The sequence below is a fragment of the Xenopus laevis genome, chromosome 1S (genome assembly GCF_017654675.1).
Source record: "Xenopus laevis strain J_2021 chromosome 1S, Xenopus_laevis_v10.1, whole genome shotgun sequence".
Lineage (NCBI taxonomy): Eukaryota > Metazoa > Chordata > Amphibia > Anura > Pipidae > Xenopus > Xenopus laevis.
In genome coordinates, this window is record NC_054372.1 from 187,281,777 (window position 1) to 187,570,134 (window position 288,358).

A 288,358-nucleotide genomic window follows, 5' to 3' on the forward strand; every position below is an offset into this window, starting at 1 on the left:
CTTTGCAGTTAAAGGAGAACTAAACCCTAAAAATAAAATATGGCTAAAAATGCCATATTTTATATACTGAACTTATTGCACCAGCCTAAAATTGCAGCTTGTCAATAGCAGCAATGATCCAGGACTTCAAACTTGTCACAGGGGGTCACCATCTTGGAAAGTGTCTGTGACACTCACATGCTCAGTGGGCTCTGATTGGCTGTTGAGAAGCTAAGCTTAGGGCTCGTCACTAATTATCCAGCAGAAAATGAGCTTCCCTGGCTGTAATATAAGCTGATGCTACAGGTTTGCTGATTATTAAATTCTGATGCTAATTGCACTGGTTTCTGTGCTGCCATGTAGTAATTATCTGTATTAATTACTAATCAGCCTTATATTGTGACATTTCTATTCTATGTGTACTGTATATTGTGAGTGGGTCCCTAAGCTCAGTAAGTGACAGCAGCACAGAGCATGTGCAGTGAATCAGCAGAAAAGAAGATGGGGAGCTACTGGGGCATCTTTGGAGACACAGATCTTTACTGCTAAAGGGATGTGGTTGCCTTGGGCCCTTTAATACCAAGAACATCATGCTGTTGATGCAGAGTAGGAAGAGCTGCTACACAATGGTAATACACAGCAGTTCGTAGCAGACTCCATTGCTGATCTTCACTTTATGTTTTAAGCTGTTTCCCACGACTCCCCGTCACTTGTAATTCTTGCTGTTGGTTCACAGTAGGAAAAGTTGATGAGCAACAGGAATGAACGCCAACACTGTGCAAAGGATATACTGTGCAGGCTCCATCAATTGGCTTCACTTTGTGTTTTAATCTGTTTACCATGACTTTCTGTCCCCTTTATTCCGGGAGCTTTGTGCTCTTGATGCGCAGTAGCAAGAGTTGGTGCAAATAGAAACGTTATAGAAGCTACGTGCATAGGATAGAGGCAGGCTCCATTAACGGGTTTCTTTTGGTATAACATTATTCCACTTGATGCTCACAAAAGCATAATATTTGTCCCAACTCTTGGCCCATATTCATGAATTAGAGATGAAGATATTTTAAAAAACCCTACCCCCTACCCTATATAGACCCCCCCCTCCATCCTCCTCCCAGCATAAGTGTTATCCCGGGCAAATGCTCCTAACATTTTACTTACCCCTCGGTGCAGATTCAGGCATCGGAGTTTACGGGCGACATCTTCTTCTCTTCGGAATGAGACTGGCGTGCACCGAAACTCACGGGAGTTTATTGGGCGCCATCTACAGCCGCTTCATTAATCTTTATAATGAGACCGGCGCTTCGGCAATTTTCGTGAGTTTCGGTCCATACACAGTTGTCGCAAAGCAGAAAATTGCTCCAACTGCGCATGCGCCGCCATGCCGGTCTCATCCCAAGAATTTCCGAAGATGGCGCCCGTGAACTCCGATCCCTGAATCTGCACCGAGGGGTAGATAAAACGTTAGGGGCATTTGCCACAGGTAACACTTAGGTGGGCGTGGGGGTCTATGTAAGGGGGGAAGGGTTTTTTAACGTTAGGGTTGAATTCTCCTTAAAAATGCCTTTAAAAGGTTTTAAAAATATATAGTGCTGTATATTGCCACATTACTGATTTTGTTACTGCACCGACCCAGAGGTAGGAACTTGGAATCTGATAAGGGTGACCTCCAACCTTAAAAGACCAGTAACATCAACATTTTTATTTTAAAAATTCGTTACACTAAGACAAATTTCAAATTGCAAAGTCTTTATTAAGAAATAACTTGCCAAAACTCCGCTTGCGCTCCTCTTCACAAAGTGATTGGGTGATCCATAGTGCGGCACTCGATTTCTCCTCCCTGCCTACCTTATATGAAATAGCGAGGGAGGAGAAATCGAGGGCCACGCGATGGAGCTTCGCCGTGTCACCTTTTCTGAAGAGGAGCGCAAGCGGAGTTTCGGTAAGTTATAGACTTTGCGATTTGAAAGTTTAATTTGTCTTAGTGGGGTTTTTTTTCGATGTATTATAACAAAAAAAAAAAGTTAAAATTGATGTTACTGGTCCTTTAAAAATGAGATGAGAATTGTGAAGACACAAGTCCACTTACCCACCCAAAACCAGGCTTTAAATAGTAGAAAGGTTAAAAGTCAGAGGTCCCATTCGGAATGGATTAGGATATAAGGCACCTTAACAAAAAAATCACATTAGTGGGTGAGAAGACTCTGTACTTCAAAGATTGAAAGATTATTTCTGTCTGAGGTCATGAAGAGGGATTAGACTAATGAGCCAGGACAGTTGGAAGAGGTGGATGAGTTGTGATTTGCAAATACTCCGGCACCAGCAGGAAACACCACCAAATGCTAAATAAACCTACATGTTAACAGTCCCTATGGATTCTAAAGCTTGTGGTGTAATCCTGAGCTCTAATAACATTTTCCCACTGAATGTGGTCCCTTCTGTTCTGACAACAAGTGCACAAGTTTTTAAAAGGGATGTGACAGCATTACCCATGTACAGTAGCACTAGTAAATTTTAAAATCTGACATGGGGCTAGACATATTGTCAGTTTCCCAGGTTCCCCCAGTCATGTGACCTGTGCACTGGAAAAACTTCAGTTACTCTACTGCTGTACTGCAAGTTGGAGTGATACCATCCCCCTCTTTCACCCACAGCAACCTAACAATAGAACAATGGGAAGGTAACCAGATAGTATCTCCCTATGAGTAAGGGCACACCTGGCCATTTGGGGAGATTTAGTCGCCTGGCGATTAATTGGCTTGTCTGTGCGTCGATTAATCTCCCCGAACGCTTCACGAGGAAACTTTGGGCGACTTCGTAATACGAAGAGCTGCGTGTGCCATGCCGCAGGCGACTTTTTATTATAGCCGTCGCAAGACAGAGGGAAGGCGTTCCGGGAGATTGATCGCCGTAAAGACGAGGCGATTAGTCGCCGGGCGACTAAATCTCCCTGAATCGCCAGGTGTGCCCTTACCCTAATACAAAATAACAGCTGCCTGGTAGATATAAGAACAGCACTCAATAGTAAAAATCCATGTCCCACTGTGACTCTTTCAGTTACATGTAGTAGGAGGAACAATTGCCTGCCTGAAAGCAGTCCAAGTGCTGACTCTTTCTCAAAGCACAGGATCAGGCAAAATGATCTAAGATGGCTGCCTACATACCAGTATTACAAGTAAAAAAAATAGACTTATCGGTTAGAAAATTACATTTTATATGTAATAGTGAACTATTTGCGGTGTAAATTTCCAAATAAAAATAACACCATTAAAATCATGTCCGTATCCCTTTAAATGTAATCCCTAAAAACAAACGAGGCACTCTTCTAAGTACATTTGCAATTTACACTTGTTTTTTTTTTTTTTTGTAGTTTTAAAGACAGACCATTTTTAAACTGCTCCATCTGCTGGTCATTTGGGCAGGCTGGCTACAGATAGCTACAGATTTTGGGAGAAACAGTACATCTTGGAATGTCATGGTGTTTAGAAATGACCCGAGACTAGTCTTTTCTCACTAACTTAATTTTCTAAGCAGAACAGCTTCACAAGACTTTCCTGTTCTCACTAAATTAATAGGCAGTATGATTTTGCTCCAGGTGCTGGCAAGAAGGAGGGACAGGAAGGCATGGCTTTATAGGGATACAAGTGCCCGCCTCTCTCCCATGGTATCACTTTAGGTCCATGTTTCTTAATAAACTCCCAACTAAAAGGTCTTGGGTTTTGTCTGCTGAATAGGCACCATTCGCTTGCAACTTGATTCCTGTAAGGAGTGTCCCAGACGCACTCCCTCCAGGACTATTATCCCTGTTACTATAGCAGTACTCTTACCTTATAGTCCTCTACACAGCATCTTCCCGAGACTATGTCGCTGTGAGTATGGAGGACCATTCTCCGTACTTATACCTCTATCCACATACATCCTTCCAGAGACTATTATCCACTGTTACTATAGCACCATTCTCCTACTATACCTGCTATCCACAGTCACACTCCCTTCCCAGAGACTATTTCCATGTTCTATACAATTTCCTACTATACCTGCTATCCAAGTCCACTCCTCCAGAGACTTTATCACTGTTTTCCCTCTACTATACTGCTATGTTTCCGGCTATTCCATGTTATGACATTTCCCAACTGCTATCCACAGTCACACTCTTCCCAAGATATTATCCATGTTATAAGCACCTCTTCCTACTATAACCTGCATCACAGTCACACTCCCTTCCCAGAACTATTATCCACTGTTACTATAGCACCACTCTCCTACTATACCTGCATCCCAGTCCACTCCTTCCAGAGACTATTATCCACTGTTACTATAGCACATCTCCCTACTATACCTGCTATCACAGCCACTCCCTTCCCAGAGACTATTATCCACTGTTACTATAGCACCATCTCTCCCTACTATACCTGCTATCCCACAGTCACACTCCCTTCCAGAGACTATTATCCACTGTTACTATAGACACATCTCTCCCTACTATACTGCTATCCCACAGTCACACTCCCTTCCAGAGACTATTACCCACTGTTACTATAGCACCATCTCTCCCTACTATACCTGCTATCCCACAGTCACACTCCCTTCCCAGAGACTATTATCCCACTGTTACTATAGGCACCTCTCTCCCTACTATACCTGCTATCCCACAGTCACACTCCCTTCCCAGAGACTATTACCACTGTTACTATAGGCACCATCTCTCCCTACTATACCTGCTATCCCACAGTCACACTCCCTTCCCAGGACTATTATCCACTGTTACTATAGGCACCATCTCTCCTACTATACCTGCTATCCCACAGTCACACTCCCTTCCCAGAGACTATTATCCACTGTTACTATAGCACCATCTCTCCCTACTATACCTGCTATCCCACAGTCACACTCCTTCCCAGAGACTATTATCCACTGTTACTATAGACACCATCTTCCCTACTATACCTGCTATCCCACAGTCACACTCCCTTCCAGAGACTATTATCCACTGTTACTATAGCACCATCTCTCCCTACTATACCTGCTATCCCACAGTCACACTCCCTTCCCAGAGACTATTATCCACTGTTACTATAGGCACCATCTCTCCCTACTATACCTGCTATCCCACAGTCACACTCCCTTCCCAGAGACTATTACCCCACTGTTACTATAGACACCATCTCTCCCTACTATACCTGCTATCCCACAGTCACACTCCCTTCCCAGAGACTATTATCCACTGTTACTATAGGCACCATCTCTCCCTACTATACCTGCTATCCCACAGTCACACTCCCTTCCCAGAGACTATTATCCCACTGTTACTATAGATACCATCTCTCCCTACTATACCTGCTATCCCACAGTCACACTCCCTTCCAGAGACTATTATCCACTGTTACTATAGGCACCATCTCTCCCTACTATACCTGCTATCCCACAGTCACACTCCCTTCCCAGAGACTATTATCCACTGTTACTATAGACACCATCTCTCCCTACTATACCTGCTATCCCACAGTCACACTCCCTTCCCAGAGACTATTATCCACTGTTACTATAGGCACCATCTCTCCCTACTATACCTGCTATCCCACAGTCACACTCCCTTCCCAGAGACTATTATCCACTGTTACTATAGGCACCATCTCTCCCTACTATACCTGCTATCTCACAGTCACACTCCCTTCCCAGAGACTATTATCCACTGTTACTATAGGCACCATCTCTCCCTACTATACCTGCTATCCCACAGTCACACTCCCTTCCCAGAGACTATTACCCACTGTTACTATAGGCACCATCTCTCCCTACTATACCTGCTATCCCACAGTCACACTCCCTTCCCAGAGACTATTATCCACTGTTACTATAGGCACCATCTCTCCCTACTATACCTGCTATCCCACAGTCACACTCCCTTCCCAGAGACTATTATCCACTGTCTGTTACTATAGACACCATCTCTCCCTACTATACCTGCTATCCCACAGTCACACTCCCTTCCCAGAGACTATTATCCCACTGTTACTATAGATACCATCTCTCCCTACTATACCTGCTATCCCACAGTCACACTCCCTTCCCAGAGACTATTATCCACTGTTACTATAGGCACCATCTCTCCCTACTATACCTGCTATCCCACAGTCACACTCCCTTCCCAGAGACTATTATCCCACTGTTACTATAGACACCATCTCCCCCTACTATACCTGCTATCCCACAGTCACACTCCCTTCCCAGAGACTATTATCCACTGTTACTATAGCACCATCTCTCCCTACTATACCTGCTATCCCACAGTCACACTCCCTTCCCAGAGACTATTATCCCACTGTTACTATAGATACCATCTCTCCCTACTATACCTGCTATCCCACAGTCACACTCCCTTCCCAGAGACTATTATCCACTGTTACTATAGGCACCATCTCTCCCTACTATACCTGCTATCCCACAGTCACACTCCCTTCCCAGAGACTATTATCCCACTGTTACTATAGACACCATCTCTCCCTACTTATACCTGCTATCCCACAGTCCACACTCCCTTCCCAGAGACTATTATCCCACTGTTACTATAGGCACCATCTCTCCCTACTATACCTGCTATCCCACAGTCACACTCCCTTCCCAGAGACTATTATGCACTGTTACTATAGGCACTATCTCTCCCTACTATACCTGCTATCCCACAGTCACAGTTCCTTTTCAGGTGCTATTATCCCCAGGAAAGACAGCTCATGCAGATGCTTTAGGGACATGTTGTTTCCGACCAGCTCCAAGTATAGCAGAGCAGAGTGAAAATACACATTAAACCCTGTTGAACCATCTGATGAAGTAATCTTTTTGAAATGATAAACCAAGTGTGACAGAGGGGAAATGCAAACTAAATGCTATTAGTTGCCACTTAATAAGCTGGTTGACCGGATTGGAACAAAGACATTGACTCAGAGCCTCTGATACTTCCTGGCTCTCTAACTTTGTTCTTTTATAGATAATAATCCTCAGTAGTAGATAATCCCCTCAGACTGATGCTCTGGCTATGGCTAATGGTGAGCCTGTCCCTACTAGTCTTTGATCTTGTATGAAGGAAGCATAAAATGTTGATGTTCTGCACTCATGGAAGTCCTTGAAACCCTTGCACAGTCTTGGGGACACAAAAATACCTTTAGGGCCACTTTGAGACTGCAGAGGTTCATTCTCTTCCCTTCAAGCAGCAATCTGAAGATCCAAAGGGGTTAATCAGGAACATGGCAGCTATTAGGAGACTGGGCAAACAGAGAAGTGGTCATTTTGTTACATGTTTGTGTTGTGATTAGTGGGACTAATGCAGCGCAGTTCATGTTAAACCCTGTGTCATATCCCCTGTAAAGGCATCATGTTGAATTAGACATGTCAACTCCATGTTAACATTACACCGGGCTGCTTTTAAAGGAGCATTTGTGTCCCATTAAACAAGTAGTTCCAGAGGGGGCCCCATGTCTGAAGGCACACCCCATTAATCACTCAATTGGTTTAACATGAAAGGAACGTACATGGGGTTTCTGGAACTTTGAGAGTCAATGGCAGCCCTGGAATGTGACAGTGATTTTGTTTTACTCTTCACTGAGTACTTGTAGCACATGCACAGAATTTTCTCATCACAGCCAGGTTATTAACCCCCCATCTCCCTGGGGTAAATAGGCTGCAACTTTTCTGGGGAAAAAAAAGATATACTGGATTTCCTAGATTCTTTTTTTATCCTGAGTTCTCAATAATCTTGGCATCAAGTATAATTTTTTCTATCTAGGCTGGGACAATACTATCCAGGTGGCCACTTTAACTACAAGTCCCAGCATCCCCAACTGACCCAAAACTGACTATTTGTTGAATCAAATCTCAGGACTCCTGGAAATATACCCAAGCCCAACAGCTGGTTTTATATATTAAATACATTATGTAGTCTGTCTGCGATCTGATTCCAAATAAACAGCAAGGCAGTTCCATGGACACATAGTGGATTCACAGCTTACCTTGCCATAATGAAGTCAGACATAAACCCCTCAGTAAAACGAGTTTGAGAATTGTGGTTACAAATAAGCAGGATATTTCACATTCCTTCAATCAGTGACGTCAGTCTCCTAAACCCACAGGATGCTGGGTAATGTAGTTCAGAGCTTAAGTAAAGAATAATTTAGTTTCCTTGCAATATTTATGGTCAGCAATACCGATCCGCAAGCTGCATTCTGACCCAAAATAATCTGGCAGTGATTTTATTGAGCAAAACTTTCCATTCGTTTGAGCTAATGAGACCCAGACTCCACCACACACAGACTAAATACCTATTGGCAGATATTCCCTTAGGGAACAGCTCACCTGGATAAACATGTGGGTTTACTAGAAAGAAGGAGTCCGTAGAGGAAACGAAAATCTAAAAAAAAAGAAAACCTAATCTACAAGGATGGAAAGTGTAAAAAAAAAAAATCACTTGCCTGTACCCTGGGCTCTTTGAAAACTGTTTGAAACCATGAAGTCCCAGGTAAGAGATTGTATTCACAGGGGGGGGGGAGTGACTAACATTTGACTAAACCCCCATAGATTTTTATACCTTTCCTTTAGGGCAGAGACACACGTGGATATTCGGGGAGATTAGTCACCTCTAATTCGGGCGAATAATCTCCCCACAATACATTCCTGTCGGCTGGAATCTAAATTGCTGGGATGTAGGGTTGCCACCTTTTTTAAAAAAAATTAGCGGCCAGTGATGGGGGGTGGTAACGCTGTGACGTAAAAAGGGGCTGAGCCGCGTGCGTTGTGATGCAAAAGGGGGCGGGGCCGCATCGCGAGAGGGGCAGAAGACAAAGGAGAGGTGAGTTTCTGCCGGAGGGCCAAGGGCTTTTGTTATAGGTATTACAAATTACTGGCAGCTACATTGCAGGTAAATTTGTAATACCGGCCCCGGCCGGTATTTTACCGGCTAGGCTGGTAAAATACCGTCCGGGTGGCAACCCTACTGGGATGGCACTCGGAGAACTTCGTTTTCCGAAGTCTCCTGAAGTTTCCTCATTATGGCAGAGACACACGTGGAGATTCGGGGAGACTAGTCGCTCAGCCACAAATCGCCTCTTCTTTGGGCGGCTAATCTCCCCACAATGTCATCCCGCCGGCTAGAATCTAAATCGATGGCACTCAGAGCACTTCTTTTTCCAAAGTCTCCTGAAGTTTCCCCGCGAGGAACAAATCGCTCCGAGTGCATCCCGCCAGCGATTTAGATTGTAGCCAGCGGGAAGGCAGTTCAGGGGGATCAGTCAACCGAAGAAGAGGCGATTTGACGCGGGGCCCTTTGAATAGGACTGGTACAACCTAATACAAAAGCCATACATAATTACCCACTATTGTAAAATACATGGATAGTAATGCACCCTTATACTGTACTTAAAGGAGTTGTTCACCTTTAAATTAACTTTTAGTATGTCGTAGAGTGTGATTTTCTGAGACAATTTGCAATTGTTTTTTATTTTTTATTATTTGCGTCTATTTAAAGTTGATTTAATATGGATTTCATTTGGCATTAGTCAGGAAACATTTTCTTCTGCTGATAGCGAGTGTCTGTGCCAGTAATACACACCATTCTGTCTTACAGCGCAGTCCCCCCCTGGGAAACCCGAGATCATCAAATGCCGCTCTTACGAAAAAGTGACTTTTTCCTGCTGGTGGAAACCGGCCTCGGATGGAGGACTTCCGACCAACTACAGCCTCCTCTACAGAAAAGAAAAGTAAAGGCATTGCTTTCTTTTGGTCCCATTGTAAATGCTTGTGTTTTGATTGACAAATAGTGATGGGCGAATTTGTCCCGTTCCACTTCACCGGAAAATGTGGAAATTTTCCCGTGAAACGGCGAAAAATTTGCGAAACTCGTTTAAGTCAATGGGCGTCAAAATTATTTTGACGCGCGTCAATTTCGACGCCCATGACATACGGGTGCCTATTTTGGCCAAATGCATTAAAGTCAATGAATAATTATGACGTGCGACAATGTTTATGCGCGTGATTATTCTGACTCGTGCCGAAATTTTTTTGCAGCGGATTTTTCGCAGCAGTTTCACAAATTTATCTGCCGGAGGCAAAACGCAGAACGCAGAATTTATTCACCCATCACTATTGACAAAGTGATTTATTGTTTTTCCATGTTTGCTGTGACACTGTGATGCACAGAATGAACCTGGGAAGAGTGGGAGATATGGGAACCCTACTTTAAGGGTTGTGACACACGGATAGATTCGGGGAGATTTAGTCGCCTGTTGACTAATCGCCTCTTCGTCTGGGCGTCAATCTCCCCGAACTGCCTTTACGTGTCTTCCTGTCCGCTATAATGAAAAGTCGCCTGCGCTAAAGCACACGTGGCGCTCCGTTTTCCGAAGTCGCCCGAAGTTTCCTCGTGAGGCAACTAAATCTCCCCGAATCTGCCCATGTGTCTCAACTAGGGATGCACCGAATCCTGGATTCGGTTCGGGATTTGGCCAGGATTCTGCCTTTTTCAGCAGGATTCGGATTTGGCTGAATCTTTCTGCCAGGACGAATCTGAATCCTAATTTGCATATGCAAATAAGGCCAGGGAGGGAAATCGCGTGACTTTTTGTCACAAAACAAGGAAGTAAAAAACGTTTTCCCCTTCCTACCCATAATTTGCATATGCATTCGGATTCAGTTCGGTATTCGGCCGAATCTTTCGCAAAGGATTCGGGGGTTCAGTCGAATCCAAAATAGTGGATTCGGTGCATCCCTAGTCTCAACCCTAAAAGCTTGCTTTATGATTTCTGCATTTTTGTCTAATATAAACAGAGTTTTAAAATGTCTCGGGCTTGTAGCTATCTTGTATAGGCCACCGTGTTTGACCCCATGCAGGATCCCTGTGGCAAGCAGCCACCAGCCTCTAATGAACGTGGAATACGAGAAGTCTGTTTCAGAGGCCAGGCTGACATGTAATGAATGTGAATAGTTTGTTTGCAGTAAGGAAAAACTCTTCCCCTGCCAGTCCACCAGTATTTTCATTGCTGTTTTGGGCCGTCTCAGACGAGCAGGCGGGGGTCAGCTGCAAAGCGTTACTTATGAATGTGCACACTGCCTGTTCCAGTACACTTACATATTTTACAGTCTATATACAAGATATTGTGCCAGTGAGCTAAAGTGCTGTAATGAGTGAGTCAGGGAAATGAAGCAGGAGGAAACTATAGTAACAAAACATTGCAGCAGAGGCTGAAAAAAGACACATACCCATCAAGCTAAAAGGAGATCTATTGCAAACATGAAAATTGTATAGAAGCTTCAGCACACTGAAATAAGAAGTTTCCTTTACATAATGAATTAAACATTCTGTACCGTTTCTGAAATAATCAAGTTTATCTTCACTATCCCTCTCTCAGCATCTGTTTCTCTTCATTCTGTCTTCATGCAGCAGTTGGGTGTCAGATATTCATGACAGTTAGATCCAATATATCTTATAGGGGGGCTCCTTTTGCCTAGAAGATGTATTAGAGCTCACTCTATTAAAATCACCAGACATTATGGGGGTGATTTTTTAAGCTACGAATACACAAAATCCGAAAAATTCGGATTTTTCGGACCTTAAAAAAAAATCAGAATTTTTCGGGATTTATTAAAGCCCAATGGTATAAAAACTCTGAATCTGAAATCTTAAAGCTCTCTGGGTCCTGTATTAGTCAATGGGGAAGGTCCCAGTCTCTGCGCTACTGTTAGTACCGATGATTTTGGGCCGAAAAGTCCAGAATATTTCTGTTTTTTTCGGAAAAACCCGAAAACTACGCACTTTTTGGGCAAAGGTCCGAAGTTTGACCGAACCTATTTTTTTGAATGATAAATAAGGTCCATTCGGGAATTCGGAGTTGCACGGATTTTTATCTTAGAAATACTGAAAGAAATTCGCAGCTTGATAAATAAACCGCTATGTCTCTCTACATGCAAAATTTGTGCAAAAGGCAGTAATTTTGTTAGATTTTGTTTGTACTGAAATCAGTTATTTGAGTGACCTCTAATACATCTGCTAGGAAAGGGAGCCCCCCCCCTATAAGATATATTGGATCTTAAGCTCCCCATAGACGCGGCGATTCTTCTTGCCGAACGACCGATTTTAGGGAAGCCCGACCAATCCTTTGAAATTATCGTGCGGTTAGTGGTATTCGAACGATCGTACATCTTACGATTTTTCGGCCGACATCTGTCGGGAAATTGATCGGCCAGGTCAAAAAATCTTTGTCGGCCCCAGGCAGCTCCCCTTTGTTTTCCTGGCAAATTGGTCTTTTTAGTTGATGGTAAATTCGTACGATCGTACGATCGTTCTGAGAAGATCGTGGTCTCACAATCACTATCGGATCTTTTAAAAATCTCAACATCTATGGCCAGCTTAACTGTCAATGAATATCTGACACCCAACTGCTGCATGAAGACAGAATGAAGAGAAACAGATGCTGAGAGAGGAATAGTGACAATAAATGTGATTATTTCATAGACAATGCAGCATATTTAATTGATTGTATTTAGAAAGTTTCTTTTTTCAGATTTACCTTTGAGGCAACTTCTGCAGTAGATAGAAGTTATTTCATTACAATTGTGACCTTTTGACAGATTTATATCTCATGTTTACTAGGAAAAAGGATGTCCTTTGTACTCATCGCTTCTAATTCTCTGAAACAGGAATGTGGCCCTGGACCCTTATCTTGCAAAGTCAATGTAAAACATGGCCACAGATTATTCTCACACGATATAAAGTCCAAAGTAACATTGTACTGGTCAGTTATAAAGAACAGATTGGTCTGAAAAATAAGGTTATGCCTTAGGGACTAGTGATGGGCAAATTTCTCCTGATTTGACGGAAAATTAGCGAAATTCACTAAAAGGCGAATTTTGATGCCGGCGTCAATTTTTTTGACTCTGGCAACTATTCCGGCGACAATTTGATGCCTTTAATTGTTACCTGGGCATTTTCACTGCAATTTCGCACATTTATTCACCGGCGCCAAAACACGGAAATTCGCCACAAATTCACCCATCACTATTAGGGACTCATGTGGGCCCTCCATTGCCCTGAATTGTAATCAACTAGACCCTGTGGTGCACTTGCAGGTCAGGCGATTATCAGCATTTCTGAGAAATAATTGCCAGGGTCCAGACAATTAGCGTTAAGAGTAACGAAGAGGAATTTCAAGTGTGTTGTCACCCACCTCAACTAAAAAGCCATGGATTGGGCAACCATGACATAAACTGTTACTGTCACCATATTGCTTTACTACAACTGTTGTTTTGCATCACACTGGGGATCCATGTTTTTATGTTCCCTCCCCCAAAAGACAGCTCTCCGTATGTGTTGTTGTAGTTCATCAGTAGCTTAAAGGGGTTGTTCACCTTCCAATCACTTTATCAATCTACTTGTTTTCAGATTGTTCTCTACAAATAAAGACTTTTTTCAATCACTATCCATTTTTTATTTCTTTTACCATTTTTTTCAAAATCTAAGTGTAAAGTTGAATGTTCGTGTCTCTGGTGTTTGAGTTTGGCAGCTCAGTAATTCAGGCGCAGATTCTAAACTGTTACAATTTTGCAACATTTAGGGGTAGATTTATCAATTGTCAAATTTCAAAGTAATGGGAGTTTTTTTTAACTCCCACAACTTCGAAATTCCAATAAATTTCCAATAAAAAAAGACCAATCAAAATTTGAATAGGCTGTATTCGAATCGTTCAAATTGAAGTTTTAGCGAATTCGATTGAATTCGAAACTAAGTATTTACCCAAAAAAAACTTTGCTTTTTCAAAGTCGACCAAATGACTCCAAACAGGTTCTAGGAGGTCCCCCATAGGCTAAAACAGCAATTCGGCAGCTTTTAGATGACGAATGGTCAAAGTCGAAGAGACAGTACATGATAAATTGCGATATTCGAAAAATCTAATTTTGGCCTATTTGATAGTCGAAGTAGACAAAAATAGCTCGAAATTCGAATTTACAGTATTTTACTTCGAATTTTCACTTCAACCCTTGATAAATCTGCCCCTAAGTTGATACATTTCTGAGCAGCATCTCTAGAATATTAGCAACTATTGTATCAAGTCTAACAGCTGCCTGTAATGAAACTCAGGGATTCTGCTCAGCAGCGACAAAGATAAGAAATGTATCAACTAAATGTATTAATTTAGAACAGTTTAGAGCAGTGGTACCCAACCACTAGCTCGTGAGTAACATGTTCCTCACCAACCCCTTGGATGTTGCTCCCAGTGGCCTCAAGGCAGGTGCTTATTTTTGAAATCCTGGTTTGGAGGCAAGTTTTGGTTGTTTAAATAGTGTATTGCCAAAAAGAGCCTCCTGTAGCTGCCAGTCCATATAGGGGCTACCAAACTGCCAATCACAGCCCTTATTTGACATCCCCATGGAATTTTTTTATGTTTGTGTTGCTCCCCAACCCTTTTTTACATTTAAATGTGGCTCACGAGTTAAAAAAAATTGGGGACCCCTGTTTTAGAGGGTCGGCGACCCCCCTCCCCAGAGCTGCTTTAGAAAGGAGAAAAATTAGACTTACACTTCAATATTAGAAAAATGGTCATACGTAGAAAGTAATTGGAAAAAGTATTTATTTCTGGTGTACTATCTGAAACTAGGGATGGGCAATTTTTTTTGCCTTGTTTCGCCGTGGAAATGACGCCCATAGACTTTTATGGCGTCAAAATCGTTTGAAGGTGAACAACCCCTTTAAAGTTTAGCTGTCTGGACATTCAGTAGTCAGAAGCCTTGAGGGAGTGATAACACAGTTTCTGTTGTTAGTTACATCTCATCATCCAGAAGTAAACAGTAAATTGTAGAAATTGTAGCTGGGGTGAGCTAGCAATGTTTTATACAGGGCATGGAACTCCGAGGAGACTTCTAATATCCTCATATTTTCCAACTAGGGGTACTTTATTTATTTTATATATATATATATATATATATATATATATATATATATATATATATATATATATATATATATATATATATATATATAAAGTACCCCTTTTTGGAAAACAAATATATGTAATAACGTTTTAGTGAGTCATGTGACCAAAATGACATCACTCCTCACCATTTATAACTGATGACATCACTAGTCACCGTTTATAAGGATATCATTTACAAGATATTAAAGGCTTTTGTGTATTATATCAATATATTAACCCTGCTGTGACTTGTTTTCTACAGTGACCCAAAAATATATGAATGCCCAGACTACGAGACCTCCGGCCTAAACTCTTGCTACTTCGACAAAGCGCACACCTCGTTTTGGGTCTTTTATCACATCTATGTGAATGCCACCAATGCCCTGGGCAGCAATGTGTCCGAAGAATTGAGCGTGGATACGACTTACATAGGTGAGCTTGATATAACTGTTGTGCAAGCTGCTTCGCGGTCATGTGAATCTTATGTGTTTGCTTTGTAACGTGGAGTTTCATGGAAGAAGCTTTTATCTCTAACCAGTTGAAAACACCATAGATTAAGCCTAATGAGCCACAAAGTCCTCTTTCAGCTCAACATCTTTTATCATAAGCCTTTCAGCTCACAAGGTTGCCACTATTCCTCTGCCGGCGCCAGGAAATCCCAGACTCTCACGCTAGGCTTACGTTTGTCAAGGCTACCACAAGTCATGGCAACTATGTTTATATCCCAAACAGCCTACAGTCAGGTTTCTTATAAAAACGGTACACATTTTTTGCTTAAAGTATTTTGGAGATAGGTTTCTTTTTCATTAAAGAAAGTAAAAATGGGATTTTATTTTTTTGCCTTTACATGCCCTTTAAAGGAGAACGAACCCCCCATTAACCAAAAATCCCCTTCTGTCCATTGGCCCCCCTCACTGCTTTCTCCCTTTTTAGTAACTCAGTGGAAAAAGTGTCCTTGTCATGTACCTTGGCATATTCATGCAGACTAGTGCGGCGGAGCTCTCCAACAGAATCTTCTGTATCTTCTGGTTCCTCGCGGAAGTGAGCACCGGCACGGAGCTTTTTAACGCATTCACAGTTGGACCCATTCTAGTATTTGTGCCTACTGCACATGCACGGAAAGCTTTGAAGATTGCTGAAGGAAAAGAAGAGAATCCAAAGATACAGAAGATGGTGTCGGAGAGCTCCGCCGCGCTACTCTGCATGAATATACCCCGGTACATGACAGGGATACTTTTTCCACTGAGTTACTAACGAGGGAGAAAGCAGTGAGGGGGGAAGGGGATGGGGATTTTTGATTAACGGGGGGTTAGTTCTACTTTAATAGTAGGACAGTGGGTTACCATATCCCTTATTCTCCAGACTATATTGTAATTGTACACAACAGAATTTCTGAGTCCAGTTTGTGTGTGTGTGTGTGTCGGGCCCCTCTGCAAAAATATCTTTAAAGGGGCCCGACACACTCTGATCCCCATCCTCCCGCCCACTTCCCACCTCTGCCGGCCCACTCCCCGCCCCTACTCAGCCCACTCCCACCCGCCTTGCGATCCCCTTCCTCCCTGCAGGTAAGAGAGCGGCTAAGGAGGAGGGTTTTTTAAATTAGCTATAGGGGAAGCAGACCCCTCTATTCCCCAGGCCCCCTCTGCAAAAATATCTTTAGAGGGGCCCGACACACTCTGATCCCCATCCTCCCGCCCACTTCCCGCCCCTACACAGCCCACTCCCACCCGCCTTGCGATCCCCTTCCTCCCTGCAGGTAAGAGAGCGGCTGTGGAGGAGGGTTTTTAAAATTAGCTATTGGGGAAGCAGACCCCCCTATTCCCCAGGCCCCCTGCTACTGTGGGGTTTGTTCCTCTATAGTTACGCCGCTGGTCATGTTTCTTGTGAGACAGTTGCTCTGATTTGCATTCACGTGTTCTCAAGAGACTTCTCCCGCGCCTCCCTGTCCACTTCATTTCACTGCGTCTCTGTTCCCACTCTCACTTCATTCCTAGAGAATGTTTGTCCATGAAAATATGACGCTGAGAATATCAAGGGAAAGTAAAGCACCTACTTACTGATAGATGGATTTACAGAAGGGAAATGACCGAACAAATATTGACCTTGCTTGGTGGTACTGGATTAGTGTTTGCTTTTTCCCTCTACTGGGATGTTTTAGAAAATTCCATCCTTGTAAAGAATGACAAGGGTATAAATTAACCATTCAGGCCATGTCAATGCTTAACCACAAGCAGATGTAGCTCATATAGCTCACAGTACAAATGCTTATGAGTGATGGCAGAGGGGAGATATTTACAGGCTGTTCAAGTAATGTAAGGAATATCACCAGGTCTAGTAACCCATAGCAACCAATTATCAGGGAGGATTTACTAATCACCTTTTTGAAAGCAAATTTTGGTTGGTTTGAATTACTAGACTAGATGCATGTGCTCAAAACCATGGCCAATCCTCATATAGTTTAAAATAAATTGAGATATTTGCCAAGAGCTTGCAATCCTGATAGTAACAGGAGTGGTGGTGCCAAGTTAATTTATTAGGATGTTCTCCAGGCAGATGCCTCCCTGTATATATTATTATATATTCTTTATCACCTTGTGCTAACTGATTAGATGATATTGGCAAAATAGTACAAATTACATAACTGGTTATTGAATTATTATTTTTATGAATAAAGGTACAAAGTTATCCATTTATATGTTGGGAAAATGTAAAAATCCTATCAGGATGCCAAACCCATCAACACAACTTGGTCCTGCATAGAGGTGGCCAAATCGGGCAAATACCTGTTTATTTTTTGTGACCTAAGCAAATGAGCAGATCTGTTTGCGTATGAACAGTGTAAGCCGTACAGTATATATTCCTTGTGGCAATGGGTGTTTCCATTGATAATTGCTGTACTTAAGGATTGATGAGTAGTGATGGGTGAATGAATTTGCCAGGCGCAAAGAGTCAACATTATTCGGATATCCATTGACTTTAACACCGGCATCAAAATTGACGTGGGCGTCCAAATTTGCATTTCGCGGGAAATTTTTCTGCGAAACGGGACAAATTCGCCCATCACTACTGATGACATCCCAAAGACAGCTGGAAGACCAAGGGAATTTACTAGCAAGCTGTACAGGGTGGAATTTCATAGATCAACTCTGTTCCACATAAAACCAATGAGGATCTATTCTGGGGTGTGTCCAGCCTTGGGAATGGAAAGAAGAAATTTTGTTTTAATACGATATGGCCTATGAATCTGGATTTATAACAGCACAACAACAGCCATTTGTTCCTTAAAGGGCACCCATATTTTCCAGCCAACTTATACTTACTAAGGGAGATACCCATGCAATTGAATTAAAGTTTTTGAATTTTTGTTCATTGAAATAAATAGGTACCCATACCTAAATTTTACAAATGATATCCTTTTTCACTGTGATAATAAAACAGTAGCTTGTACTTGATCCCAACTAAGATATACAGTAATTAATCCTTATTGGAAGCAAAACCAGCCTATTGCTTTTTTTTTTTAATGTTTACATGATTTTCTAGGAGACTTAAGGTATAAAGATCCGAATGACATTAAGGGGCAGATTTATTTAGGGTCGAATAAGAAATTCGAATTTTCTAAGTTTTTAAGTTTTCTAAGTTTCTAAGTTTTTTTGGTCAAAACTCACAAATTCGAATTGGGAATAATGCATACTCAATTTAGAATTTCAAGATTTATTAAACCTTTACCCTGGGATTAATTAAAATTCGACTATTCACCACCTCAAAAGTCAATGGTAAGTGGAAGTCAATGGGAGAAGTCCAGTGACCCATTTTTAATTAATAGCCTTCCTAAATGTCGAGTAAGAATTAGGAGGTGCTAATCCATAGGAGCTTCCCGATGTGGGTCTCCAAAGCTAACATACAAGAATCCAAGAAACGGATTGCACACTTGATTTACAATAATAAAAAATGTTTATTACATCAAAGAAAAAGGGGGTTACACAATTTACAAAAATAATAATTGGTGAGCCCAACGCGTTTCGACCATAGTGGTCTTCCTCAGGGGCACAAATAATAAATAATCAAAAAGAAAAGGTCTGCCTTTTTAGTTATTTATTTTTGTAATTTTTCTTTGATGTAATAAACATTTATTATTTTTGTAAATCAAGTGTGCAATCCGTTTCTTGAATTCTTGTTAATAGCCTTCCTGACATTCAAGTTTTTCTTTGGAGAAAAAACTTGATTTGAGTTTAGGCGAATATCAATCAAATTCGATTCGAGTTTTCGTCTGTAAAATTAGTCCGAGTTTTACAAGTTCAAATTTTCTCTTAAATAACCTCCCATGAATTGAATGAAATGTTTGATAAATGTGCCGTTGTCTGGAATACCCAAGGTCTCAAGGTGTTCTGGATAATAGGTCCCATACCTGTACTGTTTGCACCAGCTACACCGACATTGTGCTGAGTAGCCATTTTAGGGAGATCAGTGGGTGACTAGGGCAGTAGTAGAGATTTGATGTTGTAGCAAAAGTCACCACCTTGAGAATATCCCTGACACAATTCACATAGTCTGGGAGTCGTGTACAGTATGTATATATATATATATATATATATATTCTTTCTTTATTTTCCAGTTGAGACATACCCTCCTACAAATTTGTCGCTTACTGTCGAAGATGGGCACCATGACCTGTTGGTGAAGTGGCATCCACCGGACATGGCTGATGTGCAATCTGGATGGTTAACCCTCAAGTACGAAGTGCGATTAAAGGAAGAGAAAGAGCAGGAATGGGAGGTGAGGGCAAGAGCGCTTGATGATATGAAATGTTGTCATCCTGTTGCTCCTGTGAACACTTCTCTCTGAATCTTTTTGAGGCTCCTGGAAAATTTTGTTCACAACGGCTAAGCAACCAAACGGCTTCATATGTACCATAGTTCTTACACATGAAATATTATTATTAATATTATTATTATTATTATTATTAACATGTATTTATATAGCGCCAACATATTGCGTAGCACTGTAAAGTAAATGTGATTATACAACTAAATAACATGAATTATATACATAGAACATATGGAGTTACATACATCACAATCAATACAGGTACAAAAAGGTGAGGAAGGCCCTATGCATAGGCATACACTCTAAAGGGAAGGGAGTAATACACAAGGTGTGGGAGTGGGCAAGATCGAATTAAGTGGGTGAGAAATGTGGTACTGTATGTGGTGTTGCGTTTGGTAGTTAAGCAGAGTGAGGGTAGGCTTCTCGAAAGAAGTGCTTTTAAGAGATTTCTTGAAAGCAGAATGGTTTGGAGAAAGTCAGACAGACCATGGGAGAGAGTTCCAGAGGAGGGGTGCAGCCCTTGCAAAGTCTTGAATGGGAGCATGTGAGGAGTGAATGAGAGAAGAGTTGAGTAGCAGGTCAGTAGAGGAGCGAGTTCAGAGATGTAGGGTGGGGCAGAGTTATGAAGTGCTTTGAAAGTCAGTGTCATTAATTTGAATTTGATTCTGAAAGGTAATGGAAGCCAGTGCAGGGAGTGACAGAATGGCGAGGCAGAGGAGGAGCGGTTGCTGAGGTGTATGAGCCTCGCAACAGTGTTCATTATGGACTGGAGAGGTGACAGTCTCTGGAGGGGAAGGCCAATTAAAAGAGAGTTATAGTAGTCTAGACGTGATATGATCAGGGCCGGATTTACATAGTGGGCACCCCTAGGCCCACTGCCGTTCGTCGCCCCTGTCCCCTCCCCTTTATACGTGCAAATTTTCATCATCTGGACAGGAGCAATGGGGATTGGCGCATGGGAAATGTAAAAAATGATGCATCTCCTGTGCATCCCCAGTGTTTTAGAACCAATGTGGGTGTGGTTGGGCAGCATGCCGCCCCCCTAAAATCCTGCCGCCCTAGGCCCGGGCCTAGGTGGCCTTTCCACAAATCCGGGCCTGGATATGATGAGAGAGTGAATAAGAATTTTGGCAGCATCTTGGGTGATAAATGATCGTATTTTGGATATGTTCCTTAGGTGGAAGTGACATGATTTAATAAGTGACTGGATATGAGGAGTGAATGACAGGGCAGAATCTAGGCTAACCCTAAGGCACCGGGCCTGGGGAGAGGGGGTGATAGTGGAATTGTTAACTATGATGGATACTTCCGGGATGTTATTGGTGTTAGTTGGAGGAAAGAGAACCATTTCAGTTTTAGAGAGGTTTAATTTAAGGTAGCGTTGTGACAACCAGGTAGAGATAGCGGACAGGCAGGAGGAGACGCGAGTTAGGAGTTCTGGGTTGAGATCAGGAGATGAGAGATAGATCTGAGTATCGTCAGCATAGAGGTGGTAGTGGAAACCATACGAGTTGATTAATTTGCCGAGGGAGGAAGTATAGAGGGAGAATAGTAATGGTCCCAGGTCAGAGCCTTGAGGAACCCCAACAGAAAGAGGTAGGGGAGAAGATGATACTCCATTGTAGGAGACACTGAAGGAACGATTGGTGATGTAAGAAGAGAACCAGGACAGGGCTGTGTCACGAAGACCAAGCGAATGGAGGGACTGGAGGAGGAGAGGGTGATCTACAGTGTCAAATGCGGCTGAGAGATAAAGCAGTATTAGTAGTGAGAAATGATTGTTGGCTTTAGCGGTTAAAAGGTCATTAGTTTGTCGAGTCAGGGCAGTTTCCGTGTAGTGTTGTGGCTTAAAACCAGATTGTAGGGGGTCCAGCAGGTTATTGTCAGAGAAGAATGAGGTTAGTCGGTTGTAGACTAGGCCCTCAAGTAGTTTAGAGATGAAAGGTAGCAGAGAGATAGGTCGGAGGTTGTCAAGATTGGAGGGATCAAGAGAGGGTTTTTTGGAGAATGGGGGTGACAAGAGCATGTTTTAGTTGAGAAGGAAACAGTCCAGTTGAGAGCGAAATTAAATAGGTGAGTTAAGGCTTTGATTAGACAAGGATTGGTATTTGTCCAAATATATTTGTCCTTGATATGTTGGGATAGACAAATATAAGAGATCCTCTGCACTCAATCCATTATCAATATATTAAGGACATTGAAACATTTTGTACTTTAAAGGAAAAGGAAAGTGTTCTTGCACTTGGGTGTGTTCCTAAAACCTCAGGCTGGTGCTCCTATCAGCAGAAAACTGCACCGACCCGCTGGTTATTCCAGCGAGCAGCACAGAGCGATACCCTTCCATCTTGCTCTTTCTTCGCGTGGCTGCGCATGCACAGTAGATTGAAAAGTTGAACTTTAACTAAAAAGTCGCCTATTTCGTTCTACTGCGCATGTGTCTGCCCCGGTAAACAAACCGTGGTGCTCACTGGAAGAACCCGGGCTTTTAGGTAAGTAAATAGAATCCCTTGGGGGTGCCTAACATTTGACACCCCCAAGTGCAAGAAGACTTTCCTTCTCCTTTAAGCTACTAAAAATGCCTTACCCTTTAAACAAAACAGGGATTGTTGTTTATATATTGTAATATACGTCAAAGTCATCCCATATCTGGCCAGTCCTACACTCAACTTGCATCTGATTTATTAAGAATTCTATTGCTTCATTATATATTTAACACTTACTTGCTGCTTTCAAAGTAAAACACCCAAACTTGGCTGCCCTTTTATTAGACACCAGTGGGATCACCTGACTATAGTCCTAGTCTTGGGTAATAGTCTTGATATGTTGGGCTTGTATTACATTGAAACAATGAGGGCATCAGTTTTTCTGAGAAAAATTTTATCTTGAGAAAAGTCATGGACGAGATTCAATTTGAGATGCAATTCAATTCAGAAAAACTTCTCTCGCTGTTTATCACATGAAAACTCAATGGAAGTCTATGGGAAAAAACTGGAACTGAATTTGGAGAAAAGGGTTTTTTTTTCTCCTCAAATTGATTCTCGTCCATGAGTTTTCATGTGATAAACCATGAGATAACCTTCTCTCACTGAATTGAATCTGGCCCAGTATGGTTTGCCCTCGTTTTTCATTGTCCATTCAAGGAAATAGAAACAGAAGTTATAACAATAATATACATATAATATAATGATAATAATATTATAATTGTATTTTTTACTTCTATACAATAATAAGCTTTACAACATACCTTGCTTGTGTTTTAGGCACATTCAGTTGGCAATCAATTAAAACTGAAGTTGTATGGTTTAACTCCAGGAGGGAACTACGTGGTCCAAGTCCGATGCAAACCAGATTCAGGGCACTGGAGTGAATGGAGCCAAGAAAGTTATATACAGATCCTTGGTGGTATGTATCATTGCAAATAATAATAAGAGTTTTTTGGGAGCAATACCTCAGCTGTTCTGTGTTTCTTTGAGAGCTGTCGGGGGTTGTGTGTGGGAAGGTTAGATATCCTTCCGCCCTCTAGAAACGTTCCCATCTTGGTTGTTGGTCGGATAGCTGCAGGTTCAGGGTAAGGATGGAGCAGGGTTACCCAACGTTGTTATCAACATTAACCATTATCAATTAGCTGTTCTTCCATGTTGTTTTTTGTTATTGTTTGTTTGTAGCAAGGCTAGGCAACATTTAGTCATAATAAATATATTGGCTACAGAATCTGCATTTAATATAGAATACATAATAAAGCATGATAGAGACCTTTAGTGACCAAAAACAAGTAATACATTAAACTCAAAAATATTTCTCTATACTCATGCTGTTTTAAAAATTTTTAACCGTGACCCACCCCTTTAAAAAGCCCACAACCTATTTTACATCAGAGAGCAATTTCTATGTTATATGTGATCACAAATTATCTGTGAAATTACAGGTGTGTCAGATGGAAATCATTGCAGTTCGTTTCAAATTGCACATGTGACCCAAGAATAGAAAGCCATAGGAGCTATTTTAGAAAAAAAACTCTATAAAAAACGAATCATTTAAATTCCAGGCCACAAGGAAAATATAGGTTACAAAAAGATATCGTGTCAGTTATTTTTAAGATGCATATAAAATGTTTACAAGTCATGTGTTAAGAAGGGTGTTGCACAGAAATGTGTTAATAGAAATACATTTACCCTTTTCACTATATCTCTGTAGGGTGTGAATGGTAGTACAGCATTCCAGCTAGGGAGTAGGCTGCAGGCAGCTCCCATCATTCTTCCTAATGCTGAAGCGAGCTGCAGATGGAGCAGACTTAATGCATCAGGTGTACAGAAAACACACAGCATACCGTCTATTTACATAGTAACATAGGTTGAAAAAAGACACTTGTCCATTGAGTTTGACCTGTTATGTCTAAGGGGGTTATTTATAAGAATAATTTTTTTCAGATTTTTTTAAGTAAAAAAAGTCAGACCAAACTAGAATCCATGATTTGGCCTTATTAATCACTAGGAAAAAAATCGATAAAATCAGTTCAGAAAAAAATTAGGGATTCGGCCAGGATTCGGCCTTTTTCAGCAGGATTCGGATTCGACCGGAACCTTCTGCCCGGCCGAACCGAATCCGAAATTGCATATGCAAATTAGGGGTGCGGAGGGAAATCGTGTGACGTTTTGTCACAAAACAAGGAAGTAAAAAATGTCTTCCCCTTTCCACCCCTTTCGGATTCGGTTTGGTATTCGGCCAAACCCTTGCTAAGGATTCGGGGGTTCGGCCAAACCCAAAATAGTGGATTCGGTGCATCCCTAAAAAAAAATAGAAAAATTTGTTTTTTTTGCGGAAAAAAAAAATAATTTTTCTGGTCTTAGGCAGACTAAAAGTTTTTGTGAAATTGATTGAAACCCTTTTTTGGGATTTTTGGACAAAAATCTAGCACAGACCATGATATCTTCAAATTTGAAATGTGAGCTTTGCCATTGACTTCTAAATAGGGATGCACCGAATCCAGGATTCGGTTCAGAATTCGGCCTTTTTCAGCAGGATTTGGATTCGGTCGAATCCTTCTGCCTGGCCAAACCAAACCCAAATCCTAATTTGCATATGCAAATTAGGGGCGGGAGGGAAATAGTTTGACTTTTTGTCACAAAACAAGGAGGTAAAAAATGTTTTCTCCTTAACATCCCTAATTTGCATATGCAAATTAGGGTTCGGATTCGGTTTGGTATTTCCGGGGTTCGGCCGAATCCAAAATAGTGGATTCAATGCATCCCTGCTTCTAAAGGATCCCGACAGCTTGGAGATGGAGTATTTTTGGATTTAGACTTTTAGCAGCCTCTGGGTATAATAAATCACGAAAAATTTGAGGGGTTTTTTTCCACTTAAAATTCGGATTTTATAGTAAAAAAACCTCCTTAGGAAACCTGCCTAACTGATCCAGAGGAATGCAAAAAATAACCTGTATATAGTCTGTCCAATTTGCCAATTTGAAAAAAAGATTTCTTATTCCAAACTGGCAATCATATCAGTCCTTGAATCAACTTTGTACTAAGCTATTTCACAAGGTCGGTATGTCATCACTTGCTAAAAAAAAAAGGGCATCTAATGATGAGCGGATTTTTTCGGCAGGTTTCGGCATAAAAAAGACGCCTATAGACTCCAATGGGTAAAAAATTGTCGCCCAATACATTTGGCAAATTTTCGGTGAAGCGAAGGAGTCAGATTCACCCATCACTAAAAGGCATCTCGTTCCTTCTTGAAGCTATCTAATCATAATGTATCTTTCCATACAACAAATTCAGGGAGAGAATTCCTCATCTTCACAGTTCTCATTGAAAAACCTTTAAAAATATTAAGATGAAACCGGCTTTCATCTAATCTAAATGGTTTCCCTCGTGTCAGTTGAAAGGACCTAGTGGTAAATAAAGCATCAGTTTGTTTATTGTATTGCCCCCTTATATATTGGCATCATATCCCTCATTAAGTTCCTCTTTTCCAGTGTAAACAAAACCAACTTAACCAGTCTTTCTTCATAACCGAAACTATCCACACCTTTACCAGCTCAGTTTCCCTTCTTTAGACTCTTTCTCTAATTGAATAATGTCCTGTTTTAGCACTTGAGACCAAAACTGCACAGAATATTCTAGATAGGGACTTACCAGTGCTTTGTAAAGTGGAATAAATACCCTCTCCCCCACGCCCTTTTTACACAACTCAGAACTGTGGTTGCCCAGATGATTGGCATTGCTTGCTAAGGCTACATTTATTATCTACAACAGGGATGCCCAACCGTTTGAACCCGTGAGCAACATTCAGAAGTAAAAGGAGTTGGGGAGCAACACTAGCATGAAAAATCTTCCTAAGGTGCCAAATAAGGGCTGTGATTGGCAATTTAGTAGCCCCTATGTGGATTGTCAACTTACATTAGCAGTACACCTGGTTTTTATGCAGCCAAAACTTGCCTCCAAGCCTGGAATTCAAAAATAAGCACCTGCTTTGAGGCCACTGGGAGCAACATCCAAGGGGTTGGAGAGCCACGTGTTGCTCACGAGCTACTGGTTGGGGATCACTGATCTACAAGAAGCACAAGGTGAAGGTTGGAAGTTATGGCTGCTTACAGGAATGCAACAATGGGGGAAAAAGATACTGAAGAAGTTGGGGACATAAATACGGGGCCAAGAAAAGTCATGGTTCAGAAGGTTTGAAGGTTTTAACATTTTTAAATGTTGATATGGAGTTTGACTGCTGGTTTGGGTCAAATGTTTTATCCAGGCCTGCTCCATCTAATGTTCTAATGAAGACTAACTCTCATAACTGCGCTGACACAAAATAAGTTTGTATATCTTGATCTGTTTGTGTAGGGGGAAAGAAAACTGACTTGATGCTGTGGATATCAGTTGGTACATTATCAGCTGTGATTTGCTTGACAATGATCTGGACTATGGCATTAAAAAGATGCAGGTAAATTGGGAGATTCTGTATTGTTTTATAAGTAACCCATCTCTTGTGCTTAGTGCCTGACCCTACATTATTAAAATCAGAAAAGTTTTGCTTGTGGAACCTGCGTTGGCCATAGACACACCACCTTCTAAATTTATGTTAGCTCATTAAGACAATACCCAGTTTCTTGGAACTGGCTTTTCTAATGAATTGCATGGGTGATGGAACATGTTGTGTTTATACAGTGTAATTTGCAGACTGCTACCCACCAACCTCTGCTTCATAAATACTTTAATTTCCCTACACTGCAGCTCTTTCTCTTGGGATATTTTACCTTTTAATGAGAAGGAAAGACTAAAATTAAAGGACCAGTAACATCAAAAAATGTAATTGCTTTAAAGTAATAAAAATATTATCCACTGTTGCCCTGCACTGGTAAACCTGCTGTGTTTGCTTCAGAAACACTACTATTGTTTATATAAACAAGCTGCTGTGTAGCAATGGGGGCAGCCATTCAAAGGAGAAAAGGTTCAAGTTGCACAGCAGATAGCAGATAAGCTCTGTAGAACATGATGTTATCTGTTATCTACTATTTAACCTGTGTCATATAGCCATTTTTCAATATCCACCATTGCTACACAGCAGCTTGTTTCTATGAACTATAGTAGTGTTTCTGAAGCAAACACAGCAGGTTTACCAGTGCAGGGCAACACTATATGATATTTTCATTAGTTTAAAACACCACATTTCTTTCCTTCTATTGTGTACACATGGGCTTCTGTATCAGACTTCCTGTTTTCAGCTTAAACCTCCAGGGCTAGGGCTTGAGCATGCTCAGTTTGCTCCGCATCCCCTCGCTGCTGTAATCTGAGCCCAGAGCTATGAGTGAGCAGGGAGAGACTCAGGCAGGAAGTGATGTCACACTAAGCTAATATGGCAGCTGCTATCCTAAACAAACAGAGAGCTTCTAGAGCTGTTTACTCAGGTATAGTGAAGCATTCTGCAGAATAAATACAGTGTTATAGCTTGTACTTTTGGGCAATAAACTGTTTCCGTTGCTTTCCTTCTCCTTTAATGATCTTCTGTTTAGGGAGACCAGACTAGATCCCTTGCTATGTTCCTCCTTCTGCAACTGACTTCTTTTAAATACATGTGTTTTCTTTCATTTGTCTAGTGTGATGTCTTGTATATTGCCACCTGTGCCAGGACCAAAAATTATGGGATTTGACACTCAGCTCCTAAAGGTAATTCTTTCTTTTTGCAATATCACCTATTAAACCTCTATCAATGCCACTTTAGTTGCAGAAGACACCTGTTTTACAATATAAAGTATAGTATAAAAAACAAAAACATGGTATGATACGTCCTCTATAAGTCCCGAGAGTAGGGTGCTCTAGGGTGGCTGTTATGACACAGATAAATGTGTATCTTTAAAATATCAAAACTATAAGTAACTGTATTTTTATTTAACAGAGTGGGAAATCTGATGAGCTTTTGAGTGCTCTTGGCTGTCAAGGTTTTCCCCCAACGTCCGACTACGAGGATCTTCTAGTGGAGTTCCTAGAAGTGGATGACAGCAAGCAGCATCTCATGTCAGGTCACGATCGGTGTCCACAAAAGCAGAATATAAATGTCTGCCCGGCTGAGACAGACAATAACTCCGGAAGAGGAAGCTGTGACAGCCCCTTTTCCCATTCCGAAGGTTGTAAAGAGCTGTGTGTTCTACAGCCAAGCGTCGAAAGTACAGACAGAGGGATCCATGACCACTGGCCACCTCAGAGTATAATAATGGATGGATCCTTTACAAATTTTAATGACAATAAGTCAAACGTGTGGCCAGATGCTCCATCAACTGGAAACCAAATTTCTAAATCGACCTATCAGGATATAAAAGATATTACTAATCTGGCTATTAGTGCCATGAATGCCAGCAAGCATGGGCTTTTAATTCCATGTGATGACAAGAACCAGCTAAGATACTTTAAAACCATAGAGACCATTGATGAAGAAGAGAATACAAAGCTTAGTGATTTTGCAGACTTGCTATCCAAAGGTGTTGACGCCGACACAGTGCACTTGTTGCCCAATGAAAAGCCTCCCTTTAAGAATGCTAGAAGTATGGACTACGTGGAAGTCCACAAAGTCAACCAAAATAATGCACTAGCACTCATACCAAAACACAATGAAAACAGCGTCAGGACTGACCAATATTCTGTTCTTGTTCCCAACAGAGAATATACAAAAGTGGAAAGGGTGGAGGGTAACAACGTTTTAGTGTTAATGCAAGAAATAGTTAACCAGGTAAATCCTGTAACCATCGAACCAATGAAATTGAAGTTTCAGCAAAGCCAAGTGGCGAATCCAATGGACATGTTCTTGCTGGTGCAGAATGCAGAAAGTCGAACTCAGGCTGGTGGGATGGGTTACATGGATCCTTCAGCTTTTCTCTCTTAATCCAGCTGAGACTTTTTATATTTTCCCCCAAATCAGGTAATCACAACGGTTGGATTTCTAGCACTAAATACGACTACACACTACTTGCACAGAGACCTCTGCTTCGTATTCAGAGATTCTGAGATGTTTAAAGGATAAGTAAACCTTTGAAATAAGTGAATGTAAAATTGATGAGGGGGCTATTCAAAGCACTTTTGCCATGTACATTCATTATTTATTTATTTTTAATTCCAAAATATTAAAGGATACATGTCCTGTTAATATGAATTAATTTTGTTATAACAGCGCCACCTGCTGGTCAGTTTCCCATCAGTCTGACCACCAAGTAGTCAAGGAAGTTGTCAGGAGAAAGAAAAAGGCTGCTCTGATGTTCTTCTGCTTAGGAATAAAATTAGAAACCTTTCACACATCTTTCCTAAACAGAAGAACATCAGAGCAGCCTCTTTCTTTCTCCTGACAACTTCCTTGACTACTTGGTGGTCAGACTGGTGGGAAATTGACCAGCAGGTGGCGCTGTTGGAACAAAATTCATTCATATTAACAGTACATGTATCCTTTAATATTTTGGAATTAAAAATAAATAAATAATGAATGTACATTGCAAAAGTGCTTAGAATAGCCCCCTCGTCAATTTTACATGCACTTATTTTAAAGGTTTACTTATCCTTTAAGATCAAGACAGAACAAATAATTTACATTTTGTTTGTTCTATATTAGCTGCTTGTTATTTTGTCACTTTATATAAAATTGATGTACACTCTTCTGTTGATGGAGGTATAAAAGGGATTGTTGCAATCGCCGAAAACACAAAAAAAAAACCAGCAAAACAAACGGAAATATGAGTGTGTATAGCAATATCGATGGTTTATTTTTCTGTACAGCCAGGCATGACAATGTTGGATAGTTCAGTCGTTTTCGTAGCTAGAACTGTCAATCACGTATTGAAAGCTATCGACAGAATTTTAGAAATGTGAAACCCTGAAAAGGCAAGAGTTCATATTTTTATTGGCTTTTCTTTCATGATGGCTTAGAATGTTCCTCTCATGTTCCCATGCAAATTAAATCTTCTTTTGAACTCTAAGGGGCACATTTACTTAGCTCGAGTGAAGGATTAGAATAAGAAATACTTTGAATTTCAAAGGTTTTTTTTGGCTACTTTGACCATCGAATTGGCTACTTCGACTACGACTTTGAATCGAACGATTCGAACTAAAAATCGTTCGACTATTCGACCATTTGATAGTCAAAGTACTGTCTCTTTAAAAAAACTTTGACTGCCTACTTTGCCACCTAAAACCTACCGAGCACCGATGTTAGCCTATGGGGAAATTCCCCATAAGCTTTCTAAGCTTTTTTTGATCGAAGGAAAATCCTTTGATCGATGGACTAAAATCCTTCGAATCGTTTGATCGAACAATTTTTCCTTCGAAGCATTTGCGGTAAATCCTTCGACTTTGATATTCGAAGTCGAAGGATTTTACTTCGAGGGTCGAATATCGAGGGTGAATAAACCCTCGATATTCGACCAATAGTAAATGTGCCCCTATCTGTAATTTAAGCACTTTATACTGCAAACTTACCATGTGCCATGCGGTGAAATACAGAAACCATTTTATTTGTTCATATTTAATATATATATATGTATATGCAGAGGATTGGTTTCCTTTAAAGCTGCCGGGTATTTTATTTCAGCAGCATAAACTGAATATCCATCTATGGCTAAAGTATATATTCCTTTTATAAATGTATAGCTTTTACTCTTAAACAACACAATATATTTGAAATCCTTATGCTTTTGCTATGTAATTTTGGTTCACAAACCGGGTTGGACTGGGGGGCCCGGTTGCTATAGCAACCCTAGCGGGTTCCCCCCTGGAGCCGCCCCCCCCCGCAGATGCACGTGTGCGCATGTTTTGTATTTGCTGTGACCTGCCAGAAAAAGGGAGGTTGTGGCAGGAAGATTAGTACAGGTAGCAGGTTTGGGCCCACAGGGCCCACAAGAGCCGGGAGCCCACCAGGTTTTTTCCCAGTGTCCTGCCGGCCCAGTCCGACCCTGTTCATAAAAGCCTTATAACAGCAAATTTTCCTGTTCTTCATAGGAGGAACAACAGATAATATACGATAGACCATATTCAAGGACACTAAAGGGCACAAGAATAAGGGGGTTTTCTTAAAGGACCAGTAACATAAAAAAAACTCGTTCGTATACATAAAAAAAACCACCAAGACAAATGAAACTTTAAAATCGCAAAGCCATGCGCTCCTCTTCAAAAAAGGAGACACGGCGACGATCCATCGTGCGGTGCTCGATTTCTCCTCCCTGGCTATCTCCTATAAGGAAGACAGGGAGGAGAAATCGAGCACCGTACGATGGATTGCCCGATGGCTTTCTGAAGAGGAGTGCAAGCAGAGTTTTGGTAAGTTATTTCTTAATAAAGACTTTGCGATTTTAAAGTTTAATTTGTCTTGGTGGGGTTTTTTTTTCAATGTATACTAACGAATTTTTTTTAAAATTTTTTTTGATGTTACTGGTCCTTTCAAGAAATACTCTGTCACTATCAACCATTCTTTAGCGCTTTGCCTTCTGCTCTTTCTGCATTTCTTCAGGTTTCTGAGCTCATAGACCTGCCACTACTCCTAAGAACCCTGACTATGTTAGTCAGTGGTGTATTGATAACAGGGACCCCTACCTGTCCCCTAACGTGTACATCATTGAGTTAGAAAGTGTCATAATATACAATCATTGGATTTTAATAGAAGACTTGTCTGAATGGAGAGTAGTTGAAATGTTTGTAGTATTGTTTAATATAAACCATGTATTAAATACAATTATACCATTTTTTTCCTGCAGCTATAACACTGAAGCTAAAATCCTAAGGCTAATAATCACAATGAATTCAGGGAACAGTTACATGGGTTTGGGATCTAGAATTCAAATAAAATGTCACATCCAAGAATGACTCTAATAACAGATGTGAAGTTTACTACAAGTCTAGTAACCCATGGCAACCAGTCACGAGTTTGCAACCAAATCTGATTGGTTACAGTGGGTCACTAGGCATATTGCAAACTCGCAACCTTATATTATATCAACAACACCCCCACCATGGCTTGAAAATATGGAATTGTCATTCTTTATGGTTCCATAAAGTTAAATCTATTTATTTTTATTCTTTAAGTATAGCCTGCCGGGATTATTTTAACAAGAAATAATAGTAAAACCTATTTTTTTATGTTTATTAAATATACATATTTTTGTTCAAAGAACTATTACTCTATAGAATTCTATTAATACTCAAGGAAGGGCAACCTGTCTGCCTACCGCTTTGGTTGACCTAAAAAGTTTGGCCCATTGAAGCTCATAGCTTATGGTGGCTGGACGCTCCAACTAGTCTTTAGGCAACACTAGTGAGAATTCAGCCCAACTTTCAGTAGCCTAATACCTTTTCCATTGTTCTTTCTACCAAACAAACAAGCGTTAGTCAATAACATAATGCCTTATTCTAAATACAAGACTCCAACTTCAAGATATTAGCCTCTCAAGGAAAATTAAAGACTATTTTTGTACAGCTAATATATATATATATATATATATATATATATATATATATATATATATATATATATATATATATATATATATAGTTTAGTATTATGCTAAAGTCAGGGCGTTTCTGGTTTAGAAGATTTCACGAATCAGATTTTTATTGAGAAGCGGGTTGCCAATTTATAGATATCAGGGAACTTATAGTGAATGTTTTAAAATAATGAATGCAAATGTTACTTGGTCAACTTGAATGCAACACACATACAGTAATTGGTGTCTCCAACCAGCAAAGGAGAAATTTAAAAACCATCAAACAACTATTCAAAGAAAATAAACTGAAGTTTGATGAAGTGAAGTGTTGAAGCGTTGATATCCTTAATGTTTCATATAAGGTATTTGTACAATGTTTGTACAGGTATGGGACCTATTATCAAGAATAATCAGGAACCTGGAGTTTTCCCTAATTTGGATCTTTATACCTTAAGTCTACTAGAAAATTGTGTAAACATTAAATAAACCCAATAGGCTGGATTTGCTTCTAATAAGGATTAAATATATCTTAGTTGGGATCAAGTACAAGCGACTGTTTTATTATTACAGAGAAAAAGGAAATCGTTTTTTAAAATTTGAGATAATTGCGATAAAATGGAGTCTATGGGAGATGGCCTTACAAGCTTTCTAGATAACGGGTTAACGTATAACAGATCCCATACCTGTACCAAATGCTTAATATATATATATATATATATATATATATATATATATATATATATATATATATATATATAAATATATATACATACAGTCATGAAAACAAGGTCTGCCCACTTTCTATGGACCCATAACATAACTATATAAGTATGGACAAGGCACACCTTCTTTTGGAAATAATTTCCTATAGACTGTATCCTTTCTTTCCTGCTAATGGGAGAGGCTTTCTCTATGAGTGTAAGAAAGATGACCGCCATCCAACCATCCCATTCCTTTATCAGCTTCTGTTTATATCCTCACTTGGGGCCTTTCTTGCCATTCCAACATTAGAATTTATGTGAAGTATTTCAACTCAATATTGCTTTTCGTTATCCTTTTTCTCCTGCTTTCAAAATACAGGTATGGGACCTGTTATCCAGAATGCTCAGGACCTGGGGTTTTCCAGATAACGGATCTTTCCATAATTTGGATCTTTATACCTTAAGCCAGGGGTCCCCAACCTTTTTTTACCCGTGAGCCACATTCAAATTAAAAAATCAGTTGGGGAGCAACACAAGCATGAACAGGCCCATTGGGGTGCCAAAAAATGGGATGTAATTGGTTATTTGGTAGCCCCTATGTGGACTGGCAGCCTACTTGTCTCTATACTTAGTTTTTAAGCAATTAAAACTTGCTTCCAATCCTGGAATTAAAAAATAAGCACTTGCTTTGAGGACACTGAGAGCAACATCCAAGGGGTTGGAGAGCAACATGTTGCTCACGAGCTACTGGTTGGGGATCACTGCCTTAAGCCTACTAGAAAACCATGTAAATATTAAATAAGCCCAATAGGCTGGTTTTGCCTCCAATAAGGATTAATTATATCTTAGTTGGGATCAAGTACATACTACTGTTTTATTATTACAGAGAAAAAGGAAGTCATTTTTTTAAATTTTGGATTAAATGGGAGTCTATGAGAGACGGCCTTTCCGTAATTTTTATGCATGTGAGTTTTATGCATAATGGGTTTCTGGATAATGGATCCCTGTATACCTGTATGAACCCATCCAATGAATAGCACGGTTACACATTTAATTTAATTATCTATTTCATACTATGCCTCCGGTGTATATAGACACAGCATATTGCATGTTTGTTCCTTTATTATGATTATTCCATAACGATCATATACACACGAGAGACCCAAATCTGTACATATGCAGAATATAAATGATATTTGATTGCCACTAGTGCCTCGTGATCATGCAGTCATTTTAAAAGCACTATTTTTAAGAAGGATCATATATATATATATATCTATATATATATTTTGTATAAAATAATTATTGGCGACTTCAAATTATTAAGGAAAATAACAGCAACTGCTTGAATGCTGTTTGGATACTTCTTCTGTCTGGATAGATCAATATTTTTATTATTGTGTTACAGGTCACTGTAAATGAACATGAACAATTAAATTGAACATGCCCTCTTTGAAATATTATTCCAAAGCTACAAAAACAGTCAATAATTAAATTTTGTATTAACAAAAAAAGCTGTGAAAATATAATGTACAAAACCAAAATTTATTCTATTCTTGAAATTGTCATTTCTCTTTGCATTTTCTAGACACGTCCTTTATTCTTTCTAATTATTTTAGCCGAATTATTTTGACAATATCCTATTAGTGACTTATACGTTTCTTTTTTCCTCCAGAGAGAGGAGGCAGAATTAATGTCAAGGAGAAGCATTTTTACTGCAAATTCGTTTTTTGTAAAAGTAAGAATTCTAAGAAAATTGAGCGATACAAGAATTTCTATCCATTGCATTTTTTCTAAATGCAACATGCACAATTTTCAAATTTGGACACAATTTGTATTTAATATTGCGACAATGAAAGATTGAATAATGCGTAAAGACAAATTGTACAAATATTAATATATAATACATATTTCACAAAGCTTTGGCCTCCTACTTTACTGTCTATAAAGGCCAAATAAACCATTCTTACAAACACAGTCATATTGTAAATTGCATCAATGTTTTTGAGTTGAATTATCACTTTATTGTACAGATAATAATGTAAAAATGTATATAACCTTGATATGCTTTGAGCTTGTACCTATTTTTGATGTTTATCAGTAAGAAGGCACTTTATTGCAGTATGACCAAACGTCATCCCTTCAATCTCCCCTTCAGCAAGTGTACAAAGCGTTTGTAATATAATGTAAATATTCAAAAATATAAAGTATAGTTTTCACATCATAAAAACCTGCATCTACGTAAAAAAAAGAGGTCATTTTATTGTGGCACATCAGTGGCAAAGTATTATTTTCTGCTAAAGTAAGTGGATGATTCAATGGATGTAACACAGTTGCATTCATGGCTATGAGTATAGGGTTGGATGAATGTCTTAAACAGGTTAAAAGTGAGTTTCACAAATGCAGGTTTTACATTGAATTGAGATTATTCTTTTGTTGTAAACCAAAATAAAACTCTAATATAAGAAATAAATTGCGCCTTCTTGTTTTGATTTATTGTATTTTTGTGGAAATTCACTTAATGGGGGGCCCAGCGCACTCCGATCCCCATCCTTCCACCAACTTCCCGTCCCACCTCCACCCCGCCTCTGCCCTGCCTGCCTCCGCCCCTTCCTGCTGGACTTATATATATATATATATATATAAAAGCGCTTAGAATAGCACTCTCATTCATTTTACATTCACTTATTTTAAAGGTCTACGTATCCTTTAAACTGTGATTGCCTGACGCATTTTGTACCCAGTAGATAGTCATAGGCCAAAGTGCACAATATTTAAAAAGTTGTTATAAATAAAAGGATGCCGCATACAAATAAATAGTTAACAATAATATGAAGAGCATCACCCATTTATAGGGAGTGAAATTATGGCATGTACGGTATAGTTGCCCATTACCACTAGGGAGCAGACCTGGGTTGGTTACGCCCCTATTCATGACGTTAATATTAACTTATTGTATCTTCAGCACTGTGGTCTGCCCTTGTCCTTGCCTTGTCACAATACTGCCCAGCTCCTACCTGTATTGTCTCTATGCCCTCACCACTTGTATAGTTACTTTTTGGTTAAGATAACTGCTCCTTGCCTGAAGGACCCTCCTATAATGAGCATGTTCCCCAAATCCTTTACATTTTCATGTCTAGAGTGCTAGCATTGGTGCTAGATCTTTATTCATGTCTCCTTTATCACCACTCCATTTTAAGTGAATAATTAGAATTTTTAAAATGATTTCCTTTTACTCTGTAATTATAAACCAGTATCTCGACTTGATGGTAATAACTAATATGTGTAAATCCAAATTGGTGGCAAAACGATCCTATTGGGTTTCATATTTAGAAGGATTTTTTTTTTGTAGACTTAAGATATGGTGATCCAATTTATGGCAGAACCTCATATCTGGAAAATCCCAGACCCCAAGTAAAAGATCCCATAATGTATATTTAAATATCAACAGTGATAGTGTATTCTTGTAAACCCAGTTCAATCCAGCAGAGGACACTAAAACTCTATTAAGAAATGAGTTGCTGCCACAGAATCCCAGAGAACCAGATTGCTGAAGATTCCGGTAGGAGCTTGTTGAGATGTTAAAAGAAATTGAGGCAGAAGTGAAACTACAGTAGCAGCTATCCAAACCCCATGACTTGATTTATTGAGTATAAAATGTAATTTATACATGCAAACTGCTTACACTTAATTTAATAACAAAAGTGGACAAGTGGTGCCGAGTCAGAAGTTTATTTGATGAGTTGCTGTGATAGTGCCATGCTAAAATAATCACTTTGTTTTATATGACATTTTTTAGACAAGTACTGTACCAATAGTAAAAGTTTTTAATTAAACTAAATATAGGCATTAACCGACCAGTCTGACCACCAAGTAGTCAAGGAAGTTGTCTGGAGAAAGAAAGAGGCTGCTATGAGAAATATGAAACCTTTCTCAAATCTTTCCTAAGCAGAAGAACATTGGTCTCAGTAATCAGAATTAGTGACCTGCACCCGCCCGAAGACCGTCCTCCACCCGCACCTTCCTACCGGCTTCCTTTTATAGACCTGTGCCGACCCACACCACCGATGATGTCACAAAAGGGGCGGGGTGAGCATGCACATCGTCTATAAAAGAAGCCGGAAGTCAGAAGCCGGCAGTGCAAGGTGGCGGGCGGGGAAAGCAGGAGAAGGGCTCAACCTGGACCAACCCGTGATGAGGAGTGCGAGGTTGGCCCGCACCCGCATGGGTCCCACGGATATCGGACCAGCCCGCACATCACTAGTCAAAATTGTGTGAAACTGACCAGCAGGTGGCAAAATCCATTCATATTACCAGTTCATGTATAAAACAAAAATAAATAATGAATGTACCGTATATACTCGCGTATAAGCCGAGTTTTTCAGCACCAAAAATGTGCTGAAAAACTCGACCTCGGCTTATACGCGGGTCAGCTAAATCCCTGCACATACCGTAGCCAATCCCTCACCGGCCGCAGATACGAGGCTCCTTCCGCGGCCCCAACACACCTCCCTCTCCCATAGCGCATCAGGGCTGTCTGTGACTGACTGTCACGATCGCCGCCCGGAGCAGGTCCAGGAGCTCCGGGCGGCGCGTCCTTCCCTGCCGGCGTCGCTCCCAAAATGGCGGCGCCCATGGCCGCCACGTGGGTAGCGGCGCCGCTACCCACGGGAGCCTCGTATCTGCGGCCGGTGAGGGATTGCCTGCAGGTTGGGAAGCAGAGACAGGGTCAGAGAAAAAAGAAGTCATTAACACTGACTGCAAGCCTGAACCCCCTGTGGCTCAACCAGGCAGCAGTGACCAGAAAATGCAAGGTCCCTGGTTGCAGATCCGGCAGCTCTTACAACTATAGAGAGTATATGCAATAAAAGTGCAAGGAAACTTACGGTACGGTACCTTTTTTCTGCTTTTGCTAGGTGCAGCGCCTCATTGATCTTCTGAGCAGCCATGACAGGTGGGAGGTCACAGGGAAAACAAGTGGCAATTGTCCAGCTAATAGTTCTGACTCTTTTAAATCGTTTTAGATAGATTTCTATGCCATAAAATATGATTACACATTTACACATTCACATTTTGAAATCTGACATGGGGCCCCTAGGCTTATACACGAGTCAATACATTTTCCCAGTTTTCATAGGTAAAATTAGGTACCTCGGCTTATACGCGGGTCGGCTTATACACGAGTATATACGGTACATGACAAAATTGCTTAGAATAGCACCCTCATCAATTTTACATTCACTTATTTTAAGGGTTTCTTATCCTTTAATAACTTTATATAAAGGGAGAGAGTTTTTCCAGTCTACAATGGCAACTGGCAAGAGAACTTTGTTTACGTGGATTCATGGATTCAGGGAATACTAGGCCCATAAATCCCCCCCACATAGCCTTGGAAAAGTGGGGGGAATCTTCTGGCCTACATTCTTCTGCATTGCCATAATACAGGGGTAGTACCCGTAATAAACAACTTTTCAGCAAAATCGCCTCCAGTGGTAAGGGTTTGAGACAGATTCTAATTTATGGATAAATGCAAAACATTAAACTTGGTACCTAAACAATTAAGCAGCAGTTTGTTACCAGCAATGCAATGCCTGGTATGGGATGTCGTGCTTAGAAATGAAGGGGCCTATATGTTAAACATAAGACATGGATGAAAGGTTGAATTTTAGTGGTTTTAGAGGTTTTTTGAAATTACAATTAAACTGTATTTCTAAAATCACGAATGCCATGATAGCCCTTAAAGACATGGCAAAATATATGCAGTGCTAATGCCACCTATAATGTCACCTGAACACTGCAGGATAAATACAGTGACAGTGTGATTTATTATGTCCCCAGAGCATATAGACAGTGAACTCCGCTGGACAGAAGAATTAGGTAAAGAATTAGGGGCATTTGCACGGGTTACCAGCTAGGGAGGGAGGGGGGTCTATGTAGGGTAGGGCGATAGGGGTTTTTTAACTTAAGGGTTTGCTTCTCCTTTAAGGTGCAGCTGGGCGCCATGCCACCCCTTAATCTGTGCCACCCTAGGGGCTTTTGTGTCCTCACCACAAATCCAGTCATGAAAGTTATTTAAATCTCAGAATATAAAAAGTACAAATGGAAAAAAATGCCGGGCAATGTGTTAAAAAATCAGAAAACCTCTAAAAATTCTACTTTTTCAGACAATTACTAGCGAAAAAAATCAGAAAACCTCTAAAAGTCCTAATTGATTCAAAAATGGTCCAATAGGATCATCACAGCTCCCATAGACTTTGCGAGCACGCAAATGTATGCTCACGCATGAGCGGAATATGGCATTTGTGTTCCGACCATTGCAATGGATGAAGAGCTGCAGTGATAGGGGACAGGAAGGAAGGAGGTAGAAGAGGTAAGTGCCTGGCGACCCTTTACTTTTGCACCCTAGCAGAGGTGGGCCAGGCTAGCCGGGCGCCCAAGGAAGCCCAGCTGCCAGCTTGCCCCCTCCCTTCCCCCATCACACGCGCATGCGCAGTAACGGCGCTGGTGCACATGCGCAGTAATGACACTCGCACATGTGCAGTAACGTTGCGCATTCGCTGTAACGCTGCTCCTGAGCATGCGCAGTATCGTTTGGGGCGCATTGCATACGCTAAGTTCCAGGTGAGTCCGGTCTAGGGGCAGGCAGAAGAGGTAGCTGCCCAGAGCCCCCTAATCTTTGCGCCCTAGGCAGCTGCCTCTTCTGCCTGCCCCTAGTTCCGGCCCTGCACCATAGACACGTGCCTTATCTGACTACCCCTAGTTCCGGCCCTGTTCATATATGTATATGAGAAAGCAATTGGCTGGCATATTATTTGGAGTAGGAGACATTACAGTATTAGCTGTGATTATGCCAGTGTAGAAGGTTTGGAGTAATGTAAAGAAAGATAATAGAAAGTAGGTGTAGCACATGCTTGGGTGAAGCCAATATGTATGAATGGGTAACTCCAGCACACTCCGTGACACCTTGTATTTACATTTCCCTACATTTCCTAACTCATGGCACCTTAACTATACAGTGGGCACATGTGTAGGGCAAAATAAAAATTTTATTTGCTGTTTTGAAGGTTTCCCAGGCTTGTGTAGTGATGCTACATATACCTCCATTGTAACTTCAATTTGGCGCCGTATGCAAATTAAGCATCGCTAGTGTAACTTCGCTTTGCTTGGCGAATTAACGCTAATGCAACTTCGCAACCTTACGATTCCCCTGAGGGCAACTTCAGATTTTAGTGAATTTGCGTAGCGCTGGAGAAAATATGCTTGGTGAAGTGCGGCGAAGTGGGCGCTGGCGCAACTACGAATCTTAGTGAATTTGCCCCATAGTCCCAAATGATTTGTGCACGTTGGGGCCCTTTGGTATTAATCCTCACCAAATCAATGTCTGTTAGTGCTGTTCCTTAAGTGAAAAACACAATCCTTCCTGGTTAGGAATCACTTGGCATATGATATAGTTTAGCAACAGCAGGGTTAACTTCTATGGATTAATAAATTCACAGTTCCCCAATAAGACAGGGTGTAGACTCACAGTCTGTACTCCTAAAACACTGGATCATTTGAGTAGCAGATATGAGCAGATATTGAGATGATGCAGCAGCTCTGTCCTCCAGCAGTGTAATCACTTGGACCTCTGTGCAGCCCTCCAGCTTGGGACTTTCTCAGCAAAGAGTCAGACAGCTTCACTGGGTCCAGGATCTCTGCAGGTGGCTTTCTCTCTCTCTCTGGCAGATCTCTCTTCCAAAAGCAGGAGACACAGTTACTGTCCCTGCAACTCTATAGAAATCCAGGCTCTTTGTTGACTTGGGGCAGCTGGGAAATTGACAATATGTCTAGCCCCATGTCAGATTTCAAAATTGAATATAAAAAAATCTGTTTGCTCTTTTAAGAAATGGATTTCAGTGCAGAATTCTGCTGGAGCAGCACTATTAACTGATTAATTTTGAAAAAAATGTTTTTTCCCATGACAGTATCCCTTTAAGTTTGCTTAACACTAGAGAACCCAGAGTTATCAGACCACCTCAGAGACTAACTTATGATTCTTTGGGCCATAGTACAGAAAAGACTGTGATTGCTGCACAAAGAAATACCTACGCCCATGTACACAATCTATAGGTGACACCCCACCCCAGTATAAATCTGTGATATATTTGCAATGTCCTTCCTTTGTGAATATACAAATTTGAGTAATGTTTCATAAGCCTGTATGTATCTGTTATTTATTTATGTTGCAAGTATATGTTATATTGATATTCCTGAGAGGACTCAACATTTGTGGTGGGGTAAGAGTGTAATTGTGCATTGTCCATCAACCTCAATTGTAGAATCAATGTTTGTATCAGTCTCCAGCGTAGATGGTAGGTTTTCTGAAAGTTCATGAACAACCTAATTTTCTGCTGGGACAAGAGTGTTTTAGGCATCATCTGAAACATGGGAAGGTATGTCACCTAGGTTTGTAATTAACTCAGGACATTCTGGGACAAACTCTGGAACATGTACATTTAGTTCAGTGGTAGATTCTCCTTGGCTACTGTGATAGCTCTTTGATCTTTGGTTGGAAACGCTTGAGCATACCTCGTGAAATGATCAGTAATGACCAGAATGTTGCTAATACCACCTTTATTAGGTTCAAGTGATAAAAATCAATACATACAAGGTCCATGGGCCCTTGACTTTCCATGTGGCCCACAGGGGCATTACTGGTTGGTAAAGTCTTCCTCTGTATGCATCGAAAACAGGATTGACAGTAATCGTCCACATCTTGTTTCATGCAAGGCCAGTAGATGCGGTCTCTAATTATCCCTAAAGTCTTTTCATAGCCCAAATGCCCATGTTCATCATGTAATGAAACAAGAACACTTTCTCTATGTTTTTGTGGATGCAGTAACTGCCATTTTTCTTGGTCTTGCTTTTTGGGAGCCCTTCTACAGACCATGTCAAGTCTTAAAGGAGAAGGAAAGGTTAAAATTAAGTAAGCTTTATTAGAAAGGTCTATATAAATACACCAGTAAACCCTCAAAATAATGCTGCTCCAGGGCACTGCCTTAAGCATGCTCAGTTTGCTCCTCTCCCCCTGCCTCCTCCCCTCCCTGCTGTAATCTGATCCCAGAGCTATGAGCGATCAGGGAGAGACTCAGGCAGGAAGTGATGTCACACCAAACCAATATGGCAGTTGCTATCCTAAACAAACAGAGAATACTTCAAGAGTTGTTTACTCAAGTATGGTAAAGCATTCTGCAGAATAAATATAGTCTTATAGCTTGTACTATTGTGGCTAATCTATTGAAATAAACTGCTTCTGTAGCTTTCCTTCTCCTTTAATGATAGTCTATCCCATTGTTTTATCAAGAGTTTAGCAAGAGGATGAGCATCAGTTCTGAGTACCTCTACGTGTCTCTTTTGCAGAGCTTCCATAGCTAATGTGCAGAGAGGGACCTCTCTTTGGTCCCGTATTAAATCTTCTTTATTAAGAGCTGGCAGTACGGTATTCTGAATAGAGGTAATATTGCAGTAAAACAATGGAATTCCATCCACATCAATGCCCATTTTCTCATCCCTGCTACCGGTTTGACATTCACAGGACACTGCTGAGCACACAGTCTTTACTCCTGGTGTAGGAATTTCAATCCACTCATCATCAGGGTGGAGAATCTCATGAGGCCGTCTGGACAATCCATCAGCATCCACGTTGCTGCAGCCTGGACGATAGCGAAGGCTAAACTTATAATTAGATAAGGCAGCAAGCCATCTGTGCCCTGTAGCATCCACTTTAGCTGTTGTTAAAATATATGTTAGAGGGTTGTTGTCTTTTTGGACCTCAAATTCAGCTCCATACAGATAGTGATGGAGTCTATCAACCACTGCCCATTTCAGTGCAAGGGTAGTTTTTCTCTGCAGGGGATAAGCTTCTGCTGATAAATGCAACTGGCTTTAACAGTATATCATGATCTTGGTATAGCACACCTCCCAAGCCATCTCTACTAGCATCAATATGTAGAGTATATGGTTTGCTGGATCAGCATAGTCTAGGACTGGGGCATGAGTGAGGCAGTATTTTAACTGCTCAAATGCTCTTTCACATTCTTCTGTCCATTTCTCCTCTATGGACTCCTTTGTCCACCCTTGGGTTTTCGACTTTTTCTATGGAGAAACAATGTTTCTGCGCGCAACTATTCTGATGCGCTTCCAAATTTTTCCGTTGCCGTGGATTTTTCGCCTACGAATTTTAACAGCACAAAGTTATTCGCCGACGGCGAAACGTGGAATTTGCGCCTGCCCTATTTATTCGCCCATCACTAGTAAAGACTATTATGATATTATCACATGGTTTCTAGTCCGCAGTTTCTCCTCCGACATATATACCCCAGTAAATCTGTGCAGTGGTCAGTAAAATCCATCTTGCAGAATAAACTTCTTTTGCAGCTCCAGTTCCAAGGAAATAAGTAATTTATTACTTGCTGGTGACAACACGCCAGGTACATCGAGAGGCTCGGCCAGACAGCCAATCAGAAAGAGGATTAGAAGGAGAGTAGAGGCCAGGTAAACTTAACTTTGGCACCTGGATCCAAGAGCTTTTAGCTACATCATTACATTTGTACATTTTATTTTATTTTTCACATATTTGTTTGCATGCAAGGCTGCCTCGTTGCTGTTAGTCAGGAAGTGGAGTTAATCAGTGGCAATGTGGGATTAGCTGGGAGGTTATTTCAGGATAAGATGTAAGAAAAAAACATTTACACATTGAAGAAAGTGCCTTAGACAGTGACAAAATACTTAAAGGGGAAGGAAAGTCTAAAATAGAATAAGGCTAGAAATGCTGTATTTTGTATACTAAATATAAACATGAACTTACTGCACCACAAGCCTAATCAAACAAATGATTTATGCTTTCAAGTTGGCCACAGGGGGTCACCATCTTGTAACTTTGTTAAACTTTGTTAAACTTGTAACTTTGTTAAACAAGACCAAGACCACGCACATGCTCAGTGTGGTCTGGGCTGCTTAGGGATTGTCATAAATTATCAAGACAGCACAAGTCAAATAATATCTGGCTGAAGCCGATACAGCAAGACTGATTAATAATCAGAATATACAGACTGCACTGGGTCCTGTGTTGTCATGTAATCTAATGTGGATTTTATCGTTTTTGTATTATTTAATACAAACTTTCTCTAACTCTATGGCAAAATAGAACCCCAGTTTAAATCTGGCTTCATGATCTTTGTCCCTGCAGCTGGAGTTGGAAACATTAAAGGAGATGTAAAGGCAAAATTAAAATCCAATACAAATTTCTACACAGTTGCCAACTGCTCTACAGGGAAACAAACAAAGCTGCTTGAGTTCTGCATGGCTGGGAAGTAAGGCGGGGGCTCCCCCTGCTGTCCATAAGTATGATTGTTTCCCTGCAGAGCAGTTAGGGACCATCTGACAATTCCTAGCCACAGCAGTAAATGAAGGGAGAATTTCACTGCATACAGTCAGGTTTCTTATAAAAACTGTACATATTTTTTAATTAGAATATATTGGAGATAGATTTATTTTTCATTAAAGAAAGTAAAATGGGATTTTATTTATTTTTTTTCTTTACATGCCCTTTAAGAAAGATGTTCCCTCTCTGGGCAGAATTCTTCTCTAGAATAATGATGACACCCAATGAAAAATTTTGCCCCAAATGCTAGATGCCCATTGCCAACGACCCTTATTCTTAATCAGCCCTGAAAACAACAGTCCCGCACTCCTAAATTTACATTTTCATTGTTTACTATTAGCCATTAGTTCCCCATTTTCTGATACACTTTATAGGCAAACAAATTTATACTTTTGTCTATATAGCACAGGTATGAGACTTCTTATGCAGAATTCTCATGACCTGTGGTTTTCCAGATAAGGGTTCTTAAAAGGCAGCCTGTAATTCCGATCTCCATACCTAAGCGCTGCTAAAAAAAAAATGGTTTGAACATTAAATAAATCGAATGGGCTGGTTTTCCTTGCAATAAGGATTAATTATATCTTAGTTGGCATCAAGTATAAGGAACTGTTTTATTGTTACAGAGATAAAGGAATTTATCTCAAAAATATAAATTATTTGATTATCATGGAGTCTATGGAAGATCCCCATCTTATAATTCAGAGCTTTTTGGGTGATGGACTTCCAGATCACCTGTATATCAGAAAATAGGGCAATATAACTACCAGCAATAGTGCTGTTCCTTTTCCAGACACCTGCGTTTCCAACCAAGTATTCTCTTTGCTGCTACACCAGCCTCTACTCTTCTAGGAAGGTTCCTACTTGATGTTGGAACATTTTTTGTTAGGGATTTACATCCATTCAGCCACAAGAGGATTAGTGAGTTTGGTCACTGATGTTGGAGGGTCTGGCCTGGCTTACAGTTGGGTTTGAATTCATTCCACAGTGATTCAGTTGGGTTGAGGTCAGGTTGCTGTGCTGCCAGACAAATTCTTCCACTCCCACCTCAGTAAACCAATTCTGTTCAGATGTTGCTTTATGCAGCAGATCATAATTCCATCTCCACCAAGCTCCACTATTGATATTATACAGTCAGGCTGGTTCCCCTGGCATCTGCCAAACACAAACTCATCTCTCAGATTGATAGAGGGTGAAATGCCATTTATCAGTCCCCAAGAGGAGGCTGATTGGTTGCCACCTGTTCGGATTTCATCCAAAAAGCCAGGTTTTTTTGAAGGGCTGTCCAGGTGAAAAGTGCCTATCCGGATTTCCAAATTAGGAAATCCAGACAGGACATTGAAGTTAATGGAGACTGGAATATGAAAAGGAGATGCATGAATAGAAAGATCTTTTGTTTTTTAGATGGCAAATAATGAAAAAACAATGAAAAAAAAAATAATGAAGACCAACTGAAAAGTTGCTTAGAATTGGTCAGTCTATAACATCCTAAAGGTTAATGTAAAGGTGAACCACCCCATTATGGAGGAATTTCTCCCCGCCCCCTTCCAGAGGTAAATTGCACTGTACTTACAGCATTATTACTCTTTCCAGGGCAGGTTATTTTTTTCCCTATAAACACATTATAAATCCATAAACAACATTACTTATGTTCCCTATCGTTATATAAAATCCAAACTCCCCTCTCAGGACAGATTCTCTGTTAGGAGCTGCTCTTATTGCTCTTGGCTCTCCTCTATATATATTAACCACATGCAGATGGTGCAAGAAAATTCCAAATTTCCCAATGATAACTATGTAAATAGTAAGGAAATTATAATAGGGGGTGGGTAGGAGGCCTGTCCTGTCATTTCCCCTCCTCTTTTCCAGTCCCAGCTGAGTGGAAGTGAATAACTGGGATGATCTGCGGCTCTCCCAGCATTGTCATCTCTGGTTCTCAAGGAATGAACTTCCCTGCAACCATGAAAAGATCCATATCCAGAGCCTATGCCAATCTCCTCAAATCTCACCAGCCACTGCCCCTCATTGGAGGTAAGTTAAGTCTGAATGTAGCTGCCATCCAATGGAAATCTCCCTCTTGCTATAACATTCCTTCATCACATTGGTTGAATGGTCACATCCAATGGAAATCTCCCTCTTGCTATAACATTTCTTCATCACATTGGTTGAATGGTCACAAACACCATTCAAAAAAAGTCAGATTATAAAATCGGACTTTTAAAAAAATCACGAATTTTTCAGAATTTATTAAACCCCAAGGGCTAAAAAGCCTGAATATAAAAACACGAAATCTCAAACCTGTCGAGGTTGCATAAAAGTCAATGGGAACAGTCCCATTGATTTTTGATTGTGTTGGGGGTTTTGGGCTATTTCACAATGTTTTCGGAGCTTTCGGGTGAAAACGCAGAAAAATTCTGAGATTACGGGGGAAATTCATGAAAAAATCGTGAAAATCTGAGCTTTTCTTGCAAAGCAAATTTTTGGGAAAATTAAATAATAAATAAGCATTAAAAACCCGAGCGGGTTAGATCGGAGTTTGTAGCAGCCGATATTGAGATAAATTCGGACCTTGATAAATAACCCCCTTAGTATGATAAAGACAGGGGTCCCCAACCTTTTTTTTTACCCGTGAGCCACATTCAAATGTAAAAAGAGTTGGGGAGCAGCACAAGCATGAAAAAGTCCCTTGGGGTGCCAAATAAGGGCTGTGATTGGCTATTTGGTAGCCTCTATGTGGACTGGCAGCTTACAGGAGGCTCTACTTGGCACCATACTTAGTTTTTATGCAATTAAAACTTGCTTCAAAGCCTGGAGATCAAAAATAAGCCCCCTGCTTTGAGGTCACTGATAGCAACATTCAAGGGGTTGGCAAGGAACATGTTACTCACGAGCTACTGGTTGGGGATCACTGACGTAGAATGATATTCTGAGACAATTTGCAATTTGTTTGAATTTTTTATTATTTGTGATTTTTGCATTATTTGACTTTTTATTCAACAGCTCTTTGGTTTGCAATTTCAGCCATGTGGTTGCTAGGGTCAAAGTTACCATAGCAACCATTTGATTTGTATAAGAGACTGGAATATGGAGAGGGGCCTGAACAGAAAGATGAGTAAAAAAAAGTAGCAATAACAATAAGGGGCAGATTTATCAATGGTCGAATTAAAAAATTCACGTTTATTTTAGTGTAACTCAACTAGGGAATAGTCCAAATTTGATTTGAGTTTTAAATAGATTCTAAATTAGAATTTTGAAATCTATCATGTACTGTCTCTTTAAGAATTCAAATGCAACTATTTGCCATCTAAAACCTGCTGAATTGGTGTTTTAGCCAATGGGGGACCTCCTACAACCAATTTGGAGTCTATTGGTGGACTTTTTAAAATCTAATTTTTTTAAAAAAATTTAATCAAATTTAACTCCAATTCAATTCGAGTTTGCGGGTCGATCCTTTTCATCCGAATTTTAAAAATTCTATTTTTTGATAAATTTCAATTGGTCGTTTTTTCCCCCTCAAATTTCGAGTTGATGGGAGTTGTTAGAAACTCCCATGAACTTGAAATTCTACCCTTGATAAATCTGCCCCTAAATGTCTAGTATTACAGAGCATTTGTTTTCTAGATGGGGTCAGTGACCCCCTATTTGAAAGCTGGAAAGAGTCAGAAGAAGAAGAAGGCAAATAATTCAAAAACTACAAAAAAAATTAAAAAAATTAAAAATAAAAATAAAGAAAAGTTGCTTACAATTGGTCACTCTGTAACATACTAAAAGTTATCTTTAAATTTCTTCTATTTTAAGCTATTTCATGAGGGCACTTTTACTACACAATTCCAAGCACTTTTCATCCCCACAGTGCCAGCTCTGGCTTCTAAAAATGACAATTCCCAGCATTCATAGAGGCACATTTATCAAAGTTTGAATTTTGAATAAATGTGTGTTTTTAAAAACTCCCCTTAATTTAAAACTAATCTCAATTTATTAAAAAAAATAAAAAATTTAAACTCGGATGAATGGAATCGACCCGAAATTCGTTGAATTTTAAAAACTCAATTCCAGTTTTTTCTCCGAAAAAAACTCGAATGTCAGGAAGGATGCAAACAACTCAAAATTGATCCCTGGACCTCTCCCATTGACTTAAACAGAAATTTGGCAGGTTTTAGGTGGTGAATAGGCTAATTAGAGTTCTTAAAGGGATACTGTCATGGGAAAAAAAAAAATTCAAAATGAATCAGTTAATAGTGCTGCTCCAACAGAATTCTGCACTGAAATCCATTTCTCAAAAGCAAAACAGATTTTTTTATATTCAATTTTGAAATCTGACATGGGGCTAGACATATTGTTAATTTCCCAGCTGCCCCAAGTCATGTGACTTGTGCTCTGATAAACTTCAGTCACTCTTTACTGCTGTACTGCAAGTTGGAGTGATATCACCCCCTCCCTTTTTCCCCCCCAGCAGCCTAACAAAAGAACAATGGAAGGTAACCAGATAGCAACTCCCTAACACAAGATAACAGCTGCCTGGTAGATCTAAGAACAACACTCAATAGTAAAACCCATGTCCCACTGAGACACATTCAGTTACATTGAGAAGGAAAAACAGCAGCCCGCCAGAAAGCATTTCTCTCCTAAAGTGCAGGCACAAGTCACATGACTGGGGGCAGCTGGGAAATTGACAAAATGTCTAGCCCCATGTCAGATTTCAAAATTGAATATAAAAAAATCTGTTTGCTCTTTTGAGAAATGGATTTCAGTGCAGAATTCTGCTGGAGTAGCACTATTAACTGATGCGTTTTGAAAAAAACATGTTTTCCGATGACAGGATCCCTTTTAAGGACCAGAGTATGATAAATCTCAAAAATCAAATTCGAATTTTTTTAAAAACTTGAAACAAATTTGAATAACTCACTAGTCGAATTTGACAGTTTTGACCATAAAAAAAATCAAAAATTCGAATTTTCAATTCTACCCTTGATAATTCTGCCCCTAATTAGTGTTTGTGCAAGCTAAGTATCAATTCATTAAGCTCTGTATTTATATCTCATTGACATCACTAACACAGAGGCACAAACAAACAGCAAAAAGTGCCTATTCCCATTACATGCCTTAGTGCAGGGATCCCCAACCTTTTGAATCTGTGAGCAACATTCAGAAGTAAAAGGAGTTGGGGAACAACACAAGCATGAAAAATGTTCTTGGGATGCCAAATAAAGGCTGTGATTGGCCATATAGTAGCCTCTATGTGGATTGTCAACCTAAATTGAGGCTCTGTTTGGCAGTACACCTGGTTTTTACACAAACAAACCTTGCTTCCAAGCCTGGAATTCAAAAATAATCACCTACTTTGAGGCCACTGGGAGCAACATCCAAGAGGTTGGAGAGCAACATGTTGCTCACGAGCTACTGGTTGGGGATCACTGCGCTTAGTGGCTTCTTCCTTACATTCCATCCTTTCTTGTTTCATGGCAATAACTGCCAGGTATTCAAATATGAAGAAAGTGTTTGTACGTTGGGTGAGTTTGTCCTATGGATTCGTTTTGACATTGGCCTTTTGCATTGCTAGGTCATCTGGCAAAAACTGCTGCTGGTTCTTTAAATTAGTTAAAATAAGTTCTTCTGGGTAATATTACACAGCCTGTATACAGTATATGGTGCTATATGGGTAAATACACCTAGACAAGGACAGGGTAACCATATGCAAGTGTTTAGGCTGCCCCCATACGTGGGGGGTTTCACCTGAAGGCCAGTTAGAGTAAGAACTTCAAGAAAAACCATTGGTTCTACATTCACCTGAAAGCCCAGCTTGAAGATCAGGTAGGGTGAGATATGAGGCCACATTACTTGCTATCCAAGATGTAACTATGGCTGAATGACAAATATCCTAATATGTTCATAAATCTGTATCTATCGCATAAGCTAAGGTGGAGCTTGACCAAACGATGGACCTGCATCAGGGTCAAAGGGGCTTAAAACTGAAAATGTCAAATACATGGCTGTAGACAAACTTTGATTTCCATGCCGGTGTCTGGCTTTGCAGACACATGGACATATATAAATAGGTGACAGGGAAAAAAGCAATTTGATGCCACTATGTCAGACATCCTGGAAAATGGAAAACAGGACACCAGTCAGTAGAGAGAGGCATCAAGGTCAAGTTAGCCTTCTTATCCATCATTTTCATAATTCAGTTTTCATATCATAGCAAGCAGCAAATATCTAGGGAATATGGAAAGTGGGCATAGGTTAAAGGAGGTTAAAGGAATCAAAAGTGAATTATAAATTAAAGATAAAATAAAGAAATGATTCCATCGGTGGCATCACAGAAATGTGGTCAGAATTCATCCAGCCATTCAGAACATGGATCAATATATTGGTTACTAGTTGATCAGAATTCATTGAAGAGAAATAGCGTTTGTCATCGATGGTTTGGAAGCTCTGGAATCTGTGGGCAAATACGAGAATCCAGGGGTTGAGTACTTTTGTAATGCAGGCTCAACTTTTAGTGATTTTGTCCCATTATGATCTTCATCCATAATTTTACCGTCAGCATTCTTTTCCATGGAAAATATTACTTAAATATTACATTGACAGATAAGATAATTTATATTACTATATTTAAAAAACAACTATTTCTTATGTAACCTGAACAGAATAAATATCTGAATGGAAAGAATAAAACGGAAGGGTAATTTAGTCAAGCTGTTTGTTGACAGTGTCTTGAGATCGACTGATCACCAACTACAGGTCTACTGGTAGATCCCGGTCTACCTTTTGGGCACTCCTGAGCTAGAGGATGTTTTAGGGCAGAGACATACAGGAAAATTCATGGAGATTAAGTCACCTGGTGACTAATCACCACTTCTTCGGGCGACTAATCTCCCCGAAAATCTTTCCCGCTGGCTAGAATCTAAATCGCAGGTGAGATTTAGACTCCTCGTGAGGCAACTTCGGAAAAAGAAGTGCTCTGAGTGCCATCCCGCTGGCGTTTTAGATTCTAGCCGGCAGGGAGGCAGTTCTTGGATATTACTCGCCTGAAGAAGCGATTTGTCACTGGGCAACTAAGCTCCCCCCAGTAGCTTTGTGTGCCCCTGCCCTTAGGGACATGGTAGAGATCAGATAAGGGTCGAGAGACAGAAATCTGTTGAATGGTAGTTTCTAGACAAAGGAGGAGGGTTGATATAGATAGAAATCACCTATAATAATAACTTGTTTAAAGAACAGGGAACCTTGGCAAGTGCACAGCCTGTAGGAGAAATGTCGTTTTCTAGGTAGAAAATGTTGCATACGCTATTGCCATATAGGGAACCCAAAAAGTGGCCAATAGATCCCTTAGAGAGCAGACACCGGAGCTTGCATTAATGCAAAGAAGTGTCAGCTGCACCTCCCAGGGACCAAATCCTGCTAGAATACTTCTCAAATAAACAGAATGCTGTTTATGACTCACAAGCAGCCAATAGCTGGGAGTAGATCCAGGGCATCAGCAGTGACATCCGAGGGGGCTCATCTCCCATTCCACCCTAGACTCTCCCAGTCCCCACAGCAGCCTATGGATCATATTATCCACATACCCTATTTTATACCCCATCTTGTAACACAATCTACACAAACTGCAGAATGATTTCATAAATTGTGGCATATTGGGGTCAAAGTTTGCTCCAGCACTGGTAGCCAACAGCAACCAATCAGCAATTAGCATTTCTAGGTCCGATATTTAAAAAAAAAAAAAAATCTCTGCAGCCAATGGGAAAGGGAATGCCAGATTCTAATTCGAAACAGCGACTGAATGTTTTTCCTTCCTGCATTCTGATTGGCTGAACTGCAGCTGCTCCTGCTCAACACATACAAAGACATGACTTTTCCCATTCAGCTCACTGGTGAATGTTCAGCTTTTACCTTATGGGCAGAAAGTAAACAGAAAGACATTTTGGAATTCCAATGGATTTCAAAAGGGATCCTCTCTTTTTCGAGTAATAAAAAACATTCTAGGCGACTTTCCACTGTTCATTAATTAACATTTTACAATGTTTTTAAATATAAATTATTTAGAAATATGTGGTGAGATGTATATTGCAATGTTGCTTAGAATTACATTTTTCTTTTATTATGCAAAAAATATTTTGGGGAGCACTTAACAACAATCACCTGGTTGGGGGGGACAAGGGCCTAAAGTGTCCCAGTAGCTCCCCATCTTCTTTTCTGCTGATTCACTGCACATGCTCTGTGATGCTGTCACTTACTGAGCTTAGGGACCCACTCACAATATACAGTACACATAGAATAGAAATGTCACAATATAAGGCTGATTAGTAATTAATACAGATAATTACTACATGGCAGCACAGAAACCAGTACAATTAGCATCAGAATTTAATAATCAGCAAACCTGTAGCATCAGCTTATATTACAGGGGAAGCTCATTTTCTGCTGGATAATTAGTGACGAGCCCTAAGCTTAGCTTCTCAACAGCCAATCAGAGCCCACTGAGCATGTGAGTGTCACAGACACTTTCCAAGATGGTGACCCCCTGTGACAAGTTTGAAGTCCTGGATCATTGCTGCTATTGAAAAGCTGAAACTTTAGGCTGGTGTAATACGTTCAGTATATAAAATATTACCATTTTTAGCCATATTCATTTTTAGGGTTTAGTTCTGCTTTAAGGGGTTTGTTCTCCTTTAAAGGCAAATAAAATGCTGAGGGTGCCAATTTAATAGGTAACTTGCAGGGATCAAAATCACTATCTTTTCACCCCTGGTTAATGTGCTTAATTTATAAATCAACCTGGGGAACTTTACAGGGGAGCGCAGTGGCGCCATTTTTACTCTATACTCCTTGTGGTAGCTTGGGCAGGGCGCATGCAGAGTGTAACTGTCTTGGAATTCCAGTGAACTGCACATATGCCCACTGGAAGATACTGCTGCAAGGAACACCTGGAAGCAAAGCTAAAACAAGTTCCACCATGCAGGTCCCTTATTTATAGGAGAGATGCAACGAGGGGCAATTTTCTCCTCCGAAACTTGAGCGTGCAAGAGCTTGCCTACTGAAATAATTACAGTTCTAGGTCATGTTTAATGTGACATCCAATTTATTCCTAATAACCAGCAGAAGATGCTCAATTCCATTCCTTATTTAAAAGTAGTATTTACACATGCCAGACCTGAAGGGGAAATTCACTGTAAGGAAATAAAATTCATTGTGAAGCTAAAGTGTTGTTGTATAACTTATTATGGAAGCCACTCCTAGCTTCTAGGCTCAGCTAACTCCCCACTTACTAAGGTCAGGGAGGTTGCAATTTTGATATCACAACTAAAGTTATTAATAAAAACAAAGAAAAGCGTAAACAACTGTAAAGTACTTTAAGTGGCAGATTTATCAAGGGTCGAATTTCGAAGTACAAAATACTTCGAAATTCAACCATCGAATTTGGGTTTATCTGCGGTCAAAGTAAAATTGTTCAATCGAACGATTAAATCCTTTGAATCGAACAATTTTATCGTACGATCAAACGATTTTACTCCGACTTCAAAAAACTTAGAACAAATGCAGTAGAAGGTCCCCATAGGCTAACTTAGCACTTCGGCAGGTTTAATTTGGCGAAGTGTTGAAGTCAAAGTTTTTTTTAAAGAGACAGTACTTCGATTATTGAATGGTCGAATATTCAAACTAATTTACTTTGAATCGAATTTGAAGTAAATTCAAAGTCGTAGTATCTTATTCGATGTTCGAAGTATCCAAAAAATTACTTAGAATTTTGAATTTTTTTACTTAGAAAATTCCCTCGAATTCACTTCGACCCTTGATAAATCTGCCCCTAAGAGTGCTGGTATTTTTGTTAGGCTAAGGCTGTGGTTGTCAAACCTTTTTAGTTCAAGTCCAAAGTAAATGTTCAATCTTTGGCCAGGGACTCTCTTGAAGGATCAAACTTTGGGCAGGGACCCCTTAGCTCATGAAATCAGAACAGATATAGGGAAGTGTTGGTATATTAGCCATTTAGCCATATTTCTAATAATATATACGACAGCGAATTTAACTTTTGATGGCATGATATGTTTCATTAGTATTGAGCATCGCTTGTTTTAAGATGTTTTCTGCGAGTTCCCTTGTACACTATAATAGAAAATACTTCTTTGGTCTCACAGTTGTAGGATTTACCTGAGATGCAACCTGTTAATATTAGCTATTCTTGAACTATGAAAAATAGGGGGTATAGCAAAGTACTTATCTCTCTATAAAGTCATTATAGAACAATTACGGGAAGGGTGAAGAGATTCCTGTATTTGGAAAAGAATATCGATATCATGGTTCCCATATTTCTTTGAATTTCTCATATTTATCTGTAAGTATACTGGTTACCCTTTCATTAACCATTATCTAGTTCAGTTTGTCTTTAAAATGGGAAACAGGAACAAAGGGTGATTTCCAATGTTTAGCTATTGTGATTTTCGCTGCCAAAAACATAATATTTATCAGAATTCTTGTATAGGTATTAGTGTTAGATATCCTTTTATTCAGTAGAGTGTTTAAAGGATCTTTCCCAAGGTTGACTTGTGTTACCGAATAAATAACAGTATACATCCTGGTCCAGAACCTTTGTATGTTTGGGCAGTCCCACCAGATATGCATCATGGTGCCCATTTGACCATATCGTCTAAAACAGTCTTGACTAAATTAGGGGGTTGCAAATGCATATTCACTTCGATATTTCACCTTCAGTGACCTTAAAGCTGGACTTCAGGTGTATCTTCCAAGTGTATTTAGGACAACAAGTACATATTCACCCAAAATCTCAACTTAAATAACCTTCAAGCTGGATTTTCATGTGAATCTAGGAGAACTAATGACAATTGTCCCCAAATCCCATCCTTAAATTTTAAAGCTAAGCTTTCAAGTGTATCTTGGAGAGCAAATGGCCATTCTGCTCATCGAACCCCTAACTGCCCTCAGGCTGAACCCAGAGGAAAGTGTTTCATGACTCCAAGTTACCTCCAAGAAATGTAACATTAACCAATGATATTCTCTTCCAAAGCAAAAGGTGAAAAGGTTTTACTTCTTTGTACCGAAAGCCAAAACCCAGGCATAGAGATCTTTGGCACCACCTACTTTAACTTCTCAGTAACTTTGCTGTCTCAGTGCAGTTGAATGGCTGCCAGCTGACCAGGATGGTTCACTCATATTCCCTCTCCTCTAATTTACGCTGCAGCTAAGTAGACTTTAGACATTTGTGGGACTGTAGGTAGTGTCTAAGAAGGGGCACTCATTTTAAGAATGTCTATAGTCTTTAAAAATTCTGTTTTTTTTAGTTCAATAAAATACAGCAAGATGACCATGGTATCCCACCCTTCCTGAAAATCATCCAGATATTTATTCAGTCTGCGTGAACCACATCAGCACATTGATGTGGTCCTCTCCCAATTGATCTCTCTAGGCCTCCATTATAATCCAATCATTGGCCTGAAGGTGTATGCCCACCTTAATAGAGACACAACAGCAGAGAAAGGGGGTCTACAGCAGCTGCCACAGGCACATGTATGACATCCTACCAATGGCCTACCCAAATGGTATATGGCTGAAAATCGACCAGATATTTATTGGGCAAGTTAGAACATCCAGTCTGGTGGGGACCACATCTGTACATTGTTGTGGTCCTCTCCTGATGGGTCCCCTAGGAGGACCCAATTATAATCCAATTATTGGCCTGAAGAAATATGCCTACCTTAATGGGGACACAATAGCAGATCAAGGGGGCCTACAGCAGCTGCCACAGGTGGGCACATATACCTAATTAACTTAAGCACACTGATTATTTGTAATAGTTTCTTTCAGGCACTTCTCAAAAGATGAACATCCAGTTATGCCACCCTGTGATATCAAACCAGAAAAATATGAGGTAAGAGCAAGGGAGAACTTTACAGTCAGGACATCTAATAATGGTTTTATGTGTTTGTGTTCTCATTCATCCAGGTCATGGTATATCTATAGAAATAAGTCAAATATTCTGAATTGAGAAAACCAGTTGGATGACTGGTGAAACGTCTTCAAGGAGAAAAACACAGCAAGTCCAGTTGATTTGACTTATTTCTATAGAAATGGTTTTATGTGATAAGTTTGCTGGATAGCAGCGATGGAAAACCTGAAAGGAATAAATATTTACCTTCTGTATTATGACCAACCTGGCTGGCTCATCTTGTGCATTTCGACTTGCCTCCATCATATGGGCATTCATACAACCACCATTCACTCCTTTTTCAACTCAATTTTCCTTGCCCCTCATGCACCAAAGAGTTGGGGCATAGCACTAGTACAGAGGAGCACAAGTGGGTGAAGTGCTTTGTATATGACATTTCAATGGGCACAAATCTGACTAAAGGAAAGTAAACATCCATAAACATTTATTTTAATTTAGGGAATGTTACATAATGAATGGAGGCTTTATAAAGCAACCCACCAATTATATCTCTCATGTGAGTACAGTTTGGGTCAGTGTGAGTATAAGGGGTTTAGACTATGAGCAGCTGGGAGCAAAGTGTGGACACTGGACACAGAAGGGAAAATCTAATGGTCCTTAAAGGGCATGTAAAGGCAAAAAAATAAAATCCCATTTTTACTTTCTTTAATGAAAAAGAAACCTATCTCCAATATACTTTAACTAGAAATATGTGTACCATTTTTATAAGAAACCTGACTGTATGCAGTGAAATTCTCCCTTCATTTACTGCTATGGATAGGAATTGTCAGACGGTCCCTAACTGCTCTGCAGGGAAACAATCATACTTATGAACAGCAGGGGGAGCCCCCACCTTACTTCCCAGCCATGCAGAACTCAAGCAGGTTTATTTGCTTCCCTGTAGAGCAGTCGGCGAATGTGTAGAGATTTGTATTGGATTTTATTTTTGCCTTTACATCCCCTTTACTCAGAGTCGGACTGGGGGACCAGGGGCCAACGGGACGTCTTTTCAGGGTCCCCCTCTGGCCCCCCTCCCCACTTTTTTTTGTAAAAAATGAATATCGGGAGAGGGGGTCTGCCTCGGCTGGGGCCCATGAGGGTTGGGGCCCACCAGGTTTTTTCCCGGTGTCCCGGCCAGTCCGACCCTGCCTTTACTGTTTCCAACTCCAGCTGCAGGGACAAAGATCATGGAGCCAGATTTAAACAGATAAACTGGGATTCTATTTGTAGGATTATTTTGCTGCAGCCACTGGTGCTGCAGAGTTGGAGAAAGTTTGTATAAAACAATACAAAAACGATAAAATAGTGCAGTCTGTATATTCTGATTATTAATCAGTTTTGCTGTATCGGCTTCAGGCAGATATTATTTGACTTGTGCTGTTTTGATAATTTATGATGATCCCTAAGCAGCCCAGACCACACTGAGCATGTGCACAGTCTTGGTCTTGCAAAGATGTATAACAAACTTACAAGATAGTGACCCCTGTGGCCAACTTTGAAAGCATAAATCATTTGTTTGATTAGGCCTGTGGTGCAGTAAGTTCATGTTTAAGTTTAGTAAACAAAATACAGCATTTCTAGCCTTATTCTATTTACTTCCCCTTTAAGCTGCGTTTGGGACTTTTGGTCCATGTTCAATGTGTTGAGAAAAATGTTTTTCTTGTGTCTATTAACATATTCATTGTGCTGTCCATAGTCCTATCCATATGAACACATCCTAGCAATCCGGAAGCAGAGGCTATCGCCATCACTCTACACAATATATAAAAAACCATTGTTGCTGCACCAGGGACACAAGCAGTGGTTATTTGACTCTGAAGGCCGTCGCTACCTGGATCTTATTGCTGGAATTGTCACTATCAGTGTTGGCCACTGCCACCCGTGAGTAGATGCTTACTCGTGCAAAACTCTCCCTCATCAAAGGGGAAGTAGGAGTTACACCTTTGATTAAAATTTCCCTAAATATCCTACGAAATGAATATAGTGGCAGTGTTTCACTCCATACAATAGCTCTGATTGGATAAGGTTGTGTAAACTCACTGATTGGCTGATCCCATCTGACTCCTTCTGACTCCTTCTGAACAGTTTAATGCATATTTCTCTCATTGTTTGTATTTGTAATCTAAATCTAAATGTTTGTATTTGTAATGTAAATCAGCTGTTGGGTCCACAAAAAAATAAGGTAAGTATGAGAAGCCCTGGTGTATCTCGAATGTACTTAAACATCCAGAAAACATTTTTAGTACCAGCTAAATCTTGGGGAATATGCACGTGCCATGGTCCTCTCTACAATAATGGGCATCCCAGTTGCTGTCGGTTCAGCTTCCATTATCGTTAGGATACCACAGCTTTATTTCACGTCTAAACTAAAACTACTGACCCTCTGGAACATACTAACATATGTATCTACCCTAGAGTCAGTGTTGGACTGGCCCACTGGGATACCAGGAAAACTCCCAATGGGCCCAGGTGTCAGTGAGCCCTCTTGCTTCTAAACATTTGGCCTATTTCATGGCCATTCCCTGTTTCTCTGAGACAAAGAGGCTTAATAGATGGATAATACGCGGCTGCTAGACTCATTCATCTGTCTCACGGCTCATCATCAGCTGCTCCCATATACATGTCCCTTCACTGGCTCCCAATCTCCTCTAGAATCAAATTCAAATTACTAACACTCACATTCAAGGCCCTTAATAATGAAGCCCCTCCCTATATTTCATCTCTGATCTCCAAATACTCTCCTTCACGAAACCTTCGCTCTGCTTATGATCTTCGCTTCTCTTCTCCTTTGATCACTTCTGCCCATTCTCATCTACAAGACTTCTCTCGGGCTTCTGCTTTTCTCTGGAACTCTCTGCCGCGAGCTGTCAGACTTTCTCCTTCTTTACAAACTTTCAAACGCTCCTTAAAGACCCACCTGTTTAAATAAGCTTATTCAATGTACCTGAATTAATCAATCATTGCTGTATCATAAATCACAAAATTGTTTCTAAAATCCTAATGTCTCAATTGTACCCTAACCTTTAGTTTGTAAACTCTAATTTGTAGGGCCCTCTAATCCTATTGTTCTCTGTAACCCTTGTTTGTTATCCTCCATTTATTCCCTGTTTGTTATAACTAACGTAAAGCACTGCGTATCTTGTCGGCGATATATAAATAAATGATGATGATGATGAGTAATAGATTAATGTATGTAAAGAAAAGAGATTAGGAGAATAGAGGTTGAGTGAGGAGAAAATAAATAATTCTATTGAGACTTGACCCCTGGTCTAAGGTTTTTGGATGGGCCCCTGGTGTCCCAGTCCAACACTGCCTAGAGTATAATGTTAAAGAATCTCTATTTACCTGTTGTGTATCAATAATATAAGTTAGGGGCTTGTTTAATACAGGCTCATACATAGAGATCTACAAGTCTGTTTTGCTCTCACAGATGTATAATTTACATTGCAGGAAAATCACAGAAGCTGCTCACAAACAGTTTGGCCAACTGTGTCACACATCCAACATCTTCCTGAGTCCCCCGATTCATGAATATGCTGAGAAATTAACAAATCTCCTGCCTGGGAAACTAAAGGTAACGACTGCTCTTCATTCTATCCGGTGTGTTATAGTGGCCTCGAGCAGCTTGAGTGCTGTGAGTAATAGAATCACTAGGTGCAAAACAGGGATTTCATTAGGACAATTTATTTCTGATCATCACTCGTGTCCCAACTGACAGCACAAATGAATGTACTTAAAATTGAGGGCCTGATTTATTAACATTCATATTTTTTTCTTTTCCGAGGTTTGAACCTTTTAAACACTTAAAATCGTGTCTTTAAAAGGGGATCTGTCACCGTAAGAAAAAATTCCAAATTCTTTTCTATCATGTTAGTTGAGCAAAATAAAGTTTACTCATACTAGATTTATTATTTCAATTTTGTTTCCTTTATTCTTGGAATCCACAATCATAGTAAGCAGGCAGGTGTCACTTTGTGGCAAGGCTGTAAGATGCACCGCCAGGTCAATTTGTTCTCCTACTTTCCTGTGCTCCATATTCTCTTTTCCACTTGGCTATGAAACTTGCCTCCTGTGCAGAACTCCGCCTGTTTTTGACTCCTTATTGCTTGTCTGTACCACGTTTTTGGAACTTCTGAACTCTGAAGTTCAGGGTTGGACTGGCCCAGCGGGACACCGGGAAAAAAGCCGGTGGGTCCCCACCAGGCCAGACCCCCTCTCCTGATTTCCTGGCCCTACAAAAAAAACAATTTGCGGCGCAGCACCGTTTGCGCATGCATTCCGCACTGCTCAGTTCGAGCATACATGCCGCACTAGTGAGCCCAGGGGGTCCTGAGGGGAGCCTTGGACAGTAGTCCCGGTGGGCCCCAGGTCCCCCAGTCGGACCCTGCTGAAGTTGTTAGGATCCCACCTGGAACCGCAGCAGAAAGTTCCAGTGGCCCCAAAAGGCCGTAGGTAAAAACCAGGATTAGTCAAGCTGCTTTACAGAAGAGTCAGACCTGTACCAGCAACCTAAATCCAGGTTCCAGCCTAACTAGTATGTTACAACGGCAAGTTATCAGCCCAATAGCTTGTGTATCGCCATAATGGGGGACCTAATGCCCGTGGATGGTGTCCTACACAATTATAGAGAACAGTGACTAGGAAGTACATCTCAGGCATAGAGGAGTTGGAGGCAATATATGATTGAAAGCTGAAACTTTTAAATGAGTACAGCTTTTTATGTGTGGGTGACAGGTCCACTTTAAATAATTTATAATTATGTAATTTAACCACAAGAAACTCTGATATAAAACGTGGGCATCTAAGAGCTGCCAGGGACAGAAATCAATGTGAGGTGTCCTATGCAAATTGTAAAATATTTATTTGCTTCAAGATTTTTGTTATTTTTTTTGCTTGTAAATAGCTCAAAAACAAGGATTTCAAGGTACCTGTATTTGTATTCGTTCGGCATAAGGAAAAAACAATCAAGGTTGTAAAAACCTTTAATATTACACAGATTTTGATAAACAGGCCTCCCCGTCATTGAACTGTAACCTGTTATATTTCATATAGACTGATCTATTATCTACCTAAGATTTATCTATCCATCTAACTTCCTTCCATCAAAGGCCGTCCCTTTCTTGCTCCTGGTACAGTTGTAAAGTCTCATTTATAAATACAACCACTCAGTTTATACAGTAGGTACTTGTGCTCAACCTTCCTTGGTGCATTTCCAACCACATTGAGACCACCAGCCTGCTCCTAATTATACACAAATGCACATTCATTGCAGATGTGTCAGTAATTGGGGGGGTCACTGGCAGGCTGGGGCTACATATACTTAATTCTTAATTAATCCGCTATCTGGTTCCCAGACTTTATGTCCTCAAATAAAGTGAAGTTGCAATAACAATTAATATAATCAGGAACAGATACGCCAATGCAGGAACTATGCTGCTACATTATTTATTTAACACGTGTTAGATAAATAATGTAGCAGCATAGTTCCTGCATTGGCGTATCTGTTCCCGAATATATTAATTGTTACTGACTGTCATCTCAGCCTGTCAGTTTAAGTTTCTAATGCTAACGGACTCCTGCTGCACAAATATGGCAGCCCACTCATAGGCTAACACAGGGAGTCAGATATTTAATATAATAACATTGGACAAATACTTTATGGCTAAATTATAAGAAGCATGCAAAGTCAATTTGCTGGTAGATGTAAAAAAAAAAGTTCAATTTCTGGTGTCAGTATCTCTTTAAACCTATCAGCTGGTACAATCATCAGCTCTGTAGTCTGCAACTGGCAATCTTCCTTCCTTCCTCCATGGATATTTGAGCAGCTGCTAGATAAACTGTGTGTATGTATTAGCCGTTACCAGCCATGACCTGCCACAGAGAGGGGGTTCAGCCAGGCCCGGACTGACAATCTGTGGGTTCTGGCAAATGCCAGAGGAGTTGCTTTTAGATGCCATAAATATTGTTATATGTTCCTTTCCAGGTTGCCTACTTTACTAACAGCGGCACAGAGGCAAATGAATTGGCTGTACAAATGGCAAGAGTATATACTGGCAACTGTGACGTGATCAGCCTCAGGTAATGCTAATAGTACTTAGTTATCCTTTACTAACCTACAGTAGGTACAACTTTACAATGGGGCAGCTTCCTCATAGCAACCAATCGGAAATCAGCTGTCATGATTGTAACTGCAATAGACTGAAAGAAGCCAGTTCTTGATTGGGCGCTCTAGATTACTGCTCCAGTGCAGCTGTGTTAGTAACTATGGCCAACAGTGCGAGTGGGGAAGTCTTATCCTATTTGTCATTATCACTACAATATGGCGCTTCTTGTCTTTAACCATCTGGTTTTTTCCTGGTCCCATGTTTAGCCCACTGATCTTCACTTCCCACTAATGACATAGCTAATAGACCATGCATCACATGCCCTGGATCCGTTAACAAGCCCCCCCAATTGTCAAGGGCTCAACTACTGAACATTTTAAAGGTGGTTTGCGTTTTGGTTGTATCATCAAATTATATTTTTTGTTTTTTTTCTCCACTTTTTAATTTATTACAGAGGTGGGTATCATGGAAGCAGTCACTTAGCTGTGTCTTTAACAGCATTGGGTTTCTACAGACCTGGCATTGCCATTGGCTCCAACTGCTACACGGTAAGAAGTTCCTCTCGGTGGGCAAAGCCAACAGTTTAGGAAAGTTGCACAGTTTGCCAACAAATACCAAAGTCAGCAAAGGGGTTGGATCAGAAGAGATTACAAAGAAAATCTAAGGAAGGATTAGGAAATGTAAAATTCCATCTGTTTGGCAGGTCAATGACCTGAGTTGTTAATGACAGTGGATGTGTATTATCCCTACTGCATCAGGAAAAGGCCATGTGCATTGCCATATAACTTATAGGCAATATTATAGGCTTGATGGGATCCAGTGTCGGACTGACCCAATGGGATACCAGGGAAACTCGCGGTGGGTCCAGGTGTCAGTGGTCCCTCTTGCTTTTAACCATTTAGCCTTTTTCATGGTCATTCCCTATTTCTTTATGGGAAAAATGCTTAATAATGGAAGATATAGTAAGTAGATATAAAAGAGGAGAATAAAGAGGTTGAGTGAGGAAATGAGGAATAATAGTTTGGAAAGTGGGTCCACGGTCTAAGGTGGGTCCCTGACATGCCGGTCTGACACTGGTGGGGTCCCAGGTCATATAGATTCTTGATTCTCAAGTGGCCATTGTTGGATCTATTCAGTGTAACATACAATGTACAGTTATGGGATCCATTATCCAGAAAACTCGCATACGGGAAGGCTGACTCCCATAGACTCCATTTTATCCCAATAATCCCCATTTTTAAAATCTATTTCCTTATTCTATGTAATAGTAAAACAGTGCAGGTATGGGATCTGTTAACCCGGAAACCCATTTTCCAGAAAGCTCTGAATTACGGAAAGGCCATCTCCCATAGACTCCATTTTAGCCAAATAATCAAAAATGTGATTATGATTTTCTCATAGATTTAAGGTTGTATGAAGATCCAAATTATGGAAAGATCTGTTATCTGGAAAACCCCAGGTCCCGAGCATTCTGGATAACAGGTCCCATACCTGTAGTTGGTCTGGTTATTGTAACTGTAGAATAAAATGTACTATTGAAGCACAATGGACATATGATACTGTTGGATAGGACAATGCACTGGACAGTTCATCATTGGTGTTAGGAAGGGGTTCTTTAGTCTGCAAAAAAAATTGCAGTAAAGGGCTTTTTGACGTTGACTAGAGCATATCTAATTGAGTACCAAAAAAAGGGGCCCCATTGAAAATCTTTGTTTTGTATAACAGAGCAATGTTTGCAAAGGAAAACTATACCCACAAAATGAACACTTAAGCAACAGATAGTTTATATCATATTAAGTGGCATATTAAAGAATCTTATCAAACTGGAATATATATTTAAGTAAATATTGCCCTTTTACATCTCTTGCCTTGAACCACCATTTAGTGATGGTCTGTGTGCTGCCTCAGAGATCACATGACCAGAAATACTGCAGCTCTAACTGTAACAGGAAGAAGTGTAGGAAGCAAAAGACACAACTCTGTCTGTTAATTGGCTCATGTGACCTAACATGTAGGGTTTGATGGCGTGCACCGTGAATCCCACGAACCCAGGGGGCAGCCCTTGTTTTTTAAAATGGCAGTTTTCTATTTATAATTACCCAATGGCACATATTACTAAAAACGCATATTATTATGAAAATGGTTTATTTACATGAAGCAGGGGTCATATGAGCTGTTTAATGAAATATCTTTTTATAGAGACCTACATTTTGTGAGAGGTATAGTTTTCCTTTAAAGGAGAAACAACCCCTTTACCAAGAAAAAACCCTACCCCCCACCCCACGTAAACCCCTCCCTCCTCCCCCCCAGCCTAGTTGCCCCCCCCCCCCCCGGGGAAATGCCCCTAACTTACTTTTTACTTACCCCTCGGAGCAGAGTCACAGCATCGGAGTTCGCCACAGCCATCTACTGGGTCTTCGGTAATCTGAGATGGAGACCGGCGAATCATCGCATGCACAGTTGGAGCAATTTACCGCATACTGTGCATACTCCAAAATGGACGAAAATTGCCAAAGCGCCGGAAGAAGACACGAAGACCCGGAAGATGGCTGCGGTGAACTCCAATGCTGTGACTGCTCCGAGGGGTAAGTAAAAAGTTAGGGCCATTTCCCCAGGGGGCAACTAGGCTGGGGGGGAGGAGGGAGGGGTCTACATGGGTGTGGGTAGGGTTTTTTTTGGTAAAGGATTTATTTCTCCTTTAAGCAGAAATATTATAGATTTCAATGATGTCCCTCGCTGGTAAAGGTTCATGAAACATTGGTAGAAAAACATGACCAAAAATCATAGCAGGGAAAAGAAACAACATTGTTCTTCCTCAGTAAACTCTGGATATCGATATCACTAAATATTATCCAGTTAGAAGTGTCTTCTAGCCAATCATGGGGGGAAAAATGGATAGTTGGAGTTGGCCCAATAAAAATACACATTTGTTTTCTAGTTTTCTGTGACAGAGAAAGTTCTAAAGATATTTAGATAAAAGATAAAAGATCTCATGTATAGAGAGTGATGATAAACAGACTAGGAATAATGTCGGTGACAGGCGCAGCAGTGGGGAATGCACAAGATATAAAAGAAAGGAAATAAATAGGGTAGATTGTGATTTCTTACTTTATAAAGGTAAAAACAAATATTGATGAGAAGCACCTGTAACTCAGGATCCCCCCACCCCACAGTGGACCAGCCCAACAGTTTAGGAACCACTGAATTAGGGAGTAACTTGCAGCACTGCTCCACCAATTTCCATTCATTTGCCACTTAATTTGTAACTGTTTTTCAGACAATGTGCCCAGATGTGTTCCGTGGTATATGGGGTGGAAGTCACTGCAGAGATTCTCCCGTGCAGACCACAAGGAAATGCAGCTGCTCCCCGGGTATAATATTTCTGCTACTGGATCAGAATGAAATGTAGGACAAATGTTCAGTATTTAGCATTGAAATTAATCTTCTCAATTCTATTCTGATGAGAAATATTTGAGGTTTGGCTGAGACTCCTCACACAAGTGAAAAGCATAGCTTTGAGTTCCAGTTGTATTCAGTAGAATAACAAGAGCTGGAAGCATCTAAGATGAAAATGAAGGGGTAAATATGCTAAGCGGCGAAAATTCGCCAGCGATGGCTTCGAACCCATCGCTACACTTCGCTCAGACAACGATAATTTACTAAAATGCGAAGTTGCGTCCAGGGCACCGAATGCTGGTGACTTTTCACTAGCGCTACTTCGGCAATCAAAGCGAAGATGCGCTAGCGTTGGCTAATTTGCATACGGCGGGAAATGATTAAAGGGGAAGGAAACCTCCTCGGCGCTAACCCCCCACCCCCCGCCCGTGTATTGCCCCCCCTCCCTCCTCCCCCCTGGTCTACCCCTCCCGCTGGGCAAATGCCCCTAACTTGTTACTTACCCTTCTGCGCAGGTCCAGTCCAGGGAGTTCACAGGCGACATCTTCTTCCACGCGATCTTCTTCCTGCTTTGACCGGCGCATGCGCAGTAGGATCGTTTCGCCGGTACGATCTACTGCGCATGTGCGTGACTTTTGGCGCATGCGCAGTAGATCCGTACCGGCGAAATGATCCTACTGCGCATGCGCCAAAACGCCGGTCAAAGGAGGAAGAAGATCGCGTGGAAGAAGATGTCGTCTGTGAACTCCCTGGACTGGACCTGCGCAGAAGGGTAAGTAACAAGTTAGGGGCATTTGCCCAGCGGGAGGGGTAGGCCAGGGGGGAGGAGGGAGGGGGGGCAATGCACGGGAGGGGGGGAGGGGGGTTAGTGCCGACGAGGTTTCCTTCCCCTTTAAGCTGCATGGGCGTATATGTTGCAGCAAATACATTACATTATACAAGTCCAGGGAAGCTTAATACAGACAATAGAGTTGTTATATTGCCCTACACATGAGCCCAGTGTATAGTTAATGTTCTATATGTTAGAAAATGTATAACCGACTTTTGCAGCCTATCACCCTGAAAAAGTGAAAAGAGGCCGGAGTTTTTTGGGAATTTTTCAACAAAAAAATTGAGGAAGTCCTATGCACTCCATTGCACTTCGCCTGGTCTGAGCTGGTGAAGGCAAATCTGGGGCAAGTGGCAACGTTGAGTAAAATCCGCATCTTAGTGAATTTGCGCAGTTACGTCCGTTTGCCAGAGCGAAAATTCGCCTGGCATCAGAGTGCGAAGTTGCGCCACTGTCTATCTCCTTTGCTAGCGAAGTTACGCCTGCGCCCGTTAGTAAATCGGTGAAGTATTGAAATGACATCAAAATAGCCAGCGTTAGTCACTTTGCCCTTTAGTAAATTTGGCCCAAAGGGTCTGATGGTGAAACTGTCTGTCCTGGTGCAAATGCCCCTTCTACTTCTGGGTCTGTGGGAGATGGCCTTCCCATAATTCGGAGCTTTCTGCATAATAGGTTTCTGGATAACGGATCCCATACCGGTATTTACTCAGCCCAAGAGTCTGGTGGTGTAAATAATAATGACCTTTGCATTGTTTAGGTTACTGTGAAGCCAAAGACCAATATGTTGACCAGTTTAAGGAAACACTAAGCACCAGTACGGGACAAAGGGTCGCTGCGTTTATTGCTGAGCCAATCCAGGTAAGAACAGTGTCATTTTATGAGTATCTAAATTCTCTATATCAAACCATCCGGGACTGGATTTTAAGGCCTGTGTGAGGAGTGCAAGACCTGCTGGATGTTAACTACAGTACATTTATTTTACCAACATCATCACAACAAGTTTTTCAATGGCAGACCAAACTGGATGATAGTATTTCTATCCATAAAAAATGAATTTAGCAAATCAAATTTTGTTGTGATTTGACCAATACTGACCTGTTAAAATTCAAACCCTGCCCAAGTTATGTCTGTTCAGCACATGTATGGGGTCATTAACCAACCCACACATCTGATTATCCACCTGGCCAACCTGGCTGACTGGGCAGTCACTTAGGGGCAACTAGCCACCCACTTATGTGGCCATATTACATACCTCCCAACTGTCAGTTTTCTGCGGGACAGTCCCGATTTTGACAGCTCAGCCTGCAGTCCTGGATTGTTACTGAAATGTCCTGAGTCTCTCTTTGATCTGCACCGACGCCAGAAAAGGATGCAACGTTTCTGAAATTTAATTAAAATAAGAGTTTTTTTTGAGAGCTCAGACGACTAAACACCTGCACTTAGATACATATGTAACAATTTAAGATAAGCAAATAAACCATTGTAACTATTTAAGATAAGCAGGTCTCTTGGGAGAACTGAGACTAGTATCTTAAAGGGCACCTGTTGGGTAAAAATGTCATCCCCAACCAAAGGTGCGGGCTAATAGAGCTCACATTCCGGTTGGGGATAACAGTAGATTTTTTTTTAAAGAAACGCCACCCGCCAGTGGTATGCTACCCACAACGGGAGGGAGCTCCCTGTGAGCAGCCATGTCTGGTCAGTCGCATGCGCATAATGCGCATGAGACGTCACATGCATGCACATAATAAGCAATTCAGGGCAGATTTTCATTATGCGCATGTGAGTGACTGGACATGGCTGCTCGCACCAGGAGCTCCCTGCCGGTGCGGGTAGCATACCCCTGGCGGGGGTATTTTTTTAAAAAAAAACGACTGTTATCCCCAACCGGAATGTGAGCTCTATTAGCCCGCACCTTTAGTTGGGGATAACATTTTTACCCAACAGGTGCCCTTTAAGGGCAGAAACACATGTCCAGATTTGGGGAGATTAGTCGCCCAGCAACAAATCTCATTTTCTTCGGGCGACTAATCTCCCGGAACTATCTCCCACGAATAGAATGTAAATCGCCGGTGGGATGCCAATCGGTGAGCTTCGTTTTCTGAAGTCGCCCAAAGTTGCCTTACGAGGCATATTTACTATTTATGAACATAAGGGCAGAAACATACGCTCAGATTTCAGGAGATTAGTCGCCCGGGGACAAATCTCCTCTTCTTCGGGGCGACTAATCTCCCTCAACTGCCTCCCGCTGGCTATAATGTAAATTGTCAGCAGGATGGCAATCGGCGCACTTCATTTTCCAAAGTCTCCCAAAGTTGCCTCACAAGGAAACTTCGGGCGACTTCGAGAAACGAAGCGCTCCGAGTGCCATCCCACCAACGATTTCGATTTTGTTAGCGGGAGGTAGTTCGGGGTGATTAGTTGCCCGAAGAAAAGGCAATTTATCGCCGGGTGACTAAATCTCCCCGAATCTGAGCGTGTGTCTCTGCCCTTAAGGGCAATTTCACCTTCATTAGCAAAACTCTAATAACACATAAACACAGAAATGTGTTCAAATGATCATAACCTGCCAAATTTTGTAAAATGCCATGGTAATTAGCGAGTGTGGCCATAAAGGAAGCGTGGTCAAAAAATGTCACCATGGCACAACTTTTTGTTGCTCTTTCTGTTTTTCAAATGTTGGGAGTTATGATATTACACAAGTAACTGCCTGTTTATATATACGTAATAATAATTAGCTGGATATCTTGAAAGCCAGTCATTTCTGTAATATCTCCTTTAACTGGCACAACTAGTGATGAGCAAGAAATTTTATCCGGTTATGGATTTGCAGCAAAATTTCACATTTTGCCATTGGTGAATATTTTTGGAAAAAAAAATGTTGCCGTAAAAAAAATTGCCACAAAAATGCCCATATACTCCAATGTATTCTCCCCAGAAAAATACAGTACTGAAAAAATTCTCCTGGGAAATAGTTGCCGTGAAAAAATGCCCATTGATTTCATTGCATTTCATTCATTTTCACCTTTTCACAAATTTTCCCACAATTTCACAAAATGGAAACTGAACAGGTTTGTTCATCTGTAGTGATGGGAGAATTTGGGGTGTTTCGCGTCGCCAAAAAATTTGCGAATTTCCCGCGAAATTCACAAAACTGAAAAATTTGCGAAACGGCGCTGCCGTCTAGTTTTTGACGCAGGAAATTCGCGGTTTTTTTGGCAACGTGTTTTTTTTTACACCGGCAGACATTTTTGACGCCAGTGGCCGTTTTTTTTTTTTACGCCGGCGAAATTTCGTGGCGGTTCTGCAAATTTATGCGCCTGCGGTGAATTGCGTGAATTCGCCGTGAATTCGCCCATCACTATTCATCTGTAAGAACAACCAACTGATGCATTCACAGCAGCATGAATCACAAAGCTACAGACCTTTTAAGCCTTAATATAAAACTGTGGATTCCTCATTTGCCTTTGCAGAAACTCTTATTAAAGGATAAGTAAACCTCTAAAATAAGTGCATGTAAAATTGATGACAGTGTTATTTTAAGCAATTTTGCAATGTACATTCATTATTTATTTATTTTAATTTCCAAGCTATTATGGTAAGATGAATGAATCGTGCTACAACAGCGCCACCTGCTGGTCAGTTTCCGATCAGTCTGACCACCAAGTAGTCAAGGAAGTTGTCAGGAGAATGAAAGAGGCTGCTCTGATGTTCTTCTGGTTAGGGAAAAAATTAGAAACGTTTCTCAAATCTTTCCTAAGCAGAAGAACATCAGAGCAGCCTCTTTCTTTCTCCTGACAACTTCCTTGACTACTTGGTGGTCAGACTGGTGGGAAACTGACCAGCAAGTGGTGCTGTTGTAACAAAATGAATACGTATTAACAGTACATATTTCCCTTAATATCTTAAAATAAATAAATAAATAAATAATGAATGTACAATGCAAAAGTGCTTAAAATAGCACCCTCATCAATTTTACATTAACTTGTTTTAGAGGTTTACTTATCCTTTAAAAAGAGGGAAAGGGAAAAGTGTGGAACAATGTCAATGCCAACATATTTTACAAGTTTATCTTCTTGACCTGCAGGGAGGTGCAGGGGCTGTTCAGTACCCCAAAGGATTTTTACAAGAGGCATATAAGCTTGTCCGAGAGAGAGGAGGTCTGTGTATCGCTGATGAAGTAGGTGCAAAAATGCTTGTGTCTATCTATTTGCTTATGGTTTTCAGCCCCACTTGGGGAGCAGATGAATATGAGCGGTTTAGTGAGTGTTTATAGGAAAACTAAAGCCTAACTAAAGAAGTAGCTAGAAATGTTGTACTTAATGTTTTGGGCTTCTGTACCAGCCCAAGGCAACCACAGCCCTTTAGCAGTAAAAATCTGTGTCTCCAAAGATGCCCCAGTAGCTCCCCATCTTCTTTTCTGCTGATTCACTGCACATGCTCTGTGCTGCTGTCACTTACTGAGCTTAGGGACCCACTCACAATATACAGTACACATAGAATAGAAATGTCACAATATAAGGCTGATTAGTAATTAATACAGATAATTACTACATGGCAGCACAGAAACCAGTGCAATTAGCATCAGAATTTAATAATCAGCAAACCTGTAGCATCAGCTTATATTACAGGGGAAGCTCATTTTCTGCTGGATAATTAGTGACGAGCCCTAAGCTTAGCTTCTCAACAGCCAATCAGAGCCCACTGAGCATGTGAGTGTCGATAACTCAAAAATCAAAAATGAAAACCAATTGACTATCTCAGACTATCACTAAAAGTGAATTTAAAGGCGAATAACCCCTTTAACTATGTAAGTGCTGCTGATGTGACCCAAAATGACCATAAACAATGTTATAGTCACATTCCCAGCCTGGTGTATCACCTTTGTATTCTCTATAAGTGCATACAGTCTAAACTTGTTGACCCTGAAATATTCTATATTTTTCTCACGTTAAGCTTGTGTTAACTACTACTGCTCTTGTATGGGGGGGGGGGTATTCATACATGCATTCTCTCTTTTAAATTAAGGTGCAATGTCTCTGATTACAAATGTTAGTCTAGGAGACCTTTCAGCCCAAAATAAAAGCCCCAGCTGTGGGGAGGTCCCATTGAAATACAATGCTATGCTTATGGAGATACTTGCAAGAAGCAGGGAGGCCACTATCAATCAGATAATTTGTTGTTATCTCTAGGTAAAAACTACCTTGTAGTTATATATATATGTCTCCACAATATCAGACTGGCCCACCGGGATACCATGAAATAGGCCAAATGGTTAGAAGCAAGAGGCCCTCTAACAGCTGGGCCCACCTGGAGTTTTCCTGGTATCCCGGTGGGCCCAGGTGTTAGAGGGCCTCTTGCTTCTAACCATTTGGCCAATTCATGGTCATTCCCTATTTCTTTGTGGTGCAACTAGATGTGTTAACAAGAAGAGCAGAACCAGGGAAATCCAAATCCTAGCATTACATGAATACAAACTGGACACTGTATCAGCAGACAGACATCGCTCACCCCTTTCTTTTAAGGTACAGACGGGTTTTGGAAGAACAGGAAGCCATTACTGGGGATTTCAGACTCATGACGTCATGCCTGATATTGTCACAATGGCAAAAGGAATTGGTAACGGTTTTCCAATGGCAGCCGTTGTAACAACACAAGGTCTGTGAACACACAGCTGTTACAAGTATCCATTGATGTGATAACGCAGTGAAGGTGATATAAGGTTGTAGAAGGAAACTGCACCCCTTACTCCAGTGATTCTCAACCAGTAGCTTGTTGCTCCCAAATCCCTTGGATGTTGCTCATAGTGGCCTCAAAGCAGGGGCTTATTTTTGAATTCCTGGTTTGGAGACAAGTTTTGGTTGTATAAAAACCAGATGTATTGCCAAACAGAGTCTCCTGTAGCTGTCAGTCCATATAGTGGCTACCAATAGGCAATCACAAACCTTATTTGGCACCACCCAGGAACATTTTTCATGCTTGTGTTGCTCCCCAAATCTTTTTGCATCTAAATGTTGCTCACTGGTGAAAAGGTTGGGGACCCCTGCCTTACACTGATTTATTTATCCAGTAAGGAGAAGTACACAGAGGTGTTTGTTGTCATCTCATCTTGATTTCATCATGGGAGCATCTTGATCCATGAGTGAGAAACAACTTTGCCACTTTAGATGTAAAAGAGCACCACCAAAATGGTACCCAAGCAAAGAAAGTAGGTCAACATGGAGCACAGGACTCTCTATGGATAACAGGGTGTAGAAAACATCATTTTTATTTAAAAGGAATTTTATGAAGTACGCAAGTCAATGGGTAGGACATGAAATGGTACCAAAGTTCCACCCAGGAAAGGCAAATATGTCATTTCTTCCCTTGGGTTGGATACTTGAAGTGTTGGGATGGGGGGACAAAATAAATTAAAAGGAGGCTGCTCTGCCCATTACACTTTAAACTCCATGTAACACAGAATGAGATGTGGATGTCAAGATGCTTGAGAAAGGGGCGTGATCCCGAAACGTTGCACTTTGCAATAAACACGCAAGGCAGCTTGCTTGCAATTATCCTGTGTGCCCTGGGATTCTTTCTGCTTCACTGTTTGTGAGGCGGCCGATCCTCTACCTTCGTGCACCAGGTGTCGTTACTTTAATTTACTAAGGGTGTGCGATAGTTGAACTACCAAAGAATTGAACAAAGACATAAGCAGAGAATTCCACATGGATTAATTAGGAATGTTCTTCCTCTAGAGATTGCCAAGCCCTTCGCCGATTTTTTGCACTTCAATACATTCGGAGGGAATCCAGTGGCCTGTGCAGTGGGCTCTGCGGTACTTGATGTAAGTATCCTCTGTGCAGAATCTGATGCTGATGTGACGATATTATAATGTAACATTGATTAGAGTGTTCCAGAAACTAGGTCTATCTCTCTAAAACCTCCAAACAAATAAAAAAGTATCCTCTGTTGGCTCAATCAGAGAAGACTCTGATCATCAAGAGCTTCTAGAATAATGCAGTCAAACTCTTTCCATGTAGTAGTCCAATGACACCAAAGGGGTAATTTACAAATTGACCCCTGGAACAGAGAACAAATATTGATTCAATTCATTATGGTAATTGAGTCCAAACACACTCCTGCCCTTCTGAATGGTTGACCCTTTGAAAACGCTAGGTAGAATTTGCCCCTAAATAGATAGGCTGTCAATTTCAGATTATATTATTTGATCCACATTCTCCTTAATGTGCATTTCAATACTACCAGGTCATTGAGGAAGAAGGTCTGCAGAAAAACTGTGAAGTCGTTGGAACTCAAATGTTGCTGGAATTTGCCAAGCTTCGTGATGAGTTTGAGATTGTTGGAGATGTTCGGGGAAAAGGACTTATGATTGGAATAGAAATGGTCAAAGATAAGGTTGGTGTATAAATGCAATATCAATGGAACAACTGGCATCATTACACACAAGAAGTAGGACAGTGGAATCTCAGGATGCAAAGGGTCTACTTTAAGTGGAGGCAAATACACTTGCCGACCTCGTTAATTTAATTTACATCCACCAGGGTTGTGGACACATAGATGTCTTCAGTAGGTCAGTAGATGCAGTAGGTCAAAAGTTAATCAAAACACTTTAGACATCATTTACTTAGATGGGCAAAGTGCAAGAACTGTTACATATTACCTTTTTTTTTTACCCACAATGCACATATTTCTTCAAATGCCCCCAAATGTGTTATTGCTTAAAGGAGAACTAAACTATAAAAATTAATGTTGCTAAAAATGCCATATTTTATATACTGAACTAATTGCACCAGCCTAAAGTTTCAGCTTGTCAATAGCAGCAATGATCCAGGACTTCAAACTTGTCACAGGGGGTCACCATCTTGGAAAGTGTCTGTGACACTCACATGCTCAGTGGGCTCTGAGCAGCTGTTGAGAAGCTAAGCTTAGGGCTCGTCACTAATTATCCAGTAGAAAATGAGCTTCCCCTGTAATATAAGCTGATGCTACAGGGCTGATTATTAAATTCTGATGCTAATTGCACTGGTTTCTGTGCTGCCATGTAGTAATTATGTGTATTAATTACTAATCAGCCTTATATTGTGACATTTCTATTCTATGTGTACTGTATATTGTGAGTGGGTCCCTAAGCTCAGTAAGTGACAGCAGCACAGAGCATGTGCAGTGAATCAGCAGAAAAGAAGATGGGGAGCTACTGGGGCATCTTTGGAGACACAGATCTTTACTGCTAAAGGACTGTGGTTGAATTGGGCTGGTACAGAAGCACAAAACATAATGTACAACATTTCTAACCTACTTCATAGTTAAGCTTTAGTTCTCCTTCAAGTACAATTGCTTCTGCTTAAGCTGAGCACAACTGGCCAGGCTTCCTCCTTTAGGGACTGAGTAGGCATAAATGCTGGGTGAATATTGAGTGCAATTGTGCACCTACAGTTGCAGTTGAGCCCTCGTATATATCATTGTAGCCCCCCACACCCATCCTATTGCTGTTCTAACCTCTGTTTTTTTCTTCAAGGAATCACGGAAACCACTCCCTGCTGAAGAGATGAACTTCATTTGGGAGGACTGTAAAGACATGGGAGTGATCTTTGGAAAAGGAGGCTTATACGGACAGGTAACACAGATAGGAGGAGTACATTCGTTTTCCCAGATAGCGGCAGAGGTATCACTTGTGTATCTTAAAGGAACAGTTCAGTGTAAAAATAAAAACTGGGTAAATAAATAGGCTGTGCAAAATGAAAAAAATGTTTCTAATATAGCTAGTTAGCCAAAAATGTGATGTATAAAGGCTGGAGTCACTGGATGTGTAACATAATAGCCAGAACACTACTTCCTGCTTTTCGGTTCTCTAACTCTGAGTTAGTCAGCGACTTTAAAGGAACAGTTCCATATAAAAATAAAAACTGGGTAACAGACAGGCTGTGCAAATGAAAAAAACGTTTCTAATATAGTTAGTTAGCCAAAAATGTAATGTATTAAGGCTGGAGTGACTGGATGTGTAACATAATAGCCAGAACACTACTTCCTGCTTTGCAGCTCTCTAACTTGTTAGCAGTCAGTAACCAATCAGTGACTTGAATGGGGTCCACATGGGACTGAATATCCATATTTTTGTACAGCCTATCCAGTTTCATTATTACACTGAACAGTTCCTTTAAAGGGGTTGTTGACCTTTGAGATAACTCTTAGTAGGATGTAGAGAGGGATATTCTGAGACAATTTGCAATTGGTTTTTATTTTTTATTATTTGTGGTTTTTGAGTTATTTAACTTTTTATTCAGCAGCTCTCCAGTTTGTATCTTAACCAATCTGGTAACTAGGGCAAAAATTACCCTAGCTACCATGCATTTATATGAATAGGAGAGGCCTGAATAGAAGGATCAGTAATAAAAAGTAACAATACATTTGTAGCCTTACAGAGCATTTGTTTTTTTAGAAGGGGTCAGCGACGCCCATTTGAAAGCTGCAAAGAGTCAGAAGAAAAAGGCAAATTACTATAAAATTATAAAAAAATAAATAATGAAAACCAATTTAAAAGATGCTTAGAATTGACTGTTCTATAACATAATAAAAGTTACCTTAAAGGTGAACCCACCCTTTAAGAAGGGGTCAGTGATGCCCATTTGAAAGCTGCAAAGAGTCAGAAGAAAAAGGCAAATAACTTTAAAATTATAAAAAAAAAAAAAATAATGAAAACCAATTGAAAAGTTGTTTAGAATTGGCTCAATTGTCATCAATTAATGACAGAAATCAGGAAGCTTAGCAAGACAAAGGAAACAACTCCAACTTAGTTTTATAGTTTATGAAACTCAATGTTAGGAAAGAAAAAAAACTTAACATATGATTCATTTTGTACTCAGACTTTTCGGATCAAACCACCGATGTGCATCACGTCAGAAGACGTCGCCTTTGCCGTAGACGTTTTTCATCGAGCGCTGAGCAGGCACACGGAAAGGTTCCCAAGATGATCGGCTACTCAAAGCCATTATGGCAAATAGGCAAACGTGTGCACTTGACAGTCTGACGTTTCGGTAGATATAGTAATTCTAGTGAATCCCAGATAGGGAAAGTGGTTTTATACCTTTAATGGGTGAAATGTCTTTTTTGTATTACAGAAATCTCTATAATTTGTGCTACTGTTTGTTTGCTAAGCATGTCTGACCACAACAATGAGCCAAATGCACACAGAACCGCAATATCTCTCGTGAGAAATAAAATTCGTCTTTTATAACACTGGTATATGTTTGTTTTTTTCATGCTGTGCAGCAGGCTCATTTATTATGGGGGGGACACAGCAAACAATGGGGTTTATTTATCAACACTGGGCAATTTAGCCCATGGGCAGTTACCCATAGCAACCAATGACTGAGTAGCTTTTTTCAGCCAGCTGCAGATAAAACCATGAATTCAACATTTTGATTGCTTGCTATGGCTTAGAGTCCTGTGTTGGGTCAGGTACCTGCGGAATAACCGCAAGGTTTACAGGTTTTGGATGGAAAGACTGGCGTCCCTTGACAATGTGAGCTGTCCGTGGGTACTCGGGTCAATTGCAGGCTAAATTCCCCCCGCCTCCTGTTAGAGTCCTGCAGTTAAATGTAACTATTTCCCCTGACCTGGTTGATCCTCCTCCGGTGGCCACTTCCAGGTTTTTACAGGTCCTGGTTGGGCCTAAAATTAGGGCACTGTGGGTAGGTTTTCGGGAGCAGGAAGAGGAGGGATTTATAGAGGGCCAGCGGGTCTGAGTTTGGCTCTTGCTGTTCCGAGTTCAATACAAGTCGGCCCACCTGGATCCACGCAGGACTCTACCATGGGTTACTGCCCATGGGGTAATTTGCCTAGTGTTGATACTGAATGACATTTTGCAGCAACATTAATATTAACATTAGGATAATATAATAAATGTCACAAAGTGTTTACATGCAGGTATCATTGACAGTGCACCGGTATTAAAAAAAACAAAAAGCATCAGATTGGTAACGAGGGTTTACTAAAGGTTTCTATACATGGCCAATAAAAGCTGCAGACAGACCGAGTCGGCAGCTTATTGGCTTATTGTGGGCCCTCCGACGGCATCCCTGATCGATATCTGCCCGAGAGTTGGCCAGATGCCAATCGGGCAGGGGTAAAAATCCCGTGGACTGCATCTGTTTGTTGATGCGATCTGACCGCCCATTATGATCCGATCGTTGGGCCCTAGAGATGATGTTCAGATCAGCCCGATATCAACAAAATCGCCAAACAAGCGGATCTCTAAGGGGATTATTTACTAAACTCCGAATGCAAAAATCACAAAAAAATTTAGATTTTTTTTTAAATAAAATCTGACTAAAAAAAATCACACATTTTTCATAATTTATTATCCCCCGAGGATGGAAAAGTCTGAATCAGAAAATCCGGAATATCAGACCTGTCGAGGTTACATATAAGTCAATGGGAGAAGTCCCAATGATTTATGATGTGTGCTGGGTTTCGTGCAATACTTGATTTTTGCGGCGAAAAATCCAAAAAATAGTAAATATCGGATAAAAAATCAGAAAAAACGTGAAAAACTGTTTTTTTTCCCCGCAAAGCAATTTTTCTGAAAAATGTAATAATAAATAAGCGTCAAAAACCCGAGCGGATTTGATCGGAATGTATAGCAGAAAATATTGAGATAAATTCAGACTTTGATAAATAACCCATTATGTGTATGGCCACCGTAAGCCAGCGAATATGTGTTGGGTTTTTTTGGGGGGGGGAGACTGTTAAGACCCAGAACTCAGGGGCACCTGATGTTTGTTGCTGTTTTTTGAACTGTATTGGACCAGTCATTTACGGTAAACGAATGTTACTGAACTAGGAACTTTGGCCACATCATAACAACCCCGGTGTGAGTGAGCTCTATATGTCTGTCAGTGGTGCCTCCATTACCTACAGGACCCAATAAATCTTCACTGCCAGGCCACAGAGAACAAGTAGATGGGCATGAGAACCTCCTCACCCACCAAACAGGCAAGTTTCTCCATCAAATCAATCCAGAAGACCACACTCATTCCCCTTTGCAGCAGTCCCATAGGTACAGAAAGAGTGGAAGTCTGCAGCTCTCTCCATGTTATACACAATGTGCCGCCATATGCAATTTCCCAAAGAACGAGCCTTGTGAAGCGTTTATTGGAACATACTACTGTCGTTGTCTAAGTCGATGCTTGATAAAGAAAACGCCCTCTTCGACTGTCAGTAAAATATATCTCTGATAGGTCCCAGTCCTTTCTTAGCTCAGCTCCATTCCTTTGTAATAAAGCAATTCTTCTTCCATTGTGTTCTTGCCCTTCCTGGTAGTTAAGCCATGGGGCTGTTGTAGCTTGTCTGTTGGAATAACAGTGAAGATATCTAGATCTAAACTAGTTGTCTGGAGGACTAGCAGTGACGTGGGCACAGTAATGTTGGCATACCATAGCTGGTGCAACGTCAGTCTTGTTATAGTGCTACTGTACCTCCAGTCCTATGACACAGCACAGTCTTTTATAAGCCTTTAACCTGCAGTGGAAACTATTGCATAGTATCTAGTGAATTTTTTTGCAGAGATTCGCCGTCGAAATGACGCCCATAGACTTCAAAGGGAGAAAAAATTTGTTGTCCCATAGACTTTAATGCATTTTGGAGAATTCGCCCATCCCTAACAAGCAGAAGGGTTTGTCATCAAACCACAATATTAAAGGGCATGTAAAGGCAAAAAAATAAATTCTCCCTTCATTTACTGCTGTGGATAGGAATCGTCAGATGGTCCCTAACTGCTCTGCAGGGAAACAATCATACTTATGAACAGCAGGGGGAGCCCCCGCCTTACTTCCCAGCCATGCAGAACTCAAGCAGCTTTGTTTATGACGATCCCTAAGCAACCCAGACCACACTGAGCATGTGCACAGTCTTAGTCTTGCAAAGATGTTTAACAAAGTTACAAGATGGTGATCCCCTGTGGCCAACTTTGAAAGCATAAATGATTTGTTTGATTAGGCTTGTGGTGCAGTAAGTTCATGTTTATATTTAGTATACAAAATATAGCATTTCTAGCCTTATTCTATTTTAGACTTAAACACTAAACACACAATAGCTTGCACCCAACAGAGCCTTGTAGGTGGAAACTGCTCAAGGTGTTAATTCCAGGGTTCCTTTGCTCCCATGTACCTTGAGTGTTGAACCAGTTGCATTGATGCAAAGCACAAGTGCATAATGTATCTATAGTTGTAACTTTTTCTTGTGAATGATATTTCATGAGCTGCCACTAAATACATAATACGCATATGTCAGGGGTCCCCAACTTTTGTACCGTAACAAAAAGTTAGAGCAACATAATTATGCAAAACGTTCTTGGGGCACAAAATATGGGATGTGATTGGCAACTGGTAGCCCCTATGTGTACTGGCAGCCTACAGGAGGCTCTGTTTGGCAGTTCACCTTGATTTTATGCAACCAAAACTTTGAACTTGGAATTAAAAAAAAAAGCACTGGTTTGAGGCTCCTGAGAGCAACATCCAAAGAGTCAGAGAGCAACGTTATTCATGAGTCATTGGTTGGGGATCACTGTTCTAGGTGAGGGAGAGGAACCTGGGTCTATAGAAGCAATGGTGTTGGCACTATGGTTCTTTTATGCTGGCACCATAGACTCCATGCCAGGTGGGTACATGCTCTTTAGGCAGTGCTATTTGGTGTTGTCACAATCGGCTCCCTAAATCAAGAACAAGTGCTAGGCTACCTCGTCATTTTCATGGTGAAACAAGGCGAAAACATTCGCCTATCCCTACCACCAGGGTAAGGCGTCCCTGCCGTCCCCTCACTAGACCACCAGGTATGTTACTTACAGTTACCATCTGTTGTTACTGTAACACAAATGGGACCAGTAACCATCGGCCAGTCAAGGGCACAGAATCACCACACAGGAACATGGTAGCAAATAATTTATTTCCTATGACACGTGCTCTGTGATTGGCCAGACAGGGTCCAGGCTGCTGAATCTGACTTTGCTACTTCTAAAAAAATATTTTTGTCATTTTCAGTTGGATTTGGTCTTAATTTCGGCAGAACTTCTACAAATAACCTCACTTTTTGTGAGTTTCCATAAACTGACTGCATTTGTTATTCATTGCATTAACCTTGATGGATGTCGCTGCAGTTAAAGGGCAACTAAACAGCAGAAAGAGGAAGTTCACTTTTTATTCACCTTTTATTATGTCCTATAATTCATTTTTATTATAGTTTTAAAATTATTATATTTCTTCTGCCACTTTGCAGCTTTCAAACAGGGGTCACTGACCCCAGCAGCAAAAAAACCTATTGCTCTATGAGTAATTTTTATTTTGTATCACTTATATTTCTATTCAGGCTTCTTCTTTTCACCTGCCAGTCTCTTATTCAAACCAAAAAAGTCAATGGCAGCTGCGCTGCCCTTATGCCATGTTTAATTATTTGTTTTAGAGGTTTTCAGATTTTCAATAATTGTCTGAAAAATTTAAATTTTTAGAAGTTTTCGAGGTATTTGTACTATTTAAAGGCATCGTTCACCATTCTTTTTTTTTTGCATTCAGTTGTTTTCACAAATGTCACGACATTCGCAGCCTTAGAGAAAGTGAGTTTAATGGTGGTTTTAAAAACCTCTAAAACCGCCAAAAAATTCTCCTTTTAATAAATACGCCTCTAAATGTGTCCCTGTCCTTAAAGGAACAGTAACACCAAAAAATTAAAGTGTTTTAAAGTAATGAAAATATCATGTAGTGTTGCCCTGCACTGGTAAAACTGATGTGTTTGCTTTAGAAACACTACTATAGTTCATATAAACAAGCTGCTTTGTAGCAATGGCGGAAATTGAAAAACAGCTATATGGCACAGGTTAACTAATGGATAACAGATAACACCATTAGACAGACAGAGCTTATTTGCTATCTGCTGTGTAACTTGAGCCTTTTCTCCTTTGAATGGCTGCCCCCATTGCTACACATCAGCTTATTTATATAAACTATAGTAGTACTTATGTTATCTACTGTGTATCCTGTGCTTGAATGGCTGCCCCCATGGCTACACAGAAGCTTGTTTATATAAACTATAGTAGTACTTATCTGTTATCTACTGTGTATCCTGTGCTTGAATGGCTGCCCCCATGGCTACACAGCAGCTTGTTTATATAAACTATAGTAGCACTTATCTGTTATCTACTGTGTAGCCTGTGCTTGAATGGCTGCCCAGCAGCTTGTTTATATAAACTATAGTAGTACTTATCTGTTATCTACTGTGTATCCTGTGCTTGAATGGCTGCCCCTATGGCTACACAGCAGCTTGTTTATATAAACTATAGTAGTACTTATCTGTTATCTACTGTGTATCCTGTGCTTGAATGGCTGCCCAGCAGCTTGTTTATATAAACTATAGTAGTACTTATCTGTTATCTACTGTGTATCCTGTGCTTGAATGGCTGCCCCCATGGCTACACAGCAGCTTATTTATATAAACTATAGTAGTACTTATCTGTTATCTACTGTGTATCCTGTGCTTGAATGGCTGCCCCCATGGCTACACAGCAGCTTATTTATATAAACTATAGTAGTGTTTCTGAAACAAACACTCCAGTTTTACCAGTGCAGGGCAACACTACATTATATTTACTTTATTACATTAAAACAATTTTATTTTTTGACGTTACTGTTCCTTTAATCACACTGTCCACACACAAAGGGGCAGATATATCAAGGATCAAAGTGAAAAAGCTTGGATTTCAAGCGATTTTGTGTACTTCGACTATCTAATAAGCCAAAACTCGATTCGAATTTGAAGAAAATTTGACTATTTGAATGTCGAAATTTAGCATGTACTGTCTCTTTAAAACTTTGACCATTCGCCTTCTAAAACCTGCCGAATTGCTGTTTTAGCCTATGGGGGACCTCCTAGAACCCATTTGGAGTCAATTGGTGTATTTTGAAAAATCAAAGTTTTTTTGGGACAAATCCTTAGATTCAAATTTGATCAAATGCGCTAAAACTTTGATTTGAATCCAGCCTATTCACCCGAAGTTAAAAACTTCGTTTTTTTAAATAAATTTCGATTGTTCTTCTTTTATTCGAATTTAAAAGTTATGAGTTAAAAAAAAAAAAAAAACTCCCATTACTTCGAAATTCTGCCCCAAAGTGTGACACATGTTGTATCTGCAGTAGGGATGCACCGAATCCAGTATTTTGAATTTGGCTGAACCCCTCAATCCTTTGCGAAAGATCTGGCCGAATACCGAACTGAATTTGCATATGCAAATTAGGGGTGGGAAGGGGAAAACATTTTTTACTTCCTTGTTTTGTGACAAAAAGTCACGTGATTTCCCTGAAAAAAGCGAATCATTGATTGGTTGCTATGGGTTACTGCCCAGGTGCAAATTTGCCCAGTGTTTATAAATGAGCCCCAGTAAGTTATAATTGTGGTTATTCTTGTCAGACTTGAAAGTACAAGAGCCCATGAGGTGTGTGATGTGCCAGTGCCCTTACAGTCCCACCTGACTCTTTTTACCATGTGTCAGGCACTAGGGATGTGCGGGTCAGTTTTTCCCAACCCGCACCCAACCCTAACCCTCCCTCCCTCAGGCTGTGCCCGTCTGCATCCGGCTTCCTTTTGTAGATCCGTGATGACGTCACAAAAGGGGCGGGCGAGCGGCTATAAAGTCGGAAGATAGCACCGCCAACAGAAGTGCGAGGTTGACCCGAACCCGCCCGACCCGCGGGTATTGGGCCGGTCCTAGGGTTGCCACCTTTTAAAAAACAAAAATACCGGCCAGTGGTTGGAGCGGATAATAAAGGGGCGGTCAGCGACGCAAAAAGGGGCAGAGCCACAAAAGGGGCAGGGCCACATCGCAGAAGCCAAAGGAAATGTAAGTTTTTACTAGAGGGCAAGGGCTTTTTTAAAGGGTATTCCAAATTTACCGGCTAGGCCAGTAAAATACCGGCCGGGTGGCAACCCTAGCAGCCCACACATAACTATCAGGCACAGTTTAGGAAACAAGTGGAAACAGATTATACATTGAGGTTACAACTTCCTAGAAATGTTCATAAATGGTGCAAAGTAGATGGAGAAACCCTGAGAATCTTATTTTCTCTCTCTTGGTTCCAACAGACTCAATGTTCATTTCTGCCAATGCCTGGAATATACATTTCGCTTCCTTTAACATCCACTCGGTTGTACAAATAAGAGGAGTCTGGGGACAATTATGCCTGAGAGCTCTTCATATAAATTTGCGGGTAAATAGAGCACAGCGACACCTCCAAACTGTATCTCGTACTCTGGCTTGATTATTTGGACAAATCGCTTCTTCGGGTGACTAATCTCCTGAAATAGTAGCGTGTATCTCTGCCCTAAAGGGGTTGTAAAGCCAAAATAATATACATATTCACAGTCCCCGACTCTTCTATAGGGAAACAAACAAAGCTGCTTGAGTTCTGCATGGCTGGGAAGTAAGGCGGGGGCCCCCCTGCTGTTCATAAGCATGATTGTTTCCCTGCTCAGCATGATTGAGCCTTTTGATACGAAATGCGTTAGGCTGTACCTAGTGCACTGAAATAAAAACACTTTTTAACTGATAAGTCTGACTGGAAGATTTGTCTTTGAAAGTGCCTGCTCAACTTTTCTATACGATTGTTTCACTGCAGAGCAGTTAGGGATCGTCTGACAATTCCTATCCACAGCAGTAAATGAAGGAAGAATTTCACTGCGTACAGTCAGGTTTATTATAAAAACTGTACAAAATTTTTAATTAAAGTATATTGGAGATGTATTGGTATATTGGAGGTTTCTTTTTCATTAACGAAAGTAAAAATGGAATTTTATTTTTTTTGCCTTTACATGACATTTAAGTTAACTTTTCATATGTCATAGAATGGCCAAAGCTAAGCAATTTATCAATCGGTCTTGATTTTTTCTTTGTTACCGTTTTTGAATTATTTGATTTTTCTTCTGGCTATTTCCAGTTTTCAAATGGGGGTCACTGACCCCATCTAAAAACAAATGCTCTGTAAGGCTACAAATGTATTGTAATTGCTACTTTTATTGCTTGTCTTTCTATTCAGGCCTCTCCCATTCATATTCCAGTCTCTTATTCAAATCAATGCATGATTGCTAGGGGAAATTGGACCCTAGCAGCCAGATTGCTGAAACTGCGAACTGGAGAGCTGCTGAATAAAAAGCTAAATAACTCAAAAACTACAAATAATAGAAAAAGAAAACCCCAAGCACAAATTGTCTCAGAATATCCCTCTCTACATCATAATAAAAGTTACTGTAAAGGTGGACAAAGTTTTAGTATGATTTAGAGAGTGATGTCCTTTTTTTATTATTTGCGGTTTTTGAGTTATTTAGCAGCTCTTCAATTTGCATTTTAAGCAATCTTGTTGCTAGGGTCCAAATTCCCTTAGCAACCATACATTGATGTGAATAAGAGACTGGAATATGAATAGGAGAGGTCTGAATAGAAAGATGAGTAATAAAAAGTAACAATAACAATACATTTGTAGCCTTATGGAGCAGTTGATTTTTTTAAGATGGGGTCAGCGATGCCCATTTGAAATCTGGAAAAAGTTAGAAGAAAAAGGCAAATAATTATAAAACTATAAAAAAAAATGAAGACCAATTGAAAAGTTGCTTAGAATTGGCCATTCTATAATATACTAAAAGTTAAATTAAAGGAGGACAAACCCTTCAAGGAAACACCCCCCCAAAGTGAGAGTGGGAGGGCTCAATTAAAGCAACACAGCTGCTACATTTGTGACACCTGAATCACGAAGGTCGTTTTGTCCCATAGCAACATGTAAAAGATTCTAACAATAGCACACAATAATCCAACCAGATCTCTCTGACTGATGTTCATGTAAATCTCCCGCCATCCTCAGCACACACAATAGTCCAGCAGCAGTATCCGTGTTTTACACAGCGCCGATCCCCCCAGCATCTCACCCGGGTGCCAGCGCAGGGCCAGCTTCCGGTAAGCCTTCTTCAGATCATCATCCGTGCAGTCCCTGCGGACCCCGAGCACTTCGTAGTGACACCTCATAGCCGGCTCTGTCAGGTTACACGTGCGGGCCGGAACCGGAAGTCAGGAAGGGAATGGAACTGAGGAAGCAATTGCCCCGCTGGATGATAGTTACCAGGACAACCGAGATGGGAAGACTTCCGGCACGTGCCGACGTACGACGTAATAGTGTTTAACTTGAGGATTTTTCTTTCTCTTTCTTAACTTTCGGTCCCCAGATAAAGTTGTGCCTCAGCTCCCTTTATTATATGCAGAAGAGTGCTGGGAGTTGGGTGGGTGATACAGAACTTGGCCGAATCTAAAACCTCATGTGTTTGTCAACAGGCCCCTCCCTCTTAAGTAGGCTCCACCCACTTGTAAACCATATATAAATCCATTTTCTGCTTTATCTTACATAACTCCAGCTGGTTTGTTACTATAGATCATCATCATCATATACATCTGCTGCAATGCCAAGAAAATATATTACTCTCCTATGGAACCTTGTGCTCAGATTAAAGTATAGTCATTGTGTCTATGAACTGGACATGAGCATTAGAAGAGCCTTTACCATTGCCGCTGGTGGATAGAGTTGTTACAGCGCCACAGTGACGCCTACTGGTAACGTTTGGTAACGCAGCTGCGCGTGTGACGTCTACGTCTGGAACCCTGAGTGCACGCACGATACCATAGAGTTCCCAGAAGGCGTAGAGAGAGTCTCGCTGCTTCCTGCAACACAACAGCATGTCCGCCTACAAGAGGAAACGTGGCTCCCTACCCGAAGTGGCCACAAACACCAAAAAGGCGAAAAAGCAGTTGGCCGGGAGCGAACAGGAAGCGACAGCTGGAGAGGAGTTCATTGTCCCCCGGCCTGTATCAGAGGTGAGATGTGATGGGCAGGAATGGGTTACTGGTGAGATCCAGGCTCTGCGGCCCAGGAAACGCTCTGCACTGGGGGCCTCAGCTAAGGGCCACTTATGGCTGCCGGGACTGGACTGAAGATCTCTCTACAATACAATCACTGCTCTCAGACTGGGAGTTGTAGTTTGTCAGAAATAGAGTCTCATGGTACAAAGTATAGAGAGGGGCAGCTAATAAAGTAGTCTGTGTCCTGTCTGTATAGTCAACAACTTTATATGGACTGGAGGCCAGGGAGGGATCTCTAGGGATGGTCCCTGTATAGTGGCGTGAGGGGGTCCCTAAAGAATCACATGGGGTGAGGGGGTCCCAGAACAAATGCATCAGGGAAGAGCTGGGACAGGCACGTGACTATCACTTCTATTAACCCTGCCTGGACCAGGCGGTCAGAACATCAGGTTGTGCGTCTATTTCTCATTGGGCTTTGTGAAAATAAATGAATATATTTACTATTTCCATTGTAGTGAATGGGAATTGGCCGGGGGCACTTACCTCGTGTAGTTGGAGTAATAAATCCATGTTGGGCTGTGAGGTCCCTTTAGTCTGGCACAGAGTTGGGGGCACAGCTGTGTGTGGGTTGGTGCAAAATGATTTCTGCTTCTATAACACAGGGATGTGTAAGGGACAATTGGACAAGGGGGGAGACCCATATGTCACTTCTTGCCTCCCGCTCACCTCTATATTCTCCATGTACTCGGGTCCCCCATACACTATTTCTCCTGTTGGGAACCTGGGGGGGTACATTAGTGATACTGCAGTGTATTGTGTAATTACAGGGTCAACAGGAAGTGCAATGGTAAAAGCTTTCCCCACACTGATGCTTGATCATAAGGGGATTTGTCTATTCACTTTATTGTGTGGCACCTGCAGCTCAACAAGAGAGAGACTATTTGTGCTTCACAGGGAGAAAGTGAGATTGGGGGAACCTGTGGCTCACAGGGAGGGAGATTGGGGGAACCTGTGGCTCACAGGGAGGGAGATTGGGGGAACCTGTGGCTCGCAGGGAGAGAGATCGGGGGAACCTGTGGCTGGCAGGGAGAGAGATCGGGGGAACCTGTGGCTGGCAGGGAGAGAGAGATCGGGGGGTACCTGTGGCTGGCAGGGAGAGAGATCGGGGGGTACCTGTGGCTCGCAGGGAGAGAGATCGGGGGTACCGGTGGCTCGCAGGGAGGGAGATTGGGGGTACCGGGGACTCAGGGAGATTGGGGGTACCTGTGGCTTGCAGAGACAAGGCTAAAATACTTGTGCTTTGTTTCCTCTTAGGGCAAATGGAAGAACAAGGAGAGGGTGCTAATTTTCTCTTCCCGTGGCATCAATTTCCGAACCAGACATTTAATGCAGGACCTCAGATCATTAATGCCTCACTCGAGAGCAGGTGAGAGAAGCCTCTATGTTTCCCTCTCTATATCCCTGAATGTCATCATTAGTTGTATACAAGGCCTTGTACCTTAAGGGCAAATTAATAACAACCAAGTGTTTTCCCTATAGACAAATACAAGATTCCTCTGCACTCAACCCATTATCAATATATTTAAGACAGAGACATTTTGTGCATACTGCTACTGAAAAATGCCTTACCCTTTAAACAAAACAGGGATTGTTTGTCCATATATTGCAATATATTTAAGCTGGCCAACTACGTCAAAGTCATCCCATATCTGGCCAGTCCTATGCTCAATTTTCATTTGATTCATTAAGAATTCTATGGTTTCATTATACATTTTATAAAAGGGACGAATGCGTTTTACCTACAACTTACTAGCTGCTTTCAAAGTAAAACTCCCAAACTTGGCTGCCCTTTTATTAGACACCAGTGGGATCACTTGACTATAGTTGGAGGGGGTGGGAGCTACAACATGGAGCTGGTCACTGCTCTTGTATAACTATAACAAACAAGGGAAAGTTGTTATAGTTCTACAAGAGCAGTGACCAGCTCCATGTTGTAGCTCCCACCCCTCCCAGCTATAGTCAGGTGATCCCACTGGTGTCTAATAAAAGGGCAGCCAAGTTTGGGAGTTTTACTTTGAAAGCAGCTAGTAAGTTGTAGGTAAAACGCATTCGTCCCTTTTATAAAATGTATAATGAAACCATAGAATTCTTAATGAATCAAATGAAAATTGAGCATAGGACTGGCCAGATATGGGATGACTTTGACGTAGTTGGCCAGCTTAAATATATTGCAAAATATGGACAAACAATCCCTGTGTTGTTTAAAGGGTAAGGCATTTTTCAGTAGCAGTATGCACAAAATGTCTCTGTCTTAAATATATTGATAATGGGTTGAGTGCAGAGGACTCTTGTATTTGTCTATATGTATTTTGTGGTCACACCCTCATTGCACCCCCGCCTAATGATTTTAAAAACTAGTGGTGAGCACAACTTTCCCTTGTTTGTTATAGTTCTACAAGTGTTTTCCCTGTCCAGGGCACTCAGGAAATGTTAATTATATTTTGTTAATTTTGCTTTATTGATCTTTTCCCTCCCGCACTCTGCAGAAACGAAAATGGACCGTAAGGACAAGCTGTTTGTGGTAAATGAGGTGAGTAACCTGCCAATCATTATTCTCTCTGCTTCTACTTTTCACTTTGTGTTGGTGTTATGGGGAGAAATGGGCACTGATAGGGGATGTAGTAGTTATAGATAGTAATAGATACGACTTTCATGGTGCAGAAATGAGGTTTAAAGAACAAGTGGTTGTCTTATACTTTGAGGTGGTTGAGGAAGCTAAAGGGGTGTTTATTTGGCAACAAGGATATAATGGATTTATAGCATCTATATATAACCATCTCTCCCTACTATTCCTGCTATCCCACAGTCACACTCCCTTCCCAGAGACTATTATCCCACTGTTACTATAGACACCATCTCTCCCTACTATACCTGCTATCCCACAGTCACACTCCCTTCCCAGAGACTATTATCCCACTGTTACTATAGGTACCATCTCTCCCTACTATACCTGCTATCCCACAGTCACACTCCCTTCCCAGAGACTATTATCCCACTGTTACTATAGGCGCCATCTCTCCCTACTATTCCTGCTATCCCACAGCCACACTCCCTTCCCAGAGACTATTATCTACTGTTACTATAGACACACCATCTCTCCCTACTATTCCTGCTATCCCACAGTCACACTCCCTTCCCAGAGACTATTATCCCACTGTTACTATAGGCGCCATCTCTCCCTACTATTCCTGCTATCCCACAGTCACACTCCCTTCCCAGAGACTATTATCCCACTGTTACTATAGGCGCCATCTCTCCCTACTATTCCTGCTATCCCACAGTCACACTCCCTTCCCAGAGACTATTATCCCACTGTTACTATAGGTACCATCTCTCCCTACTATACCTGCTATCCCACAGTCACACTCCCTTTCCAGAGACTATTATCCCACTGTTACTATAGGCGCCATCTCTCCCTACTATTCCTGCTATCCCACAGCCACACTCCCTTCCCAGAGACTATTATCTACTGTTACTATAGGCGCCATCTCTCCCTACTATACCTGCTATCCCACAGCCACACTCCCTTCCCAGAGACTATTATCCCACTGTTACTATAGGCGCCATCTCTCCCTACTATACCTGCTATCCCACAGCCACACTCCCTTCCCAGAGACTATTATCCACTGTTACTATAGACACCATCTCTCCCTACTATACCTGCTATCCCACAGCCACACTCCCTTCCCAGAGACTATTATCCCACTGTTACTATAAACACCATCTCTCCCTACTATACCTGCTATCCCACAGTCACACTCCCTTCCCAGAGACTATATCCCACTGTTACTATAGGCACCATCTCTCCCTACTATACCTGCTATCCCACAGTCACACTCCCTTCCCAGAGACTATTATCCACTGTTACTATAGACACCATCTCTCCCTACTATACCTGCTATCCCACAGTCACACTCCCTTCCCAGAGACTATTATCCACTGTTACTATAGACACCATCTCTCCCTACTATACCTGCTATCCCACAGCCACACTCCCTTCCCAGAGACTATTATCCACTGTTACTATAGACACCATCTCTCCCTACTATACCTGCTATCCCACAGCCACACTCCCTTCCCAGAGACTATTATCCCACTGTTACTATAGGCGCCATCTCTCCCTACTATACCTGCTATCCCACAGCCACACTCCCTTCCCAGAGACTATTATCCACTGTTACTATAGACACCATCTCTCCCTACTATACCTGCTATCCCACAGCCACACTCCCTTCCCAGAGACTATTATCCACTGTTACTATAGACACCATCTCTCCCTACTATACCTGCTATCCCACAGCCACACTCCCTTCCCAGAGACTATTATCCCACTGTTACTATAGGCGCCATCTCTCCCTACTATACCTGCTATCCCACAGCCACACTCCCTTCCCAGAGACTATTATCTACTGTTACTATAGGCGCCATCTCTCCCTACTATACCTGCTATCCCACAGCCACACTCCCTTCCCAGAGACTATTATCCACTGTTACTATAGACACCATCTCTCCCTACTATACCTGCTATCCCACAGCCACACTCCCTTCCCAGAGACTATTATCTACTGTTACTATAGGCGCCATCTCTCCCTACTATACTTGCTATCCCACAGCCACACTCCCTTCCCAGAGACTATTATCCACTGTTACTATAGGCGCCATCTCTCCCTACTATACCTGCTATCCCACAGTCACACTCCCTTCCCATAGGCTATTATACCTACTGCTACTACAGGCACTATCATTCATTGTCCTTTACAATCTTACACCTTGCCCTGTCCTTAATGCCATCACTACATTTTGCCTTTTCCTTGTGTGTAGGTCTGTGAAATGAAGAACTGTAATAAGTGCATCTATTTTGAAGCCAAGAAGAAGCAGGACCTGTATATGTGGTAAGGAACAAGCAGATTTGAACTCCAAGAGGTGATGATTCATTGTGTGGGGCTGCTGAATTTATAAAGCTGCACAATTTAATGCTGTGATTTTTACGACCCTACAGAGCTGTGACTGTTAATGCCACAATCTAAACCTTGATGTTAAGCTAGAATGATTATATGTATCTGTCACAGTAATGGGCATTTAAAATCTCTTTCAGGCTATCCAACTCCCCTGAGGGACCCTCTGCTAAGTTCTTGGTTCAGAATAGTAAGTTGCTGCTACAATTGCTGTGCCTTGTGTAGTTGATAACAAATCTGAGTTGTTCTGCATTGCTCGAGGCTTTTGTGGCCCTGTGATTCTTGGTTGTTTGTGAATACGCTGTAGTTTATCAGCGGTTCTGAGTTCTTGGTTGAGTATTTAATGCACTAACCTGGGATGCATTTTATTATTGCAGTTCACACTCTGGCGGAACTGAAGATGTCTGGGAACTGCCTGAAAGGCTCACGGCCCATTCTCTCCTTTGATCCGGTCAGTAGACTGATTTGCTGCCTGAATGCATCTCCCCAGTACCGGCCTTGGTCTTTACTAATTCTTCATACTGGGCCTGTCTGTGCCATTACTGCCTCTCCTCTTCAATCCCTGTCGGCTCACTCGTTGTTTTTGTATTTCAGGCATTTGACCGGGAACCTCAGTATGCTTTGCTAAAAGAGCTGCTCACACAGGTACTTTATATACATCTATTTACTGTACAAGGGTCTATAGTCGGCCACTAAATATCTTTGTGCTCATCTCATTCAGATTTTCGGAACACCGAGATATCACCCCAGGAGCCAACCGTTCGTGGACCACATTTTTACTTTTTCCATCGCCGACAACCGCATCTGGTTTAGGAATTATCAGGTGGGTAATGGGAACCAATCATTTCCTTGGCAGAATGATGCAGGGGGGCACTTCTGCATAGTTTGTGTTAAAGGGATATATCATCCCAGAAAATCCATACTGTATATATTTACATGTTGTTGTTTATACACCTATAAATGTTGCATATAAGTCATTCCATACAGTTAAAGGGCATGTAAATTCTTATGAATACATGAGCATAAATAATTTTCCCCATTGCTGCTCACTACATTATTAACATTGGTTTCAGTTTAATATTCAAGCCTTTTGTTTCTCTTTTTGTACAATAGTGACCCACATGTTGTAATGTTAAAGGAGAAATCAACCTGTGGGGGGAAAACCCTGTAGCCCCCAGGCTAACTTCCTCCCCCGGGGAGATACTCCATACTTACCCCTGGGCGCAGATTCTTCCAGCGCAGTTTCACACATCCATCCTCCGGCTCCTCGGTAAGCTGACTGAGAGATCGGCAATTTCCGTGTAATTCGTGCATGCGCAGTTGTCGCAAATTGCGCATGCGCCGAAAATGCCGATCTCTCGGCTTACAGAGGAGACGGAAGATGGATGTGTGAAACTTCGCTGGAAGAATCTGCGCCCAGGGGTAAGTACAAAAAGTATGGGGCATTTCCCCAAGGGGTTAGTTAGCCTGGGGGGAGAAGGCAGGGAGGTCTACCTGGGGTGGGGGGTACAGGGGTTTTTCCCCACAGGTTGATTTCTCCTTTAAGAAGTAGGTATGTGACATGTCCCCACCTGTGTAGTGAGAATAATAAAGTTCTGCACATGAATCGCAACTCGTGCTTTTACCTTATTTTTATTTTTTTTTCTTCTCTTCTGCAAATCAGATTATAGAAGAAGATGCTGCTCTGGTGGAAATTGGACCTCGTTTTGTCCTGAATCTCATAAAAATTTTCAAGGGAAGCTTTGGAGGGCCAACGCTGTATGAAAACCCTCACTACCAGTCTCCAAACATGGTACAGAATCCATTGCCAACATGGGGATGTGAACTCATTCTAGAGCCCTAATAACACTCATGTGCTTTAGCCGTCTCACAAGTACAAGCTACGGTTTTATTATTACAGAGAAAAAGGGAATCCTTTTTAAAAATTTGGATAAAATGGAGTCTATGGGAGACAGCCTTTCCATAATTCAGAGCTTTTTAGATAACTTGTTTCCAGATAACAGATCCCATAGCTGTATGGTGTGTTTAATTGTTTATGTAGGCCCTACTCTATACTGGGAGACCTATAAGAATTTATCTTCTGTTAATTATCCAACCCAAGGCCATTAAAGTCCAAATGCTGTAGTGATTACCTTGTTCCCAACCTAGAGTTAGTGTCTGGCTTCTGGAGTTTAGCTGAGAGGCCATGGAGGGTCCATCCATGATTAATGGATATAAGTCTAGTTTTCTCCACTGTTTGGTGCCGAGCCTCTGGCTAATAAAAATCTCCTGTGTTCCATTTGAAGCACCGTCGGATGATCCGATTGGCTACGGCCGCTAAGGTGAAGGAGAAGCAGCAGGTGAAAGAGGTGCAGAAACTGAAAAAGGAGGAAGACAGACCGGTTATCCCCGTTGATCCCACAGAGGCCGTGTTCTATACTCCTGCTGAAGAGAAGCCTCAGGTCATTGAAACTGAGCCACCGGCCCCCAAACCCAAGATGAAGAGGAAAGACAAGCAGTTCAAAAGGCAGAGAATGGCCAAGAAACGGATGTGATGTCTCAGGGCGGGTATTGGGAGGGGGCGATGGTCTTAGCACATTGTATGGTTATTTTGTATATTAAACCTTATCCTAAAAGCCTTTCATCTGCTGTATGGGAGTTTTCTTTCTTTGTTTTTAAAGAGGAACAATCACATAAATGAACATTTAAAGGACAAGGAAAGTCTAAAATAGAATAAAGCTAGAAATGCTGTATTTTGTATTCTAAACATGAACTTGCTGCACCACAAGCCTAATCAAACAAATGATTTATGTTTTCAAAGTTGGCTAAAGGGGGTCACCATCTTGTAACTTTGTTATACATCTTTGCAAGACTAAGACTGTGCACATGCTCAGTGTGGTCTGGGCTGCTTAGGGATTGTCATAAACAAAGCTGCTTGAGTTCTGCATGGCTGGGAAGTAAGGCGGGGGCTCCCCCTGCTGTTCATAAGTATGATTGTTTCCATGCTCAGCAGTTAGGGACAGTCTGACAATTCCTATCCACAGCAGTAAATGAAGTGAGAATTTCACTGCATACAGTCTAAAAACGGTACATATTTTTTTTATATTGGAGATAGGTTTTTTTCATTAAAGAAAGTAAAAATTGGATTTTATTTTTTTTGCCTTTCCTTGTCCTTTAATAAAAGCTTCCTCTTACTGAAACTTTCTAAATATAATCAATTAGAAATTCTGCATTGTTTCTGAAATCTAGTTTATATTCACTACTCTCAGCATCTGTTTCTCTTCATTCTCTCTTTATGCAGCAGTTGGGTGTCAGATATTCATTGACAGTTAGATCCAATATATCTTATAGGGGGTTCATTTCCCAGCAGATGTATTAGAGCTCATTCAAATAACTGATTCCAGTGCAAACAAAATCAACAAAATAACTGCCTTTTGCACAAATTCTGCATGTAGAGAGACATGATGTCTGGTGATTTTAATACAGTGAGCTCTAATCCCGTATATACTCGTGTATAAGCCGACCCGTGTATAAGCCGAGGTACCTAATTTTACGTACAAAAACTTGTAAAACTTATTGACTCGAGTATAAGCCTAGGGGTGAGAAATGCATTTTAGGACATCTTCAGCACTCGCCTAGGGTAATTTAGACTCTAACAACCAGACTGCTGAAATTGCAAACTGCTGAATAAAAAGCGAAATAACTCAAAAAAACACAAATAATAAAAACAAATTGAAAGTTGTCTCAGAATCTCACTCTATCCATCCTACTAAAAGTTAATTTAAGGGAAGACAGAGGTTACAAATTATCCAACCAGCTGTTGGTGAGACAGTGGGAGGTGTAGTCCAACAACAGCTGGATTGCTGCAAGCTTAACATTCCTGATCAGTATAATGAATATATCTAACATATGTTCTACATGGATTGTAAATAATATTGAGGATCCAGGGTTACTGGAGGCCTAGTGCAAAAGCCTTCTCTGCCCTCCAGTAATATTACGATAAATCTAACCGTCAGTAGATATTATGATAAATCTAACCGTCAATCACCCTCTCTCTCCTCACCGGTGGGCACTGAGCTACAGGGAGCTTCCCGATCAGACGCAACCCGATATACCGGTAATCTTCTCCCTCCATAGCAGGCGAACTAGCACAGGTCACATGACTTCTGTCATGCCACTTCCTATTTCGTCAACTAATCTGCGGCGCGAACATCGGCTTTCCTGGAAGACGTCGCTTCGCGTCATGTGACACGAGTCAGCGTCGTGTCAGCAGTGCACTGTGCTTGGGAAATGAACTGTGTCAGGAGATAGACGTGAGGCACTGCAGGACTGCAGCGGCGGGGAGGCTGCAGTAGGAGGAACATACTCTGATGACGACACATGAGCAGGAGGTGCCGGGGAGATGCAGGTCGGGTAGTTCTGCTGAAGCGGAGCCATTGACTCGAGTATAAGCCGAGGTAGACTTTTTCAGCACATTTTGGGTGCTGAAAAACTCGGCTTATACTCGAGTATATACGGTACATCTTCTAGGCAAAAGGCTCAAATATTTTGAATTCCTTTCTTTTCTCAGTCTCCAACAACTGCAGACCTGGAAAAGACGGTTCATAATTTAAAATTTCCCTTTGTAGCATATCTATAATATATAAACACAAAATAACTACGCCATAAGGAACACTCGCATACTTGCATACCTTGTGAATTACATTACGTGTAAATACAGTTGTGTCCAGAATAATAGAAGTTCCACATCATTAACATGATCAATCGCTGTTTTTGATAGGAATTGTATTTCTACATGCTACTTTACTAGTACAGTGGTGTGCAAAACTATTTACCCCCTTCCTGATTTCTTATTCTTTTGCATGTTTGTCACACTTAAATGTTTCTGCTCATCAAAAACCGTTAACTATTAGTCAAAGATAACATAATTGAACACAAAATGCAGTTTTTAAATGAAGGTTTACGTTATTAAGGGAGAAAAAAAACTCCAAATCTACATGGGCCTGTGTGAAAAAGTGATTGCCCCCCTTGTTAAAAAATAACTTAACTGTGGTTTATCACACCTGAGTTCAATTTCAAAGGTTATAAAGCCATTTCTAAAGCTTTGGGACTCCAGCGAACCACAGTGAGAGCCATTATCCACAAATGGCAAAAACATGGAACAGTGGTGAACCTTCCCAGGAGTGGCCGGCCGACCAAAATGACCCCAAGAGCGCAGAGACAACTCATCCGAGAGGCCACAAAAGACCCCAGGACAACATCTAAAGAACTGCAGGCCTCACTTGCCTCAATTAAGGTCAGTGTTCACGACTCCACCATAAGAAAGAGACTGGGCAAAAACGGCCTGCATGGCACATTTCCAAGGCACAAACCACTTTTAAGCAAAAAGAACATTAAGGCTCGTCTCAATTTTGCTAAAAAACATCTCAATGATTGCCAAGACTTTTGGGAAAATACCTTGTGGACCGACGAGACAAAAGTTGAACTTTTTGGAAGGTGCGCGTCCCGTTACATCTGGCGTAAAGTAACACAGCATTTCAGAAAAAGAACATCATACCAACAGTAAAATATGGTGGTGGTAGTGTGATGGTCTGGGGTTGTTTTGCTGCTTCAGGACCTGGAAGACTTGCTGTGATAGATGGAACCATGAATTCTACTGTCTACCAAAAAATCCTGAAGGAGAATGTCCGGCCATCTGTTCGTCAACTCAAGCTGAAGCGATCTTGGGTGCTGCAGCAGGACAATGACCCAAACACACCAGCAAATCCACCTCTGAATGGCTGAAGAAAAACAAAATGAAGACTTTGGAGTGGCCTAGTCAAAGTCCTGACGTGAATCCTATTGAGATGTTGTGGCATGACCTTAAAAAGGCGGTTCATGCTAGAAAACCCTCAAATAAAGCTGAATTACAACAATTCTGCAAAGATGAGTGGGCCAAAATTCCTCCAGAGCGCTGTAAAAGACTCGTTGCAAGTTATCGCAAACGCTTGATTGCAGTTATTGCTGCTAAGGGTGGCCCAACCAGTTATTAGGTTCAGGGGGCAATTACTTTTTCACACAGGTTTGGATTTCTTTTCTCCCTAAATAATAAAAACCCTCATTTAAAAACTGCATTTTGTGTTTACTTGTGTTATCTTTGACTAATAGTTAAATGTGTTTGATGATCAGAAACATTTTGTGTGACAAACATGCAAAAGAATAAGAAATCAGGAATGGGGCAAATAGTTTTTCACACCACTGTAGGTGTAATAGAAACCACACAGACCTGACACACATAATGCTGCTTCTGTGTAATTGAATCATTGATTGAGGCTTCTTCCAAATAATAACAGTGAGCTCATTCATTCAATAAGTCCAAAATGCAAAAGAGTGAGTCCCGGGATTGAGGTTCCCCCAAAATCCAGCAAATTCTTTTAGGGCCCTACTCTGCCCACACAAAAAACTTCACAGAAACAGACGATGTTGCTGTATCCCTCAGAGGGGAGGGGAGATAACAGAAAGTTTATATAGTGTAGTAATTTCAATATTAAATAAAATACACCCACAGTGTCCTCCAATACTTATTAAAACACTCCTTCACTGTGACACAGAAATATACGATTGTGTATTACAATAAATTATTCACCCTGTGTGTTCATTTATAGCCTCATAACCCTTATTTTAAACAAGAGAAAAAAACATGGGTGGGTGGATCCGTAACTAAGGGGTAGTGAGGTTAGCAACACAATTCTGGATTGCTACTCTCCGGTGGTATTATATAATCACAAGAAGTGAGTTTCAACCAATATGAAACACAAAGAGGACGATCTCTCATCCAGGTTCCTGATTCCTGATTCCTGCTTGTCTTGATAGGGAAATAAAAGACAGATATCCTGTGCAGAAGCACTTTTAAAACATTTTAATAAAAATAGTAAAAACACACTCTGGTACAGCGCATTGAAATGTCCTTGTAAAGTCCGTTTGGCACTTAGGTTTCCTCGGTGTCCCTTGGAACTTTGTGCTTTTTTTAAAAAAAATCATGAGCGACGCTTCTCCAAATGGCGGGCATTAACACGCTCGGCGCTTCTGCAAGTTGAGAGCGTAATCACGCTAACGCGTTTCACCTATCGGCTTCCTCCTGAGCTCATTCATTCAGCCGTTATTTAAAGAGAGAAGAGTAAAATGAGTCGTTCCAGTCATTGTTCAGAAGAACAGCGTCGTTTTGATTAAAAAGTTGATTAGAGAGGGGAAAAACTATATAAAAAAAGTGCATAAAATGAGAGTCTGCTCCAGTAAAATCATCTCAAATGTTTTAAAATGGCACCAAAACAAAAAAAAAACCCAGAAAACGCCCATTAGAGTGGATAGAAGAATAACCAAAACGACAGACTCCGCCAATGATCAGCTCCAGGAAGATGAAAGAAGGAGTAAAGTTCCCTGTGATACTGTTACAATTAGAAGGCGCCTATGAGAAGCCAAGCTATCGGCAAGAAGCCCCCGCAATGTTCCATTGTTGAAAAAAAAGACGTGCTGAAGAGCTTACAATTTGCCAAAGAACATACAGGTGCATATTTATCAAAGATTGAAGTTCAAGATCACCAGTCCTCGAGTGCTACTTCTGCCAGTAGCACTTTCCCTTATACTTCTATATATTTTTACTTAGCAATGCGGGTGCTCCCACAACCCCCCTTGTGTAGAGATCACACAGTCCTCGAGTTAAATTCCGCCACTCTCCATTAAATTCTATGTTTTTTTTTTTTAAAAAGAGTATTTATCAATGGGTGAAAGTGAAAGTTCATCGTTTGATAAATACGCCTTTCAAAATCCCATAGAAATGAATGGAGAGTGGCGAAATTTAAATCGAGGACTGTGTGATCTCTACACAAGGAGGGTTGTGGGAGCACCCGCATTGCTAAGTAAAAATATATAGAAGTATAAGGGAAGTGCTACTGGCAGATCCAAATGGGTCAGTGCACATTCCCTGGGCCCCTGTCTAGGTAGTTCAGTAGATATGCAAATGCATGTGTTAACTAAGACAGGGGTTTTTAGTTACAAAGTTATGATCATAAAGTTGAAAAGCCACCATACCACGTCAAGGTAAACCCCATATGGCGGTCCCTAACTTGTTAACCTACCAGTCATAGTATTGAGGATCCTGTGTCTCTCTGCATAATAGCATTAGTAAAGTAAAAAGTAAAAGTCTGCTGAACCTTGGTTTCTGGAGGGCTAAATCCTCCCCCGCTGCTGAATTTCAGCTTTTAAGAGAGAGTGATTGCCCAAACCAACGCCCATTTTTGAAAAAAATGTATAAATATGGTGCAGTTAAAAGCATAGGGTCACTATTAATTAATAGGGGTGGGTATGGGGGGTGCTACAAGCCACAAGAAGCTTAACCAAAGCTACAGGCTGTAAGAGCAAATACACAAGGAGGGTTGTGGGAGCACCCGCATTGCTAAGTAAAAATATATAGAAGTATAAGAGAAAGTGCTACTGGCATATCCAAATGGCTGTGTGATCTCTAACTCCACTCTTTGATAAATATACCCCATTGACTGGCCTAAAGAGAAATGGAGCAACATTTTGTGGACTGATGAAAGCAAGATGGTTCTTTTTGGGGCTAGAGGCAGCAGACAGTTTGGCAGACGAGCCTCAAACACTGTATTTCCCATAATCACCCATGGTGAATGCTGCCATGGAGAGTGACCAGGAAACAGAAATGACAGTATGTATAAACAATTTCCTGTTTCAAGTGACAGTACAGAGTGAAGCCGGAGGCACAAGTATCATGATATGGGGATGTTTCTCATACTATGGTGTTGGGCCTATTATCTCATACCAGGATCATGGATCAGTTTCAATACATCCAAATACTTGAGGTCACATTGCTTTATGCCAAAGAAGAAATGCACTTAAAATGGAGGTTTCAACAAGACAAAGAACCCAAACACACCAGTAAATGAGCAACATCTTGGTTCCAGACCAACAAGATTGACGTTATGGAGTGGCCCAAACCCCGGACCTTAATCCAAAAGAAAATCTGTGGGGTGACATCAAAAATGGTGTTTGTGAGGCAAAAGCAAGAAATGCAGAAGAATTGTGGAAATGTAACAGGTTGTTGGAAGTTGGGGGACTCCATGTAACACAGATGTGCAGCAGAAACACTGATTATACAGCTCAATATTAGTTCAGTCATTCAAAGGAAACAAAATCTTGTTTCTGAGTAACATTCAATTTATCTCAATATTATATTAGCCAAATGTCAGCAGTGTTGGACTGGGCCCCGAGGCTCAATATGAGTGTGTGGAATTCAGGGCCCCTCTGACAGTAATTAGGTGCAGAAACCACTAGGTGATAAAGCAGCTAATGTACAATCATATGGGTTCCAAGTCCTCCAGTCTGACCCAAGCAGCAGATTTAAATAGTGAATAAAGTACCCCCTATTGTAAAATATAAGGATATTATAAGTGACCGAAGAGTTTCATGACCATATAAAAACACGAGGCCGAAGGCCATGGAACTCCGAGGTGACTTCTAATATCCTCATATTTTACAACAGAGGGTATTTTATTTATTAAAATACACAAGTTTCAGTGAGTCATGTGACAGAAATGACATCAGAACTCACCGTTTATAACTGATGACATCAGAACTCACCGCTTATAAGGATATCATTTACAGGATATTCATGGCTTTTGTGTATTATATTCCTATTCCACCAGCTAATGTACATTTTGGTCTGGTTGAATCAGAGTTTAAATGAGCAAATAGATTATTAGGGGGTCCCACGTGGACTGATGGACATACGGAACAATGAACCAAGCTCACTGGGAGCCAGGTCACCTGCTATAGGAAGATGATGGAGACAAGACATGAGTCGAATCTGAATATGCAAATTAGGAGTGAGAAGGGAACTCGCATAATTTTTTTTTTATCACAAAACAAGTTAAAAATGTTTTTCCCCCCCTGTCCCTAATTTGCATATGCAAATTGGGGTTCAGATTAGAATCTTTCATGAAGGATTTGGGGATTCGGCCGAATCTAAAATTGTGGATTTGGTGCATCCCTTCCTCCAATAAGGATTAATTATATCTTAGCTGGGATCAAGTACAAGCTCCTGTTTTATTATTACACAGAAAAAGGAAATCATTTTTAAAAATATGGATTATTTGATTATAAAGGAGTCTATGGGAGATGGCCTTTCCATAATTCTGAGCTTTCTGCATAACAGGTTTCTGGATAACGGATTCCATATCTTGTAATGTACATTCTACTGTATGTAAGGAGCATTGGTGCCATTTTAAGTAATCCATATCAACTGAGTATTGCTCATTCTCAGGTTCTGCTGTTGTGTATATTTAAAGCTGGATTTTCATATTATTATAGACCTGTTGCCCTTAGAGCTGAATTAGCTATGCCTTATATCAGCATCTGTCATCTAAATAAGATTTAGAATTTCATTGGCTTGTTCCTAATCACCGTGATAATCAGACGCAGCATAAGCTTTAGCCAATGGCAACCTGCTCTGTGCTGTCACTTTTATAGTTTGCTTGAGGAATTGAATGTGCCTATTGGATAATAATAATAATAATAATAAACAGACCTTGTGTCAGGAAACTGTAACACGTGTATCACAATTATAACATAGTAACACAGGTTGAAAAAAAGACAAATGTCCATTAAGTTCAACCTTTTAAGTCTATATATAACCTGCCTAACTGCCAGTTGATCCAGAGGAAGGCAAAAAAACCCCATCTGAAGCCTCTCCAATTTGCCTCAGAGGGGGAAAATTCCTTCCTGACTCCAAAATGCAATGGGACCAGTCCCTGGATCAACTTGTACTATGAGCGATTTCCCATAACCCTGTATTCCCTCACTTGCTAAACACCATCCAACTCCTTCTTAAAGGTACAGTAACATCAAAAAACATTTTACAAAAATTCGTTATAATACAACGAAAAAAAACCCAAGACAAATCAAAATTCAAAATTGCAAAGCCTTTATTAAGAAATAACTTACGGAACTCCACTTCTGCTCCTCTTCGGAAAAGGCGACATGTCGACGATCCATAGTGCGTCGCTGGATTTCTCCTCCCTGGCTCTCTCTCCTATTGTACTGGCAGCAGGAAAAGCGGCCTGGCTGGATGAAGAGTCGAAGTGCCCGGTGTGGGGCTCCGTCTACAGGGAGCCCATTATCCTGCCCTGCTCCCACAGCCTTACCCTATCCTGTGTGCCTGGAAAATCCTTGTGCAGACCCTGGACTCCCCGCAGAGCCTGCGCACCTCGGGGGAGATCTTGTGGGGACTCAACCTCCTACTCACCTGGCAGGCGATGCTTTGCTACAGTGCCCCGGGGCTCACAGACATCGCACTGCTCGTACAGGACTGTTGCATCCTTGGGACTTCAGACACCTTCTACCTACAACATTGCAATGCACCATCTCCTCTCCTTATACTCTCCTTACCTAGCAGCCTGGCCGTGCCATGCTGTGGCTCAGTGAGATACAGTTCTGGGCATCAGGGCCGCTTACTGGTTTTACAACTGCCTAGTATGTTTCAGTGTGAAGCTACTGAAATGAGAAATAACTCACTGAGACACATTCAGTTACATTGAAAAGGAAAAACAGCAGCCTGCCATAAAGCATTTCTCTCCTAAAGTGCAGGCACAAGTCACATGACCAGGGGCAGCTGGGAAATTGACATAATGTCTAGCCCCATGTCAGATTTCAAAATTGAATATAAAAAAATCTGTTTGCTCTTTTGAGAAATGGATTTCAGTGCAGAATTCTGCTGGAGCAGCACTATTAACTGATGTGTTTTTTAAAAAAAAACATGTTTTCCAATGACAGGATCCCTTTAATAAAGACCCTAATGCCCTAGACTGAGCCCACCCTAAAATATATGTGGCATGCCCCTCAAATGTGTTAAAAAAAATGTTAACACAAATTTTTTTAAAAGATTTTTTTTTTACACTTTTTATGACTTTTCGGCATACAGGATATGATGTCACTGACATAAGATTGAGGAGGATGTCGCTTCATCTTATCAGTTCATCAAGTCTAAGGTGGCAAAGGAAACTCTGGCGAAAGAGGTAATGTTGAGTAAAATCCGAATTTGCGGAGCAACGACCATTCGGCAGAGCAAAAAGTCGCCTGGCGATAGAGTGCAAACGAACGGAATCTTTCACTAGCGAATTGTCACCTGCGTCTGTTAATGAATTGGCGATGTCCCTGCGGATTGGATTTCTGGCTTATTTTCACCAGCGACGGCCACTTCGCCCTTTAGTGAATCTGCCCCTTGCTGTTTTATATTCTTGGCTCAGCGAGCAAGTACTGAAAAGAAGCCAGTGAGTATGTACACATTCCATAGCCACAGCATAGTAGGTGAGTCAGTGTGCAGTAGGTAAGCTTTGGGAAGCCCAGGATTCCTTACAATTGAAAGAAAATGCCATATTGTAATCCTTGCCACTTGGTGGCAGTAGATCACCCTGGACTTCTTATAGAAGCCGTAATGTATATAACAATTACTTCTGTGAAACGCGTGTGTTTTGGGTGTAATTATGGGACATACTGTAAATACCTGCCTATTATCTCCTTCTCCCCTTTGGAATCAACACAGAAGTGTGTGGCCCTCTCTTCAGTTAGAGCCGTAACCGTCTGCGTAAAAATTAAATTGGAATCTGAATGTTCTGTGCAATTCTAAATTGTCTGTATTTTTTCTCTCTCTCTCGCAGGAGACAAATGGCAACTGCTGAGATATTGCTCCCTGCCTGGCTGTAGATACAACTTATATTGGGGAATTGTAATAAAAGTCGCAAAGAGCAAAACAATTAGCACAAATAAGAATAAAAAGTCTAATTTCGCAATGTAATACTCCGGGAATTTTAATTGTGCATTGCTTACTTTTAAGAAGAGTTGAAGGTGTCGTAATCTTTTGGAGCAAACGTAACAACTTTTTCAGTAAGAAGTTTTATTACATTCACTCTACACTAGCGCTAACTATAAAATTTGCGAACCTTCTTCCACTGTTGGAAGTGGTCGTTAAACAGTTTCCAGGTTCGCAAAACAGGGCCGGACCAAAGTATTTTGGCATGCTAAGCAATGGCTTCAATCAGTGCCCCCCCACCTGGTCCTGCATTACCATTTCCCACCTTACCATTCATATTGTCCCATGTCCCTGTGCCAACAGCCATTGTGTTGCCTCATGTACCTGTGCCAACACCTATTATATTGCCTCCAGTTGTACCTGTGCCAATGGCAGTCAATCCCTCAGATTCCTCCCCAACCTCCAATCTGTACCTGTGCCAGCATAAGCCAAAACATCCATAATATTGTTACCCCCAACCTGTACCTCTGCCAGCAGCAGCCAAAAAATCCATAATATTGCCCCTAATTTGTACCTGTGCCAACAGGAGACAAAATCCATCATATTGCCCCAAACAACTGTGTACCTGAGCCAGTAGCCAACATATTGCCCCATGTACCTGAGCCATCAGCAGCCAAAATATCTACAAAATTGACTCCAAATATGTACTTGTGCCAGCAGCAGCCAAAAATCCATCATATTGCCCCATATAATCTGTTTACCTGTGCAATCAGCAGCCGCCAAGATATTGCCCACAAATATGTATCTGTGCCAGCAGCTGCCAGGAGGGAGGTGGGAAGTGTTTCTGCCCGCAGTACACATCATGGGCAAGAGCAGGCAGTTTATGAAATTGAAAAACTGTTAAAGGTCAAGCAAATCAAAAAATTCTCCTTAAAAGTGTGCCCCCCCCATGAATAGCGTCCCTCGGTGGGCGAGACATAATTTTTCTCATTGCGAATATTCTTTCTATTACCGACCTCTATTACATTCCCCAATAGTCTCTTATTCTGTGTCCATGGAAGTTTTCCTTTGCTTTCTGCATTTGCTGCAAAATATGCGCCTGCAAAGGATGAAAAGGTTAAATTACTGAGGTGGGTGCCAAATGGTTGTCCCCCCCATTTGAATATAATCACTCCTGTCAACAGACAAATGCAGCAGGGTACTTGTGAGCAAGCAGCACGGGGAAACCCTCTTCTTCGACTTCTTTTTTCAGTGGCCCAGGGGCTGATACATGCACAGTAGAGTGCTTGGACTGTAAGCTCTATGGGGCAGGGACCTCCTTCCCACTAAGTCTCTTACCACATAGCACTTAAACTCCTTATCCTGATATGATTCTGTATATATTTATTATGTGACTTGTCTTCCCTGTGTATACTTTTATATATATATTGTACTTTTATACACTGTACACAGCTGTAGATCCTTAACAGCACTTTACAAATAAAGTTATACATACATACAAAAAGGGCAGCTACTCTGCATATGCACCCTGTCCAAAGAAGAAACAAAAGCAGGGGGAAGAATATTGCTTCTTGGTGTTCATTGAAAAGTCCCCCGGATTGGTGCAGTTCTGTGCTGATAGGAGCAACAGGGTATCAGGTTCATCATTATAATTACTGGGGGGATGTCTAACCTTTGGTGCTTAGCACTTGCAGTACTACCTGTAGCAGATACAGACAGACCACCTCCAAAGACCCGCAAGAACATCTTGCTGCAGATGGTGTATCTGTACATCGTTCTACAATTCAGCAACAATTTGCACAAAGAACATGTGTATGGCAGGGGGATGAGAAAGAAGCTCTTTCTGCACTCACACCACAGAGTCGCTTGTTGTATGCAAAAGCTCATTTAGACAAGTCACAGTCATTTTGGAAAAAAGTGCTTTGGACTGATGAGACAAAAATTTAGTTATTTGGTCATAACAAAAAGCACTTTGCATGGCGGAAGAAGAACACCGCACTCCAAGAAAAACTCCTGCTACCAACTGTCAGATTTGGTGGGGCCCTTGTTAAGGTCGAGGGTCGGATGAATTCAACCCGTTTTCATAGAAAGTAGTGTTACACAATCATTCTCAGCGCTCTTTGCAGTGTCAGGTGCCGACTGTGATTCTGTCTGCCCAGAATATATTCCCAAAATATATTCCAGCAGCACTCCGGTTCCGTGGAAAAATAAATTATTTGTGCGACAAGTGAAGCAACGTTTCGGGCATAACCAGCCTTTTATCAACGTTATTCCCGAAACGTTGCTTCACTTGTCGCACAAATAAATTATTTTTTCACTGAACCAGAGTGCTGCTGGATGAATTCAACCCAATACCAACAAATTCTTCAGGATAATGTTCAAGCATCAGTCACAAAGTTGAAGTTACACAGGGGTTGGATATTCCAACAAGACAATGACCCTAAACACACTTGGAAATCTACAAAGACATTTATGCAGAGGAGAAGTACAATATTCTGGAATGGCCGTCACAGCCCCCCGACTTGAATATCATGGAAAATCTATGGGATGATGTGAAGCAGACTGTCCATGCTCGGCAGCCATCAAATTTAACTGAACTGGAGAGATTTTGTATGGACGAATGGTCAAAGATAGCCACATCCAGAATCCAGACACTCATCAAAGGCTATAGGAGGCGTCTAGAGGCTGTTACATTTGCAAAAGGAGCTCAACTAAGTATTGATGTAATATCTCTGTTGGGGTGTCCAAATTTATGCACCTGTCTAATTTTGTTATGATGCATATTGCAGATTTTCTGTTAATCCAATAAACTTTATGTCACTGCTGAAATACTACTGTTTCCATAAGGCATGTTATATATGAAAAGGAAGTTGCTACTTTGAAAGCTCAGCCAATGATAAACAAAACTCTAAAGAATTGAGAGGGGTTCCCAAACATATGGCTGTATTATACTTTATATTGCTCCCACTTTAATATGAACACATGTCGCAGTTAAAAGCGTTTTTCCCTGATGTGCATATCCTATAACCGAACTGTTGCTTTTACATAAAGTCATGACACAGTCAATATAAAACTCTTGCACTGACAATTTATTTCAAATTTTCTTTAAAAAAAAAAAAGAAGATATTTGTAAAACATATTCCATTTTTGGGTTAAAAAAATACAAAATATTTAGGCAAAATGACACAGTATTTGGAGAATAGGGTCCGGGTGAATGATAGAGCGGAGTTTGTAGTAAGCTGAAGGATACAAGAAGTGATTAGAAGAGGCACTGTGCAAATGTAAGTGTGTGGATGAGGGTCACCTTCCCCTTTGCTCAGTTACAGTCCAATTGCAATCTGGGAAACAGTGGAGCCTTCAGGAAATGTTGGAACAGACACTGCTGGATGCAACAAGCTGCCTTATTTCCGACACAGGGAGACAGACATGACAGCAGATAAGAGACGTCTATTTCTGTTCCAGGATACGAGATGACTAGCGGCTCCTTGGAGTGTAGATAATATACAGTATAAGTTACGTATCTGGACCCATCACCATGTACTCTCACTCCCCTTTTCTTGCACCTCATTATTCCTATTGTGTTTTTTTATATTTGGAAGGACAGATACTGACCTGTAGGATAGGCTGAGGCACTATAGATCCCACAACAAACCCCTTACCCTAAACCATCTCACTATCCAAACTCTCTTCCCTTCCCAGTTGCAAGGAGAAGACTCTGGGAGGATGTGGGGCTTTGCACCCATTTGGAGGAAGGCACCTTTCTTGCCCCAGAGGATACAGCAATCCTAGCGGTTAGCCTTTAACAGAGCCAACTGCAATACGAAGAGCAACATTTTTATATTTACTCTTAAACAAATTGACTTTCCCTTCTTTTAATTTTATTTATATGGCACCTGTTCTTCCTGGGAAGTGATGGGCAAATTTGTCCCGCTTTGCCACGAAATTTCCGAAACGGGCAAAAAATTTGCGGAGCACGTTTTTTGACGTCAGTGACAATTCGCCAAAATTGCCGCCAGCAACAATTTCGACGCCAGCGACATTTTATGCGCATTAAAGTCAATGGGCGTCCATTTAATTGTCGCCAGCGTCTAAATTGTTGCCAATAAATTTGCCCATCACTATTCCTGGGTTTTCTCTTGTCTTACACTTATAGTATTTTACTTTACTACCTAATATCATTCTCTATATCACTCTCTATCTATTATCTAGTTCTACTTTTCCTTAGTCTGTAAAACATCAAATTCTTCTCCTTTCTGCCCCAATTTCCTTCTTTCCTCCTCACTTCCTTAAGCTTCCTATGCACTTTCCTTTCTCCATCTTCTTTTCTCTTTTTCCTGCCCCTATTATTCCCTGGCCAGCTGCCAATTCTGTCTTTATCCCCCCTCTCAATTCACCCCCCCCTCATCTACTACTAACATGGCAATTTGTTCATAACCTATTTCCTTCATGCCTTCATCTATGCTCTTCAATTCAACTCCGCCATGACATTGCCCTTGCTTCTGCACCTAGTACAGGTATGGGATCCGTTATACAGAAAGATCCGAATTACAGAAAGGCTGTCCAATATAGACTCCATTTTATCCAAATAATCCAGATTTTTTGAACTATTTTAAAAATCCTTGTTGGCAGGTCCAATCCCATTCTGGGATGTGCCACTGCAGGAACGGACCTCAATGTAAGCACTTGCCAATCAATTAGGAGCAAGGAACAACCATTTTCACCTATAAATTGACTCAGCACAGAGGGTATATCAGACAACTTCTCAGACTAGCAGTGGTGGCCTGGTCAGTGTTTCAGACACTCCGATGCCCATATCAGAGCCATAAAAATGGAGGTTTTGCTGAGCCTGTGTCGCCCTCTTTGATTGGCTCTGCAGCCAATGAAATACTTGCATTGAAACGTATCAATATTACAAATATGGAGGATCTTCAGAACAATCGTGGAATATATTAAGGCAATAGTATATTTAGAGATGCGTGTGGATGACACCATTTTCTTTTCTTACCCAAAAAGGTCAAAATGTTTCTAGAATTTGCTAAAAGAGGGAATAAGGCTAAATTTAAGCAATTACAAAAATAAAATGATAAAAAAGCTAACATTTTGGATTAATTGTAGTTCAAGATACTAAACAGCTACTCCCTATCTAGCGTTGCTGCAGAAAACCATTGGCTCTCCTGAATACAGGCTACATAATACATCACTAGCATTTCATGTGCCGCTAACTTACTGTTCCTACCTGAAGACATTACTGTTAAATCAGCATTGGGGACCGTTTATGGGCTCAGTGGAAACAAGGGTTTCTAATTCAAAAAAATATAAAAATACACAATTTTCTGATACAGAAGAACTGAAAAGTTTTGATATCCAGCATTATTGAACTTTCCCTGGAAGGACAGTCTAGTATAATACTAAGAGGCAGTGCTGAAGCAGGTGTCTCTCTCCCAGTGAGACAATAATCACATTTTCTGCGGCTGACTTTTACACATCATCAGGATCTGCTTAAGGACTTTCTGCACGTCTTCATCCATCTGCCCCTGAGTAGGAGAAAAACATTCAGAATAAACTGTAGAGCTGAACTACTTGCAAGCATTACACACTCTTTTTAGACACAAGTCGATTTTATCCCCTAACAGAATTAAAAGACTGATGAAGACTGGCCATACATTGAGAAATCTTACCCCAGTTTGCCCACCTTGAGGTGCATGATGAGGTATCAAATCACAATGACTATGATACAGGCCGTGTGGGTGAGGGCCGCTCCAACAAAAACTTTAAAGCAGTCAGATATTATCTGGCCTATTCTGAGCAAGAAACTGAACAGGCTGAAGGAGCCAAACTGGCAGTTGATATCTGCCCATGTATGACCACCTTAAAGGAAAACTATACCCCTCAAACAATGTAGGTCACACAAACATACCAACAAACCATACATGTTAGGTCACATGAGCCAATTAACAGACAGAGTTGTGTCTTTTGCTTCCACACTTCTTCCTGTTACAGTTAGAGCTGCAGTATTTCTGGTCAGGTGATCTCTGAGGCAGCACACAGACCATCACAAAATGGTGGTTCAAGGCAAGAGATGTAAAAGGACAATATTTACTTAAATATATATTCCAGTTTGGCAAGATTCTTTAATATGTCACTTAATTTGATATGAATCTGTTGCTTAAGTATTCATTTTGGGGGTATAGTTTTCCTTTAAGTAAGATTAGTGAACCGCAGTCATTTTGAAGTTAACATGTAGAAAACATGAAAGCTGATCAAACTATATCAGCCTGAATAAAGCAAAATAAATAATAAAAGCATTCACATTATTTCCTAAAAAAGATGCATTTATTGTGCCTTCCTCTGTCCTTATGTGTCTCACTATCCCCCCCAGATGTCGCTTTATCTACAGGGCTCCTTTGCAAAACACAGATTAGCTGCAAGGAGATTATTTATCAGACCCATGGACACACGTGTGTCAGGAGCGCCTGTTGGTGATCCCGTGGTGGCTTGTGAAAAGACCGTGTGGTCTGAAACGTTGCCAATTGTTTGGGGTCAGAGCCCATGTCCTAATAAAGGCATTTTAAGAAAAGAAACCATTGACGGGTGCCGTCAATAACTAATGTGGTCTGATTGAACGGATTGAAGGTGGAAACCGTTGGACGTGCATCAGACTAAAGTGATTTGGAGGTGAAGGGTGCTGACTGTGAAACCTGTGAAAGGTGATCCCGTCTCCGGCAGCGTCCCATCCAAGATAGCTGTGCCCATGAACCACGTCTTGATGCCAGCATGATGACGTCATGCTCCTGGCGCGAAAATTGGAAATAAAAGGACTTCCCGGTCATGGGTTCAATGCCTGATTATAGGAATTGCTAGCTTGTATTCCTGGTTGTTCCTAAATTGATTATTAGTATTTTCCTGAACTTTTGACCCTGCCTGAACCTTCTGAACTCTGACGACAATTAATCTTGATGCCTCTGGTTACCGCAAACTTGAACTTTGTCCTGAAGCTTCCTCCTTGGTCCGGACTTCCCTCGCTTGTAGCCCCTGACAACGTGCTATAGAACCAATTATTGCAAAATGGCACCCCTTAGTCCTCAGAGAACTTGTCCTTTTTCCTTAGTCCTCATAGCACTTGTGTCCAGGGCACAGTTATGCTCTTTCCTTTGCACCACAATCAGACAGGAAATATAGGATTGTGTCACTTCCTGTGCCCATTGGAGCTCCCTAACTTGTGCGTCTGAATTGGCACTAACATTTCTGCATCTGTCTACAGACGGAATAGAGGTCAGACTGGAATAGAGGTCATACAGGACAAAAAAAAAATGAAGTTCTGCATCAATTTTGTGAGATTTACATCACCTTGGTAAGTGAGGTGTTATGTGTCTCTGCCCTGATCCCACAATGTCCCAGTGCTCTTTTCCCTGTATATAACTATATCGTTTGGTTTGTGTACCCTGTCTGGATGATCATAACTGATGTTTACAATGTATGTATCATGTATATCTTCCAATGCTGGACACGTTGTAAAATTGTATGTGCTGATGCACTGTATCCACTAGCGTTGGATAGAACGGCAGAATGAGAAGCTACAGCGCCTCTTTATTTACTGCTCTTCCAAATGTCCCTACAATATCCACTGTTCAGCCCCAGGGGGAGATCGACAGATGCTGTACAGGATTGGCCAGTGTATAGCCACTTTTAGTCATGTGCTTTCAAAAGCAGAATTTCCATTCCATTTCTTATTCATGGGTGTCTTCCAGCTTCCAAAAACAAACAGTAACTAATTCCTATTGTATCTAAGCACTTACAGACCCTGCAGTCCTACTAATGTCTGAACTATCCAATTCCCCTTTCTACTAATTCACAGGCTTCTATCACCGGCCCCCATAACAGCAACACCTGGAGAACTGAACCTATAGCAGTAGGTGCTTTCAACCTGGAGAAATGAATCTAAAAGGGAAGTTACGCAGTGACTCTATTCATTCAGGGACCATCCCAAAAATTCCCCATCCTCTGTGGTCACATTTACTAATAGTGCTGAGAGTTGGAGCATTCGGAATTAAATAAAAGATTTATTTTCCAATATCATATATAATGAATATATAATTTACCTGCACGGCATAAAGTAGATGCATCCTGTAAACTGATACAATCTCCTGATGCTGTTTCTTGGTCTCCTGTAGGGAAATAACACAGTCAGCTCAACAGGCCAATATTTTTCCCTTCTTATCAAGAAGAAGAACTACATGTTACTTTGCAGTGATCTGGGAAACGTCACCGGCGCAAAAACAGTTTAATTATATTTTACAATGAGATCTCTGATTTAATATATGCAGAGTATATGGAGTATGGCATAAATGCGAAACAAACATATGTGTTTAAGCATGGGCTTTGCCAGTAGAATAACTCACCAAATGGAGTAGGTGGCCCAGGTGCTCCTGCCCCAGGCCCTCAGCTCAAGGGAGCGGATAAACCGTATACAAAGAAGCAAAATGTTGGAGCAGGGCATTTAAAATGTCATGCATGGATCAGACAAATGTAGAGTAAAAAAATCTTTATTGGTATAAACTACTCATGCATGACACGTTTCATGTCAAAGACACTGGGGCTCATTTATAAACAGTGGGCAAATTTGCACCTGGGCAGTAACCCATGGCAACCAATCAGATGATTGCTTTCACTGTTCAACCTGCAGCTGGCTAATTAAAGCTAATCACTGATTGGTTGCTATGGGTTACTGCCCAGGTGCAAATTTGCCCACTGTTTATAAATGAGCCCCACTAAGTCATAGGCTCATGACTATGACTAAGTAGGCCTATGACTAAGTGAAATGCGTCAGGCATGAGTACTTTATACCAATAAAGATTTTTATTTTTTTTACTCTGCATTCGTCTCATCCATGCGTGACCTTTTGAGTGCCCTGCTCCAACATTTTGCTTCTTTATATGGAGTATGGCACACAGCTAAAATAAATAAAAAATAAATAAAAGGCATATTACTGGTAAGCCTGGTCCCGGATGTTCTCCTTGGCCATGCCATTTCTAAGGTGAAAGAATTTACATTGGTACTGTCATATATCTAAACTGCTGGCTCGCTTCTGGCCTGTCTATGAGAATATTTGAATATTCTTGCAGTACTTCAAGGAGTTGTCCTGAAAGACAGGCTTGTGTGTGGCACTTGTAGAATTTTCTCCGCCAGTGGAGAAGCACATGTATGTAGCATTGGACTGGGGGGCCCAGTGCCCACCGGGTCTGTAGCCTCTGGGGCCCCCACACCATCCCCCTACCCCCTTGTGTATTCATACATAATGTATAACTTTCTTCTACATAAGTATAAGAGCAGCATACTTACTATGAGCTGGCTCTGCAACTGTTTGACTTGTTGCTGCAGGGCTTCCAGTTGCTGGCTCTGTCTCTTGGGGGTGCTTGTTGACAAGGACAGTTGTGAGAGGCTGTTCAAGGCTTCCTTCAGTTTGCTCACTTCCTTGGAGAGCTCGTTTATCTGAAAGTAAATGCTCTGTTAATGAATTCAGAAATATCGGCGTTCAGCCTGTGCATGCAGTTGTAAAAATGTATATAATTATTTCTTTTTCTACGTTAAATGAGATATGCCATGGACTTATGCAGGGTACATATGGGGTACCCAGGTTAAATAATTTGATATTTTGGGTCATGTCAGACAAGACATGCCAGCTTACCTATGTCTGGGGAGAAAGCAGTGATCCACCTCTTCCCATGTCAAAACTCACTGTGCATTGGCAGACACTAAATCTGCTTGTTAGTGAACAGATGGGCAGATTTCAGCGTGAAAATACTTATTTTAGTGTGTCCGTGCCAAAAGCTGTCCCATCTGTGTACTAACAGACAGATGTTGTGCCTGCCAATGACAGGGACTTTGGGCATGGAAGGGAGCAAATTAGTGTTTACTCCCCTGTCTAACATACGCCGCAGAGAAAATGCCTTGACTGCAGAGAAGCTACTTAGTTGATATTAGCCAAACTTAGAATTGGAAACATGGGGTACAACAGAAATGCAGTAACATGCTCTTTCTCTGTGCTCATATATCCATTTGTTCTCAATGGTTTCAACTATTTCCAAGGTAAATGCTTCACCCTTTCATGTCTCCCACCATCTACTTCTTGATTCCAAACCTGTGGCCCTTATGATTCTATTGCCATAGAAATGTAAATTTATTGAATTACAAATTCAGTTTTGCTCTGTCTCTAGCTGCCAAAGTATGATGGGAGTTGTATTCCTGTTAACAAGGTCACAATCATAAATTACCAAAATCCTTCAATTCTTCACTGGACTACATTTAAATATACATACCTTTTTGTCTTTGTCTTCTTCTATCTTGGACGTATTTTCAGAGAATCTCTTCAACTCCAGCAAATCTTCCTGAGCTTTATCATATCTGATGCGATAATCATTGATTTCAAGTTCTCTGGTGTTTAGCTGTGACAGAATGAGATCTCTGTCTCCTTTGACTTGTGTAAGTTCCAGTTTCACTTGTGCTCTCTCATTAGACAGCTTTTCTTTCTCCTTTAGTAAGTTTCGTATTTCAGAAGAGAGAGTGCCAATTTCCTCCTCCAGAGATGCCTGCAGTTCTTCAAATACTTTCCTTGTGACCATAGTTTCTTGGACCACAGTCTTCTCATGCAGCACATCTTCCTTTAATGCCCTAAGCTTAGATTCTTGGGAAGAAAGGCACACTCTCAACTCATTTCTTTCAGCTTCTAGACTGCATGTGGTGTCTCTCAACGTTGCAATAACCTGCATGTATTCTGCAACTTCTGGAGAATTTCTCTTTTCTTCCTGTAATAATTGCTTCAGTTCACCTATTTCTTCCAAAGCTTGTGCATGCTGGGAAACCATACCAGTGAAATCATTTTCTACTTGCTGCTTGACCTCAATAACCTCTTGTAGAAGTTTCACATGCTCCTCTTTCCGAATGAAGTCACAAGAGACTTCCTGTGCATTCTCTCTTGCTTTTCCAAGTTCTGCTTGGGCTTCCCTGTAAGCCAAAGACAATTCACTCACTTGCTTATTCAGTTCCTCTATTGTTTTAACCATGGCTTCCTTGTCCTCATCCGAAGATGCCTTCTCCATACGACTTTCTAATTCCTTCTGAAGTTTCTTCATATCTTCCAGCTCTTCTTCATATGTATCTCTTAGTTGGGTTTTCTCTTGGTTGATCTGTTCTATAAGTGAGATGTAAGATTTTTCCACCTCCTTCAATTTTTCCAGTGTCAGCATATTGGCCATGGTGGCTGTCATAATGTCAACTTGATACTGTAATTCCTTCATCTCGTTGTCTTTTCTATCACTTTCTGATAGAATATTTTTGTAATTTCTCCTTAATGTGTCCAACTCTTCAAGCATCAACAATGTTTCTTGATGCGACTCTTCCGACATGCCTTCCTGTTCAACATGTGACATTCGTTGCAAATTGGCCTTCTGTTTTTTATCCTGTCTCTCATCTTCTTCTTCTCCATAAGGCTGGACCTCCAGATCCGAACCATCTTCTAGGGAAGCCACATTAATTGACTGCTGAAGCCTTGACAACATAGACTGAATCTGAGCTTCTAACTTTTCCCTTTCTGCCTCAGACTCATTTAACTTAAGCTGCATGTCGTCAATAGTTTTCTCAAGCTGTCTTAGCTTGTGTTCACTGATAGAGGCTTCGGGCTGGGATTCGAATGAGATGTCTGTGTTCTCAGAAATAACCGTGGGTGATGTTGATTCTTGAGTGCTGACGTTGGACAGGTTTAAATCAGCCTGTGTAGAATGGTATGAATCACAGCTAATGTCCATTACAGTTTCATTGTTCATTTTTGCCTGTGGAAAGACAAACTTGATTTAGATGATTCATTTTATGGAAGTAGTTATATTTTTGCAGAATGTGAGATAATATGAAATAGAATTAACCTGTCAACATTCTGTTCTTTTACAAACTCTGATAGCTTTAATTATCATGTATAAGACAGTGGGGCTCATTTATAAACACTGGGCAAATTTGCAATTGGGCAGTAACCCATGGCAACCAATCAGATTATTGCTTTCAGTGCTCAACCTGCAGCTGGCTGAAAAAAAGCTAATCACTGATTGGTTGTCATGGGTTACTGCTCAGGTGCAAATTTGCCCACTGTTTATAAATGAGCCCCAGTGTGTATTATACATTGCTGTTCACAGTTCTAATCAGATAATACCATGTGCCATGGTAGACACACATATACACATTCTATCGTCTTCAGTCTGTCTAGACCAGTTGTTTTCAGTGGTTCAGGTTCCCCTCCAAGGCCTAATATTTGACGAGCAAGACACCTTAGTTCATCGGAAGGTTACAAAATATATGAAAATATTGCTTTATTAGACATTGAGCCATAGTTCTATTAAGATATAGGACACTGAATAAGCATCCATCTAAAACCTAACCTTTAAGATACAAAGTTACTGTACATAATTAAGTTTAAAAAGTTCATCAAGCTCAATTCCTCCAAGTGATCCCCAGTGCACATACATATACATAATTATACCAACCTATATATATATATATATATATATATATATATATATATATATATATACTCACATAAACTATATATACCAATATTTATACTGATTGTAGATTTAGTATTAATAGCCCATTATATTAGGCTTCCATGGTACTCTAGGCCAGAAAATAATCATTCTAAACAAATATATCCCTAACTGGTCTTCACGCATGGAGATTATGGCAAGTTCTACAATCGTTCCAATTACCTAGATCTAGGTGATCAAGTAATTAGATCACCAAATAGGCAGATCATTTACAGGTTTGGCTACCCAAGTGGAGGGCTAGAAGGGCAGATGAAATAATTTCATTATTAAAATATCATTTGATGGATTTGTTTGACCATATTTTTGTGTGGGTCAATGAAAGACCACTGGAGTAGTGATGTGCGGGTTGACACCTGACCCTAGCTCTCCCGCTCCCAACCTGCACCCAACCCTAAACTCAGTCGAAACCTCCATTATAGACCCACACCGGAACTGCCCATTTTTGATGTCACTAAAGAGGTCCGGGCACGTTTGCGCCTATAAGTGGAGGCTGCCAGAGCCAAAAGCCAGCAGAGGTAAACCAGTGTGTCAGGCAATGACTTCCACACACATTTTACAGATAAACCTGCGGGTCCCGGGGCAGCCCACACATAACCACACTGGAGTTATTGGTTGGCTTGTTTTTTAGGGATGCACCGAAACCACTATTTTGGATTCGGCCGAACCCCCGAATCCTTTGTGAAAGATTCGGCCTAATACCAAACCGAATCCAAACCCTAATTAACATATTCAAATTATGGGTGGAAAGGGAAAACATTTTTTACTTCCTTGTTTTGTGACAAAAAGGCACGAGAGTTCCCTCCCCACCCCTAATTTGCATATGCAAATTCGGATTCGGCCGAATCCAAATCCTGCTGAAAAAGGCCGAATCCTGCCCGAATCCCGAACCGAATCCTGGATTCGGTGCATCCCTACTTGTTTTTTTCTATTTTGGCCGAGCAATACAGCAGCAATCGGTTTAATTAGTGTTAAAATCCATCTTAACCCATCACTTTATTGAAATGGCTCTATATCAGAGCATTTGTGACTGGCTGAACCTACTCCAAACACAAATGGAGCATCTTACCCGACATGGAAGATTCATATCCATCCTTATTAAATAAATATTGCCACTGCAGATTTTTCACTTTATGGCTCAGAATGACAAATCTCTTTGCCCCTTGGGTATGTCTGCACCCACCTGTAACTTTTCTTGTAACTCTTTGTTCTGGGACGTGAGAGAAACAATCTTTGCTTGCAGCAATGCAATGGCTTCCTGGTGTTCAGCTTCTGAGCTTTCATCCAACAGACTATCAGCTCCTGAGAGGGAATGCACAGCAGATACATACATTGGGGTCATGTTATTAAAACTAAACACGGTAACTGGAATACAACCATAGATAAAATGATGGCTGAGGGCATTACAACTACATTCACTCTGTAATAATTGAGAGGGACTCCCCATCCTGTAAAACTGTGACCCACAGTTGGAACTAAGAACAGCTGCAGAGCTAAAGGTCAGACAGCCCCAGTACAGAGACTAAATTCATGGCATGGGATGGCACTCGGAGCAATTTGTTTTCCGAAGTCGCCCGAAGTTTCCTCGTAACTTCAGAAAACGAAGTGCCAACCCCCCGGCGATTTACATTTTAGCCGGCGGGAAGGCAGGGGAGGCAGTTTGGGGAGATTAGTTGCCCCGAAGAAGAGGAGATTTGACGCCGGGCGACTATTCTCTCCGAATCTGACTGTGTGCCCTGACCCTAAACGGCCTTATAAATTATAGAAGGGATTTCTCACTCTCTTACTCTTTATATAGATATACATACAGGTATAGGGTCTATTATCCAGAATACTTGGGACCTGGAGTTTTCCAAATACGTAATCTCTCTCTAATTTGGATCACCATACTGTACCTTAAGTCTGATGAAAATTATTAAAACATGAAATTAACACAATTCCACCCATATGGATTCGTGCAGTTTAGTTGGGATCAGGTACAAGGTACTATTTTATTACTACAGAGAAAAAGGAATCATTTTTAAATATATGAATTATTTGCTTATCTATGGTAGATAATGGCTTTCTGGATAAGGGACCCAATACCTGTACATGTCTGCAAGCATGTCATATTATCTATACTCCTTACCTGTGCTGTCACTCAGTCTGTCTCTATACTCTCGATGGCTGGACGTTATCTCATCCTGAAAATAAAAGCAAGATGATAAATTAAAGGCACACTGTCATAGGAAAACATGTTTTTTTTTCAAAATGCATCAGTTAATAGTGCTGCTCCAGCAGAATTCTGCACTGAAATCTGTTTTTTAAAAGAGTACACAGATTTTTTTATATTCAATTTAGAAATCTGACATGGGGCTAGACATATTGTTAGTTTCCCAGATGCCCCCAGTCATGTGCCTTGTGCTATGATAATCTTCAGTTAGTATTTACAGCTGCACTACATGTTGGTGTGATATGAACCAGATCCTATACTTATATTAAATTCACACAAAGGTAAATTTGTTCACGCAGAAGCATACCATTTTACATTGTGAGTTGAGTATTTTTGCTGTTACCAACTTTTAGCTTCTAAGCTCCATTTTGAGCCATGGGTAACCTTACCTTGCCTCCTTGATCAGGGAAGAAAACCTGCCCTTTTGCAGACATTGGTGTAGATATTGAAGACCGGGGAGAAGACACATCACTCTGCTTTAAGAAAAGAAAGTAACACGATTACATATCTTCATACATATGATATAAATGAGTGTGAGCTGTACTGGGACTGGTTGTGCTGATTGTGTCACTGGGGTAACTGTTGTAAGTGGGTTTTTTAAAGGCTGCAATCTTTCCAGCTTTCAAATGGGGGTCACCAATCTTAAAAGCAAACACATGGGGAGGCACATTTATCAAAGGTCGAATTTCGTAATCATATGAGTTTTTTTTAAACTCCTTTAAATTCGAATATACTCCAAATTCGATTGGGGGGTTATTTAAAAAAATCGAATATCTAAAACTCGCACAAATGTTACCGATTCGAAAACTCAAATGGAATTCGACTAAACTCGATTCGAGTTTTTTCTCCAAAGAAAACTCGAATGTCAGGAAGGTTACTAACATGTCCAAATTGGTCCCTGGACGTCTGCCATTGACTTATACATGAACTCGGCAGGTTTTAGGTGGCGAATTGTCGATTTCGAGTTCTTAATGGAACAGAATATGATAAATCTCAAAATTCGATTTAAAACTCGGCTTGAGTTTGGATAATTCACAATAACAATTTTCAATTCGACCATTAATAAATCTGCCCCTTATTGTTTTATTCCTCATCTTTCTAATCAGACAGTTTCTTATTTCAGTTTCCGGTTCAAATCAAAGCATGGTTACTAGGATAATTTGGAACCAAACAACTAGATTGCTGAAACTGCAAACTAGATTGATGAGCTGCTGAATAAAAAGATGAATAACTCAAAAACCACAACTGATAAAAAATAAGGGATACACGGAATCCACTATTTGGGTTTCGGCTGAATCCTTGGTGAAAGATTCAGCCGAATACCGAACTGAATCCGAATCTTAATTTGCATATGCAAATTAAGGGCAGGGAAGGAAAAAGAGGAAAAAAATCTTCTTTTATGGCGAAAAGTCACATGATTTCCCTACTGCCCCTAATTTACATATGCAAATTAGGATTCGGTTCGGCCAGGCACAAGGATTCAGTCGAATCCGAATTCTGCTTCAAGAGGCAGAATCCTGAAGCGAATCCTAGATTCAGTGCATCCCTATAAAAAAACTAAATTTAATTGCAAACTGTCACAAAATATCACTCTCTATGTTATACTACAAGTAAACTCAAAGGTGAACAACCCCTTTAAGGTATGAAGAGCCAAATTATGGAAAGGTTATCCGGAAAACCCCTGGTCCCAAGCATTCTGGATAACAGGTCCCATACTTGTATCTTATTGCACTACACGACCACAGGGAAGCAGAGGCTTCAGATCTGAGCAAAAGCATGTGCTCAAATGAAAGGTTTCTAATTCACTGTTTGGCACATTTTACTCACATCATGAGGGAAGCGTCAGGTTGATAAAACACAGATGGAAACGCACAGAATTCTTCTTTCTGTACAAAGCCACTCACTTGCTGGACTGTAAAACAACCTATTTCCATGCAGCCCATGTAGTAAATCCGTAGAAACAGATCATTTCCATAGCACTTTTTACACGATGTACTCGATAATCAAGCGTTTTTAATCAAATTCGATTCGAGTTTTCAAGTCAGTAAAATTTGTTCATTTTACATATTCGATTTTATTAATAACTAATCGAACACCTGAGTTCGAAATTCGACCCTTGATAAATGTGCCTCCATCTGTTAGGGCTTAAGCACACAGGCAGATTCGGGAAGATTTAGTCGCCTGGCGACTAATCGCCTCTTCTTCAGGGGCGACAATCTCTCCGAATTGCCTTCCCCCTGCTAAAATGAAAAATCGCCTGCGGCAATGCCCTCGCGGCGCTTCGATTTCCGAAGTCGCCTGAAGTTTCCTCATGAGGCAACTTCAGACGACTTTGGAAATTGAAGCGCAGCGAGTGCACTGCCGCAGGCGATTGTTCATTTTAGCAGGCGGAAGGCAGTTCGGGGAGATTGTCGCCCCGAAGAAGAGGCGATTAGTCGCCAGGCAACTAAATCTCCCCGAATCTGCCCGTGTGCTAAAGCCCTTATTGCTGCTCTGTTAGGTCATTATCCTGTTTCAATAAGATCACTATTGATGGTGTGAGTAGGCATTTAGAACTGCTTTCTAATTAAAGGGAAAATAGACATCCTTCTGTGCTGTCACTGCATTTATAGTACAATAATGAAATTAGGCAACAGAGATAACATTTACATGCACAACCCCATGTAATAAGGCATAGATGCTTTGTGAGTAGATAATTATAAGCCTTTATCCACCCATGAGGAACCCACATATTGGATGTTAAACGATCATTTACCTGTAAAGGTGTGATAGGAGGAGGTGGAGCTTTACGCTTTTTGGGAGTCCCACTTCTCTCTGTACTTAATTTAGTGACTTGATCATGCTGGAATTTTTACAGGCCAAAGAAAGGCAGCTTGTTAGTTGGGTTAGTGAAGGTCGAACAAGATCATATCTAGACAGTTCTACTGATGCAACAGATTTACAGATACAAGAGAGCATGCAGATATCGACATCATACTCTGTACAGCATTAGGCACAGGGTATGAGGGTTACGACAACAGGATACGGTGTCATTATTAAAGGAATTGATCATAAATAGACCGGCTGTGCAAAATTTAGCCAAAAATGTAATGTATAAAGGCTGGAGTGAATGGATGTCTAACATAATAGCCAGAACACTACTTCCTGCTTTGCAGCTCTCTTGGTTTCCACTGATTGGTTAAAAGGCAGTAACCAATCAGTGACTTAAGAGGGGGGCACATAGGACATAACTGTTGCTTTTGAATCTGAGCTGAATGCTGATGATCAATTGCAAACTCACTGAACGGTTATGTCCCATGTGGTCCCCCTTAAAGTCGTTGACTAACTCAGAGTTAGAGAGCTGAAAAGCAGGAAGTAGTGTTCTGGCTATTATGTTAGACATCCAGTCACTCCAGCCTTTATACATTACATTTTTGGCTAACTAACTATATTAGAAACTTTTTTTATTTTGCAGAGCCTATGTATTTACCCAGATTTTATTTTCACACTGAACTGTTCCTTTAAACTTTGTAAAATTCTGAAGCCACATTATTAACAGTAACAATTGGGAATGAGGATGGTTACCTGGATAGGCTTAGTCGGAGACACTATTCCTGTAGAGAGATAAAACAATTTATTCTTACTAACAGATTCAGACCATTCTTGCCATGAAACAGCAGTCAAGGTGAACTGAATGCAATAGAGTCCTGCAAGGGTCCATTTTTTGGAAACCATACCCAGGTCTGGACTGGGAGTCAAAATAGGCCCTGCCATTCCAAGTACTCAGAGGCCCAAATAGTCCTCCACCAGCCCACTAAATAGTCTCTGTCTATGGGACCTTTGTGCAGCCCCTCTGGCATTTGACAGAACCCACAGATTGGGCCTGCCTGTACCCGCAACCTGAAGTCCGCAGGCCGTACCCGCATTCTTACCTGCTTGGACCCACTACCCGACCCGCAAGTACCTTATCCGTAACCCGGACCCACGACCCGCTGACCATCAAGAATCAGGAAGTGCTGTCATTGTATACCGGAAGTGACATCATCGGACGTAGGCGTTATCAGAAAAAAGGAGTAAAAATCGCTACTGAGAAGACTCGCGGCCCAACCCGCGACCTACAAAACCGCATCTAGACCTGCACCCGGAACTTCTACCCACAACCCGCAGGGTAACTGACTGCTTGCAATGAATTCAAATTGCATATGACAGCAGCAGGCAGTATTAGGGGTAATGACACATACATTACGGATTCTCAAGAATAAGCCCCTAAACTCCTAGCATCTTTCCCATGTGCCAGCACCTAGCACATCAAAAGTTGCCCGGAATGTAGGTGCTGATTCTCAGCTTCCATTTATCTTTTCAAGTCGGCAGCTTATTGGTGAATGGTGCCTCTTCGACAAGCTGACCAAAATTTGTTGGATGAGCACTAGCTGTTGATTCAGTCCTCACCCCACCAGTCTCCATAGACATTTCCAAAAACTGCAGAATTATTCAATTGTTGGCTTGTGGCCCACAGATCAGCCTGCTTTGGCCGACAGCACGAGTGTCCAAGGATCTGCTCACTTGGCAACCTTGCCAGATAAGTGGATCTTTCCATATATGCCCAGTTTAAGTCTTCTGACTTGAGGCCATAATGCTGTAGCTTAAAGGAGAGCTAAAGCTTAACTGTAGACGTAGGATAGAAATATTGTACATGATGTTTTGTGCTTCTGTACCAGCCCAAGGCAACCACAGCCCTTTAGCAGTAAAGATTTGTATCTCCAAAGATGCCCCAGTAGCTCCCCATCTTCTTTTCTGCTGATTCACTGCACATGCTCTGTGCTGCTGTCACTTACTGAGCTTAGGGACCCACTCACAATATACAGTACACATAGAATAGAAATGTCACAATATAAGGCTGATTAGTAATTGATACAGATAATTACTACATGGCAGCAGAGAAACCAGTGCAGTTAGCATCAGAATTTAATAATCAGCAAACCTGTAGCATCAGCTTATATTACAGGGGAAGCTCATTTTCTGATGGATAATTAGTGACGAGCCCTAAGCTTAGCTTCTCAACAGCCAATCAGAGCCCACTGAGCATGTGAGTGTCACAGACACTTTCCAAGATGGTGACCCCCTGTGACAAGTTTGAAGTCCTGGATCATTGCTGCTATTGACAAGCTGAAACTTTAGGCTGGTGCAATAAGTCTAGTATATAAAATATGGCATTTTTAGCCATATTTATTTTTTTTGTTTAGTTCTCCTTTAAATAATACTTTCATATGTTGGACCCTCTGCACATTCTGGGGGAAAAATGTAAAGTTGTCGCCATGTTTTACTATTTGGTGGTGGGACCTAAAGAACAAAATAAGTAACATTGTTAATGGGCCAGATGCCTGCTGCCAACATTCCCTTTCTGGCTGCGCATGGGAAGCCATTTTGGAAGCCGTGATTAAGGAGAAGCTTTGGAGTCACTCCAACTGTTGACTTCTAAAGTCAAATACAGCACCTGGTGCCCTTTTTCAGGTTCACATTAAAAACGTGGATGGGCTTTTAATCGCTACTGTCATTTATGCACATGGAGATAATAAGGGGCAATTAGTGTAAGTAAGAAGCATGTCACTGTGAAATGGGCTTGGCAGAACATACCAGGCTCTTGGCTCATCTTGGAGACAAGGAGATTGATGATCTGTGAATTTCCTGACAATTTGGAAAAATGAAGAGCGTCATGCCCCAAAGAATCCGTGAGCCTGAGATCAGCCCCGTGGCGCACTAACATATCCACCATGTTGAAGTTAGTGGATTCGCAGGCCAACATTAAAGGTGTCCTGGTGATAGAGAGAGAGAGAAGACACATTAGTATCAGAGATACATTCTTTAGACATTAACCTCTCATATAATGGACATCAATGGATCACAGCTCTACGAGCCCATTATACTCCCCTAGTAATAACGTGTTTTTCCAGTGCTGTCTCTTATCTTTAGAGATAAAATCCTGTCTATATGAAGCTTATAGTAACACTTTTTTTTAGAAGATTAAGGGGATTTGTGGTACATTCCAGGCTGTTTCCAATATTTGCTTTTCCCCAGCGCTGCAGATAAAAAGATCCTGACCATACGCAGATGGATGTGAGAGAAATTCAGGGCTCTACCATTTCATATGCAGTTTGGATTGTAGGAATGTATTTATAGAGGGGTTATTTCTACTGGTTATTTGCTCTAACTCTATGGAAATGTTGTTACACACAAAATTCATAGAACTGACCAGAGAAATGTCAGGTGAATTTTTTCTGGGCACTAACCTAGTTTTCTGAGAAGAGCAACATCAGAGGACATTCCTCTTCTCACAAGCTTAAAGGGAGACTGAAAAGAGAAAAAATGTTTTTTTTTTCAAAAAGTATCAGTTAATAGTGCTACTCCAGCCGACTTCTGCACTGAAATCCAATTCTCAAAAGAGCAAACAGCTTTTTTTATATTCAATTTTGAAATCTGACATGGAGCTAGACATATTGTCAGTTTCCCAGCTGCCCCAGTCATGTGACTTGTGCCTGCACATAAAGATGGAACTACTTTCTGGCAGGCAGTTATTTCTCCAACTTAATGTAACTGAATCAGTCTCAGTGGGACTTGGCTTTTACAATTGAGTGTTGTTTTTAGATCTACCAGGGAGCTGTTATCTTGTGTTAGGGAGCTGTTATCTGGTTACCTTCCCATTGTTCTTTTGTTAGGCTGCTGGGGGGGAGAGGGAGGGGTGATATCACTCCAACTTGCAGTACAGCAGTACAGAGCACAAGTCACATGACTGAGGGCAGCGGGGAAACTGACAATATGTCTACCCCCATGTCAGATTTTAAAATTTAATATAAAAAAATCTGTTTGCTCTTTTGAAAAATGGATTTCAGTGCAGAATTCTGCCGGAGAAGCACTATTAACTGATGCGTTTTGAAAAAAAACATGTTTTCCCATGACAGTATCCCTTTAATGTTCTGTCATCTGTGTCTGGTCAGCAAAATAAACAGGAGGTGGATTCAAATTCATTATATTAAGGGGCTTATTTATTAAAGTCCGAATGCCAAAAACTTGAAAATTCTAGTTTTTTGAATACAAAATCAGAATTTTTAGTGAAAAAAAACCTCAAATTTTTCGGGATTTATTATACCTAGGGTTGCACCTTTTCTGGAAAAAAAATACCAGCTTTCCTATATATTTATCTTTTTTCCCTATTAATAACATTGGGATCAACCATCATTTTATACCGGCCAGGTGGCAACCCTAATTATACACTGAGGATGGAAAACGTCTGAATCCGAAAATCCAGCATCTCAGACCTGCCGAGGTTGTATATAAATCAATGGGAGAAGTCCCGGAGATAATCTGATCTGCACTGGGTTTCGTGCAATAATCCAAAGATTTTGTGGTTTTTGGAAAAAATCGGAAAAATCGGAAATTTCAGGCAGAAAATTCATGTATGAGTTTTTTCCCGCACCGGAATTTTTCGGGAAAATATATAGATAATTAAGGGGAAATAACCCGATTTGGATTCAGAGTAAAAGAGATATTTTGGGATTTTGATAAATAACCCCCTAGCAGTATAAAATGGCAAATATCAAAAAAAAGAATGTAACTTGAGAAGGCCATTGATGTTTGTTTTATCCATGACAAATGTATAGTTTCCATAGATGCTGCAGATTCCATGACACAGTATAGGCAATGGATCAGTTATCTGGTCATCTCCCACAGACTTCATTTTATCCAAATAATTCACACATTAAAAAATGATTTCCTTTTTCAGTTTAGTAATAAAACAGTACAGGTATGGGAGCTGTTATCTAGAATACTCGTTACCTGGGGCTTTCCAGATAACAGAACTTTTCATAATTCGGATCTTCATACCTTAAGTCTACTAGAAAATCATGTAAAAATTACATAAACCCAATAGAATGGTGTTGCTTCCAATAAGGATTAATTATACTGTATCTTAGTTGGTATCAAGTACAAGCTACTGTTTTATTATCACAGAGAAAAAATTTGGATTAAAAAAATGTTTATGGGAGACGGCCTTTCCGTAATACAGAGCTTTCTGGATAATGGGTTTCTGGATAATGTATCCCATACCTGTACCTTGTACTTGATCCTAACTAAGACATACTTAGTCCGTATTGAAGGCAAAACAATCCTTTTGCGTTTAGTTAATGTTTTAATTATTTGTAGCAGACTTAAGGTATGGTGATCCATATTAGTGAAAGACCCCTTATTGCGAAAAATCCCAGGTCCAGGGCATTCTGAATAACAGGTCCCATACCTGTATACAAGCCTGCAGTATTGTGCTTTTATATAATGAGAAAACTCTAACTCCTTGGTTACTTTGAAAAGATGAAAATATTTATCCCCTCTTCCCTCTCTCTCTCTCTATATATATATCACAGGTATGGGATCCGTTATCTGGAAACCCATTATCCAGAAATCTCAGAATTACGGAAAGGCCATCTCCCATAGACTCCATCATAATGAAATAATACAAATTTTTCAAAATTACTTCCTTTTTCTCTGTAATAATAAAACAGTATCTTGTACTTGATCCCAACTAAGATATAATTAATCCTTATTGGAGGCAAAACCAGCCTATTGGGTTTATTTAATGTTTATATGATTTTCTAGTAGACTTAAGGTATGAAGATCCAAATTACAGAAAAATCCAGAAAGCCCCAGGTCCCAAGCATTATACACACACACACACACGACATTTTGTAACCTTTGCAGCTGTACCAAGGCCAATGAGCTGCTCTGCAGTCTGTAACCATTTTTTACGAGTGAAAAAACCCCACTTTTGCAGAATCAAATATATCAGGTTACAGCCAAAGCAAATGGAATTCCTATTAACAAACCTAAAAATACTTTGCATTTCAATAAATCTGCAGGTCGGGAGATAACATGAAATTTACTGCTTCAATATGGCAGTTCCTCCGTGTTTAGGCAGAGAACATGAATCAGCGCCTATGTGTTGACATGTAAATAGATTATTGGAGACCTGCATCCTCCAGGGAGACATTTAGTAGCCTAAATAGAATGTCTGTCTCTGTCTGTGTTATTCTCTCACTAAATTCCATTTCTTTTTTTTATAGTTTGCCTCGGGAAATGGGTCCAGAGTGTTAAAAAATATTTTCAAGCCATTTGCTCTCTGTTCAAAAAATGGATCTTTAGAAAAGGTATGGGATCTGATATCCAAAAAAAGGGCTATGGCATCTGATAAAGCTATTACAATATTATTAGTGATGAGCAACATTTTTCGCTAAGTTTCGCCACGAAAATTATGCCTATAGACTGTAATGGGTGGGAAAAAGTGTTGCATGTAAAAATTATTTTGTTGCCCATAGACTTCAGGAATTTTCACAATTTGGTGACTTTTTGCAGAAGCAAAACGGCTTAGATTTGCCCATCACATAATGTATAATGTATTGTTGCACTGCTAAAAATTGTGTGTTTGCTTCATAAACACTACTATAGTTTATATAAACAAGCTGCTGTGTAGCCATGGGGGCAGCCATTCAAGCACAGGATACACAGTAGATAACAGATAAGTACTACTATAGTTTATATAAACAAGCTGCTGTGTAGCCATGGGGCAGCCATTCAAACACAGGATACACAGTAGATAACAGATAAGTACTACTATAGTTTATATAAACAAGCTGCTGTGTAGCCATGGGGACAGCCATTCAAACACAGGATACACAGTAGATAACAGATAAGTACTACTATAGTTTATATAAACAAGCTGCTGTGTAGTCATGGGGGCAGCCATTCAAGAACAAGATACACAGTAGATAACAGATAAGTACTACTATAGTTTATATAAACAAGCTGCTGTGTAGCCATGGGGTCTGCCATTCAAGCACAGGATACACAGTAGATAACAGATAAGTACTACTATAGTTTATATAAACAAGCTGCTGTGTAGCCATGGGGGCAGCCATTCAAGAACAAGATACACAGTAGATAACAGATAAGTACTACTATAGTTTATATAAACAAGCTGATGTGTAGCCATGGGGGCAGCCATTCAAGCACAGGATACACAGTCGATAACAGATAAATTCCGAAGAATCCCATTGTATACTACAGAGCTTATCTGTTATCTGCTGTGTATCATGTGCCTTTTCTCCTTTTTCAGATTTGAATGGCTGCCCCCATGGCTACACAGCAGCTTGTTTATATAAACTATAGTAGTACTTATCTGTTATCTACTGTGTATCCTGTGCTTGAATTGAAGTATGTTGAGTTCTCCTTTAAAATACCTTGTATTTTCTAATATGCTAATCCAGTAAATTCTTTTCAGACAAGAAAACACACTCCTTATTTCGTCCCTATAAAATGCAAAATAAGTGTAAAGAACAACCCAAATGTAAGACTAATAACAGCCTCCCATTGGTGATAATTAACATTCATTGGATTTGTGTTGTTATTACTGTTCCTACCCAGAAATATATATCCTGCCCAATCTGATTGCTCAAATGCCTTCCTGACAAGAGACAAATGGAATTCTTATTCCATGACACAATGGGAATCAGTAAGCACAGTGCTGCAATTATCTCTGGCTTATCAGTAGGTGGGTGCAAATCTATTGAAATAAAGGAGATAAAGGGCACGTTCAATGAGAGTTATTATGTAACCTGAAGCGACAGGTGCTCTGACTCAGTTTGAGCAATTATTTGCTATTTTTAAGGGTAAAGGTGCAAGATTTGCTGCCGTGCAAAGATGTTTTTAGCTTTACTGTGTTTTTCTTTCTGGGATTTGAATTAGGCTTATGGCAGAAAGGAGTTTTGATCTCTCTGGCAGGTAAATCCACTTATTGTCTCAGGATCCATTCATTATTATCCACAGGTAAGACTTAACATCTCCCAGGAAGATTAGTAGCTGCCACCAAAAGCTGAATAGATGTAGGCTAGTTTTCTATGGTGGAATAATGGAACACTTGCTACCCTGGAAGCAAAAAGCTCCATGTGCCAATTTTGTTTTTCCTTCCCATAAATAAGCATTTATTTAAAGGAGAAGTCAACCCCTTCGGCACTAAAATCCCTCCCCTGCATAGGCCCCCCTACCTCCCCCCCCCTAACTTGTTAGTCATCCCTCCGTGCAGGTCCTCTCTTGCCGAGTTCACGGGCGCCATCTTCGTCCGATCGCTCTTCTTCCTGTACTGATCGGCATTTGGCGGCGCATGTGCAGCAGGAGGCATTTGCCGGTTGGATCTGCTGCGCATGTCCCCGAATTTCACGAAGTTTCAGATTTCTTTTTTCGGAAATTTCGTGACTTTCGGCACATGCGCAGTAGATCACATGCACAGTAGATCCAACCGGGGAATGCCTCCTACTGCGCATGCGCCGCCAAATACAGGAAGAAGAGCGATCGGACGAAAATGGCGCCCGTGAAGGGAGGTAGGCCGGTGGGGGGGAGAAGGGAGGGGGGCCTATGCAGGGGAGGGATTTTAGCGCAGATGGGTTTGACTTCTCCTTTAAAGGGGTTCTGTCATGATTTTTATGATGTCATTTTTATTTCTAAATTACACTGCTTACCCTGCAAATAATTTTACTCTACAATTTATAATTTAATTCCTGAACCAGCAAGTGTATTTTAGTTGTAAAATTGGTGTGTAGGCGCCATCCCAGGTCATTTTGCTTGGTCGTGTGCTTTCAGAAAGAGCCAGCACTTTAGGATGGAACTGCTTTCTGACAGGCTGTTGTTTCTCCAACTCAATGTAACTGAATGTGTCGCAGTGGGACCTGTATTTTACTATTGAGTGCTGTTCTTAGATCTACCAGGCAGCTGTTATCGTTAGGGAGCTGTTATCTGGTTACCTTCCCATTGTTCTGTTGTTAGGCTGCTGGGGGGGGGGAGGATGTGATACCACTCCAACTTGCAGTACAGCAGTAAAAAGTAACTGAAGTTTATCAGAGCACAAGTCACACGACTGGGGGCAGCTGGAAACAATAAAGTATGTCTAGCCCCATGTGGGATTTCAAAATAAAAAAATCTGTTTGCACTTTTGAGAAATGGATTTCTGTGCAGAAGTCTACTGGAGCAGCACTATTAACTGATGTATTTTGAAAAATGCCCATGCGTCTTGCCATGGGAAATTTGAATAAAGAAGAAGCCAGAAGACTTTCCTTCTGTGGTGCTCATTGGAAGAATCCCAGGCTGATGCGGTTTTCTCCTGATAGGAGCACTGGCCCAGGGTTTTAGTTACAGTAAGTACATGCAATCACTTTGCAGTGCCTAACCTTTGGCACTCCAAGTTAAAAGACCTTTCCTTCTCCTTTAATGAAGGTAAAATTAGTGGTTTGTCCCAAGTTGTATGCACCCCCAGTGATTCTATTTGCTTATCTGCTAGCCTGGGCAAGAGCTCTTCTTCAAAAAAATGCATCAGCCCAGACTATTTGCCGAGTGCTGTGCTACTGTTTTATTTTGATCTCCATGGCCTTGTGCCAATTCTAGTAGGGTGCATGTGCAGTACACATATCTCAGGAAAACGTCTGTATGGTGCATACTCTCACCCATATGCCCAATGGATGATGCTTGGAATACAGGAAAAAGGTAAGCTATATATTTTTTTTGCAGAATGCTTTACCATACCTGAGTAAACAGCTCTAGAAGCTCTCTGTTTGTTTAGGATAGCAGCTGCCATATTAGCTTGTTGTGACATCACTTCCTGCCTGAGTCTCTCCCTGCTCACTCATAGCTCTGAGCTCAGATTACAGCAGGGAGGGAGAGAAGGGGGAAAGGGAGGGGGAGATGGAAGCAAACTGAGCATGCTCAAGCCCTAGCCCTTGAGGTTTAAGTTGAAAACAGGAAGTCTGATACAGAAGCCCATGAGTACACAATAGAAGGAAAGAAATGCTGTGTTTCTTTTGACAGAGGACTCAGAGCTGCATTACTTTGAGGGTTACTGGTGTATTTATATAGACCTTTCTGATAAAGCTTACTTAGTTTTAGTCTTTCCTTCACCTTTAAGTGTCACTGGGAGCAAAGTATAACATCAGAGGTGGCTATGCACAAATCCGGAAGTTAACCAGTACAGCAATGCAAAAATGTGCACATTATATAACGTTTACCTTCCATTGGCATCTTTAGCATTAATGTCCGCCCTATGGTCCAAGAGATACTTGCACACTTCTATGTGTCCATGTAGAACCGCGACTAAAAGTGGGGTATTTTCCTCCTGTTATAAAAGACACAAATAAGCATAATGTAAAGGTTTTAATGGTAATTAAAAATGTGCTATGCATTCCAAGCTCCATTCTGGCAATGCACATGACCATCTTACCAATGCAAAGTTGCTTCAAGAGAGTCATGTTCCAACTGAGAAAATGCCATTTTAGAAGGCGTCTGGACTTTTGGCAATATAGCATTAATTAAGGCAGCATAATTATGCCCCCCCCCCCTTATTAAGCTCAGTACTGCAGGGTAGTTTTAGAATACAGCAGTTCATTTAACTTGACTCCCTTTATTTACGTGGATTAAATGTTTAGGATACCAATAGTTGAAGTTCCACTGGATAAGTTATAATTATATATGAATATGCAGCAGTTGATCCATGTTTGGGGTTGCCAGATCTCCACAAATTTACATTATTATCTGCCTGTGGCTAAATTGCTACCTATCTTTATAACAAAGCATTCATCAGTTTTAAAGGACAAGTAAAGTGATATTCATTGGGGGTGCCAAAGTGTTAGACACCCCCAGTGAGTGTAATCGCTAACCTTAGACCCTGCACTGGTGCTTCTGTCCATGCACTGGCTGGGGGTCTATTCCTTGAGTGAATTAGAAAGGGTAGTGCCTTTGTGCCAGGGTCGGACTGGGCCGGTGGGAAACTGCCTGCACCACTGCCTGCACTGCCTCCTGATCTTCCCCTTCCTGGGCCCAACTGAGAGAAGAGAACAGGTACACGCAGCAATGCGGGTGCCAGGAGGGGGGTGTTGCGGCGGCATGGGGGGACCTGGAGGGGGTTGTGGCTGGGGGCAGGAGGAGGGTGGGGGCCCCTGTGTTAGAAGCCCTGGTGGGCCTCGGACCCTCCAGTCGGACTAGGGTTGCCACCTTTTCTAAAAAAATTTACCGGCCGGTGGGGGGTGGGAACAAAAAGGGGTGGGCCATGATGTAAAAGGGGGCAACTTCGGAAATCTAAGCACCGCGAGTGCATTGGCGCAGGCGTTTTTTCATTGAAGCAGGCGGAAGACATGGGGAAAGCGTTCAGGGAGATTAGACGCCCCAAAGAAGAGGTGATTAGTCACCGCGCGACTAAATCTCCAGGTGTGCCCTTACCCTCAAGGAACAGTTCAGTGTAAAAATAAAAACTGGGTAAATAGATAGGTTGTGCAAAATAAATAATGTTTCTAACATAGTTAGTTAGCCAAAAATGCAATGTATAAAGGCTGGAGTGACTGGATGTCTAACATAATAGCCAGAACACTACTTCCTGCTTTTCAGCTCTCTAACTCTGAGGTAGTCAGTGATTATAAGGGGTGGCACATGGGACATAACTGTTCAGTGAAATCAGTGTAAACCAAGAGAGCTGCAAAGCAGGAAGTAGTGTTCTGGCTATTATGTTACACACCCAGTCACTCCAGCCTTTATACATTACATTGCTAACTAACTATATTAGAAACTTTTTTTATTTTGCACAGCCTATCTATTCACCCAGTTTTTATTTTTACACTGAACACTTGCTTTAATGTCTATCTCAGTTCAGCTCTTGGCTAATGGTGTTCAGCAATGCCTAGAGAAGCATTATGTGTGAGTCACTTCAAAGCTGAAGATACTGCAAAATTCAGTTGAGAAATGACATATAAAAGCACACACTATTTATTTCAGTACATGTAAGCTTAGTGGTGTCAGGTAGCCTTCAATGAAATAAAATATGGTGTTCTGGAAAGTAAAAAGAATCAGGGACTACAATGGGAAGCGTATATGTCCAGATTAGTGCTGATGATGCAGAGAGTATTTTGCAATGGTTCTAAACATAGCGACATGGAGGAGGGAGTAATGGGTAATAAAATAGTTAGCTCTATTTTGTTTGTCAGTCAAAACAGAAAGGAGGTTTTGCCCAAAATAAGGATTTTATTTAGCCTGAGTCCTTAGAGAGGTACGAGAGAGAGAGAGAGAGAGAGAGAGAGAGAGAGAGAGAGAGAGAGAGAGAGAGAGAGAGAGAGAGAGAGAGAGAGAGAGAGAGAGAGAGTTGAGGGTCTATTGAAACTTAAAGGAGCAGTTCAGTGCAAAATAAAAAATGTTTCTAATATAGTTAGTTAGCCAAAAATGTAATGTATGAAGGCTGCATTCATTGTCCTTCTTGCAGCTGGCTTTAAAAAGCTAATCACTGATTGGTTGCTATAGGTAACAGCCCATGGGCAAATTTGCCCAGTGTTGATAAATGAGTCCCAGTTGTTTGCAGTTGATCCTCAGCATGCAGCTCAGATTCAAAAGCAACAGTTATGACCCATGTGGCCTTCCTTCAAGCCACTGATTGGTTACTGCCTGGTAACCAGCTTGTGTAGAATTTTTAGGGACACAGAATTTGTATACATCTCTCTTTCTTTTGCACATATGCTTATCTATATTATCCCTCGCCCCTGACCATCTAGGGGGGTTGATATCCTTCAAAGTATTTATGAGGAGCAAAAATCTATTAAGTGGAGTTTAATCTGACAGCAAATAGTTACCACATGCCCCTTACACAGACCAGCTAGGAATTTCACACCGCAAATATTCTATTTTTGTGTTGGTTTGAAGCTTTAGGGGAAGAAAAAAAATTAGTTTTGGCAGCGTCTCATTTCAGGAAAGGCTGGGCCAGTTCTTCTTCCTAACCACATAGCGGAACACAGGATGTATTCTGGGCTGGAGCAGATTAATCACATCCTGAATATTTCCAAAGGCCTGCTTTTACTAGTGTTGGCATCCACAGGTTGAGCAGAATATGGGGGTCTCCAATATATATTATTTTTTTAAATTAGGGCTTTCTACTTATAGAACTTAAGCCATTGGCTGTCAGGATGAGTCAGCTGCTGCATTTCAAAATTTGGACACAACAATATGATGTGTTAGTGCTGCCATCTTGCCCTACAGCTCTTTCTTTTTTTTTTTTAACTAAATTTAGTTTTACAAGTTTCAATACATTTCAGACCTATTTTGGAGCCCTACTGCTACCATCTTACTGTGCTACACTACTGTCCTTCACCTTTGCTCATGAAGCGAAGAAGTAACAGGTAAGTTTATGTTCTTGGAACAGACAATCACCAAGTAAGAAAGGTGCCACGGCCCTGTAGTAAGTGCAGTGGCAAAGGATGCTGGGAACTGCTAGAAAGGATTGTCATTCCTGATATATGTGCACTTTTTTTTTGTTTCACCAATCATCTACTTGGGATTCCATTGGGTGCCTAGCAACTGGCAGTGTGGAAAGGGGGCCTATTTGGGAAAGCCTCGGCCAATGATGCATCCATATAAGTAACTGAAGAGAGTAAGCTCTCCCGTGCCAATAAGTGGAAAGAGCTACTTTTTAATCTTTTTTTCACTGTGTACACGGGGAGGCCCTGTCAAAGTCCGAATTTATCTCATCAGAAATATACTCAGACCAAATCCACACCGTTTTTTTCCCCTTATTTATCAATACACTTTCCCGAAAATTTCCTGTGGGGGAAAATCGCGAAAAAAAAAAACCGTGAAAAAAAAACGAATTGTACAAATTTTTCATATTTTACACCCGAAAACTCATATTCTTTCCGATTTTTTCCCAAAAACCACAAAATCTTCGGATTATTGCACAAAACCCAGCCGGCAGGAAAGTATTGCGGGGAGATTAGTCACCCGAAGAAGAGGCGATTTGTCGCCGGGCGACTAATGTCCCCGAATCTGAAAGACCTTCTATATTATCAGAGATTTTCACTAAACACTCCCTGAGGAGCAAGCAAGTAGGGATGAGCAAATTTGACCCGTTTCGTCAAAAATTTGCGGCCGGCAAAATGTCACAGACGGCCATTAAAGTCTATGGGCGTCAAAAAAACTTTTGTTGCGTGGCAAAATTTTTTGACGCTTGTCTTTTTATTTTGACGCACAACACCATACAAGTCTATGGGCGTAATTTTTTTGGCGAAACAAGGAGAAAAAATTTGCCATCCCTACAAGCAAGGTACCCATTTACACCTGACAGCACCACCTGTCTGCCCCCCCCCTGAGTGGGATCCAGTATCTGAAAACCCGTTATCCAGAAAGCTCCGAATTTTGGCAAGGACATATCCAATAGACTCCATTTTAATCAAATAATTAAAATTTTTAAACATTCACTTTTTTCTCCGTAGTAATAATAAAACAGTAGCTTGTGCTTGATCCCAACTAAGATATAATTAAAGCGCATGTAAAGGCAAAAAAATAAAATCCCATTTTTACTTTCTTTAATGAAAAAGAAACCTATCTCCAATATACTTTAATTAAAACATATGTCATGTTATTTAAGAAACCTGACTGTCTGCATTGAAATTCTCCCTTCATTTACTGCTGTGGATAGGAATTGTCAGACGGTCCCTAACTGCTGAGCAGGGAAACAATCATACTTATGAACAGCAGGGGGAGCCCCCGCCTTACTTCCCAGCCCTGCAGAACTCAAGCAGCTTTGTTTATGACGATCCCTAAGCAGCCCAGACCACACTGAGCATGTGCACAGTCTTAGTCTTGCAAAGATGTTTAACAAAGTTACAAGATGGTGACCCCCTGTAGCCAACTTTGAAAGCATAAATCATTTGTTTGATTAGGCTTGTGGTGCAGTAAGTTCATGTGTATATTTAGTATACAAAATACAGCATTTCTAGCCTTATTCTATTTTACACTTTACATGCCCTTTAATCCCTATTGGAAGCTAAACAATCATGCTGGGTTTAATTAATGTTGAAATTATTTTTAGTAGACAAAGCATGGAAATCAAAATTAGGAAAACCCCAGGTCCCAATCATTCTGGATAACAGGTCCCATATTCATATTCCAAATTGGCACAATTGTTACAACTATAAGAGGTTTTAAATACCCCTTTCATTATATAGGTATGGGACCTGTTATCCAAATAGGGACCTGGGGTATTCTGGATAACAGATCTTTATGTAATTTGAATCTTTATACTTTAAGTCTCCTAAAAAATAATCTAAACATTAAATAAACCCAATAGGCTGGTTTTGCTTCCAATAAGGATGAATTATATCTTAGTTGGGATCAAATACAAGCTACTGTTTTATTATTACAGAGGAAATGGAAATCTTTTTTAAAAATTTGGATTATTTGGATAAAATGGAGTTTATGGGAGACAACCTTTTCATAATTCAGAGCTTTCTGGATAACAGGTTTCCAGATAAAGAATCCCATGCCTGTATATGGTTTACTGAGTGATAGTAGACATAAGCAATTGCTTTCTAGTGATTTTTAATACCAAAATGCTTCTCTGTCTTTGGTCAGTTTTAAAAATCTGGGTCACAAATATCCTATAACAGAAAGAAAATAGAGACAGTTGGGCACTTTGTGATAAAAAAAAAAAGTAGGCCACAAGCATTTCTGATGGATCAACTGCTAATCTTTAATGCACACGCTCTAAATAAATGCCCCTATTATTCCAACTGTATAATAGAAATAAAAGTTTTCAGCATAATTTCTCCATTTGTCAGGCATTTTGCTATTACTATTTCTAAAAAAAAAAAAAGAAAAGTCCGTTGACATAAAATGTTATGAAAAATGTATGAATTAAAAAAAAAAGTGGTAATTGTACAATCAGTATTTCCTGAATCCTATCATTTATTTTCCTGCAATTGTAATAAGCGGATTTACAGGAAACCCATGACTATTACTACAGCTTTGAAAAGTCCCAAATTGCACTCAATGATTTCTGTGGAGCGGGGGTGGGGGAGCGAATGGGAAAAAACCTATGAATTGGCAGCAGAAACGTCACAAGAAATAACAGGAATTTATTCTGTTTCAACTGTAGAAACAGTATTCCAACAATTCAATTTCCAATTGGTCTTTAGTAGTTATTGTTTGTGCTAGAGCCCTGCCAGGGATTGGTTGGGCAAACCCGGAGCAACTCACTGGCTATATGCCCTATGCATTTTTTTCTTTTGCATTTGATACAAACAAAACTCACCAAATCTTTAATGTTTATTGGACATTTTTGATCACAGAGAATTTGCACCGACGCAACACAGCCATTTGCAGCTAAAATAAAAAGAAAATACATGTGTAATTAGCAGATATTACATAAGCATAAGGCTGCAGGCTGGGTTGTACAAAAAACTCTTGTACAATGTACCCCCTACTGTAAATGATAAGGATATTAGAAGTCACTGAGGGGGTCTGTGACCATATAAAGACACAAGGGTGCAGGATGAGTTATACAGGGAACTGTGAATATCACTTGTGTATTATAAGGGATAATGTACCCCCTACTGTAAATGATAAGGATAGTAGAAGTCACTGGGGGGTTCTGTGACCATATAAAGGCACAAGGCTGCAGGCTGAGTTATTCAGGGAACTGTGAGTATCACTCATGTATTATAAGGGATAATGTACCCCCTACTGTAAATTATAAGGATTATAGGTGTCACTGAGGGATTATGTGACCATATATAGAAACAAGGCTGCAGGCTGAGTTATACAGGGAACTCTGAGTATCACTCATGTATTATAAGGGATAATGTACCCCCTACTGTAAATGATAAGGATATTAGAAGTCACTGAGGGGGTCTGTGACCATATAAAGGCACAAGGGTGCAGGATGAGTTATACAAGGAACTGTGAATATCACTCATGTATTATAAGGGATAATGTACCCCCTACTGTAAATGATAAGGATAGTAGAAGTCACTGAGGGGTTCTGTGACCATATAAAGACACAAGGCTGCAGGCTGAGTTATACAGGGAACTCTGAGTATCACTCATGTATTATAAGGGATAATGTACCCCCTACTGTAAATGATAAGGATATTAGAGGTCACTGAGGGGTTCTGTGACCATATAAAGGCACAAGGCTGCAGGCTGAGTTATACAGGGAACGCTGATTATCACTCATGTATTATAAGGGATAATGTACCCCCTACTGTAAATGATAAGGATATTAGAAGTAAGGATTCACTGAATCCACTAATCTGAACCCCCGAATCCGTCTCGAAAGATTCGGCCAAATACCAAACCGAATCCTAATTGGCATATGCAATTTTTAATTCCTTGTTTTGTGAAATTCATGCTATTTCCCTCTCCGATTTGGTTTCGGTTCGGCCTGGCAGAAGGATTCGTCCAAATTCGAATCCTGCTGAAAAAAGCCGAATCCCGAACCGAATCCGGGATTCGGTGCATCCCTAATTAGAAGTTACTGAGGAGTTGTGTGACCATTTAAAGGTAAAAGGCTACACACTACTACTGAACAACCACAGCATTAAAAAAAGACTAAAAGGGGGCATTTACCTGCATAGTGCATGGGAGATTTTCCTGCGTTATCCGTGGAATCGACTGGGCATTTAGACTGTGGGAAGTACAAAAACAAAGTTGTTATTCCATTGTATTTTAAAGGTTTAATATATGTAATAAATATCTATTCCTCTCAACGCCTGGCGTGAATACAATGAGTTAAACACGTGCAATAGCCTATGGCCACAAACAGTTCTGTGAGTGACCTTCGGATTGACCTCCATTTCTTGCTCAGTGCAAACAAGTGTGGAATGTGCTAGTTTTTAGCAGGGTCGGCTGAAGCGCATTATCATTTTTCTAATCAATCTCCAGTTAATCTGTGATGGAAAAGGAGAGTCAATGACGATGTGCTCAGGTTCACACAGGCAGTAACAAAGGAACAGCTGTTAGAAAGGACAAGAAGAAAGGATTTCTTTCCACAAATGTACCACACATTCTTCAGTGGTATCCACAAGACCAGAGGTTTCTGTACTGTGGACTGGAGGAGGGGGATAAGGTGGGCTCAGCTGTTTGAGATTTGGGGTGAATGCTTATATGATGTCTTAGATATTCCATACCTCCCAACATTTCAACATTTTGGAAATAAAAAGAGGGACCAAAAAAGTTGGCAATTTTTTGACCATGCCCATTTTGTGGCCACACCTCCTAATTACCTTGTTCATTTTACAAAATTTGGCAGGTTATGAAAGTTTGAACATTTTTTTCAGTTATTACAGTTTTGCTAATGAAGGTGAATTGCCCTTTAAGCTGTGAGTCTAAAGGTGGCCATAGACGCAAAGATCTTTCCCCGATATGCCATTATGAGCATGGCTATATCGGGGGTAATCTGAACGTTCGGCCGTATGCCCGAACAATCCGATTACGATGCGCAAGGAGCTCCGGCGGGATCGGACGGGTCAAAATCAAACCTGTCTTCTTAACCAAACGACCAATTTCTGCCGGATGAAAGATGTCGGGACTCTCCACACACCATCCGAAAATCGTACGAATCCTTGATTCATGCGATAGGATCTGTGCGTCTATGGCCAGCTTTACTTCTCCCAAGAGACCTGTTGTCTTATATTGTTACAATTACTTATCTCAAAATTGTTACAAAAGTATCTTATCTGCAGCTGTTCTGGGCTCTCTGCCAAAAGCCAATTGAGTTAAAAACATTCTTTCTTTTTCTGCCTGTTCAGTGCAGAGAAAATTGGGACTTTCCAGTACAAACAAGGGGCTGCGGGTTGAGCTGTCAAAAGAGGGACTGTCCCTCTAAAAACGGGACAGTTGGGAGGTATGAATTCCTGGGAGCCCAGAACGAAGTAAAAAAGCAGGGCATGAAAAATAACAAACAGGTGGTGTAAGGGTGATACCTTTATTGGCTAACTAAGATAATCATAGCAAGCTTTGAGAACATTTTAGTTCCTTTTTCAAGCTGATTACAATGAAGCTGTGGTGTTCTCTGGTATACACTCAAAACACTCAAAGTAGACTTCATCAGCAGGGCTACAATCTGAAGATTGTGGATGAATACATTCATAGAGCCACCAGGATTCCCAGAAGTCGACTTCTACAGTATAAAGAAAAACCTGAAATAAATTGGGTGCCTCTAGTGGGCACATACAATCCACAAATAAAGACCCTACATAACGATGAGAGGCTCAAAAACATATTCCCAGGCCCACAACTTCTAGCATTTAGCCTCCAACCCTAAAAAACTAACAAGAAATGCCCTATCACAACCCACCACAAATGGAACATACCCATGTGGCAACAAACAATGCAAGACCTGCCCCTCACATCCTCATCTCAGACAGAATACAGATTAGAGGAATACAGCATCCATGGCCAGTACAACTGTTCTTCTTCCAACATAGTGTACTTAATACAATGCACCAGATGCCCAACAGGAGGACTGTATATAGGAGAAACTGGCCAAAGTCCGAGGGAGAGAAATACTCACCACTGCTACACAATTACTAATACAAATTGGACACACCAGTAGGAAACCATTTCAACAGTCCTCACCACTCCTAAAATGAAGTAAGCTTTATCAGAAAGGTCTATATAAATACACCAATAAGCCCTCAAAGTAATGCTGCTCTGAGTCCTCTGTCAAAAGAAACTCCAAATTTCTTTCCTTCTATTGTGTACTCATGGACTTCTGTATCAGACCTGTTTTCCAGAGCTAGGGCTTGAGCATGCTCAGTTTGCTCCTCTCTCCCTCTCCCTTTGCCCCTTCCCTCCTCCCCTGCTGCAATTTGAGCGCAGAGCTATGAGTGAGCAGGGAGTGACTCAGGCAGGAAGTGAGGTCACAACAAGCTAATATGGCAGCTGCTATCGTAAACAAACAGAGAGAGCTTCTAGAGCTGTTTACTCAGGTATGGTAAAGCATTCTGCAGAATAAATAAAGCATTCTAGCTTGCATTATTGACTCTAATCTATTGGCAATAAACTGCTTCGGTAGCTTTCCTTCTCCTTTAAGGGGGATTTTGAAACAGAAAACGAAAGGGAAGTATGGGAATACAAATTGATGAAAACGTTCAAATCTCTGGAGAAGGGACTGAACATGGGCCTCGGTTTCATGGCTAATTATGCTGATTAAGAACTGCATGCATCAAGTCAGAAGAACAACATGAAAAAGGAACTAAAATGTTCTCAAAGCTTGCTGTGATTATCTTAGTAAGCCAATAAAGGTATCACCTTTATACCACCTGTTATATTGGATCTATATTTGGGGTATTCAGTGGATGTCAAAATCCCTTCCTTGAAGACATGTAACTTATGCCACAAGGGAAGGAGGTGTTCCTATTTGGCCCAAGGGTAGTATGGGAACTTCTTGTTCCTAGTCTGTAAATGGTGAGGATGTACATCGTTCTGTTTTGTTGGTTTCTACCTGATGCTAAAAGTGGATGTTGCATGGCCTAAGGCAGGAGGCCTCAGCGAGGAGAAGACTTGACCTAAGGCAATTCAGCCTAAAGTCTAAATGATACAGTAAATAAATGATACAGTATGGATTACACATATGAATTAAAACATCAGATGTATTTTGAGGAACGTTGTCATAAACCAAGACCAACTTCTTTGATGAAACAATAACTTCACAAGTTTCCATGGAGCCTTCTGAGGACCCTTCAGGATACTGTAGTGCAGCACCATGACAAGAACTTATGTGCCTCTAACTAAAATTACTGGGCAGTTACCCAAAAGCAAGTGTGTTTTAAGGGGGCAGTGGAGTCTCTTACCTGGAGAAGTCTTTTAACACATTCTATGTGGTTATTTCTCACTGCCAAATGTAATGCACTGTGCCCTAATGGATGAAGATGAGTATAGTGGTCAAACAATAAAACTGAATGGGAAAAGGTTTCAACATAAAGCCAACGGGGCAGATTTACTAAAGGGCGAAGTGGCCGTCGCTAGCGAAAATTCACCAGAAAAACAATCTGCAGGGACATCGGCAATTTACTAACAGGCGTAGAGGACAATTCGCTAGCGTAGTTTCACTCAATGTCGCCAGACGAATTTTCGCTCTGTCGCTCCTAAAGTGCGAATTTTACAGAACATTACCTCATTCTCCAGAGTTTCCTTAGCCACCTTAGACCTGGCGAACTGATAAGATGAAGCTACAATCTTATGTCAGTGACATCATATCCTGTATGCCAAAAAGTCATAAAAGTCCTAAAAAACTAGGGATGCACAAAATCCACTATTTTGGATTCGGTCGAACGCCCGAATTTTTTGCGAAAGTTTCAGCTGATACACCGAACTGAATACGAATTTGCATAAGCAAATTAGGGGTGGGAAGGGGAAAACATTTTTTACTTCCTTGTTTTGTGGCAAAAAGTCACACGATTTCCCTCCCTGTCCCTAATTTGCATATGCAAATTAGGGTTTGGTTCAGCCGGGCAGAAGGATTCGGTCGAATACGAATCCTGCTGAAAAAGGCTGAATCCTGGCCGAATCCCGAACCGAATCCTGGATTTGGTGCATCCCTATAAAAAACGCTGGTGATTATTAAAGATTTATGTTAACATTTTTTTTCCAACCATTTGAGGGACATGCCACATTTGTTTTAGGGTGGGCTCATGTCTAGGGAATTAGAGGATCTCTTTTATCTTTATTTTGCTTCCTTGGACACGAGTAATAATAAGTGGCCACTTCAAGCATTTGCACCAACATCACTAATAAATACACATATATGACCTATATGTACCCGCCCTATTCAAATTGACCTAAGTGTAAGAGTACTAACGAAGTTTCGCTAGGCAGAAATGAACGGAAGTTCTATATGAAATGCTCACGCTGATGAATTAACAATGGCAAAACTTCTCCAGCATTCGGCTACAGAGATGCAACTTTGCATTTTTAGTGAATTAGCATAGTGCTAGCGAATTTGCACCTGACAAAGTGGAATGAAGTGTGGCAGAGCCTTCACAGGCGAAAATTCGTCCCTTTCGTGAATCTGCCCCAATGTGCTCTCAGTACAGTGGTGTCATGTAAAAATGGCATAGCAACATTAACTAGTCATTTACCTGATAAATCCTGTGCCGAGACATCAATGCCATGTGTCAGAATCACCCTTAGACAATCCACATTTCCCTTTGCAGCCGCAAGGTGAAAGCTGAGGAAACAAATATATTGTCCATAATCTGATATTCAACAAAGAGAAAGACACAGGTGATAACAAGCTATTGCCATTTGACAGAGAATAAATAAGCTATTGGCATTTTTTCAGAGAACACTAAAGGTGGCCATAGACGCAAAGATCCTATCGTACGAATCAAGGATTCGTACAATTTTTGGATCGTGTGTGCCGACATTTTTCGTCCGGTGGAGATCAGTCGTTTGGTCGATCGGACAGGTTTGATTTTGACCCGACCGATCCCGCCGGAGCCCGTTGCGCATCGTAATCGGATCGTTCAGATTACCCCCCCATATAACCATGCTCGTTAATGGCATATCGGGGAAAGATCTGCTCGTTTGGCGATGTCGACAAATGAGCGGATCTTTGCGTCTATGGCCACCTTAAGGGTGAGAGAGAGAGAGAGTATGCCTGTGTTATTTTCTATTAAAGGAATTGTTCAGTATAAAAATAAAAACTGGGTAAATAGATAGTATGTGCAAAATAAAAAATGTATCTAATATAGTTAGTTAGCCAAAAATGTGATGTATAAAGGCTGGAGTGACTGGTTGTGTAACATAATAGCCAGAACACTACTTTCTGCTTTGCAGCTCTCTTGGTTTCCACTGATTGGTACCAGGCAGTAACCAATCAGTGACTTGAGGGAGGGACACATGGGACATAATTGTTCAGTGAGTTTGCAATTGATCCTTAGGATTCATCTCAGATTCAAAAGCAACAGTTATGATCCATGTGCCCATCCCCCCTCAAGTAGACAGAAGGTTTAAGTGTTTTACACAGGGCCGTTACTAAAATTGGTATTTGATCTGAAATTAGTATGTGGGCAGGTTTTACATTGATTTTTGCCACAGGGGTATGTCCCATTTTTGGTTGGGTACAATAAGGTACTTCTTGTTATCAGTGACTTTAGGTTGGGAAGCTGTCTGAATGCAAGGAATCGTGGGTCTTGGAATATGCTTCTGAGCATCTCGTCCTTATGAAGTGTACCTTGTAGATCTCTGGTTCTCTTGTGGATCCCCTCGTAAATGACTTTGACACCTTGCACAAGGATTGATATTCCTTTTTGTTGGCCATTTGCTCTATGAGCTGAATTTGTATAAATACCAGAGAACACCACAGCTTCATTGTAATGAGCATGAAAAAGGAACTAAAATGTTCCTGCTTTGATTATCTTAGTTAGCCAATAAAGGTATTGCCTTTATACCACTTTGTTATTTATTTTTTCAAAAGGGTTGCCTTGTTACATTTTTACTGGCTAACACGGTACAACAACTTTGCCTGCAATTATCCTAACCATTAAAGGAATCTTCCTTGGCTACAAAGCATTGACTTTATATCACAGCTGAAACGTGTGCACTTATAAGTGAGAGCTGCCATATTGGTTGCCTTGATTAAAAGGCAACCAGTGGGCTTGGGAGGCATACATTTAGGAAAATGCCACAGATAGTATTTTTAAAAACTTCCTTGGCAAGAACATGGAACTGCATTATTACATGGCAAACAGAGCCGGGCCTACAAAGCCAGGCGCCCTAGGCAACCTGGCTTGGCACGGCGCCGGCTGTGTGTGGTCGAGCGCGCATGCGCCAAAAAGTGCACTCGAGCGCGCATGCACCAAAGTGCGCTCAAGCGCGCATGCGCCAAAGTTTACTCAAGGGGGATGCGCCAAAGTGCGCTCGAGCGCACATGCGCAGAGGCGCGTTATTACCAAAAATTATGGGGAGAGACGGGACGGACAATGGGGTAGGCGTCAGAGCAGGTACGTGCCTGGCGCCCCCCCAGCTTTGCGCCCTAGGCACGTGCCTACTCTGCCTACCCCTAGTTCCGGCCCTGATGGCAAAGATCTTCCATGGGTAGAGCTCCTACACCTCTGGCCTTGTAGAGATCTCACTTCATTTTCAAAAGGCCACCTAGGACACCAGTCACACAGCCATCAAGGGGGCGTGGACTATACTGTACCACTGTTTAATACTTAAAGGGGGACTATTGCTAAAATGAAAATTTAATATAAGCTTCCTTATGCTGAGGTAAGAAACTTTCTAAATACAATCAATAAAATATTCTGCATTGTTTCTGAAATAATCAAGTTCATCTTCACTATTCCTCTCTCAGCATCTGTTTCTCTTCATTCTGTCTTCATTCAGGAGTTGGGTGTCAGATATTCATTGACAGTTAGAGCCAATATATCTTAGGGGGGCTCCTTTTGCCTAGAAGATGTATTAGTGATCACTCTATTAAAATCACCAGACATCATGTCTCTCTACATGCAGAATTTGTGCAAAAGGCAGTTATTTTGTTAGATTTTGTTTCTACTGGAATCAGTTATTTGAGTGAGCTCTAATTCATCTGCTAGGAAAGGGATAAGATATATTGGATCTAACCGTCAATGAATATCTGACACCCAACTACTGCATGAGGACAGAATGAAAAGAAACAGATGCTGAGAGAAGGATGAAGTGGATTATTTCAGAAACAATGCAGAATATTTAAAAAGTTTCTTATTTCAGTATGCTGAAGTTTCTATTACATTTTCATTTTCACAATAGTTTCCCTTTAAATATTGAAAGGTATAACATATGCGACACAAAGATGCACCAAGTCATGGCAAAGATCATCCATGGGTAGAGCTCCTGCGCCTCAGGCCCTTTACGTAGGGTTCCAGCCCATGTTACTGGCCACTCAGTGTAAATCCTAGGAGCAAATGACCAGCTATATTCACATTCTTCAGGATTTAAGATTGTCCAGAGACAACACAAACATGACATTTATAAATGGTTTATTTTTAGAAAACACACAAAGAATGCGGGAAGCTTAAAATAGAAGCTCTCATGTAAGTGGATCATTCACTCCTAATTGCTCCATTGCAGCAAATAAATGTCAAAATAAGAAGTCTTTCCCTTGGGCACTCAGGGCCCGCCTTTAGTTCTTAACCCTCTGTGCTCCAGAGATCTGTGAGCCATAAGGCCACACCTAACTAGGTGCTAACAACTAAATATCCTACATTCTTTGCATATTTCTAATAATAAACAATCTCTAAATTACAGATCTGTCTTTTGTTGGTCAATCAAAAATACTGAAGAATAGTTAAAGTAAAACCTGTTATTTTAGCTGCTTTTTTTAAAAAAATTTAATAGCATGCAGGCTATTTTGTTAGTAGGTCAAACACCCTTTCCACTGGTCCTTCCCTGTCTGAATAGGTTCCCTTTAATATGAGTGGGAAATGTCTATATGGTGATAAAGCTGCCAGTTGGGTGTCGTAATGGAATGACAGGACAATGGTGGTCAAAATAGCATGGGCGTTATGTAATAAAAGGCACTAAGTTTGTCCAGGGGCAGTAACCCATGGCTACCAAAAAGCAGGTAGCATTTACTGGTCCCTTGTTTTTAATGCAAACATCTTATTTTGTAAGTTGCTATGGGTTACTGCTCCTGGACAAACTAAGTGCCTTATATTACATATGGGGCATATATTTTAAAGGGAAACTTTTTCAAAATGAATCAGTTAATAGTGCTGCTCCAGCAGAATTCTGCACCGAAATCCATTTCTCAAAAGAGCAAACAGATTTTTTTATATTCAATTTTGAAATCTGACATGGGGCTAGACATTTTGTCAATTTCCCAGCTGCCCCATGTCATGTGACTTGCGCTCTGATAAACTTCAATCACTCTTTACTGCTGTACTGCAAGTTGGAGTGATTATCACCCCCTCCCTTTTCCCCCCCAGCAGCCAAACAAAAGAACAATGGGAAGGTAACCAGATAACAGCTCCCTAACACAAGATAACAGCTGCCTGGTAGATCTAAGAACAACACTCAATAGTAAAAACCCATGTCCCACTGAGACACATTCAGTTACATTGAGAAGGAAAAATAGCAGCCTGCCAGAAAGCATTTCTCTCCTGAAGTGCAGGCACAAGTCACATGACATGGGGCAGCTGGGAAATTGACAAAATGTCTAGCCCCATGTCAGGTTTCAAAATTGAATATAAAAAAATCTTTTTGCTCTTTTGAGAAATGATTTCAGTGCAGAATTCTGCTGGAGCAGCACTATTAACTGATTCATTTTGAAAAATTTTTTTTTCCCCATGACAGTATCCCTTTAATCTTCTTACAATGCACTTATACTACAGGGGGTATTATAAATACAAATGCAAAAACAGTGAAGGATGGAAAGCTGCTTATTTTTTATTTTCATTCTGGGTTACATTTTTGTGGTCAGCATGCAGGTCACTGAGCAAAAATGCCTTATGGCGAATTTAATTTTTTTCAGGTGTTTCAGCCGGCACAAAAATTCCCATTTTTTTTGGCCGGAAATACACATTTGGAATGAAACGCGTAAGGCGATGTATTCATCTACTTTGTGGCCTAAATTAAGTTCTCAGTTGTTTTACAAGCCTGTTGTGGGATCTGTGAGTGCCTGTCGTTTTCTTCTTTGGTTGTGTCTTTCATTTAGCCTCACCTACTTTGTAACTTATACATAAATACACAGCAGCACACACAAAATTAGGGATGCACCGAATCCAGGATTCGGTTCGGGATTCGGCCTTTTTCAGCAGGATTCAGATTCGGCCGAATCCTTCTGCCCAGCCGAACCGAATCCTAATTTGCATATGCAAATTAGGGGTGGGGAGAAAAATCGTGCTTTTAATCAAAAAACAAAGAAGTAAAAAAAGTTCCCCCCTTTCCACCCATAATTTGCATATGCAAATTAAGATTCAGATTCAGTTCAGTTGGCCGAATCTCTCACGAAGGATTCGGGGGTTCGGTCGAATCCAAAATAGTTGATTCGGTGCATCCCTACACAAAATTAAAAATTTTAACACATAAATGTGTGATTTTCCTTGTTCCCAAAAGGTAGAAAGAGAGTGGCAATTTTTAAATATTTAAAGTGAACTGCTGTAAATAAAGACTGCAAACATTATCCTCCTTTTCATTGCCCTAACACTATGGGGCAGATTTATCAAGGGTCGAATTTCGAGGGTTAAAAAACCCTTGAATTCGACCCTTGAAGTAAAATCCTTCGAATATCAAATTCGAAGGATTTTAGCACAAAAGCTTCGATCGAATGATTTTAAGCGATCGATCGAAGGATTTTTATTCGACCAAAAAAGACTTAGAAAAGTTCTGGGGAAGGTCCCTATAGGCTAACATTGCACCTTGGTAGGTTTAAAGTGGCGAAGTATGAAGTCGAAGTATTTTTTAAAGAGACAGTACTTCGATTATCAAATGGTCGAATAGTCGAACGGTTTTTACTTCGAAGCGGTCGAATCATTCGATTCGATCGAATTCGGTCGAATTTAACCAATTCGATGGTCGAAGTACCCAAAAAAATACTTCGAGATTCGAATATTTTTCCATTTGAATTATTCACTCGAGCTTAGTAAATCTGCCCCTAAGTATCACTCTCAGTTTGCCAGAAGAACAAATGAAATGCAATTAACAGACTTACGCCGTTTTCCCCTCGCTGTCCATCTTTGTGGCGACCACCCCTTTCTTCCCCAGCAGCGACGACACTTTGTCGACTTCTCCATGATCCACGGCTTGTAGCAATCGGTCGTCATACTTGCTCCACTCATTAGTCTGTCGGAGACACAAAAAGGTAGTTCAGAGACTGTTCTTGGTCACTACGTGTATAAAGCCCTATAAGGTTCTGAAGCCAATGTACCTGGCAGCCCATACAGATCCCTATGATAACAGGGAGATCAGGAACCATAAAGTCTGTTTTACCTAATCAGACCTGCACTGCCTTCCACAAAGCAGGAATTGCCTTTGGGAAATAGCAACACACATACCCTTTGTACTACACTGAAGGACACTGGTAGCTTTGAGCACATAAAGGTTCACTCCAATTCTCTTGTCATAATCCTGAAAGTAACTGGACATTGACGGCTGAACACTAGAGAAATCTTGCACTGTATGTGCAAAATACCTTGATTATGTTGTGAATTAGTAATGGTGGTGGAAAGAAAATAAAGGAACTAAGTGAGGATATTGATCATCCTAGAGGGGAGAGATTGGAAAATTACTAATGCATTTCTACTAGTAAATGATTTGCATGAATAACCCCAAAAAGGGAGAATTGGCAACGGACTAGTCTGAACAGTCATCCAATCATTAACTACAAAAAAATGACTGGTATGAGAGATCCACAAAAAGAAGATTGAAAGCAGCCTACATAGAGACCTCCTGCATATACTACTAGAAAAGTATATTATTATGAAAACAGTTTATTTACATGAAGCAGGGTTTTACATATGAGCTGTTTTATACAATATCTTTTTATAGAGATTGTTTGGGGCGGGGTATAGTTTTCCTTTAAACAGTTTCAGTTCCAAGAAAAAACATCAAGCAGAGAAAATCCAGAGTTCCCATTTCACTATGAAATAAATAGACAAACAATCATTTGCTAATCAATAGAGCTCGTTTGAAGTGGTCAGGCACGCTAAGAAAAAGGGAGAATTATATGAAACTAAGATCACAACACCTGATCCGTAAAAACTGGGTAAGATAACTAACTTAGCACAGTGACATTGGCATATATCTTTATGTAGTTGGAAAGGGAAAATAAATGCACATTTGCCTCTACAGGCATGGGATCCGTTATCCGGAAACCTGTTATACAGAAAGCTCCAAATAATGGAAAGGCTGTCCCCCATAGATTTTATCCAAATAATCAAAATTTTTTAAACTGATTTCCTTTTTCTCTGTATTATTAAATCAGTATATTTAATATATATCAATATATATAAGATATAATTAATCCTTATTGGATGCAAACCCACTATATTGGATTTATTTAATGTTTACATGATTTTCTAGCAGACTTAAGGTATGAAGAGCGTAATTTTGAAAAGATCCATTATCCGGACAACCCCAGGACCCAAGCATTCTGGATAACAGGTCCCATACCTGTACTATGAAATCAACCCCCTCCCTATGAAGTGCTCTATTATCAACATAATACTTTAGTTCTACTATATTAGAAGGAAACCATTCATTCCTTTACAGTTCACATAGTTGAGTCAATGAATGGCATGTACTGTACGTTTTACATTGACCGCTTGAGTAGCCACCGATGTGTATAATTATTATGTCTTTCACAATAGGTAGAATGTAGGTCAGGGATTCCATGTCCACAGTGCAAATATGGTGTAATCGTCATATCCACAACTCCAAAACATAGTAAAGTTTAACTTTAAGGTGAGGGGCCCACGATTGACCAGCACAGTAAATTCAATACACTAACCAGTTATTGTTTTTAAATGTACTTTATACAACTTCCTGACTAGGATACACCCATGAATGAAAGATGTTTTACTCAAAGTTAATTTCATGTGGGCAACAAATATTCCCATGAGTTTAACCTTAATAAATGCTGGTTCAACTAACTGCCTTGGGGGGTCGCACAATTAGTTAAATGGGGTCCACCTGTAGACCTGTTTTTGGAAGGCACCAGTTTTTGATAGAGAACATATCTAAACAGTATCAGCATTGAATCCACTCTATACACCTTTGACTCAAGTCAAGAGCAGTGATCCCCAACCAGTGACTCGTGAGCAACATGTGTCTCATCAACCCCTTGGATGTTGCTCTCAGTGGCCTCAAAGAAGGTGCTTATTTTAAAGCTGACCATAGATGCAAAGATCCGATTGTACGAATCCTAGATTCATACGATTTTCGGACCGTGTGTGCAGAGTCCCGAATTGTTTCGTCCCATGGAGATCGGTCGTTTGGTCGATCGGCCAGGTTAATAGGGGCAGAACATCGGCTGATCTGTTCTTTTACTACTTTATTTGATCTGAAAGGTTAGTGGCAGGTTGGGAGATGGGGAAGTGTTATCATTCGAGGATTCGAACAATCGGATCTTTGCATCTATGGCCAGCTTAAGTTTTGGTTGCATAAAACCAGATGTACTGCCAAACAGAGCCTCCTGAAGGCTGCCAGTTCACATAGGGGTTACCACTCACTGGACTTATTTTATACTACCCAGGAACATTTTTCATGCTTGGGTTGCTCCCCAACTCTTTTTACATCTGAATGTGGCTCATGGGTAAAAAAGGTTGGGAACCCCTGGTCTAGAGAAATCTGTCCTCCAAAACTCAATGATCAGGTGGAGGAGGGCGTTAGTTACAGAAGCAACCAGGAAGCCAATAGTAACGCTAGGGAAATCCACAGCTTATATGGAAACTATCCAGGGGACACCTACAATCCTTTTTAAGACTTTATGGAAGAGCAGTGAGAAAAAAAGTAATTGCTAATAAAAACACAGCCCATGTGAAAACGGCATTTTAATGAGACTAAAATTATACTGTTTGGCCCTTGCAGAAAACATTCTGTATGGTAGAAATTCAACACTGCTCATCACCCATAGATAACTTGAGGGTGGTAGTAGGATGTTGTTATGGGGATGATTTTCATAGAAATGGACTTGGAAACTAGTCAGGATTATGGACAAGATGGATGGCAAAAGCAATGCAAGACTTCACCTACCAAAGATACATTAATTAGAATATCTTACACAGGCCCACACAGGCCAATAAACCTTATGCCCAACTTTATGGCCCGTGTATGGGCACTGACTGAGGCTGGTTTTAAAAAAATAGAATGGACAAAAATGAAAGGTACCAGATGAGTAAAGCTGGCAGTCACTTACCCCCAAAGACTGAGAGCAGTAGTCTACCAAGTAATACCTGGGGAATGGGAATTCTTAATTAAACAGATTCTGTCGCATGAAAACATGTTTTTTTCAAAACGCATCCGTTAATAGTGCTGCTCCAGCAGAAATCTGCACTGAAAGCAGTTTTTCAAAAGAGCAAAGATTTTTTTTTATATTCAATTTTAAAATCGGACATGGAGCGAGACATATTGTCAGTTTCCCAGGTGCCCCCAGTCATGTGACTTGTGCTCTGATGAACTTCAGTCACTCTTTACTGCTGTACTGCAAGTTGTAGTGATATCACCCCCTCCCTTTCAACCCCAGCAGCCTAACAACAGAACAATGGGAAGGTAACCAGATAACAGCTCCTTAACACAAGATAACAGCTCCATGGTACATCTAAGAACAGCACTCAATAGTAAAAATCCAGGTCCTACTGCGACTTCGGTTACATTGAGTTGGAGAAACGATAGCCTGCCTGAAAGCAGTTCCGAGTCTTGGCTCTTTCTGAAAGCACAGGATCAGGCAAATTGACCTGAGATGGCTGCCTACACACCAATATTACAAATAAAAAATAATATACTTGTTGGTTCAGGAATAACATTTTATATGATAGAGATAATTATTTGTACTGTAAACAATGTAATTCAGAAATAAAAACTAAACCGTAAAAATCATAACAGCAGCCCTTTAAGTTTGGTGTCAATAAAACTATATTGGAACTTCAAAGTGTTAGGTATGGAGTGTAAACCAATCGGGAAAATTAATCCCAAATAAATGAATTCCACATTGTAACATGATAAAAGGTGGAGCAAGGTACTATAAAGTACGTTCCCTTAAATTTCTGTTCATTGCAGGTTGAAGGTATTGTTTTTTTTTTATTAACTGGCTTCTTTACTGCTGTCAACAAAAACTGCAGCCTACAAAGGTCTTCCAGTATTTTAATTGTAAATGATCACCTATATGTTTCTTTTATGCTTTTATGTTTCTGATAATTTATGGGGAGGTAGTCTCCTTTGGACTGAATCAGAGATGAAAGAAGAAAACAACAACAGCAATGTGTGTTTGTGTAATTATAAAAACTGAGCCATGTTCAGACTAGATACTGGAACTGGAAGCCTTTAACGAGAAACCATTTTTTAAAAAAAAAAAAAAATGCAAGCTGTGTGTAAATATATAATGGGAAGCTGCTGAGAAATGCAAGAGTACTATCATAAATATGTGTTTATATCTCCCAGGGAAGCTTCTAATTGTGGAAAACCTAAGAGGATAGGATTTCTGAGTGAACGGTTAATGTACACGGTGCTATAAAATGGACCATTGCTGTCACTTAGTAACGTATATGAAAGGACCAATACATCAATATTTACCATGAAAATACTCATTAATAAATATGCCTTATTTAATAAGCCATTACAATAAAACCATATAGAGTTTTTTTTTTATTTAACAGCATACATTACTGACTTTGCCACTGACTATGGGTGCACATTCTGAAATCTCCAAAATTAGTATTTGGTCTTGGGATCCATCCCCGGTTTCATTTTTCATCATCATATTTTACTAACTAGGAGTTTTAAGGGTCGCAGTAAAAAGAGATAAGATGAGGCTCAGCTGGTGGCATACACAAAGATCATCTGTAGATGGGACTGGCAAGTAAATCACTAGTGTAACTGCACCACAGTGATCACTATATCACTCTCCCCTCTCCCCAAATCCAACAAGAAGATCTGCCCCCAGAATGACTCAGATTCCCCATATTTGTACTGAAAATGCAGTTGTCCAGCTGGGATGGCTTCCTTTCCCTGCTCTTTGGCAATGATCATCATCCAGAAGCATGCAAGGAACATATTGGATTTCAGCTTGCATGCTCCTAGTGTGAGCACAGAGCCGGAGACATTGTGGCCATCAACCTCGCTATGTAACTCAAGCTTGCAGTACAGGTATTGGGGGAGCAGTGCCTGGGGCGATAATGATCTGCATACTTACTGGTTACATGAGAAAAGATCTTAAAAACGCTCATAGTAGGCCATTATCACTGTTATGACATGGGGTTAGTTGACGTTTCTAATTCTTGGGCTCTCCTTGGTATGTTTTGGGACAGGAGCGAGGGACCAGTGTAGCGACTCTATGCTCAAAGGAGTTGTTCATCTTTAAAATTAACTTTTAGTATAATGTAGTGAGTGATAGTCTGAGATAATTTGCAGCTGGTTTAGAATTTTTATTATTTGTAGTTTTTGAGGTATTTAAAGGAGAAAGAAAAGCTAAAATAAGGGATGCACTGAATCCAGGATTCATTTCGGGATTCGGCCAGGATTCGGCCTTTTTCAGCAGGACTAGGATTCGGCCGAATCCTGCTGCCCGGCCGAAACGAATATGCAAATTATGGGTACAGAGGGAAATTACTCTTTGTCACAAAAAAAGGAAGCAAAAATTGTTTCCCCTTCCCATCCCATATGCAAAGTAGGATTACGATTCGTTCGGTATTCAGCCGAATCTTTCACGAAGGATTCGGCCGAATCCAAAATTAAGTAAGCTTTGCCAGAAAGGTCTATATAAATATACCTATAAACCCTCAAAGTAATACTGCTCTGAGTCCTATGTCAAAAGAAACACAGCATTTCTTTCCTTCTATTGTGTACACATGGGCTTCTGTATCAGACTTTCTGTTTACAGCATAAACTTCCAGGGCTAGGGCTTGAGCATGCTCAGTTTGTTCCTCTCTCCTTCTGCCCCTCCCCTTTCCCCCCATTTTCCTACCCTCCCTGCTCTAAGCTATGAGTGAGCAGGGAGAGACTAAGGCAGGAAGTGATGTCACACCAAGCTAATATGGCAGCTGCTATCCTAAACAAACAGAGAGCTTCTAGAGCTGTTTACTCAGGTACGGTAAAGCATTCTGAAGAAAAATATAGTGTTATAGCTTGCACTATTGTGGCTAATCTATTGGCGATATACTGCTTTGGGTAGCTTTCCTTCTCATTTAATCATCAGCTCTTCTGTTTGCATTTTTCAGCTATATCATTGCTAGGCTCCATTTTACCCTAGCAACCATGCATTGAGTTGAAAAAGTGACTAGAATATGAACAGGAGAAGCCTGAATAAAAAGATGAGTAACAATAAGTAGCAATAACAATGCATTTGTAGCCTTTCAGAGAATTTGTTTTTTAAATAGGGTCAGTGACCCCCGTTTGAAAACTGCAAAGAGTCAGAAAACTGTAAAAGAAGAGAAAAAAAACAAAGGCCAATTGAAAAGTTGTTAAGCATTTGCTATACTATAAAAGGCTAAAAGTTAAAGGGATACTGTCATGGGAAAAAAATTTTTTTTCAAAATGAATCAGTTAATAGAGCTGCTCCAGCAGAATTCTGCACTGAAATCCATTTCTCAAAAGAGCAAACAGATTTTGTTATATTCAATTTTGAACTACGACATGGGGCTAGACATATTGTCAATTTCCCAGCTGCCCCAAGTCATGTGACTTGTGCTCTGATAAACTTCAATCACTCTTTACTTCTGTACTGCAAATTAGAGTGATATCACCCCCCCCTTCCTTTTCCCCCCCAGCAGCCTAACAAAAGAACAATGGGAAGGTAACCAGATAGCAGCTCCCTAACACAAGATAACAGCTGCCTGATAGATCTAAGAACAGCACTCAATAGTAAAAACCCATGTCCCACTGAGACACATTCAGTTACATTGAGAAGGAAAAACAGCAGCCTACCAGAAAGCATTTCTCTCCTGAAGTGCAGGCACACGTCACATGACTTGGGGCAGCTGGGAAATTAACAAAATGTCTAGCCCCATGTCAGATTTTAAAATTAAATTTAAAAAAATCTGTTTGCTCTTTTCAGAAATGGATTTCAGCGCAGAATTCTGCTGGAACAGTACTAATAACTGATTCATTTCGAAAAAAAAATTTTTCCCATGACAGTATCCCTTTAACTTGAAGGGTTTTTTGGGTTTTGTTGTATGCTTCCAGTACAGTAATTCAGCCAGATATTTGCAGACTTGCATTTATTAAAAGTTGGTGGTGTTTGTGATAGATTGAGTCTGTCTCTGGGGATGACTGTGTGTGGCCTATGAGATGGAAGACATTCAACATCCTCTTCTTCCAATCAGGAATGTTGGAAAAAAAAAAAAAGAATATGTTAATCATACAAAACCTAGAATGAGGCTTTCAGTATATATTTTTAATATACATCCAAGGAATACTGGATAGAAGCTTGTTTACCCCCCAATATAATTAATTATGTGAAAACAACATGATTTTTGCATATTGTTGGCATATTATTTTCCTTTATAGACTTAAAATATATTTAACATTGTACATGTTTTTAACATTTGTGGTCACGTTTAAAGGTGGTGGGGGGGAAATATTTTAATTGGATAAAATTACTACATTCAGTATCATTGACATGATGTTTTTTTTTAATTAGCCGAGCGTGGGATTTTCCTAACCTTGAACCAGAACATTGGCGTTTGTTGATAAGTTTATCTCAGGTTCTGCAATAGCAAATAGCCTGAGTAATAACTAATGCTCTGAGCACAAGCCATACCTAGAAAGGAGGAGGAGGGCATTTCTATTTAGGCCGCTGTTTCCCAAGTGTGCCCTGAACTACCCACTAACAAAGAATGCTATCTGGATTTCTACATTGCAGCTGATATGTCAGAATGTTTATCCATCTGACTGGCCCTCCTGCGCTCTTTTGAAGAAGGTCAGAAATATGCAACGTTCATAGGCCCCAAGGAGAAACAGAGATCTATCTTGGCTTCAACATGACATCAAAAACACTGATGTCCTTCCTACTAAATTTCATGAAATGTTTTCAACTTGATGGTATTGATTTTTCTGTACGGAAAGGCCAAAACAAACTGGCGTGAAAAAGTTCAAGAACTGTGATGGCTGTGAGAAAACCTAAAAAGAAGATTCCTCTGCCCTGAAGAGTTCCATTTTTGGTCCAGGCATCATATCCAGGTCTGGACTGAGAATCAAAATAGGCCCTAGAATATCAGGTCCACAGAGGCCCAAACACCCCTCACAGAGGCCCCCCCCCCACTAGCCCAATAAATAGAGACTGCCTATGGCAACTTACAGCAGCCCCTCTGGCATTTGCCAGAACCCACAGATTGCCAGTCCGGGCCTGATCATATCACTCGCCTTTTGGTCTCTTGTAGAGGTATAGTATCTGTAAACCCATTATCCAGAAAGTTCTGAATTACAGAAATGCTGTCTCCGATAGACTCCATTTTATACAAATAATCCAAATTCTTAAAAACAATTTCCTTTTTCTCTGTAATAATAAAACAGTAGCTCGTACTTGATCCCAACTAAGATATAATTAATCCTTATTGGAAGCAAAACCAGCCTATTGGGATTATTTAATGTTTACATTATTTTCTAGTATTTTAAGGTATGAAAATCCAAATTATGGAAAGATCCATTATCCGGAAATCCCCAGGCCCGAGCATTCTGGCTCCCAGGTCCCATACCTGTATTTTGGATTATAACAAAATAGGATCCCTATGGAAATTGATAAGTTAGCTTGCGTCCAACCACCTAGAGGTTTGAATAACATGACTTCTTAGGCGGGTTTTAATGAAAACCTGAGACTAAGGGGCCGATTCACTAAGGGTCGAATATGGAGGGTTAATTAACCCTCGATATTCGACTAGGAATTAAAATCCTTCGACTTCGAATATCGAAGTCGAAGGATTTAGCGCAAATACTGCGATCGTACGATCAACGGATTATTCCTTCGATCGAACGATTAAATCCTTCGAATCGAACCATTTGAAGGATTTTAATCCAACGATCGAAGGAATATCCTTCGATCAAAAAAACTTAGGAAAGCCTATGGGGACCTTCCTCATAGGCTAACATTGACTTCGGTAGCTTTTAGATGGCGAACTAGGGGGTCAAAGTTTTTTTTAAAGAGATACTTCGACTATCGAATGGTCGAATAGTCGAGCGATTTTTAGTACGAATCCTTCGATTCAAAGTCGTAGTCGAAGGTCGAAGTAGCCCATTCGATGGTCGAAGTAGCCCAAAAAAAACTTCGAAATTTGAAGTTTTTTTACTTCGAATCCTTCACTCGAAGTTAGTGAATCAGCCCCTAAGCCTCCATTAACCAACACCATTTAATTTTCTACAACTCACAGATCAAATATATTATATATAGAATTGTATCTTGGGTGTATTATACATGAAATTAACCCTGGGATACTAAAAATACATTTTTGCACCAACTGCCTTTAATAAGTGGTAGGATTGACACCTTTTCTTGTTGCACCAGCTGATGATGTAACAGGCGGGACAGATCCTAACTGGAGGAGTTGTGACATCACCAGGGGTGCTTCGCCAATGAGGCGAGTTGAGGCTGTTGCCTCAGGCGGCAGCGCCCCACTAGGTACCAGGGGCAGCAAAAATGCTGCTCCTGGTACTTTAAGAGCAAATTTCCAGGGGAGGGGGGGCAGCAGCAACTGCTGCTGCCTCAGGCGGCTGAGGGGCCAGGATCGCCCCTGGACATCACATAGTAAGTTAGGTTGAAAAAAGATACACGCCCATCAAGTTCAACCTTTTAACTGTATTTTAACCTGTCTAACTGCCAGTTGATCCAGAGGAAGGCAAAAAAAAACAAAAAACAATTTGAAGCCTCTCCAATTTGCAACCCTAATCAATGGGATAGTAGGAAACAATTTGTCTACAAACCACCGTAAACGCAGAAAACACCCGCCTCCTATCATACCCCTTTGGTCTTATTACTGAAAAGCTATTAAAAACATATTCAATAGCCAAAAAAACATAAGGGGAATGATTCCCTAAAAGGGTTTTTGCACAGATGCTCTGCTGGAGCAAACCTCTCTATGGAGAATTAGTTCTGTAACATCTGCATGTACAGGCAGCAAGGGACTAGACTGTATGTTCTCCTCTTGCAAATCATTTGAACACTTTGAAATATATTTCACCTTATGATTTCTTGGATGATACTTGGTTCAACTATGTCCTGATATGGAAGATCAGTTTGTTGATATTGTATGGCCAGAGCCTCCCTTTCAGCATCTGTTCATCTGTATTTGAGAAACTCTACTTTTCCCTGATATCTAGATTACAGATTTCTAAACTGGCTTCATATCAAGTGATCTATTGCAAATATTTAGTCTTGGTGCTACAACACAAGTGATAACCACAAAACCTGGATAAATAATAAAGCCTGTATCTATTGGATCTTGGCCAAGTACAGGCTTGATGTGTCAACAGTTTCCCAACCCAATTAAATGGATTTACTAACACATGTGAGTTCCATAACTTTATATATCTGTTTCGTCCATGATGTCTACACCTTTGGCTCTTAGAGGATGTTGGCACTTGTATATACTAAGGGGCAAATTCACTATGCGTCAATTCGCTAGCTTTGGGCATTTTGGTTACTTTCGCAAATTCACTAACGGACGCTGCCGTAACTTCGCTAGTGTAACTTCGCACCCTTAAGCCTGGCGAATTTGCGCAACGGACGTAACTACGCAAATTCACTAACGCGCGCATTGTTCTGAACGCTACCTTTTACACTAGACTTCCTTCACCACCTCAGACCAGACGAAGCGCAATAGAGTAGATAGGGATTTCTTCAGAAAAAGTTAAAAAAATTTCTAAGTCCCAAAAAACGCTGGCGTTTTTTCTATATTATGGGTGATAGCCTGAAAAAGATCGAAAAATTTTTTGGGGCTCCCCTCCTTCCCCCCTACATTTCCTAACTCATGGCAACTTAACTATACAGTGGGCACATGTGTAGGGCAAAATAAACATTTATTTGATGTTTTGAAGGTTTCACAGGCATTTGTAGTGCTGATACGTATTCCTCCATTGAAATTTGAATTTGGCGCCGTATGCAAATTAACCATCGCTAGCGTAACTTTGCTTCGCTTAGCGAATCAACGCTAGCGCAACTTCGCAACCTTGCGCTACCCCTGAGCGCAACTTCGGATTTTAGTGAATTTGCGGAGAGCTGGCCAAACTACGCCTGGCGAACAACTACGAATCTTAGTGAATGTCCCACTAAATGTCTGAGGCATGCACATCAGACAGCTATAGAAAAGGCAGAGATTTCTTCCATTTCATTGAATTGCTGTGGATGTTATTAGAAAACACAAGTTACAATACTTGCTATACACGAATATGAGAATTTGGCAGTTCACAATCGCCTTGGGGACGCAAGTTATACAGCTTTGGAATAGCGAGATGTTTTCTCTCCCCCCCCCACCCATTTCAATGAACTGTGGAGGATGTAAGTAGCAAATACAAGCTACAATTCTTAATATGTCAGAAATAAAACACGCTAACCCTACAATGACTTCTGGAACACATGACTCAAGCATATGGCCCTGATCCATTAAGGTCTTGCTTCTTGTAATACAGAAATATGATGCAATCCAGAATAGTCCCGAGGGGAAGAATAATGGAGGGGATATAGCTGACATACACAGACATAAGTGGAGGCCATCTGGCAAGCCATTAAAGAATGTAAAAAAAAGAAAGAAATACAAAACAAACAGCTCCATATCTGAGATGTATTGGGAACTTATCCTTATTTGACATTTCTACTCAATAAAGCATTGTGCGGAGATAATACACTCTCAGTTATTTCCTATTCTCTATGTAAGAATCTAATCTTGGGCTCCAGAGTTACAAATATCAACTCTGCACTTATTCATAGCATCTAACAGTGCCATAGAGCCTTGTGGGAAAAATCGTCTAACAAGGCACAATTCTATTCAAGGTCTACACTATGTTCTAGTAGAAGTCCCCTGTGTTGATATGGACCAAATGTTTGCTACTTAAAGACAACACAATTAAAAGAATACAAAAGACAGCACAGTAGATCATCCTTAATAAAAAAAATATCACGCATTAGGGTTTATTTATGAAGCAAATGCCCAATGCTGAATTGCACCCAAATGGACATTGGTACTGCAAAAAAAATATTTAACAAAGAGCATTAAGTTATTATGTGCCCTAATTTAAAAATGTATTTAATAAAATTTTTAAAAATGTATAATAAATAAGCTTTGTTTTTGCTTTGCTAAAATTATCCTGAGGAAGGGGCTCTAAGGAACAGACGGCATGTTATAGAGTGAGCCCTCAAGAGAGAATCTCTTATATAGGGGCATGTTTACTAACATTGGAGATAAATATCTGGAGAGATTTCTGGAGATGTTGCCCATTGCAATCAATCAGATTTTTTCTTTTGTTTTCAATAGGTGGCCATACACTATAACAGTGATCCCCAACCAGTAGCTCGTGAGCAACATGTTGCTCTCCAACCCCTTGGATGTTGCTCCCAGTGGCCTCAAAGCAGGTGATTATTTTTGAATTCCAGGCTTGGAGGCAACTTTTGGTCGTATGAAAACCAGGTGTACTGCCAAACAGAGTCTCAATGTAGGTTGACAATCCACATAGGGGAGACCAAATGGCCAATCACACATACTTATTTGGCACCCAAGAACATTTTTCATGCTAGTGTTGCTCCCCAACTACTTTTACTTCTGAATGTTGCTCACAGGTTCAAAAGGTTGGGGATCCCTGCACTATAAGATCCACTCGTTTGGCAAGGTCGACAAACGAGCGGATCTTAAGCCGATATGCCCACTAACGGCTGGGCGATATCGGATACACTTCCTAGAAATTGCTGTTCTCCCCACATTCTCCCGTTCTCTTTACCGTTTAACTGTGTAGCCAGGGCATGGGGATGGACATTAGGTCCCCCATTCTGATGCACAAACAAGATTCTGAGATGATGCAAGGGTTGCCTTAAATGGATACTGTCATGGGAAAAAACATTTTTTTCAAAATGAATCGGTTAATAGTGCTGCTCCAGCAGAATTCTGCGCTGAAATCCATTTCTCAAAAGAGCAAACAGATTTTTTTATATTCAGTTTAGAAATCTAACATGGGGCTAGACATATTGTCAATTTCCCAGCTGCACAAGTCATGTGACTTGTGCTCTGATAAACTTCAATCACTCTTTACTGCTGTATTGCAAGTTGGAGTGATATCACCCCCTCCCTCCCTCCCCCCCCCCCAGCAGCCAAACAAAGGAACAATGGGAAGGTAACCAGATAACAGCTCCCTAACACAAGATAACAGCTGCCTGGTAGATCTAAGAACAAAACTCAACAGTAAAAACCCATGTCCCACTGAGACTCCTTCAGTTACATTGAGAAGGAAAAACAGCAGCCTGCCAGAAAGCATTTCTCTACTAAAGTGCAGGCACAAGTCACATGACTGGGGGCAGCTGGGAAATTGACAAAATGTCTAGCCCCATGTCAGATTTCAAAATTGAATATAAAAAAATCTGTTTGCTCTTTTGAGAAATGGATTTCAGTGCAGAATTCTGCTGGAGCAGCACTGTTAACTGAGGGCGTTTTGAAAAAAAACATGTTTTCCCATGACAGGATCCCTTTAATAACAGTGTCCCCAAAATGGAGGAAACAAGATTCAAATAATTTATATAGTGTAATTAAAGTTAATTTTGCTTGACTGATGTGATAAAATAGGATTATGAATAATTTTTTTGGGTGATGGGTCCCCTTTAAATTTACTGGATTCTCTTGCTATACTAATAACAGCCAAAATATAGTGCAGCATTACACTAAAGGGATTATGTCATGATTTTTATGGTTTTATTTCTAAAGTACACTGTTTACATTGCAAACAATTCACTCTACCATTTACAATTTTATTCTTGAACCAACAAATGCATCTCAGTGCATTGTGCCTGATTCTGAGCTTTGAGAAGGAGCCAGCACTGCAGGATGGAAATGCTTTGAGACAGCTATTTTTCTCCCATTCTCATTTTACTTCAATATGGCCCAAGTTGTGCTCCCTACCCCCATCTAGACATGAAAACAGCACCCAAGCAGGAAAAAGGAAGGTTTTTCCTGCTTGGGTGCTTTGTCATGTCTACCACTAGGTGGGACTAGGAAGCACTTTTCGCAATGCAAACTAACCCGCCCTACTTTGGCCTGCCCGCGCCCTCCCGCATCTGACTTCCAGGTTGCTTTCATAGACCCACGCCGACCAATGACGTACAAAAGGGGTGGGGCGTACAGGCGCAGCGTCTATAAAAGACGAAACCGGAAGTTGACATTTGAAGGTGGCAGGAGAGCAGGAGAAGAGCTCAACCCTTGCAACCCGCTTACCACCCGCAAAGAAGAGTGCAAGGTCGGCCCGACCCACAGGTATCGGGCTGGCACGCACATCACTAATGCAAAGCAATCCTTCAGCAGAGGTGTCAGATAGCTACTATCTGGTTAGTTGCCCATTGTTCTGTTGATAGGCTGCTGGGGGTGGGGGGAAGGGAGGAGGTAGATATCACTCCAACTTGCAGTGTAGCAGTAAAGAGTGACTGAAGTTTATGAGAGCACAAGTCACATGACTGGGGACACCTGGGAAATTGACATAATGTCAAATTTCAAAATTAAATATAAATAAAATTTTTAAAAAAACGCTCTTTTAAAAATGGATTTCAGTGCAGAATTCTACTGGAGTAGCACTCCTTTAAGGATTTACAGCATGTACAGATTTGGTTTTGCTGTGCCTTTTTGCTCTACTGTCCCTATAGAACCTGATGTAGGTTGTTTGATGAGCTATCACCTAACAAATAGTTATTGGGTCCAGACAGTCAGTCAATGAAGAACCCATAGGGCCCTAATTTCCAGACCAAGCCTTGATTTATTATTATTTATAGCAAAATGTCTATATAGTAGGTTTCATCTTAAATAAGGGTTAGGAGTGATTATGTACAAAACTTGGGTACTGTACCTAGTGGTGTCCAAAGAAGTGGAACGTGGGAACCAGTCTGAAGCAAACTTTTGGGTTAGATTTGGGGTGAACTTTTCTATTCTAACTTAGAACAATCAGGATCAGGGGCATCCTGCGGTTTCAGGGGGCTCAGGAGTGTAGGGGGCTCAGTGAGGAGCTAAATAATGAGCAATTTTAATATATCTTGGTAGAATAGGCTAACTTTTGGGGCCTTGAATTGAATTTTCTGTGGGGCCCAGTAATATCTAGTTATGCCACTGATCAGGATGACTGTGGCAATAATATTAAGACTCATTCTTGGCAATTAGGTGAGTGTAATGGTATTTATTTAAGTTCCAGAGAATTAAAACCATGTGTTACTCCAAAGTCCCAGGCACATATGAAGATTCAAGCCCATTTATGTTGTAACTGGAAATGACCACATCGCTAAAAGTCTGAAAAAAAAAGACTACTTAGAGTGGATTAAAATAACAAAGGCTAACTAAAACAAACAGTTTGTCAAATGGTTTATTTTGCACACAGGAAGGGCAGATTTGAGTATTTTCTGTTTGAGCAACAACTGATGTTTCCAAAAAAAAGAAAGTTCTTTCTTAATTTTAGGCCTTTTCAGCAAACATCTTACAGACAAGGCAGAGAATAATGATCATTTGTGGAGTAACAGCCAGCACACAACAATTGTTGGAAGGCTAGCAATATGGGCAATTATGTATGTGAACAATGATACTCTATGGTAGTCCTGCAGTGGGTCAGGGACCCACAGGTTACCCGCAAAAACTGTGGGTTGCACGTAGTATTTTTTGGGAGCGGGTATAGACGCGGGTCAGCGGTTCTCTGGGTTTGCGGGTCGGGTCTCTGGTCTTCTCAATAATGAGTTTTACTCCTTTTTTTCTGATCACGCCTACTTCTAATGATGTCATTTCCAGTTTACAATGACAGCACTTCCTGTTTTACTCCTTTTTTTCTGATCACGCCTACTTCTAATGATGCCACGTCCAGTTTACAATGACAGCACTTCCTGTTTCTTTATGGTCAGGGGGACAAGGATCAGGTTGCGGATAAGGTACTTGGGGGTCGGGTCCAAGCGGGTAAGTATGCGGGTTGCGAGTCCGGGTGCGGGTTTAACAAATTGGTTCAGCGCAGGACTCTACTCTATGGGGGTAAAAATGTAAAAAAAAAAAAAGATAAAGACATGTGCAAACGTTGTATAGGTATGGGACCTGTTACACAGAATGCTCAGGACCTGAGGTTTTCTGGATAACAGATCTTGCTGTAATTTGGATCTTCATACCTGAAGTCTACTAGAAAATCATATAAACATTAAATAAACCCAATAAGGATTCATTTTATTTTAGTTGGGATCAAGTACAATGTATTGTTTTATTATAACAGAGAAAAAGGAAAACATTGGATTATCTGGATAAAATGGAGTCTATGGGAGAAGGCCTTTCCATAATTCGGAGTTTTCTGAATAACGGGTTTCTGGATAACGGATCCCATACCTGTACGGTTACATTTACTCAGGAGCACAGAGTACTGCCTCTCTGTGCTGAGTCAACTCTTCACTTAGAGCAAGAAAATATGACCCTTTTTTTGTACTTTGCCCATTGTCAAATATCTCTTTTAAGAAACAAGGAATATCATTGCTGCGAGATGTCATCCTTTTCCTGCCCAGCAATACTGGAAGGGTGTTTGGCCAGTAAACTGATAAGGTTTTCTCTTAATTTAGCTTCTCTTTCTTTTTAAAATAATTGTACTTGACCTTTTGTCACTTATTTCCTCTCCGGGAAGATCCGGTTACTCTTATCAGTTTCTTCCAGTCCATAATAACAAGGTTCATTTCTTAAGACAGAAACTGGATACTTTGGGGTTGAAAGACTAAAAAAAAAAAGAGTCATCAAATAAATATCCATGAGTAAACCATGAAGACAGTGTATATTTTAGCGGATGTGGAGGCCTAACCGGCAGTGCAAGTTTACAGAACATTTTAATCCCATTAGCAATTGCTTGTACAATCATTAGTCCTGTTTCCTGTTCAATGTCCTCTAAGTGCTAGTCTATCTCCTAATGTGTAGCTCTTCCAAGTCCAGCAATTCTCCAAGGTTTATATAGAAGAACTAGTGCAAAGTTTAATGGGCGAAACACAATGCAAAGTATTACTCACTATACTATGGTTTTTTTTCACATAATTCCAGTGTCGCTTACCCCTTAGTAAGCCATGTACTTGTGCCTTTCCAATGTCCAATGAAAAAAACGCTCTGCAACTTGTACTGTTAGTGACTTTGCTGGATAGTCAGCAGCAGAGCCGCCATTAGAAATCATGGGTCTTCATACAGCAAAGTTTTCTGATCCTCCTGGTCCCCGCCCACCCAAGACCAACCCCAGATCCCGTAGAGAGAGGGGAAGGGCCAAAGAGGGCTGTCTTATGAACGTTTCAGGGTTTGGGGGCAGAGTCACGGAGTTTAGCCAGGAAGGGACTGCAGCCCTTGGATTAGGTGAGTAGGGAAGCGGGGGAGAGGGGCGGATCTGAGGCGGGCCAGGGGTGGAGCAATAGGGATTACAAATTTACTGGCTAATACATTGACAGTAAATTTGTAATACCGGCCCCGGCCATGGCTGATATATTTACTTTTGGTTCTTCTTCAGCTCCTTTTGCGGCTTCGGGTCTTTTTGCGGCTTCGGGTCTTCAGCTTCACATCCTTTCATAGCTTCAGGTCTTTTTGTGGCTTTGGATCTCCAGCTTCGGCTCCTTTTGTGGCTTCGGGTCTTTTCTCAGCTTCGGGTCTACAGCTTCAGCTCCTTCCATGGCTTCAGGTCTTTTGGCAGCTTCAGGAGTTCGACTTAGTGTCTTTTCAGGACTTCGTCGGCTCATCACATAAGGGGGGCGCGGCTAATTTGAAAGCTGCTGCACAGCCGGGCCCCCCTTCAGGCCCAGCAGAGTTGTACCCCCTTTGCCCCCCCTGATGGTGGCCATGGTCAGCAGCATAAGGGAGCAGGCAGGGGCAGACTGATCAGTGGGACACTGGGACAAAACCCAGTGGACCTCCACCCTTATGAGCCCCATAGACCCAGACCTTCTGCCTGCAAAGGATCAGAGGGGCTGCAAGTTTTAAAAAGGAGGTATGCTGTGCGATGTAGTACATGGTACATGGCAGTGTGGGTTTGAATCTGAGGTAGGGGTGGTGTTCCTTTGAGGATTTGGAGCAGAATTTAATTACAGGGTTTCAGTCACAGGAAAGAAATATCCAAGGAAATGTTCCTCACAAGTTCTCAATAAGGTCAAAATTACACAAAGATGTCAAGCTGCTGGTTTTTAATTATTTAGGCTCATTATGCCCCAACTATGAGCTAGTCCAATCACATCTACGGCTATACCCGTAGCTCTGCCTGTACCTGGAATAATATTGCGAGTGTATTGGAGCTTTTGCTAAGCAAAGAATAAGAGATTATGCTATTACTGCAGCAAACTGGGAGACGGATGTCTATCTGTACCGGCTAATGTCAAACTTCATAATTTCGTAGCTGCCCAATATCACCCAACACTGTCACTGGGAGGTTTTAGCCTACAAATGGCAGTATCTGGCAGAATTTGCTGTTTCTCCACCTGTATTCTACCACCGAAAAAAACGCAAAGAAGAACATTAGCATTATGGCAACTTAAAGGGGACCCGTCACCACCCAAAAAAATTATTCAAAATCCTATTCTATCACATCAGTCAAGCAAAATATAAATATATAATATAAATTATTTGAATCTTGTTTCCTTCAGTCTGAGAATTCATAATTATAGCAAGCAGGCAGGAGCCATTTTGTGGACACTGTTATTAAGACAAGCCTTGTATCATCTCAGAATCTTGTTTGTGCACTAGAATGGGGGACCTGATGTCCATCCCCATGTCCTGGCTACACAATTAAATGGTGAAGAGAAAGGGGGAATGTGGGGAGAGCAGCGACATCTAGTAAGTGCTGAAAGGAAAGTGAAAGTAATTTATGCCTAAGGAGGGGCAGACAATATTTGATTGACAGTTGAGATTTCTAAATGAGCTTACAACAGCTATGAATGCTTTAATAAAAAATAGAAATTTCATAATTTCCGTTTTAATTTAATTTATTATTTATTATACATATTTTTGTGTCTGGATGACAGGTCCACAGGTCTATTATTTTAGCTATATTTTTTGAGCAGTGATACTCCACTAACATTCTTATACAGGTATGGGATACATTATCCGGAAAACCGTTATCCAAAAAGCTCAGAATTATGGAAAGGCCATCTCCCATAGACTCCATTTTATCCAAATAATCCAAATTGTTAAAAATGATTTCCTTTTTATCTGCAATAATAAAACTGTATCTTGTATCTGTATCTTGATCCCGACTAAGATATAATTCAACCTTATTGGAAGCAAAACCAGCCTATTGGGTTTATTTAATGTTTATATGATTTTCTGGTAGACTTAAGTTATGAAGATCCAAACTACGGAAAGAACCCTTATCCGGAAAACCCCAGGTCCCGAGCATTCTAGATAAAAGGTCCATACCTGTACTGTACAAGCAATATACAGTATTTCAATATGCTGTCAGACAAGAAATCGGAGCTGTATGGAGCAGCAGTAATAGGAGAAGAATGCATGTTTTCACTTACACCACTCTCAGCTCCAATTCCATTCAGAGCCTCTGAAGCTGAAAATGCTATATCCGTTCCAGGCAATTTACCTTCGCCTTGCTGCAAGGTGTAGCAGAATTTTAGAACAAAATGGGCTTCAGGTATATAAGCAAAACCAGTAAAACAAAACTAAAAAAAATAAAAACATTCCTTTTATTCCATTTTTTTTAAACCCCAATTTGAACTAAGCTGTAAATAAAACCACATGTGTAACCATTCCTTTTGAGCAAAAAGCAACGATAATGATCGATATTTTGAACAAAAAGTCAAAAATTTAAAACATATGCCATCAACCTCTCTGCAAGGGCGTTTTTTTTTTTTTGTTAATTGTGAAATCATTTACCCAAGAAATGTCCTGTGTTGCTAACTGTGGTCCTCAGAGTTGAATTCTGAAAGCAAACGGCTCCAGTCAGCCTGAGAATAATAATGACTTTTAAGACTTGCCATGATACTCTATGGGGGGGGGGGAAAAATGGTCAAAATGCCCTTAGTCTGTAAGTGCTTCCAATTTTACAACAAAAATTTAAATACTCTGTATATGGCTGTGACAGACTGGCACAGTCCACAAGTGTGCCAATACACACCTCCCAACATTTTGGAAATTGAAAGAGGGACACAATTTTTGTGGCCATTCCCCCTAATTACCATGTTCATTTTACAAAATGTGCCAGGTTATGAAGGTTTGAACACATTTCTGTGGTTTTTATGTGTTATTACAGTTTTGCTAATGAAGATAATATCTGTTGTGCATCCTGTGTTTGAATGGCTGCCCCCATGGCTACACAGCAGCTTATTCTACAAACTATAGTAGTACTTATCTGTTATCTACTGTGTATCCTGTGCTTGAATGGCTGCCCCCATGGCTACACAGCAGCTTGTTTATATAAACTATAGTAGTACTTATCTGTTATCTACTATGTATCCTGTGCTTGAATGGCTGCCCCCATGGCTACACAGCAGCTTATTCTACAAACTATAGTAGTACTTATCTGTTATCTACTGTGTATCCTGTGCTTGAATGGCTGCCCCCATGGTTACACAGCAGCTTGTTTATATAAATTATAGTAGTACTTATCTGTTATCTACTGTGTATCCTGTGCTTGAATGGCTGCCCCCATGGCTACACAGCAGCTTGTTTATATAAACTATAGTAGTACTTATCTGTTATCTACTGTGTATCCTGTGCTTGAATGGCTGCCCCCATGGCTACACAGCAGCTTGTTTATATAAATTATAGTAGTACTTATCTGTTATCTACTATGTATCCTGTGCTTGAATGGCTGCCCCCATGGCTACACAGCAGCTTGTTTATATAAACTATAGTAGTACTTATCTGTTATCTACTGTGTATCCTGTGCTTGAATGGCTGCCCAGCAGCTTGTTTATATAAACTATAGTAGTACTTATCTGTTATATACTGTGTATCCTGTGCTTGAACGGCTGCCCCCATGGCTACACAGCAGCTTGTTTATATAAACTATAGTAGTACTTATGTGTTATCTACTGTGTATCCTGTGCTTGAATGGCTGCCCCCATGGCTACACAGCAGCTTGTTTATATAAACTATAGTAGTACTTATCTGTTATCTACTGTGTATCCTGTGCTTGAATGGCTGCCCCCATGGCTACACAGCAGCTTGTTTATATAAACTATAGTAGTACTTATCTGTTATCTACTGTGTATCCTGTGCTTGAAGGGCTGCCCCCATGGCTACACAGCAGCTTTATTATATAAGCTATAATTGTGTTTTACCAGTGCAGGGAAACAATACATTATATTGGCATTCCTTTAAGACACATTCTGTTACTGTTCTTTCAGTGATTATTGGCCTGAGGACCTGGGGCCAAAAAATACTGATCAGCTGGATGTTGGGCAAACTTTCAAATTTTCCATGTATGGTCGGTCAGCCATCGTAATTATAACTTCCAAGGTACACACCATGCTGAAAGTCATGAGTCCAACATCCCGGGTTGTAAAACTAAATAAACACGCCCATTGTACAACACTCCATTAAAAAAAAAAAATCCGCTGAACATTGATGTGGAAATCCATGAATATTGAGTTATGTCTGCTGTTACTATTTAAGGACATTTTGAGAGTAAGTGTGAGCGTATCTGGAACAAGCACAGTGCAGGTGTATTGGTTTGAAATAACTCATGAAGGCTGTACAAATTCTATAGCGGAGTGCTTAGGATCTGCAACCTTGGCTCTCCAGCTGTTAAGGAACTACAAGTCCCACAATGCAATGAAGGAGTCTAATGAAGGAGTCTAAAGGCAAATGCATTGTGGGACTTGTAGTTCCTTAACAGCTGGAGAGCCAAGGTTGCAGATCCCGCCTTAGCCCATCACTATGGTTGTGACTACAGACACAGGCTCCTTCAGTTGAATGTAAATGCAGAATATGGTCAATTATGTTTGTTTTCAAAGGACGTGGCCTTTGATTTAGTCACATTTCTGTAACTTGCTTGGAAGTTTTGTTTCATCACGCCCTCTGTTCTAGCCTGGGATAGCATTACAGGATTCTGCATTAGGTTCATTTGTTTTAAATGATTCACTGACATTCCAGAAGGTTTTTCTTGTTCAAACAGAATTATCTGCGAATCCCGTGGTACAAAGCCTGGGTGAAGGCAAGTGAGCAAATATAATTGCTTCATAAGTCAAATACTGTTACTAGTGAGGGGCCCTAAACTTAAAGGATAAGTAAACCTTTAAAATAAGTGAATGTAAATCTGATGAGGGTGCTATTCTAAGTAGGGATGCGCCAAATCCACTATTTTGGATTCGGCCGAACCCCCGAATCCTTCGCTAAAGATTCAGCCGAATACCGAACCAAATCCTAATTTGCATATGCAAATTAGGCGTGGGAAGGGGAAAACATTTTTAACTTCCTTGTTTTGTGACAAAAAGTCACACACTTTCCCTCCCCGTCCCTAATTTACATATGCAAATTAGGATTCAGGTCGGCCAGGCAGAAGGATTCGGCCGAATCCGAATCCTGTTGAAAAAGGCCGAATCCTGGCCGAGTCCCGAACTGAATCCTGGATTCGGAGCATCCCGAATTCTAAGCACTTTTGTAATTTACATTCATTATTTATTTATTTTTTTATTCCAAGATATTAAGGGATACGTGTACTGTTAATATGAATGAATTATGTTACAACAGCGCCACCTGCTGGTCAGTTTCCCACCGTTCTGACCACCAATTAGTCAAGGAAGTTGTCAGGAGAAAGAAAAAGGCTGCTCTGATGTTCTTTTGCTTAGGAAAAAAATTAGAAACCTTTCTCATATATTTCATAAGCAGAAGAACATCAAAGCAGCCTCTTTCTACTGACAACTTCCTTGACTACTTGGTCAGACTGGTGGGAAAATGACCAGCAGGTGGCGGTATTGTAACTAAACCCATTCATATTTACAGTACATGTATCCCTTAATATCTTGGAATAAAAAATAAATAAATAATGAATGTACATGACAAAAGTGCTTAGAATACCACCCTCATCAAATTTACATTCACTTATTTTTAAGGTTTAATTATCCTTTAATGGTCGTCAGATATTTCTAGATGCCAATCTGACTATGCTCATTAGGACATTTTCTCAAAAAGACTGGTATGGGTGAACAGTGCTGCTTTGGGAAGTGAGGTTGAGTTTGGGAGAGGGAATGGGGCCCTTTGCAGGTCTTCTACACTGCCTAAGTAGGTTTAGGACAGCCTATGACTAAGTGTTCTTGGACCACAAAATGTGTAAGACATTAAGGATGTTGTATCAATAAAGGATTTTGCTTTTAATATACCATTTGGTGACCCAATGTATTTTTTCTCAGTCTCTGTCCCACCTTTTGTATCTACTGTAAATATGGATTTCCACTCCCCTCGCTGAGGGTCGGTTGCAACTGGACCAATTTTACATTGATGAGTTATTGTTTCAACACTGTGTAGCTGTGATAAACATATAATAGATATGGATTAGGTTTAGGTCTCCTTTAAAAACTCATAGTGGTTTTTAAATGAAAACTTAAGCTTTCTGGTAGGCTAGTAATGTCAACCCAAGGCAGCCACAACCCTTTAACAGTGCAGATTTGCACTGCATACCCGCAGCGGAACTAAGGTAGAGTCCTGCAGCGGCAAAAACCGGCGGGATGCGGGTAGAAGTTCTGGGTCGGTAGACACGGGTTGGTGGTTTTGCAGGTTTGCGGGTCAGGCCGTGATTTTTACTTCTTTTTTCTGATCACATCTCCTTCCAATGAAGTCACTTCCTGTTTACACTTCCTGTTTTACTCCTTTTTTTTCTGATTATGCCTACTTCCGATGATGTCACTTCTGGTTTACAATTACAGCTTTTCCTGATTCTTGATGGTCAGCAGGTCGCGGATAAGGTACTTGCAGGCCAGGTAGCGGGTCCAAGCGGGTAAGAATTCGGGTTGCTGCTCCGATTGCAGGTTGCGGGTCGGGTACGGGATCCAAAAAATGGACCCGCACAGGACTCTAAACTAAGGTACCAGCCTAAGACTGGTGCAGTAAGTTCAATATATAGTATAACATACCAACATTTCCAGTTATGTTTGTTTTTGAGTTTATTTCTAGTTTAACCCTTTGCCTGCCAAGCACGTACGGAGAGCTCTCTCTCTGCTTCGGCGGCTTTTGCCGCCTCCGCAGAGAGTGGGGAGAGCAGACAGCCCCCTAGGCAACGAGGCTGGGGGGCTGTCAAGTCGGATCTGCGACTCGATTGTCGCAGATCCGACTTCAAAGTAGCAGACGCATCGCATGGAGCGTCTGCTACTCAACTCACCTTCTTCCTGCCTGCAGAGCCGCCCACGCACTTCCTGCTGCGCAGCAACTCTGCAGACACGCTGACAGGACTCCTCCAAAGAAGACAGCGATTCTCCTGCTCCAAAAACGGTAAGTGCACGTTTTTTTACACACTTACCTGCACCTACACATACTTACAGTACATTTATACATTTTAGTAAAGATTGGAATTTTTTTTAATTTTTTTTTTTTAATTTTAGCACACTTGGTCCCTTTTGTACAGTTATTTACACTTATTTACATGTATTTGCACACTCAGATAACTTTTATTAGTGCACAAATATGTATACACAAACAGGTTTTTTTTTTTTTTTTTTTACGAATTCATTATACTGTTATCTTTTGTTTTTTTTGCCTAAAAACGTTTTATTTTGGCAGCGTGACTATTGGATAATCGATTTCGGCCACTAATTACGCTGTCAGAACAATTATTTTGTTATTTCATTGATTTACGCTATTTTTGTGGTTTTATTGCAATTTTATCCCTGCATTATTGTTCCTTATGTATCTTTAGTATAGTTTTGCTGTTTGGTGCTTTGGTATAGAAAGATAGATTTTACTTAGTTTGATCCGCCAAAATATGTGCTTTCCAAAAATATATGGGTTTCTGGGGGTCTTTTTACAGTTTGGGGGTCTTACGGCACATAACGTACAGTTAGGGTTCTCTTTTCTGCAGCTTAGTTGGCTAGCGTGAAAATTCATAGGCACGATTTTCATTTGGGGTCCATACACAACACATACTTTGGTAAATCTATACATATTGGGCATCAAACTATTTATTAGACCTCTGACGTCCATATTTAGAGAGATTTTTCTTTGTACGTAAAACATTGTGTGTGATAAATGCGGCAAACTGCAACATTTTTAGGCGATTTTCAGAAATGTTGTAAAAACCTATATGTTTAGAAAAGCTTTGCAGTTTGATAGTTTCGTGTAGAAAGACGTCGTTATCTTTGTTGGAATCGGCAGAATGTGTACTTTCCAAAAATATATGGTTTTGGGGGGTCATTGCTGTTAGGAGGGTCTTGAGGCACATAATATGAAGTCAAGGGTCTATGTTCACAGAAGGCGAATTGGCAGCGGAGAAAACTCATATTCACTATTTTTATTTGGGGTCCGCACATGCCAGCTGCCTTGGTATATCTATGCATATTGGGCATCAAACTGTTCAGTAGACCCTTGGCATCAATATTTATGGTGTTTTACAATTGTATGTAAGAAATTGGGTGAGATAAATGCGGCCAATTGCAATATTTTTAGGCGATTTTCAGAAATGTAAAAACAGTTGCTTTTATCGCCAAATTTAGGAAAGGCTTGCGACTTGGTACTTTGGAGTGCAAAGACATGCATACCCAATTTGGATTCGCAGGAATGTGTACTTTCCAAAAATATATGGTTTTATGGGGTGAACGCACTTTTTTCTACCTTTGCCCCCCCCCCAAAACAATGTAAATGTGTTGATTTTGCAGTACCTGAAATGACAGACCATTTGGGGGTCTTTGTTTTGGGGCCCTATATGCCACGTGCTTGGGTACACCTATACATATTGGGCATCAAACTGTTCAGAGGACCCCAGGCTTTCATATTTGGGGTGATTTCTCTTGATACCTAAAAGTATGTGGGAAATACGATGCTGCAGGTTGGAAAATTTGAGGTGATTTTTGGAAATGTCACCAAAATCATCAAATTTAGAAATGGTTTGCGGCTTGGTACTTTGGAGTACAAATACATCCATACCCGATTTGGATTCGCAGGAATGTGTGCTTTCCGAAAATATATGGTTTTATGGGGTGAACTTACTTTTTTCTACCTTTGCCCCCCTCCCAAAACGATGTAAATGTGTTGATTTTGCAGTACCTGAAATGACAGACCATATGGGAGTAATCGTTTTGGGGCCCCTATATGCCACGTGCTTGGGTACACCTATACATATTGGGCATCAAACTGTTCAGAGGACCCTAAGCTTTCATATTTTGGGTGATTTCTCTTGATACCTAAAAGTATGTGGGACATACAAAGCTGTAGGGTGAAAATTTTGAGGTGACTTTTGGAAATGTCACCAAAATCACCAAATTTAGGAATCGTTTGCGGCTTGATACTTTGGTGTACAAAGACATGCATACCCAATTTGGATTCGCAGGAATGTGTACTTTCCGAAAATATATGGTTTTATGGGGTGACCGCACTTTTTTTTATACCTTTGCCCCCCCAAAAAACAATGTAAATGTGTTTATTTTGCAGTATCTGAAATGACAGACCATATGGGGGTCTTCCTTTTGGGGCCCCTATATGCCACGTGCTTGGGTACACCTATACATATTGGGCCTCAAACTGTTCAGAGGACCCTAGGCTTTCATATTTGGGGTGATTTCTCTTGATACCTAAAAGTATGTGGGAAATACGATGCTGCAGGTTGGAAAATTTGAGGTGATTTTTGGAAATATCACCAAAATCACCAAATTTAGGAATGGTTTGCGGCTTGGTACTTTGGAGTACAAAGACATGCATACCCAATTTGGATTTGTGGGAATGTGTACTTTCCAAAAATATATGGTTTTCTGGGGTGAACCTACTTTTTTCTACCTTTCCCCCCCCCCAAAACGATGTGAATGTGTTGATTATGCAGTACCTGAAATGACAGACCATATGGGGGTCTTCCTTTTGGGGCCCCTATATGCCACGTGCTTGGGTACACCTATACATATTGGGCATCAAAATGTTCAGAGGACCCTAGGCTTTCATATTTGGGGTGATTTCTCTTGATACCTAAAAGTATGTGGTAATACGATGCTGCAGGTTGGAAAATTTTAGGTGATTTTTGGAAATGTCACCAAAATTGCCAAATTTAGGAACGTTTTGCAGCTTGGTGCTTTGGAGTAGAAAGACATGCATACCCAATTTAGATTCGTGGGAATGTGTACTTTCCGAAAATATATGGTTTTCTGGGGTGAACGCACTTTTTTCTACCTTTGCCGTCCCCAAAACAATGTAAATGTGTTGATTTCGCAGCACCTGAAATGACAGACTATATGGGGTCTTCATTTTGGGGCCCCTATATGCCACGTGCTTAGGTATATCTATACATATTGGGCATCAAACTGTTCAGAGGACCTCAGGCTTTCATATTTAGGGTGATTTATCTTGATACTCAATAGTATGTGGGACATACGATGCGGCAGGGTGGACATTTTGAGGTGATTTTTGAAAATGTCCCTAAAATTGTCAAACTTAGGAACATTTTGCAGCTTGGTGCTTTGGAGCAGAAAGACATGCATACCCAATTTGGATTTGGGGGAATGTGTACTTTCCAAAAATATATGGTTTTCTGGGGTGAACTTACTGTTTTCTACCTTTACCCCCCCTAAAACGATGTAAATGTGTTGATTTTGCAGTACCTGAAATGACAGACCATATGGGGTTCTTCTTTTTGGGGCCCCTATATGCCACGTGCTTGGGTACACCTATACATATTGTGTATCAAACTGTTCACAGGACCCTAGGCTTTCATATTTGGGGTGATTTCTCTTGATACCTAAAGGTATGTGGGAAATACGATGCTGCAGGGTGGAAAATTTGAGGTGATTTTTGGAAATGTCATCAAAATTGCCAAATTTAGGAACGTTTAGCAGCTTGGTGCTTTGGAGTACAAAGACATGCATACCCAATTTGGATTCGGGGGAATGTGTACTTTCCGAAAATATATGGTTTTCTGGGGTGAACTTACTTTTTTCTACCTTTGCCCCCCCCCAAAAACTATGTAAATGTGTTGATTTTGCAGTACCTCAAATGACAGACCATATGGGGGTCTTCCTTTTGGGGCCCCTATATGCCACGTGCTTGGGTACACCTATACATATTGGGCCTCAAACTGTTCACAGGACCCTAGGCTTTCATATTTGGGGTGATTTCTCTTGATACCTAAAAGTATGTGGGAAATACGATGCTGCAGGGTGGAAAATTTGAGGTGATTTTTGGAAATGTCATCAAAATTGCCAAATTTAGGAACGTTTTGCAGCTTGGTGCTTTGGAGTACAAAGACATGCATACCCAATTTGGATTCGGGGGAATGTGTACTTTCCGAAAATATATGGTTTTCTGGGGTGAACTTACTTTTTTCTACCTTTGCCCCCCCAAAAACTATGTAAATGTGTTGATTTTGCAGTACCTCAAATGACAGACCATATGGGGGTCTTCCTTTTGGGGCCCCTATATGCCACGTGCTTGGGTACACCTATACATATTGTGTATCAAACTGTTCACAGGACCCTAGGCTTTCATATTTGGGGTGATTTCTCTTGATACCTAAAAGTATGTGGGAAATACGATGCTGCAGGGTGGAAAGTTTGAGGTGATTTTTGAAAATGTCACCAAAATTGCAGAATTTAGGAACATTTTGCAGCTTGGTGCTTTGGAGTAGAAAGACATGCATACCCAATTTGGATTCGGGGGAATGTGTACTTTCCGAAAATATATGGTTTTCTGTGATGAACGCACTTTTTTCTCCCTTTGCCGCCCCCAAAACAATGTAAATGTGTTGATTTTGCAGCACCTGAAATGACAGACCATATGGGGGGGGTCTTCCTTTTGGGGCCCCTATATGCCTCATGCTTGGGTACACCTATACATATTGGGCATAAAACTGTTCAGAGGACCCTAGGCTTTCATATTTGGGGTGATTTCTCTTGATACCTAAAAGTATGTGGGAAATACGATGCTGCAGGGTGGAAAATTTAAGGTGATTTTTGGAAATGTCACCAAAATTGCCAAATTTAGGAATGTTTTGCAGCTTGGTGCTTTGGAGTACAAAGACATGCATACCCAATTTCGATTCATGGGAATGTTTACTTTCCGAAAACATATGGTTTTCTGGGGTGAACTTACTTTTTTCTACCTTTGCCCCCCCAAAAACGATGTAAATGTGTTGATTTTTCAGTATCTGAAATGACAGACCAAATGGGGGGTCTTCATTTTGGGGCCCCTATAGGCCACGTGCTTGGGTACACCTATACATATTGGGCATCAAACTGTTCAGAGGACCCCAGGCTTTTATATTTGGGGTGATTTATTTTTATACTCAATAGTATGTGGGACATACGATGCTGCATGGTGGACATGTAGAGGTTATTTTTGAAAATGTCCCTAAAATTGCCAAACTTAGGAAAGTTTTGCAGCTTGGTGCTTTGGAGTAGAAAGACATGCATACCCATATTGGATTCGGGGGAATGTGTACTTTCCGAAAATATATGGTTTTCTGGGGTGAACTTACTTTTTTCTACTTTTACCCTCCCCCAAAACGATGCAAATGTGTTGATTTTGCAGTATCTGGAATTACAGAACTGATAGCTCAAATGGGGTGTCTACATTTTATGGCCCCTATATACCACATGTTTAGGTAAACTGATACATATTGGGCATCAAACTGTTCAGTGGACCACAGGCTTTCATATTTGGGGTGTTTTACATTGATACCTAATGATGTGTGGGAGATATGATGCTGTAGAGTGGAAGCTTTGAGTTAATTTTTCAAAAAATTCACCAATTTCTATAAAACATTATAACTTTAGGAAACAATTGCAACTTGGTAGTTTGGAGTACAAAGATATATTTACCCATTTTTGATTCACCAGAATCTGTTCTTTCTAATAATGGGTAGCTTTCTAGGGTAAACCTACTGTTAGCGGAATGTTTGGCCTTGAAATCAGAAGTATGCTGTTTGGGGAGCGGTGCTTTGGAAATTTGGTAGTGTACTGCTTGTAGGTTTTGATCTATACAAGTGAGAAATCTCCATAAAACTATATATATTTGGTATTGCCGCGTTCAGGAGACATAGACCTTTCCAAATCGGCTGTGTTCTCGTACATAAAATAAATGATGTTTCTGATATATGTGATTGTTCTTTGTGAAACATGATTTTTTTCATTTTATTAGACACTTAGAAGCCTATATTTTTTTACAGAAGTAGAATTACACCAAAATTCTTACATATTTTTAAAGTTCAGGTTGTCCTGAAAAAAACAATATATTGTTTTACTGGGTAAACTAAAAGACCGCCCCAGGAAAGGCCCTTAAAGTGAAAGAGTACAAAATGTCTAAAAACTGCTTGGCAATAGATGTTCGCATCTAGGACAAAACGGCTGGCAGGGAAAGGGTTAAAGGGGTTGTTTACCTTTCACATAGGCTATTTGCAGCTTGTTTTTTATTTTTTATCATTTGTGTTTTTTGAGTTATTTAGCTTTTTACACAGCAGCTCCCTAGTTTGCAATTTCACCAATCTGGTTGCTAGGGTGCAAATTACCCTAGCAATCATACATTGATTTGAATAAGATACTGGAATATGAATAGGAGAGGGCATACATAGAAAGATGAGTCATAAAAATCAGCAATAACAATCCATTTGTAGCCTTACAAAACATTTGTTTTTAGATGGGGTCAGTGACAGCAAATAATTCAAAAACTATAAAAAAAAATAAAGGTAAACCACCCCTTTAAAGTTACTTGTACATGTAATTATTATAAAAGCAGTATCATCGGGCTGTCTACATCTGGTCCTGATGAATGAAAACAATGTATAAGTATGGGATCCGTTATCCAGAAACCCATTATACAGAAAGCTCCAAATTACAGAAAGGGTGTCTCATAGACTCCCATAGACTCCATTTTATCCAACGAATTAAAATTTAAAATTTTTTTAAAAAAAATAGTTGCCTTTTTCTCTGTTCTGTAATAATAAAACAGTACTTTGTACATGATCCCAACTAACATACAATTAAACCTTACTGGAAGCAGAACCAGTCTGTTAGAGTTATTTCATTTTATTCTAGTAGACTTAAGATATGAAGATCCAAATTACAGAAAGATCCGTTATCCAGAAAGACCCAGGTCCCGAGCATTCTGGATAACAGGTTCCATACCTGTACCTGTAGTAGAATCCAGCCAATTGACGTGGTGAAAAACGGACTTCTGTAACTGTTTCTGAACCAGATCACTATGTAGAATATATTTTCCTTCCGCTCACATAAATCACAAGAACTAAGTGGGGGAAACATTTTGGATTTACATTGGCATTTCCCAGCATCCTCTACCTCTGCAGAATGAATTTCTTTGAAAAGTAATTTATTTCCTCTCCAAATTTAAACAATTCTGTGGACTTCTTTAACCCCCTCACTGCTTTAGTGCACTGTATTTTGCAGACCCAGAAAGCATATCCCATGCCTTTATACCAAGCTGTTTCTTTTTAAGAGCTGCTCTGCATCACTCTAGAGACGGGGTCACAGACTGGGGCATTTCCCGTCTGAGGAGGTGCTGCCTGTGGTTCAGCAGACATAAGTGCTCTGGCCAAAATGTGACTGAATTCAGAAGAGGGTCATTATGATCAAGACATATGGGGGATCACATTCTTCCTTTCTTGTTTGATTTAATCACTGGGGATTAGAACTGTATATACACTGATAAATGAAGGATGAGTTCCGGCTGAGAGCAGTGCTCCTACAGTAAGGGAAGAAGGATTAGAAAGCAGTTTATATGGACAGGACTGAGAGGCCTGAGTTTGATTCCAGCATCAGTCTGCTGTGTCTTTAGTTAAAGGGATACTGTCATGGGAAAAAAAAAATTTTTTCAAAACACATCAGTTAATAGTGCTGCTCCAGTAGAATTTCGCACTGAAATCCACTTCTCAAAAGAGCAAACAGATTTTTTTTGTATTTACTTTTGAAATCTGACATGGGGCTAGACATATTGTCAGTTTCCCAGCTGCCCCCAGTTATGTGACTTGTGCTCTGATAAACTTTAGTCGCTCTTTACTGCTGTACTGCAAGTTGAAGTGGTATCACCCCCCACAGAACAATGGGAAGGTAACCAGATAGCAGCTCCCTAACACAAGATACCAGCTGCTTGGTAGATCTAAGAACACTCAATAGTAAATAGAACACTCAATAGTAAAATCCAGGTCCCACTGAGACATATTCAGGGGCACATTTACTAAGGGTCGAATATCGAGGGTTAATTAACCCTCAATATTCGACCATCGAAGTAAAATCCTTCGACTTTGAATATCGAAGTGGAAGGATTTACCGCAAATACCGCAAAAACGATCGAAGGAAAAATCATTCGATCTAACAATTAAATCCTTCGAATCGAACGTTTAAATCCTTCGAATCGAACGATTCGAAGGATTTAAATCCATCGAACGAAAGATTTTCCTTCGATCAAAAAAAGCTTAGAAAAAAATGTACCACAAATAATAATGTAATCTGTTCAGGTCTGACTATGTCTAGGTAAGCAAATAAAGATGGCTCATTTTACATATAATCTACTGCTATGCAAAAGCAAATAGAGTAGTCTTTAATGATTTCCAAGGAAGCGGTTGGCACAGGAATACAACCAACATCTCCCTGAGCCCAGTAATTAAACTTGCAGTTCACCTTTCAATTAACTTTTAGTATGATGTAGATAATTATATTCTGAGAGAAACTGCAATTGGCCATCATTTTTTATTTTTTTTTGTAGCTTTTTAACATTTTGTTCAGCAGCTGTTCACGTTGGAGTCCAAATTACCAAATAAATAGATTTAGCAAATATATTGAAGAGGCCTGAATACAAAGAAGACAAGCAATAAAAAGTAACACAAACAATAATATTTTTAGCTTCACAGAGAAATAGTTTTTTTGGCTGCTGGGGTTAGTGACCCATTCCAGTGAAAGCTGAAAAGAGGCAGAATAGGAAGGCCACTTTTAAATAACGGTATCAAATAAAATATGGAGAACAATTAAGGCGTGACTAACATTGGGCCATTCTATAAAATACTAGAAGTAAACTTAACTGTCTCTTTAAAGAAGAAGGAAAGCTACAGAGACTAGGTTATTGCCAATAGATTAGTCACAATAGCTATAACACTGTATGTGAATAAACAGCTCTAGACACTGGGGGTCATTTATAAAGAATGAGCAAATTTGCACTTGGGCCGTAACCCATCACAAACCAATCAGATAAGAGTATTCAGTGTTGCAGCAGACAAAAGCTATTCACTGATTGGTTGCTATGGGTTACTGCCCAGGTGCAAATTTGCTCTGTGTTTATAAATGAGCCCCACTGTCTCTGTTTGTTTAGGATAGCAAATGTCATATTAGCTTGGTGTGACATCACTTCCTGAGTCTCTCCGTGCTCACTCATAGTTCTAAACTCAGATTACAACAGGAAGGGGAGGAGGGAGGGGGGAGCAAACTGAGCATGCTCAAGCCCTGCCATTGTGCTGAAAACAGGAAGTCTGATACAGAAGCCCATGAGTACACAATAGAAGGAAAGAAACTTTCTGATAAAGCTTACTTAATTTTAGCCTTTCCTTCTCCTTTAAACCAATAAAACTACTATTGCACCAAGAGCTTACGCAGTCTGTAAATCACATAGACCACAAACACTGATGACAATCCTGATGTACATTTATTATTTATAAATTATTTATTTATTATGGCAACCCTATAATTTTTAAGCCTGCGGCTATTTAATTTATTTTACTTGTATCTCGCAGTAATTTGGAGGTAAACTCTTATACTCTGTAGGTTACTTAAAGTATGCACATGTTTCCTGAACTAATAAGATTGATTGATCGCTCCCTTTCCATATGGTCAAGTGATTATCTGAATATTAAAGGCATATTTTACATTCATTGTCCTCATCTCTATCTGTTCTGCTAATGCTTAGGCCAGCCTCACTTGTAGGTTACTTTCAATACAGCATACCTCCCAACATTTTGAAAATAAAAAGAGGGACAAATATTATGTGCAGAGTGTGGCGACATTTTTCGACCACACCCGCTTTTGTGGTCAAAAACTGCCAAAAGCCCATTAAGTTTTAGAAACGTATCTTTTTCTGGCTGTTCAGTGCAGGAGATCAAAGAGAAAGTTGGGACATTTCAGTAACAGTCCAGGACTGCGGGATGAGTGTCAAAATATGGACTGTTCTGCGAAAAACTGGATAGTTGCGAGGTATGATATAGTGATACTTATAAAAGCATAGAAGTGATGAGTGGCATTTATGAACGGATCACATCTTCAGTAGTAACTAAATGTCTGTACCACCTTTGTGCCTCTATATTATACACATATATATATAAAGAGAGAGAGAGTAGAAACAAGCATAAAAGGCCATTTTAAGCCCTGTGCATTATTACTCATATTTAAAGGGGTGGTTTACCTTAACTTTAATATATATAAATACTATATTATAGTATGGCTAATTCAAAGAAGCTTTTCCATTGGTCTTCATTTTTTCTTTTATATCATTTTTAAATTATTTGCCTTCTTCTGACTCCCCCTTTAAAAGGGGTCGCTGAGCTCAACTATAAAACAAATGTTATTTAAGGCTTCAATTGTATTGTTATTGCTACTTTTTATAACTCATCTTTCTGTTCGGACATTTTCCTATTCACATTTCAGTCTCTTACTGAAATCAATGCATGGTTGCTAGAGGAATTTGGACCCTAGTTACCAGATTGCAGAAACTGCAAAATGGAAAGCTTCAGTAGAAAAAGCTAAATAACGCAAAAGCCGCAATAATAAAAAATAAAACAAAATTGCAAATTGTTTCAGTATATCACTCTACATAATACTAGCATACTACATCATATTGCATATAAAGTTCGCACAAACTATAAAGTATGCCAAAGCAGACAGAAATGACCAGTGTGACTGGGGTAGTCCATGTGGCCAGTTTAAGCCTGAGGCTAAATTGGAGAGCTTTACTTTGCTTCATTAAAGAAAAGCAGACATTTCTAAGTGATAACAGTATCCCTTGGTCTCCAGGGTCAGTGACACGCACACTAATGACAAAAAGGCCTAGTTACCTTCAAGCATAACATTTCCATTCATCTCCCAGTTTGTAATACAAAGCACAGCCTAGTCGCTAAGGTCATTGATCCTAGCAACCAGGCAGCAGTTTAAATGTCAAAGAACTGAATAATTTAACACAATGGTAACTGTTTTTAATTACTGTTAAACTTCCTAAAAAGAGATTTATAAACCCAAAAAATAAAATTCTGCCTAATGAAAGAAAGCTTTCCAATATACATTCACTACACATTTTCAGCGGTTATAAACGTATTTGTAATTGTAGATGTCACCGATATTGAAATAAGTCTGTGTGTGTCACTTTCTATTACTACTGAAGCAGAAGCCAGATGGTTAAAAAAAACCCGGGAAGAAGCATGCAGGGCTGACTTCTGCTACATTGGTTCAAGAGCCAAAAGGAGAAGTGCAGAAAGGGAATTACAATATAAAAAAAACTTAAAACCACTGAAATTCTGTAATGAATGTTTATTGGAGAGTTGACACTTTCTTTGATTGGGCAAAATATTTATTTTTGGGTTTACGTCCCCTTAAAGTGGACCTGTCACCCAGACACAAAACTCTGTATAATAAAAGTCCTTTTCAAATTAAACATGAAATCCAATTTCTATTTTTTATTAAAGCATTCATAGCTGTTGTAAACACATTTAAAAATCTCAGCTGTCAATCAGATATTGTCTGCCCCTCCTCTATGCCTTCGGCATAGAGGCGGGGCAGACAATTACTTTCACTTTCCATTCAGCACTTCCAAGAAATCTCTGCTCTCCCCACATTCCCCTTGTTGTCTTAACCATTTAATTGTGTAGCCAGGGCATGGGGATGGACATCGGGTCCCCCATTCTGGTGCACAAACAAGATTCTGAGATGATACAAGACTTGTCTTAATAACAGTGTCCACAATATGGCTCCTGCCTGCTTCCTATAATTAGGAATTCCCAGACTGAAAGAAACAAGATTAAATAATTTATATAGTGTAATTAAAGTTACTTTTGTTTGACTAATGTGATAAAATAGGATTTTAATAACATTTTTTGGGTGATGGGTCCCCTTTAAACACATGGGTTTATATATAAGTACTTCGGAATTGCAGCCTGATACTTTGCCTCAGAGTTCTGTATCGCAGGTAAAAAGCCGTACAGAGATATGGAAAAAGAATCAGTAAAACATGCAGTTGAACAGACTCGCAGGGAATTTTTCCCAAGAGCTCATTGAACTTTGACATATTTTTTATTGTTCAGAAAATTGGCAGCGGCATTCAGTACATTGTTATTCAATAGAATCTGATATTTTTTCTGAGGTTTCTTTTTCTGGGGGCTGGAAATACGCCTAACCGAGCCATAATAAAAAAAGAAACTTGCCACGTTACACTAGTGTAGAAGCAAGAGTAGTGCCTGGCCATGCAAAGAGAAGTAGCAAAATATGTAAAATTGCATGTTTTTGAAAATCTATTTAAAGCAGAAGTGGTGAGACCTTTGAAATGGGTCCCATTTACTTAGTAGGACTGTCTAGTTTATTGTTTAACAGTTGTTAATGAACTACAGTTCCCAGAAGGCTCCAACATCCTTCTGAGGAGCTCAACACTGAGTAACACTGATCCGACTGGTATAAGGGGTGGTTCATCTATAATTTCATTTTTAATACAGGTATAGGACCCATTATCTGGAAACCCCGTTATCCAGAAAGCTCCGAATTACGGAAAGGCTGTCTGCCATAGACTCCATTTTATCCAAATAATCCACATTTTTATAAACTATTTTATTTTTCTCTGTAATAATAAAACAGTACATTGTACTTGATCCAAATTAAGATATAATTAATCCTTATTGGAAGCAAATCCTGCCTGTTGGGGTTGTTTAATGTTAACATAATTTCCAAGTAAACTTAAGGTATGAACATCCAAATTACTAGTATCCAGAAAACCAAGCATGCTGGATAACAGGTCCCATACCTGTATGTTATTGAATGGTCACTGAATTTGTTCGCCTAGTTCTGCTGAAAAAATGTCGCCCATAGACTTGTATAGTGTTGTGTGCCAAAAAAAAAGACGTGTGTCAAAAAAATTTCGCTGCGCAACAAATTTTTTTGCCGTTCATAGACTTTAATAGGCGTTGGCGGCATTTCGTCTGCGGCAAATTTTTAGCGAACCAAAATGGGTCAAATTCGCCCATCCCTAGTCACTGACTCCCATCTAAGAAACAAATGCTCTGTAAGGATAGAAATGTATTGTTATTGCTACTTGTTATTACTCATCTTTCCATTTACATCCTCTCCTATTCCTATTCCAGTCTCTTATTCAGATCAATGCAATGGGAAACTGGAGAGCTGCTGAATAAAAAGCTAAATAACTCAAAAACCACCAATAAAAAATGAAAACCAATTGCTAATTATCTTAAAATATTACTCTCTACATCATACTAAAAGTTAATTTAAAGGTGAAAAAAAATCCTTTAACTGTCTTCATCTTGCCCTACTGCTGCCATTTTGTCCTGTTGCCAGACTAGAGCGTGTAGGCAATACCACCTTATTATTGTGCACTATACAGAAAATATGGTGCAGCCCATTTGTACTTCAATAAAGACCTCATTGATAAAACCTCAAACATACATGTATGAGTGAGGAACTAAGTATAACCTTGTAATATCCTTGCTGCAGGTCCTGCCCCTCAGTTGACAGCCATTTTGGACTTACAGACAGCATGGGACTTCCCTCGTTTTGCTAACTTTTCTGGAAAAAAAATACCAGTGTTCTTTTCTCATTTTTTTTTTTTGCTGTATTACATTTGCAACAACCCCCACTTTACCTGCTAGTAACATACAGAGCAAGTGGCTGTGCTCTGATCGGAATCTCACTGACAGGAAGTGCAATGACAGGAAGTTAGAAATGGCCTCCACTCACAATCAAAGATCATATCACAGATAGAAAAGTTGCTGGCTGGCTCTTTAACATAAAACAACTGTGTCTATTAGGGTAAGGCCAAACTGGGCGTTTTGGGGAGATTTGGTCTCCTGGCGGCTAATCGTCTTGTCTTTGCAGCAACCAATCTCCCCAAATGCCGTCCCTCACTCTGCGCCAGCTAAAATGAAAAAACGCCGGCTCTAATCACACGCGGCGGTTAGTTTTTGGAAGTTGCCTCACGAGGAAACTTCGGAAAACGAATCACCGCGTGTGCTTAGCGGCGGCATTTTTTCATTGTAGCTGGCGCAGAGTGAGGGACGGCATTTGGGGAGATTGGTCGCTGCAAAGACGAGGCGATTAGTCGCCAGGCGACCAAATCTCCCCAAAACACCCAGTGCGGCCCTTAGCTCTGGCTCTGCTCTAAATGATATATTTTTGTACTGCTACTTTTAATTGAAGGGCATAAAAGGATACAATTACAATTACTGACTGGACCTGGGAGATAAAAAAACATTCTGAGGATTTCCTGAAAAACATTTTGTTCAGCCGCTTGCCTGCCACTACAGGAATCTTCAGACATGTCAGATCCCGTGTTGAAAGGGCGGCTAAATCAATGACTACAGCAGTTTTTAGTATATCATTGTAGAAACACTTGTTTACAAACAAAAGTGCTAAATTGAACCAGTGCTGTTGCCTACAGCAACAGACCGGGTCTTCCAATTTATAACTAAAAGATTGGTTGCTTTTAGTATGTGTATTGGTGTGAAAAAAAAAAATATCCAGTAACTAAAATATTTTCATTAGAAAAGAAAGCTTTTATTTAAAATTCCATGTTAAAAAGATTTACATACAGACCTCCACCGTGCGTATCATACCCTCTAGTACTTAAAGGAGAAGGAAAGTCTTCTTGCACTTGGGGGGTACCAATTGTTAGGCACCCCCAAGTGATTGTATTTACTTACGTAAAACCCCGGGCCGATGCTCCTATCAGCAGAAAACCGCGCGGTTATTCCAGCGAGCACCACAGAGCGATCCTCTTCTGGCTTCTTCTTTCTTGAAAGAACAAAATAGCCGACTTTTTAGTTCAAGTTCGGCTTTTCGCTCTACTGCGCATGCACAGCCGCACGAAGAAAGAGGAAACCGAAAAGGATTGCTCTGTGGTGCTCGCTGGAATAACCCCCGGCCCCATTGCCTTTGAATGCTATTTATAATTTTGCTGTAAAAGTATTTGCCAGTCAGGTTTAGGAACTTTAAGTAACAATTACTTACAAAAGCAGAAATATCAGTGGAAAACGATCAGGATGACCTATAGGTAACTTTAAATGTGGAGTCAAATTTTTAAATGAATTTTTTAAGTGTCAGTATCACTTTAATCATAGGCAAGTCTATTGACAGAGGGTATGAACCGCCACCACCAACATATTCCTAACCCTGCCTACCCTGTGCCACTATATCCCTCAGCTGCTGCAGGTATAAAGGGATCACACCTTTATATCTAGGGCCCTATTTACTGGTGCAAGGTTCATGAAAACAAAGGTGCAAGCACTGTTTGCAACACTAAGCAAATTTAATCAATCTTAATTTACATGGACATATATACATGTCATTTTCGTTTGCACGCTTTGTTTGTGCCTAGTGTTACATCCTCCAAACTGTAAATGAGCCTCATTATGTTTATGTTATGAACATTGTAGTTCTGCTTCATTTGTATTCTCCCTTTATCTTCATTTAATTCCATTCCAGTATACAGGTATGGGACCTGTTATCCATAATGCTCAGGACCTGGGGTTTTTTGGATAATGAATCTTTCCATAATTTGGATTTTCATTAGGGATGCACCAAATTTACTATTTGGGATTCAGCCGAACCCCCCCTATACCTTCATGAAAGATTCGCCCGAATACCGAACCGTACCCTGGACGGTATCCTGACTGGAAGGTAAAAAGTGGAAACTTTTTTACTTCCTTGTTTTGTGACAAAAATTTACGTGATTTCCCTTACCACACCCCTAATTTGCATATGCACATTAGGATTCGGTTCGGCCAGGCACAAAGATTCGGCCGAATCCAAATCCACTGGAAAAGGCTGAATCCTGCCCGAATGCCAAACCGGATCCTGGATTCGGTGCATCCCTAATTTTCATACCATAAGTCAGCATTCCCCAATCTTTTTTGGACCGGGGACCAGTGAAAAAGCAAAATTTATTGCAAAGACTGGGGGTGGGGTCGGGGGGCCCAGCGGCAAGTTTGCACGCGCCACGTCCAATTTGGGCACGCCAGCGTCCAATTTGGCACACCATGTTAATTGTGGGCTGGGCTCGGTGGCCCAGTTCAGGAGTGTCCGATGCCTGGTTCTGGGCCACGGACTGGCAGTTGGGGATACCTGCCTTAAGTCTACTAGAAAATCATGTAAACATTAAATAACCCTAATAGGCTGGTTTTACTTCCAATAAGGATTAATTATATCTACGTTTGGATCATGTACAGTGCATTGTTTTATTACAACAGAGAAAAGGGAAATCATTTTTAAAAATTTGGATTATTTGGATAAAATGGAGTCGGGGGGGGGACGGCCTTTCCATAAATGGGTTTCCGGATAATGGATCCCATACCTGTATTATAGGAGTGCTTTTATTCGGGCTGCATTTGCCAAGAATCTGGCCCAGTGGAAACACCCAAATACGTTTAAATGCCCCAGCAGTTGTTTTATATTAGTAAAGCCTGTCCTTTGAGGCCCAGCATTTGATAACGTCGCCCCCAGCCTATAACAGCATTACAGTTATGAAAACATTGCTACATCAGTTCCAAGGATATATATAATAATAGTGTTCACCCCAAATGTTAGTCTAATCGACCTTTCTTTTGGTCTTCCAGGAGTATCTAGGAGCACAAAAAGGGATTTTCTTATAATCTCTCCCTACCTGGCCTCTGGTCTCCCAGTATAGAAACCAATAAATGCGCTACAACGACACTAGATTTAAGAAGTTTTTTTTAGAGATGACACAAAAATGTCTCAGGAACTGTTTTACATTTTTATGCTCTGTAACATCTGCTGTTCTCATACTTTCTCTGTTTCCGAATAAAAAAGGGAGCTGATGAAAAACACATTTATACAGAAGAGTTGTAATTCATACACCCAGTGCTGTAATTCCATGGACAATACATGTTCTTTCCGGTGCATTAAACACTGCAGATAATTCCATTCAGTTTCTTGGCACATGGTTTTATTGTTGTAGCCACTGAGAAACTTACATATTCCTTTTTTCAGGGTGATAGGCTGCAAAAGAGCGTAATTTTTTTGGGGGGTAACCGGCTTCCCCCCTACATTTCCTTACATATGGCACATAAACTATACACTCACTATACGCTCATGTGTAGGGCAATATAACAGCTCTATTTTATTTTATTAAGGTTTCCCGGGATTGTGTAGTGTAATGTATTTGCTGCAACACATACGTCCATTTAACTTTAACTTCCCGCCGTATAGACAAAGCTAGCGCAACTTCGCTTTGCTTGGTGCAATAACGCAGCTAGCGCAACTTCGCCAGCGTTCGGCGCCCTGGAGGCAACTTCGGAATTGAGTGAATTAGCGATGTCTTGGCAAATCAACGCCTGCCGAAGTATTGCGCTGCAAGTGAAGCTGTCGCTGGCAAATTTTCGGAGGTTAATAAATTTGCCCCTTAATGTCTGTCTCTAGTAATTCAGTCTGGCAGCTCAGTAATTCAGGCGCAGACTCTGAACTGTTACAATTTTGCTACATTTAGTTGATACATTTCTCAGGAGCATCTCAGTAATATTAGCAACTATTGTATCAATTCTAACAGCCGCCTATAATGATACCCAGAGATTCTGCTCAGCAGGGAGAATGATAAGAAATGTATCAACTGAATGTATTAATTTAGAACAGTTTACAGGGTCGGCGACCCCTCTACCAGAGCTGCTTTAGAAGGTGAAAAATGACACTTTACACTACAATATTAGAAAAACAGTGACACATACAAAATAGAAAGTAATTGGAAAAAGTCGTTATTTCTGGTGATCTATCTGAAAACAACTAGTTGTTTGAAGGTGAACAACCCCTTTAAGTGCTGGAGGTTTCATTACCCATTGCTCTCAAGGGCAACTATTGCGAAAATGGAAATTTAATATCAGCCTCCTCATACTGAAATAATAAACTTTCTAAATACGATGAATCAATTATAAATTCTGTCCCGTTTCTGAAATAATCGAGTTTATCTTCACTATCAATCTCTCATCATCTGTTTCTCTTCATTCTCTCTTCATGCAGCAGTTGGGTGTCCGATATTCACTGACAGTTAGATCCAATATATCTTATAGGGGGGGGAGGGCTTCCTTTCCTAGCAGATGTATTAGAGCTCACTCAAATAACTGATTCCATTACAAATCTAACAAAATAACTGCCTTTTGCACAAATCCTGCATATAGAGAGACATGATGTCTGGTGATTTTAACAGAGTGAGCTCTAATACATCTTCTAGGCAAAATGAGCCTCCATATAAGATATACTGGATCTAACTGTCAATTAATATCTGACACCCAACTCCTGAATGAAGACAGAATGAAGAGAAACAGAGGCTGAGAGAGGAATAGTGAAGATAAACTTGATTCTTTCAGAAATGGTACAGAATTTTTAATTGATTGTATTTAGAAAGTTTTTTTCATTTCAGTATGCTGAAGCTTATAATAAATTTTCATTTTCATGATCATTTCCCTTTAATATGATACAAATGTATTTATTATGTGCACTTGGTTAACACATGGACATAATAACCCTTATATCCTCCTATCTGTCAGAAAACTCTTAATACAAAACTTCCAGTATACACCAAGTAACAGTCACGTGGCTTTTAGGATCTTCCTTAGTAATGGAGACCATACTGGGCTGGACACACTGTCACACGACCAGTCAGTTCCAACTTACGTCACTTTTCCTGAACTTTGCTTTCAGACTCTTCATGTTTAGTCCATTCAAAACCTGCCAGCATCAGCAATCTTCAGTTCCTGTAATATAATAACAAAACATTGATGAGGAACACTCCAGTCACCCAACAGCAAACCAAAGCTATAAAAGGACCTTCAGCTGCTGTCCTTTCCTATGTTATATACGGTTACTATGTGCCAATTATAACTGGAAGAGTGCAGGTAAGAAATGTACAGATTAAATGGTGTATATAGAAAAAATATCTAAACTGCACTTGCAGCAAGAACATATTCTTAGAAAGGGACTCTCATTTAAAGGGAAAATAAACCCTTCCTTTAAGACCCCCCTCTTTTGTAGGCATGAAACATTTATACTTATATTTGGCAGTTCAGACAATGTTAATGCACTTTTTCTGGGTAACCCTAACTAAAGGAACTTGTCAGAAAGGAATGAGGCTTTTTGCTGAGGTCTTGGGCAAATGCTCAATCCACCCTGCCCTGTCTAGCTTGCTGACCTTATTCACATCACACTAAAATGATGGCTTGAATCATAAGCAGCCAATAAGAGGTCTATTTGAGGTGTATCACAAGCTGTCATTGGATAGGTCAACATTTTAAAGGAACCTGCCTGCGAACAACCAGAGTATTTGCTACACAATAGAGGGTCATGTTGTCCCACCTACACCAAACTGCATCAGCTATTGACACTGTGATTTTAAATAATCACTACAGAATCTGAGCAGCATCTACACAGGGTTGTTGCTGAACATTAACCAACAGTTACTATGCTCTAAGGGGATTCTGGAAGCCGTAGTCAGGAACAGCTAGAGAAGAGGCGCCCAAACTTAGGAGATGGCCACCACAAGGAGGTGCAGAGAAATGGGTGGTGGGACCTAGCCGAAAAACAGTTAGAGTGGAGATAATACACAGGAAAATGACTATTTTGTGTTCTGCAGGTTTTTGGACATAAAAATCTAAAAAGAGGACTTGGTCCAGTAAAGTCTGGAATGATATAGAGCAGGGGTCCCCAACTTTTTTTTACCCGGGAGCCACATTCAAATGTAAAAAGAGATGGAGAGCAACACAAGCATAAAATAGTCCCATGGGGTGCCAAATAAGGGCTGTGATTGGCAATTTGGTTGCCCCTATGTGGACTGGAAGCCTACAAGAGGCTCTACTTGGTACTATACTTAGTTTTTATGCAATTAAAGGAAAACTATACCCCCAAAATGAATACTTAAGCAACAGATAGTTTATATCAAATTGAATGACATATTAAAGAATCTTACCAAACTGGAATATATATTTACATAAATATTGCCCTTTTACATATCTTGCCTTGAACCACCATTTCGTGACTCTATCTGTGCTGCCTCAGTGATCACCTGACCAGAAATACTACAACACTAACTGTAACAGGAAGAAGTGAGGAAGCAAAAGGCAGAACTCTGTCTACTAATTGGCTCATGTGACCTTACATGTGGTTTGTATGTGTGCACAGTGAATCTTACGATCTCAGGGGGCGGCCCTTATTTTTTAAAATGGCAATTTTCTATTTATGATTACCCAATGGCACATACTACTAGAAAAGTATATTATTATGATAATGGTTCATTTACATGAAGCAGGGTTTTACACATGAGCTGTTTTACTCAGTATCTTTTAATAGAGACCTACATTGTTTGGGGGGTATAGTTTTCCTTTAAAACTTGCTTCCAAGCCTGGAATTCAAAAATAAGCATCTGCTCTGAGGACACAGAGAGCAACATTCAAGGGGTTGGAGAGCAACATGTTGCTCGCGAGCTACTGGTTGGGGATCACTGATATAGAGGAATGAGTTTGCAGACCCTAAATTAAAGGAAAATCCAAAATGAATACTTGAGCAGCAGATTTATATCAAATGAAGTGGAATATTGAAGAATCTTATATATAAGTAAATATTGGCCTTTTACACCTCTTGCCTTGAACCACCATTTCGTGATGGTCTGTGTGCTGTCTCAGAGATCACCTGACCAGAAATACTGCAGCTCTAACTGTAACAGGAAGAAGTGTAGAAGCAAAAGACCGAACTCTGTCTGTTAATTGGCTCATGTGACTTAATGTATGGTTTGATTGGTTTGTTTGTGTGCACCGTGAATCATTTGATCCCAGGGGGGCGGCCCTTATTTTTTATAATGGCAGTGGCAGTTTTCTATTTATGATTACCCAATGGCACATACTGCTAAAAAAGTATATTATTATGAAAATGGTTAGTTTAAATGAAGCAGGATTTTATATATGAACCGTTTTATGCAATACTGTATATTTTTAAAGAGACCTACTGCACATTGTTTGAAGGGTATAGTTTTCCTTTTTACATGGGAGGCAACAATGCCACCATTTCTAGACCTAGAGAGGGAGGGATGAAGGCATGGAAGAGATGGCTGGTATGTGCAGTCTTCCATTAATGGGCAAAGGCTCAAAGAAAACAACATGTTAATAGCAGGGAATCTGATAACAGTCCCTGATCCGGTCTATTTAGAACTATGTTATACTTGGCAGTACAACTCTGACTATATTTGTCATGTTTTTGGAGCAGGCTGTGCGTGGCACAATCGCTTGTTTAGGATAACACTGAATTTGCACATTCACAGCACAGCAGGGTCATTAAAGCCCCGTCTGCAGAGTTCTATAAACGCTGGAAGAAGTTTCTTTCCTCCCAGGAGGACACAGAAATCTGGGCAAGCATCGGCTCGGTCTGACGTATTTTGAACATGCTGATGTGTTTAAAGGAACAGTAACATCAAAAAATAAGTGTTTTAAAGTAATACAAATATAATGCAGTGTTGCCCTGCACTGGTAAAACTGGTGTATTTGCTTCAGAAACACTACTATTGTTTATATAAATAAGCTGCTGTGTAGCAATGGGGGCAGCCATTCAAAGGAGAAAAGGCTCAGGTTACACAGCAGATAACAGATAAGCTCTGTAGAACATAATGGTGTTATCTGTTATCCACTATTTAACCTGTGCCATATAGACTTTTTTCAATTTCCGCTAGTGCTACACAGCAGCTTGTTTATATGAACTTTAGTAGTGTATGTGAAGCAAACAGATCAGTTTTAACAGTGCAGGGCAACACTACATGATATTGCCCTTTCAGGGCCGCCATCAGGGGGGCAGAGGGGGTACAAGTGTACTGGGCCCAGTGTGTACTAGTGTTGCTGTATTTGAAATAGCCTGGCCCATCTTGGCAGCACCGAAAACGTGCTGCCTCTTCGAAAGTCCTGAACTGCCGAAGTCCCGAAAACAGCGGAATTGCCGAAGTCCCAAAAAGACCCGAAGTCACAGAAAGAGCCGAACTTAAAGTCTTGAAGCCGCAGAAAGTCCTGAAGCCACGAAAAGACCCGAAGTTACAAATGAGCTGAACTTAAAGTCCTGAAGCCAGGAGTTCAGTTCTACTGAACACCAATGTGTGTTTTTTTATTTTTTTTAAGGCCCTAGCCACCAATGTATTATTTTAATACTCTACTTTTTTTATATTCTCTGGGGCCCCAATTTTTTTTAGGGGCACTGGCACTCTGGGGATATTGGGTGGGGCTTGGGGGCTGGAATGGGCAGGGCCCAGGCTGCCCTAAAAATTTTGTTGTACGGGGCCCCGTGATTTCTAATGGCGGCTCTGTTTTTACTGTTCCTTTAATGGTAAGCTGAATGGAACACAAGGGGGTGCCGTCACTATTCCTGCCTTCCATTGTTGAGGCAAACCATTTCAAAGTGAGAATGTTCTGCAGCTTTTTTAACATGCACATCCAATTAGAGCTTTTCTTTGTTAAACAAATCTATTTACATGTTTATGGACAAGTTGTTTCCTCTACAGGTTGTTTCCCTTTTCTCATTTCAGTCACTGCTCATTAATGGGCACCTGTTGGCTGAATATTTTATCCCTAATAATAGGGACCGCAATGCTGTTGGGGGTAACAGTAGTTTGTTTGGTTTTTTTTAAAGCTAAATAACTCAAAAACCACAAATAATAAAAAAAAAAATGTAAACCAGTTGTAAATTATCCCAGAATACCACACTCGACATCACACCAACAGTTAATTTAAAGGCGAACAACCCCTTTAAATACAGAATATATGGGAAAGTGTTGCTTAAATTATTTATTACGTAGATAATGAACAGAAGGTACATCTGCTAATTTACAGCACAGAATATTCCATCTGGTCCATCACTTGCCCTTTGTCTCCCTGTTATGTTGCATCTCTGCAGATGTATAACCACAATCTAATCAGAATTAAAAGGAAATATTTTTTACTAAAAGCCTCACACAGGCCAATGGACGCACCCAGTACAAAAATCTGCGGGGGCGTTTGCTATTATATTTCTGTTTATTTTTCTTAAAATGCCACTTAATTCTACTTCATTTAGGATTAGCTTAGCCATAAAGGCTGGCTGTGAAAACAGAAAGGGGGAAGCCCACTGCTTTACTTAACGCTGAATGAGTTTCTTTAGCTCTTCTTGTTTCTGCCCCTCCATTATGTTCTGCTTTCACTGAGTGAGGGTTAGATGCAACTTCCCCTAGGTCTGTCTGCGGGATCTTCTTATAGGGGATCCCCACTTCTGCACAATAAAAGGAAACGTCAACACTATAATGAAAGATATCCAGTGGATTTAAAGTTATTCCTACATTTAATTTCAAAGCAATATCTGCCTGTCCCTTTCTGTTCTCTGGTTCTGACACTTGAACCAGCGCAGCAACTGTCAGTTCTCTCCCAGGCAAGATTTCAATGGATTTAAAGTTTTTCCTGCATTTAATTTCTAAGCAATATCTGCTTGTCCCTTTCTTTTCTCTAGTTCTGACTTCTGAAATTGTGCCTCAAAAGTCAGTTTCAATTGATTTAAAGGGGTGGTTCACCTTTAAGTTAACTTTCATTATGTTACAGAATGGCTCATTCTAAGCAACTTTTCAATTGGTCTTCACTATTTTTTTTATAGTTTTTTAAATACTTGTCATCTCCTTCTGACTCTTTCCAGACCCCATCAAAAAACAAATGCTCTGTAAGGTTACAAGTGTATTGTTATTGCTACTTTTTATTACTCATCTTTCTATTCAGGCCTCTCCTATTCATATTCCAGTCCTTATTTAAATCAATACATGGTTGCTAAGGGAATTTGGACCTTAGCAACTAGACTGCTGAAATTGCAAACTAGGAAGTTGATGAATAAAAAGCTAATAACTCAAAAACCACAAATAATAGAAAGTGAAAACTAATCGCAAATTGTCTCTCTACATCATACTAAGGGGCAAATTCACTAAGCGCCGAAAATGCGATATCGACGCCTTTACTGCACTTTGCCAGACAAAGTTTCGCCAGGGTGACGCTAATTCACTAACATCTGAAGTTGCGCTCAGGGAGGAGAAAGGTAGCAAGTTGTGCTACCGTTATTTCGTCAAGCAAAGCGAAGTTACGCTAGCGATGCCTAATTTGTATACAGCGCCAAGTTAATGTACAATGGACGTATATGTAGCAGCAAATAGTTTAGGTGCCATATGTTAGGAAATGTAGGGGGGAAGGGGGGTACCCCCAAAAAAATTTACGTCTTTTTCAGCTAATCACCCTTGACACTGGGGCAAAAGTCAGTTCTGATTTATTGAATAGTTCCGGCGGCACTCAGCTCACTGCACTGTAGGACAGGAACCAATCAGCAGCTAGCCAATCGCAGCCCTGCAGTCACACAAGCAAAGACAGGCTTTAGTTCCCTATCAGGTCCTGCTAGCTGCTGATTGGTTCCTGTCCTACAGTGCAGTGAGCTGAGTGCCGCTGGAACTATTCAATAAATCAGCCTGAAACACTACCTTTTAAGCACAATTCTTCGATATCTAAATTAGGGATACACCGAATCCACTATTTTGGATTCGGCCGAACCCCCGAATCGTTCCTGAAAGATTCGGCCGAATACCGAACTGAATCCTAATTTGCAAATGCAAATTAGGGATGGAAAGGGGGAAAACATTTTACTTCCTTGTTTATGACAAAAAGTCATGCGATTTCCCTCCCTGACCCTAATTTGCATATGCAAATTAGGATTCGGTTCGGCAAATACACACAGACAGGTTTAATAGCAAACATTTATGTTCTTTGGGACGGACTTTCCTATATATATTTTATATTCAGGAATGGAACCTGTTATGTAGAATGCTCAGGACCTAGGGTTTGCTGGATAATGGATCCTTAATTTGGAGCTTCGTACCTTAACTCTACTATAAAATCATGTAAACATTAAATAAACCCAATAGGCTGGTTTTGCTTCCAATAAGGATTAATTATATCTTAGTTGGGATCAAGTACAAGCTACTGCAGGGGCGTAACTATAGAGGAAGCAGACCCTGCGGTTGCAGGGGGGCCCAGGAGTGTAGGGGGCCCAGTGAGACCCTAATTAGTTTGCAATTTTAATATATCTTGGTAAAATAGGCCAACTTATAAATATTTTGGGGCCCTAAATTGAATTTGCTATGGGGCCCAGTAACAACTAGTTACGCCACTGAGCTACTGTTTTATTATTACAGAGAAAAAGGAAATCATTTTTAAAATTTTGGATTATTTGGATAAAATGTAGTCTATGGGCGATGGCCTTTCTGTAATTCTGAGCTTTCTGGATAACGGGTTTCTGGATAACATATCCCATACCTGTACTATAAATTATCATTCCCTACTCCCCTCCATGTGCTATAAGGTTAAAGCTGGAGCAATCATGATGACATATCATTGGACACTGTTCCCACTCAACCAGTTACATGGGATCTCCACTCAAAAACAGTTTTCGCATAATAAAAGAAAACATAGATTCAAAGCACACATTAAATAAACATTGGTGATTCCCTGAGGCGGATGCACTTGATGGATCCCAAAACGTTCTGTAAAGCTTTCAGGAGTGCTTCAATGTTCCTGTCCCCAGGCTGTGTCTGACCTACTGACCAAGAAGAATAAAACCTCAAATGCCAATGTCAATCAATAGTACCAGCTCAGCCCCTTTCCTGCCTTCGCAGACATCACAGTGATCTAAACCATAAAAGATAATAGAAGTCAGGGATGTCCAACCTGTAAAGCTGGCCATATACGCCAAGATGTAGTCGCACAAATTGAAGTTTCGTACGTTTTTCAGACTGTGTGTGGGTCGTCCCAACTTTTTCCGTACCATGGCGATCAGTCATTTAGTCGATCGGACAGGTTAAAAGTAGGGATGCACCGAATCCACTATTTTGGATTCGGCCGAACCCCCCGAATCCTTTATAAAAGATTCAACCCAATACCGAATCCTTGTGCCTGACAGAACTGAATCCGAATACTTCAAAACGTGACTTTTCGTCACAAAACAAAACAAGGAAGTAAAAAAATATCTAGCCACGAATGAAGTGTCGAAACTTAGGCACACCCAAGTGACTATATTTACTTACCTGACACCACAGGCCAGTTCTCCTATTAGCAGAAAACCGCACCGGCCCGGGGTTCTTCTAGCGAGCTCCACAAATGTTTTTAATTGTGAAGAAAAGTCACATGATTTTAAGGATTCGGATTCAGCCAGGCACAAGGATTCGGCCGATTCCTGCTGAAAATGGCCAAATCCTGGCCGAATACCGAACCGAATCCGATTGTTTGTCGGATATAAGTCTGAAATCTATATGTCTATGGCCAGCTTAAACGAGAAGGAATGGCATTTTACACTTGAGGCACCCCCAAGTGTAAAATGCTATTCCTTCTCCTTAAAATCTCCAGCAGTTTCTGGACGTACAGCTCCCACCATCCTTGTTTAAAAAGGGAAAATATCACATGGCAGTGGTTAGATACACCACTTCTTCAACAGTCACCTTTTATAGCTCACCGCAGTAAGAATGTAACTGTGTATTCTAATTAGGGATGCACGAAATCCATTATTTTGGATTCAGCCGAACCTCCAAAGCCTTTATGAAAGATTCGGGCCGAATACCGAACCGAATCAGAACCCTAATTTGCATATGCAAATCAGTGAGGGGGATTCGGCTGAATCCTCGTGCCTGGCCCAACCGAATCCGAATCCTTCAAAATCAAGTGACTTTTCATCACAAAATATGAAGTGCCAAAAGTTAGGCACACCCAAGTGACTATATTTACTTACCTGACACCCCACCCGGGGTTCTTCTAGCGAGCTCCACTAATTTTTTTATTTCCTTATTTTGTGACGAAAAGCCACATCATTTTAAGGATTCGGATTCTGTTTGGCAGGCACAAGGATTCGGCCGAATGCTGGCCGAATAGCGAACCGAATCCTGGTTTTGGTGCATCCCTAATTCTAATTACTGGTGTGGGTTTCATTATCCTGAAACTAGTAATCCAGAAAGCTCAGAATTAGGGAAAAACCATCTCCATTTTATCCAAATAAATTAAAAAAAAAAAAATTCCTTTTTCTCTGTAAAAATAAAACAGTAGCTTGTATTTGATCCAAACGAAGATCTTATTGGCAGCAAAACCAGCCTATTGGGTTTATTGATTGTTTGCATGATTTTTTTAGTAGACTTAGGGGCAAATTTACTTAAGGTCGAATATCGAGGGTTAATTAACCCTCGATATTCGACTGTAGAAGTTAAATCCTTCGACTTCGAATATTGAAGTCGAAGGATTTAGCGCTATTCGTTCGATTAAATCCTTCAAATCGTTCGATTCGAAGGATTTTAATCCATCAATCGAACGATTTTTGTTCGACCAAAAAAAGCTAGCAAAGCCTATGGGGACCTTCCCCATAGGCTAACATTGACTTCGGTAGCTTTTAGGTGGCGAAGTAGGGGTCTAAGTTTTTTCTTAAAGAGACAGTACTTCGATTATCGAATGGTCGAATAGTCGAACGATTTTTAGTTCGAATTGTTTGATTTGAAGTCGAAGGTTGAAGTAGCCCATTCGATGGTTGAAGTAGCCAAAAAAACCTTTCGAAATTCGCCGTTTTTTTCCTCTATTCCTTCACTCGAGCTAAGTAAATGGGCTCCCACAAGGGATGAAGATCCAAATTACAAAAAGAGCCGTTATCTGGAAAACCCCAGGTCCCGAGCATTCTGGATGACAGGTCCCACATCTGTGATATCATGGTCCCCTGCCTATTGGAGCTTATAGTTTACGGTTCCTGTCACATATACAAAAACATACTTGGGTCAGTTTTCATCCTGAGCCAAATCCTATATGTAATCCTTTATAGCATAAAATGTCCTTTTTTTAATGCTAAACATGATCGGAAATAATTTTCAGTGCCTTAGCCCAAATAACACAAGGCAGACTATTTTTTTCAATTAAATTAAGTCAATTATTTTAACAATTTAGGAGAGTGGAAAATACCGCAAAACCAAAACAAAGCAGTCAAAGGACCAAAACAGACTTTAATGTCGGCGGAAAGATATGAGAAACAGAAAGCTACGCTTCATTGCTTGTGGCTTATTCCAAGGCCAATGGGATTATAATAACAACAGCGACAGATGCCCTTTAAATGTATATTAAAGCTCATGTACGCTGATTCTTTGGAAACAGAGTGCGCCGTTACATTAACAAGAATGTTTGTTTATGTTGAACTATGTTGATAGAAATTAAGATAACAGATAAACATTATGGATAATACCATTCCATAATATCTGCCTTTTATAATTCCCATTTAATATTTGAATCGTTCTTTTTAGTTTTCGGGGGCTTAAGATATCCAGGTTTTATAAAGCTACTTATTAATGTCAGGGTGTCCGGTGTTCATGGCATACATGTTACACCCTGAAAATACAGGAGAAGGGGGGTCACATTGGTGCAACCCAAAAGGTATATTGGAGAAACACAGGGAAATTGAACTTATATGGAAAAGAACTGCTGGCTGTGGGGAAAGGGTTAATGTAGACTTATGTTAAATGCCTACAGCCCTTCACTAGAACAGGAATTAAACTAAATTTATTTTAGTTGCCCTTTAATGCAATACATTACTTTATACATACTTTTACATGTTTAAACAAAATCTAATCATATCTGGCAAATTTTGTACAGGTTTGGGACCTGTTATCCAGTATCCAAAATGTTCGGGATCTGGCGTTTTCGGGATAAGAGGTCTTCCCTTAATTTGGATTCCCATACCTTAAGTTAATAAAAAAAAATGTAAACATCAAATAAACCCGATAGGATTATTTTGTCACAAACAAGGATTAGTTATATCTTAGTTATGAGCAAATGCAAGGTACTGTTTTATTATTACAGAAAAAAGGAAATCATTTTTGAAAAATGTAATTATTTGCTTATAATACACAAAAGCCATGAATATCTTGTAAATTATATCCTTATAAACGGTGACTAGTGATGTCATCAGTTATAAACGGTGAGTAGTGATGTCATTTTGGCCACATGACTCACTAAAACTTGTGTATTATAATAAATAAAGTAACCCCAGTTGTAAAATATGAGGATATTAGAAATTACCTCAGAGTTCCATGACCTTTATAAAAACACTCGGCCTTCGGCCTTGTGTTTTTATATGGTCATGACTTATAATAGGGATGCACCGAATCCAGGATTCGGGATTTGGCCAGGATTCCGCCTTTTTCAGCAGGATTCGGCCGAATCCTTCTGCCCGGCCGAACCAAATCCTAATTTGCACATGCAAATTAGGGGCGGGAGGGAAATTGCGTGACTTTTTGTCACAAAACAAGGAAGTAAAAAATGTTTTCCCCTTCCCACCCCTAATTTGCATATGCAAATTAGGGTTCGGATTCGGTTCGGTATTCGGCCGAATCTTTCACGAAGGTTTCGGGGGTTCGGCCAAATCCAAAAAAGTGGATTCGGGAATTTAACCCGTTTCGTTTCGCCACAAATTCGCGCCAGCGAAATGTTGCCAACGCCCATTAAAAAATTTTTTGACACGCATATTTTTATTTTGATGCACGACGCCCTACAAGTCTATGGGCGTCATTTTTTCGGCAAAACAAGGCGAAAAAATTCGCCCATCCCTAATCTCTACTAATCCCAACTAAAATATAATTAATCCTTATTGGAAGCAAAACCAGCCTATCGGGTTTATTTTATGTTTACATGATTTTCTAGTAGAATCAAGGTATGAAGATCCCAGGCCGAGCGATCTGATTCATCCGATATTGCCCAGCCGTTAGTGGGCACATCGGGTTAAGATCCGCTTGTTTGGCGACCTTGCCAAACGAGCGGATCTTATTGTGTATGGCTACCTTTACTGCTGACTGTTGGCCAGGGGTTACTACGCAGGTTCAAAACATCAATTGGCTTAATGAACAAGGCCCTTGGGGAAAGGGATAGTGGAAGAAAACCAAACCACCCAGTTATCAACTGCCAAGGGTGTAGTTTGTGAGCAAAATCAGATAAACCCTTGAAGTCATCACTATTAATGTCAACATGTCAAGTACAGATGCAATAGAAAGCCATTAAATCCACTGGTGGAAGATCTTTGTATCCCCAACATTATAAAGATGATAAGTCATTCCATTAAGGGAGAAAAATAAGGAGGGAGTAACAATAGAGATGCTTGTGGGGTCACCTGTTGGTTTCTTGCCATGTAAGACTAATATTTCTTGCTGCCGACTGAAGTATGTTGTCCAATCAGAGTCTTCTGTGCATTTAGCCCAACTCTGATGGCAGGTAAAGACCAATTATTTTGGGTCAACCATTGCCCACGGCTCAACCAATTCACTTGGTGGGAAAGGAGCCCCAAGGATAATCCATTTTCATATTGCCCCATACATCATGCAAAGCAAACTGGTAGCAGAAAAGAAGGTTTATCACCTGAAGAACTTACACTCTAGATATAGTAGTATGTGCTAATGCAGGGTGACACACACTGGTGGATCCGTTATGGTATCCAATCTGGACTAGAAATCCATGTATTCTGGCAAATGTAAGATGCCATAGATAGTCACTATTTAGTGGGCAGTTGGGGGGGCCATTTGGGCATATGTGTACTCCAGGCCAGTGGCTGTCAGTGCCCTTAAACAAAAAAAGCTAATAGGTGATAAGCAATAAATCAGTGTAAAGTCCCAGCATCTAGTCCCAGCAACAAATGATCGCAAGAAGGGAGATGGCATTTTGTAAAGTGGATTTAGTACGTTTGGTAACAACCAGGACCACCATCGGAAATCGCAGGGCCCCGTACGACAAAAATCTCCTGGGCCCCCTGGGCTGCACCCACCACAAGCCCCACCTACAGGTCCGCCCTCCCCCCCCCCCACACAGTAAAAAAACAAAAAAAAATTGGTGGCTAGGGTTCCCACATGTTAATAAAAAGATATTGGTGGTCAGGGCCCCCCATAAAAAAACATTTGTGGCCAGGGCCCCCCTATTAAAAAATATTGGTGGCTAGGACCCCACACGAGAAAAAAAATTGGTGGCTAAGGCCCCCCCGCATTATAATAAAATTGGTGGCCAGGCCCATGCCTTCGAAGTCAGCAGCTCTCAGAAAGATGGGGGGCCCGGCAAATCAAGTAAGTGTGGCGTGGCCGGGGCCCCCCTTACCCTCGGGGCCCCCTACAACTCTCCCCCCTGTCCCCCCCTGATGGCGGCCCTGGTAACAACCAAAATAGAGTCAGAGAAAATCAGTTGCTCAGTGGCCTATCTGCAATGGCTTGTGACAAAACTCACACCCACACCTCCCCAATGGAAAGCTTCAGTATCATGAGGAACTAGTTCAGCTACTTTGGTCCACTGTGACTATTATTTTTTGGATCAAAGGACATTCCCTTTTTGTGCTCAAAAACACATTATTTCAATAAGTGATTAATCTATAAGCGCATTACACAAAGTGTAACATGTACTTTACATATCTGGACACACTGCTGGAAACATTCCTATACTTTGTGTGGGGGAAGAGGTGATTACACACTGTTTTTGAAACTGACATAATGTTAGAGGCAATAACTCTCGGTGGGGCTGACATACTGCTGGTGGTAATGCAAACACTGCTTGTGGGACAGAAAGGCTGCTGGAAGCAATAACAACAGCTAATGGGGCTGAAATATTGCTGAATACGTCTCTGCTTGTGGGGCTGACATACTGCTAGAGGAAATGTATACCCTGCTTGTGGAACAGACTAGTGATGTACGGGTCAACTCAATAACCGCGCAACCCGTGGTTTGGTTTGGGCCTGCTCTCCCTACCCGCGACCAAACACTGTGGCTTCTGGTTTTATAGGCTTACGCCTGCCCCCAGGGTCGATCCAGGTAATTTTGCCGCCCAAGGTGACTTTTGTTCTGCTGCCCCCCCTCTGCACGGCACTCACCTTTTCAGCGCCGGAGGGGGTCGGGGTTTCATCCCAGTTGCGCTCTCTGCACTAGAAGAGCCGAATTTCCGAGTTACCAGGAGCGGCAATTTTTCCGACCCTGGTAAGCAGGGGGCGCTGCCGTCTGAGGCGAGTTTCTCAACTCGCCTAATTGGCGGAGCGCCCCTGCCTGCCCCGCCACTTCTGTGATGTTATGGGCAGGTCTATAAATAGAGGGGGAAAGCCGGTGCGGAAAACCTCAACTCACACCCAACCCTAACTCGTCTGACCACACCCAGCTTTCCCCTTCTGTTCATAGACCCGCATCACGAATATAGACTGCTGGAAGCAATACAATACATACCGATAGATGCAATAAGTTGCTGATTAAAGAGGAATGTGTTGGGTTTCTAGGTATCCAATGACACAAAGAAACCCAACATCTATTGGCACGGTGACCCCCAGCAACCACCATCGCAAAATAGCATTTTAATTAACAAAAGATAAAATGACATTGTGTGATCCCCAACATGGAATAAAATTGTGACTCCCAGCAACCCCCAGCATAGTACTTTTGGAATGGCACTAGTGATGGGCGAATTTGCGCCGATTCGCTTCGCCGAAAAATTAGCAAATTTCTGTTTTTTCGGGAAAATTTTTTTTGACGCCGGCGAATTTTTTCCGCGAATTTACGCGGGCGTTTCGCGAATTTATTAGCTGGCGGCGAATCGCGCAAATTCGCCGCAAATTGGCGCCTGGCGAATAAATTCGCCCATAACTAAATGGCACTATAACTTCCAGCCAACAGAAAATTCACACTCCCCCCCAGCAAGGATAGCACTGTCACTCCCACTAGAAAAATACTGTGTGACCCCAGGAACCGCCAGCCTAAGAGAGCACTGTGACTCCCAGCATGAAAAGGAATGGAATTTCCAAGACACACACCACTATAGCAATGCTGTCAGGTCTTGTACAGTCTAGTTCATATTTACCCCACAAAAAACTGCTGTAGGGAGTCAAACAAAGAACCTTCCTACTGCTACGTGTTCCTGGGTGAAATTCTTTCAAGGACAAATGGAATTTTTGATTATATCTTTCTTTATGATATATATAATCAAATATATCTGTTATCAACCCTATTCTTTCATTTTATTAGAACAAGATGGTGCACTTGAGTCAACATTCTTATTGCGCACAAGTGTACATTTATTAAATCCACTTCTGGCAGTCAAAGACCTTAAAATACATAATTACTCAGAACAAAATTACTCACATTTTCGTCAAGAAGACTTGCGTATAATATATGATCTGTTTTTAATAAAAAGTATATCAACTGATAATATAGTATAGCCAAGCACACCCTAGATAAAGACACACGCTTTTAAATAACTGCAAGTCCAGGGTGGGGTCTCAGGCAGAGCTTATCCAGCTTGACTCATCATTTAATGGGGTAGGAATTCTCTTTGGTGCTACATCATGTAAAAAACAGAAAGAGCACTTAATGAAATTTAGCCTTTAAAGAAGCATTCAAGTTGGGGTGGGCAGGGAGGTTACCTGAGGGCAGGATTGTAGCCTGCTCAAAACTTCTCAAGCTTTCACTACACGGGATAAGAATAGCTACTAACTCCTGACCAAACTGGACGTTTTTTGGATCACACATGGTGCCAAAATAACAGCCTTCAAGACAAATATCTGATCAGGTCTCAGCCAGTCATCGATCAATCTGCTGCATTCCACCCTGAGGCCGAGCACTCTTTTAGAATATAGCATTCGGCTTTGATATTTAGGGTTTTGACTAAAAACAGCATTCTTCTCTAAGGCATCATTATCAACATTTATTTGTATAGCACCAACTTTACATTAGTTTATAATAAACAGGGAACAAATGGTGAATAGCAAACAAGGGTTTACAACCTAAAGGTTAGGGTACAATTGAGACATAAGGATTTCAGAAACAAATTTATGATTTATGACACAGCTATGACTGATTAGTTAAGGTACATTGAATAAGTTTCCCTAAACAGGTGGGTCTTTAGGGGAGTTTGAACATTTGGAAAGCAGGAGAAACTGACAGCTCGAGAGAAGTCTTGCAGATGAGAATGGGCTGAAGTTTGAGAGAAGGAGTGTATTTTGGGGTCAGAGATGAAATATAGGGAGGGGTTTCGTTGTTAAGAACCTTGAATGTAAGTATAAGCAGTTTGATTTTGAGTTAGTGATGCGCGGGTTGGGTTTTTCCTGACCTGCACCAACGATAACCCGCCATCCCTCCCTCCACCCGAGCCCGACTTCCCTTTATAGACTTCGGGGAGGTTTTGTAGCCTGGCGACTAATCGCCACGTCTTTTGCGCCAGGCGACAAAACCTCCCCGAATCTCCTCGTCTGGCCTTACCCTAAAGAATAATCAGAAACAGAAGCGGGCCAAACAGGCCGGGTGCCCTAGGCAGCCCAGCCAGCCTGCTCGCCCCTTCCTTTCTCCCGTCACTCGCGCATGCGCAGTAAGCACGTTCCCAGCGCGCATGCACATTAAAGGCGGTCCCGGCGCGCATGCGCATTAAAGGTGCATGTGCAGTAAAGGCATTCACGTTCACCTCAGCGTGCGGCGCTTACTGCGAACAGATTTCCAGGTGGGTTCGGTCTAGGGGTAAGCAGAAGAGGTAGCTGCCCAGCGCCCTCCAATCATTGCGCCCTAGGCAGCTGCCTCTTCTGCCTACCCCTAGCTCTGGCCCTGATCAGAAAGATAAGATGTAAACCATGAAACAGCAGTGTCACGAATGCCAGCTGAATTATCCATCTGAGAATTCCTCTGGAACATAACATTTCTATTCAAAATTAAATAATCATCAGAGACACAGAATTTCTTTTTAAACATTTTTCAGGAACGTGAATGTTTTGTTAAGACTAGGCAACTTCAGAAAATGAGGAGCTACAAGTGCCATCCCGCCGGCGATTTACATTCTAGCAGGCGGTAGGCAGTTCAGGGAGATTAGTCGCTTGAATGAGGGGGAGATTTGTCCCCGGGTGACTAATCTCCCCGAATCTGAGCGTGTGCCCTGACCCTAAGACCTAAACCTCTGGGACAATGCATTCTACAAAAACAAAGCCTTCTCCTCCGAGACTATTCTGTAACAGAAAATTCCTCTGAAAAGCAACACTGGCCTTTGCCAGAAGAGCACTTTATTAAACAGAGTATTGCTCTCTGGTACTGAAACCAATCTGTACTAGTCAAACCCTGACACTTCTTTGGTTCATGCAACACAGAAAAGTGAAAACTGCAGCCTTGTTATAACCTAAACTCTTGGCTTGTGACCTTTCTGCCTGTCTCTAAACAAACAGCACTATAAAAAGTTAAGATATAGAACAACGTTTCTAAAGCAAACAGAAAGCAACGGCAGGCATGGCGGTTATGAAATAACCTTTGGCCAAAGTCTCAAAAAGTGTCACCTTTGAAAACATGTTAGAAAGGAAAAGCAAATAGTATAAGCTCCACCAGGCATGCTACGTCAGATAACAATTTCACTTAACTGTGAAATTCAGTGTATAGAAATTTGTAACAAGCATGTCTAGCACTAAACGCAGACATGTAATAGTTTAATCCACAGCAAGGTCACTTGTACCATAAAGATAATGTTACAGAATTTCTTGGCTTGCGTTCATGGCTTGACTTTGCGCTCTGTAAACTGTGTATTTTCTGCAACTTTATATAAAGTTGCTCAGTATGAATATGGTGTTAGAGTTCAGCCAACTGAAACTGCTGTTTGTGCGATTGGCCTTGGTAAAAGGCAATATGACTACAGCCCAAGGTTGCTAGCCTTTTTCATGGTTTATAAACGGAGAGGAGCTATTTTACAAAGTAGAAAAGCTTTAGGGCCAACTAAAAGAAACAGCTCTAATTAAAGGTTCTCAGTGCAGTTCGACTTCAGGAACCAACAGGAAAATTAGTAAGAGTTTTTGGACATGAAAAAATATACAAGTTGCACTATAAGCCCGACCATCATTAGATGTGCATGTAGAGTAGTGATACCCAACCAGTGGCTTGTAACTAACATGTTGCTAACCAATCCCTTGGATGTTGCTCCCAGTGGCCTCAAAGCAGGTGCTTATTTTTCAATTTCTGATCTGAAGGAAAGCTTTAGCTGCATAAAAACCATATGTACTGCCAATCAGAGCTTTGTGTAGGCTGCCAGTCCACATAGGGGCTACCAATAGCCAACCACAGCCCCCAGGAACTTTTTGAATGCTTGTGCTGTTCTCCAATTTTCTTTTTTTTTTACATCTGAATAAAAAAAGGCTGGGAACCCGTGATCTAGAGTGTATTTGCTGTTAAGTACTACTCTACTACTTCCTTTCCAGATATACAACTCAGCAAAGCAAATGCTAGCCTACTGGGGTCATTTCAGGGAGATTTTAAATGATGACCCCATCACACCCCAAACCTGCTTTGTTACACCGTTCCATGTCCATTTAGCCACAACCTCGATCCCCTGCTCTGTGATAGAGAATATTTACAAAAAAATTATGCTTGTCTAACAGAGGGTAGGATAATTTAGCCTTTATCCTACATATACTTATAATACACAAAAGCCATGAATATCTTGTAAATTATATCCTTATAAATGGTGACTAGTGATGTCATCAGTTATGAACGGTGAGTAGTGATGTCATTTCTGTCACATGACTCACTAAAATTTGTGTATTATAATAAATAAAGTACCCCCAGTTGTAAAATATGAGGATATTATAAGTTACCTCGGAGTTCCATGACCTGTATATGGTCATGGAACTCCTCCTTATATTTTACAATAAGGGGTACTTTTTTCATTATAAATTGCAGCATGGGTTGGTCTTTATCTAATTTACCTATGAGAGTGGATGAAATAGGATCTCTGACCCAGGCAGGTCAAACAAATCACTAAACTTTTAAAATACACAAATATGTGACATTTAGTGGGACAGTTAATAATAGGAACAAATGTCTCTGAGGAAAGTCATCAGGCTGTCACCAACAGGAGCCCAAGGGGCCAGACCTAAGCTCAAACAGCTGACATACCAAGTAGTAGATGCTGCGCTGTATTTCCCTGAATCACTGTCAGTGGAAATAAGCCCGACCTTGCTGAGTCAGTCCAGTGACACAGGGTATGTAGTAACACGACATTTAAAACTAACCGATCCATCAAGTACAACCTTTAAACTTGTTCCTTTATATTTATATATAGATATATATAATACACAAAAGCCATGACTATCTTGTAAATTATATCCTATTACTTTGAAACGTTAGTCGTTTTATTAATAACATTTTTTCTACATTTTTTAAGACCTGTTGATCTTATTTTAAGTGTACCGTATACATATATATATATAATACACAAAAGCTATGAATATCTTGTAAATGATATACTTATAAAAGGTGAGTTCTGATGTCATCAGTTATAAACGGTGAGTTCTGATGTCATTTCTGTCACATGACTCACTGAAATAAATAAATAAATAAAGTACCCCCAGTTGTAAAATATGAGGATATTAGAAGATACCTCGGCGTTCCATGACCTGTATAAAAACACTCAGCCTTTGGCCTCGTGTTTTTATATGGTCATGAAACTCCTCGGTAACTTATAATATCCTTATATGTTTATATTTTATATTTTACAAGAGGGGGTACTTTATTCACTATATAGATATATATATATATATATATATATATATATATATATATATATATATATATATATTATATATATATATATATATATATATATATATATATATATATATATATATAATACACAAAAGTCATGAATATCTTGTAAATGATATCCGTATAAACGGTGAGTTGACTCACTGAAATGTATGTATTATAATAAAGTACCCCCTGTTGCAAAATATAAGGATATTAGAAGTTATATATTATAGTTATATATATATATTTAATATAGTTTTATGTGGTCATGAAACTCCTCGGTAACTTATCCTTACAATTTACAAGAGGGGGTACTTTATTCGCTATATATACAATATACATATCTCTATTATATATATGAGGATGCACCGAATCCCCAAATCCTTCATGAAAGATTTGGTTGTATACCGAATCCTAATTTGCATATGTAAATAGAGTGGGAAAGGAAAACGTGGGGGAAAATTTTTTTTACTTCCTTGTTTGGTGACAAAAAGTCCCGTGATTTCCCTCCCCGCCTCTAACTTACATATGCAAATTGGGTTTTGGTTCGGTCAGGCGCAAGGATTCGGCTGGATCAATTTCTGCTGAAAAAGGCTGAATTATTTGCCTTCTGACTCTTTCCAGCTTTAAAATGGGGGTCCCTGACCCCATCTAAAAACAAATGCTCTGTAAGGCTACAAATGTATTGCTATTGCTGCTTTTTATTACTCATCTTTCTATTCAGACCCTCTCCTAGTCATATTCCAGTCTCTTATTTAAAACAATGCATGGTTGCTAGGGTAACTTGGACCCTAGCAACTAGATTGCCAAAACTACAAACTGGAGAGCTGCTGAATAAAAAAGCGAAATAACTCAAAATCCACAAATAATAAAAAAAATGTAAACCAATTGCAAATAGTCACATAATATCACTTTCTACATCATACTAAAAGTTAAATTAAAGGTGAACAATTCGTTCTACTAATCCCAAGTATCAAATTTACTCTGAGCCCCCTTTGTCTACTGAGAAAAATAAATCTAAAGAAAAAAATAGCTATTGCCCAAAAAAAACCTTTTTTGTGACAGAGTAGAAATGGCTGACACCTCATAGATCTTTCTGCATTATTTCATAGCAAGTTTGTGACCTCTTCTGCGTGAGACAAAGGTTAACAACAATAGGGGCATTCACATAGCAGGTGCAATTTCACTCTGGAGTAGTAACCCACGGCAACCACTTAGCATTAACCACTACTTTACAAAATGTCCATCAGTTTCATGGCATAGAATCTGCACCCTCAGAGTCAAGCTTTATGTCATAGAATGTTGTATATTCTCCTTAACTGCCTCTCCTATGGATATATGGTCAAAAATCTGAAAATATAACCACTGGGAGGAGCTGTGTTATTGATCAGTGCTGATGGGGGCGTTCGCTGCCTCTCTCCTTTAGCGAGTCTGATGTGTCCTTTTTGTTTGGCCTCCACCTCAACTAATGAAAACAGGGCAATCCTGGAAAACCCTGTTTGTCTAATTAACGGTTAAATTTCATGTCTGCTTCAGACTGTAATGGATACTAAACTGCCATGCAGAAAACATCTAGATTAACTGCTCTTCGCAAAAGAGAAGGAAAGGTCCAAGTGATGGGGGGTTCCAAATGTTTGGGCATTTGTCTTTCTATCCCCCCATCCAGTACCAGGGTTTGTTTGTTTGCAGTGCAAAGAAACTAGATGGCTACAGGGTTCAACCACTGACTCAGGGGTTTGTTGGTTGCAGTGTAGTGAAACAAGACAGCTGCAGGGTTCTGCCACTGACTCAGGGGTTTGTTGGTTGCAGTGCAAGGAAACAAGGGGGCTGCAAGGTTCAGCCACTGACTCGGGTTTGTTTGGTTGCAGTGCAAATAAATGAGACAGCTGCAGGGTTCTGCCACTGACTCAGGGGTTTGTTGGTTGCAGTGCAGGGAAACAGGAGGGCTGCAGGGTTCAGCCACTGACTCAGGGGTTTGTTTGGTTGCAGTGCAAATAAATGAGACAGCTGCAGGGTTCAGCCACTGACTCAGGGGTTTGTTGTTGGCAGTGCAGGGAAACAAGAGGGCTGCAGGGTTCAGCCAGTGACTCAGGGGTTTGTTTGGTTGCAGTGCAAAATAAAGAGACAGCTGCGGGTTCAGCCACTGACTCAGGGGTTTGTTGTTGGCAGTGCAGGGAAACAAGAGGGCTGCAGGGTTCAGCCAGTGACTCAGGGGTTTGTTTGGTTGCAGTGCAAATAAATGAGACAGCTGCAGGGTTCAGCCACTGACTCAGGGGTTTGTTTGGTTGCAGTGCAAATAAATGAGACAGCTGCAGGGTTCAGCCACTGACTCAGGGGTTTGTTGGTTGCAGTGCAGGGAAACAAGAGGGCTGCAGGGTTCAGCCACTGACTCAGGGGTTTGTTTGGTTGCAGTGCAAATACTGTAAATGAGACAGCTGCAGGGTTCAGCCACTGACTCAGGGGTTTGTTGTTGGCAGTGCATGAAACAAGAGGGCTGCAGGGTTCAGCCACTGACTCAGGGGTTTGTTTGGTTGCAGTGCAAATAAATGAGACAGCTGCAGGGTTCAGCCACTAACTCAGGGGTTTGTTGTTGGCAGTGCAGGGAAACAAGACGGCTGCAGGGTTCAGCCACTGACTCAGGGGTTTGTTTGGTTGCAGTGCAAATAAATGAGACAGCTGCAGGGTTCAGCCACTGACTCAGGGGTTTGTTGGTTGCAGTTCAGTAAAACTAGATGGCTGCAGGGTTCAGTCACTGACTCAGGGGGTTGTTGGTTGCAGTGCAGTAAAACTAGATGGCTGCAGGGTTCAGTCACTGACTCAGGGGGTTGTTGGTTGCAGTGCAGTGAAACAAGACTGCTGCAGGGTTCAGCCACTGACTCACGGGTTATGTTGCTACAGGAGTGTGATTATTCAGACTATTACGCATGTATTATGCAAGTGATAATATCACTATTACCATACCTTACGGCAACTCAATAAACGGCTTCATGAACACAGCAATAGTGTCCTTGGGGTTTATATTAACTGGGAGGGAGTAACACACTTTCAATAAACATTAGCATTTTAGGGTGCCTGCTGTGGGAGGGGGGGGGGTCTGTAGAGGGTGCTTAAAGGGCTGGAAGTTGCAAACTGGAGAGCTGCTGAATAACAACCTCAAAAACCACAAGTGATTAAAAAAATAAAAACCAAATGCAAACTGTCTCTACATCATACTAAAGGTTAATTCAAAGTAGAACAACCCCTTTAAATCAGTAAATAACAGTAATAGGCCACTCCATAAACAAAGCAGCATAAATCTAGTTATACTCACTCAAAAGGATCCAATAATTATGCACATGTCCCCAATGAAGACACTATACCTTTAAGGGGCAAAACGCGTCCATTATATTATTAGATATCGTTTTGGTACTATAAATCTATATTTAGTCTACTTTGTTTATGTAGTGCCCTGTTACTATTATTCACTAATGTAATTGCCGGATTATAGGTGCGATATTCCCAGCAATTTAACGTCACCGGTCGGATCAAATCACATCCGTTGCCATGATATACAGTTCCTGGATACAGAGATCGGATGAATACACAGTTACGCACCCCATTCACAGGCCAATCAGTGTAGACAGACAGTAAGAGTAGCAGCATCAAATAATTGATTGGCGCAAAGGCGTATCATTTCTATAAAGGGACTAGTTACATATGAGTTTAGGGATCGGACAATAGAGTTAGGCGATGATTACACATAAACGGTACAATGATTTCACAGAGTCCAGTGCTGGATGGGTGTCAGACTAAGGTCTTATATTAGGATAAGTGATATACACGTGCGGATCTCGCCTTGTCTGTGCTCAGGATTAGTGTGAAGTGGTGGTCACTCACACTAGAGTAATGTCGCTTCCAGTGGCATACTAGAACTGAGCAAACAGCACGGTTAATATCGGTTGTATATACGTCTATGGATATCGAGAAATATTGATAACGAGTTTTGTGCTTCTAAGATGGGTATTGAGCCCGTAGTCTGAACAGAGTTTTAATGGATTTTTGTCTTCTGGAGGTGGTATTGGTTGTATAAACGACATAGTATATTTGCACAGCCATATCTTTTTGTCTATAAATCTATATTTAGTCTACTTTGTTTATGTAGTGCCCTGTTACTATTATTCACTAATGTAATTGCCGGATTATAGGTGCGATATTCCCAGCAATTTAACGTCACCGGTCGGATCAAATCACATCCGTTGCCATGATATACAGTTCCTGGATACAGAGATCGGATGAATACACAGTTACGCACCCCATTCACAGGCACTATTTGTACTCTATGACCCCCCTGCAAGGATTAAGACAGAATTCTAAACTGATTTGGAACAAAATGACAAAAGAAGACATTAGGGTCCATGGATGCTAAACTACAACTCTCTGCACCAACCCAGCAGTGGGATGCTGGGAGTTGCAGAACACTAATCACCAGAGTTACAAAGTAAAAAGCAACAGCCAAAAGCATTCCTATGGCGAGGCTTTGAGGCCGTGTTTGGTAGCCGGCCAAGTCTTTCAGGAGCACAGGGGCTTGTAACCCTCTCCGCTGGGCTAGTGAAGTGTGAATAATTTGGATAAAACACAGGCAGATGTCAGTTACAGAGCTCAATTACGGAGCTGCTGCACAAACTCTTGGCTTGTTTGAGGTTCCCCCCTTGTGGAGGTGCAGACACAGCCTGGGCGCTATATAAATACATCTTATTAATAATAATAATAATAATAATAATAACAGGGTAACCGATGCCCCTTGATGGAAGTGTGTCATTTTTCAAGCTAAGCCGCTATGGGAGCAAATAATCAGCCTCCAAAAGAAAGACAGACCGATATTTCGGCGAAAGTTGGCCAGATGCCGATCGGGCAGGATCAAAAATCCTGTCGTATTGCGGCCGCATCTGTTTGTTAATGCGTTCCTGCGATCCGACCGCGGGAATAACTGTCGTTATGATCCGATCGTTGTGCCCGAGGGTCCACGATCTGATCTGCCCAATATCAGCCACCTCATATGGCCATATCGGGGAGAGATTCGCTCGTTTGGTGACATCTCCACCTTTCGATTGTCTATCTGGGAAAGTGTGACTGCCTGTTGCTGCTGCTGAACCTCTTGGGTAGCAGAACCCCAGTGCGTAGGACAGCTCTCTGATAGACAAGAAGTTCTGCAGCAGCTGAGCGTGTAAGTGAAGGCTATTCCCATACCTCTTGCCATATGTTTAGCCCAGTGGGCAGTGCCATCCCAGCCTGGCAAGCTTCCACCTCAGCCTTGAATTGTCCTCTTCTTCCCACAATGAGATGAGCCGGGGATCCACCCAAAGTGCCCCCCAGCCCTGGCACATAAAATGCCCCTATTCATCCCTCCACTCATACAGAATGCCCAGCTCTGACCTCATACATACAGGCTGCTGCCCAGCTCTCACTTCATACACACAGGCTGCTGCCCAGCTCTCACCTCATACACACAGGCTGCCGCCCAGTTCTCAGCTCATACACACAGGCTGCTGCCCAGCTCTCAGTTCATACATACAGGCTGCTGCCCAGCTCTCAGTTCATACACACAGGCTGCTGCCCAGCTCTCAGTTCATACATACAGGCTGCTGCCCAGCTCTCACCTCAAACACATGGGCTGCTGCCCAGCTCTCACCTCATATATACAGGCTGCAGCCCAGCTTTCAGTTCATACATACAGGCTGCTGCCCAGCTCTCAGTTCATACAGACAGGCTGCTGCCCAGCTCTCCGTTCATACATACAGGCTGCTGCCCAGCTCTCAGTTCATACATACAGGCTGCTGCCCAGCTCTCAGTTCATACATACAGGCTGCTGCCCAGCTCTCAGTTCATACATACAGGCTGCTGCCCAGCTCTCAGTTCATACACACAGGCTGCTGCCCAGCTCTCAGTTCATACATACAGGCTGCTGCCCAGCTCTCACCTCAAACACACGGGCTGCTGCCCAGCTCTCAGTTCATACATACAGGCTGCTGCCCAGCTCTCACCTCAAACACACGGGCTGCTGCCCAGCTCTCACCTCATATATACAGGCTGCAGTCCAGCTCTCAGTTCATACATACAGGCTGCTGCCCAGCTCTCACCTCATATATACAGGCTGCAGCCCAGCTCTCAGTTCATACATACAGGCTGCTGCCCAGCTCTCAGTTCATACACACAGGCTGCTGCCCAGCTCTCAGTTCATACATACAGGCTGCTGCCCAGCTCTCACCTCAAACACACGGGCTGCTGCCCAGCTCTCACCTCATATATACAGGCTGCAGTCCAGCTCTCAGTTCATACATACAGGCTGCTGCCCAGCTCTCAGTTCATACAGACAGGCTGCTGCCCAGCTCTCAGTTCATACATACAGGCTGCTGCCCAGCTCTCAGTTCATACAGACAGGCTGCTGCCCAGCTCTCAGTTCATACATACAGGCTGCTGCCCAGCTCTCAGTTCATACACACAGGCTGCTGCCCAGCTCTCAGTTCATACATACAGGCTGCTGCCTAGCTCTCAATTCATACAGACAGGCTGCTGCCCAGCTCTCACCTCATACACACAGGCTGCTGCCCAGCTCTCAGTTCATACATACAGGCTGCTGCCCAGCTCTCAGTTCATACACGCAGGCTGCTGCCCAGCTCTCAGTTCATACACACAGGCTGCTGCCCAGCTCTCAGTTCATACATACAGGCTGCTGCCTAGCTCTCAATTCATACACACAGGCTGCTGCCCAGCTCTCACCTCATACACACAGGCTGCTGCCCAGCTCTCAGTTCATACATACAGGCTGCTGCCCAGCTCTCAGTTCATACACACAGGCTGCTGCCCAGCTCTCAGTTCATACACACAGGCTGCTGCCCAGCTCTCAGTTCATACACACAGGCTGCTGCCCAGCTCTCAGTTCATACACACAGGCTGCTGCCCAGCTCTCAGTTCATACACACAGGCTGCTGCCCAGCTCTCAGTTCATACACACAGGCTGTTGCCCAGCTCTCAGTTCATACACACAGGCTGCTGCCCAGCTCTCAGTTCATACACACAGGCTGCTGCCCAGCTCTCAGTTCATACATACAGGCTGCTGCCCAGCTCTCAATTCATACAGACAGGCTGCTGCCCAGCTCTCACCTCATACACACAGGCTGCTGCCCAGCTCTCAGTTCATACATACAGGCTGCTGCCCAGCTCTCAGTTCATACACGCAGGCTGCTGCCCAGCTCTCAGTTCATACACACAGGCTGCTGCCCAGCTCTCAGTTCATACATACAGGCTGCTGCCTAGCTCTCAATTCATACACACAGGCTGCTGCCCAGCTCTCACCTCATACACACAGGCTGCTGCCCAGCTCTCAGTTCATACATACAGGCTGCTGCCCAGCTCTCAGTTCATACACACAGGCTGCTGCCCAGCTCTCAGTTCATACATACAGGCTGCTGCCCAGCTCTCAGTTCATACACACAGGCTGCTGCCCAGCTCTCAGTTCATACATACAGGCTGCTGCCTAGCTCTCAGTTCATACACACAGGCTGCTGCCCAGCTCTCAGTTCATACACACAGGCTGCTGCCCAGCTCTCAGTTCATACACACAGGCTGTTGCCCAGCTCTCACCTGTTACAGGCTGCTGCTCAGCTCCCGCTCTCTCTCCCAGGTGCTGTTGTCTCTAATGCCCCTGAAGTCTCGCTCTTGGCAGGACACAATGGTGTAAGTTGCTGCTGTTAGTGAGCCTGATCTCCGGTACATGACCGAAGAAAACAGGGGGAATGTAGGAGATTATTGTCTCCTCCTTCCAACTCGGGACAATCCACGCCGGCTGCCTGTCCTCCCAGTGAGTAACTCCCCGCTAACTGCCGGCTCCTCTCCCTCCCTCTCCGCCGGCTTCTGATCTTTGGACTTTTTATTCTCTTTTGTTCCAGCCACTTTGAGCCAAGGAGGAGAGAGCTCCGCAGCGCCATCTACTGGACTCAACGTGCAGGTGTCAGTGACGGTACAATAGCGGCAGAGCCACTGTCACTGAAGAGGCGGGGCCACAGCAATGGAATCACTGCCATTAAATCATTATCTCCCACAGACACACACTGATCAATGGCTGGGCCAAAAAAGTTACTACGGGAAGGGGAGAAAAGTCTTATATTCCCTTATTCATATTATTATTATATCATTTTATTTACATTATTATTATATTATTCTATTTACATTTTTATTATATTCCCTTATTGATATTATTATATTCCCTTATTTACATTATTATATTCCCTTATTGATATAATTATTATATTCCCTTATTGATATTATTATTATTATATTCCCTTATTGATATAATTATTATATTCCCTTATTGATATTATTATTATATTCCCTTATTGAAATTATTATTATATTATTTTATTTACAATTTTATTATATTCCCTTATTGATGTTATTATTGTATTCCCTTATTTACATTATTATATTCCCTTATTGATATAATTATTATATTCCCCTATTGATACAATTATTATATTCCCTTATTTACATTATTATATTCCCTTATTGATATTATTATTATATTCCCTTATTGATATAATTATTATATTCCCTTATTGACATTATTATATTCCAATATTGATATTATTATTATATTTCCTTATTGATATAATTATTATATTCCCTTATTGATATTATTATTATATTCCCTTATTGATATTATTATTATTATTATATTCCCGTATTGATATAATTATTATATTCCCTTATTGATATTATTTTTATATTCCCTTATTGATATTATTTTTATATTCCCTTATTGATGTTATTATTATATTCCCTTATTTACATTATTATATTCCCTTATTGATATTATATTCCCTTATTGATATTATTATTATTATATTCCCTTATTGATATTATTTTTATATTCCCTTATTTACATTATTATATTCCCTTATTGATATAATTAAATTCCTTTATTGATATTATCATTATATTCCCTTGTTGATATTATTATTATATTTTGAGTCTTGGAGTGGGTGTAGATGGGCCACATCTAGTTGGACACACTCCGTACAGTTTGAACTCCATAGTAGTTTCCTTTGCCCACTGCTTCCCATTCATTGCCCCCATGGAAGACACTGGTGCAGGAGACTATTACTAGGGAACCCTTGCACCCAATTATTCTGTGACATTATTACAGTACAGGTGAATTAAAGGGCCCCTGCTCACAGGAGTCACACCTGAACTAAGGAAAAATTGCTTAGTCCAACGATATATCTGCTCCATAGAATTCTGGATTGCCGAAATGGAGCTGTAGAGAAGATTCTCTCTCTGTCTACTGTGGACATTCTTTTGAGTTTAGGAAGTTATAATTCACGTGAAACTGGTTCCACCACGACAGGTGCTGAATTTACTGTAAATGAGATCTGTCAGTAAATTGTATAAAAATTACTCTCTCTGTTTATGATAACCTCATACATATCTCCTTTGTCTGTTATACCAAGCTCCCTTCATTTGTCATTGGTAAGAATTGCTGTGACTCCTTTGTGACTCATGCTATCATTTAGCCAAGGAAATTCCAGTTAGTACACACGAGTGGACCACTGTCATTTGATTGTCTCTAAGGGGTCCACAATGGCCATGAGATCCCACACAAACTGTTATCAATGTAACTAGAGGTAACTGGGCCCCAAACAAAATCTATGAGATTAGTTGAGTGCCACAGAGCAGCAGTAATAGCTAGGAAACGTAGGGGGACAATAGATATAGCAGAGCAAGTGATGGAGAACATAATTTGTTGTGATGTTCAACCTGTAACCCCTTAAGTTCTTACTGATGTGCATCTCACATCATCCACAGGCAGCCAAAGGCAGGGAGTCGTAGTTCAAACACAGCTGGAGGTCCATTGGCCAGTCGGTCCTGCACATTTATCAGTCCCCCATGTCCTGCCACCTCACTCAAAACACCCTGGAAAATAAACAAGAACACGACTACAAGAAAATGAAATTCTCAAACAGGTAGCTCTCACATTTTAAAATTATAAATAGTATTTTTTACAAGACCTTCCAAAGGATAAACTTTTTGTTCTGCATGAGGAATATAGGTGGAGGGAGGGGACAACAAACTGGTGATGATTGGGTTCATAGGCAGGTCCGGAATGAGAATAAAAATAGGCCCTGGCATTTCAGGTACACAGAGGCCCAATCAGCCCACATAGAGGCCCAAACAGCCCCCACCAGCCTACTAAATACTGACTTTCTATGGCACGTCTGGCATTTGCCAGAACCCATAGATTGCCAGTCCGGGCCTGGGCATAGGTGTATCAATGGGAGACATACAATAGAGGACCTCCAGAGCTTCTAAGCCCTCAATATTGTATCAGCCCATGGAAGGGGTTTGTGTTATTGGCTCTTCATGTGATCCCAATGTTTGATCAAATGTTAAAAGCTCAGTGGATGTGTCCCACCCAGCTAAGTCTTTACAAAGATAAAATATAATGCTGGTCATAAACACTAGGATTTCTCAAGTAGGTTTTGCCCCCTTTTCCACCCAAGTTAATTTATCTAATTTTGCCAATCAATGGCTGTCCAGAGACAGATACCAATTGGGGTGGACATCATTATGGCTATATATGTTTATATTTTAGGAGATCTGACTTATGGCTGCTGTTGAGCTGCAGCCCCTACTCAGTCTCAAGCCTGTTGCTGGTGATGGGCTAAAGGTTAGGTAACAATGGTAAAGAGCATAACAATTTTTTTTTAGTATTAAGGGCTTGGACACTTACAAAAAATATAGATATAATAGACAGACGTAATCCCCCTTGATAAAGGTAACACGCAGAAACATCGGGGTCATTTTCATTTTCTGGCATGGGTATCCACTTCCTTGTAGAGCTTATAATTCTTGGTTATGACTTGGTGGTATGTATTCAAATACCATTGTTAAAGTGATTCTTTTTCTTGATTGATTGTATGTAATATTTCTGCTGCACTAAATAAAAAAAAAGTATTTTTTACCACCACTGTGTATTTTCTCTATATTTTTTTGTAAGTGCGCAAGCCCTTAATACTAAAATAGTACTTTTGAACTACCTTATGGGAGGGTTGTTGGGGCTTTATACACCTTTTTTTAATTTGCTGATCTGTATGAGAGTGCCCTGCATTTACTTGTTTTTCTGTCAATCTTTCATTTCTGCCAACATCTTGCCGAACTAATCTCTATAGGGCCCACTGGGTAGGTGGTCCAATCTGATTGCCTTTCATGTAGATACAAACAGTACAAATACATTAATGGGGTTATTTATCAAAGTCCGAATTTGTCTCAATTTTTTCTGCTACAAACTCCAATCAAATCCGCTCATGTTTTTTACGCTTATGTATTATTACATTTTCCTTAGAATTTGCTTTGCTGGGAAAAAAAATCATGTTTTCAAGATTTTTTCGGATTTTCCCTCTGATTTTCCCGGCTTTTTCACCCGAAAACTCAGATTTTTGCTTGAAAACTTTGGGGTATTGCACAAAACCCAGCGCACATCAAAAAATCATTGGGACGTCTCCCATTGACTTACATGCAACCTCGACAGGTCTGAGATGCCGGGTTTTCTGATTGTGACTTTTCCATCCTGTGGATTTAATAAATTCCGAAAAATGTTTGATTTTTTACACAAATTTTTCATGATTTTTGCATTCAGAGTTTAGTAAATAACCCCCTAAAGGTTTAGCCTTAAGAATGCGCTATTACCAAAGGAGAATGACTTGCTATATCTCTGTCTAATTGGCTGCTCTGGAAGGGTTATAGATTTCTATGGTAAAACTAAATGTATTTGTTCTCCCACGTTGGCAAAAACTTGCTAGTAGTTCAACACAGTTCTGTTTGCTACTGCAGGACTTTGCCAACTTCACACTGTAATATTGCTATTGCTGTTGTGTCAACACTACTGTGTCAACACAGTAAAATTATATACAGGTATGGGACCTATTATCCAGAATGCTCACGACCTGGGGTTTTCCAGATAACAGATATTTCAGTAATTTGGATCTTCATACCTTAAATCTACTAGAAAATTATTTAGACATGAAATAAACCCAAAAGGCTGGTTTTGCTTCCAATGAGGATTAATTATAATTTAGTCTGGATTAAGTACAAGCTACTGTTTTATTATTATTACAGAGAAAAAGGAAATCATTTTTATAAATTTGGATTATTTGGATACAATGGATTCTATAGGAGTTGGCTATTCCGTAATTCGGAGCTTTCTGCATACCGAGTTTCCGGATAACAGATACCTGTATATTGTATATACTGTATATACTGTATGCACATAATGGAGTTTATTCAACCAGTAGCCTTGGCGACTTTTGTCTTTAAAACAACCTATATATTATCATTAACATATAACTCCATGGACACCCCAACAGAAACTAATCGGACACTACAAATTGATTATCTATGAGTTGTGGCTGCTCATGTAGGTTCCAGGTTAGATGTTTGTTGTGTAAGCTGGTCAGTGTATGAGTTTCTGTGAGGTTCCTATACATATAAATTGTAGTATTCTGCCCTTACTGTGAATAGCAAAGGAGACTTGTCTGTACTTGGCAAACTCTCACTGGCACCAACACAACTCCATTTGGCTCATATAAATACAAAGGGTTTGCCAACGCAGGGAACAAATAGAACCACGTTCTACCGCAGAAACCGCTGGCCCTCCTCCTGTCTGAAATGTAATATTTCTGCATGGAAACAGACATTCAATATTTTTGTTTTGAATATGTAACTGGTCATGGGTTATAGGGAGAATCTCACCAAAAGCTCAAGATATTTAAGGTGATTTCACCTGTATTTGTTAGGCAGCAATTACATACAACGCTATCAGGGGAACTTGACACCATCCCTCTCATTTTGTACCAGACAAGATTTAATCGTATAAGACACACAGGTATGGGGCCTGTTATCCAAAATGCTCAAGACCTGGGGTTTTCCGGATATCGGACGTTTACGTAATTTGGATCTTCATACCTTGTCTACTGAAAATCATATAAACATTAAATATACCCAATAGGCTGGTTTTACCTCCAATAAGGATCGGTTATATCTTAAGTTGGATCATAAACAAGGTACTGTTTTATTATTACAGAGAAAAAATAAATACTTTTTTTTAAAATTTGTATTATTTAGATAAAATGGAGTCTATGGGAGACGGCCTTTTCATAATTCAGAGCTTTCCAGATAATGCGTTCCCTTCTCTACAAATTTACACCTACAGTATATGGAAGCACTGGTGCCAAATAAGGTCTGTGATTGGCCATTTGGTAGCCCCTATGGGAGCACCCAAAACCTGCCTTCAAACATGAAATTCAAAAATAAGCACCTTGAGGCCACATGTGGAACATTCAGCTAAAATCTTACTCTAACTATCCTTTAGCTTGGATGTCTAGGAGAACATAGAGGTGCAGTTATTTACGAGGTATTATCCCCAAATCTCCTCCTAACTGGCCTCGCAATTTAAAAACCTCTGCTGTTTAGGCATTGCTAAACCTGAGTAGGACCAAAGGAGGTGAAACAATGCATCGTCGCTGGACCTTAATAAGTGGCCCTCAACCTGAGTAGGACCAAAGGAACCCTTATAGTAGTAGTAGACGACAGAGAAAAAGGAAATCATTTTAAAAAATTTGGATTATTTGGATAAATTGGAGTCAATGGTAGATGGCTTGTATGTCTGTGTCAAAAATGGTGCTGAATTAAATAATTTGTTGACTTTTTTTATGACATATTCATTACTAGAGGGGCACTGTCTTGCTGGGATTTATGAACGGGCTTTAGTTGTGATTTGGTTCAAAAGTGCTGCCTTGCAGCACTCCGGTCCTAAGTTTGAATCCATACAGGGCATTATCTGCAAGGAGTTCTCCCTGTGCCTGTATGGGTTTTATCCTGGTACTCTGGTTTTTATCCCACACTCCAAAAACATATAGGCAGGTTAATAGGCTCCTGATAAACTTAGTATGTATTAATGTGATAGGGACTTAGAGTGTAAGCATCATTGGGGCAGGGAGCGATGAAAATGATGTATGGCATTCTGAAAACCTATAAAATCTCTTTTATTGGACATACATCATATAGAATATTAAATATAAGCCATGCATAAAGCAAGTGCATGTATTTAAGATATAAATCAACACAAATAGTGCCTATTTTCCAGTAAACCGTTAATCAATAATAATATTTCCACTTGAAGTGTTTGCTTTATATTTCATGGTGTTGCAATATGATGAGTAAGGTTTCCAAAAACCCGATACAGTTTCAAATTCCAGGCAATAGCACGTCCCGCTCACAGGAAACTGCGGCGATAATTCCACTTTTCTGCTTGGTCTTGGCCCAGGGAAGTACAATTTTCTGGGAGGAGACTGCGGAGCATTCAGGCAAATTGATTTCCACAGCTCAGTGGAAAAACAGCTCATAAAAGAGGAACAGCTTTGCTCTTAAAAATGGAACAAATATTCATGTTAAAGCATTAAGCGCCCTTCTTCAAGTGTGACGGTGCCAGTCAACAGAGAGTATGGGCACCCTGCAGTAGTGCATGCGGCTCTCTATTAGTCCAGCTGCTTAAAGGAATACTGTCATGGGAAATAAATTTTTTTTCAAAATGAATCAGTTAATAGTGCTGTTCCAGCAGAATTCTGCACTGAAATCCATTTCTCAAAAGAGCAAATAGATTTTTTTATATTCAATTTTGAAATCTGACATGGGGCTAGACATATTGTCAATTTCCCAGCTGCCCCAAGTCATGTGACTTGTGCTCTGATAAACTTCAATCACTCTTTACTGTTGTACTGCAAGTTAGACTGATATCACCCCCTCCCTTTTTTCCCCCAGCAGCCAAACATAAGAACAATGGGAAGGTAACCAGATAGCAGCTCCCTAACACAAGATAACAGCTGCCTGGTAGATCTAAGAACAGCACTCAATAGTAAAAACCCATGTCCCACTGAGACACATTCAGTTACATTGAGAAGGAAAAACAGCAGCCTGTCAGAAAACATTTCTCTCCTAAAGTGCAGGCACAAGTCACATGACTGGGGGCAGCTGGGAAATTGACAAAATGTCTAGCCCCATGTCAGATTTCAAAATTGAATATAAAAAAATCTCTTTGCTCTATTGAGAAATGGATTTCAATGCAGAATTCTGCTGGAGTAGCACTATTAACTGATGTGTTTTGAAAAAAACATGTTTTCCGATGACAGGATCCCTGGCACCATAAGGTAATATACTGTATCCCTCTCCAGCATGTAGTAAGAGAAAACCATAAATGATAGAAGTATTTATTGTGCCTATAAAATATAAGAACGTCATAATGAGGAATTAAAAGCCAAAGATCATGAAAGGGAAAATACACTGTAATTTTTTGTCTTGGTTTACTTTGCCTTGGGTTTGTTTAAAGACTAAAAATAAACAGATTTCTTATGTTTTCTTTTTGCTTCCTCTGAATATAGTCTGTAAAGTTTTTACTGGCTCAGCTTGCAGTTTTAACTTTGCCTAAGCAACCATTGTGTATCAGGCAGACCACAGCCTTTCTTATAGCCTCCCATAACCCTTCTATTGTGTTATAGTCCCTTTGTAAGAAGTTAGAAGAGCTAAGGTATAATGTCCCTTTGGATGTAACAAGGAACTAGATATGTTTTATCTCATGGCCTGTACAGAGAAATATCATAATACTGTACGTGCACAGATATTCCTAGGACTTGGGCAGTATCCCATCAGTTAGGATTTGTGTTATGTTTTGGGTAGCCGAGGATGAGTAGAGTATAACAGTGCTTTGTTAGCAGAGTCATGCAGGCATTACACACCAGTAAGCTTTTACTTTCACTTTTAAGCTACCAGGAAGTATGCACAGTATAAGTATGAACACAGTGACATCTACAGGCCATTTGCATAAACACCACAATTTGGATTTTTCGGATGCTGCCCACATTTATAAAATGGTATAAAATGGCAAAATTTGAAGTGAAAGAAATGGTAGACTGGTGCTCCTGGCTAATAACTAGAATGGGACATAGTGGTGGACACTCAGATGCTCTCATAGTTGTGTGATTCTAGTACTTGTGCAGAGTTATTAAGGTACTGATGACCTGACTTATTTTATGAGGGAAAGTGATTCTACTCATTGATTTAATTCTGAACATAAGAGGGGGAAGAGGAAGGAAGGGCAAGAGTGGGGATTATGGTGTGGTCCCAATTTTAGTCCTGATAATACCAAGCTGTTCTCTCTCAAACATTGACCTTATCCATATAATCTTAGTAATGAGGACTTGCTGAGTTAGAAGTACAGTAGTCTTCCAAATGGATGCTCTTTGGCTGTGTCTTTGCTATTGACATGGTGTGAGTGGCCCATTTAATAGCAGCTGGGTCTTCAGTGTTCTAATATGTATTATTAGGAGAAGGAGACTAGGTCTTATTCTTTGTTTTAAGGCCACTGTGAATGTGTCATCTACCATTTTCTAGATCTCTGTGTCAACTCTGCAAGCCCACTATGCATGAAAAAGTTACCTCTTTCTCCACAACCCCAAAACAAGAAGAGACGTGTGCCATCAGACAGGTCAGGTTATGGAATGTCTAGTGATAGCCCCTTACATAAATGTTTGTGTATCATATAAGGGTAGGGTTCCTAGGCCTCACTAATGGAACATCTACTCTGAGCCTACCTGTGCATTTTAGCAGCCCTGGTAGAAGTCCATTCAAGAAGAAGGTTCCTGCTCAAATTCAGCAAAAATTCAGTCAAATTGAACAATCAGATCTAAATGTCTTGAATTGGATGGTCAGTTTAATGAGCAGCTTACTAATAAAGCAATAAGATTTATTTAAACGTTTAATTGATCAGATCTGTACAGGTATAAGGGAAACAACTCACCGACGTCATTCCTCGATCCAAGATGGTGGCGCCCTGTCCTCCCACATGGTTCTTCCTGGTCGCAGCACTGTGACACCAGCTCCTTCTTGCCAGCCGATTGGACGCCAGCGCCGGAATGGACTCCAGCGTTTGAAGGCCAGCATAAACCCGCCAGCATCAACGTCATGACATCATCACGTCCAATTTTGGAGCCAAAGGAAGCCTATTTAAAGGAGCCTGAAGACTGCAACATTTCCCAAATATAGGTTTCGCTTTGTGCATTCCTGGGTGTGATTCTAGCATTGTTATATTGATTCTTGTGTACCGACCTTTGCCTGTTTAACCTTTGCCTGTTTAACCATTTTGACACTATTCTGCCTGGATTGACCTCTTTGCCTGGACTCTGACCATTCTATTGCCAAACCCTTGTACCTTGAACTTTGTTTGTTGAACTGCCTCCTCCTTGTTCCGCACTCCATACTGAGCCTTACAGCTAAAGAAAAAAACAGCACTTTATACTTGCTAATATAGAGTGACCTCCTACCCTTGCTTGATCTGTGTCTGAGCATCTTACATCTGTGGTCACTCATTCCTATGACTAACTTGTCCACAAATCGGCATTATTAACTCACCAGGAGAATGCAAACCAGCCATGGGCACAATGATAGCCCAGTAACAAAGCACTCTCGTAAAAGGCCAAAAATAAGGATTGTACCAGCCTCAAACTATAGTGACAGACCTTACTCACTCTGGTTTGCACAGTTTAGTAGGCAGAAATATGTCAGCAATGGAGAGCAAAATGTTAGTTGTAGGGATTGTGACCCAAGCACCATTATATAAATAATCCCTGTGGTTTTATATCAGTCAGAAAGGCAGATGGGCGCAGACCTTCTCAGCTGTTCTAAATTAAACAGGAACATCTGAGGATTAGAATTGTTATTATTGTCTTAACGTCTTGGCCTGACCTACATATAAGTATGACATAAAAATCACATATAAATGAAGGGATTTCCTTCCTGAATATTATTCATGAGCAATATCTGAAAAAAGAGTCAGTGCCTTTGGATAGATATTGCGATTTGGACTTGAAGGGATACAAGTGTGAGCCGGATAAGGACTGTGAACATAATTGGAGCTTGTGATTCTTTATAATTTTGGACACTAATTATCCATGAACAGTTGTATGAACTTAATTTCATACATCATGATACGTTTAGTAGTTCCCACCAATTTCAAGGCACCGCCTGACTGCATTTCATCTATAAAATATGCCATCATACACAGCAATTCCCAAATCCACCTGGTTTATGATGGCCAGTGACTAGATCATATCCTAAGCAGATCTGTCAGGAAAGGACACATGAGCTCCTTGTCCAATGGGATTTTCAAACCTGTCCATTAAAGGAACAATAACACCAAAAAATGAAAGTATTTTAAAGTAATGAAAATATCATGTACTGATGCCCTGTATTTATATAAACAATAGTAGTGTTTCTGAAGCAAACACAGCAGTTTTAACAGTGCAGGGCAACACTGCATTATATTTTTATTACTTAAAAACACTTTCATTTTTTGATGTTACTGTTCCTTTAAGTGCCTTGATAGATATCGGTCAGGCATGCAGTCATTCGGCATATTCCTTAGAGTTCTAATTTATTTTAATGCAATAATATATAGTTTATGTTCATCTGTGTTCTCCACCTCAGCCAAGCTTTGTTTTCTTACCTTTTCCACTCTATTGGTATTATAGACATAGATCTCTCCAGGCCACAATGAAGTAAATGCACATGGGTCTTATATATAAAGGGTAATTGGCAACTGTGTGTCTTGTGTGAGACTTGACAGCCTATAGTCTATAGCTAGCATCCCTTCCATATGATTAGCCATATATAACTAATTATAGGCTTTTTTTAATGTAATAAATCAGTATTTTTCCCAACACTACTAAGAATGTATTTCATGAGGGTAGTCAGTCACTCTCAGCTGTATCAAATTTGGAGATCCAAAGATATTTCCATGAAATCTAAACTGAGAATATTCCAGAGTAACGTGAAGACGTATCCTGTATGGATGTGATACATGGAAGGTGACAGTGGAGATAACAAAAAGCCTCCAAACTTTTATAAACCGCTGCCTCTGAAGAATATTAAACATCTGGTGGCCAAATATAATTTCAAATAAAGAGCTGTGGGAGAGAACCCAAGAACAACAAGTGGACTTACAGATCAAACGTAGAAAGAGATGGATTGGCCATGCCCTTCACAAGGATAAATCAATTGAGAAGGAGGCTTTAAAGTGGAATCCTCAAGGCAGCAGGAAAAGAGGAAGACCAAAGACAACTTGGAGACGAAGTGTGGAAGAGGAAATAAAGAAAGCAGGGACATCATGGACTGAGATAGAAAAAATTGCCCAGGACAGAAACCGGTGGCACACATTTGTTGAGAAAAAGAAAAATCCGCAAATAAACGAGCAAGGTCTAATCCTGCTAGAAGTATCCATGCTGTGCTGGTGTGTCTTGTGTCTACACATTTGTTGAGGCCCTTTGCTCCAGTGGGAGACACAGGATTAAGTAAGTAAGTCAGTCACTTGCCTTTAGGGTTGCCACCTGGCCGGTATTTTACCGGCATCGCCAGTAAAATGATGGTTGATCCCAATGTTATTAATAGGGAAAAAAAGATAAATATATAGCAAGGCCGGTATTTTTTTCCAGAAAAGGTGGCAACCCTACTTGCCTTCCATGTGCCGAGTTGTCAGGGGTGCCTTGTAAGGGAATCTAAATGGCTAAGTGCTGATTTGGGTGATTAATCTTAACCCTACCCTCAGATTTGGGGAGCATACTGCGGCACAAAGTTCATTTTCATTGCTGTACCACCAGTGAAATGACATTACCAAACAGTGAGAGTAGTGGTGGCTCAGCGCTAAATAGGGTGAGTTTTGGGGAGAATGCCTGCTTGCTCTCCTACATACACATGAAAGCCTAGGGCTCTTATACACGAGTTTACTGGCCTGCACTACCCTGGTGTCAGGGGGCCTATCGGCTCCCATCGGGAGAAAGTGCGGACCAATGACGAAGCTTTGGGTGGTAAGTTCAAGTTCGTGGTACAGACGAGGGTTCAGGAACAAGCACGGTCAAATCCAGCAATAGTTCAGTAGGCAGGCAGATAAATAGCAAGGTCAAGGTACAGGTACGGAATTTAGATATACCCAAGAATGCACCAAACAATTCCTATACTCGGGCATTGAACCCGCGTCCTGGGTGTCCTTTGATTTTGAATGTGGTGCCAAAACGCAGTGACACCTGGGTTCCATTTCAATCCATTCATCCGCAGGCCCAGACGCAGGCAATTCTTCTCTATGGTGATGTTCTCATGATGACGCAAGGAAGTGTCAAACGCAGGTGAAACTCAACATGCGTTCAGCACTTACAAGCGCCTGTGTCAGTATGGGCCCATTTAAGTTAATAGAATGCATTTCTTGCTGTGCTCCCCTGCAGTTGAACTTATTAAAACTGACTGCAGAAGAACACAGCAAAAAAAAAAAAAATGCATGTGTATAAGAGCCCTTGAGTGTGATTTAGGAAGAAAATTTATTTTCTTTCCTAGATATTCTGAATAATTAATGCATCGATGATTTATACAGTATCTGTTACTTTGTTATGTTCTTCAAGGGACCCTCACCAACTAGTTGGAACTAGAAGGATGGGCTTGAACTAAAGAAATTCCAACAAACACTGCTCCAGGCAATAACATACAGTAAAAAAATGAAATTGTTTAATTGTTTTAAAGTTTTACAAATATAATGCAGTATTGCCCTGCATTGGTAAAACGGGAGTATTTGCGTCAGAAACACTACTATTGTTTATATAAATAAGCTGCTGTGTAGCAATGGGGGCAGCCATTCAAAGGAGAAATAGCTCAGGTTACACAGCAGTTAAGCTCTGTAGAACATAATGGTGTTATCTGTTATCCACTAGTTATTCTGTGCCTTTTTTCAATTTCTGTCATTGCTACACAGCAGCTTGTTTATATGAACTATAGTTGTGTTTCTGAAGCTAACAGATCAGTTTTACCAGTGTAGGACAACAGTACATTATATTTTCATTACTTTAAAACACTTTCATTTTTTGGTGTTACTGTTCCTTTAAATAGCTGAGATTGGAAGCACCATGCTAATTAAGTATAACTAAATGAAAGGGCATGTAAAGTCTAAAATATAATAAGGCTAGAAATGCTGTATTTTGCATACTAAATATAAACATGAACTTACTGCACCACAAGCCTAATCAAACAAATAATTTATTCTTTCAAAGTTGGCTACAGGGGGTCACCATCTTCTAACTTTGTTAACCATCTTTGCAAGACTAAGACTGTGCACATGCTCAGTGTGGTCTGGGCTGCTTAGGGATCATCATAAACAAAGCTGCTTGAGTTCTGCATGGCTGGGAAGTAAGGAAGGGGCTCCCCCTGCTGTTCATAAGTATGATTGTTTCCCTGCTCAGCAGTTAGGGACCGTCTGACAATTCCTATCCACAGCAGTAAATGAAGGGAGAATTTCACTGCATACAGTCAGGTTTCTTATAAAAATGAAAGTATATTGGAAATAGATTTCTTTTTCATTAAAGTAAAAATGGGATTTAATTTTTTTGCCTTTACATGTTTTTACATTTAAGTTAAGTTTTAATATGTTATAGAATGGCTAATTATAAGCAACTTTTTTGCCTTTTCTAACTCTTTGCAGCTTTCAAAAAGGGGTCATTGACCATCTAAAAAAAACAAACACTCTGTAAGGCTAAACATTTATTGTTATTGCTACTTTTTAATACTCATCTTTCTAGTCAGGCCTCTCTTATTCATGTCCCAGTCTCCTATTGATATCAGGGCATGGTTGCTAGGGTAATTTGGTCCCTAGCAAACCAATTGCTGAAATCACAAACTGGAGAGCTGCTGAATAAAAAGCTAAATAACTCAAAAACCACAAATAATAAAACATGAAAACCAACTGCAAATTGTCTCGGACTATCACTCTCCGTATCATACTAAAAGTTAATTTAAAGGTGAACAACCCCTTTAATCTGAATCACCCGGCATCACTACTGATCATCTGCTGTTGGATAATTCCCTGTGTAGTTCAGCGCCTGTTGGAAGGACACAGGTTCACTTAGGGGCACATTTACTTAGCTCGAGTGAAGGAATAGAAGAAAAAATACTGTGAATTTCGAACGTTCGAACTTCGACCATCGAATTGGCTATTTCGACCTTGACTTCGATTTGAACGATTCAAACTAAAAATCGTTCGACTATTCGACCATTCAATAGTCGAAGTACTGTCTCTTTAAAAAAAACTTCGACCCCCTACTTCGCCAAGTAAAACCTACCGAACCTCAAAGTTAGCCTATGGGGAAGGTCCCCATAGGCTTTCTAAGCTTTTTTTGATCGAAGGAATTTCGTTTGATCGATGGATTAAAATCCTTTGAATCGTTTAATTGTTCGATTGAACGAATTGGGATAAATCCTTCGACTTCGATATTCGAAGTCGAAGGATTTAACTTCGACAGTCGAATATCGAGGGTTAATTAACCCTCGATATTCAACCCTAAGTAAATGTGCCCCATAATGTAAAAAAAAAATAATAATCAGTGCAGGGGGGAAGAAACGTAAACTAAATTACCAACAATATATAATATTAGGGAGCACTCTGGCTGATCTTGAATTGTCGCGGGAAGGGCAATTCAAAAATTCAGCATCCTTAGCCATTAATGAGTTAAAACTGTAAATGTAACAAAATCCCCTATGTTCCCATTCATTTTCACATTAGAATAGATTGCAACATTCCTGCCCTGGAACTCAATTTCCTCTCCAGTTCAGTCCCTGGCAATCCACATTCCTGCATATATTTGTATATAAATGTCCAGTGCAAGACAGGCAGGCTAACACCTGGTATTGAAGGAATTTAAAGTGACCTTTAGGGCTGTTGCTTTACAGACTTTGATAATAACGTTGTCCATGCACTTGGGAAACTGTACATTTGCCCTGCTTTGTGTTTTCCCAGTGGTACAGTTGGGTATTTACTGTATCTACGGAAGAACATTGTGTTTGTTCAGTTCAGATCTCTGGTTATTAGACAAACCAGTTTCTTTTACAGAAGAGGCGTCAGAGAATGTAGAATATACACAGGGTGGAAATATCACACCGTTCCTTTCATTAGTCCTTTTACAGTAGTTTATATTGCCAGGAGTTGGCACTGTATGAAAAGAAATGAACTCTATATAGTGGTAAAATATATCAACTCCCATCCCCTCTTCTTTCCTGGCTAAAATTCACTTATAATTAATGAAATAATAAGAAATGAAGGCATGACTCTAAAGGTGGCCATACACGGGCCAATAAAAGCTGCCGACAGACCGAGTCGGCAGCTCATTGGCCCGTGTATGGGGCCCCCCCCGATGGGCTTCCCCGATCGAGATCTGACCGAAAGTTGGCCAGATCTAGATTGGATGGGACTAAAAATCCCGTCGGATCACGGCTGCATCTGTTTATTGATGCGGTCCTGCGATCCGACCACCTGTTCCCATTCGTTAGGATCCGATCGTTGGACCCTAGGGCCCATGATCGGATCAGCCCGATTTTGCCCACCTCAAGATGGGCATATTGGAGAGAGATCCGCTCGTTTGGCGACATTGCCAAACGAGCGGATCTTTCCGTGTATGGCCACCTTAATAGTCACCCTGCTATATTATAAATATATCAAGATATCAAGAAAACCATTCGCTCCTAAATCTTATCCTGACTGGCCTCAAAGAGGTCTCTCTTTCAACTGCAATGGGCACCTTTAGTGGGGCAACTCCACAATTTAATAATCACTAGACATTGAGATGCCTTAATACCTTAAAGGGGGTCTTCACCTTTAAATTAACATGTAGGGGCAGATTTATCAAAGGTCGAAGTGAAAATTCGAATGAAAAAAATTCGAATTTCAAGCTAATTTTTGTGTACTTCGACTAGGGAATAGTCCAAATTCGATTCAAATTCGGTCGAAAAAGGACCTATTCAGTGGAAAACTGACCTGTTCGGCTTTGATTCAATTTCGGTTGGTCTTTTTGAATTCGAATTTCGACATTTTTGAAATTTGAAATTCAAAATTGGACCCTTGATAAATCTGCCCCATAGTGTGTTATAATATTGCTAATGGCTAAGCAACTTTTCAATTGGCTTTCATTTTTTAAATAGTTTTTTAATTATTTGCCTTCTGCCTCTTCTGACTCTTTCCAGCTTTCAAATGGGGAGAGGGTCACTGACCCCATCTAAAAAACAAATGCTCTGACTACTGACCTAGGTCAGTATAATCAAATTAATGAGAATTTCTTTTTATATAGATAGAATTGCATAATATATCCTCATTTTTTGCTGGTCACAGAATACTCTTACCTTACCTACTATTTATTAATTGGGGATTACAACTGTACTAATATTTATTGCAGTGCACTTTAGACCTATGAATTTCTATTTAAATAACTCATTGGGATGAATTAACCAAATAATATACGACATGCCACTTACTACCTACTTTTTATAATTATTAGAATTAATTGAGGATTGGCTGATCTATAATTATTTGCACAGTTTACCTAATTCAGAGCTAATTGAGGAATTCATTTATGCACTTTATATTAGAATCAATGAACTTTTCTTTATCAAAGTATACAAGGTATTAAATCGTATTTTAATTAGGAGAAGCAATTTTTTAACCATGTTAATTAATTGTACTGTCTGCATCACAGACCATCCAATTAGAGGTACTTGCTTGGCATAGACCTCTGATCCAATATCCAGGTGTTGCACTAATCATTAGCTACCAATTCCTGTAACTTATATGAACTTCTGACTGGTGGGGAGGAATTTACGGTTATTTTTGACCTACAATTAAAACTAGTTTTATGTGGGGTACTTCTCTCTCTATAGAAGGACCATATAAGAGATAAAAGAACATCTGTGAACTGAAAGTCTCCGTAAAACACTTTGTCGATTCCAGCTGTGTCCATTATTATAGCAAATGAGCTTGTAAGTGGCAATATTTGTCCGGAGCATTAAATGACAATCTTATCCTGCTCCAACGAGCCGCATCACAAGTACATCTGCTTTTATGTTTATCCATTGCACAAACACAACTTATTATTACAGTTACAGCCTGTAAATTATCTGTAAATGTATGAGAGCCGCATATGGTTTTTGTAACAAACAAATGAATCTGTGCTCAGTGTTTGGCTACACCATAAGCTGCTTTGTGTTCATATAAATTGTGTGTATTTATGGCGTGAGCTCATTTTTGCATCCTGACTACCAAATGAACCCTATTTATACAGTACAGTATATAGATACAGTTTGAATGACTCTCATTATGAAATATGTTGCTGTACAATGATCTATGGCTGCAGATATATTTTTTATATAGTGACTTCAACTTCAATTTCTCCACATTCCTGGAGATAATAGGGACTTTATTCCTCTTTTGCCTTATTACACAGATCAGTTGTTGTATTGCATGTAATTGTATTTTTCATATATATTGGCCTTTGGGCTGGGATTCCAGGAATATCTAAAACAGGAAAAAAAACATCACCAAGTTTAACAGGAATTTTTAAAGAGTTTTAACCTTTCAGTTAACTTTTAGTATGTTAAAGAATGGCTAAGCAACTTTTCAGTTGGGCTTCATTTTTCCTTTTCTATAGCTTTTAAATTATTTTCCTTCTTCTTCTGACAGCTTTGAAATGGGGCTCACTGACCCCATCTAAAAAACAAATCCCCGTTAAAGCTACACATATATTTAGGGCTGCTACCTGTCTGGTTTTGACCCAGACAGCCCGGTATTTTGAAGGGCTGCCCGGGTCAAAACAAAGGATAATAAGGAAAACCGGGCAGGATTCCATTGATTGACGCAGCAATTGACAAATCACGATCTCCGTGTCATAGCCTCGCCCCTGATGGCACAACCACGCCCATCTACATCATGACCCCACCTACTGTCATCACAGCCCCGCCCCCTGCCCGGTCTCCATCGTGCGGGAAGGTGTCAACCCTACATATATTGTTATTCCTACTTTTTATTACTCATCTTTCTATTCAGACCTCTCCTAGTCATATTCCAGCCTCTCCTAGGCATATTCTCATTCAAATCAGTGCATGGGCTCTAGCAACCCCACAGTTTGAAAACCTCTACCATAAGGTGCTAGCACATCATTTGGGTAATTGATAAACAAACCCTAATTATTCACTTCAATTAAGTTTGATATGTGATAATGACCCAATTATGCTGATCCAATGTAAAATGCTTAATTAGAACTGAGGAATAAGGCATCACTCACTCCAGTCAATGAAACGTCCTGAGCCAGAACAAGGCATGTCTATCAAAAAGAGGAAAGCAAGTCAGCACTGCAATGCGGCATTTTAATCATCCAGTGTCTCATGCCATCTACTATAGAGTGTTAGAACATAATCTAGACACAAACATTATAGTAAAGTAATCCAAAATTTTAAAAATTAATTACCTTTTTCTGTGTAATAATAAAACAATAGCTTGTACTTGATCCCAACTGAGATATAATTAATCCTTATTGGAAGCAAAACCAGCTTATTGGGTTTATTTAATGTTTACATGATTTTCTAGTAGACTTAAGGTATGAAGATCCAAATTACAGAAAGATCTGCTAGGGCCCAACGATCGGATCCTAGCGAATGGTAACACGGGATCGCGGGACAGCATCAACGAACAAATGCGGCCGTGATCCGACGGGATTTTTAGTCCCATCCGATCGAGATTTGGCTGACTTTCGCCCAGATCTCGATCGGGGAAGCCCGTCAGGGGGCCCCATACACGGGCCAATAAGCTGCCGACTCGGTCTGTCGGCAGCTTTTATCGGCCGGCGTATGGCCACCTTTAGGTTAGACGGACTTGGATTGGGCATTTTGAGCTATGCAGGTGTCAGGGAGCTGTTATCTGGTTACTAAACCATTGTTTTTCCAATGGGCTGCTGGGTGAGAAGGGAGGGGTGATATCACTACCATTTGAAGTCTATTGGAGCACAAGTCACATGAGCTGGGGCACCTGGGAAACTAACAACATGTCTAGCACAATGTCAGATTTCAAAATTAACTATAAAATGTCTGTTTGCTCTTTTGACAAACTGATTTCAGTGTACGATTCTGCTGAAGCAGCACTATTAGTAAAGTTGCCCTATGCTAGTTGCCCGTCATATACAAACCTTGTCTCATTGTATTACACCTTTAAGTATGATGTAGAGAGTGATATTCTGAGAAAACTTGCAATTAGTTTTCATTTTTTATTATTTGTGGTTTTTAAGTTATTTAGCCTTTTATTCAGCAGCTCTCCAGTTTGCAATTCCAGTCCAAATGACCCTAGCAACCATGCATTGATTTGAATAAGAGACTGAAATATCAATAGAAGAGGGTCTGAATAGAAATATGAGTAATAAAAAGGAGCAATAACAATACATATGCAGCCTTACAGAGCATTTGTTTTTAGGTCGGGTCAGTGATCCCCATTTGAAAGCTGGATAGAGTCAAAAGAAAAAGTCAAATTAATTAGAAAACTATAAAAAATAAATAATGAAGACCAATTGTAAAGTTTCTTAACATTTTCCATTCTACAACATACTAATGGGGTTATTTACTAAACTCCGAATGCAAAAATCATGAAAAATTTGGGATTTTTTTTATAAAATTGGACTTTTAAAAATCACAAATTTATCGGAATTAGAAGATCCAGCATCTCAGACCTGTCGAGGATGCATATAAGTCAATGGGAGAAGTCCCACTGATTTTTTGATTTGTGCTGGGTTTCGTGCAATACCCCAAAGTTTTTGGAGTTTGCACGCAAAAAACATAAGAATTTTGAGTTTTCGGGTGAAAAATCTGAACAAATCTGAAAAAATAGTGAAAATCTGAATTTTTCCAGCAAAGCAAATTTTTGGGAAAATGTAATAGTAAATAAGTGAAAAAATTTGATCGGAGTTTGCAGCAGAAAATGCTGAGATAAAATCAGACTTTGATAAATAACCCCCTAAAAGTTAATTTTAAGGTGAACCCCCCCTTTAAGCAGACTTTGCTTTGCACACATACTAAACCAAATTGGTTCCAGCCTTCTTATCTACCATCAGATTGTATTTGTATGATCCCCGGGAGCAGAGGACTATTTGCCGATAATTACAATCCTTATCCCAGAATCTCAGAATGTAATGCACTCCCATGCAGTGTGTTTTTATGACGTCATGTCTAATGAATCCCATAAATTGCTGCGATCCTGGGTGATGGACTTTCATCGGGATACTTCTGGAATCCAATACTCTGGGTATTGTCGACGTTCCTCCAAGAACTGTAAACGGAAACCTGATCCTCTCAATATTACGTGCCGTGCAGAATTATGCTTTCAGTTGGAACAAATATGATCCAAATGTGTCCCAGATCTTTTCATTTGGTTCTGTTTGATGTGCACTCAGTTATAATGAAGGGCTTTGTTTTTTTTGGAATGATTACACAATGTTAATTGTTACATTCAGCGCAGAACTCCCGGCTTGCACAGCAAAGTCATACAACAGAGAGCAGTGATTTCCTACTGCATGCAATGCTTTTGTTTATCCATTCCATTAATGCATCTTGTAATTAAAGCTAATGGTATCCTAAACAATAAAACATCATATAGCCACAAAGTCTTGTCTTGAGATTCATGGTTTATTTATACAGTTGAGCTACAATGCTTTACCATGAGAAACGCACGGACCACCATTATCATCTGAAAACCTGCTTGTTCCATAATTGTGGTTAATGTGGTAAAACCAACAAAAAGCAAACCGTAGAGATTCACAGCTTTTTATAGGTTGCCATTTTTTTTATACAAAACATCAAAGATAAAAGGCGCATACTCCCTAATAAGAAATCAAAAACTACAAAAAGTAAATGTATGCGAGGTGCTAATCCTATAGGAGGCTACCCATCTGTAGTTTCCAAAAAATCATGCATGAAACCAAATAAATTCGTTTTTATTTATCTACAGAGTGTGCTTTCCTTATTTTTTGCCATTTTTTTTTATAGCAGAGGCCTTTAGGCTTCTTCAGGCCCCACGATGGGGTAAAACCTATGTTCAGTCACCCTATTGTTCATAGCCAGGTTACAGGTATATAAAATATGGATGTAACAGTCTTCTCTAGTTCCAGGGATTTCGAAGACAATGTGCCTCCAAAGGATCCCCTTTCATATATGGGTTGAACTTCATGGAGTGTTGACTTGATGGACTCTATAGGTTACATTAACCTAATACAACTTTACAAAAGTGACAGATAAGCATATTCCTCTGTTGCCAAAATATTAAAGCAGGCGGGCCCGGACTGGCAATCTGTGGGTTCTGGCAAATGCCAGAGGGGCTGCTATAAGATGCTATAGAAAGTCAGTATTTAGTGGGCTGGTGGGGGCTGTTTGGAGCTCTATGTGGGCTGATTGGGCCTCTGTGTACCTGAAATGCCAGGGCCTATTTTAATTCTCAGTCCAGACCTGCGCACATGTCATCTAAAATGGCAACTGCTATACTTGTCGGAGATTTCATATACTTCCTGCTCTTTCCCCTTTTCAAATTCAGTTGGTTATGACTGCAGAAATCAAATAGTTCTTTTTTATCTCTAGACAAAAATTTTGTATCTTTGAGCCAGTGGTCATAAGCCTCTTCCCATGCATAGTCCAGCAATTGTTGGGCCCATGACCTGTATTATTAAATCAGCAAATTGCCTGAAAGCGGTAATGCTGGTGAATCGTTGTCACTTTGCCCTTTAGTAAATCTGCCCCTATAGCTTTTGTGGTGATGGAGGCTTTCTCTTAATGCCTCCAGCTTGCACCATTAGGGAGATAATATGCCATAACCTGGGTCCCTGTATTGGAGGGTACCACTGGGATAGTCACACACTACCACTTCTTGAAACCTTGGCTTATCACTATATACTGTTAGTAGTAGGACACTGTAACAGAACATAGAACCAGACATATTCCAGTTGGCCTCAATCATTGGACCCCCAACAAAGACTCTTTTCTTCACTCTTTCCTCAGTCTCTGAACCTATAGGAGGGGGATCCAAGAGTGCTGGTCAGTTGGGCTATTCTGCTCTTTCCCACTCTCTATACCCCAATAAAATAAGTTACCTTCAGTAAGATTAGTTTGGAAGCAAGCTAAAGGTTGTGTCATGTCTCCAGGGCCTTTTTTAAGCAGGGCCAGCCCAAGCCAAATGGGTGCCCTAGGCAACCCGGCCAGAAACATCTCTCCCCCCCACCATTTTGTGTGTGTGTGTGCATGTGCCATGATGTAATGCTGGGGGGGGCAGCTGTGACACGGGAGATCGGTAGAAGGGAGGAGAAGGGAAATTGACTAGGGGTAGGCACTGGCAGAAGACCCTTTAACAGGTACCTTACAGGTCCCCCCCTAGCGTTGCGCCCTAGGCCATACCTCCCAACATTTTAGAAATAGAAAGAGAGAAAGAAGATTTACATAGAGCTCATCAAATGTTTTTGACCATGCACATTTTTGTGGCCACACCGCTAATTACCATGTTCATTTTACAAAATTTGTTAGGTTATGAAAGTTTGAACACATTTCAGTGGTTTTCATGTGTACAGTTTTGCTAATGAGGGTGATTTGCCCTTTAAGCTGCAAGGTTTCCCAAGAGACTTGCTTATCTTAAATTGTTACAACCTGCCATGTATTCTGGGTTTTCTGCTAAAAGCCAATCCAATTTTCGAAACTTTATATCTTTTTCTGGCTGTTCAGTGCAGGGGATCAAAGAGAAAGTCTGGACATTTGAGTAACAATCTGGGACTGCGGGCTGAGCTGTCAAAATCAGGACTGTCCTGTGAAAAATGTGACAGTTGGGAGGTATGCCCTAGGCAGTTGCTTCTTCTTTCTACCCTAGTTTCGGCCCTGTTTGTAAACACCCAATTATTGTTGGATTTACTGATGCCAATATGTATATAGACAAATACAAGATTCCTCTGCACTCAACCCATTATCAATATATTTAAGACAGCGACATTTTGTGCATACTGCTACTAAAAAATGTCTTACCCTTTAAACAAAACAGGGATTGTTTGTCCATATATTGCAATATATTTAAGCTGGCCAACTACGTCAAAGTCATCCCATATCTGGCCAGTCCTACACTCAACTTTCATCTAATTCATTAAGAATTCTATTGCTTCATTATACATTTTACAAAGGGACTAAGTTTTACCTACAACTTACTTGCTGCTCTTAAAGTAAAACTTCCAAACTTGGCTGCCCTTTTATTAGACACCAGTGGGATCACCTGACTATAGCTGGAAGGGTGGGAGCTACAACATGGAGCTGGTCACTGCTCCTGTATAACTATAACAAACAAGGGAAAGTTGTGCTCACCACTAGTTTTTAAAACTATTAGGCGGGGGTGCAATGAGGGTGTGACCACAAAATACATATAGACAAATACAAGAGTCCTCTGCACTCAACCCATTATCAATATGTTAAGGACATGAAACATTTTGTGTCTTAAGCTACTTAAAATGCCTTACACTTTAGGGTCAGGCCACACTGGGTGTTTTGGGGAGATTGAAAAATGAAAAAACTCCGGCGCTAATCACGTTTTCCAAAGTAGCCCGAAGTTTCCTCGTGAGGCAAATGAATCTCCGCGCATGATTAGCGCCGACCTTTTTTCATTTTAGCCGGCACAGAGTGAGGGAAGGTGTTTGGGGAGATTGATTGTCGCAAAAATGAGGCAATTAGTTGCCAGGCAACCAAATCTCCCCAAAACGCCCAGTGTGGCCTGACCCTAAAACAAAACAGGGATTGTTTGTCCATATATTGCAATATATTTAAGATGGCCAACTACGTCAAAGTCATCCCATATCTGGCCAGTCCTACGCTCAACTTTCATCTGATTCATTAAGAATTCTATTGCTTCATTATACATTTTGTGGTCACAACCTTATTGTACCCCCGCTTAATGTTTTTAAAAATTAGTGGTGAGCACAACTTTCCCTTGTTTCTTATAGCCAACATGTGTGTGTGTGTGTGTATATATATATATATATATATATATATATATATATATATATATATATATATATATATATATATATATATATATATATATATATATATATATATACATGTATATATATATATATATATAATTATGTACTAATATGGTCTATTGGCACTGCTGCATATTATATGTGTATATTATATTTACTGTATTCTGTACTGTAATCTGTGCCAAAGGAATCTTTCGCTTGTCTTTGTAATTCCAAAGTAATGACCAGGTTTGCATCATAACATGATGAATGTTTTGCAGCATGCCTAAGGACTTATGGGCTAAATTCTATTAAAGGAAATCATCATCATCATCATTTATTTATATAGCGCTGTCAAGATACGCAGTGCTTTACTGCAGTTATAGCAAACAGGGAATAAATGGTGGATAACAGACAAGGATTACAGAGTACAATACGGTTAGAAGGACCTAGAGATTAGAGTTTACAAACTAAAGGTTAGGGTACAATTGAGACATTAGGTTTGTATAAACTCTTTGTCATTTTTGATACAGCAATGATTAATTAAGGTACATCGAATAAGCCTCTTTAAACAGATGGGTCTTTAAGGAGCGCTTGAAAGTTTGGAAGGAAGGAGAAAGTCTGACAGCTTGTGGCAGAGAGTTCCAGAGAAAAACAGAAGCCTGAGAGAAGTCTTGTAGACGAGAATGGGCAGAAGTGACCAGAGGAGAAGTGAGGCGAAGATCAGAAGCAGAGCGTAGGTTTCGTGAAGGAGTGTATTTGGAGATTAGAGATGAAATATAGGGAGGGGTTTCATTATTAAGGGCCTTGAATGTGAGTGTAAGTAATTTGAATTTGATTCTAGAAGAGATTGGGAGCCAGTGAAGGGACATACAAATGGGAGCAGCTGATGTTGAGCGGCGAGCTAGATGAATGAGTCTAGCGGCCGCGTTTAGAACAGATTAGAGTTGTGAAAGGTGACTTGTTGGAATACCTGTGAGGAGTAAGTTGCAGTAATCAAGGCGGGAGATAATGAGAGACTGAATCAGTGTTTTAGTTGATTCTGAACTGAGATAGGGTCGTATTCGCGCAGTTGAATACGGCAAGATTTTGCAAGTGTTTGAATGTGTGGTGAAAAAGACAGATGTGAGTCTAGGATAACTCCTAGGCAGCGTGCCTGTGTGGTGGAATGAAAGGTGGTGTTGTTTACGGTGAGTGATATCTGAGGGATAGGGGAAGATCTTGGAGGAAATATAATGAGTTCTGTTTTAGAAAGGTTCAGTTTCAGGTGGCGCTGTGACATCCAGGAGGAGACAGCAGAGAGACAGTCTGTGACTTGGGAAAGGACAGAATTATAAAGATCAGGAGTAGACAAGTAGAGTTGGGTGTCATCAGCATAAAGGTGATACTGAAGTCCAAATGACTGAATAAGTTTTCCTAGTGAAGTTGTATAGAGCGAGAACAGCAGGGGGCCAAGAACAGAGCCTTGAGGAACTCCAACAGAGAGTGGGAAAGTAGTAGAAGTAGAGTTAGAGAAGGAAACTTTAAAGGAACGGTCAGACAGATAAGATGTAAACCATGAAAGAGCAGTGTCCCGAATGCCAGATGAGTGTAGAATGTCAAGGAGGAGTGTGTGTTCAACTGTGTCAAAGGCTGCAGAGAGATCTAGAAGGATTAGAATGAAATAATGACCTTTAGACTTTGCCAATAGAAGATCATTGGTTACTTTGGTGAGTGCAGTTTCAGTCGAGTGTGATGGGCAGAAACCAGATTGCAGGGGGTCGAGGAGGGAGTTGTGAGTGAGATGCTGGATCAGGCGTTTGTAAACAAGCCTTTCTAGTAATTTGGATGCGAATGGAAGAAGGGAGACCGGTCGATAGTTAGTGGGAGAGCTGGGATCAAGGGAAGGTTTTTTGAGGATAGGAGTGATTAGTGCTTGTTTGTATAATGATGGAAAGGTACCAGTAGAAAGAAATAAATCTGTGTTAAAGGAGAACTAAAGTGTAACCAAAGAAGAAGCTAGAAATGTTGTACATTATGTTTTGTGCTTCTGTACCAGCCCAAGGCAACCACAGTCCTTTAGCAGTAAAGATCTGTGTCTCCAAAGATGCCCCAGTAGCTCCCCATCTTCTTTTCTGCTGACTCATTGCACATGCTCTGTGCTGCTGTCACTTACTGAGCTTAGGGACCCACTCACAATATACAGTACACATAGAATAGAAATGTCACAATATAAGGCTGATTAGTAATTAATACAGATACTGTAATTACTACATGGCAGCACAGAAACCAGTGCAATTAGCATCAGAATTTAATAATCAGCCCTGTAGCATCAGCTTATATTACAGGGGAAGCTCATTTTCTGCTGGATAATTAATGACGACCCCTAAGCTTAGCTTCTCAACAGCTGCTCAGAGCCCACTGAGCATGTGAGTGTCACAGACACTTTCCAAGATGGTGACCCCCTGTGACAAGTTTGAAGTCCTGGATCATTGCTGCTATTGACAAGCTCAAACTTTAGCCTCGTGCAATAAGTTCACTATATAAAATATGGCATTTTAGCCACATTAATTTTTAGGGTTTAGGTCTCCTTTAAAGGGGGTAAGATCTACTGCTTTATTCAACACTTGGGTACAAAGCTATTACACTTAGGGAAGCATATCTGGGAAGCTGGGAAATGTTGAGGCACACCAGGGTTGTGGCTGTGTTCCCAGATTTTTGTAGGCCTAATAATACTGTATATAGCTATAGATATGCCTTGGTCTTGTCACTGGTGAGTATGACAGGGTAATCCTCCCCTACTTTAACATTCCTTGTTGAAGCTTCTTTGCCTCCCTAGTCCTCTCCACTCAGCTGTACTTCCAGCCGGCGCTCAAGACCCTAAACCTTCTTTTGCACCTTGATCATTTAAGTTCTGGCCTCCTATCCTGCCTCCTTACCGAGTGGGACTTAAAAGAGTGAGTAAAAGAGTTGCTTATCTGTCCTTAATACCAAAAGTAAATCTGTCAGTGAAACCTTATCTCAGGAGAAGTCAGAAGTTAATCAGATAATTTATTTACTGCTACATTGCCAGTTTATTGGAGCTGGAAACCATTCTTTAAACATTTAATCTTAAAATCACATCTTTTTGGCCGGGAGAAATTGCAAAACCTTTACTAAATAGAATGGAGTCATGGCATCAAAATGTTGTGAGAACGGGTTTGGAATTAATAAGGGTTATTTTTTCATATAATGCTCTGCTATTATAATGGCATTTCCTCAGAAATATATTTTATAATTATAGCAAACCAAACAGAATGGCAAGGGAATGCACAGTGGTTGAACAGCTTTTGGTGATTCACAATTGATATGCCTGGGGTGCAGCTAGAGCTCCAGTGTCGGACTGGCCCACAGGGATACCAGGAAAACTCCCGGTGGATCCAGGTGTCAGTGACCCTTATGCTGCTAAACATTTGGCCTATTTCATGGTCATTATCAATTTCTATGAGAACAAAGAAGCTGAATAGATGGATTAATATATTATAGTTTGTAAAGAAAAGATACTATGAGAATAGAGGTTGAGGGAGGAGAGGAAGAATAATAGAACTGAGAGTGGGCCCCTGGTATAAGGTTTTTGGGTCGACCCTGGTGTCCCAGTCCGACACTGTGTGGGGGCCCCTGAGGTAGCAGTCCCAGTGGGCCCAGGACCCCCAGTCCGACACTGTAGAGCTCTGTAGGACCTGGAGCAAACGGCACCCTGGAATGGTACTAAAAAGGAGTCAAGTGTTACCCCTAGGGTGGCACAAAGAGGTGGAGGGTGTTCCTCTAATCTGGATTAATATATTATAGTATGTTAAGAAAAGAGACTAGGAGAATAGAGGTTGAGTGAGGAGAGGAAGAATAATAGAACTGAGAGTGGGCCACTGGTATAAGGTTTTTGGGTGGAACCTTTTGTCCCAGTCCGACACTGAGGTAGCAGTCCCACTGGGCCCAGGACCCCCAGTCGACATAGTAGAGCTCTGTAGGACCTGGAGCAAACGGCACCCTGGAATAGTACTAAAAAGGAGTCAAAAAGAGGTGGAGGGTGTTCCTCTAAATTTTCCCTATGGGGGGGGCCTGCAACTTGAATGTTAATCAGGTAAACATTTTGTCAGGATCAGCCGGGACTCAAACTCTGGTTTTCTCTGTCCGGGACTCTTGCACTTACTGTGTGAGCCACTGGAGGCTCTTGGGGCTTGTCCTGACCTTATTATTGTTGTTCCTGAATTTGCCTGTTCCCAGTTTGTCTCCTCCCTGTTCTCCACCCACCTTGTTTCCCTCATGTGTTTCATATTCCCCATTTTCTGCCCTTTATAAACCTCGCCCTGAACTTTGTCATTGATTGTATTTTGTTTGTTCCTGGATGACCTTTGTTCCTTGTTCCTGTATTCCGGAAATTCTTGTTCCGGTGTTCTTGTTCCAGCATTCCTTGCCCTCCTGTTTTCCTGGTAATGACTTTGTCTTGACCTTGTATTTGATAATTTGTTACCATTAAATCTGCAATATCACTATGTCCTCTACAATTGTTTATGGCTATCCACCTGGGCTGCCACCAAACCCACTTCCAAGTGTGAGACTATAGCTGGCCATAGATGTAAAGATTTTTAAAAGATCCGATCCGTCACAGTGAGACCACGATTATCTCGAAACGATCGTACCTTTGTACGAATTGTCAATCAACTAAAAAGAGCATTTCAGTCGATATTGCCAGGAAAACAAAGGGGAGCTGCCTGTTTGGCCCTGCAGACAGATAGATAGATTGCACTGGGACCAATAAAGATTTTTTAACCTGGTCAATCAAGATGTACGATCGTTCGAATCCCACTAACCGCACGATCATTTTGAAGGATTGGTCGGACTTCGCTAAAATCGGTCGTTCGGCAAGAGAAATCTTTGCGTCTATGGGGACCTTAACTCCAGTTACAGCGGCTTCCCGCTGTGAATGTTACACATTTGATGGTGAATAGTTATAATCTGTCTTGTTTGATTTGCTTATGCTTTTAAATGTTTGGGTATGGCGTAAACTGTACAGGAGGTACTTCATTTGAGAACATGGTAAATTGTTGTTTTTTTTTACTTCAAAGGGAGATTCTATAAGCAGCAAACCCCAATGAAATGGAAAAACTGCTACCATATAGTCTGATGGTTTGATGTTGATAAAGTGATCCACCAGTGAGACAGACAATTTGAACACTTGTTAAGCCAAGGCTTTTTCACCCCACTTGCTTTAATTCCTGCAGGCAGCGACAGACACCTGCACTCACCATGGATTATTCTTTTGCACCCCTTTTTAAACATATTTGGTTGGTGCCCCAATCTGACAATGTTTCACACATATGCTGCTTAAAGGGCTTGTTCTCCTTTAAACTAACTTTTAGTATGATGTAGAGAGAGAAATTCTGAGACAATTTGCAATCGGTTTTAATTTTTTATTATTTGTGGATTTTGAGTTAGGTTTTTTTATTTTGCAGCTCTCCAGTTTGCAGTTTCAACTGTCTGGTTGCTAGGGTCCAAATCACCTTAAAGGGCATGTAAAGTCTAAAATAGAATAAGGCTAGAAATGCTGTATTTTGTATACTAAATATAAACATGAACTTACTGCACCACAAGCCTAATCAAACAAATGATATATTCTTTCAAAGTTGGCTACAGGGGGTCACCATCTTGTAACTTTGTTAAACATCTTTGCAAGACTAAGACTGTGCACATGCTCAGTGTGGTCTGAGCTGATAAGGGATTGTCATAAACAAAGCTGCTTGAGTTCTGCATGGCTGGGAAGTAAGGCAGGGGCTCCCCCTGCTGTACATACAGTAAGTATGATTGTTTCCCTGCTCAGCAGTTAGGGACCGTCTGACAATTCCTATCCATAGCAGTAAATGAAGGGAGAATTTCACTGCATACAGTCAGGTTTCTTGTAAAAATTGTACACATTTTTTAATTAAAATATATTGGAGGTAGGTTTGTTTTTCATTTAAGAAAGTCAAAATGGGATTTTATTTTTTTTGCCTTTACATGCCCTTTAACAACCATGCACTGATTTGAATAAGAGACTGGAATATTAATAGGAGAGGGCCTGAATGGAAAGATGAGCAATAAAATGTACATTTGTATACATTTGCAGCCTTACACAGCTTTCGTTTTTAGATGAATCAGAAGAAGGCAAATAATTAAAAAACGATCAAAGAAATAATGAAGACCAATTGAAAAGTTGCTTTGAATTGTATATTCTATAACATACTAAACATTAACTTGAAGGTGAACCACCCCTTTAAGTAGCTTGAAAAAAAGGCTGGTCTGAAACGTTGCTAAGTGTTCGGGTCAGAGCCCATATTTCAGTAAAGGCTTTTAGCAGAAGATTGTTCTTGCTGGTGCTGTTTTTTGGTAGTACAGTATATTGGATTGGCACATGGATGTGGCCATCGTGTGACTTGCACCAAATTAAAATTCTCAAGCTGGGAGTGTGCTGACGGGAGAACTTTTAAGGACCCAGTTAAATCTCCACCCTACTAGTTTTTGCTGGTGTCTGGGGAAATGATAAAGCCATTGAGACGACACTGAGGTTTCCGCTGGATGAAGATGGTGTGTTGATAAACAGCTAACAGATGGTTGTGGTAGGAAACATTTGAATGTAATAAATTGCGGTGCTGCAGTCCAGTTTACAATGTCTCATTTTGCCGGCCACTAACAGCCTGAGTCCTAATATGACCTTGTTTTCCACTTAAACTTTCTATTTTTGCATTTTATTGTGTTTAGGCTCTATTGCTTGGTCCTACACTTGGAGGGGTTACAGAGGAGCGTCTCTTGTTCTAAATATTTTTGATAGGTTTATTGCACTATGCTGTGTATGTCCCCTATCATGTTCCATCTTCTGTACAGAAGAGCCACAGCCTTCAGAGTTCGAGATATATATAAGTAACAGGGTACATTTACTTAGACAAAGCAGAGATAATTGGTAAGCTAACAACTTAGGCAGCAATACACATAGAACTTGCAGGTATTGATAGGGACCAGCCAAGTATATGCTCTATCTTTGTGACAAGCATCAAAGCAGACACAATTTAAGTGCTTTGCACTTGTCTTCCTCAATAAACCCTTTCCACATGACCACTTCCGGTCCTGAGACAATAATCTGGATGCAGTTTCTATAATTAGACCCCTGGTGGACCAGAACTTTAAGGACTTATCATGCCTTAATGTCAAATTACTAAAGAGAGAAGAAGTATCATGATGCCTTCTGGAAGTCCTCAGACATTTATTACACGTGAAACTTTGCCATCAAGCCCAGTAATTTAAGACAGACCAGTGCTGCAATGCTGTATGTGGTACATCACAGAGCTTTCTCAAACTCCTCCTAGCTATAATTGCTGCTTTGTTGGACACCAATATGTATAGGTCCCAGGTGGGACATTCCCCATAAAATTAGCCCTGACATATTAATACAGTGGATCCAGCAGGAGCCGTGTGTAGTTCAGCCCGTGAGTTAAATCCATATAGAGAACTTATTGACCTTTGCATTCCACCTAATAAATGACTTTCAGATGCCACTGCCCTGTAATATGTCTTCCTCCCTAGACAGCTGGATTTTTGTCTCGGAATTTGAGGTCAAACATCAAAAACACTGGCAATACAAACCGTCATCACAGCACGGAGGACCAGGATATCCATTACTGCTCAGTGATCTGTTGAGTATGAGTTATTTTTATGATTAGCTTTGATTTGTGTACAAACAGCTGAATAATAGCAATGGTTTGGCTGTAGGACCCACCCAAGAGAAAATGAATAAGCGCAGTGGATAACAGGGCATATGGAGGATAATTAAAATACCAGGAAAGCTGAATTCACTGCGGGATGCCAATATGTTGGGCACATACCCAACATATTGGCATCCCCAGTGAATCCAGCTTTCCTGGTCCTTCCAAGAAGGCTCATGTTGCCTTGAGATTAGTTTTCACTGGAGCCAGTAGCCCTAGCCCAAACCATAGAACATCACCCCAAACCATTATCCCTCCACCACCAAACTTTACCATTGGCATTATGCATTGAGGCAGGTAGGATTCTGCCAGCTGTGAAAAATAAAGTAAAATCCAAAGGTTCTGCAGTTCACTCCCTTTGCCGGTAAGAGATCTGTTCTCCCTCAGATCAATCACAATAAAAACCTTTCCTTCATGCGAAGAGATACCAGCGCTGCAAGCTTAGGGATAGGCACCAAGAAAACAAAAAGATAAAATATAGTCTAGTAATTTCAAATGAAATTTGCACCTCTTTGTGCGATGGCTATACGGTGTGATTTGATTTCTTCCACCAAGGCGTTTAATTGCCCTTTACCCGTGACATTCTAGTGATATACGTGGCCACCTCCTGTGTAAGATAATGGGTACTTACAAACGTTTAGTTTTGCCACTAGCATATAATATAATCATTTGTCCCAATCCTGTGTGTCTTCCAGTTTATATGTGTGCTTAGAATAAGCATAAAATCAGTCCGTCTTGGGGTTCCCCAATCCTGCGTTCCACTCTGGATGTTAATTGCCTGGCGTTGTTGGTAGGACACGCGCTCCTGGTCTCCCCCTGATGACGTCACTGCTAGCCGACGCGTTTCGTCTGTGTGACTTCCTCAAGACCACAAAATGAACCCTACAGGTCTAATGCATTGGGGCCTTTCAGTTAGTCCAGACTGGGAAATCTTTAATTCCTAGGAATTGGAAATCTGAAAAACCACCGATTTATGAGGAATGGCTTAGAGAGATTCTCCGCTTGCGCTCCTCTTCAGAAACGGCAACAGGGCGACGATCCAAACACAGGATTCTGCCAGTCCTGTATTTTTCCCATCAGATTACCAGCTAGTAAAATCCCATTTATCACTTCAGAGGGCACATTTCCACATACTCTGGAGTCCAATGGGGGTGACCTTTACACAACATGATTACGTTAGGTTTATTTACCTCTGAGGAATAATTATACCCCCATGTTCCCTTATAGTTGACTGTTCCAGCTCATTACATTTTCAGTGTACCTGGGTACTTTTGTAATGTCGTACACTTTAGCGGTGCACAGCTGCATAAACTGGGCACCAGCACCAAAGGCAGAACATCGTAGATGTACTTTGTGTACGTGACTAGTGATATACTGGCAAAAAGAGAACAAGAAAAAAACAGTATAGGCTTTATAGCCTTTAAACTTTTACATGGGTCGTATTATAATTATTTTAAGGGTCAGCTTATTCTGGGAGTTTATTGGTTTACTTTAGTTAAAAGGGCTGCTGGTGCATCTAATTGCCTAGTTATTAAAGAAACCAGAAAAAACTTTCCCCAATCCAGGTTTCTTGCCTTTCTACTGGACCACAGATGATATATCCCCCTGCACATTTGGTCTCCAGCCGTGAGTGATTTATTACTTAATTTCAAACTAGTGTTCCCATTTGTGCTAATCGCTAATGCCATTTTAGAAAGGTCAATTTCTTATTGACTTTCAGGTGTTATTTTAATATGAGTAGCAGTATTGATCTATCGCAATGGAGGGTGCAAGATGCAAGGTGTCTCTCAGCTGCTTCCAAACTGCAACTCCAAGCATGTTGGGTAATATTCCCCATCCTTAGTGCTGTTAGGCCTTTTTGAGGGGATAATATAGCACTTTTCAGAGATTATATATCACTCACAGCAGTCCCTGCCCTAACATTTAAGGCATATACTTATAACCTCCCATCAGCTTTTAGTGAACTACAACTCTTTGAACCCCTCCGACAGCCTTCAGCTGTCAGTGGAATGCTAAGAGGTGCAGTTGAATAACAACTAAAGGGCAGCAGGCTGGACATCCAAAGTATATACTGAAAATATAACAATTAACATAATAATATGTCTGTCTGTATGTCTATAATGCATTTTTCCTCTAAAGGAACCTGGTGCTTTGGAGGGCCCAAGACAAACAAGACAAACAACCAGTGGTTGTCTAACTTTCTTTTTTTTTTTTTTTTTTTTTAATCTCTCTTTATTGGTTTTCTTTTCTTTTCTTTATAAAAAGGTAAAATGGGTACAAAAGGGAAAAAGGGGGAAGGGGAATAAATACAGAGGTTTATAACCCATACATCCGTTGCAGAACAGACTAATAACTTTCTGTAAAACACTTCATCACATCTAGATACCTTTATCTGATTGGTTAGGATACCCATTTAGACTAGCCCCTCATATCTTGTCCTAACTTTTCATCCAACCAATTCCCACTTTTCCAACCATGGTCCCCATATTTGGAGATATTGTGATGTGTTGTTATGTCGTAGGCTCGTAATCTCCTCTAGTTTTCTAGTTTCTTCCACTAGATTCATCCATTCCATTTCTAAAGGAGGTATCTGTTCCTTCCATTTTTTTGGTATCATAGCTATTGCTGCATGTAAGAGATGAAGTGTTAATCTATCTGCTAGCATTTTGTCCTGACTGTCTATATGAAACAATAATAACCCAATATTTGAATGGTGTATCTCTAAGCCTGTTATTTCATTAATCCTATCAACCACATTTATCCAATATGGGATAATTCTCTGACATGTGAATCATATATGTTTATAAGTACCTTCTTCCGACTTACATCTCCAGCATTTCCCTGAAGAGGCTGGAAAGATCCTATGAAGTTTTTCCGGAGTATAATACCACCTGGTAATCACTTTAAACAACATTTCTCTTACTCGAGAGGCCCTGGAAGTTTTTGTATATGTATATTTTTTATTATTTTCCTCCTAATCTGTGGGGACAGCTCTATCTCCATTTCCTTTTCCCACACATCAAAGTATTTATTATAGGATGGTTCCTTATTTGAAAGTAAGAGCTTGTATGCTAGAGATATAGATATAGATCTAATCTTTGATTTATTTAGATCCAATATTTTTTCCCATGCCGACATTTCTATCTTATGCTGCTTTATATTTTGTGTATTAAAAAAGTTATGCAGTTGGTAATAACACCACAAATCTCTCTGGTGGAAACCCCAGATTTCTTGGATATCCCATAATGCAATTAATCTGCAATTCTCCAAAAAATCTGCCATTCTTGATTCTCTCCCCTGGAACTGGCCCCATCTCATGAAAGCTTTAGGTTCTAGACTTGGGGGAAAGTCCGGATTCAACACGAGGGGTTGTAGCATCGGAAAAGTGGACATCAGGTTGTACTCTTTTCTATGTTTGTACCACAATGATAATGTAGCCGATATTACAGGGTGAGACACCATATCCTTAGGTATAATGGTTGAACGTGACCATAACAAATTACTTAATGGAATATTGGACATATCCTGTTCTATTTCTATCCATTGTTTACCCTCGCTTTTCATATACCAATGCTGGGTCCGTACCAAGTGTATTGATACATAATATAGATAGGTGTCCGGTATTGCCAAGCCCCCTCTATCTTTAGATACAGTAAGTCCATCATACTTACACCTTGGAGTTTTCCCTTCCCATATGAACTTATTATATAATGCTTTTACCTTATCAAAAAATGATTTAGGTACTTTGATTGGAATTGTTTGCAAAAAATACAATATTTGTGGCATTATAAACATTTTGATAGCCTGTATCCTCCCAAACCAGGTTAGACCTAATGTTTTCCATGAGCCCATTTGATCATTCACTTTTTTTAATAGTGGATTAAAGTGGACCCGTCACCCAGACATAAAAATCTGTATAAATAAAAGTCCTTTTTAAATTAAATATGAAATCCAATTTTTTTTTATTAAAGCATTTATAGCTGTTGTAAACTCATTTAAAAATATCAGCTGTCAATCAAATATTGCCTACCCCGCCTCTATGCCTAGGCATAGAGGCGGGGCAAACGATTACTTTCACTTTCCATTCAGCACTTCCTAGATATCACCGTTCTCCCTACAGTCTCCCAGCTCTCTTAATGATTTAATTGTGTAACCAGTGCAATGGGATGGACATTGGGTCCCTGTCCTTTGGTGCACAAACAAGATTCTGAGATGATACAAGACTTGCCTTAATAACAGTGTCCACAAAATGGCTCCTTCCTGGTTGCTATAATTATGAGTTCCCAGACTGATGGAAACAATATTCAAATAATTTATACAGTGTAATTAAAGTTCATTTTGCTTGACTAACATGATAAAATAGAATATGGAATAATTTTGTTTGGGTGACGGGTCCCCTTTAAAGTTAACCTGATACAGAGATGCTGGATCGTTAGTGATTTGCACCCCCAGATATTTAATCTTCTCCTGCGACCAGCGAAAAGGAAAATTTATTTACTTTGAAGTTTGAGACTTTACCAAATCTAGATATCAAGAGCATTAGATTAGGAAGCGTTACTCTTGGTTTGGTGATGAAAATTAGCAGGTCATCCGCAAAAGCTGCCATTTTATATTCCTTATTTTGAATTTTTAGGCCCGCTATATCTTTATTTTCTCTAATGTGCGAGAGTAAGGTTTCCATCACCATCACGAATAGGATAGGGGATAGAGGGCAACCCTGCCTCGTTCCATTCCTAATGCGAATCTGAGGGGATAGAATTCCATTGACTCTAACTCTAGCTGATGGCGCCTCATATAAGGCGAAGATTCTATTCATTATTATTTCCCCTAAACCAAACCCTTTTAATGTGTGCCGTAAAAATTCCCATGAGACCCTATCGAAAGCCTTTTCGGCATGGATACTAAGGATCATTGCTGGTATTTGTTTCTTTTTGGCATGATGAATTAGAGACAGAATTTTATAAGTGTTGTCCTTCCCCTCTCTACCTGGTACAAATCCTGCTTGATCTGAGTTTACAGTATAATTTTTTTCAGCCTATTGGCCAGTAATTTCGCAAAGATTTTAATGTCTACATTTATAAGTGAGATCGGTCTATATCTTGCGCAACATTGCGGATCTTTTCCTTGTTTGGGGATCACTATAATGTGGGCTTCCTTGGCTTGGTCCGGAAACTTGCTCCCTCTGTCCATTGAATTAAAGTATCGCAGCATATAGGGAGTTAGTTCATCTAAAAGGTTTTATAATATAGAGAGTTATACCCATCTGGGCCCGGACTCTTGTTTATTGGTATACTTTGTATAGTATCTGCTACCTCTTTATGGGAGATGGGATCCTCCAAGGACTGTCTCTGAGCCAAGGATATTACCGGTAGTCTTGCCTCCTTTATAAATTTATCTATCTCACTTTTAATTTGAGCAGGACTACCCTTTTGATCCAAACCATATAATGTTTGGTAGAATCGCTGGAAGCATTGCGCTATTTGTGGAGAGGTATAACATGTCTGCTGTTGCTTGTCCTTTATTGCTGTGATAAAGGAATTGGGTTGTAACCTTTTTACTATACTAGCGAAATACTTGGTACTTTTATCCCCTAGCTCATGTCTTTTGTTTACATCTTAAATATGCTTTATAGGAATATTGATCTAATATAGATTTCAATTTTATCCTTTTCGTCTCTTACTTACTAAGTGTATCCTCTGCAATCGTTTGTTTATGTGTCTGTTCTAGTGCTGCAATTTCTTTTAGCAAATCCTGAATTTTCTGTTCTCTCACTCTCTTTATTTTGGAGCATAGTGCAATTAAATGACCTCGCAGCACGCATTTATGGGTTTCCCAAAGCATAGCTGGGTTAGTGTCAGGTAAATCGTTTTCTAAGAAAATTTCCCGTAGCATTCTCCTAATCTGCTCCTTATTCTCTTCATTCAGGAGTAGTGTATTGTTAAGTTTCCAGTTAAATTCTGATTTAATAATTCTTGGTAGCTGGAAACTTATCAATACCGGTGCATGATCTGACAAAGTGTTCTGGATTATTTTTGCATCCTGACAGTAGTGTAGATGCTTTTGAGATGTAAAAATATAGTCAATTCTGGAATAACATGCATAGGTTTTGGAATAATGTGAATAATCAATGTTGTGGATATTAAAACATCTCCAAACATCTACCAATTGTAGTTCGGAAAGGCATTTCTTCACTTTTTTCAAGCCTTTATAAGAAATATTACATTTTTTATTTGATGTATCTATTGTTGGATTAAGGGGCAAGTTTAAGTCCCCTCCCATGTATATAATACCCTCAGCAAATTTAGCCAGTACCTGTATAAATTCACATATAAATTTGACTTGATCCTGATTAGGGGCATATATGTTGGCAATAGTTATCATGCTTTCTGCCACTTTCCCCTTCATTAACAAATATCTCCCTTCCGTATCCCTCAGCTGGTCGATGACTGTAAAAGATATGTCCTTATGTATCATTATCATGACCCCCTTTGATTTTTTTATCCTTATTATTACTAGTCACCACTAAAGGGTACTGTTTTATTTTCAGTTGAGGTAATTTCCCTTCTTGGAAATGTGTCTCTTGAAGTAATACAATTTTGACCTTCAATCTCTTACATTCGCCAAATATTTGGGCTCTTTTAATTGGGTTATTAATTCTATTTACATTATAGCTAATTATTTTTAATTCCATTAAACTCTAAATATAAATTGGTCTGGTGTCCTTTCATTTCTAATCCTGTTAGCCTAATGAGTTCCTTTGTTGCTAATCGCTGTTTTCTTTTTAGTGGGTAGGGGTAGGGAAAAAGGAAGGGAATGATAAAAAGAGGTACCCTAGGGACCCCTTGAACCTGCTCGGCCGAACCAGACATCTGTAGGGCCATAGCCCTTCTCTGGTTGTCTAACTTTCTTTTGTCCACTTGAAGATCAGCCTTTAGTAGGGGCCTCCTTAGATCATGAAATGGCTACAGATAAACAAATATATATTTATATATATACTGTAGTACCAGTTTATCAGTTATTCAGCCATAGTTCCTAGAACATGTAGGACAGAAAATACATATTCACCCTAAATGTCATCCTAAGTGTCTTCAAGATAAGCTTTTAGGAGGATGCAGAAGAGCAAATGCCAATTTTCCCCAATTCTCTCCCTAACTGGCCTTCACATCATAGTTGACATACCACTGCACAGATGTTCCCCACAATTTCAGAACCACTGCTTTCTACCCTGTTCTAAAACCTTGTTACCTGGGGCCCTGCCTCAACTGTGTACTAACTGCTTTTGATTGGCTTGGGCCACGACACAAAAATATTTCAAGTTAAAAAGTCACACATAGGACCATACACGTGGGACACTGAATCTCATTCAATTAGTGGCAGATTTATCAAGGGTCGAATTTCAAAGTTGAAAATACTTTGAAATTCGATCAGTTTTTTGAAGTCAAAGTTTTTTTTCATCGAATTTGGCCATTTGTGGTCGAAGTAAAATCGTTCGATCGAACGATTAAATCGTTTGAATCGAACGATTCGAAGGATTTCAGGCAGCGCCGATTCTACTTACCGCGCCGCCTGAGGCGGCTCCTCCAATGCCGCCCCTCCCTCGCCGGCAGGAACACTAATGCGAAGAGCGCAATTGCGCTCTCTCGCAATAGTAAAGCCGAATTTCCGGTTTAAAAACCAGAAATTCGGCTCTTAAAGGTACCAGGAGCGGCTTTTTGCCGCCCCTGGAAACCTCTCCTGCGTTGCCGCCTGAGGCGAGTTTCTCAACTCGCCTCATTGGCGGCGCGCCCCTGATTTCAGCGATCGATCGAACAATTTTTCTTCGACTTCAAAAAACTTAGAAAATTGCTCTAGAAGGTCCCCATAGGCTAACACAGCACTTCGGCAGGTTTAATTTAATTTAAGTATTGAAGTCGAAGTTTTTTTTAAAGAGACAGTACTTCGATTATCGAATGGTCGAATATTCAAACTATTTTACTTCGAATCGAAGTCGTAGTATCCTATTCGATGGTCGAAGTATCCAAAAAAATTACTTTGGATTTTCAATTTTTTAATTCCCTCGAATTCACTTCGACCCTTGATAAATCTGCCCCTAACTATCTATTGATTTGAGGCATAAACCAGACTCTGGATATTTTTGGCAATTGCACCTTTGACAATGTCTGTGCCGCAGTGCATCTTGCCATAACATACAGCACTAGTGAGTAGATTTGTGGAGAATTAGGAATTATATTTTTAATTTACAATCAGGTCCAATAAGTAGTTATGGGGAAAGTTGACCAATTAATTTAACCTTCATAATTAATGTTTACTATCATGTAAAGTGAAGTCATCTAAGTTTCATTATGGGGCAGATTTATTAAGGGTCGAAGAACATTCGAATTTTCAAATTTTTTTAAGGTCACGACTGTCAAATTCGACTACGGAATTATTTAAATTTGATTTGAATTTTTTTTTTAAAACATTTGAATTTGATTTTTGAGATTTATCATACTCTGGCCCTGTAAGAATTTGATTCTTCGCCACCTAAAACCTGCCAAATTGCTGTATAAGTCAATGAGAAAAGTTCAGTGAGCAATTTGTAGATGTTTGCAGCCTTCTTGACATTCAAGTTTTTTTTGGATTAAACTTTTGATTAAACTTTTTTAAATTAGTCTGAGTTTAAGATATTCGATTAATATAACAAATAACGGAATATTCGAATTTTGAGTAAAATCGAATACGGGTGAGTTAAAAAAAAAAACTCACATGAATTCGAAATCCGAATATTGATAAATGCACCTCAATATGTGTTTGTTTTTTTGTAGCTTTATAATTTTTTTTCTGTTTTATTGATTTTCTAAAATCTCTTTTGCTAAGGCCAGTGACCTGACAACCTCTTTTTATGTATTTTAACTCAAAAATCCTCCTCTTGCTGGATGAATTAGATCTGTGGCAGGGCTAATCAGACAGGACCATGAACAGGCAGCAGAGTGGGGTCCCCAATTCCTGACGGCAACCCTTGTGTCTCAATCAGACGTAGTGCTTCAATTGGAGTAGACACTCGCACTCCCGTTGTGCAGGTATATAGCTTTGCTCGGTGCACAGTGAATGGAGGAAATGGTGACCTCCTACTAACTGAATCGAAAAACCACACTAGCACACGAGACTTGTATCTGCAGGGCAAGCCCTATGGGGTGCCGTTTGTCCCAAATACATTCTGTATACAAAACTATCCCTAATACACATAATGAATGTCTCTCGTGTTATATAAGTATTTGTGACCATACACAGATAAAAAAATATACAAAAGACTTATTTCTATTAAAGAATGAAAACAAATTCTGGTTAGTGCACAAAAGGATGTCATTATATCACAAACTCCATTCTGTACAGTTTAACAAGCAATCTGTCGCACAAATGTATAACCTCCATGTAACGAATGCACTTATGTGCAAAGTTACTTACAGAATGAATTATGTAAAAACAAAGTTGGACATAATATATAATAGTGTAACTAACTAGTGCATGTCAAGCTAGATTTGACTGACAAAATAGATATCTGATACAGAAAGCAAGATTTTAAAGTACAGGATTCATTCTTTCCACAAAATGACAGTTTTGTTTCACAAAACAGATAAAATAACCATTCTGTGAAGCAACACTGTCAGTCACATTCCTGAACCAATAAGAACAAAGCTTATTGCCATATACAAACAAGATGAGAAGTGGCCAGCTCTGCTCCACATGGCTAAGGCAAAGTATCTGACCTTCTATAGAGGGCGTCCTCTCTAATGTCCCCGGTGCTGCATAGTAATAAACATGAACAAACCTTTCCTAAAAGAGCTGCCTGTTAAACACTACCATACCTCCCAACATTTTGGAAGTAAAAAGAGGGACAAAAAAATGTTTTCCGCACGTAGCGCAGCAATTTTTTTGACCACACCCCTTTCTGTGGCCACACCCCCTAATTACCATGTTTGTTTTACAAAATTTGGCAGGTTATGAAAGTTTGAAAATATTTCTCCTTATCTAAACTGTGTTTTTGTGTCTCAAAATTGTTACAAAGTATCTTATTTGCACCTGTTAGCTGTTCTGGGCTTTCTGCTAAAAGCCAATTAAGTGAGAAACTTTGTTTTTTTTTCTGGCTGTTCAGTGCAGAGAAAAGAGGGACTTTCCAGTACAAATGAGGGACTGTGGGTTGAGCTGTCAAAAGAGGGACTGTCCCTCCGAAAAAGGGACAGTTGGGAGGTATGCACTACAGGTTCATAAATGGAAGTTTTTACAAATGGCTGAGAAATATAATGCTGCACTTCTAATGATTGTAGAAAAAGAAAAGTATGCAAAACATAAATATGCTCATTTTAGGTGATATGGCTATTCTTATTGTAGTAACCTGCTTGTGTGGCCATTTTAGTTAAGGGCATTCCTGCTGTTTTGCCATTATCTTATGACTTACTCCTATTCCTCTTCCTGTCTAAGCTGAGAGCAATAATGGTACAGGCCACACCCACCTGCCATTAAATGTACCAGAAGTTACTGTGCTTGTCTGGCTGCTTTGCCTGACTCTCAGAGACAGTTATAAGTTTTGAATATAATAGTTAGACTCCAATGTCTCCTTCCAGCTGTAATCTTGCACCAATTAGCTTGTAGTAGTCTCTTAATAATGTGCTTAGCTTTAGTACAACTACTACATAATAGCTTTAGCCAGAGACTTGGGACTGATCATGTGCACACATACCTCCCAACTGTCCCTTTTTCAGAGGGACAGTCCCTCTTTTGACAGCTCAACCTGAGGTCCCTCATTTGTACTGGAAAGTCCCTCTTTTCTCTGCACTGAACAGCCAGAAAAAGAAACAAAGTTTCTAACTTAATTGGCTTTTGACAGAGAGGCCAGTACAGCTAACAGGTGCAACTAAGATGCTTTATAACAATTTTGAGATAAGAAAATAAGTAATTTTAAAAGTTTAGATAAGGAGAAATATTTTAAAATTTTTATAACCTGCCAAACTTTGTAAAATGAACATGGTAATTAGGGGGTGCGGCCACAAAATGGGTGTGTTCAAAAAAAATTGCTGCACTACATGCAAAAAAATGTTGTCTCTCTTTTTATTTCCAAAATGTTGGTAGGTATAATTCAACTACTACATAATAGCTTTAGCCAGAGACTTGGGACTGATCATGTGCACAGTCACGCATTCTGTATATATGGAAAATTCTATCCTACTTACCGTAATTTTCCTTTCCTGGACTGAAGCATGGCAGTAGGTACTAATGGGTTAACTCCGCGCAGCGGAAGGACAGGAACCAATAAAACAAGTTTCCCAACCCCCTTACCTCATCTCTTCTTACCTGTCCGAGCTCAGGCACCGAAAAAGGGTGGGGGGGTCGTACCTACTGCCATGCTTCAGTCCAGGAAAGGAAAATTACGGTAAGTAGGATAGAATTTTCCATATTTCCTGTCCTTCCGCATGGCAGTAGTTACTAATGGGAATTACCTTAGCAGTAACGAAACCTTTTTTGGGTGGGAAAATCATTTATTAAATTGAACTGAGGAAAGGACTCTTTGTCCAAAAGAAGCCCTGTTTGCTGAAACCACATCCAGCTTATAACAACGAACAAAAGTAGATAATGATGACCACACTGCTGCATTGCAAATTTCTTCTGGTGTAGCTTGAGCTTCGAACGCCCAAGAAGCAGCAACTGCCCTAGTGGAGTGAGCCTTAATATGGGGAGCCTGTACAGACTTGAGCGAGTACGCCTTTTTGATACACGCTTTAATCCAGCTTGCAATCACACGCTTCGAAGCTTGATGCCCCATAGAAGAGCCTTTGAACAACAAAAGGAGGCTATCACATTTCTTGAATGCTTCAGTCCTCTGTAAGTATACTGACAGGCATCTCACCAAATCCAAATTATGCCATCTCTTTTCTTCTTCCGTAGAAGGATTAGGAAAGAAAGCCGGCAAAACCATTTCTTTACTGGCATGATAGGAGGAAACTACTTTCGGAAGAAATTTTTCTGGTAACCTCAATACAACCTTATCTTGTAACACTTTAAGATACGGTTCCTTCCTAAGTAGAGCTTGGATTTCCACCACTCTACGTGCTGAAGTTACTGCTATCAAAAAAGCTGTCTTCATTGACAACAAATCCAGTCTAATTGACTCCAAAGGCTCAAATGGTTCCTCCATGAGAGCTTGAAGGACTAAATTTAAGTCCCATGATGGCAGGACTGGTCTCACTTGTGGTCTTAGATGTTTGACCCCTTGAATGAACCGTACTACTAAAGGGCACTCTGCCCATTTAGTTTTAGTCAATGCTGACAAAGCTGACACTTGTACCTTCAGGGTGGCTAAGCTGAGGTTCTTCTCCAAGCCCAACTGCAGAAAATTCACTACTGCCGACTCGGCTGGTGACGTAAAAGAATTTCCTGACAGTGTGCACCACTCCCTGAATCGTTCCCAGACTCTGTGATACGTGCTTTCTGTTGATGGTTTTCTAGCTGCCAATAGTGTATCAACAGCCATGTCCACGAGCCCTAGCTCCGTCAATTCCTGCTGCTCAAAAGCCACCCCGTCAAAGCCCATTTTTGTGGGTTTGGGTGGAATATCTTGCCTTGGCAAAGCAATCCCTGTCGACAAGGTAGCCTGACTGGATTGTCCACCGACATTGCCAACAGACGGGCAAACCAAGGCCTTCTTGGCCACCATGGCAACACTGCTATCATTTTCACCTTGTCCTTCTGAATTTTGTTCAGTACCCTTGAAATAATCGGGATTGGTGGAAAAATATAAGCCAGTTCGAACTTCCACTTCAGACTGAAAGCATCCTGACACAATGCTTGCTTCTCCGGGCACCAGGAACAGAACATTCTCACCTTCCTGTTCCTGGAGGTCGCCATGAGATCTATTTGAGGCATACCCCAACGATCTGTTAACATCTGGAAAACCTCTTGTGACAATTCCCATTCTCCTGGATGGAGTGTCTTTCGACTCAATGAATCTGCCAGGATATTCAGATGGCCAGGGATAAAGGTTGCCGACAGGTCCAGGAGATTGTTCTCCGCCCAGGCGAAAATCTCCAAAGTCAGACTCAACAATTTTTTGCTGCGAGTCCCTCCTTGTTTTTTTATATATTTCACTGTCGTTATATTGTCGGACTGAATGAGGACCGCTGCCTTGCCAAGTCGGCTCCTGAAGCTTACTAATGCTTGGAACACAGCCTTCAGCTCCCTGAAATTCGAGGACCACGTCACCGCCTCGGGTGGCCATAGCCCTTGGGCTGACATAAATGGGGTATGTGCTCCCCATCCCCGGCTGCTGGCATCCGTCGTAATTAATTGCCACGATGGGCAGTCTATTGGCTTGCCCTGGGAAAGATTGTTTGGATTTAACCACCACTCCAAGCTCTTCACTGTTTGCTCCGATAGAAGTATGAGCTGGGACTGCACACTTCTCTCCCACTGTTGCAGAAACTCGAACTGGAGCTGTCGAAGATGAATAATCGCCCACCTGACAGCCTCCTTCGTAGCCACTAATTTCCCTAAGACTTCTTGACAGATTAAAGCCGTGGTATAAGGGAACTTTATGAGATGCTGCACTCTTTGAATAATGTCTTCCACCTTTGCTGGAGGAAGATAAAGTCGCAACTGCTGGGTATCCACCAGAACCCCTAAAAACTCCATCTGTTGTGACGGGGTCAGATGTGACTTCTGCCAATTCACCAGCCATCCATGCTCCGCCAGCACTGTCAGGGTCGTCTGTACATGCTGATCCAAAACCTGTTTGCTTGCTGCCTTTAGTAGGAGATCGTCCAGATAACTGAATATCTGTATGCCTTGCAGACGTAAGGCAGCTATTACTGGCGCTAAAACTTTTGAAAAAGTTCTCGGTGAAGATGCTAGCCCAAAGGGAAGTGCCCGATACTGAAAATGTTCCCCCATCACTGAAAATCTTAGAAATCTTTGATGATCCTCGAAAATTGGGACATGAAGAAATGCATCTCGCAAATCTATCTTTGCGAGCCAGTCGCCTAATAGTAGGTTTTGTGAAATAACACTTAGTGTTTCCATCTTGAAAGAGATTACCCTTAGGAACGCATTTAGTCGTCTGAGATCTAATATGGCTCGGAACTCTCCGGACGACTTCCTCGTCAGGAAAATTGGAGAATACATGCCCTGTCGTCTTTGGCTTTCTGGTACTACCAGAATAACCTCTTTCTTCAATAGGTCTAATAAAATATGCTCCATTGCCTGATGAGCTTCTCTCGTCTTTGGAACTTTTGACTCCACAAAAACATCCTTGGTAGGTTTCTTTGAAAACTCTAAGTTGTAACCCATGGAAATTACCTCTAGAACCCACATGTCCCTCGTAGTCCTTGCCCAGACTGCCTGAAATTGAAGTAGTCTTGCACCTACTGGAGGCAGCTGGGCCAAGACACCATCAGAAAGGTTTAACCTTCTCCTGCTTGGACTCTCTTTTAGTTTGAACCTGCATCCGATTTCTCCAAAAGGGTTGCCTATTAAACTGTCTTCCAGGTCTATAGGTCTTAGCATCTTTGTAAGGCATCCTGTCTGACCAACGTCCGCGAACCGGCTGACGTCTCTCTCGCCTCTCCTGTGGCAGAAAAGAGCTCTTGCCTGCTGAAGCTTTAGAAATAATACTATCGAGCTTAGGCCCGAACAGCAACTCCCCCTCAAAAGGGAGTGCGCACAAGTTAAACTTGGAAGGGGTGTCTGCTTGCCAGTGTTTTAACCACAGCATTCTCCTGGCTGCCACTGCATACCCCATATTCCTGGCTGCCAACTTCAGGACATCCAATGATGCATCCGTAATAAAGTCAATCGCCACCTTTATATCATCCACCAGATGACCTACGTTGCCTTTGTCCATCATAGGTTGTAACTCTGTTTCTATTTTCTGCAGCCAAATCTTAGATGCCTTCGCCACACATGTAACTGCCACTGTTGGTTTACAAAGCAACCCCGACACCGAATACACCTTTTTTAACACTGTATCCTGCCTCCTTTCCACCGGATCTTTTAGTGAAACACCCTCATCCACGGGCAACGTGGTCTTACGTGCTACACGTGTGATGGCTGCATCCACCTTAGGAGGGTTGGTCCAACGCTTCACATCCCCCTCCGCATACGGGTACATTTTTCTCATGTGTCTAGGTTCCGAATACTTCTTATCTGGAACAGCCCACTCCTCCTTTATAATATCTCTAAGAACCTCGTGAACTGGAAATACTAAAGCCTTCTTTCCAGATGACTTAAACATTTTGTCCTGCTTCTTTTCTTGTTCTGTGTCCTCCAAGTCCAGGACTTTACGGACAGCTCTAATCAGTGGTTCTATAAAATCCGTATCAAACGAGGAATCTTCGTCCAACACAATTAACTCCTCCTCTTCTCCAGAACTGTCCGATTGGCTACATTTTGCTGCCGCTTGTTGACCTCCATCCTCTTCAACTGCCATCTTAGGATTCACACCTGCGCTACTGGTACCTACTTTCTGTATCACACTATCAGTGACTGTACCCACTAAATCCTTTAATGACTTAGACATTGACTCCTTGAACCAGTCCTTCATAGAACTCCATTGTTCATCTGCTCTTTTACCAGACATAGACTCCCAGCACATGAGGCACACTTTCTTGTTATGCATCGCTGGGTTGTCACACACAGAGCATTCCTTTTCCACCGCCTTCCTGGAATGATGACTTCTTCTTCTAGGTGATCTAGTAACAAAACGCATAACATTATTACCATACAAGAACACCACCTAGGTCTCTCATCCGCACTTACCCCCTAGAGGATGACCGAGATCTTCGGCTCCTAGAACTCATGCTCTGAAAAAGAGGAGTAAAAAACAAATAAGTAGCCATAAAGAGATCTATAAAGATCAGCACAAGAGCACTTACATAAAGGCTCCCCTAAAACTGCAGCCGGCTCCACTGAACACTGCCGCAATAGCATCCTGGAATCCTTGATCTAAACCCTGGGCACCTTAATATGACATCACCAGCGCTCCAATAGGTTCCTCCGTATTAGAACGCGCTAATTATTGCGCTCAGAGCGTCTTACTGCACCACATGCGTCTTACTGCGCTCTTTAAGCCTGGCTACAAGGCTCTACTGGCTATATTGAACCAGCAGCTTCGGTGGGCAGAGAGGAACCGCACCGGTCACGGGGATCCTTCCTGTAGCGAGGACAGGAACAAAAAGAGATGAGGTAAGGGGGTTGGGAACTTGTTTTATTGGTTCCTGTCCTTCCGCTGCGCGAGGGAGTTAACCCATTAGTAACTACTGCCATGCGGAAGGACAGGAAAGTATGATGTGTAGGTTATATGAGCAGCCACTCCTGAGTACTATGTGTAAACAAAAGGGGGTCATTTAGGCAGGGGCAATTTTAGGGGATCATAATCTATTTATATAGAAGCAACAAGCTATACAATGCTTTATATTTATTTATAACAAAAGACTCTAATGATGCCGTCCCCTTACATGCCCAGTGCTTAACCCTTTCACATCCGAGTGGGTCGAGGGGGGCACAACACTAGAGCAGAGAGCACAACTGCGCCCATGTCACATGCATGTCCAGGGCCGCCAGCAGGGGGGACAAGTGTTCCGGGCCTGAAGGGGGGGACCAGAAGTGCTGCATTCTTCAAAGAGCTGGGTCCCCTTTACGAGCGCCTGAGCCGTGCGGCCATTTCACATATTACCGAATGCGGAGGTGCCGAAAAGACAAAGCTGAAGTCCCGAAGCGGTGTAAAGACACGAATTCACGAAAGGAGGTGAAGTTGAAGTCCTGAAGCCTTTTGTTTACACACAGTACTCAGGAGTGGCTGCTCATATAACCTACACATCATACTATACACAATGTGTGATGCACATGATCAGTCCCAAGTCTCTGGCTAAATCTATTATATAATAGTTGAACTATAGCTAAGCACAATATTAAGAGACTACTACAAGCTAATTGGTGCAAGATTACAGCTAGGAGGAGTGATTTGTAAAAACTTCCATTTATGAACCTGTAGTGTTTAACAGCAGCTCTTTTAGGAAAGGTTTGTTCATGTTTATTACTATGCAGCACAGGGGACATTAGAGGGCGCCCTCTATAGCAGGTCAGATACTTTGCCTTAGCCATGTGGAGCAGAGCTGGCCACTTCTCATCTTGTTTGTATATGGCAATAAGCTTTGTTCTTATTGGTTCAGGAATGTGACTGACAGTGTTGCTTCACAGAATGGTTATTTTATCTGTTTTGTGAAACAAAACTGTCATTTTGTGGAAAGAATGAATCCTGTACTATAAAATCCTGCTTTCTGTCACAGATATCTATTTTGTCAGTCAAATCTAGCTTGACAAGCACTAGCTAGTTACACTATTATATGTTATGTCCAACTTTGTTTTTACATAATTCATTCTGTAAGTAACTCTGCACATAAGTGTGTCCGTTACATGGAGGTTATACATTTGTGAGACAGACTGCTTGTTAAACTGTACAGAATGGAGTTTGTGATATAATGACATCCTTTTGTGCACTAACCAGATTTTGTTTTCATTCTTTAATAGAAATAAGTCTTTTGTATATTTTTTTATCTGTGTATGGTCACAAATACTTATATAACATGAGAGACATTCATTCTGTGTATTAGGGATAGTTTTGTATACAGAATGTATTTGGGACAAACGGCACCCCATAAAGCCCTTGCAAAGGTTTTTACTGCGGTGGTGCAACGTTTCGGGGCTCCGCCCCTTTGCTTGACAAAAGGGGCAGAGCCCCGAAACGTTGCACCACCGCAGTAAAAACCTTTGCAAGGGCTTGCCCTGCAGATACAAGTCTCGTGTGCTAGTGTGGTTTTTCGATTCAATCAGACGTAGCTCACCTTGATAAGCAGTAAATAGATTTACATTGTTCAGAACAGTATTTAGGTGAATTGAGTTCCATGAGTTCAGTGCTAGTGTGTTACTGAGTTTCCCAGTGATCCTCTGGGATATCACAACATAGTCCAATTTAGTGCATAGAGTCCAGATTCTTGGACCTGGGGCTTTGGGCATTGGCATAACTGGGGTCAGACCAGAGTCATGGCATTAAGTGTCTTGATATTCAAGAATTTTAATCTATAGCTCTTTGCATAGGCTGGCAGTGCACCTTGAGCAGTCAGTGTCTTCCCTCCAACAAGTAATTGCCAATAGGGGGCATTTTCAAGAATATTCACCTGCTGTAGTGTCAGCTGACACCTGTCCTTGCAGCTATAACCTCATCATGCCGAATTGCTGTGCCGATGTCACAGAGCTTTATTATGGGGTCTTCCTCCAAGACTCTTGCTAATGCCTGTATATCATAATGAATTTGCTAGTTGTTGGTTAGAGAAGTATTCTATTATTGATCTATGTGACCATCACAATGTGGTTGGTGCGGCCATCTCTTTTGGCAATAATAATATTAACACCTGGCAACCTTTTTACTAATCACCCCAGTAGAAGGGACATGGGATAGAGTTGTGTGCCGTCCCTTGCCTAAAATTCTGGAATTCCCTAAAGGCTTCGACTCACAGTTCATCTCATCCATCTTCAGCTTCGGATCATTTTCCCTTTTCATGAAATTCATGTTATTTTTCCTCCCACTCTTGGCTTTTGTCAAGTTAGTAAGTGCTTAAAACCCAAACAATATGATAACCTTGGAGTATGCATGAGCCTGGGCCGCTTTTCTCTTTGAAGAAGGCCACGAGTCAATGTGATCTGTTGGGCGGCAGCCAGTGAAGGATCTGATTCAACCATGATGTCATGAAAGGTTTCTAATGCTTCTTTGGCAACAAGCAGAGGGCTCTTGTCTAGACAGCACTGCTGCTTTGTGAACAAACTTTTTTGGATGTGCTCTAACCCCTCAGCTAATAATTTTAATACAATGAGGTAACACAGAAATCCTTCTTATAATCACTCACCCTATTACTGGGTGGGTCCAGGTGCAAACTGTCAGGAGTTACCTGGGATCAAACTCTGAACTATACACTCACAAGCTCCTGCATTACTTCATTGAGCCACTGGAGACCTTTGGAGTCTGATCCTACTTGTATGATTAAAGGCCTTATACGTTTGCTCACCTCCTCCTCCTCCTCCTCCTCCTCCTCCTCCTCCTCCTCCTCCTCCTTGCTCACCAGGTGTTTGTAATTTGCCAATTAAGGGGCCTTATAAGCTTGTTGCAAACAATTCCCCAGTGCTTGTTCATTGAAGCTCCCAAGCTAGATCCAGCGTACCACTTGTTCCTGTGACTCCTGTGCCTGATTCCTGCTTTGTTCCCTGTTCCTGTCCTTGTCCTGCCTGGTTCTCCACTCCCTGCTCCCATTAACTATTGGATCTCCTGGTATTTGACCCCGGCCTGTCTCTTCGACCGTTCTCTGCCTTCAGCCAGTTTACTGGACTCTCCAAGTTTGCCGCCAGTCCTGACCATTTGCCTATTCTTCGGATCACTCTTGCCTGCAGCTTGCCTCTGACCACTGACCCAGTAAAAGGACTTCTGTTTTTCTTGCAAATAACCAGTTGTGTTGCCTGCACTTTACTTTAATAAATCTTTCCACGCTACAACATGTTTCCTGTGTATCAGCACCTCAAATACCCGCTGTTTCCATGTTACACAGCACCTAGGCTCTTACCTGTAAGCCACTCACCTGTGGTCCAGCCTGACACCAATGCCCCGGACCAGTCACTTAGATTGTTACTCTCATAGGCATTCAAATCCGGTTACTCACCGCTCCATGAGTCGGGCTCGGGTGCGACACCCCGAACCCGTAGCTTACGGAGGCCTGGCTGACAATCGGTTCAAAACTGTTGCGTGCACATTCACAAACCAGAGGCCAGCGGTGAATTAAAAAGTAACTTTATTTCCCCAACATTTCTCCTTCTAACGCGTTTCGTGTGTTAACACACGTAGTCATAGTCATAGGCCTGTGTTAAAACACGAAACGCGTTAGGAGGAGAAATGTTGGGGAAATAAAGTTACTTTTTAATTCACCGCTGGTTTGTGAAAGTGCACGCCACAGTTTTGAATCACTGCTGCTTTCCCTTACAGAACCTAGATTTGATCATTTACAGCAGAAACAAACTGCAGGTTATTGTACATTTCTGAAAAAACTACAAATTTTCACATATTTTGTTCATTAAAGGGGTTGTTCACCTTTAAATTAACATTTATTATGATGTAGAGCGTGATATTCTGAGACTATTTGCAATTGGTGTTCATTTTTCATTATTTGTTAACTTAAAGTGAACCACCTTTATAAATATTTTATCAGAGACAATGGGAATTGAGAGGGTTACCTTTGACCCTCACCTATAATGTAAAGAGAAAGGAAACATGAATTCACTGAGATTATCGATTGTGTAGTGGCTCCTTACTGCTTTCATTCTTTTGGTGTTAATGGTCCTTCAACCCTTCACCGGATGTGCTGAGAATTTCAATAATATCCTTTAAAGGATAAGTAAACCTTTAAAATAAGTGCATGTAAAATTGATGAGGGGGCTATTCTAAGCACTTTTGCAATGTACATTCATTATTTATTTATTTTTAATTCCAAAATATTAAGGGATACATGTACTGTTAATATGAATTAATTTTGTTCCAACAGCGCCACCGGCTGGTCAGTTTCCCACCAGTCTGACCACCAAGTAGTCAAGGAAGTTGTCAGGAGAAAGAAAGAGGCTGCTCTGATGTTCTTCTGCTTAGGAAAGATGTGAGAAAGGTTTCTAATTTTATTCCTAAGCAGAAGAACATCAGAGCAGCCTCGTTCTTTCACTTATTTCAAAGGTTTACTTATCCTTTAACCATGTATATTGCCAAATTGTAAATCAACTTTAAATCCATTTCTCTGTATTGTGAAAGTTTTCTTTATGCTGCCACTGGGGGTCAGTCTGTGCAACATAGTCTGTTTCTTCATGTATGTGACATAACCCTTTCCTTTCTGCTTGATTATCTATTATGTTATAATGTGTGTGTCTTCCAGTAACACATTCATTTTATTCCCTGGAGAGAGAGATATAGATGATACCTTTGTTCCATGACCTTTCCATGCTTGTGATATATTTAGCTTGTTTATAAGGGAATAGCAGCATAAACAGCAGCAACAGGGGATACCGCTGTCCTTGACCTTCTATAGGAATCTCAGTACAGCAATGGAACCTGTTATCCAGAATGCTCGGGACCTGGGGTTTTCCGGATGATGGATCTTTCTGTAATTTGGATTTCCATACCTTAAATCTACTAGAAAAGCACTTAAATATTAAATAAACCCAACAGGCTTATTTTGCTTCAAATAAGGATTAATTATATCTTAGTCTTAATACAAGCTAATTTTTTATTATTACAGAGAAAAAGGAAATCATTTTTAAAAATTTGGATTATTTGGAATAAATGGAGTCTATGGGAGATGGCTATTCTGTAATCCAGAGCTTTCTGGATAATGGGTTTCTGGATAGCGGAAACCATACCTGTATTCTTGAGAAGATTGTAAAGGGAATTGGCACCTAGAAATCTATTTATGCATAATGAAACTGCCTTAAAACCATGTGACTATTTGTAATAAATGTATATTAGAAAGGATTATTTCTGGCCATGCTGGAAATGATGCAATTCACACCTAAACAAAAAAATGGCAAATTAAATTTGCATTGGTAAATCTTGTCCACATTCTATCATGCAGTTTGGAGGTCTGGGGCCTGTGCCTCACACACCATCTAGGCCCCCCACATCTCATTTATTGAGGTCCTCCACATGCTGATGCCACAACCCCCCCTCCCTCCATGCGACCATGATTGAGGGAGGTCTGGGGGGAGCACCATTAGCGCTATTAGCATACCTCCCAACTGTCCCGTTTTTAAAGGCACAGTCCCTCTTTTGACAGCTCAACCGGCAGCCCCTTGTTTGTACAGTTTTTCTCTGCACTAAACAGCCGGAAAAAGAAACAAAGTTTCTAAGTTAATTGGCTTTTGGCAGAGAGCCCAGAACAGCCACAGCTGCAGCTAAGATACTTTTGTAACAATTTTGAGCTAAGCAAATAAGTAATTGTAACAATATAAGATAACAGGTCTCTTGGGAGAAGTTAGACTAAAGGGCAATTCACCTTCATTGGCAAAATTGTAAGAACTGAAAAAAAAACCACTGAAATATTTTCAAACTTTCATAACTTGCCAAATTTTGTAAAATTAACATGGTAATTAGGGGGTGTGGCCAGAAAAATTGGCGTGGTCAAAAAATGTTTTCTCCCACTCTTTTTTTATTTCCAAAATGTTGCGAGGTATGGTTATTAGTGTCCCGCTGATCCAGTCCGACCCTTCATACAGTGCTTAGCAGCTGCACAAATTGTGGAGTGCTGCCCATTTTGGGCTCCATACACTGGCCAACGAGTTGCCTATTTAGTCTGGAGGCGATGTAATCTTTTATTTAGGGATGCACCTAATCCAGGATTCGGTTCGGGATTCGGCCAGGATTCAGCATTTTTCAGCAGGATTCGGACACATAAGCAAATTAGGGGCAGGGAGGGAAATCACGTGACTTTTTGTCACAAAGCAAGGAAATAAAAAATGTTTTCCCCTTCCCACCCCTAATTTACATATGCAAATTAGGATTCGGTTCGGTATTCGGCCAGACAGAAGGATGCGGCCGAATCCTGCTGAAAAAGGCTGGATCCCGAACCGAATACAAAATAGTGGATTCGGTGCATCCCTATTATTATTATTATTATTTATATGAGCAGCTTAACTGGCACGGTCTATGAGGGTCCAGAAAAATTTTTTCTCATGGAGGGGTCATTTCTACTAATGAAGCATCTGCCCAAAACCTGAGGGTCACACGAGCAGCAATTTTGATTAGGTGTCTTCTTAGGGTTCTTAAATACAGGTATGGGATCCGTTATCTGGAAACTCATTATCCAGAAAGCTACAAATTACAGAAAGGCCGTCTCCCATAGACTCCATTTTATCCAAATAATCCTCTTTTTTTTAAAAATGATTTCCTTTTTCTCTGTAATAATAAAACAGAACCTTGTACTTGATCCCAACTAAGATATAATTAAAGCAATATGAAAAAACAGTAAACCGCTCAGACTCACCGCGTCTTTCTCTTGTAGAAATGCAGGCAGTCCATGCTAAATATCATCAGGTGCTGGAAAGACCTTGGCGTCCCAGGCCGTATATTTCAAAGGAAGATAAAGTTGTATTTTCCGCACACTGCTTCAGTAAAAATCCAAATTCTTTATTAATCCATTTAAAAGCGAGAACACATCACACAAGTTTGACGTGTTTCGGGCGCATGCTCCCTTAATCATATACACAAGCTTGACGCGTTTCGGGCGCATGCGCCCTTAATCATAAGCAATGCTTATGATTAAGGGCGCATGCGCCCGAAACGCGTCAAGCTTGTGTGATGTGTTCTCGCTTTTAAATGGATTAATAAAGAATTTGGATTTTTACTGAAGCAGTGTGCGGAAAATACAACTTTATCTTCCTTTAAGATATAATTAATCCTTATTGGAGGTAAAACCAGCCTATTGGGTTTATTTAATGTTTATATGATCCAAAGTACAACGAGATCCATTATCCAGAAAACCCCAGGTCCCGAGCATTCTGGATAACAGGTCCCATACCTGTATTCGACATCCTGGTGACATCACAATGTACGTGTATATCCTGCCCCATCCAATGTTACCTACACCTTTATATGAATGAAGAATTAAGAGCAATATCTCCATGGAGTACATATGTTCTACCCATGTTTGCTTGGAACGATCGTTCGCCAGAGCAAAAAGTCGCCTGGCGATAGTGTGAATGAACGCTAGTGACGGCCCTGTTTGCTAGTGAATTGGCGCCTGTGCCTGTTAGTAAATTGGCGAGGTTGATAGCGTTAGCCACTTCGCCTTCTAGTGAATCTGCCCCTACGTCTTTAATTCTTTGTTCTGTTCTGTTGCAGAAGGGGGCAACTCGCTGTATTCTAGATACTGCACATCCCCGGGAGCACCTTCATATTCCTTCTCATGGTGGTAGTTATACATAACCAGAGAGTAGCTGCCTTATATGTAAAAGGGAAATTAGAGTGTCAGCTTTACTGGGGCAAACGTCCAAGAGTAATGTGAGTGTCTACACACAATCTGCAATACCTAAAATAATATGTTGGCTCTTTAGAAATTAATTATATTATTTATGTCACTTTAAAAAGGCCACAGCAACAAGTCATTTCATTCCCTAAATGGCAGCTGCACTCCTCTTTATCTTGATCCATCTGAGCTCCTGCCTCCTGAACTCCATTATTCTCCCATCTGCACCTCTGATAACTGTGTCAATACAAATTGGATGTGCTTGGGGATCTAAGAAGGTCAGTAATAAAATATTCAATCATATTAATAAAAGAGAAAAGTTGTTTCTGTACAAAATATCCTTTTTCTATATGAGAAACCTTTGATCACGTCATGGACTGAGTGTGATGGGTTGGATTGGAAGCTTCACCGAGGCCAGGACTGATGTGAAAGATACTTAGGGGCGAAATTACTAAGCACTGAAATTTCAACAGCGACGGCTTCGCAGGCAGCGCAACACTTCACCAGGTGAAAATTTTCTTGTCAACGCTAATTGACTAACATGCACAGTTGCGCCCAGGGTGCCGAATGCTGACGAAGTTGCGCCAGCGTTGTTAAAGTTGAATGGACGTACATGTTGCAGCAAATACATTACATTACACAAGTCCAGGGAACCTTAATAAAATAGAGTTGTTATATTGCCCTACACATGAGCCCAGTGTATAGTTTATGTGTTATATGTTAGGAAATGTAGGGGGGAAGCCGGTTACCCCAAAAAAAATTACGCTCTTTTGCAGCCTATCACCCTGAAAAAAGGAAAAGACGCCAGCATTTTTTGGGACTTTTGGGAAAAATTTTCAAGTAAAGTTTGAGGAAGTCCTATCTACTCTATTGCACTTCGTCTGGTCTGAGCTGGCGAAGGCAAGTATGGAGCAAGAGGTAACGTTCAGTAAAATCCGCATCTTAAGGAATTTGCGCAGTTACGTCTCAAAGCTTCTGGCCTCTTCTCACCTTACCACCTGCCCGCTTGATCCAATTCCCTCAAAACTCCTCCGCAATACCAATCCTTGTCTAATCAAAGCCTTAACTCACCTATTTAATCTTTCACTCTCAACTGGACTGTTTCCTTCTCAACTAAAACATGCTCTTGTCACCCCCATTCTGAAAAAACCCTCTCTTGATCCCTCCAATCTTGACAACCTCCGACCTATCTCTCTGCTACCTTTCATCTCTAAACTACTTGAGCGCCTAGTCTACAACCGACTAACCTCATTCCTCTCTGACAATAACCTCCTGGACCCCTTACAATCTGATTTTAAGCCACAACACTCCACGGAAACTGCCCTGACTCGACTAACTAATAACCTTTTAACCGCTAAAGCCAACAATCATTTCTCACTACTAATACTGCTTGATCTCTCGCATTTGACACTGTAGATCACCCTCTCCTCCACCAGTCCCTCCATTCGCTTGGCCTTCGTGACACAGCCCTGTCCTGGTTCTCTTCTTACATCACCAATTGTTCCTTCAGTGTCTCCTACAATAGAGTATCATCTTCTCCCCTACCTCTTTCTGTTGGAGTTCCTCAAGGCTCTGTCCTGGGACCATTACTATTCTCCCTCTATACTTCCTCCCTCTGCAAATTAATCAACTTGTATGGTTTCCACTACCACCTCTATGCTGACGATACTCAGATCTATCTCTCATTTCAACCCAGAACTCCTAACTCGCGTCTCCTCCTGCCTGTCCGCTACCTGGATGTCGCAACGCTACCTTAAATTAAACCTCTCTAAAACTGAAATGGTTCTCTTTCCTCCAACTAACACCAATAACATCCCGGAAGTATCCATCATAGTTAACAATTCCACTATCACCCCCTCTCCCCAGGCCCGGTGCCTTGGGGTTATCCTAGATTCTGCCCTGTCCTTCACTCCTCATATCCAGTCACTTATTAAATCATGTCACTTCCACCTAAGGAACATATCCAAAATACGATCATTTATCACCCAAGATGCTGCCAAAATTCTTATTCACCTCTCATCATATCGCGTCTAGACTACTGTCACCTCTCCAGTCCATAATGAACACTGCTGCGAGGCTCATACACCTCAGCAACCGCTCCTCCTCTGCCTCGCCATTCTGTCAATCCCTGCACTGGCTTCCGTTACATTTCAGAATCAAATTAAAATTAATGATACTGACTTTCAAAGCACTTCATAACTCTGGACTCTCTGAACTCCTCTCTATATACTCACCCAACCGCTTACTACGCTCCTCTACTGACCTGCTACTCAACTCTTCTCTCATTACCTCCTCACATGCTCCCATTCAAGACTTTTCAAGGGCTGCACCCCTCCTCTGGAACTCTCTCCCACGGTCTGTCCGACTTTTTCCCAACCTTTCTGCTTTCAAGAAATCTCTTAAAACGCACTTCCTTCGAGAAGCCTACCCTCACTCTGCTTAACTACCAAACGCAACACCACATACAATACCACATTTCTCACCCACTTAATTCGATCTTGCCCACTCCCACACCTTGTGTATTACTCCCTTCCCTTTAGACTGTATGCCTATGCATAGGGCCTTCCTCACCTTTTGTACCTGTATTGATTGTAATGTATGTAACATATGTTCTATGTATATAATTCATGTGATTTAGTTGTATAATCACATTTACTTTACAGTGCTACGCAATATGTTGGCGCTATATAAATACATGTTGATAATAATAATAATAATAATACATCCATTCGCCAGAGCGCAACTTCGTCTGGAGATTGAGTGCCAGTGTCAGTCTGTTTAGCTAGTGAAGTCTCGTCTGCGTTTAGTCACTTCTTCCTTTAGTAAATTTGCCCCATAATCTCTAATGTGTTGTATAAAAGTTTTATACATATATAGAAAAATGATTGTGTCTCGGAAAATTTTGGACCTGGAGCAGCTTTTTCTACTCCCCAGCAGGTGGAGCCAGTGTAACAGCTTCACATTATCCCATAATAAACACATCTTCCCTTTGCTCAGCTCTAATGCATTTGATTTTACTGTTATCCAAAATGATCGGGACCTGGGATGTTCTAGATAACGGATCTTTACCCAATTTGGATCTTCATACACTAGAAAATCATTTAAATAAGCCCAATAGGCTGGTTTTGCTTCCAATAAGGATTAATTATATTTTACATTGCATAATGTACAAGATACTGTTTTATTATTACAGAGAACAAGGAAATAAATACATTTCAAATAAATTTTAAATTAAAATGGAGGGTATGGACTTTTGGTCATCTGGAGGAGCGGTCCACAACTTTTTTTGGCCCTGGGGCCGGTGTAGAGCCAATTTTTTTTTGCAAGGATCGGGGGGGGGGGATGACGGTCAGGAGGGGTCATCGTCAAATTCAGCGAGCCGGAGTCCAATTTGGCACGGCACTTTAAATGGTCGCTAAATTTGGTGGCCCAGTTCAAGACTGTCCGCACCCCAGTTCTGGGCCGCGGCCCAGCAGTTTGGGACCACTTATCTGGAGCTTTCTGGATAATAGCTTTCTGGATAACAGATCCCATACCTGTATTTTATTGATATAGCACTGTTGCACATTCCCGGCTCTTTATAGAGATTATGCATCAGTGAAACTAACAATCTAAGGTCCCTATAACATTCACACACAGTAGGGTCAGTTTTATCAGGAGCCTGTATGTTGTTGGAGTATGGAAGCAAACAAAAGGGAACCTACACACACACAGTAACATACCTAGCGCTGATGGAAAGAACCCGGAGAACCCAAATGAACATAGTAACGTATGTGCAGATTTGGGCGCATGTCGGGCCAGGGTCGGACTGGGGGGCCCGGGGCCCACCGGGACTGCTGTCCAGGGCCCCCCTATGGCCCCCCTACTGTGATGCGCCGCTCGGCACATATGCATGAAGGCGTTGCTCGGCTCTCATGAGCGAACTGCGTCGTTCACTGCGCACACCAATTTTTTTTCTTGTACAATCCGAATATCGGAAGAGGGGGTCTGGCCCGGCGGCCCAGTCCGACCCTGTGTGGGGCTATGACTGCCCCTATGGGGTGGGGACCTAGGTGCAATCAACCCCACCGGACCCCAGGTATTTTTGCCACTGTCTAAACATATATGGGGAGAACATGTACATTCCCTGTAGGCAGTGTCCTGGACAGTATCAAACCCAACACCCCAAAGTTGCAATGCAGAAGTGTTAACCACTGAGCGACAGCATTCTAGGGGGTGCTAATGCCTTTATAAAAAATGGCCTAGAGGAGGCACATATGATAGCTACTGCATAGGGCACATAACTGATATATTAGGGCAAGCCAGTGGCAGTATCACTTTATATCTGTGTTCCCCCAACATGGTGACCTTTAGTCTCTACTCCCAGCCCCTCCGACAGCTAAAGGAAACAAGTGACATTTTCCTTTCCAATGTGCTTTTTATGTGTTTCCAAGAATCTGTATAAGCAAATGTACCTTCCTCCTGGCTAATGGCATTTCCATCCCTGTGCTTTTTCATGACTCGGGTGCTAAGCATAGAAATCATTTCAAAGCCTATTCCCACATTAATCACTTATATGAATGGCTTGTGTAGGCTCCGTCTGGGCGCTATTTCTCCTGGACGAGGACCAATGTGAGTGAATAAACATAGTCTTTAAATGGCAAGCCATAAAGGATAATAATAATGGGGGGAAGGGGTCAGCACCCCCATGCCCAAGAATAGCACATCCCCCCCAATCAATGAACCTTTATACAGGCCAAATAGTACTGTCACTTTAAGACCCAGAAAACATTTATACAGTACCTTTAAATGATCTATCTGTTTATGTTATACCTGCTGGATGCCCATAGTAGTGACTGGCAAGTCACAATAGAACGCCTATTCATATTGTCATCTGTTATTTATATACAGTAGCTCAGATATATATTCCCCAGCACTTTAAAGAGATTATATATTCCCATGAGTCCCTGCTCCAGTAAGGTCCATATCACGGTCACACACATTAGAGTAAGTTTTAATATAGAAACATAGTAACATTGTAAGTTAGGTTGAAAAAAGACACACGTCCATCAAATTCAACCTTTTTACTTTTTTTTTTTAACCTGCCAAACTGCCAGTTGATCCAGAGGAAGGCAAAAAAAACCATCTGAAGCCTCTCCAATTTGCCTCAGAGGGGGAAAAATTCCTTCCTGACTCCAAAATGGCAATGGGACCAGTCCCTGGATCAACTTGTACTATGAGCTATTTCCCATATCCCTGTATTCCCTCACTTGCTAAACACCATCCAACCCCTTCTTATACCTATCTAATGTATCAGCCTGTACCACTGATTCAGGGAGACAATTCCACATCTTCACAGCTCTAACTGTAACAAACCCCTTCCAAATATTGAGGCGGAACCTCTTTTCTTCTAAACAGAATTGATGACCTCTTGTCAACTGGAAAGACCTACTGGTAAATAAAGCATTAGAGAGATTATTATATGATCCCCTTATATATTTATACATAGTTATCATATCTCCCCTTAAGCGCCTCTTCTCCAGCGTGAACATCCCCAATTGGCCAGTCTTTCCTCATAGCTAAGATTTTCCCTTTACCAGCTTAGTTGCCCTTCTCTGTACCCTCTCTAATACAATAATGTCCTGTTTGAGTGATGGAGACCAAAACTGAACGGCATATTCTAGATGGGGCCTTACCAGTGATCTATAAAGTAGAAGAAGGCCCCTCCTCCCGTCCCATTTAATAGAACTCAAGACCTTATTTGCCCTTGATGCTGCTGACTGGCATTGCTTGCTACAGACAAGTTTATCATCTACAAGGACTCCAAGGGCCTTTTCCATAATGGATTTGCCTAGTGCAGTCCCATTAAGGGTATAAGTGGATATTTTTACATCCCAGGTGCATGACTTTACATTTATCAACATTGAATCTCATTTGCCACTTAGCTGCCCAGATTGCCAGTTTGTCAAGATCCTGTTGCAAGTGCCACATCCTGGATGGAATTAATTGGGCTGGATAGTTTTGTGTCATCTGCAAACACTGATACATTACTTACAACACCCTCCCCTAAGTCATTAATGAACAAGTTAAATAAAAGTGGAGCCAATACCGGGCCCTGAGGGACCCCACTAACCCCACAACCTTTGCCCCTGAGGAAGTATTACCAATACGAAACGCATTGGGCTGTATTTAAAATTGTGCCAAATAAAGTCTCTATTTATTTAATACATTTGGCAACGCATATTCTCTCCCTTATCGACAAAAGTCCATAGTGTATGTAGAACCTGCTAAAGTAACACCGCTCCACATCAAGGAAGTCACCGCTTCAGACGGAAGTGCACACTGAGACACTCAGAAGTACCGGCATCTACCTTTTCCGCACTCAAAAAATCGGTTCCAAATTCAGCGCTCCTGATCGAGGACCACTGAGGGCGATATCCTGAGGATTGGATTAGCGACATTCTATGTACATCCATCGCAAGTTTGAAGGGCACCATCTATCAGCGCTCTAGATCGAACACCATTAAGAGCGATATCAGGGATTACTTTTTTCTTTTCAGATTTTGGGACAGCTATACTGTTGTTTTAGCGCACCTTTCCTATTTGAATTCCTGACCCCACTAAGAACTTACTCCAAGTAGAGAATTAACAACCACCCTCTGTACCCGATCCTGTAGCCAGTTTCCTAACCACGTGCAAACGACTTCATTAAGCCCAACAGACCTTGGTTTATACAGCAGTCATTTGTGGGGCACAGTATCAAATGGTTTGGCAAAATCCAAATAGATCACATCTACTGCCCCCCCACTATCCAGCATCTTACTTACCTCATCATAAAAAGCAATCATGTCTGACATGACCTATCCTTCATAAAGCCATGCTGATTGTTGCTCATAATGCCATTCATTAGGACAACATTTTGAATGTGATCCCTTAACAAACCTTCAAATAATTTGCCCACCACAGATGTCAAATTTACAAGCCTATAATTGCCAGGCTGAGATCGTAATCCCTTTTTAAATATTGGAATAACATCAGCTTTTCTCCAATCCATAGGCACCATACCAGATGACAGTGAATCTGAGAAAATCAGAAATAAGGGCTGGTCTAAAACTGAACTAAGCTCTCTTAGAACCCGGAGGTGTATGCCATCAGTCAGCCACTGACTAGATTGAGCTGAGCCATAATGCAGCTATAAAGTGAACCTGGGAACTCAGACTCCTCTATTGTATACAATGAAGAAAAGAACTGATTTAGCACATTTGCCTTTTCTGTATCTGTTACAACCATACTGGTACCATTATTTAATGGAGCAACACTCTCAACCCGCGTCTTTTTACTATTAATATATTTAAAAAACGTTTTGGGGTTAGTCTTAGCCTCCGCCAGTATATATTTGTTTTTTACACCAGACATTAAATGATATAACTAGGGATGCATCGAATCCAGGATTCGGTTCGGGATTCGGCCAGGATTTGGCCTTTTTCAGCAGGATTCAGATTCGGCTGAATCCTTCTGCCCGGCCGAACTGAATCCGAATTTGCATTTGCAAATTAGGGGAGGGGAGGGAAGTCGCATGATTTTTTGACACAAAACAAGGAAGTAAAAAGTGTTTTCCCTTTCCCAACCCTAATTTACATATGCAAATTAGGATTTGGATTCGGTTCGGTATTTGGCTGAATCTTTCGAGAAGGATTCGGGGGTTCGGCCGAATCCAAAATAGTGGATTCGGTGCATCCCTAGATATAACATTATGGTCACTATTACCCAGGGGCTCAATGACTTGCACATTTGCAATAAGTTCTGGATCATTAGAGATCACTAAATCCAGAATAGCATTTTTTCTGGTTGGCTCCTTAACAACCTGTGCCATAAAATTTTCATGCAACAAGTTTATAAACTGTTTCCCATTAACTGATCTAGCAGTACTGTTGCTCCAGTCAATATCTGGGTAATTAAAATCCCCCATTATCATTGCTTTACCCAAACTAGCAGCCTTTTCTATTTGCATCAGGAGCTTAGCCTCCTCCTCCTCACTTACATTAGGGGGTCTATAGCATACGCCTACAATTAATTTGCTGGACTCTTTACAATTAGTGAAGAACTCCACCCACAAGACTTCTGCCCCCTCATTTTCTAACATAACCTCCTCCTTTATATAAACTTTTAAACCCTGCCTAACAAACAGACATACCCCTCCTCCTTTTCTATTGCCTCTGTCCCTCCGAACAAAGTATAGCCACTGATATTTACTGCCCAGTCATGCGACTCATTCAGCCATGTTTCAGCCACACCAGTCACACCATATTTTCCCTCCAGCACCATCATCTCCAGCTCTCCCATTTTACCAGTCAGACTTCTTGCATTTGCAAACATACATTTAATAGTGGTACCATATTGAACATATGACATGTGGTCCTCCCTATCCTTAACAGTATCCCCAGCCAAATCTCCTCCCCCATTTTCCCATCCTTTGCCCACTATCTCATCTAACCTGTCTTCCACTGAATCTTTTACTGAACCCTCCCCCCCCACACCTAGTTTAAAATCTCCTCCAACCGTCTAGCCATCTCCCCCAAAACATGAGCCAATTAACCCATCTGCATGAGTTTAGAGAGTTGGAGGAAACCTAAATAAGCATAGAGGAACATACAAACTCCTTGCAGACAATGTTTAAGCTGGAATTGAACTCAGGACCTCGGTGCTCCTATCAGTTTTGCCAGCAGGAGATCATGGTTACTCTATACTACATTCCAATAAGGATTAATTATATTAGTTGGGATCAAGTACAAGGTACTGTTTTATTAGTTGGGATCAAGTACAAACTACTGTATTATTACAGAGAAAAAACAATACTTTTTAAAGATTTGGATTATTTGGATAAAATAGAGCCTATGGGAGAGGGCCTTCTGTAATTCAGGAGCTTTCTGGTTTCCAGATAAAGGATCCCATACAATGATTGCCCTTTTCTGTCTGAATGATAGCACCTCAGGGTGATTGTGCTTCAAGTGGCCAAATATCATATCAGGCTTCCAACACCATGACCACCTTTGGGGGCAGACCTAAATTGTTTAAGCTTTCATGTTTCACATTTACAGATGCCATTATGGCCTTGTTTTGTTAAAGGCAAAGCCTGGCTACTATCTGTAAGCACAGGTATTGCATACACTGGTAATGCCCACTTATGTCAGAGTTGAGTTGGATGTGCCACCTGGTTTAGTTGAAGCAGTGAAGGCAAACAGGACCACTTATGGTGTCATTATGCTGGGCACCACCATTAGAGCTGACCCATTGGTGGAGAAGTAAATACAAGTATAAAGGACACATTATACTCATTAATAGGCATTAGATAGAATCAGTATGTAAACCTAAGGCCATGGTCCATCCTGTTGTTGGCTTGGATAGCATAAGGGCTTCAGGCTGGACATCCTTGCTTTGTGTATCATGACTTTTACTGCATTGCCAGGAGCCTGCTCTTATCTAATTGCAAGTGATTATGAATGCAAAGCAGAGCTCAATAATAAGAGGCCCTTAGATATCTATGGGGAAGGGAAGATGGGTTTAACTGACAGCCCTTGACAGGACATTGTGGTGTAGCTATTATCTCGTGCTCCCCCAGGTCTGACTATTATCGGGCTTCCCTCAGCAGGCCATAGCTCCATCCTTAGCAATTACTCATTCACTTAATGATCCTGCTGGATAACTGACAGAGCAGGCTAATGGCTGTTCACCCAAAGGACTGGTTTGGAAACCACTACTCAGTGACATAAGAAATTCTCCTGTCTCTGTCCCCACTGAACTATTGTTTTATGCTGGGACAGTGGCAGAGATCCAATTAGTCCTGGAAGCCGTCGAAAAGACCGAAGAGCCACGAGCCATAGTTGAAGCCCCGAAAGCCGTCAAAAAGACCCAAAGCCACAAAACAAGCTGAAGTTGAAGTCCTGAAGCCGCGAAAAGACCCGAAGCCGCGAAAAGAGCTGAAGTTGAAGTTCTGAAGCCGCAAGTTCAGTTCTACTGAACACCAATGTGTGTTTTTTTTAAAAAAAATTGAAACCCCTAGTCAAAAAAGTATTATTTTAATACTCTATAGGCACCTGCCGCCAATGTTTTTTTAAAAAATATTCTCTGGGGCCAATATTTTTTTTTTTACTTGAAAGGAGGGCCTTGGGACCTGACACCAATGATTTTTAAAAAAAAACTTTTGTGGGGGACTTGGCGCCAATGTTTTTTTTTTAACTTATAGGGAGCCCTGGTCACCAATTATTTTTTTTTAACTTGTAGGGGGGCCTTGACCACCAATTTTTTTTAAAAAAAAAACTTTTATGAGGGGCCCTGGCACCACAGTTTTCTTTTTAAATTATAGGAGGGCCCTGACCATCAATGACTTTTTATAACTGGCCCCAGTCCCCACACACACACTCAATAGCCAATCTGGGCCGACCCCAATTGCAGCCGGGAAAGAAGACAGTGTGCTGTATGAGCAAATTAGCACAGCAGTAGTGCAAATAACGTTCTTTATTTATTGTGCCAATGAACACATAGCCTAAAATTCATTCTGGGCCCCTTTCTGCTCCCTGCTGGGTCTGCTTCCTCAGTGGTTACGCTGCCAGTTGTGGGGTCCGGATGCAGCAGCCCCAGTGAGCCCGGCCCCCTCTAGTCTAGGACTTTAACTGCGCCTCCTTTGGTGACTTTGGGTCTTTTCACCGCTTCGGGACTTCGGCTGTTTGGCACTTCGGAAGGAGGCGGCCGGCTTCGGCTGTGTCAAGGGGGGCCTGGCTCTTTCGAAAAGTTCAGTACTGCTGGGCCCCCCTTCAGGCCCAGGCCCAGTACAATCGTACCCCCTGTGCCCCCCTGATGGCGGCCCTGCGCATAATACACAGAAGATACCAACTCTGATCATTAAAGGGGGTTCTTCACCTTCCAATCACTTTTTTCAGTCCGATTGTTTACCAAAAATAATTAATTTAAAGGATAAGTAAACCTTTAAAATAATTTAATGCAACATTGATGAGAGTGTTATTTTAAGCACTCGTGCAATGTAAATTAATAATTATTTTTAATTTCAAGATATTAAGGGAATCGAGGCACAACTCGCACACCCTGGCCTTCAATCCTAGATGCCTGGTGCACGGTGAAGGAGGTATCGGCACCCTCCCATATTATGTAGATTAAAGAAGTTCACTGGCACTCAAAGGCAGGTGCAAGCAGGGATATACCCTTGCGTTTTAATGAGCAGAAAAGGTGCAAAGTTTCGGGGATGTACCCCTTTGTGAAGCATGTCAAGATATTAAGGGGTACATGTACTGTTAATATGAATGAATTTTTGTTACAACAGCACCACCTGCTGGTCATTTTCCCACCAGTCTGACCACCAAGTGGTCAAGGAAGTTGTCAGGAGAAAGAAAGAGGCTGCTCTGATGTTCTTCTGCTTAGGAAAACAATTAGAAAACTTTCTCAAATCTTTCCTAAGCAGAAGAACATCAGAGCAAGCCTCTTAGAAAAAGTCACAAATAAAAAATAGAGTAACTGAAAAAGGTCTTTATTTCTTGTGAACTGAAAACAACTAAACAGATAAAATTGAGTGTTAGTAGGTGAACGTCCCTTTCATAGGGTGTATACTCCAAGGTTATGGGGGTACAGCAATGTTGTGTCCATTATCGCTAAGAATCCCAATCCCAATTCCTGTTACTGTTCTGTGTAAATCCCAGATTTTCAATATCAAAGCCAGCCTTGGCCAAATAAGTGTTTCAGGGTGTCCCTGTCTAATCTTTTTCAGTGAAATAAAGCAATGAAGAGCTGGACTAAAAATGTTCCTTCAAAAAACAAAACACTTGATTAATTTTCATAATTACAGAAATGCAATCTTGCATAGACTCCATTTTATCCAAATAATTAAATTTTTTAAATATGATTCCCTTTTTCTGTGTAATAATAAAACAGTAGCTTGTACTTGATCTCAACTAAGATATAATTAATCCTTATTGGAAGCAAAATCAGCCTATTGGGTTTATTTAATGTTCACATGATTCCCGTGGGCACGTGAGCCCTGGTGCAATTGCACCGTTTGCACCCCCGGTAGTTACGCCACTGGTCTAGAAAGCCCCAGGTCCCGAACATTTTGAATAAAAGGTCCCCATACCTGTAATGTGCTTCTTTCTGGATAGAACCCTCTCCATGTAGGTCACCTTTTACTTGACCACCAAGAGGTTTACAGCAATGACTAGTAATAATAAACACAATGTAGCCTTCTCAGATTGACATTAATAGTCACATCTATTTGGTGCTGTTCCTCCTCTTTGTCTGACGTCACGCAGGCAACTGTTGCCGTATATTGTGGATCCTCCAGTCAGCATTACAGCCCCTTCCCTTGTTAAGGAGGAACATTAAGCAAACATAAATGTCTACGACTTTCTATGAGTAATGTCTCTAAAGTCCTCCAGCTGGTACTAATATCTAACTGACAGA

General features: G+C 40.7%; 4 protein-coding genes across 8 annotated transcripts; 3 read left to right on the forward strand and 1 right to left on the reverse strand.

The window, feature by feature from the left end:
* The first annotated feature begins 8,473 nt into the window (after positions 1-8,473).
* On the forward strand, positions 8,474-29,316 carry prlr.S (prolactin receptor S homeolog). Its single transcript, XM_041579150.1, has 8 exons — positions 8,474-8,485; positions 9,571-9,722; positions 15,190-15,359; positions 19,540-19,700; positions 23,012-23,153; positions 26,588-26,687; positions 27,841-27,910; positions 28,140-29,316. The coding sequence occupies exons 1-8, from the start codon at positions 8,474-8,476 to the stop codon at positions 29,118-29,120; spliced, it is 1,788 nt and encodes a 595-aa protein (XP_041435084.1). The 3' UTR covers positions 29,121-29,316.
* A 17,384-nt stretch (positions 29,317-46,700) lies between these two features.
* On the forward strand, positions 46,701-77,315 carry agxt2.S (alanine--glyoxylate aminotransferase 2 S homeolog). The gene is made up of 14 exons (XM_041580595.1): positions 46,701-46,848; positions 56,625-56,698; positions 58,452-58,636; positions 60,206-60,329; positions 62,739-62,833; positions 63,314-63,407; positions 66,137-66,230; positions 67,842-67,942; positions 71,172-71,264; positions 72,610-72,742; positions 73,822-73,910; positions 74,333-74,482; positions 75,603-75,701; positions 76,948-77,315. Exons 1-14 carry the CDS (start codon positions 46,716-46,718, stop codon positions 77,053-77,055), a joined length of 1,572 nt encoding a protein of 523 aa, XP_041436529.1. The 5' UTR covers positions 46,701-46,715; the 3' UTR covers positions 77,056-77,315.
* A 9,491-nt stretch (positions 77,316-86,806) lies between these two features.
* On the forward strand, positions 86,807-94,596 carry brix1.S (BRX1, biogenesis of ribosomes S homeolog). The gene is given in 10 exon segments (NM_001088708.1): positions 86,807-86,978; positions 88,278-88,389; positions 89,510-89,553; positions 91,845-91,915; positions 92,119-92,168; positions 92,356-92,429; positions 92,573-92,623; positions 92,700-92,801; positions 93,642-93,770; positions 94,264-94,596. Coding segments are annotated over 10 exon segments (1,020 nt in total). The 5' UTR covers positions 86,807-86,840; the 3' UTR covers positions 94,513-94,596.
* A 13,221-nt stretch (positions 94,597-107,817) lies between these two features.
* Positions 107,818-220,052, reverse strand: rai14.S (retinoic acid induced 14 S homeolog). 5 transcript variants are annotated; one of them, XM_041580598.1, is made up of 18 exons: positions 219,767-220,052; positions 193,228-193,307; positions 150,061-150,191; positions 144,506-144,594; positions 143,219-143,283; positions 139,992-140,049; positions 138,676-138,746; positions 132,623-132,729; positions 125,166-125,344; positions 123,117-123,145; positions 122,308-122,394; positions 119,942-120,028; positions 119,469-119,523; positions 118,524-118,642; positions 115,073-116,581; positions 114,096-114,245; positions 112,856-112,921; positions 107,818-110,290 (listed from the first exon to the last, which is right to left on the reverse strand). In XM_041580598.1, the coding sequence occupies exons 2-18, from the start codon at positions 193,261-193,263 to the stop codon at positions 110,213-110,215; spliced, it is 2,916 nt and encodes a 971-aa protein (XP_041436532.1). In that variant the 5' UTR covers positions 193,264-193,307; positions 219,767-220,052; the 3' UTR covers positions 107,818-110,212. The 5 variants fall into 5 exon arrangements, with proteins under 5 accessions (XP_041436532.1, XP_041436530.1, XP_041436531.1 ...); XM_041580596.1 differs by lacking the exons at positions 193,228-193,307; positions 219,767-220,052 and adding an exon at positions 150,277-150,436; XM_041580597.1 differs by lacking the exons at positions 193,228-193,307; positions 219,767-220,052 and adding an exon at positions 150,277-150,435 and having other exon boundaries at positions 119,942-120,025.
* Positions 220,053-288,358: the final 68,306 nt, after the last annotated feature.

Excerpts from the sequence above, each read along its gene's own strand:
- prlr.S (XM_041579150.1), top strand. Across the intron at positions 19,701-23,011 it reads AGAAAGAGCAGGAATGGGAG|GCACATTCAGTTGGCAATCA; the intron begins GTGAGGGCAAGA and ends CTTGTGTTTTAG. Across the intron at positions 27,911-28,139 it reads TTGACACTCAGCTCCTAAAG|AGTGGGAAATCTGATGAGCT; the intron begins GTAATTCTTTCT and ends TTTATTTAACAG.
- agxt2.S (XM_041580595.1), top strand. The coding sequence starts at position 46,716 with ATGATCTGCGGCTCTCCCAGCATTGTCATCTCTGGTTCTCAAGGAATG. Across the intron at positions 66,231-67,841 it reads GAAATGCAGCTGCTCCCCGG|GTTACTGTGAAGCCAAAGAC; the intron begins GTATAATATTTC and ends TGCATTGTTTAG. Across the intron at positions 74,483-75,602 it reads TAGAAATGGTCAAAGATAAG|GAATCACGGAAACCACTCCC; the intron begins GTTGGTGTATAA and ends TTTTTCTTCAAG.
- rai14.S (XM_041580596.1), bottom strand. The coding sequence starts at position 150,324 with ATGGTTCCTGATCTCCCTGTTATCATAGGGATCTGTATGGGCTGCCAG. Across the intron at positions 143,284-144,505 it reads CTCGGCACAGGATTTATCAG|GGCACAGTGCATTACATTTG; the intron begins GTAAATGACTAG and ends TTCATCCATTAG. Across the intron at positions 116,582-118,523 it reads AGTTACAAGAAAAGTTACAG|GCAAAAATGAACAATGAAAC; the intron begins GTGGGTGCAGAC and ends GTCTTTCCACAG.